Below are 288358 nucleotides of genomic sequence, written 5' to 3' on the forward strand. Positions count from 1 at the left end.
ACTATCTAGAAAGACTATCACACAGGACCAGTTTGAATTTTCACAATCAAAAAATTGTTGTAATGTCAGCCTGCAGGGTTGGCTCATATTCCTTGGTGACTATTGTATATAGAACACTTTGTGATTATAACTGGAAATGCTGACAGTGATTAAAAACCAAGTTTTGCAGACCAGTGCTAAACTGGGGTTTGCAGATCAGCTATAAGCTCATAGAGGAAATTCACAGAACCATAGAACACCTGAGGTTGTAAGGGACTTCTGGAGGCCATCTGGTCCAATCCCCCTGCTCAAGCAGGGCCGCCTACAGCCAGTTGCCCAGGACCATGTCCAGGCGGCTTTTGAATAGCTCCAAGGATGGAGACTCCACAACCACCCTGGGCAGCCTATGCCAGTGCTCAGTCCTCACAGTAAAAAAAGTGATTCCTGATGTTCAAAGAGAACATCCTGTGTTTCAGTTTGTGCCCATTACCTCTTGTCCTGTCATTAGGCTCCAGTGAAAAGAGCCTGGCTCCATCTTCTTTGCACCGTTCTTTCAGGTATTTATAAATATTGATGAGATCTCCCTCTCCGCCTTCTCTGCTCTAGGCTAAACAGTCCCAGCTCTCTCAGCCTTTCCTTATATGTGAGATGCTCCTGTCCTTTCATCATCTTTGTGGCCCTTTTTTGGACTCTCTCTAGAATGTTCGTGTCTCTCTTGTACCTGAGAAGCCCACAATTGGACACAGTACTCCAGGTGTGGCCTCACCAGTGCTGAGGGGAAGGATCACCATCCTCGACTTGCTGGCAAAACTCTTCATAATGCAGCCCAGGATGCCATTTGCCTCCTTTGTTGCAAGGGTACTTTGCTGGCTCATGTTCAACTTGGGGTCCACCAGGACCTCAGGTTCTTTTCTGCAAAGCTGCATATGCACACCCCCACCCACCACTCTGGTTTTTGTCTTTTTCTTTTTTCTTTTTTTTTTTTTCCAGTTTGCTAGTGGCAGTACTAGGACACCCGTGCAATTACCTGCATCAACAACAACTAGAAATGATGGCAAAATGCAGCTTTATATCACTACATTTCTGCTTCTGGACTTTATTTTTTAAATAAATTATTAACTGTGGTGTAACATGACTGGAAAGTGAGTCAAGCTTATAGAAACTAAATGTTATCTTCTCTTCAGGAACACATAGAAAAGCTTATTTTTTCAAACAAGTAAATAATTATAAGATTATTCTTAGATGCAAGATCCCAATTTTGAGAGAAAAAAGAGGATGTAATTGCTAAAATACAAGTCAAAGAATCAAGAGACTCAGCTTGCAGTGAAACAGGTCAACAACAAATTCTCAAGAACTTGCTGTTCTCATCCATGATATGAGATGTTTCACTCAATAAAAACTTCCACCAGAGTTCTCTGGTCCATGGGTAAAAGAGCTAAGCTACTGCTAGCTCCTCTGTCTCTTTGTGTAGCTTTTGCTCTGTAAGATGAGGATCTTAATCTTTACCTTGTTTGGGTGCTAAGAGATTTAATTCATTAATCTTTATAAAGTACTTCAGAGCCTTAGATGGAAAGTTGTACAGGAATGCAAATTACTATTAAGTTCTCTCATATGTTACAAAAGTACAGTTGTCTTGTCTCACCTAAACAGAACTCTCAAATGTAATAATGAAATTTCAAAACATTTACCATGATTCCTAGTCTTCTTCCCGCCTCCTCCATCTACTTCATCCCAGTGACACACAGTAATAATCTTCACCTCCCTCTAAAACTGAATGAAAAAAAATTGCAAAAAACTTCCTCAAATATGAAAGAATAATATTAAAACACCCAACAAATTTGAAGGTTTTTTACAAACATACAAATGAGTCAAAGCTACAGGATGTTAGTCCCTACCATTAAGTATATTTAAGCCTTAATATTTTACTTGGTAATGAAGCAAACATGTAGAATAATTATTGTCAAGCAATTAACACATTTTAGTGAAGAGGAAGTATATCATTTGCCTTAGGAAAAAAAAGCAGTATGTGCTACAGTGATGACTACAGAAATTCAGTCCAAAATTCACTGTGTTTTCTTTTACAGATTATGGTGAAACATGTTTTAGGATACCCTTCAATATTTTTTTTAAGTTTATTTGAATGCAATGCATTGGGCGTGTCTCTTTGAAGCAGTAAACAGTGAACATTTCCAATGTGCAGTCTTGATAAATAGGAATGAGACCACACAGGGGAAACAAGCACACATATGAAAGAGATGGGTAACCCCTCTTCATTAAACAGAAGATGCAGCTTGTTGCCAAGGATGTTTGGCTGAAGAACTAAGAATATCCTCTAGATCTTTCTGAGGTGTACAAAAGAACAGTGCAGCTACAGAGAAATACACAAAATCAAAGCACAAGTCTTGGAAAATAGCCTGAGGAAATTAATCTCTCCCCTACAAGTAAGCATGCTATCTTCTCTTCATAGGCTGACAAAAACAAGGCAGTAATACATGAAGCAATTGAAACATAAGGTGATAAAAGGCTAGGTTAAGAATTGATTTAAAATTAGAATTAAAGCTTGGATACCAAAATGGTTGGGCATAGCTTGCCTTTATATGGAGATTATCTTTTTCCACTACCAATAACTCTAAGAAAACTTGTTTTGATTGGAAGCTATACATACTTTCCAAGCATCCTGCAAAAGGGCACAGTCAACTTCCAAAATGCCTTTGTAGTGGCAGCTTCAACAAAGTAAGTCTCCCCTGAGTACTCAGCAGGATAGGTCTCAGTGTGCAGGGTGTTTGCTCACTGCTCTAGCTCTATGTTGCAGTCACATTACATGTTTTTCTGTGTTACATTGGTAAGAAAAAGCTGCAAGAATTCCTCCCTCATAGCAATCCTTTGATCCCCAGATTCTAGAGCAATGTGTGACCTCCTGATCTTCTGTGTGTGACCTCAGTGCTAGAGGCACCAATGCAAAGATCACAGGCTTCCAAAAAATGCATGAAGGAGACTCATTCTTGGAAAGAACAAGGGTGCCCTCCTTATAATAAGTAGTTAGTGAGTATGGGAAGTCTCACATCTCAACAAATGAAATTGTAGAGAGGTAGCCTGATCAGATGCTCAAAATGGTCCACAAAGTATAGTGATTTCAGCAAAACAGTGCTCAGTTATTACTCTTGTGCTTTGGATTTACTGGACCTTTTCAGTAGTTGTCCCACAATTCTGCTCTATCAAGTAAACTGAGTTTCTTCCTATTGGTAAAAAAGGTTTGTACCCAAGGATTTCCACCAGTGTGTCTCTCAGCAGTCACTTCTCACTGAGAACAGGGCTATGAGAAATAAGTTCGTCGTTGATTAACCTGTTCAGGAACACAGTATTTTTCATTGTCCATTACTCCTTCATACCAGGAACATCTAATTGACTGCCAGGCTTCCTTATTCAGAGAGGGTATTCAAACTGTATGTAAAGGAGCATGGGAAATGTCTGTCTTAAAGAAAGGAAGATGACAAATAGGTCAACATTATTTTAAGCCTCACTGAAGACATCTTTAAAAATATGTCTGCAGTTACAGAGTGCTACACCTTCCTCATTTAGTTAATGCCTACCCTCTGCAATAGAAACCTAATTGCAGAAATGATCCACTCAGCACAACATAAGACTACCAGGTTGCATTGTAGAGCTTTATAAAAGTCTCTGGGGTTTACTGTGCTGCTGCTGGCTCCTACAGGTCTTCAGAAGAGGACCATTCATATCAATGCTGCTCACAGGTGAAAAATTGGTCAGTCCTACTTCTGCCTGGCACAGTGCTGCCTCCAGTTTATTTTCATTGGCTGCATTTGGACCACAAATGAATCACAAACAGATACTAGATACATAACCCTTCAGGCATATGCTGCGTCATCGGCTGTGGGCCAGAGAATCAGATCCACTACATCAAACTGACATGTTCTGCCAACATCCATCATCTTGTATAATTCCATTGTATTATGACCTGTCTGAGAAAAGGTAAAGAATTAATTGTCGTGATCAAGCTAAAGAAATGTAAACCTTTGATTCCAGATATTGCTAATTAAAACAAATTTTTAAAAACCCTTCTAAATGAAGTCAATAAACAATTTCAATGGCTGTATTTATTGTTTCAGTGATTTTATGTATGTATTTGTAGAACATACACGTTACGCTGTGGAAGGAACTGTTACAGATGCACGACTAACCAAATCCAACAGGTGTTAAAACTCAGATTTATTCTTCAGCAAAAGTTAGTTAGAAGTCCAGTAACATTTTATAAAACCACAGGCTCAATGACGTAAAGAGAATTAATACTACACAGCCGACTTAAGAATCCCCAAGATTTAAAGTGATGGCTCAAAATGCGCATATCACTCCCCTAAAAGCTGAGGGCTCTCTCCCTCGAGGAGTTACCTTGGCCCGAGGGGGAGTCCCCGACTGCAGACCCGCTGCTCCGAAGAGGACTGCCAATGTGTCCTCCGGCGGGACCCCGTCTGTACACCTCTCGAATCTGACCTGTGGTCATTGAATCCTATCGGCCAGGAGGGTCATCTCGGTGTACCTGGTGCGTCTCATTTGGCCAGTTCAAATTTCAACCTGCAGCCTCCAGGGTTTACTTCCCCTTCTCCCTGCCTGGAGAAGTTTCGTTTCCTGCTGACGGGATGAGGGGCGGGGGGAAGTGTACTGCCACACAACCCACCCCGTGACCACAGTCATGACTCAACTGGTTTCCCTGGAGTGGTGGTGCAGTGGAACTCAGGAAGGTAGTCTATGGGACAACTCCATCCCTATGTTGCCTGAGGACCAGGTAGGAAGATGAGAAAACCTAAGTAGGCTCACAGAGTAAATTATCTGACCTACCACGCTGCAGTAGTATATCCTCATAGTCAGCCTGATCTTTTCAATAGCTAGAATCAGTAATAGTCAAACTATTCCTCATGGAGCGCTGCTATCATGAATCCAAGATACTCACAGGCTGCTGGACCACCACAGTTTATGGGCATGTTCTGCTCTGTTCACAAAGCCAGTGCTCTCTTCCCATCCATCAAGTGCAGCGTAGGCTGCACCAGATGTACAGGCAGAGAGTCCCAAGTATTCAGACCACATCTTTGGCAAAGAGACTAATTTTGTGTCTTGTGCGGTGGATGTCCTGTTTTCATCTTTTCCTTTTTATCCTACTGTGGCACTGTTTGCTGCTCTGAAAGACAGCTATCTGACCACTTGTTCAGCCATGTGGTCACACACACACAGCAATGGCAATTCACCATTTTGGCAGGCTCTGAAACATTATCTCTCTTCAAATAAATACTGCTGATCACACATCAGCCAGACAGTAGTGACCACACTTCAGCAACAAGGCCTTCCTTCGTTTCAGACACATGGGAATATTGCCACTGTGTTAATTATTTGTACCTTTTGAGTGCATTAAGAGCATCACACAAACTACAGAAGCAAGAGTCAGTGCATTTTTAAAAGTTCTGAAAGCTGTAATCATGTAGCTCTGTGATACAGCAGGACCATTGCTAACAACAGGCCATTAGCTTCATACTGAATTTGCAAGGCTTGAGGCCTGAGGCTTGTCAGCCGTGCTCTGTCTGAATATGTCTTTGTTTTGCTTGGTGCAGCTGTGTTTGCAATTCCTCTAACTGAGCAGTTGCGTACCTCTAATTTGTTTTACTTTTGTTTATCTTTGTACAACCATAGTTTTATATAGATAGCAGTAAAACACAGTTACTCTGTGTAGAATGAGATACTTACAACTCTAACATAATGATGTAGTATGAAGAAATATATATTCTGGTCCTATAGCTGAGGCCTTAAGAAGCGGAGACACAGGATGTGGTATAGAGGAGTACAGGTATAGAATGATAAGAGATGCGGCACAGACTTGGCACTCGTGACTATAAACAACTCAGCCATGATCAGTAACAAAATGCAAACCCGGACAAAACTGGGTTTAGAGGTAGCTAAGAGAACAAAGCAGCAGTATCCAATATGTTAAATGCACCATACATTATAAATCCAGACGTATCATGGAGCTGCAGACCAACGAAGAAATGGCAAAGGTGTAAAAATGTGTTAGCAAATGTATAAAAATGACCCCAAGTGGTGGATCCTAGAATGAGGAAGAAGGAACCATCAACATAAACATCCTATTTCTCCTTGCACAGGACTCCAGATGCTGACAACTCACGGTAACACCCCCACCAGAACAAAACCACTGACCTTGGGACACAGGGAGTAGTGAAAGGGCAAGCATAACCCCCCCAAAATGGGGAGAAGCTAAGAAGTGTTTGTAAAGCAATTCTAACTGCATTATTATTCTTTCTTTTTCTGCAACAGATGTAGACTAATAATGATTCTTGAATTAGACTGCTAAGATTTCAGCTAAGTGAATTTTTAAAAATCATGGATATATATTATATATATTCACACACATATATACATATATAATAATGCGCACTTCCTCTTTGTCTGTAAACAAGATTTTGAATGTAGCAGACTACCTATTCCATTGCTGAGGCTATCTCCCAACACCATCTATATTTGCTTACATTGCACCAATGGAGATAGAGGCAGACAAAAGACAGTACTGAAGCTATGGTGAGTCTAAATATTGAGCAAAATTGAGTAAGTCCAGTTACAGCTTAAGTCAGGGAACGTGTCCTGATTGGTGGAAATTACAAAGATAGGTCAAAATACGACAGTGGACAATTAGTTCAATTATGGAAGCAAAACCTTAATAGATGTAAGTTTTTAGTTTGGTAGGAAATTTGAGGACTCAAATGTCAAATATTTTAAAAGGACTTGTTTTCTCATTACGATTCTCACCATTTCCTGTTGAGAACAGTTGAACAAAGCATTCATATGACTTAGCTTCCTGCAAGTCAAGAAACAAAATTAATTAGAAGACTTTTCTTTCCAATTGCTGTTGTCTATCTAGACAAATTGAATGATGAAACTTTCACTTGAGAAGTTTTTAAATTCAAATGCATAGTAAATTCATACAGTCAAAATCAAACATTCTCAGGTGGTTTCCTTTTTTCACATCTCCTAAAATGCAGTTATTCAGAATTGCCAGTTCTTCCTAAAAGCAGGACAGAACTCATACATGCTAAAATTGTGTGTATTATTCAGTTTGGGGAAGTCAATGCTAGAAGCTTCCTTTTTTTTAGCAAGGAATGTGATGGCCTTTCTTCTTTAAGTAACGTAATTCTGTAAGTTCATGAACTAGTTGTCAAATTTCTTGATATGAAATACGAATAATCAGGCAGTAATTCTACAAGTTACAATGACTGTAAGAAATAGTCTTTAAATACATTATTCTGTGACTGTAAACAGGAATTCCTTTATGGAATAAAACTAATTATTTGATCCAATGTCAACATTTGATTATGCAGGGATATGACAGGAGACTGGGAAATGATTCAGATAGAGGAAAACATATGTAAATCAGGATACAGGATATATACACAGTGCACTCTCCTGAGAAAGTACTTGTGATCAGATGACTATAGAAAGTAGGTGCGACTATGAATAATAGAAGGTAGAATACTGCATAATCTCAGGTACTTCACTGCAGCCAAGCAAACCAAAGGAAAAGCCTACCTAAGTCACAGTTTAGATTAATTCACAAATAATCAAAAGTTAGCTGTAGTTTGGACAGCGTTTCAACGTTCTTAGTACCACGCTTTCCAGAACCTTTTTCAATTAGCTAAATAATAAGTACAGCTATGCCTGTTTCTCTGATTTTTGCACAGGTTACATTAAAGATTACAAGCATACAAGAAAAAAAAATATGCACCTTGAAGGATACCAGTTATGCACTGGACTGCAACTCAGGAGATGTAGGTTTCATTCTCAAGATTGCTGATGATTTGCTGAATGATATTGGGCAACTTATTTTTGGTTTCTGTGTTTCCCTAAATATGCTTTATCTACATTGTCTATACAGAATTTAGCCATACAGAAATTATTCATGGCAGATCTGGCTCTTGTTACTTTTCATACAGTAGGAAACACAATGGATGCTAATCTCAGTGGAGAGCATCTATGTACTAATGCCTGTCCTGGTTTCAGCTGGGATAGAGTTAATTTTCTTTCCAGTAGCTGGCATAGTGTTATGTTTTGGATTTAGTATGAGAAGAATGTTGATAACACACTGATTATTTTAGTTGTTGCTAAGTAATGCTTATACCACAAGGTTTTGGTTGGGGTTTTTTTTCCCCTTCTGATTCTCTCCCCCATCCCACTGGGTGGGGGAAAAAGTCCCACACTGAGTGCCAAAAAGGATTGTCATGGTTTAACCCCAGCCTGCAACAGCACCACACAGCCACTCACTCCCTTCCCCCCACCTAGTGGAATGGGGGAGAGAATCGGAAAAAAAAAAAAGGTAAAACTCTTCTTTGAGATAAGAACAGTTTAATAAAAAGGAAGAAACTAATAATGATAATAACAATAATAAAATGACAATAATAATAATAATAATTAAAAAAAGGATTGGAATATACAAAACAAGTGATGCACAATGCAATTGCTCACCACTTGCCAAGTGATGCCCAGTTAGTTCCTGAGCAGCGATCTGTCCCTGCCCAACTCCCCCCAGTTTATATACTGGGCATGACGTCAAATGGTATGGAATACCCCTTTGGCCAGTTTGGGTCAGCTGCCCTGGCTGTGTCCCCTCCCAACTTCCTGTGCCCCTCCAGCCTTCTTGCTGGCTGGGCATGAGAAGCAACAACTGAAAACATCATACTGAACCCAAAACATAACACTGTACCAGCTACTAAAAAGAAAATTAACTCTGTCCCAGCCCAAACCAGGACATGCCATAAATTACTTCACAACTTAGATAATTAATCTTCTGTGGCAGTTAGTTGCACTATATGTAAAATGTATCAGCTCTTTCCTACAACAGTCAGCATGTCAGTTTAGTTGCAGCTAGGGAGGAAAAAAAAAATCCTAATGAACACTAGGGAAAAAAAAGAAAAGACCACTGATTTCCTGCTTTGATTTGCCTTGGTGGTTGCAGCCGTACATGCCACCACTCCACCTCTTGCCTTGTAGTTACTGGAGGGAAGTCTGCTCTCCTCTGCTGGCCACCAACTACTATTCCACTTTTCACAGTCACAAAAACAAGCACAAAATTTGCTTCAAAGTTAACAGCACTAAAAATACATTAAGAGAAACACAGTAAGAGTAATTAATTATACTCTATTTCTCAACAAAAATAATGCCATCAAGTATGAATGAACGCTACCCTATCACAAAAATCCAGACAAAACAAATGATACTTCAAAACATGCTTGAAATAAGGTCCAAATTATTTCTAAGGCATTCAATGCACTCTGACAATTTAAAATTATAAGACATTTCTGCAAAAAGATATTAAAGGAGGTTACTTTAAGTGTAGATTGGTTTTACACTATTTTAATGGAAAATGATTATGAGAATTCATATGCAATTTGAGTAGAACAAACATATCAAGGTTGAATTTAAATGAAGTCTCTTTAGATAAAATATCAGTATAATCAGTTCCATTGGCAGCCATATATAGCATGGATTTACTTTACAATCCACCAGATTTAACCACACTGCATTCCCTTTCTCCATTCTAGCAAAGCAAAACTAGAACTGTGAACTAAAATAGGAACTGATTTTTAGTGGTAACATTGCAGAAAATGCATCTACTATGGTGACTCATGGTGCAAACTGTAGCTACCTGCTGGTGGTACCTTAAGAAATATGTGTCTTGACCCTTAACAGACCTTTGCTATCACTACTGTACCATTGTATAGATGCAAAGATAGCCTCTGATGACTTTCTACATTATGTATATGTGAAAAGAGGATAGATTTTTTTATTATTATTATTACTATTTTTTACATTGCCCATTGGGTCCTTTTTCACTGCTTCACAGTTCAGGATGTTGAAGTCACACATTATAGGTGAAATAATACACTTGAATTGTTAGGAAATTAATGCCAGTTAGCTATTTATAGTTACAAACAAACCACTGGAAAAAAACCAAACAAACCTTTGCCAGCCTATGAAGAGTACACAACATACATCTGTATCAAATTACTTATGACTAATCATGCAATGACCGTAATGTTAATAATTTTCAACAGAAATAGTAGAGCTATGTAACCGGGTGCATTCTGGTTATTTTCAACAGTTATGATTGCCACACTATCAACTGTGGAAAAAAGCTTTTGTACTTAACAAGTATTCCTTACTAAACTGTAGACAAAAAATAGCTTCTCTGCTACTGCAGTGAGACATACTTACCTACATTTAATTCAGAGTGAATAAATACTGAAATTCTGAAAGTGCTTTTAAGTGCTACAGTCTTGATTAGCAGAAAACCATGTATTTAATTTACTTTGTCTGTTAAACAGTAAATTAATGTGTATATAAGTGTATATAAATGTACATGACATTTTATATACAGCGATCTATACAATGTGTGCCTAAAGATAGACATATAATATGCAGACTTTTTGAAATAGCAGTAAAAACAGCTGGTTTGAAATAACAGTAATTTCAGAAGGTACGCCAGTTGCAAATAATGACTACTAACATGTTATACCAGCATTAGAATTTGCTACTATCCAAATGTAAGTAGTGAAATTCCTTCTAAATATTAAAATCATACTGAAGGTGTTTAATCTGTTTCTAATTCTGGTACAGTGAATCTACATATATTTTCTGTCTGGTCATATCACAAAGCTCTTTTTCTTCCCACAGAAGACATACATGGATATAAATAAGATTACAGGCTTTGAACTATCGTTCCAGAAAACCTGACTATGCAACAATTCTTTAAAAAACATTTATAAAAATAGAAGATAGGTACTGCTGGGAACTGTGTTTTCCTCTAACATATGAACCTGGAAGCATCTTTCCCAATGTTCCTTGTAAAGTGCTTATGCTGTAAACAAAGCTAAAGTTAACAGTATCATCCTGAAATATCACGTGAGGTCTCTTGAAGCTGTCCCACATTGGTATTCCATCTGGATGCTACTTAACGAGCAAAACTTGCCCCTTTGGTAATCAGACAGCTTCAGCTGAAGTACAGGCAGGTTGACTTCATTAGGAACAATCCTGAAAACTTTGTTCAGGATTACAAGTTCTCTTCTTTTGCTGGATAGTTCTTTGTTCCCCTCGGATAGTAGAGATGCCTGGGGGGGAGGAAATTGGTAGTTAGTGTTGGAAGTAATTCCCCACTATTCAGAGTCACCAGGTATGGTATCAGTCTTTGCAATATCAGCAGAAAGCTGATGTACGAGCATGATGTAGAAGCCAAGGAACCTCAGAAGTCTATCAAAAGAAATGTTTTAGTTCAGGGTTTACAACAGACTTTGATGCAGAAATCTCTGGGTGAAATTCTACCATTTATGCTACACACAGGGAATTAGCTGGTCTAATGATCCTCTGACTCAAAATTTATGGACTAGTCTGCACTGCACACAAATAGAATTAGAGCAGCATGGTACAAAGGTCTCCCACAGCTAATCAATGAGGCCTGAATGCAACATAATGTATTTGTGGGCCAGCTTTAACTCATGTTGCTGATGTAACATCTCCAGAGACTTCAGCACTATGGAGAGCTAGCTGAAAGAAAGTCTTTAACATCACTTCTTTCTCCTTTTCTAATTTCTCTTTAGCCTGCTACATAGAAAATTAGCACAGAAAGTGATGGAGCTGCTTCTGTCAGCTTTATATAGGTGAAAATTGCCTCATAATCAAGTTGTATAATATTGTTGCAGTTAGTCTCTGAAAATATGATGTAAAGACTTCTCATAATCAGTGCTGTGAGAAAGTAAAACAGGTGTTTGTTTTTTGTCTCAAAACTCCACCAGTCTCCATTCCAAGAGTAAGACCTCTTCTGAAATTTTCCCTGACGACTTATATACAATATGTATAACCCAGATATCCAAAGCCCTTTTAAACATTCCTCATTCCTCTACACACGTGGTCCCTCAGGAAGCAGAGTGTTATTTTGATTATTGAAGTAGGGAAAGATATGGAAGTATTCCAGTAATAGGGAAAGGAAAACTATGAAAAATAATTTATAGTTTTGCACACACACTTCAACACATGTAGATAGAAATCCCTAAGCTGAAAGATTGTTATTGAAGTTGTAAAGTCAAGTGTACATAAGAAAAAAACCCACATAGACTGAAGGCTGACAGCAAACTTTCATTCAGCCCCCTATGTGAATAACATAATCCTGTACCTGTGCAAAAAATAGAATCATAGAATGGTTTGGGTTGGAAAGGACATGTAAAGATCACCTAGTCCAACCCTCCTGCCACAGGCAGGGACATCTTTCACTACATCAGGTTGCTCAAAACCCCATCCAACCTGACCTTGAACACTTCCAATGGTGGGGCATCCACAACTTCACTAGGCAACCTGTTCCAGTGTCTCATCACTCTCATCATAAAAACCTTTGTCCTTATGTCCAATACAAATTTACCCTCTTTAAGTTTAAAAATGTTGCCCCTTGCACTGTCACTACAGGACCTGGTAAAAAATCTCTCTCCATCTTTCTTATAAGCCCTCTTTAAGTATTGAAAGGCTGCAATAAGGTCTCCCTGGAGCCTTCTCTTCTCCAGGCTGAACAACCCCAACTTTCTAAGTCTTTCTTCATAACAGAGATGTTCCAGCCCTCTGATCACTTTTTGTGACCCTCCTCTGGACCCACTCGAATAAGTCCATGTCTTTCCTGTAATTTGTGGAACCCCAGAGCTGCATGCAGTACTCCTGGTGAGGTCTCATGAGAGTGGAGTAAAGGGGGAGAATCACCTTCCTTGACCTACTGGCCATGCTTCTTTTTATGCAGCCCAGGATACAATTGGCTTTCTGGGCTGCAAGTGCTGGCCTGGACATTGGGCATTGCTGGCTCATGTCCAATTTTTCATCCACCAGTATCTCCTAGTCCTTCTCCGCAGGGCTGCTCTCAATCCCTTCATCCCCCAGTCTGTATTGATACTGGGGATTGCTCTGACCCAGGTGCAGGACCTTACACTTGGTCTTGTTGAACTTCATGATGTTCACATGGGCCCAGTCCTCAGGGCATCCCTTCCCTCATGAAAATCAACTGCATCACTCAGCTTGGTGATATCTGCAAACTTGCTGAGGGCGCACTCAATCCCACTGTCTATGTCACTGATGAAGATATTAAATAGTGTTGGTCTCAGTACAGACCCGTGAGGGACACCACTTGTTACTGGTTTCCACTTGGACATTGAGCCATGGACTATAACTCTTTGGACGTGGCCACCCACCCAATTTCTTATCCATCTAACAGTCCATCCATCAAACCCATAACTCTCCAATTTAGAGGTAAGAATGTTGTCAGGACTGTATCAAGGGCTTTACAGAAGTCCAGGTAGATGACATCCAGAGTACTTCCTTTGTCCACCAATGCAGTCACTCAATCATAGAAAGCCACCAGATTAGTCAAGCATGATTTGCCTTTGGCGAAGCCATGTTGGCTGTAGTCACACAACTAAAATATTTACCATGATTCATATTAAGAGTGCTTTCTATGTCTTGAATCACAGCCCCTGCAATATAGTTAAGAATATTTAATGTAAAGCTTTGTGTATGTTACTTCCTGATTTTTACATCATAAACTAAACCCTCTCTAGGAATTTCATTATGTGATATCACCAACTCAGTTCATTGAAACTATTATCTGCACTGCACAGGCTCTGCTATTTAAGTTAATAAATAGCTTGTAGCAGATATGGGTAGCTATCCTTCTGAGGACCAGCACCAGATGATAGTGACATACAGACTTTTCTTACAATATAAAAAAGAATAGTGTGCACTCAAGTGCTCCAGCTGTCAGAGGATCCCCTTCTGTCTGAGCTTTTGAGCTTGATTCCTGTTCTGTGTGCCTACGCTTTCTACCATCTGCCCTTACTGCAAACCACTCTCTTTACCTGGTCAGTCCCAGCTACAGGTGGTTCTTCCTTCTCCCCATACCAGTCTCCTTTCCAGGATTCCTACATTCTGCCTCCTGCTGTTCTTGGCTCTGTATTAGATGTGTGTATCTACTGCTCACTTCCTAGCCTCTCTCTCATCAGGTGCTACTTATCAGTCCTTTGCCAAGGCATTATCTTAAGATGATCAGACAGAGTCACTTTCTGTTCTGATGTCTAGACTTGATCTGACAATACTTCAGTGCTCTATTAAGGCTACTGTTAAGCATATATCTACTGTGATTTTTCAAAATTGTAACTTGGTTACATTGGCACAATTTCTAAGAGAAGGGTGAAAGTCATATATGTAACAAAAAAGGTACTTTCTTGGCAAATTTGGGGCAAATGTAGGGCAAAACTTCATCTTTTCAATGCCTTCATCCAGTGCTGTAAAGGCTAAAATCTTTCAGCTCCTTCCGTGGCACAGATTTCTAGAGCTACAGAACTCCATGGAAACATGGAAAACTCAGGAGATCAAGATGTTTTACAGATAAAAAATCCCAGTAAGACAGTTATTCCTCCTTTTTACATAATTTTCAGATGATTGGTCTTAAGTAAAAGGTTTCAAATTAACTTTCAAAACTGGGGCTGATACTTTGGTGAGGCCTAAGAATTATCTTTATGGAGTACCATGTCAGAAGCATGAAGATCTGTCTTTCCCTTATCGGTAAACGGAATTTCTGCTAGCAAAAAGGCAGTCTTGAAGGACAAGGGCCACAACTACACTATTTAGAGGAATACTGTGCCTGTTAGTACTACACTGACATCCAAGAATAGCTTTTGTTGTATCTTACATGGCTACATCAACACAGCTACCTATGTAACAATGTGCAATTCCTCCCCTAGCCGCAGTCATGAAGGATGTCTTGAGACAATTAAAAAAGAATTTATCTTTGTATGGCCCTGATTTCTGAACACTGAGGCCAATCTTGTCTTCCATTTCTTCAAAAACTTTCAGATTGTCTTTCACTTAGCCTAAGAGTTCCCAAAACTCCTTTCAACAGCATCTTGTTGTGACATGGAAAGGTATTATGTTATTCTCAGCTAAACTGCCCTAGCTGAACCAAACCATTAAAGTCTCAAACAAAAAAAAGAAAAATTCCTCTTTACTTCAACTCAAATTGTTTAGTACACAGCAGCTGTATAAGATACAAGTCTGCTAGCACAGGAATGAGTCCAGACTACAGTAAGCTTTCTGAACCACCTTGAGTAGGAAGGTGCCTTCTTATTTGATGTTATTTGACAGACTTTATCTATGCTCTATACAAGAACTCTGCCAAGCAGACATCTCAGACACACAGAAGTCATTCTCAAAGTAAATCTTTTCCTCAAAGTAGTAGAAAGACCTGCTTCAGGACTGCAAGAGCAAACCCATCTTAACTCAGCCAAACAAGTCGGTGACGACAGATGCTTGTACTCCAAGATGGGAAGCTCGTGTAAGAATGTCTGAGAGCTCAGGGCATATGATCTCTGCAAGCAATCAGAGCCATCTGCGTAGTGTTGAATACATTCATTCCCACAGTCCAAATGCTGACAGACAGCTTCATAAACATGCACTTTTTCTACAGACAGTGTGGACTTCAAGCATTTCCACTGTCAGGAGACCACTTCATTTTGTGTATTCAACACTGAACTGCATCAATGACTCAGTACCTACCAGTCAGCCAAAATTCAGGCCAGATGCTCCTTCATTTTTTCCAACAAGAGGTGAAGTGCACTTTTCCACATATCTCATTGCTAAAGATAATCTTCAGCTGAGTGAGGAGAGAGGTTCTGCATCAATGACAGTCCTACCACATGATCAGATTATTTTGGTACTTGCACCAGATGGATCCCTGGATCACTTCTCTGTTCTGCACAACACAATGTCATGAATTACAGCCAGGTTCTACATCTAAGTAAGTCTTTTATACCTAGCAGCCCTGATACTAGCCAAATCTGGTAGTCTTGATGCTGACTAACTGCTAGAGCAATAAACAGTTTCTGCTACAGTTCCTATCATTCTAATTCACACGAAAAAAAAGCCTAAAATAAAAAAGACTGACTTACTGTCGAAGTGGGAAAAGTGTTTTGTTATGGTATTGTAATATCAGAAAAATGCAAATCCTTTTTCTGTGTCATTAGATTACTGGCAATCCCTGAAGTGACCAGAACATTCCTACAATTCTCTAAAAATCCAGTTAGCAGTAAGTTTTTCACACCTGGCTGTCTGATTTTGACATGCAGAGCTGCTAATATCCTAGGTTCCAAAGCACACATTTTCCCTAGTTTATAAGTCATTATTTCTCTAGAGCTCCACTGTACCATTAACAGGAAGTCTGGCCCACATATCTTCTGAGTACGGCCAATATTGGTGCGGCTGTAACAACTTGATAAAAATTATGTCTCTAGCAAGTGTGAAAAGGTGCAGTGTGACTATCACCATGTGCAATGGTGAACTCTATCCAGCCAGTGTCTTTTAATCCACCTCTTGGCCAAAATGTTTCATTGTCATTGGAACACTCTATATTCATGAATGTGACAAGGATTAGTCACTGCCTTACCCTAGGAGTTGGATGAAATTGAAGCTAGGATGAATTGTTACCCCATGTTTTCATGTTGCTTCTACTTTTTTCTGTAGAACCTGTGACTTGGGAAAGGTAGGCCAATACTGCCTCTTAGTGGAAGGACAGCTAACTCAAAAGATGTAGTGAATGCTGGACCATGGGAATAGGGCAGCATACTTACAGTGCTACACAGACCCTCAACTGATAGCCATCAGAACTGCAGATGGGTAGCCCAAAGACTCTTGCAGCCACGGATGTTTAGAATAAAAAAAAAAAAAGTACTGCTGAGCTTTGGCAGACTTTTTTTACCTCCTTGGGGGGAAATAGAAATCAACAGAATGCTGGGATGACTCTAATCAACATTGCTGGCCAAAACAATCTTCTTTTGTATGTGTGAGACATAAGAAGAAAGAATCAATGTGGACAACCATTTGGAAGATGAAAACAATTAACGGAAAATGCCAAGCAACATTAGCAGGAAGTGGTGCCAGAACAGTATAAAAAGTGGCAGTGTGTCTTAAATCACCTACATATCATTAAGTCAAAAAATCTGGCTAGTTTGGTATGTTCCAGAATATTAAAAAACATTAACTAAGCTAAATACAAATTTGAATCTGTTAGTCATGTAATACAGTTAAAGAGGTGCATTGATGTTGAAGAATACATAGATATAACATGGTAAGAATTTGCAGATAGAAAAAGCTCCATTAATGCATTTCTATTTTTGAATGATATACCCATGGACCATAGACCCAATACAAATGAGGGCTGCCTCAAACAGGCAAAATTCAGAATCTGCTGTCATTCCTGAGCTATATTATCTTTCTGTGAATAATACCTTGAGCTATTCTTTGAGTAGTTAAAAATGTATAGCTATCATTAGAGCTGGACTTGACAGTTTTCCTCTTCATGAAATAGCTCTTTCTAACTACACGAATGGTTGGTCGTCTAATTCTAAAACTTCAATAACAATAGAAAAGATTGCATTGAACAAAGTTATGAAAATTACAAGTGACAACATATCAATATATGCATTTGATTATGAAGACTGTTTCCTCCTATTCATACTTGCATTATTTTTTCCTACAAAACTAATGTTGAAACAACATTTCTCTCATAAACAGACCTCTGATCATATGAGGTTGTACTGGTTTTGGCTGGGATAGAGTTAAACGTCTTCACAGTAGCTAGTATGGGGCTGTGTTTTGGATTTGTGCTGAAAACACTGTTGATAACACAGGGGTGTTTTCCTCACCGCTGAGCAGGGCTCACACAGAGCCAAGGCCTTTTCTGCTCCTCACCCCACCCCACCAGCGAGGAAGCTGGGGGGGCACAAGGAGTTGGGAGGGGACACAGCCGGGACAGCTGACCCCAACTGACCAAAGGGATATTCCGGACCATACGACATCATGCTCAGCATATAAAGTTGGGGGAAAGAATAAGGAAGCGGGGGGCGGGTGGAGCATGTTCGGAGTTATGGCATTTGCCTCCCCAAGTAACTGTTAGGCTTGATGAACACCTGCTTTCCCAGAAATGACTAAGCATCAGCTTGCTAATGGGAAGTAGCAAATTAATTCCTTATTTTGCTTTGCTTCATGCACAGCTTTTGCCTTACCTATTAAACTGTCTTTATCTCAAGCCATGAGCTTTCTCACTTTTACCCTTCTGATTCTCTCCCCCATCCCGCTGCAGGGGAGTGAGTGAGCAGCTGCGTGGTGCTGAGCTGCCTACTGGGGTTAAACCATGACAGAGCTACAGCACTCAGCTGAACACAATGCCTGTCTCTGACCATTGCTATTTTTGTTTATTTATAACAAATCTTTTTTTCATATAACTGAGTTTCTGCTTGGATTATGTCTCTTAATGCAATTTATTAAAAATAGATTTCTGCATCAATTTGGGTATTACATGTCTACTTCAATATAAAAAAGCATGATGAAAGTTTGAAACCAGTATTCATTGTCCTATTCACAAATAGGCTCACAAACAAGTAGCTTGCCTCTTGTGCAGCATAATATTAAATCAGAAGGAGAAAAAAAGAAAGAGTGGCACAATGGATGTGAACAGAATAATTTTGAAACATTACAGGGGTTTTTTTATTCATGTTTACCAAATTTCTGTACAAATAAGTAATACAATTGGAGTGCTGAGTACTTTCAGGAGATTAGTGATAAATGAACATGAGTTGATTATTCAAGATAAAGCTGAGGGTCATTATCCTCAGCTGGTCATTAATCCCCATGAAATGAGTGGTATTGAGATAGTAATTACTATTATAATGAAAAAGAAAGAAAAAAAAAAAGCATGACATTTTTCTTATGAAGCTGTCTCAGTTTCTAAAGAATTCATGTTTCTCTCATCACCCAGTCAAGCTGCTTGAATCATTTGTAACCCTTTATACAGTTTATTCATTCTACTACAATTCTCATGTCAACACCTCACCTGAAGTTTGGCTTCCCATCATATATTCCTGGAATTTCAGGGGGCACAGCAAGGGGCAAGATGGGAAAGAAAGACAATGCACATAAATCCCCCCAAAACAGAAAGGAAAAAAAAAAATTTCAGAATGTTTTCTCTATAAAGTGTGCTCCACAGTGAGGTAGGAGATTGCATTATTACGCTATATGCTATCTAGCTGTTTATTCTGCATTTAATAGTGCGTTTAGCAATAGCATACATGTCGTTGCAAAGCAGCTGTGGAATTCTTTGTTCCACAACAGAATTCACCTAGCAGCCTTACAACATATGGAACTGATACTGTCAAGTCAACTTGGTCAGAAATAATGAAGAAATTTGGCCCTAAAATGAAGAAATATCTTTAAAAATTTGCAAATTCACAAATTCAGTTTGTGGTGTTCTGATGTGCCTTCTGAAGACTTTTGAGCCTTTGGAGTTCTTTTTTTTCACATTTCTATTAGAAGAGCTAGAAACTTACTATGGGCAGAAGGGAATGCGATTTGTTTCCTGCTAGAAATACTGTCATTCTGTTTCCACTTTGAAAGACCCAAACATGCTGCATCATTACAACTTTCCATCTTAGAAACTGAAAAACTCAATCTAAATTAAAAGCTTTTAAAATAAGCTAAGAAAGTTTAAAAATAGGTGCATTGCCCTATATGTTGCTAAAACAGACAAGATACAGATATTCATTACTTCTAGTACTTTTTCTAAAGCTTTTCTGTGAACACTTTCTAAGAAGGGGATCCCAGGAAAGCTACAGGATGTACTGAGTTTCTGCTGGAAAATTTGCAGTTGCTTCTGAAATGTTTCACTGTGCATAAAAGAGAGGAAGTAGAGCAAGGCTCAAAACAGTTTTAGGCAAGGATGGCTGATAGGATGTTGCTCTGAGGCCTGCAAACCAAATTCTGCATGGTGGAATAAAACCAGATAGTGGTGGACACTGATAAGTGACTTGCAGTGCAGCTTGGGAGACTGATTTGTCCTTCTAGCTTGCTTAAGCTGTTTGGAGAGTTTGAGGCAAAACCTAATGATGCATGTCTGCTAGGCAAACGAATCATTCAGTACTGGACAGCTATCGAAATCAGACTGTTAGGCTATTTGGAGAGAGTGTGAGAAGCAAAAAAACCAACCAAACAAAAAAAATTGCTTAAGTTCTGAAAGCTCTGAATGGCATTGAGCAGAGCATACTTTAGAAAACATGGAAGTAAGGACATGTTTTTGACAGCCAAGGCCAAAGCATGGTCTGTCCATTTTCTGAAAGAGAAGGAAAAATAGTAAGTTGTTTGGAGTAGAACCTTGTCTGGAAAAGAAGTAATGTAATGGTGACAGGGGAACCAAACATAATTATGCATCACAGCAGGTAATAGGATTCAAAAGCATAGTGAAAAATCAAGTTGCTGGTGACATAGCATAGAGAAGAACACCTTATACTACACTATCATCCCATGGGGCTATGAAGAATATTCTCTTAGGTCTCGTCTAAAATAAAATTTTAGAAAATGTAGAAAAATAACTTCAGATTCTACAGAACAACTACTCTCTAGGGAATTCCAGCACAGCAGAAAAATAAGTAGCCCTGAATAAATCAGGAAAAACAGAATGTTAATGATTTTACTGCTGTTAGTCTCTCATGCATTTCTGTGGCATTCCTATGTTACATGTTGAAAGTACTAGCATATTTGCCTGCAATCTTTAAGCATCCTTTACATTTCGGCAATTACATTTACAGCAATAGGACATGAGGAAATGGAATGAAGCTGTGCTAGGGGAAGTTCAGATAGGACATTAGGAAAAAGTTCTTCACTGAGAGGGTGGTCAGTCACTGGAACAGGCTCCCCAGGGAAGTGGTTGTGGCACCAAGCCTGTCAGAGTTCAAGGAGACTCTGGGCAATGCTCTTGGTCATACAGTTTAGTTTTAGGTAGTCCTGCGAGGAGCAGGTATTTGGACTCGATGATCCTTATGGGTCCTTTCAAATTGAGATAGTCTATGATTCTATGACTTCTGTTAATAGATATCTTATTTTTATAGTAGTTTGTGTAAAATACTCAAGTCTATAGTCAGCAAACACCTGCTTCATTACAGTTAATTGCAGTAAGATGCTTTTTGCCAGTCTGTTTGTGAGATAAATGCCTATACAACTACAACGCATTTATACATTTATAATAAGACTTACTAGATCTTGATGTTAAAAATGAGACCCTTTTTCTTTTTTTTTTCATAAGTTGTGTGATTTTTTTTCTACAGCACAAAATCTTGGGAGCTTGTGATTAGGACAAAAATTTAAAATACTTGAAAACACTTATAAACAAATTTGTTAGACCTCATGGCTGCAAAAATTATTTGTGAACATGATTCAAGTATACCCTGAAGGTTTAAAGAGTGAATTATTATTTTATTTTTGGAGTGCTGAATCATGATTTTTCAATACTTACAGCTGGCAGCTGTAAGACACTTGTAAATTGGAATTCCAATTTAATGAGTAGCCTATAAAAATATTCAGACTAACATTTGAAACTTTTCAAGCTAGAGTCGATCCACACAAAAAAATTTGCAGACGTAATAAATAACTGAAAAATACCACTGAGGCACGAGGAACTACAAATTCTTAAAATCTCTTAGTATCTGTATTGAGGGGGGTGGGGGCTGGGGGTGGGGGGTGGTTTTTTGTTTTAGAAAACCTAACTGCAGTCTCCCAGACCCTTAAATGTTGATTACTGCAAAGACAAGGAACAGACTTACTTGATGGAAGTAGTGAACTTTTTTTGCACTAAAGAATACCTGAGACAATAAATAACAGGCAAGCAGGTAAAAAGAATGAGAAATGCTAAGCTTATGTTGTGGACTATAATGGTATTTTTCATATATTTTCTTTCTTGTGTTCCTCAAAGGTTACCTGCATGAAAGATATACCATCTCTAGGACAAGGCATTTGTCTGGTTTCAAAGACTTACATTTTTTTCATCACCTGCACTTTTGTGCTAGCAACCACTTACTCTGCTTGTTGTGCTGTACTCAAATATTTTACTAAATATGTCAGCTTCATCTCTTCAACCCTGTAATGGTAGAGTATTATAATAAAATATACTTCTATTTAAATGAAACTTTTGCTCAGCTGTGGTTTTATATGGGAAAAATGTGAGGAAACTGCTGCCAAACTTGCACCACTCTATCATCTGAAGAAACGATGCAGCGAAAAAAACCTGCTTAGATTACCTAATATGTCCCACATACATTTCTTCCAGTCCATGCATCCATGTATTATAATAAACCAGTATTGCACTGAGTTTAAAATGAAATTGCAATCACGTAAACAGGCAAATGATACATTTGGGTTTAGCACATCATAATTAACCTTTTTCTTTTTAAATTGAACAGACTCACCTGTTAGAAGAGAAATTGTAATAACCACTTTCCTCTAGAACCTCTTCAATTAGAGTCTACAAGATAAAAGAAATTCATTTCAGTAAATTGTCTTTTATTAAAAGTAATAAATTCATACATATAGGTATATTTATAGCTTACCTGCAATTGTTCATACGTCATCCCTTCTGCTATGTCAGAAGTGCCAACAATACCTTAAAGTAAAAGGCAAGTAATGTTATACTACTGAATTTGGGGTTTATGCTCCCTCATCAGCTTCTTACCAATTCCACTACAAATATAATGACAAGAGAGATGCTTGATTATCAGCAGCTTATTCCAGTGTCCAGAATGACCCCCTGCAAAGGTGGGAGGTATCTTATGGTATGATGTGAACATTTGAGGCATACAACGTTATCACATTATGAAAGAGTTCTAACTGATGGGAAATATTTTAAATACTTGATGTAACAGAACACAGCAATGCAACTTTCTTTTTCTTCCCCACTTACAATTTATAGTGGAAAGGGCGCACAGCCAGCAGCAATTTGTGAGAACAAAAGTATTTTTTGCAGGTTAAGAGATTAAAAAATTATAGATAGTGAGCATCTGAATAAATTGCATTGTTGTCTCTGTGAACAAAAGAAAGCTCATATTTAAAGTGATTGTTAGGAACTCATTTCCTAGTCAAATATCACCCTTGACACCTAGTATTATTTTTGGGTTTTGCAATAAGCTGTGGAACTGATAAGCTAGTTTCAACACAAAGACAAGCAAAACAAGTTTCTCACCCTTCTTTCTAGCACCACAGTGTTTAATGTTACTATGTCCTTTAGTCCATGGATTCCAACATAGCTTTTCCTGTATTTAGAAGAATGGAAATGGCACAAATACCAAAACACAGGCTGCACATTTCCCTTATGTCCATTGCACAAAGAGGTATATAATGAAACAAGTCTCTGAACCAGGAATTGTGGTTCCCCACCCTGGATGATGCCAGTGATGGTAGGTTTGATTAGAGATGGATTTTATGATTTGTCACACTGAGCATCACTAGTCCTAAGTATATTTCGCACTATTAATTTTCTAAAGCATATATATATATACACACACACACACTTTACATTATATACATGTGGTATAGCATGTAGCACTTCACTTCTCAAGTTTGTAGAGCTTGATCTAGCTAGGTAATTAAATCATCCCAGTACAACTGTTTCAGACATGACAGAAGAACAACATAGGGTTTAAATACTGTTTGTTTAAAATTCACATGCAAGGACAGGTAAATCCTAAGTAGGACATTTTCAGCTACAAACATTTCTTTTGATTTTCATGGATGAATCATGTGTTGTTTGCATCTTTGATACTTCTTCATAATTCCAAAGTATACTCTCTTAAATTAGTAGAATTTTCCATCTGTGGTAAACTGCATATCTTACCAGGAATTAAAGAAAACAAAAAACAAACAAACAAAAACCCCTGATAATGAAAATCAGTATAGTCAACATAACTTTACTGTCTTTAAAGACAGATCTTTGAGCAGCACTTCCTTCTGCTTTGATACCATACACTTCATTAGAAATATATATGCCACTACAGAGGTTTTGTTGCTTTCTTTACCTTTTCTATCATCTGTAAGCAACATATTCCCACCTGAAGAGAGAAGTACCACATGCCAATCTGCTGTGAAGAAGCTGGGCTCAATCATTTCAGGAGAACCTTGCAGCAGCTGGGGAAGAAAAAAAAAAATAGAGAACGAAAAGTAAAGGACACCTGAAATCTCCATCCTTCCCACTTGCCAAAACTTCAGACTTCTATAAGGCAGTTTACCCTTTCCTACATTTCCCAATGCAAACAAAAGTCACAGGAGATTTCAATACTTTCAATACTTCTTTCCAGAAACACTGACTGAACATTGCAAGCTGCCAATCTGCACTTAGTATAAAGCACTGAGTTCTTTGGACTATCCAAATAAAATGTCATAAACTATACATCTGTGTGAAGACAAACAGGGAATTGTATTCCCTCAAACCTAGGACAGAAATATCTGATGACTTTGGTTTTCAAAACTGACGCTTCAAGTGAAATTGTTAGTCCATATATCTAATAATATAATTCCCATTAGACGGATCCCAGCACTTCTGAAACCTGAAAGTCAGTTCAGCTACTTGATTATGGGAGCAAGGATACTGACATTAAACTGAAAAACATCTAGTTTTGAAAATATCCACCAGTAACACCTCTGACATGAAAATATCTTTGTGGGCAGGAAAGAAATTCCAGTTATGCACTTCTGCAGCATGTTAACACTTTTACAGTTACAGAAACAGAAGAATATCTGTTGTTGGAAGACCTTTACCCCACCACCAATCAGTGGTGGAATCTTTATGTCTGTATTCTAATTAGGTTTTCTAATTCAGCACGGTTAAAACCCCATGATTTTTAATTTTTATTTGCAGAAATTGCACAACCACGTAACAACACTTGCTGGAAGAGTTCAGCCTAATTCTTTTCTCTATTTAGGTTTTTCCTATCGCCTCCAAATGATATCCTTGTTACCCAATGTATTTATGGTGGCAATTTGGGAAAAATATGTACTATTTATTCACTGATGCTTATCCTTCAACTGTGCTTTTTCTTGTTGCTTTCTATTAATTATTTCTGTAACTATTTCCTTCAAGGTAGAAATGCCCAGAATCACAGTCAGTATTGCAAACATCTTCAGTTTACTACCATTTACTCTTTAAATAGTATATTTCTTTCATTTTCTGCAGGTTTAAATCCAATAGTTTTGAAGCTAACACAATTTCACAGTTGATAATATTTATAAATTATACACAAACAGGTTGCTTTATTTCTGGGCATTTGAAAATTAGGTTAATTTTATAATAAACACTTCCTTTTTCTTACCATATTTTGGGGCATCCTTTGCTCAAAACTCAATACACGACTAGCAAATATTTCCTTAGATTTAATATTATGGCTGAAATACAAGAATTGTTTAACATAAATCCCAGCTTGATTTGCAGGACAGCAAATTGGCATGAAACTGATGGCTCAGAGAGGCATCTTTAACTATCTTTCAAATGTACTACCAATGTAAACCAATGTAAACACTAAGTAGCCACCTTCCATGGAGCTTACGCATGTCAGATTAATTATTACAAAAGCACAAGGAAGGATTTAGCATTTGGGGTCAGTCCATTCCGTAGCAAACAGTGACTTAGAAGATCCCACAATTCAGTGCAAGTAGGTGACAATCAAATTAGATTACACAGAGGAATTATGAGAGTGATAAGAAATCATCTTTGTCATCAAATTTTAGATACAGTAACATACCTAATAACTGCTTTGTCATCAATTAAAAAAATGAAATATCTTAGCTTCACAGTCTCCCACAGCACACAGATGCCAAGGATATAATTTTCAGATCCTCTCCTGACTATCGTCTTCTCAGGAGATTTTGATGGACATTTAGAAATTCTGATATTAGTCATTAGCTCTTTCTCTGTTGGAGAGCGCCCAACATGTCATTGGAAAACATGAAAACATGGTTCTTTAGTCATGCCGTTCTTGCAAATCTGCAGTATTTTTAAACTGATGACACTAAACTATTACTGACACACTACACAACAATAAGACAAGGTCTGCTATATTTAAGACACACTGGGACAGTGCTTTCTTAAAATTCATACTTTGAATAGGAATACATTCCAAAACATGAATAATATTGGGAAACTAATAACAAATTAAGAAGAGCTTACATAAATTAAGACCTTACAAAATTTCTATCAGCCTTTGCCACAGAAAGTTACATTTTCCTTCCTCTTCTTTTTTTGAGCTCTTTGCACATTAGCTGTTAGGAGGTCCTTTCCATTTATAAAAAGTGTTCTAACGATCAGACACAAACTTGAAACCATTCTGTAGAAACTGCTTACTTAAGAAGCCTCCATATTTTCCAAATAAAGGATAGCTAGAGAATATTCTAAATATTTCCTTTTAAAAATGGAATCTTACACTTATATTTTTGTGATATTAATATCGATAGCTTAATTCAAATAGAAGAAGAGACAAAGTCAACCACATGTAGTAATTGGTGTACTACACCTTTTTCATTTCTGATTTCAGATTACAAGGATTGCTCTGCTGACTGAAAAGGGACTTCTTGAATCTCTCAATGATTCTCCTTTTCAAGTTGCATTGCAAAGCTGGAGGAAGCTGCATGAAACAAAAAACCAGATGTTTTCACCACTCAGTTACACCTGCCATAAAGATGACCTAATGAGCAGTACCATTACTGAAAAAAGTAGCTACACTGCAAAAAGAAACATTGATATTTAATATATTTAATAGCATGGTGATAAACAACAGTACAAGACTTGATTTAATGGCATATTTTAATGATGCTCCTTAGTTTGCCCATTCTGTTAGGCTTGGCATATCATATAACTCAGTCCCTCTAGCCTTGAAGGTAAAGATCATTATAACAAGCCTAATACTAGATAATACTAGATAATACTAGATTTGCCTCTGTGATGGTCTGACAAATTATAGTCAATATCTCAAACATTCGTTGAAGAACTTTGGTGGAGAAAGTGGCCTCTGGAAAAATGCTGGAGTTTTGTGAACAAGACAATGTGGCTGGAGGAGAGGGCCCCATGGAGGGTGGGACTGCGCTTCTCCAAAGCCGCAATTCCTTATCTTAAGTGAGCAGGAGAAGGAGCACAGCATACGTGCCTGGAGGAGGAGGCCCCACAGAAGATGGGACTGTGCTTCTATCTTAAGCCGTCATGCCAGCAGGAAAAGAGAGGCAACTCCGCAATGAACACCCCCCCCAAAGCTCACCAACTGATTCCAGAGAACCTCGGGAATGGGAACTGCGCATGTCAAGGCCATCGACTAACACTATAGAAGAAGGGAGAACGAGTTCTCAGTGTGCGCCCTCCGGAACTGGATTTCTACACTGGGTGGACCAACGCTGGACCCAGGACTGGTGAAACCCTTTTCTTCTCTCTTTCTCTCTCTCTCCCTCTTTTCCTTCTCTTTTCCACAGTCCCTACACCTCATCCTTTTAAACATAAACTGTTGACCAAGTCTGAGACTAGGAGTGGATCTAGCCACCCCTGGGCTTCTCTTTGAGAAGGAGCCCAGAAAGCAAGGGGGTCTGCCCTGAACCTTGCGACTCAGCGGGAGGGCTCTCCTCCTGATACATTTCATGTTCCTTTTTCCATTTCTTTTTCTACACCTCCCTTCTCTTTTCAAACAGCAGCTTAACGATATGTTGCAAGGTTCATATTGATAAGTTCACTTGTACTTGGGCAAGGTTAGCTAGGCTGAATAAACGTTGATTGTTGTTTGAACTCCCCTGGTGTCGTTTCACCATAATTCTGACAAAGGAAATCCACGAAAGTGAGTTGCTCCAACTTTGGGACATGACGGTCTCCCTGATCAAAGTTCTAGTATTTGGGACATTTTTCTACAGATGAAGCCCATAGGACATTAGACTAGATTTCATGTTGGCTATAATGAGTCACTCCAGCTGAAATTAATGGAACTTCAAGAAGCTTAGACCTTCATTCAACGTGTGTAGAAAGGATTCAACAGGCTCTTTTAATGTCCTTATGCACATCTTAATACAATTCAGAATGCCTCTTTTTCTAGAAGCTTCCTGTGGGAGGTAAATTACATTTCACTTGTCTATAAAGCAAAATTGATTTTGTATACTTTTTCTCTTGTATTTTTTGGTTGAAAAAGTACACATCTTTCAACTATATATACAAAAGAAAAGCAAAACCATACTTTATTGTGTTTTAAAGTCTTCAATAGAGAGTTCAAAGGAGGTCTCTTCCTTTGCTCTTTGAGATTTTAAAATAATTTTTATGCTCCAACAGTAAATGTAAAGCTTCAGCTGTTGGTCACTGCAATGACACCAACCCAGTCTGTTGACAACTCTATGGTATGTACTACCCTTTTGGAAGGATCCCCTATGCTGTTTCTGCGTAATTGCTTATACTTGCAGACAGTGTTTGTAAAACTATGATTTTCTACCATTTAGTATACACTTTATAATCACATTGTTGACGTAAATTCACAAAGTGCCACTCCACTGAAGTCAGAAAGCTTTTTGACTACTCAAGGAATGTTTGACCACTAATGATTTACATTCAAACACTGTCACGGTACACATTATAAAGATTTTTTTTCCCCGTTGGAACAAATTATTGCTCTTAGACAGCTATAAACCTGGAACAGCTATATTGGCCTCACAGGAGTCCTGATGTGCTCTGATGAACCAGGGAACAAGGTTACATCCTAAGCATAAAAGACTTCATCAGACAGCTGGTTGCATACAGTTTTTTGTTACAGATAGATACTACTCTCTTTTCATGCAGATAAGGCCTTATACATATGCTTTAAGTCAAATGTTGAATGTTTCTTAGCCCATATGTGAGTAGAAAAAATGATGCCTTAGGAAAGGCCTGCAAGATACTCTGTAGACTACATGTCACTGCAATGAACTGTGTGCAGTTAATTTACCATAGGCATACTGGGATATTCTAAAGCAAAAGTGGTAAAAAACAAGCCCACTGCTTGAGAAACTCAGAGTTGCCTCAGGCGCTAGTGTTCAGTTTTAGCTTTTGTTTTAATGAAATCAGATGTCAGATCAGTTAAAAAAAAAAAAAAAAAGGCCAAGCATTTACATAATGCTTTTTTAAAAGCTTTCTCTTACATTGTTTTCCACAGATCACTTTGACTCTTGTTCCCATGGAAACTGGATTGGGAAGGCTGCTGGCAGCCAAGAACTAACAGGCAAGAACTCTCCCTTGTAAACTTCAGTTTAGAAATGTCAGCTGAAATATGTAACAGAGTTTTAGAAAACAGCTATGTGTTATAAAAAATATTCTACCTTAGATTTTTAAGAACATAAACAAGTACAAAAGAAGCACAGAGTAAACAGTGAAAAAGTACAGCTATGGATCCTGGTTTCTCTGCCTTCCCATTCTGAAAGCAACTGACACCAAAAGCATCAAAGTTGTTACTACTGCTTCAGTGATCAATTCTGAGTGAGTCTTTGAGTTGCTCTTAGATCTCAGTTATTGGGCATCCATATTATGATAACTTGCATTAATTAGCAGGCCACTTGATAAAACCTTCTTCAACAGAGAGGATAGGTTCACTAATGAGAATCTTGGACATACTCCTAAAATAGCATGTAAAGACTGAGCTGCCTCATTTGTGTTAGCAGGGAAAGGAGATAATATCCAATCATTTTAAATAACAATTATTTTCTTTGTCTCTGATAATTTATTTCTTGTATTACCTGTTCTGATAAGATTGACAGTTTAAAAAAAAAAAAAAAAGACAACATGTAAAACACACCCAAGTTCAATTATGCTATTCTGTTCTAAACAAAACCAAACAAATTTGGCTCAGCAATCTGAAATCCCCTGAGGTGATAAACATCACTTCCCAAATATAAACACTTCCTTTTGGAAAACAAAAAGATGTTTATTTAATAATAGAAAATTTTGCAAGTAACTGAATGACAGCCATCTTTCTGGAGAAGAAAAAGTTTTCCATCACGTTTTTAGCTGAGAGCTCAATGCAGATTTATATCAGTTCCATTTTTGCTTTGGAATCAGCATGAAATAACTTCAACTCTCTTTTCACTATGAAATATTTGAACTTAATTTTAAAATAAGTCTTAAGTTTGAAAAAGATCTGACATTTCAAAATATTTAACATAGTCAGGATTTGAACTATTGCACTAGAAATCCCAGGAAATTATTACTACTTATTGACAATAAAAAATATTACTTAGAAATTATTTAGAAATTATTGCTATAGAGGAAAGCATTTTATGTACTCTCCATGTCAGTATATGATATTAAGTCACTTACAATATTCATATTGCTGGCATGACAGAATGTTGTAAAAATAATTTACTGTACAATCCATTTTGCTGAGCTGAGCCAATGAATTTTTTTTCATGACTCAATTATTGCCATCCTCCATATACTAATATTCAAGGTTACTCTTTATTTAAATGATATATTTTTTAAGCATCCTGCCATCTGCAAAAATGTCAAGTTCTGTTGTTTTTAAAGAACAGTGACTATATTAGCAGCACTTTGCAGTACCATCATTTTGACAACAGCAAATAACTAAAAAGTATAGAATGTCAGAAGGAATAGTAATGCATACTTGAGTGACGAAGATAATTTTGTGCAGCTGAATAAGAATCTGCTGAACAGGGTCACTGATCTGACGCACCTTCCTTTGTGATACAGCAATTCCTGCTGATGCTGTAGATGACAACAGTAAAATCAGGACAGCTCATTTTGTTGCCATAATGTATTAACAGTGCACACTGTTTAAAACCTGCAGATGTAAATATTAAGTTTTAATGCATGACTTGTTTTTCCAATAGTGTTGGGAACATAAAAAAGATAATCTAAAAACTTAAAAGATTAGGCAATGTAATTTTGGTTTCAAAAGAAAATCCCTTTCTCTGATTAACTTCTAAGTTGCTCCAAGAGAAAAGTAGTATTAACGTACCTCACTAATCACAAAAGTTTTCCCACATTTATTCAAAAGGAAGTTTAAAGATATGATAAACAGAATTTTCTTATTTTAACTGATTCTTTTTTTACATAGACCAACACACATGATATTTATCTTTTATATATTTTGATGTTATGAAGTTTATTTTCTTTTTACCCTAAGAATTACAATAAAATGTTTGATGAGGACCATTTGGAGCATAATTTTATTAAAATGTATTTCCATGTTGCTTTATAGTGATGTGTGTTGCTTTATCACAGCTACTTTTTGTTTCCAACATCTAGCAAGAACATGTTTTGAGAGAAACCTCAAGAAAATGTGCAAGAAACTATGAATCTCTTGGGTCTTCTTTACTTTGCATCAGAAAATTAGTAGTTTCTGTGCTTTGACATAAATTCCTCCCCACCAGAGATCACCCTATCTAGAGGATGTATTGATGAAGACTGCGGAAAGGACCTGTTACCAGCATTCTCAATGATCAAAATTACACCATAATAAAGCGCATAAACAGCATTTTTCATGTTTGGAATAAAAGAATATCAATGCTAAGCAAAAATAATGCTGTAAAAATTCCTCTCCCCGCAAAGGAAAGAATACAGATAATTGCTTTGTATTGCAGACTATATAGTGCTTTTGCTTGTAAATTCCATTAAAGTAGTAGTGTTGACCTGTGAATATAAGGGAAAAGTGGGTTTTAAAAACTTTTAAATGCAAAGCTTATTAGATATTGATAGAAAAATGCATGAGGTTAAGTCAGCCACAAAATGGGGTTATGCAAACCAGAAAATATTAACATAGATGCAACTCCCATGTAAACATGCATGTAATTATAAGCTATGCACATTACATATACACTATACATAATGAAAGTTTTATGCCCCTCACCCTTGCCATATTATATAGGATATAAGATTACCCTGTCTGAAGAAAAAGAAAAGACTAAAAAAATTCAGAAATTAAATATTTTATCAGTTTTGAAAAGCGCTGTGTCTCTTAATATATCTCCATATCATTCCTCTAAGCATTAACGTTTCAATTAGACTTATACACTAGACAGATCAGAAGATAAAATATTCATTGACTAATTACTAAGAAGAGTTCATGAAGTTGGAGATCCATGATGAGAAAGTATTGGCACTTTGAGAAAATGACATTGCTATAAGCTGTTTCTATTTTCTTCTAAAATAGATATTAAAAAAACCTTTTTTTTTAAACACATTGTATTTGAACATTTGCTTTAACTATTACCTAACATGCACAATAGATATGTATACACAAATTCACAAACAGTGCACACACAGGCTTATATTTTAGAGCTTAACTATTTAGTTGGGTATCTAAGTGGGATCTTTGCTAAAAAGCACCCATCATACCTGATGACAATGACACTACATTTTGTAGTACAAACTCTGAAGTAAAGAACCGAGTCAGTTTGGAATTAATAGGAAAAACATTACTTTAGAATTAAGAATATTGTAGTACTTCAAACATTTAGGCTTCCTCACATCATTTTTATTAGATTATTGTCGATTTCATTTAGATAAGTGTGAATTAATTATCATGGCAAGGAGCAAGAAAACGGAATTTTTCTTATCTTATGAAAATAGTGAGTAGGTGTAAACCTGTTCCTCTTCCTCTAAAGCTAGACTACCATCCTCTGTCAGCCAAATCCATGTATATAATGTATACTTTTCATAGACAAAAGCACTGCAAAGGAAGTCATGCATGAATAGAAGCTATGCTTTTATTTCAGCAAAATAAATTTAACACAACAATTTTAACCTGTTCATTTACTTCTATGTGTTAAAAACAGATAAAAAAAAATATCAGCTATATGAAAATATTTAATTCAAGAATTGAAAACAAAAGCTGAAAGTGAAAGTTTATTTCCCCCACTGAACTACTGTTTGGGACTTAATCACAAACAGCTGTTAAATCAGATATGGTCTTGGTCATCCAGAATTTGAGATAGATATACTTGTCTGCTGTAGGTACATTCTTTTCTTGTAGTACAAGCAGCTTGGTGATTAAAACACCGTGCTCTTTTTCTGAAGCAAAACTGCCCTAATTTACCAGCTACTAATATCAAATATCCATGTGATTTGTTTCCTGCCATGTTCAATGAGATATTTGAAAAATAGTAGCCAAAAGCAGCTTGGTAAAAAGCAAAACCAAATTCACTTGACTACCTAAATGAGTGAGCATTACTTAATATTTACAAAGCACAGTAAACTCGGTATTGATTTGTGGATATTATACCTAAAAGGTTGATTATATTTTGTTAACTAAGGAGAATTATGAACTTACCTACTGAACCAAAAAAAGACATAATAATTTATTTGTGTTGCATGGAATAATTCTAACTCCAGCCATAACAACCAATAGAGAAATACTGATGATCAAGCTTTAGGTAATTTAATAGAATTAGGACATAGAAGTAAATATTATGTATTCTACAAACTGTGCAGATTTACAAAATAACATTCAGATTTTAAATATAACAATTAAAACAAACAGAATAGCTTGATTCTTATTTACCCAGTGCTCCTCTATCATGCTTTGCCTGCTGAGAAAGAGTATAGAGCCAAAACTAAATCAGATTCTTGAATTTTTATGTGGTAAATCAGTCATTATTTATAATTTTTAATCTGGTGTATTTAAGTCATACATGCTGTCAGACCCAGAGATTAAATAAAAGCTTATCAGCAGAGTACTACTATAAATCACAAAAGAACATTAGTTAACAAAATTGTCTTTCCAAGTTGAGTATTAGACCTGGAAGCTACGTAAAGAGCTTAAATCCAAATATTGAACTTCAGCCAGCAGCCCTGTATCTCTCTTAAATACAGTTACCTCTAAACTACATTTCAGAGGCTAATTTAGATCCATATTCTAAATACAGAAACACCCTGAGGATCATAAAGTCTTATGTACAGATTTACATCCACCTAATTTTTTTTTTTTTTTTTTTTTTGCAAAGTGATCTGGTATAAAGAATGAAAATTCTACTGAGAGGGAGATGAAATCCAAATACCAAAATTAATTAGTCCACAACTGAACTATTATAATTTTTTTTCCTGTTGAATTTCTGTGCTGGCTACTTTAACAAGAACTAGAAGAGAGACATTCACAAACTGAAGTGTCTAGAGACCAACCAGATCTGAGCTGCGCTCTCACAGAAAATAAAGATACAGAAAATGTCATTCTCTATCACAGAGAGACAGATTTCTAGTAGGATCAGGAAGATAATGACATCATTGCTACTGTCCGATTTTTTGTGGCAACGCCTTTTGGCAGATGGGTTGAGGGAGGCAAGTGAAATTCAGTTTGACATTCTTTCCCTAAGTCTCCTCTTAATATCAATAAGAGGAAAAGAAGTCTTGCATTTTCCCTGAGCCACTTAAGGAAGAATTTAGGTTGGTCTTTCTGCTCAAGGTGACAGTGGAAGCCATGCTATAATAATCTAAAATATTATATGCCACAAGAATAACAATTTTGATTAAGGTCTTTTTGCCTCATTTTCACCTCTCTACCTACCAACTGTTTCAACACTACTACATTCAATCCCAAAATAAATAGTGTAGTCTTGCTATTACAACCTAGGAATCCAGTTTTGTTAGGACAATGATAAAAACTTTATTTCCTTGACATGTTACCTTTTTCACTGTTCCCTGTTCCGTGGTATTTGATTTCTCTTTTGCTGTCAATGGCTTGTATTACAAAACAAGAGCAAATAAATGAATGCCCTTTCTTTTGTGGGTCTTCTCAATTATTTTTTTTTTCTGAGTAAAAAGATGCTTAGGATGATATCAGCAAACAGAAAGGACCAAGTAGGACATAATATGGATTTCCCTGTCATTCAGTGTATGGAGCTTTCTCTCTTTTCTAGCACGACAGCAACAATATGACTTACCAGTTTAGGAGACTCAGATGTAATGTCTACTTGTAGTGTCTACATGCTTCAAAGACAGCTAGAGACCCAATGTTCAGCAAGGAAATTTAGGAGTTCTCATAAAGTCCATATACTCCAGACCACTCCACAATTGTATTTTTTTAAAATGCAAAAGTATAGCATTATTTGGGGGATGAGGGCATGTATGTGTGAATAGGCTGCTGGGGACTTGAAAAGTATTAAAAGTTTTATCCAAAAGGAAAACATTACTGACAAAAGATATCAGATTTGCTCAAATTACCCACAGGACTGAAAATAATAACAAAGGCTAAAGTGTTTGTCTGCAGATCATTATAGCTCCGATACATTATGGCTGGATAGTAGGTTTAAACTCTGTGTTGGCATTATAATGGCACTCCTCAGTAAACAGCACTGAAAACTGCTGAAAGTGGACAACAAATTTTGATTTGTACTGCATAATTAAATTCCTAATACAATTTTTGTATCAAAAAGCTGTGAAATAGAAGTTAGTATAGGCAAAAAGTACTTTTTCAATGATCAATATTTCAACTGCTCAAAATTTTCTTTCAAATATTATTTAATTCAGACAATTGCATTCTGAAGTCACTGCTTAGAAAGAAAAGTATCTGAAATGGAAAACTTGTTTCATCAATGATGAAGTATAAATACGTGATAATTTACAAGGGCTCTATGAAATATTCCTTTCACAGGAGAAATTCCCATTGCATTTAGCAGAAGTTTAGCCAGGATGATGACCATTCAAATGAGGTCTACTAAAATGGTTTACTACTGGAACTCATAATTTTTAAAAATTCCTCAAGGTTATTTCAGATAACGTATTTGTATCTGAAATGTTATTATCTCCTTTTCTAACATTTAAAAATATAATTATTAGATAATACCATGATTTTTCATATTGCAAAGAACTACAAGTTGGAGACTATGAAACTGCCATGAACAAATCCTCTATTTTTTTAGTGTGGGCCCTGCACATGAGTGGAGGCACTCCAAAGAGCAGACCAAGAGGCAGTAAAGCTGAAGAAATAAAAGGATACACTCTATATGCAACAGGAGAATAAAGTTTAAAAACTTGGAAATCATCAGGTTTAATTTAAGTTAAAGTTTAATTTTGTTGCAAGCACAAAATTACCTGGTCGCAGTCTTGATCCTGGACCTTCAATATAATCTCTATTATTATTTTAAAAAAAAAAAAGAAAAGAAAAAAAAAAGGGGGGTACTTTTAATTGTGTTTGGCATCAATGACTGTAGAGTAAATATCAGTATACCCTGACTCCATCTCATGTTTCCTCTAAAGAAAATCTGTCCAAATTCACTAGTTTTTACCCATGCATTTATAAGTCATGTAAAGGCTGGCTTACTCTATGTCCAAAATAGCATGACTTCTGCTAAATAAAAGTTAGACTCCATTCCTTTCCCTGTTCAGTTTTTAGCTTGGAAAGTACAAAAACAGTAGACATGTTTTTAATATTTGAAACTCAATAATCCACTAGATTACACATTATTTTGTATTTGTACATGTTTAAGGACATTTCAATTAACCCATTTTATGGATAGAAAACATGAAGAATAAAGTAATTACTGTCTAGTGGATAAAAACAGGAGTAATAATGCACACAGTACTAGTAAAGTGGGGAAAAAAATTAACATTACATCGCCATGACAGCAATACCTCAATGTCAGAAATATAGATCCAGATGTTTCAATGCTAGCTTCTGCTCTATACTCTACACAAACACTGTCCCAGCCTGCAGATTTCACTAGCTGAGATAAGCAACAACAAATGGATACAGACAGATGGGGAACTGAAAGAACCAATATGATGTCCTGATGGATGGCAGCCTCAACAGCCCTAGTATGGCAAGAATTTGTATATATTTTTTAGGCAGGAGGGAAAACTACAGTTTTGAGGAGTAGTTATGAAGAAAGATAAGGAAATAGTTTTGCTAATGTTTATGTGAGAGGCAGAGATGGAGAAAAAATATGTGTTTGCTTCAATGCTCAAGCATCAGAAAGCTGCCATTACTGGCTGCAGCAGGACTGAAGCTGGAAAGCTAGTGAGTGATATGTGACAGACTGGATGGTGATATGCTGAGAACAACTCTGAAAGCAAAAATAAAGTATTGCCATTGAAGTGATAGGAAAAGCATAACCAGTAAAAGGATACACACAGAAGATGGCAAGGTTGAAGGTAGGGCTGTAGAAATGTTCCTTGCAGCAGTGTTCTGAATGGCCATTTGAGTGACTAGAATGCATGTATCAAAACCAGGAAAGATGTTTGCATGATAGTCTTATGAACCCAAGCAAGAGTTTAGCAGCGTATATTGATAGGAAAGATTATATCTTAGAGGTGCCAGGCAGAACAGTAAGACTTACTCTGAATGCAAGAACTTTGAGAGATGCACAAGTTAAAGTGGTTGCTCAGATATCAAAATATTGGTGAGGATGGATGTTATTTTCAAGAATGATCAAAACCCAAGCTAATGGGTAGGACTTCAAGTACAGGCAATTAGGACATTCCTTTTAGTAATGCAGTACTCAACTGTATAGCCACAAAGAGATCTTAAAGAAATAAGCAAAAATTTAGTATAGACAGAAGGAAATACATCTGGTGTATGCAGCTAAATTCATGATTTGCAGCATGATTTTGTAGGTAGATGAGTAAGCAGCCACATTTGTCCATGCAAAGAAAAGACACAGAAGAAAAGACAAAGAGAATCAGTGGTAAAGCCACATGTAACATTCAGAGGAAATAGATTAACAGATAAACTAGTATCCTTCTGAATGGTCCTTAAGAATAGTTTCAAAATTTATGTGGAGAATTAGAAAAAGAGTCAGAAGAGTCAGAAAAGCATGGTTTTAAGATGACAAAGATAGCACCAATGGTAAATAGCAGATCAAGAAAATAAAGGAACTGTGACTTGAAGAGGTCATTAAACAGCTTAGTAAGAGTTGCTACAGTAATATTCCTTAAGTGAAAGCTGGATCAAACAGGGTCTGTGGAGAAACAGCAGAGAGGAATCAATGCTGTTATTATAAATACTTACCTGGTTAAGTTAAAGGTAAGAGGAAAAAATTGTTCAAGAGGCAGATGGAGCCAGGAGTGTTGGGGGGGGGCGGGGGGGGGCTTGTTCAGATGTGAAAGAAAAGCAGAAATGAAGAAACTAAGAACAGAGTCTATGAACAAGAGTGGTGCCAAGGAGAACAGAAAAAATAATGGTTGGTCAAGAATGTGTTTGACACATTTCTGAATAAATAACAAAAGCAAAAGGAAAGACCTTTAGAAGGAGAATGGGGATGGCCATACCACATTCTGTTTTGCTTTGTTTCCTTTTTGAAAGAAATGAGGACTCCAGAATTCCAAAAACGCATATCTACATTTATATAGAAGGTATAGAGGAGTTCAAAGGGATAAGATATTACTCTACACTGTCAAAGGTACAAACACATTTTTCTATGGAAAAACAGCTGCTTAAAAATGCAAAACCAGAATTTGGCTAACCAGCTAATGTCAGTTTAAGCTGACGTAGCAAGGTCCACTTTTAAAACTATTTATCAGTTTAATGCCAGCCCTTAAATTACTCATGTAAAGTTTCTGTGTGCAAACGCCCTCTAACAATATCCTTAAGCAGATTGAGTGTCATAGGCTGAGATAAAATGAAGTTGTAATGATAAGTAAGGAAATGTTTCATGAAGGCAATCATGCAACTGTTCCACTGTGAAATGACCAACTGGAATTGATCATAACAACGATTAATTAAATAATCTATAGTAAAATCATAAATCGTACCTACCTAACCTGAGGTTGTCTTTCAGAAGCACTAAAACTTCCTTTAATTATACCTGAAACAAATGCATAAATATTATCTCTGCATTAAAAAAACCATAAACATACATGTTAATATTTTCTATTTCCCAGACATGGTGTCGAAATAACTTTTTAAAAGCAGCATTAAACAAACTCCAAATCCCCATTTGACTATGGAGTTGCTGTTTGATGTACCAAAGATTTGCTTGCATCATAACTAAAATCTCAGCCCCGCAGAGTATTTTAATAAATTTCAGAGAAACTAACAACGCATGCTGACTAGATGTCCACAGAAGATGTATCTGGATTTGCATTAAATTACTACAGTTACTGCTACCACTGTAGCCACAGCATTGTCTCTAGTCTGGATAAAAAGCTAGAATATTTACCCACTTTCTCAGAGGACCTTTGATTGGTTGTCTAAACCTTGTTCTACCAGAGTTTTATTGCCGCCATTCTATTAGCTAACTATTCAAACTACTACATATGGAATACCTTACTTATTAAATAATCCCACTGATTTCAAGGCCTTGAAGTCAGTGGTATGACCAGTTATTGGTCAAACCTCTAATCAGCAATAAAACTGAACCCAAACATTTATGTCATTTATTGCACAGTGCCAAAAAATGTGAAGAGGGAGAGGTAATGTTTGGTGATATTTATTATTTACGCACTTAGAAAGCATCATCTTAAAGCAAGTATTTGTCTTACGCATTTGTTTTAAAACATTCCTGTAAAACCTCCTTTGATGGTAATTTTGACATGAGACCACTCTCTCCTACAAATGCTATCTCATTTTGAGTAAATGTATGTTTAAATCAAAAGATATTTCAGCTAACAGAAGGTCTGAGTAGTAAGATTAGGAAATTCTACAATTTTCCCGTACAATTAATGCCTTTTAATATAATACCCTGCATCTTTGTCTACATGAGATGTTTTTTCCACACTAGTAACATCACAAGCACTATCACAAAACAAGAACAGAGGCACCTAGTCACTCAGAGTAGCTAAGAAAAAAAAGATTTTGCGCAAAATTTACACTAGTTTTCCCATTGTTGGTCTTATTACAGCAGTTACATTAGTTCTAGAACAACAGTATAGGACTTTCAGAGAGCAAACACATTTCTGAGAATCTTAAATCTTTTCTTTGTATTGAAACATACTTTCTGTCATGCTCTGAAATATAGTGCCCCTATTTCTCCTACTTTTCTGAGATCCTCTGAATTTAGAAAAAAGAAAAATTCCTGAAGGAGGCTTGCATCTGTCACACAGAATCCACTTTAAAACCAAAAGAAATTATACATCTTTAGGCCAAATCTGTCTCCCTAAAAAGAAGACACACAGACAGAGAGAGAACAAAAGAAAAAGAAACAGTATTTTATTTAGTGCTAATGCTTTGCTTAGCAAAACAGATATTAAAACTCTGTAGTAGTTAGCCCAAAAGAGGGTTTAGTAAGAACAGCTGATTTACGTAATAGCAATTAAACTAGGCCCTTACAGAAGCAAAGATACTCAATTAACTTTAATACCGAGGCAGGAAAATAGATAGGAAAATACAGTGTCCACTGTCTAGAAAGTAAAGGCAGCCTTTTATGACTGTGCCTAATCAAGAAACAGGTATTTTACCTGCTTAGGATGCAGACACAATACCACAAATACAAAAGTAGAAGCTCTGACTGAACCTGAATCATGTTGCTTGGGGTAAGGATTTTGAGTTACAACATCAGACACTCTGTTATAACAAAGACTATAATACACTATGAGAATATATGCAAGAAAATCTGTAACAGAAGCCACTTGGTTAGAAAGCTAAGTTTGAACACAGCTGTTTGCTAGAATTTTAAAACCAGCTCTCCTTTCCAAGTATTCATATACAAAATCGGATTTGAAATACTATACCCTTTGGCTGTTTCAAGTAAATAGTCTATCAGTAAAGGGCTCATATCCAAATTTGCTTGATCGGTTTGATGACTCACCATATTTGACTTGCTAATCTGCCAGTTTATGAGTGTATTTACAACTGCATGATATTTCACACCAAAGAGTCTGTCTCGCCACTCACTGTACATGGCAGAGATGCAGTATTTTCTGATTCATATGCTAAAGTTAGAAAAATACTTATTAATGCTAAAAAACAAAAAAAACAAGACCAGAAATCATGATGCAGAACATTACTAAACAACAGCCAACACCCTTCAGCCCCATTTTTATTGCTTATTATGTTAGAGACCCACTGAGCAGCTACAAATGAAAGAGGAGTTTCTATGTTAGGCACTATGAAACACACTGGAATAATTTATTCAATAACAGCATGAGGAGACTCAGACATATAAAAATCATTGTAACCAACACATTCATGTGTGTATACGCAAACTCATTGAGCACTAATATCATGGTTTAACCCCAGCCAGCAACTAAGTACCACGCAGCTGCTCACTCACTTCCCCAACACCCAGTGGGATGGGGGAGAGAATTGGAAGGAAAAAGGTAAAACTCATGGGTTGAGATAAGAACAGTTTAATAGAACAGAAAGGAAGAAACTAATAATGATAATAATAACAATAACAAAATGATGGTAATAATAAAAGGATTGGAATATACAAAGCAAGTGATGCACAATGCAATTGCTCACCACTTGCCAAGCGATGCCCAGTTAGTTCCCAAGCAATGATCCCCCCTCCAGCCCCACTCCCCCCAGTTTATATACTGGGCATGATGTCACATGGTATGGAATATTCCTTTGGCCAGTTTGGGTCAGCTGCCCTGGCTGCATCCCCTCCCAACTTGTTGTGCCCCTCCAGCCTTCTTGCTGGCTGGGCATGAGAAGCTGAAAAATCCTTGGCTTAGTACAAACATTACTTAGCAACAACTGAAAATATCAGTGTGTTACAAACATTCTTCTCATATTAAATCTAAAACATATCACTATACCAGCTACTAGGAAGAAAATTAACTCTCTCCCAGCCAAAACCAAGACAACTAATGACTTTAGTTATAACCCTTAGTCTTTTGTGCAAGAGTTATGCTAATCATACAAAGCCAGACAGGGAGTAAGAAACATAGATGTTTAGGAAAGTTAACTAACATAAGTCACGGAGCATATAGTGCATATTGATGTTCAGCCCAGGTGTTACCCGGACCATATTTCCTTTTACCATGGTGTACTCCTTTGACATGGATGGCAAGAGCAAGGCAACATATGTTTTCTTCAAATGCCTTGCAAGAGGGAATTTCTCGGTTCAAGATGATCTTAAAGAAAATGCAAAATAAATCCTCCATCTCTTTCCTGTTTTGTGGCCACCCTTGTTGGAAAGTGAAAGACACACAAAAGCCAAAGCTATTGATTCTCATCAGCCTCCCTATTCTGAATAGGTCTATGAAGAGTCCTTAAGGACATTAAAAAATTAAAAAGAAAAATATATATCACATGAGGCATTTTTTCCAACTGCTACTTTGGTCTCTAATAGCTGATGTAATTAAAGCAACTTCTAAGGTTTTAACTTCATAACATGCATTGACATCAGTGCATAATCTTAGAAATGCATTCTAATATCCAGTTTAGTGTTTTTCTCTTGCAGGCACCTAACCACATAATTTCAAGAAAAGAGCTTACAACATGATACGAAAAACCTGGGAAGATAGTAATTTTTGCTTTGGCTTTCACTTTCACTTCACTGGTATCTTAAAAAAAACCCTCTGAAAACCCTTTCAAGTTTGATCAGACTGATACAAAAATTGAATCAAGATTTTGTATTAGAAGAGAACTTCAATAAATCTCCTTGAATGAAATGTAAGCAATGGAAATGGTTTTTTGAACAACAGCTTAATGATCTTTTCAGGAGAAAGGTCAAACTACCTTTATTTATACAAATTATGCTTAGTAAGCTTCCTTTTAAATCACTGTACACTAGAATGGGCAGTCCCAACCATGTTAATTCAGCTGTTTTGCAGAGCAAACTGAATTTTTAGCTCACTAGCAGTGACTACATGTACAGCAACAGCAGTTGCCATAAACATACTTTAAGCTTAACCCAAGCATCATACAGGAAAACCAGGTCTTGGTAGATCTTCTAGCTCGTGACTTCAACAAAGTCCCATTAGCCTGAGGTCTCAAGAGAAATCTGAATCTTAGATGAAGTCAAATTGGGAAAAACAAGCCTACAAAACATTGTAAGATCTCCAAAATTCTTCATAGACAGCCCATTGTGTAAATTATAGGTTTCTTGATGCAATAATAATTTTCAACAAATTTCTTAAGCTTTCCCCTCACAATCTAAAGGACCACATATAGCAGATGTGATACAACCTTACCCCTAAGACTTACCAAACTATCTAAATGTCTTATGTAAAGAAAAAATATCTTCTCAAATCATCAAATCCACCAAAGAATACAACTGGTCTGAATTAAAAAAAAAAAAAAAAAGCTCTGTGATCACAGAACTTGCAAGATGTAGGGTAGCTGCCTGCAATTAAGCCCAAATTTTGAATGAAAATCACCACTAGCTCCAGACAAGTGACATTACTGAATGGGTATTAATTTCCTACTGTGTGTGTTGTTATCCTCAAAAATAGCTGAATTTGGAGCTAAGTGATGACCTAAACTCGGAGCCCAATCATTTGCAACATACAACAGGCAAAGTTCCTCTTTTGAGAGTATCCTAGTTCTAGAAACCCCCAGTTATTCAGCTGGATACTTTTGATTGCTTTGAGCATTAGCTGCACAAGACTCAAGTCCTGGCACTGTGTAAACAAGTAATTTTTCTAAAAGCTCAAAGATACAGGACACCCTTCTAGAGTTACATCACTAGAATATTCTTCTGGCAGGTCTGTAGTCTCTTCATTACACAGAAGCTGAATACTATTGCATTGCAGAAATTTTAGCAAGGAAAGGAGTCCTGAATCTCAACATCTTTCCTTGTTGGTCACAAGTTAAATAAGTTCAGAGATTCCTCCAAATACTGGAAACATATTAAATTATGAGGTAACAGAAAAACTCCTAAGCAAGATACAGCACAACAAGAGGACTGTGCATTGAGATTTCTTAGCCTTATAAAAGCTAGTAGCCAAGCAATTCTGAAAGGGATCTATTGTATGCTTACCCTTTTATTGTAAGGAAGGTCAGAGGGCAAGTACATAAAACCATAGAGACCAGGGTTTTCTAATAGCATATTGTACACAGAACTAGTCTTCCAATGTATTGAGGACATTGTTTTGATTGCAGTGTAAATGAACACGATTCAAAGAAACAAAATAAATTTTCCAAAAAGTGTTCCCAGGCACAGAGTAAACTTTTAAACTCTCTCTCACACAACTGACATACTAGCTCTACTGGACTACTATGCATTAAGAGATACCACATATTTTCCTGCTATTTGGTTTTACCAGCAGAAATGCAGGTACAGTTACACTGTAAATCAAAATCAAGAAAAAACCCTTTAAATATGACTAAGCTAAGGTAAAGTTGGGAAACTTCTTAATTTGAAAATAAGAAAAAATTGCAACTAATAAGCTGTTATCATCCCATCATTCTTCTTTCCTTTTGACTCAACATGTCCCTATCCTCTGTCAATCTTTATCATTTTAAATTATAAGGACTTCAGGGAAAAAAACCTGCATATCTCACTAGAATCATAGAATCATTTAGGTTGGAAAAGACCTTCAAGATCATCAAGTCTAACCATCATCCATGCCCACTAAACCATGTTCTGGAGTACCTTGTCTATGTGCTTTTTTAATACCTCCAGGGATGGTGACTCAACCACGTCCCTGGGCAGCCTGTTCCAATGCCTGACAACCCTCTCAGTAAAGAAATTTTTCCTAATATTCAATCTAAACCTCCCCTGCCACAACTTGAGGTCGTTTCCTCTTGTCCTATCTCCAGCCACCTGACAGAAGAGACCAGCACCCACCTCACTACAACCCCCCTTCAGGTAGCTGTAGAGAGCAATAAGGTCTCCCCTCAGCCTCCTCTTCTCCAGACTAAACAGCCCCAGCTCCCTCAGCCGCTCCTGATAAGACTTGTGCTCCAGGCCCCTCACCAACTTGGTTGCCCTTCTCTGGACATGTTCCAGCACCTCAATGTCTTTCCTGTAGTGAGGGGCCCAAAACTGAACACAGGACTCGAGGTGCAGCCTCACCAGTGCCAAATACAGGGGAACAATCACCTCCCTGCTCCTGCTGGCCACACTATTTCTGATGCAGGCCAGGATGACATTGGCCTTCTTGGCCACCTGGGCACACTGCTGGCTCATATTCAGCCGGCTGTCAACAAGCACCCCCAGGTCTTTTTCCACCAGGCAGCTTTCCAGCTGCTCTTCCCCAAGCCTGTGGCGCTGCATGGGGTTGCTGTGACCCAAGCGCAGGGCCCGGCACTTGGCCTTGTTGAACTTCATACGATTGGCCTCAGCCCATCAATCCGCCCTGTCCAGATCTCTCTGTAGAGCCTTCCTACCCTCGAGCAGATCAACCCTCCCTCCCAGCTTGGTGTCATCTGCAAACTTGCTGAGGGTGCACTCGATCCCCTGGTCCAAATCATTGATAAAGATATTAAACAGAACAGGGCCCAATACTGAGCCCTGGGGAACACCACTTGTGACCCACCACCAACTGGATTTAACCCCATTCACCACAACCCTCTGGGCTCGTCCATCCGGGCAGTTTTTCACCCAACAAAGAGTACACTCGTCCAAGCCACGAGATGCCAGTTTCTGAAGGAGTATGCCATGAGAAAGAGTGTCAAAGGCCTTGCTGAAGTCCAGGCAGACAACATCCACAGTCTTTCCCTCATCCCCTAGGCGGGTCACCTGGTCATAGAAGGAGATCAGGTTGGTCAAGCAGGACCTGCCTGTCACAAACCCTGCTGACTGGGCATGATCCCCTGCTTGTCCTGGACTTGCCCTGTGAGTGCTCTCAAGACAAACTGTTCCACAATCTTCCCCGGTACCAAGGTCAAGCTGACAGGCCCATAGTCCCCCGGATCCTACCTCCAACCCTTCTTGTAAATGGGAGTCACATTGGCAAGCCTCCAGTCCTCTGGGACCTCCCCTGTTGACCAGGATCGCTGATAGATGATGTAGAGTGGCTTGGCAAGCACCTCCGCCAGTTCCCTCAGTACTCTTGGATGGATCCTGTCTGGTCCCATAGATTTGTGAGTGTCCAGATGGTGTAGTAGGTCACTAAGTATTTCCTCCTAGATTAAGGGGGGTATATTCCGCTCTTCATCCTCGCCTTCCAGCTCAGGGGGTGGACTACCCTGAGGATAACTAAGAGGTCTCCCTATTAAAGACTTAGGCAAAGAAGGCATTAAGTACCTCAGCCTTTTCCTCATCTCTGGTGGCAACGTTCCCTCCTATATCCAATAAAGGATAGATATTCTCCTTGGGATTCCTTTTACTGTTAACATATTTGTAAAAACATTTTTTGTTGTCCCTTACAATAGTGGCCAGATTTAGTTCTAGCTGAGCTTTTGCCTTTCTAATTTCCTCTCTGTATGACCTAACAAGATCCCTGTACTCCTCCCAAGTTGCCCGCCCTTTCTTCCAGAGATGATACACTCTCCTTTTTTTTCTTGATCCCTAGCATATACTACTGCCTCTATGCTTCTGAAATGTGCAGAATCTTGCTCCTGTAGGATTAATCATTTCAAGTACCATGAACAACTATTCCAGAATCTGCATACCCTGCATTTGGCAATCTTAGGAGTTGTTAAAGGAGCTGGTCTTGTAGAACTACATTGTCTAGACTAAGAACAATAATCCTTTTCTTAAAGGATAACTGAAAAGCACAGGGTATGCAAAATTATTAAAAATATTATGACAATTAGTAGACTATAAAAAAAGCTAACCGCTATTACACTGTCACTCACATGCATACCAGCTTCTGTGCCACTGAACAATTCAGCATATCATTCATGCCTTTTTACAAAATACCACCCCACTTTTAAATTAAAGCAATATTTTTCTACATTTGCAGATCATGTTTTCTCTGAAAGTAGTGTGATGGCAGCATGATTAGAGAAACCCTTTCAAGACCCTGATCAATATACCCATAACTGAAACTCACATTTTCATGTTAGAAGTTTGCAAGTTAGCTAGATGAAAGTTGGTCACATTTTCCCCTGTAATGCTGACCCGCTTGACAAAACCATGGCTGATAATTCAAATGCTGTTAGCCACTTAGTAGCAATGAATGTGGCATATCCCAAGCAATACCCAAGTATCCTGAATTTATAATAATTTTTTTAAAAGCTTTTCTTTTTCCCTGAAAAGAAGAAAAATTTATCAGCGTTTATTACAACTGATCTACAATGCTAACATAAAGTGGAAACTACAGGTGATGTAAGAACATATGACTGTAGAATTATTTTTCTGAAAAAGTAATCCTGAAGTATCTGTAGAAAAATTAAACTCTATGCTGGGAAGAAAATGGACAATGACTTCCAGAAATGTTGATTAAAGTTACTGGGATTAATAGGAACTGACTGGATCCTTCCACTCAGAGTATTTCATTAAATCAATGGAAACCTGGCACAAACGTATTTAAATATTAGAAAAAGTTGATGTTTTGTTAATGGCCAAATGTTAACAAAGAAAAATTAACAACAAGGAAATCATTACCAATAATGCTTTGGGTATGGCAAGTTACAAACTACACAAAGATTTCAAATGTCTGTGTACAATGCTGAACTAGCCCACAAAGAATTACACTTCTGGGAGATGCCCAATGTGGTATTCTTCAGTATAAACACCAAAATAGAACATTGCCTCTGCAGGCTGCTTTTCCTCAAGGGGCTCCTTCTACGCAGCCCCCTCCCACAGCCAAACTAGGCTTCCCTGTACCCCGTAAGCTTCTCTTGTTACTCTCTCAGCACAAGAAAATAACCAAGAAAAAGCACTTTTTTTCCCTTTGATTTATTTTTTAAAGAAGACTTTGATAATAAAATCAGGGCTGGCTAGCCACAGCTCCTCCAGCCTTTAGAATGGCAGGCTATCCAGTTACAATTAGCAAATCTTATTAACGGATTTTAAGTAGAATTATCAAATCATTTATTTTCCCTACACTAATGGCTAAACATTTCAATTAAAAGCAGTCATATTTCTTCAGTACCTGGGCCAAAATCTGAAGGAAATCCAGCTAGTAATAGGACTACAAATAGATAAAGTAATGTTATTCTACGTTTTTTGAAGCCTTGGACCTTGCAACAATAAAATTTATTAATCTTCAGACAGCTACATTCCCCTCACCTTTTAGAAATACAGTTTAAATCACCCACAGATTTTCTGTCAGCACTTCATGGGCTGAATGAAAATCTCAAATTTTGCTCAGCTCTAATACCAATCTTTTTTTTTTCTAGTATACAATGCTCTTTGATTTTCTCTAATCAGAATCCCATCCCATTTAATAGGTAGATCATAATTTAGCAGGTAGCTCACAGTGGTTACAGATGTTTCACATATCTTTTTTTTTAAATTTTCATATATTAATATTACTTAAGATAACACCCAATACAGCTGGTGCTGTCCTATCTGACTACCACAAATAACTACGGGCAGAATTAATGCTGTGTTTTGTCACATAATCCCTTCCTAATTTGAATCTAATCATCAAGCATTCCTTCAATTCCACTCAGTCAATGCATCTAGACAGGTAAAGCTTGCCTCTTTCAACTTCCTTTTTTACATCCTCTAACAGGGCACTCCATTTATTCATATGCACAGCATTATTATTACTGAGACAAAAGTTTTCACACTCTCTTCCATCTGTTTATTATCAATGAGTTATCTTATGCTTCAAATTTAAAAACACCTTTGTTGTCAGGTTGCTCAATAATAGTCCAGCTTTCATAGCCATTACTGCAAAATATGGGGACAAGCTACACAAAGACTATGTGATTATACTGGAAATGGCTGCCACCAAGGCACAGTCATTTTATTTTTCTTTCCTTAGGACCCACAACAGATAGTGAACTTGCAACAAATCATGAAATACCCTAATATTTTGGAATAAACAACTACTTCGCTGTTAGAAAGTAGTGTACACTTCATTCTTAAGGAACCTTACCAATAGCAGACTCTTTCAAATGACTTGAACTGGAGCTGCTCAAGTTGTCCAATACGCCCAGCTCATCATCTAATTCAGAGAACATATCTGCACATAAAAATGAAAGCAAAGAAGCTTTTAACCCACCTCTGGCCAGCATAATAGTACTCCTGATGCTTCTTTTGCTAATGACTACCTTTCTCAGAGTTCTCTAAACTGCTGTGATCCTCTACCAGTATTTCTTCATATGTTCTTTCCTCATCTTTTCCACATGCAGATTGACAGCTTTCAGCTGGGAGGTCAGTATTTTCTAAAAATTCACTTTTGCAGCTGGCTGCTCCACTGCTGCTGCTATGAAGACTCAACTTCTTGTAATTTTTCTGACAACAAAGAACATAAAGGAAATGATACATATTGTCTTTATCCAGCACTCATTAGAAAAGCTGCAAACAGAAGTGTCGCTTGTGTATACATGCACATAAAAATGAACTTTTTGTTCCCACTTAGCTGTTAGTCCAGGACTACATGGTACCTGGTTCAGCCACTGATTCTAAATTTAGAGAAAAACTTTCAAACTCTTAATGTAAACAAATTATTTCTATCCTTCACATAAAAGGCATTTTTGGTCTTGATGAAGGTCTTTTTATAACAAGCACTGAAAGTGAAAAAAATTAAACAAATGCCAGACCAGAAAGAAATACTGAACAACACAAAAAATAAAAGACTGGACAAAGATAGTAGATTCCCAGATACAAGCAATGGGAGGTTTACTCTCTTCCAGAGTAACAGTCTGGAAGTTATTCCAGACTGTTCTAAGGAACAGTCTCTTCCTCAGATAATAAACAGCAGACCAGTTCTAGACAATGAAAAGCCTGCACAATAGTCAAGATGGCAGTAAAATATGAAGTGAACTTGATATGATGTGATGCCAGAGAGACTCCCCAAGGCTGACTAGCATTATCAAAGCAGAGCTAAGAAAAAAAAAACCAAACCCATGGAATATAAATTATTTGCCTGTAACATTTAAGTGCTGATTCTTGTCTGTAGGACAGGGTTCTTTAATGAGCAGAAAATTCTGCCTCTGCTGCTGTGAATGTTTATAGCTTTTCTGGAAAGAATAGAGACCCCTGATCCCTGCTATTGCCTCTGTTTTAATGCAACATGTTTTGAAGGCAGACTGTTTTTATGATCTCTTCATATATTGTTCCAAGTCTTCTCATATTATTTCTGTTGTGCGTAAATAAATTGATGCTTCTTTTTACTCTATCTTGTCAGAGCAAAGTGCGATAAAGGAGAACAGAAGATAAATTATATAAATATATCAGATTAAATGAATGAGTATTTTTAATATTAAAGTAATTTCAGGAGACAATACATTCCTAAATACTTATATTCTTACCAAGTGTGTCAAAGACAATTTGGCTTGTATCTAAGACAACGTTCTTCCAAAGTTTTTCCCATGAAGTATTTTGACCTTACTGGGACACAGCAGAATGGATGCATTAGAAACCCTTCCTCCTTCGGAAACCTAACTGCACCCCTGAGCACTGACTATACCACTGCTTGCGCAATGGTCTGCTTCAATTACTTGCCCATCTTTTGTTCTATTCCCAAAACTATAACTTAACTTGTAAGAGATGGCTTGTCAAGCTTTTCTCTTTAAATTTGGGTGGGAAAAAATAATTTTATACTTGAGTACCGGACTGAGCTTACGTCCAAAATGCCACAATAGCAGTGACTGCAGTGTAGCACAGCATGGCAACGACTAACAATGACTCTCAAGCTCACTTAAAGAGAGCAGTCTAGTCACGGCACATGAGCATGTTTATTGTGCCCTGAACAGTCAGTGCACAATTTCTGAAGAGAACCAATTCACCTGCTCTGCATCAAAGAAAACAAAGTAAAGAGAGAGAAGGGTCAAACTGCATGGACATTTCAAACTTAAATCTCCTTTCAACATTGCCAATACTGAACCTCACACTCAGATGACTAACTGTTAACAATAACTTGTAAATCAGGTGGAGCTAAGGGAAAAAAAAGATCAAAAAGACTGCTGTTACCACTTGGTGTCAGATCTAACTGCCACATCAAGAAAGGAAACCTGTTTGAAATGTGTGAACTGAATTCTGTAGACCTCATTATAAAAATAATTGTCAGACCTGCTATATAGAAACTATTGAGAGATCAGTGAAGCGTATCCTAAAGCCTTAAAGCAGTTACATAAACTGTAAAGTTATAACCTGCCTATACATAAAATCTGGTCCATTTATATAATATCTAAACAGAGCACTACAGTATTTCATTACTAATCTGAGAGTAATAAATAAATTTACTGTGATATATTTTGTCCTACCTATACAATAGCTAATAATTTTCAAAAGTGAGATATACAGTTGTTTCTCTTTTGAGTAGGACACCTGACTGACTTAGGACAAAAGTACCCTGACTGGAGGAGGCTGGGATGTGAGTTCAATGCCATTTCTACTTAGCATTGGAGTAGGACCATAAGGATATAAAGAACATAATTTTGTGAGAAGAGCATGAAGAAAGTATTCTCCAACACCTTGAAACAACCATTTGCATAGGTCTCAGTGTCTCGGAAAGATTTCTTTCAGACAAACAGAAAGACAGATACTTATCTTTTGAAGAAATCTGTGAAACAGTGGAATATTCAAAACATCACAAACATTGAAACATTAGTTAGATTGATATATACTAATTTGAACTGTGCTCATACCTATGCTTGATTCTAGACTCCAGTATTTTACAAATCTTTCTGGAGGCTTTGTCAGTTGATCCAGTTTATTTTCACATTTTCATAATAAACCACCTTTGTTAAAACAAACTCTGCCTTCTAATATAAACACACACAGTTCTAAAGGAAATCTAAGGGGAAAAGAGTCCCTGTGCAAAAAATGTTCAAATTATGAACCAATTAAAATTTTTTTCCAAGATTAATCTTTTTTTTATGACTGAGCAAAAGCATCTGTGGAAACACTTGAAATTTGTGTCCCAGCCATAAAGAAAAACCTCCGTCTACAAACTGAGACTCTTCATCCATATCCTGTATACTTGCACCATCTCTCTCTTCACTGGTCACCATCACCACTGTAAAATCAGATATACTTTATTTTTGGAGAAATGAAACTTGAATTGGTCTTTTCGACTTCCAATAGGAATCTAATCTTTTATAAATTTAAATTAACACTGTCAAAAGAAAAAAAAAAAGGGAGGTTTAACTAATATAAAGATATTGATCTTTTGTTTAGCTCTGTTTTGCCACAGTGCTGTCCAGAAGAATTAACTTTTCTGTCTTCATGAAATATAGAGCTCTCCAGTGGCATTTGCAAACAGTGTTTAATTAATCTTCTTTATTAGAGACAAGTAATTACAGCATTATACTAGTCAATTGAATTTCTATTTCAAGGAAGAAAAAAAAAACTACTTCCACTATTAAACTATTTGTAAAAAACTAGAAGATGGCAGTAAAATGAGTAACAGCTAACATGAAATTGTCAGGGAAAAAAACATACTAAACCAACATATTTCTTTCTGTAACAAACTAACAGCTCTTGTGTATTAGGAACAAGAAGTAGATGTTATTTATAATGGTTTTAGTAATGCTTTTGACAATGTTTCTCACGACATCTTACAAGAAAGCTAGGGAAGTGTGACCTAGAAAAAATCATGATCAGTTGGCTGTATAATTGACCATAAAAATTGTACTCAACTTGGTAACTACTTTCAGTGTTTGTTAAACTGAAAATGGGTAGTGAGGACAATTTTTTCAGGATCCTTTCTGACCTTGTTCCAAAACCATTCAATGTTGTCACTGAATTACAATGATAATCTGCATAATGGGATAGATAGAACGTCTATTAAATGTGCCTAGACAGTGATACTTTCACATCATATATCATATTACAGCATATACATCATACACAGAGTTGTGTCAACGCAAGTGACAACAGGTGTCAAAGAAAGTTTTGAGAAACTGGAGAAACTAAAAGAACTGATGAAGTTTAAATAGGGAGAATGCAAAGTTCTATGAGCAGGGAGAAACAACTGTACAAATGCACAATTGGGGAAGGACTGGTCAAGACAGCAGCTCTGCAGGAAAAGATATGGAGATTTTGGTGGAACAGCAACAGAACACAACTCATCAATACCATGCTGTTATGAAAAGGTAAACATCACACTAGGATGTATAAAGAAGAGAATCATCCCTAAGAACTGTGTAATCTTTCTACTTGGTACCAGGAAAGTTCTCAGTTGGAGTAATTGAGTCCAGTTTTGAACACTACACTTAAAAAATGTGGAGAGACAGCAAAGGAGAGAAATGACAATAATCAGAGGTCTACAAAACACAACTTACAAAGTAAGACTGATGGAATTTGATTATTCAGTCCAAAGAAAAAAATTACAGAGTGAAGATAGAACATATAAGAGAAAAGAAATAACTCACATATTTCTACTGTGGGCAGGACAAAAAGAAAGCAGCTTAAGCTGCAACAAGTATATTTAGGTTAGATTTTAAGACCCCCTAACAGTAATTAAGTGTTCAACTATTGCATCTATCTGGGATCCTGCAGAGAAGTGTTCATACAGTATGTAACAGGCTTGAATGTGCTTAGTAAATGCAGTGCTCTGGGGGTATTCTGGACTTAGTGGTCTCAGAGCACTTATATAACACTTAAGAGTGGGTCCGAAAATTTCAAGTGTAATATACATCCCATATGTGCACATGCATATGTCTATCAAATATCTCCTGGAAACAAGACATACACAACACATCTACTCCGTCAAGCATACAAAACAAGACCAACATTTTCTGAAAGCATCAGACTAACTGCAGATACAGCATATAGCACAGTGTATATGTGCTATGGGTACGCCCAGGATTTCCAATTATCTTCTGACAGCACTTCAGGCATCCTCATGGTTTTCCAGATGTTATCTTCAGATGGAAAAAGAAAGACTCATTTAGACATGTGATTGCTGACTGTAAAGACACTTTCTGCATTTCTGCTGCTTCCAAACTGTTCCCTAATTCAGCATAGTTTGCCTTGGGAGAGACTTTCTATCACTTGACATTTTTATTACTGGTCGAATACCTGTCAGGAGTGACAGGTAGCTCTAACGCTTGAAGATGGACAAGATAATCTCTGACAACTCTACCAGCCTTATATTCTGTAATTCTATTAAAGTACTTTGATGCACTAACAAATTGAAGCTGAATTAAACATATTATGGGTTTGTCCTTAATAGTTTGATCATACATTTTCACAGGTAGTAACTTGACTATTTTCTACATTCAGCAACTTTTAAAAAAATTATACCTGCAAAACAGGTTTTGCATAATTTTTTTATTCTCCAAACATAAATAGTATAAATGTAAAAAGGTTACTTTCTTCTCATCACACCAGCTCTAACTTCTAACATTTAAACTTTAATTCCAGTACCTGCTACATAAATGCCAAAACAGAATGGTATCAGAACAAAATCAATGGAGTGAAAGGTGGGAGATGAAAACAATTTGTGGAATGCTAAGCTTTCATGACATTCCTGAGTCCTCACTCATTTCCAAATCAATGGGAACTGTATGCAGCACTGCATAGACAAGCACTATCACCCAAAATTTTTATAAAATTTTATTAACTTTTTAATAATAAATTTTAATAAAAATAGGAATTGAATATTACAACCTAATCAAGATTGGACTATATTGCTGCAATATTAATAACCTGTTGCATTCTATGTGTTTTAAAACTAAATGTACTCTTTGCTTCAACCAATACAAAAACAGTTGCTGCATTCATACACGGTTGTTTTAAGAAAAAAAATCTTTTATGCATTGATTGGCTGAATTGAGCAAAATACTTATACAAACACACAGAAAAAGGAAATTAACATTAATCCAATCTTTATGTCTTTTTCTGAGTTAACAAAAAAAATAGATGAATTCAAATCTAATTGCTAATTAAGCACTACTTTGTAATGCACGTGGTGATGCTTAGAAACTAACATGATTATTAGCACAACAATTGCCAACAGTGCAGAACAGAATTTGTGTATGGGGAGAAATGACTTGGTAAAAATGCAGCTAAATCATTTTGTGTTTCTTTGCCCTTCAGATAGTTGTGATCCTGTCCTCATTTATTCTAAAAACTTGAGGAAATTGATGCCTGCTTTTAATTACAAGAGTTGCCAGTAGCCTGCAGGGTGATTACAAAAGTATGGATTCTTAAACCTTGAGGTTTAATCCTTCCCCCTTTGGCCACACATCCCTGTGGATGAAGAAAAAGGTTGGGATAAATAAAATCCAATCCTGTGGATAAAGAAGAGTGGGAGCAGTAGCATGCTCTGTATTTACAGGTATTCCTACAAAATGCTTCACAATCATTTACATTAGGGTCTTTGTGATAGAAGAGACATACAAAGAAATCCCAATGTTTCTCAAGCCTTCAGATACACTATTGATGTTTCTAAACCAATCTAGAAAAGCCAGTACAATCTACTCTTAATTTTCTACAGGTGGATTATGAAGGTTTATGCCACAGATGAAGACAGGAAACTGAATCAGCCATTTCAGGTCTGGCCAGGCTCTTTAGTTCAGATGTAGTCCTGTCTGAAAACAGCTATACTGCTTCTTTCACTATTTCCAGACAATAAATAGTTGAACTGCTTCTGCAAGATGGCGCCAGGCAGGCTTCTGGATAGGCTTTAACATACCTGCCTGCAAGCAGAATAATCAGAGTATGTCTCCTAGCAGCAGCATCCTAGTCCAGAAGCACAATACCTTGATACCTGCAGATCTAGGTCTGGGAGGGCCAGTGTTGACCTGCAGCTAAAAATCTTATCTAGATGGAAGATGACTCACCTTAAGTCTATATGCCATGCTCTTCAGCATGCTGGGTTAGGGGAAGACTTGCCAGTTCAAATGTGAAAACAAAGAAATGCAGAGCATGACCTTGCTAATAAGCTTTCTTGTACATTTGAACATTAGGACAAAATACTCAGCTAATTGTGACCTAAATGGACCAGCTCAGACCAAGCACTGTTAATGACTTCTGACACCCTGTTAGCCCTGACAAACACTGGATGTGGAGCCACTCCATAGATCGCACTGCACTCAGAACCAAAAGTTGTACCTACTTTTCCATTATCTAAGCATCCTAGTCTCTCGTTACTCTGCAAAATTGGGAACTTCATTTGAATACATAGATTTGCATATATGGATTTAAAAATAAAATGTGTATTCTAGTGGCATTATTAATACAAAAAATAAGCTTAAATTCTCAAAGAACACAGTATTACAAAAAACTGCTATAGGGAAAGAATGTGATAGAATATGTGTGCCATATGCACAGATCAGAACTTCAGAAATTGAGAAAAGGAAGTTATTCTGATCAGCCAGGTAGCCTATCATGTCTGCCCATTTTTAGTATATTCTCTGAGAGTAGCAGGAGGTACAAATGGCTCACATTTTTGTATATATTTTTAGCTGACAGACTCTGACTATAAAGCTTACAGTTTTCTCTCCCACATTGAAAATATAGGACAGATCTCAATTTTCATCATTCTATATTGGTTTAGGTATATTGATATTTTACATTTAAAAATCTGGCAATGAGAAAAATGTTATTCTATTTATATGTCAAACAGTATGTGAATACACTAGCTTATCAAGGGCTTCTAAGCATTATTTCTAAGTTAAAAACACTTCAAGATACATGCAGTAAATTAAACAATAATGGATGATGCCCATGTAATCAAACACATATTTCCAAAGTAATAAAAGTGACTTATTTTCAGCTTTTTGCAAACAGCCAAAATAATGTCTAAGTTTTTCAAATCTACACACCTCAAAAAAGCAATCAAATTATTATTTGGCTACCTTCTCATCTCTTTAAAGGAAAATATTAGAAAGATACTTTCATTATTAGTTAAATCAACTACTGTTTTGAGACTCAGATTTAGCTTGGAACACAGAAAACTCAACTTTGCCACTGGTCTGTTTGGTGACCTTACACAAACTACCTTTTTCCTCTCTACCCTTTCCTACCCAGAGCATAAAAATATAATATTGACCACCTTGAAATGAAAGGTACTATGTGAGAGATAATTACTATGATTACTTGTTTGGGTCCTCTATACCCCGTGTTACATCAGCAACCTTCGACTTTCAGAACTGAACACAATAAATTTATCAAACACTTTTCATCCCTACCTCTGCTTGTGTTCTTTCATAAACAACAATTTCAATGGAAAACAAGGAAAGATAAGAATTTATGTGGGGAGCTGATAATGATTGTCTTTATTAGGATTATTTTCAAGCACGGATTTTATGCTATACTTGCCAGACAATGTACTACACATCTCCAACATCATCTACTGACCTGCCTTTCAGTTGCCTACTTAATCAGCCTCCATACTGGTCTTAAACTACTTATAAAACAGATTCCACTCTGGTTCCAAAAGATCTCTGTTGTTTAGTTCCATAAACCAGGACAGAGAGTACACTCTTTATTTCAGAAACATTCACAATATGACACAACTGGGATGAAAAAGGAGGCTATAAGTACATTTTAGTAGAGAGAAAACAAAGTATAAGAAAGCTGGCTTCAACAAAATGTTGAACTACGTGGCAGAAATACTGAATTCTCCAACACCACAGAAAAATGACAAATTACTTGGCTGTGGAATCACCAGGGCCTTTACTAAGATGAATTAGGTTGTCCGTACCTCACAGAGTTTTTATTTCAGGAACAGTTGCTTGAAATTCTTCCTAGTACTTTTAGTTAGAATATTGTCTTTTTTTCCAAAGTCAAACTTTTCAGGAATAATTATTCTCTTTATTAGAAATCCTCCAAGTTCATACAATTTTCCTATAATACTGGGAACAAAGAAACATCAGTCCTTCTGTTTCTAAGCCCTGTAGCACTCCTCTGAAATTTTGAAGGATCCTAGCCTGATTTATTCTATCTTTTTTACAGCAAGGACACCCAATTAGGTCTCCCACTTCTCATTACTGAGCCATACTCCCCTTAGCTTCTGCAGTGTTCTGGATCTGTCAGATCTTCTTGTTGTACCTGTTTCTTTTAATATACATTATAAAATATCCATTGGAGTGGAACTAGAATTACAGTATTCCTTCCTTGAGAAGATTAGCCATTAACCCCCAAAACAGAGAGGCATTTTCCTTCTCATTTTGTAGATAGGTGTTATTTTCCAAGTATTTATACAAAACAGAAGTAGTCTGACTTCAATGTAAAACTATTAGTTCTAGCCTATCTTACAAGTGTCTGGATAGGGCAATCTTCTCTCAAAGACAGCATAACTGCATTGAAATCCCAAATCAAGCAGCTTTCCATACATAGCACATTTTCTTTCAAGTTTCATCACAGTTATGCGACAAAACAACTATATCAAGATATAATGACATACAACAAGCTTCCAAATGTGTAGGGTAAGAAAATTCAAAAACCAATGGAAAATAATTGCTTATACTGTTTTAAGTTATAAATCCTACTCTATATCTTTCTTTTACCTCAGTACCTCTTACCTTTCAAATTACAGTGGTTTGTTAAGGTTTTTCTGGAAGCTTTTGGCATACTTTTTATTGAAAAAAAAAAGGTATAATACAAATAATCATCTTGGAGTGATAGGCTAAAAATCTACTGAAAGAAAATGATTAACAATTTCTACAAGTCTTACGTTTGGCCAGGAAGGTGAAGATAAAGAACATATTAAAGAAAAAAAAAAAAAACCAAACCAACATCCATGAGTTTAGGACCAGGTGTTCCTGAAAATCATTTTCCTACACAGAAGTTCTTCAGTGCAAACTACTGAGCCCTGATAAAAGATATCTAAGAGAGATACAATAGCTGAACAGACAAAAGCAGCTGTGTAAATTCTAACTTTGCTTCACAATTACCATAAAAATGATTTTCTCAGTGAGCTTTTACCACCTTGGGTTTTTTTAAAGTAAATTCTCTGAGATAATATACAAGTTTGGTTCATTATATAAAATACTGATGTCCTTCATGAAGAGTGCTTAAAACACAGCCTGAAGCAAATGAAAGAATTTTAAGAAATATTTCTGCAGAACTGCATCACACAGTAAGAAAGCATTAGTTTTACTGATAAACACCTTATCAGCATCACTGTTCTTTTTTTAGCAGTCTGTAATTAAAAACTATATTTATGTAGGTTCCATTTTCATTTTGATTTATTTTCTGCTTTGTTGTAGCTTATTTTCTCAGATATGGCAAACAATAAGAAAAAAATAAAGCCTAATATGTGTACTTACTTGTGACAAAACAGAAAGCTGATGGTGATAGGTTACTGCATTTCGATTAGCCTCCATGAAGTACCTCTGGGTTCGTCTCCTTTCCCGATCCAGTTTCTTCTCCAACATGAGATGAGAGGTAGATAAAACATCCAGGTATTTCATCATCACATCAGAGAGCAGTGAGCTGACCTCCACTATGTCTGGACGTGCCTCTGCATCAGGAGTCAAGCATCTACAAAAAGAACATTCTCTAATGAAAGTTAATTACTTCTTTCTAAAAACCTGTTTACTACCACTGCATTCCTCCACTGATATTTATCAAGTCATGCTGGCCAGCACTCTGCTCAACCCTGCGTGGGACAGTTTAACACTGGGCAGCCTCGGTGTTGACACACCACAGAGCACAGTCTCTGGCATCAGCTGGAACAATTGTCCTTGGCACCAACCCAGATAGAACTGCTATGGAGGTGTGTCCAGGTTTCGGCTGGGATAGAGTTAATTTTCTTCCTAGTAGCTGGTATAGTATTATGTTTTGGGTTCAGTATGAGAAGAATGCTGATAACACACTGATGTTTTCAGTTGTTGCTAAGGAGTGTTTAGACTAAGTCAAGGATTTTTCAGCTTCTCATGCCCAGCCAGCAAGAAGGCTGGAGGGGCACAACAAGTTGGGAGGGGATGCAGCCAGGGCAGCTGACCCAAACTGGCCAAAGGAATATTCCATACCATGTGACATCATGCCCAGTATATAAACTGGGGGGAGTGGGGCTGGAGGGGGGATCATTGCTTGGGAACTAACTGGGCATCGCTTGGCAAGTGGTGAGCAATTGCATTGTGCATCACTTGCTTTGTACATTCCAATCCTTTTATTATTATTGTCATTTTGTTATTATTATCATTATTAGTTTCTTCCTTTCTGTTCTATTACTGTTCTTATCTCAACCCATGAGTTTTACCTTTTTCCTTCCAATTCTCTCCCCCATCCCACTGGGTGTTGGGGAAGTGAGTAATCAGCTGCGTGGTGCTTAGTTGCTGGCTGGGGTTAAACCATGACAAGGGGGCTGCTGCTGTGCACTGCCAGACACACTAGGGAGTGCCTGGTACCTCCTCCTTCGGCTGGGGGAGACATTGGCCTCCCTTGTGGGGACTGTGCTCTGGTCAATATGCTGCACCACTGGACAAAGCAGCTGTGAAGGAGATGAGTGTGCTGTCAGGAGGATTTATAGGAGAATGACAAGATCTTCACAGAGAGGAGACCCCCAAACAACACAAAGAAGGAGGAAAATCTAGAGATTACCCTCAAAGGACCAGTAGACAGAGGCTCCCAGGAGGAGGTAGGCTGGAGACTTGTGAATTCTGCCAACAGAAGGAAGTATTTTCCTCCAACTACACATATACAATTAGACAACAGGTGTAGTGACCTAGGAACAGGTGAGGAAGAACAAGACCTAAGAGAGGACACATCAGAGCCAGGTGAGTCTGAATCAAGTGTTCATATCACAAATAAGCAGTAGCAACTGACAGTCAGCTGAGACCGAGGGAACAGAGGCATCCATCTACTTGATCTGATTTGATGATTGTGAAGCCTGTTGCTTGTGAGGAGCTTGGATTCAGGACATTGCAGAGATACTACCAAGACTCATCTGGCCCTTAGACTATTATGCCCTGCTGCTCATTCATATGGGCATGAATGACACTACCACGGCCAACCCCGAACATACCGAAAATGACTACAGAGAACTGGGGTCAATTGTGAAGGGCAGGAGGCTGAGGTAGTGTTCTCCTCAACTGTTCCAGTGAGGGGGGAAAGGCTCAAGCAGGATGCAACCTACCCTCCAAGACCTGGCTGCGTGTAGTCAAGAGCTTATGGGTAAGGATCAAAGGAAGAGACCAACATGGGTGACACTGTGGCAGATGCATGCTATAAACCACCCAAAACCAAAGAGGAAGTCAATGAAGACTTTGTTGGACAGATGAAGGAAGCTTCATGGTTGCAGCCACTCATACTCATTGGGGCCTATTAACCACTCTGATATCTGCTGATAGGGTAATATGGCTGAGTGCAGCAATCAGGAGATTTCTGGAATCTGTTAATGACAATTTCTTGATGCAGCTGATTCGGAAGCTAAGTAGCAAAGGCACTCTGTTAGACCTGTTGCTTACAAACAAGGAAGAACCAGACAGGGATGCAAAGATCAAGGGCAGCCTCAGCTACAGCAACCATCAAACTGTGGAGTTCAAAATCCTGAGAGAAGTGAGAAAGAGTGTATGATTACAACACAGGACTTCAGGAGAGCAGAAGTCAGCCTGTTCAGCGATATTCCTGGTAGAACCTCATGGAAGACTGCTCTAGAAGGTAAAGGAAAAGCTTGGAAGAGCTAGCTAATCTTCAGGGACACCTCAAAGCACAAGAACAGCCCATTCCTGCATGTAGGAAGCAGGGGTGGGCTATACAGGAAGACTATACAGATATTGCCCAAAGGGTGGAGTTAGGAAAGCCAAAGCTCACCTGGAGTTGAAACGAGCAATGAACGTGAAAGGCAGAAGAAAGGCCTTCTACAAGTACATTGACAACAGAAGAAAGGCTAAGGAAAACGTGGACCCACTGTGCAACCTAGTGACAAAGGACATGGAAAAGGCCGGGGCACTCAATCCCTTTTTTGCTTCCATTTCCATTGGGAAACTTTAGCCTTAAGTGGTCCAGATTTCTGAGCCTACCTGTGGAATCCATGAGCATGAAGCATTACCACACAGTAGAAAAATATAGTGAGAAAGCATTTAATCCAATTGGACATGCACAAGCCCATGGGACCAGATGAGATGAGCCTGAGGGTGCTGATGTAACTGGTCAATGCTACTATCCATTACATGTGAAAGGATCAGAGGGAGGCTCCTGTAGCCTGGATAAAGTTGAATATCACACACATATCCAAGAATAGCAAGAGGGAAGATCCAGGAAGCTACTAGCCAGTCAGCTTCACCTCAGTCCCTGGGAAAATAATAGAGCAAATTCCCCTGGAAGTAATTTCCAAGCACACAAAGGACAAGAAGGCAACTGGGAACAGCCAGAATGGGTTTACCAAACAGTAGTCATACCTGACTAGCCTGACTGCTCTCTATGATGACATTACTGGCTCTGTGGACAAGGGGAGAGCAGTATATGCTGTGGGTAGCTTTATTTTAGCAAGGCCTTTGCCACAATATCCCACAGTATCCACAGGATTATAAGGCAGGTAGATAATTGGCTGAACTTCCTGGCTTAAAGATATCTCAGCAGCAGTACAAAGTCCAGCTGGTGGCTGGAAGTAGCATCCTCCAGGGATTGATCAGTACTGTTTAACATCTTTATTAATGACCTAGATGATGGGATGGAGTGCATTCTCAAAAGGTTTGTGAACATCAAATTGCAGGGATCAGTTGATACATGGGGCAGGGCTGCTGTCAGAGGGACCTGGGCCACCTATACAGAGATCTGATTGCTGTCTACATAATGGGAGGGTATAGAAAAGATAGAGCCAGACCCTTCTCAGAGGTGCACAGAGATAGAGCAAGAGGCAATAAACACAAGTTAGACCACAGGGAAGTCTGATTACATATAAGGATTACTACTACTATTACTTTTAATCACAAAGACAGACAAGCACTGAAGAGGGCCCAGAGAAGTTGTGGGATCTCCATCCTTCAAGATATTCAGAACTCAGTTAGACAAGACCCTGAGCAGTGAGCGAGCAGATCTAATTGTATCTGCTTTGGGCAGATGGACCTGATGACCTCCAGGGGTCCCTTCCAACCTAAATTATTTTACAGTTCTATGCTTCTTGTTTCAGGCACCCTAGGTAGCTGTTTAGTAACAGTAATAATATACTAGTAGGTCTTTTTAGATCCCCAGAATATTTTGTATGTAGTGTAGGACATGAAGGCTGATAGGGACAGTTCTGCATAAACTGTCTTAAATCTGTTAACTCCAGTGAACCCGATAATTTACTGTGATTTCCCTGCAAAGTACTATTGACCAGCTAGCATACAGTTACACTTAACCCAACACCCTTCTTTAAAGAAAGTGTCACAGAATGATTTTATTATTTCTAAACCAGTACTTTCTAAATAAATAAAACTGCCATGTAAAGTTGCAGTTTTGAAAATGTTCTACAGTATTGAACTTCTTGATTTTAATCTTTTTTGTTTAAATTTGCTCAAATCTGTTGATTCATCTCATTAATTTTCATAAATTTGTTAATCTCTTTTACTTAAAATTTTATATTTCCTTTAAAGAGATGCAAGTTTTTCACTCTAAAGAAATGTTTCATTTGACTTTTTCTTTTTAATTTTTTATTTTAATCCACTGAAATTTGTCAAAATGTTCAACAACAATGTGAGCTATAAAAGATTTCTGATAAATCCTTAATCCATTTCTCATGCATCTAAAAATAAATTATTTATCTATGACTAAACACTGAGTAGATTGATGTTCAACTCTGAAAGACTTTGATGGTTATGATTCCAGAACTTTCTTTAGTAGCTTAATCCAATAAAACTGTATTTTAGTAATAACAATAATGAAGAATAATAATGATAACACTAAATGCAAATCTACTGTTGCAACATGAAGTTTTCTATGTTTTTTCTAATCATTATCAATAATTTTTTTTTTTTATTTATAACGTTCATCTTTGAGTATGTGTTGTGCTTCAGTTATTTGGAAAGAACTTGTTCATTTCTGTTAATGTTTCCTCATCTATAAGTAAAATCTCTTTATTACTGCTTTTCTTTAACATTCTTTATTCTTTCTAAGTATCTCACAAAGCATAAGCCAAAACCCAAACATAATATTTAATTTAAGGATTAACCCATAATAAGAGAATCACCATTTAAAAAAAAAAATTATGCTTCCCACTCCTATTAAATAAGTGGAAAAATTCTTACATTATAGGAACACTTAATTTTATTATTTTTATACAAATACATATTTAATCATCTATTTAAACCAGTTAGCCTCCATAGCAGCCAGTCTCATGATGATATGGGACTTTCAGTGAATCTGTATTTTCAGTTTTCAGTGAACAGCCACAATATCTACAATCATAAATAACTCAATAGCTGGCCTTGGAAAAACCCTCAAAAACTTCCTATTACAGAGTTTCTCATTATTATCAGGAATGAAAAGAAGGAAAAGACAGAGGGCCAGATACTCACATAACTTTGTCAGTGACTTAAATAAAGATGTGTTTAAAATTTGTAAGAGAATGCAATACATATCAATACTGGTATTATGTGACTGGAAGATATTTTCTGGATGCATTTGAGATTACTATATTATTCTTAAATAGCAAGCAATGAATTAATAAAGCCAGTTATTCTAACTAACTACAGATATCTGTAAGTATTTAAAATATTAAAATTCATTTCAGGACCTCTTAAACATAAATGCTAGTTCTATTGGCTCCCCTCCATTGTTGTCCTTCATCCTCAAGGTCTTTAACTGAAACCTTTTTGTACAATAAAACATAGTATAACTATGTTACAGTCTTTGTACAGTAAAGTGCTTTTTAGAGATGGAATTCAACATCTGAGTGAGAAAGAAAAAGCATTTTTGTGCTAAGTGGAATTTTTCTAAAATGGAAAAATCCAGAGAGCTAAATCTCATAGAAGTGCACCAATTCATTCTCTATATGAATATATTCTCTATATACACATCACATTATCATCAGGAAAATGTAACCATAGTTAAGAGAAATACGGGATGAGTGAGTGGAACAAATACAGGCTCATCTTTTCCTCCATTACTGCATTATCTGTGCTTTGTTATCCCTGCTATCCTGCTAACAGGATTACAAGGTAGTGGGAAACATATTTCTATCAGTCAAATAAACACACAAAACTATGAATGTGATCATACAGTGATCTATAAATAACATATTGCAACACGGTTACTTCCTTGACCATAAACTGCACTTGAAAATGACTCAAAATGCTGTATTTTCATGGGGGAAAAATTGATGCGCAGGGAATTAACTACAGCACTGGTATTGTTAAACTTTAGTACTGCATATAAAGTCTACACTGGCTAGGTAAATGTGCTGACTATACTGACATAAGTTTTCCAGTTGCGTGTATGCAACTATATTGCATATGTTATTAGCAGGGTAAGGAGATACCCCTGTTTTTCTTTAAATCAGAATATATTTCATATTCAGAGACAAATACTAGTAGTTGCTAAAGTCAGCAAACTGTCACCACTGCTGGAAACATACAAAACAAAAGATCTTTTCAGCAGGATGTTGAAATAAAACTAGATCAAGTAATTACCTCTTAATGATAAATGACAGTTTTTCAGAGTACAGTCCTTCTGGCACAGGTTCATACACAGCCCCTACTATCTGCAAAATAACAGGTAATTGAAGAAAAATATTCCGTTATTTATTTGAAGATCCCATATGATAAGTACTGTTCCTTGAAACAACCTGATGGGCATTACATCATCAGCTCTAACTTGCAAAACAACTTAGAACACATCTTCTAACACAGGATGTAACTTCTAATCAGGTATCTACATTAATGTACGTGCTCACTGTAGATCAAAGGGCTACAATATCTGAATAAGGGAAACATTAAAAAAAAAAAACCACATTGATTTATTTTTATTTATGATCACATCCTAAGGTGTAATACACAATGCTATAGAAAATCCAGTATTATAGTACATCAAGAAATTTTATCTATCTAAAGCTCCTATCACCAAATGCAATGATAAAAATATGCTAGTCTGAGAGGTAATAATATACTAACATTTACAAGTAATTTTTGCAGTTAGAATGGCAAGATAGCAATTCATACAATGATAAACACTTGTGCTCATTCACACATCAGACCAGAGAGCAGTTTATGGTTCTATAACCTTAAACATAAATTCTTACGTGTCTAGTGAACACATGTAGAAATAATTGGTAGGTTGATCTGGCAAATCCAAATACCTTAGTTGCCAAGGAGAGCATATTGGTGCTGTAAAACGGTGGGTTCAGAGTTGCCATCTGATAAAGAATGCATCCTGCAGCCCAGACATCAGCCTTCTCTCCATACGGCTCACTCTTTACAACTTCAGGGCTATGTAAAAAGCAATGCAACCCACAAGTGCTTAATTAATTCACCTAGAAGTAGGCTTATTTTTTTTTAAAACACCCAATATTTAGGTAGTCACTACAACATACTTTGAGAGCATATACAATCATGTTCAAAAGGTTGCATTTATTTCCTTTATCAGCCAAATTCTTTAAGTGGAAGTATAATTAATAGCTTTTCCACTTCTACTGCAGTACTTCTCACAACACTAGTGGTTTCTATTTTGTTCACTTGTCCTTTCCACTCATTTCATGTTATAATGTCTTTGGACTTAATGGATACAAATGAACTACAGCATTCAGAACTTGTTTACAATGATGGCATTTCAATAAAATGGACTAGAGAACAGATATATATATCATATCCTCTTGTAATTCAGATATCAGAAAGATTTGAATAGGATTCCTGTATTTAGAATGCTAACGGATATGATTTTGCTATTAATGTGAGTAAATAAACTTTACTCATTATATCATTTTCATCCTCTTAAAACTAATGCATTCCCTGTGAGGGTGCCATGTGGACACTCAACAGCCAGCTGAAAGACAATTAAAAAAAAAATCCATTGTAAAGATCCATTTAAAGCAAAAGGAAGAAGGCACTAATTTCAGTTTTGACTCGGTACAAAGCAGACTCCAATTCCTTCTCTTAATTTCCTCAGCACTTTTCATAAGCCTGAATGATAATAATTTATATTAGTAGGGATATTCTGATGCTGGAGTTCAAGTCTTAGCAGTAAGTAAAGGTCATATCACATAATGTGGGCTTTTTTCACTTAGCATCTTCTCTCTGTAATTATTCAGAGATATAAAAAATACTTGACTCCTTTTATGCGTAAAATCAACTTGAAAACCTACTTGTTTTCCTTTCAGCTTAGAATTTGGAACTACTGTATCAACTTCATGATTATACTACTGGTATATTTGGTAAAGTGCCTTATTTTGGAGCTGAGAGGTACTGTGTAAACTCAATTAATGATGCAGTCTGTATATTGCTAGATGGTGTGCTGCTGATATGTACAAAGTGCAGAAAACAGATTTTTAAAATACATGAGATGAGGTCCCTTAGATAATTTCTCTACAGCATAATAGTTTAAGTGATCTTAACAGAACAAAGTCAGAACAGAGGTCAGTCACAGTATGGGGAAGTGAGAGAGACTGACAGGTCACACATTTCTGATAAAATTGATCAAGCAAGATACAGATTCCTGGGTGAAACCTAATTAGCAGTTTTCCTTGAATTTTACTCCTGCTATTATACAACCACAGAGGGGAATACAGGATGTTGAACATGGTGTTAGAACAGAATATCATTTCTGTAATCAGACTGTCTTTATTCCTGGCTGTGACACTAACTCATTAGAGGACTCTGAGGAAATTTCATTTTTATGTATTAAGTGTGTCTGTTAGAGCAAACATTGGTATTGCAACTTATCGTATAGATGGTGAGCTCAGTAAGGCAAAGCCCCTGTCTTAGTAAAGTTCCAAGCATGCTCCTACTCAGAAAAATGAATCTGACTTGAATTTTTCATTCTAGTGGTAATTTTAATGTATAAAGAGACAGTTGTAAATTATTAAAATAAGATTAATAAATTTTAATAAATTATTATTAAAATAAATATTAAAATCCCAAACTGAGATTATTCAGGCCATATCTATGTAACTATGCAAAAAGTCACACAGCAGTCACAGAAAGAACAAGCTGAATATAAATCGAGAGAGAAACAGAAGGAACCATGACCTGACCTGCAGAATCTTGTATTCGTGAACAGCAGGAAAGAACCTAGCCTGGTGTCCAGAGCAAACAGCAGTCCATTGGACTGGTGACCAGGAAAAAAATGTGTGTGTTACTACTACAATTTGGAAAACATGGAAAGAATACAGTGCTGACAGAGTTGTAGTTTTAGCATGGTTTGACACAAATGCATAATAGCTCAAGTTAATGAAATCATTTGGTCTGCTTATTCATGCAGAAAGACTTCTTGTTCTAAATGCATACCTAATCCCTTTTCTTTTTTTTTTTTTTTAAATCAAGAGGAGGACTTGCAGCTGAGTACTACTTGATTTTTTCTTCCAGAACAAATGTCTTTAGTCAGAAGTCTCTGATATTTAGAGCATTAGGATGACCAATACCTTAAATAAATACTGTCTCATGCTTAAGAAGTACTTTAAATTTCTGAAGTAGTATTTAGCTAAGGTGACCATGAAGGTTTTCCAGAGAATACAAAATGCCACTCTTATATGATGCTCTGCTTTCATGGCTAAGTAATTCTGTAATTTAGATTTTTAAATAGAATTTTCAAATATTATCTATTTACTTTTAAGAGATGCAGTGAAATCCCTCACCATGTTCTACAGGCTTGCCTCACCATCTGCTGGTTAGAAATGTGGGTGGCTACAGTACTTGTTGACTAGCAAAACAGTTCTGCAGTTCTGCATCTTTTGGATCTGCGCTGTTGAGGGATGCCAAGCAGAGAAAGTACCCAGTTCTGTTCCTCTACACCACTACCCACAAAGAGGAGCATGGTGGGAGTACATAAGGTTTGTCTAATCCAGTTGACAACTGTGTATAAACTGTCACTGTCTGGTCAAGACCAGAAAGAATGAGTAGAACCAGACTCTGAATTTTATTCCATAAAACCCCTACAAAATCGGTCTTAGCCACAAACACTGAAAATTAATTTAAGGGTGTAGCATTGGTATGACATTTTTTGGGTTTCTTTGTAAAGGCAGGATTCTTCCTTTAATTTTTAGGTTGGCTGAAATAGGACAGTGGCACTAATTAAATTTTTAGCAAACAGATGTCCACATTATAAAATGCATTCAGTGTCAAAATAAAATACATAAAGGGAGAAACTCTAAGAGCTGATAAAGAATTTCATTTCCATTGCTCCAAGGGTTGATTGTACTGCTGCATATCCACAGGCTTGGATATTAAAAGAGGCAGCAGATAGTTTTATAATTGGTCATTTAGTTCTTGCAGCTAACATATTCAAGATAATCACTACAGTTTTACTCTAGGTTTACAAATCACTGCTCATTTCCAAATTACATATTCAAGCTGGAAAAGCTTACTTCAGCAGCATTATGCTAACTATAGGAGAGTCCTTCACAAAACGAATGTCCATAGCAAAAGCAAGACTAAATTCTTCTAAATGAAAGACACAGAAATATATCCACAGAATTCTCAGCATCCTTGAACAGACAGTTTTATAACTGTTCCTCAGAAAGTTCACTCTTGCTCAACATATCAGCATTGCTTTTATATTTAATAACAGTCTTCTATGCCAACAGCCTTAAAATTACTCTTGAATTAGATTAAGCCATTGCTTAGTCCAAAGAGTTATCTGGTTTTGCTTCTGAACTACTTTTGCAAAATTAAGCAGCTATTTTAAATACAGAAGATAGCTTTCCATACTACCCCACATTTTTAATTAGGATTTAAAAAAAGAAAATAAAATCTTGTCAATATTTGTGCTACGTGTAAAACACCAAACACACTTCACCAAATCATCTCTACGTGGCCTTGGAGATATTTTTGCAATTGAGCTTTCATTTATAATTTTGCTCACCAATGTTATTTTGTCATGGTTTTTGTTTAAGAAGACTTTTAACCGAGATTTACAAACAGACTGTGCCACTCTGAACCTGCTACATTAGTACTATCACATACCTATATGAAAGATGACTATCCTTACTGGATTAGCTCATGTTCACATTAGTTATTAGTGGATAGAAATTCCAAAATGAAGGAAGAAGTCCTGAATTTGGAGAGGGAGGAAAGGAGGAGCTGAGGGAATGATGTTTTCAAAACAGCATTAATTTTCTAGAGCTTCTAAAGCGTCTAAGAACTGTTGTCAATACTATCAGGCTGCCTTTACATGGGACGCATTCAGTAAAGATTTCCCAAGCTGCACAGAACTTCAGTTAGCCACTCATCAGTTGTCTTGGTACAGTGTTCACTGGTTAATCCAAGTGCTTCTGACAGGTGTAAGAACAAGCTGGTATATGTCATCCTACAGTATGAGGAGTATTTTCAAATGAGACATGACTTCAACTAAACAGTTATGGACTAAGTAAAATAAGAGTGATTCTTCAAGACTAACTCCTAGAAGAGGTGATGGCTGGAATGGCAGAGTAAATAAATAAGAAGCATACACCACTGCAGAAGATTTTAACAATGGCAGAGTTATTGCTTTTAGTCTTTATCATTCCTCCAATTAATTATTTAAAGTTTGACAGAGATTCCTGCAGTTGGTGGTGGTTATACAAACACTCATGCCTAGAAACCATACCTAGTTCAGGAAGCAACCCAAGCTGAAAATGGTTGGGAGGCTAGCAAAGTATCAAATATGCTTATCCCATTCTTCCTTCGCTGTGGATATTGACTTATTGCCACTGTTGGAGATAGGACAGTAGGAGGGATGGTAGACAAGTTTGCCATATACTGATATACCTTTTTTTTTTTTTTTTTTTGGTCCCAAATACTAAAAGAATCTCTGCAGCTTCTATTAGCTTCAGATATTCCAATATCTTTGTTAAGATACCTATAAAATAATACTTTCTTGCAATGGATAGCCTTTTTTAGAGTTGCTGGCAGAACTCATCAAAGCAAAGTAGAGGAAGGGATTTACACAATCTTTGCACCTATAACTGCCACAATTCACTATGAAAATGAGACTGCCATTCTCTGGCCCAGGCTAACCAGGGATTTTTCCAGTAGTGTCTTGAAAACCTTCAGAGGTGGAAGACTATACAACCTCTCTGGGCAGCCTGTTCTACATTTGACTGTTATAATGGTGAAAAAAAATTTGTCTTATATCAAGTTAGAATCTATCCTGTTTCCATGAATGTCTATTTTCTCAGAAAAGGGCCAAGACCACCAATTTCAGTCCAAAGAATGAGAAAAATCAAGGGTATGTTTGTGTTTGAGCACCACTAAACTACTGCAGGATAATTTGTGAGGCCAGTGCAAAACACCACAGATCTACTCTATAATCAGTTCTCTGAATCACAGAAAGAGGGGAAAAAAAAGACAGGGAAAAAAAAGAAGCTGCTCATCATCAGCACCATCCCAAAGGAGAAAAAAAAGAAAAATAGAAAAGCAGTTGCCCCTTGTCACAATTTTTCTCTGGATAGTTTGCTGTAAGCTACAGATATGCATTCAGTATTATAGCTTCATAATTACCACTAAAAGCAATGAAAGAAGAAACAAGAGCCACAAAACTGACAGTTTGAATAAAGAGCTTCATGAACACTGCTGAAAGCTATTTGAATTTCTCACCTACAAGAAGAATTCAGCACAAGCCTTTTGGGGATATCCTGTTTATCCCTTGAGTGATGAAGCTGGAACAGGATTTTCAATCACTAGTTAAAAATTTTGCCTTCACAGTTTTCTATTTTGAAATGTATTGCCAAGTAATTCTATAATAATTTATTACATTGTCTTCTAACTTGTATACATTTTTCTCATTACAAATTATGTTAAATCTTTTTGTAAAATATTATATATATAAAATTTCTTCTTCGCAAAAGACACCTTTTCAGACATCCTAAACCTCTGCTGATGCCTATAGAAAAATTCATCATTTCCACCATTTTTTAAATGTATGGGGGTAGGGAAGAAATTTACTACCTTCAGGTTGCAGTTTTATGGTGTAATAAATCCTCTTGCCACCAAGTGGGGAACATAATTTTTAAATGGGTGAAGTCAGCCAAGAGAGGTAACTTTCATGTGTATAATTGCTCTCTCATCAGTGTAATCTCAACAGTTTCATTTTCTAGTCCAAGCACTGCCTGTCTCTGCCCAGAAAGCTCTGCTACATTCATATAATTTAGTCTATAAGAGGCAAAACCAATCTGAGGTCAGTGACAGGCCATTAATAACTGTAGGATACAGCAGACTATGATAATACCTCCCTCACGTTTTTACTAAAATCTTAAAACAAAAAAAAAAAAAGCCTGGTTTGATGTGGAAGGACAGTTTTCACTGCAAATAGCAGTAAAGTTGGTAGTCTGTCTCAATCTGAAATGTCAATGAGCACTGAGAAATGTGTAAAAACAAGATCCCAGTAATAAACCAGAGTAGCTCTCAGCTACAATGCTGTTGATCAACAATGGAGAGAAAACACTAACTTACTGCCTTCTTTCAGCACATATTTGGTGTCTCTCTGTCTAAAATAGAAGCAGATGTTTTATACCCCACCCTTTGGGTTTTTTTATTTTACAGTTTTGAAAATAAAGATACAGACATCCAGTTAACATTCAACAACTGATTTGTATTTCTTTCAATTTACAACCTTTAGGCTTTTATGTGTGCTAACATTACACATTATTGCTTAGAGATGCCAAATATATCAACTTTGAAAAATAATTTATGGCCTCTAGCAGTGTAATAAGACAGTGTTCGAGAACACATGAAAAACTGTCAGCAATTCACTTCTAATTCACCCATGTCATATATTAATACAAACCAAATCACATTTTTTAAAAAGTTTACTCTAGTTCTTTACACCTATTGCTTTGTTAAACAAAAACAAACAAACAAAAATCTTCTTCATACCTAAATCATTAAATATTCAAGGCAGAAGCATGTTCAAAGCACAAGGTCCTCTTCCTAATGCCCACGTGCAAAGAGTCACTCATCCCTACTTTTTTTCCAGCAAAACGTGGAGCACATATGAAACTGTGAAGGCCAAAACAGCCTCACATGTGGTAAGTTGTTTAGGCTGTTTCAAATATACAATTTGAAAAATACTGTAAGCCAAGATGTTGGTTTGCTCCTGCTGCTCCCAGTCACTTTTTACCACCACTCTCTGCTCTGCTGTGCCAGCACAAGTACCTCTACAGCAGCATTATGTGTCAGACCAAAAACCTGATGCACCTGAAAAATAATCTAAATTATTTTTCAGCCAGGTCAGTTCTCTAATCTAGTTCATTATCATATGTTTATGCAAATGCTTGCATTGGCCCAGGAGTGGTATGTCTGGTTTGGGGGGGGTGGTTTCCACTGTTGGGTTTTTTTTCCTTGAATCGTTTCATCAACACAGATTATATCACTACAAACAACTGGTACTGGCAAAAATTTGGGAGGCTTTTTCTAGGGAAGACAGATAGTAAATATAAGTGTCAAGAGGCCAGCTTTATAAATATAAAAGCAGCTTCCACTGAAACACAACTTTCAGTTTTACTCTTAGTTCATAACGCTCAACAGAAACTTTTTTTTTACCTTTGCTAAGTAAGAAAAATTTAGTCAATCAAAAAATAACTAAACCAAGAAAATGTATAAAAAGCTTCAGCATATTTCTTCTCAGTTCCTCCTTCTGAGCATAAAGCCTATATAAAAAGCTGCTGAAAAGAGCAGAAGAATTTTATTGTGAGGACTTCTGTGCTCATACTCAGAAGTAGAAGACCAGCAAGGTACATTCAACTACTATGTGTTCTCCCATCTTTGAACTCTGTACTTTTTCTGCAAGAGCATACATCTCTGGCAGTTAGAATATTCATGTATTTATCTAACAGACTTCTGTTTTTGTGGCAACTTTATATTTTCACTGCTTTTACACATAAGAACCTTTAGCACTAGTGAAAACAACTTCTTTCTGAATCTCATTGCATAAGTGTCTTTTTTAAAAGTATCTTTAAAACTGAAGGATACGTTTCACTGATGTTCTCCGAGTATGCTGCCCAACAGACATCCATATCTAAATGTTCTCATGTTTGAATACATGGAAAAGAACATGCTCCAAAAATTCCCAGACATGGCAATTGCATACTTGCTGGGACACCACTGGGCAATTTCAAAGTCTTCTGCTTAAGTATCAATGGCAGCAGGTAGAACAAAAAAGCTGCCAAGAATTCTCATAACGTATAGGGTCATATGTACTTGAAAGCATGGCAGACATCAACATGACAACTATGTTCAAATATAGTTATGCCAGAAACAGTGTTGCTAGATGGATAAACCAATCTATGCTTAATTTGACAATATGGAACAATGAATTAAACTAAAAAAAGCATGACAGTATCTGTCCTATCCTATCTAAACTGAACTACTCTACAAGTATGAACATTCTCACTGATCTTTACATATGTGTGTGTGTGTACATGTCTATGTGTGTCCATATATATATATGTGTGTATACATATGTACACAGTACTACTCAAAGATACATTTTGGGCCTCCAGAATTTTCCAGCCAGAATGGTATTCTGTGAATATTTCATTTCAGAAATAAAGCAATTCATGGGTGCTTACAGTCCACACTACTATTGACTAAGGCTGGCAACAAAAATTGGGAGAACTCTCGACATAATGCAAGTGCCAAGGTTATCAATATTTAAGTATCCTTTACAAGCAGACCACAAATATTGGAGTTTCATGGGTTTTTATGCGCATTTAATGCAAACTGAAGGGTTTCTATAAACTTTTTAAAAGTTAAGGATCTACTTGTAATGCTTTTTCCCCCCATCAGGATACATTGTGTAGGCATATTGGGAAAATACCACACAATTCAGTTTGAATTTGGCCTTCTTGTCTTTATGCTGTATCTGTTGATCTGGAAAAAAAACTTGCTGGGAGTCAGTGTGTAAAACTACTACATGTTTCTAGGCCTTCACTTTTTAAAAAACTTGTTTCAAGGACAATTTAAAAATCCTTGCAGGCTCTATTAGAAAAGGTGTTGTTTATAGCAAGCTGCTTCTTCCCTTAGTTGTCTTACTATTACTGAAGAATGTCATGAAGTATCACCTTTCATACTGTAATGAAAATACAGTTATCTAATCAAGCTCAAAATGTGCATAGCTGTTTCAACTTTTTTATGTATCTAAATTTTCAAGATTATCATATGCATCTCTGAGTAAATTATAAGGACAAATCACAGTAGCGTTATATGTAGTTTAGTGTTCCACTATTACATACAGAGACCCTGGGAGGCTTTAAACAGAAAAACACATTGAAGTTCTAATTTACACTTATTATTCCTTCAGACACATCGTGGAACGAAGTCTAAAACAACAAGAGGAAGCCAGATTCTGAAACTTACAAAATAAAATTTCCCTCCAATGTGATATTTCATTTATATTATTAAAGGCAAGCATCACTGCATGGTCCACACGTCTGATGTTCTTATTCATACAAAAATATCTAGCAGATTGCCAAGCTGACAGTTTTAACAGAAACGCTGTAGATAAATTGTATCTGTAAGTTATGGCAAAGTGCTATCCGTATACATAAAAACTGAAACATTCATATTCTAAAAGGTACTCATAACAGGCATCTGACAGATACTTCTAATAATTGATTCCTTCCAACCAGAGGTCTTTTCCAGTGAATATAACTGCAATTTCCTATAAAATGCTTTGAGGAATTAGCCTTGAGTCTGTAACTATACAAACAGCTTGAGAAAATAAAGTTTTTTCCTTTTATCTATGGAACAGAAATCTGAACACTTAAAAAATGGTACAGGATTTTGCTTATTGAGCTATGTGCCTTTCAGAATGAACTTAATTCAGTGCCTTTGTCCAACTAACCCAGCTTATCAAGAAATTGCATGAATATTCAAAATTGAAAGGGAGACATGGAAAGATAAGTATCTGCAGGAAGATGACCACAAGCAGTACCAAATCCAATTCTACAACAACTCTAAACCAAAGCTATATCTTTAATAACTGATTTCATGTAAGGTGTTAATTTCACCTAAATTTAAACTCCTATAAATCAGATTTATTCTAAGGTAGTGCTCCAGATCCCTCTGTAGCAAATGGAGAGAGAAAGGCACATCAAGTGGTTGATTCATCTAATCCTAAAATAGCTGTTTAAGATAGATGGGATGAAATTCATTATTGAAGTGTCTATTTTTTCTGTTACTTTCAGTAACCATCTAGGTTCTTGAATTGAATAAGATGTCTAGTTTTTTAATGACTATATATAAGCAAGATGAATCCCAGCCACACAGAGACTAGTTTCTGACAGTAATGTTTCTCACAGTAAGGTATGAATCAGATGACTTTGCAAGTATTTGGATTTGCTGGAACCTAATATACAAGATAATTAACTAATAACTACTTGTCTGTCTAGCAATCACATTCAGTATGGACTAAATGTCAAAAAACAAAAAAGCAGACAGGTGAAGATTTTACCTGAATAAGATGGTAACTTCATTGTCTTCTTTTATATAGGATTTAAAATTCCCAAATCTAAATAAAGTCTGTTGATCCAGATGGCTGCAAAAACCCTCACGAAAGTCAGTAGATGAAATATGAGCACATGGTCATAACATAATAATTTAGGCATAACTTGTTATATATTTTAATATTAAACAAAGAATTTATTGCTTGATGGCTTACTTACAAACACCAGCTGGAAAACTAAGGCTACATGGGAAACTGTGCAAAGACTAAAGACAAGGAAGGAAGATGTTTGAGATATCACCTCATTCTATTCAGCTCACTCCCTAACCACAGTAATGGGCACCCTTAAGAAATTGGCCAGAAGCAAAATAGGACAAGTGACCTAAACTGAACTGTCACATGAACCTGTGATGAAAAAAAACATTCAATTCCACTATTTTCTTCTCTAAATTCTCTCTAAAATTCCTTTCAGGAAGAAACTAAAGCCTTTATAAACTCTTCTTGAGGTAGGAATTAGAAAGATAATACTGTACATGTTAATCTGTGAATAGCAATCAACAAAACCTACCACAAATTACATTTACAACACACTCCTGCATCTCCCAATTTAATAACTGGGCACTTTGATGTCTATAAAAATACAAGACTACTTGACTGCAGTTGGGATCCTATAGCTAATTCACTGCTACATCCCTGGATAACACTGTACTACCTCTTTAGTCACAAAATCATTGACCCTTGCTTGTGCAGCTCAAGTAGTGGAGGGCCCAGACATTGAGCAGTAACCCAGGAAAAGAGCTTTCTTCAGCAGAATAGATAGCAAATCCAGATATATACGTCTGCCTGAAATCATGGGGTATTTAAGTTCAACCTCCTTATGACATTCCTGTAAGCAATGACCAGCCATAACCAAGAAGTCTGAGGACTCTAGGTATGGAAAACATCAGCTGCCAATGTGAGTAACATAATAAAAGGCAGTTTAACTCCAAATTATTAAGCCCACAAAAGCTAATAAAGTATCAGCAAATAATTTATTTTTACCTCTCCCCTCTTTCACTCAAAACAGAATCTTTCATAATGTCTGTTTTAAATAAGACCAGATAAGATTAGGGATGCAACTCAAGCAGAAAATATGGTCACTTATGGTAAGAGAGGAAATAAAAGGAAAGACTATAGGCTGGTCTGCTTGCAGATCACTCAAACATTAACCTCTTGTTCATTTAGAAGGCATCAATGCCCCTTTGTTGCTTTTCTTAACCAGATGTCTATCCTATTTCTGATTCTAATTATTTTCTTTATTTCAATTATTCTAGAAGAGTATTACAAACATTCAGCCTCCTACTTGTTAGTCAATTCTTGACGTGGCTGGTCTTTCAGTCAGATGCCTAGCATACCTCATGCTGCCTCCAGTAATTCTTAAGCCATAGCTGGCCTGTCATTCCTTGAAATAGACAGTGAATCTACTGCTGCACAAAATAGGAAAGGGTAAAAAGAGGAGAGCAGATGCTTAAGAATCCAATATTAACATTTCTCTAATGAGACATGGCCACTTATCACTCTGGTGCTTATTCTAATACTGTCTCCATAAAGTCCAAGAACTCTAGTCTGTTACAGTGGCATGTGCTTTCTCTCATTCTAACATTAAAGTTATTGTAACAACAAAAATCACCATTCTGTGCAAAATTCAGCTGTGAAAAAAAACCAAGAAATAGTATAAAAGAGATAGAACAAACCAAGGAAAGACTATGGCAGTATGAACAATACTTGACAGAGCTTTGAAATCTAGCTACTATGAAAAAGCAAGCAACTGAACAAAAGCCACACCAGAAACTAAAGCCCAAGACCCCAGTGAAAACAGGAAGTAGCTTTAACTGACCACCAAAGACATGGTAAAACAGCAAACACACTATTAAGGAAAGATCAAAGACAGCAAGATGACATATAATGGCACTAGAAATTGAAACAGCACACCACATGCCAAGCAGCAAAGTAAAGCAGAACAAGAAATAGTAAAGATTTAGAAATGGTAAGGATCTGCCAAGATACCAATACAGCTGACATCTAAGTGAGAAGAGAATGGGAAAAAAACAGAAAAAAAAACCACCAAAAGTTTTCTAAGTCCTGCAGTTCAGATGTCATAGTAACATCGTTCATCTAAATGTAGCTCATTTGACATTACTTGAAAGAAAAATTAAAAAAGAATAATTCTAGCAAGCAAATACCATTAACATTGGACTAAAAGACATTTACAAGCTCATAAATTAGTTTGATGAAATCACTAATCTTATTCTAATAAAGAGTGTTCATTCATTATTATTATCTCTTCCAAAGGGATTATAACATAATAATTAATATACATTAAAATAACTGTTATACAAGTTCTACAGAAAGAAATATTTCCAAGAAGTACATTACTGGTTTATAACCTGTTATGTTCATAGAACAGTACTTTTTTTTTTTTTTTTTTTTTAAGATAGCACTTTAAATTCATCATGGAGTCTATAAAATTATTACAAACAATACTTCTTTTCTTTTTTTCAAGCATTAAAGTAACTCTTTAGAAGTTAGATCAGCACTACTCACTTGCTTGAAAACAAGTAAAGAAACTAACCTGTATGTTTTCACACTCCCTTTCACCAAGAAAACCTATGCTATGACTTTAAGCTACTGCTAAGCCTTTGTGAGTAAAACAACTCTTCTCTTCTTCGGATAGAAAAAAAATCTGTATGAACTAGTTCATGTCACTTTCAAAGTGGCCTGCTTTCTTTTAGTCCAAGATTTTTTTGCGTTCTCTCCTGTCTAGTATTAAGTTATGTCTTATGGTGAGGGGTGATCATGTAGCATCAAAAAGCAGGCTAAAAATTAAGTATGTATGAAAGTACAACACACTCCCTCATCTTAAATTGTCCTTCCCAACACAAAAATGCTTTAAATAAGTGAAAATATTACCATGTCACCAGAATAAGCAATGAGGAAAAACAGCTATTACAGATCTCTGCATGAAATCATATCACAATATTGATTTATGCAGTGCTCTCACAAGATATGGTTTTAAATAGAAGCAGTGACCAGTACTAGAAAAGAAATTTGGGTAACATAACACAGTATGCAGACTGACTATGTAGTCCCTAAGCAGAAACTAAGATCAAGGAATATTTTCTCCTCCACAGCACAGAAGATGGACACAAGTAAAATAGTACCTCTAATTACCACAAAAAATGAGAGTTTCCTCAAAACACCACAGAAAACACCTCAACTTTAGCACAAAAAGACAAATCTTACATAACATTGTTCTGTGTATCAGTTTTCCAACATTTTAGAACAATTATGTTTCAGAAAGTTCAAGTTAGTTCACCAACTAACGTGGAACATTCTCACCTACTTTTTAATGATACATGACAGGTCTGCTCTTCTTCACAGTTTCCCAACAGCTTTTCAAGATCAGTCAAGTTCTCAAGGAATTATGATGGGATTCTCTATTCCATCCCAATCTCAAAATTTACTTCATTTCCCAGTTTTTCTAAAATTTCTGTATACATGTAAAATTACAAAAGCAGTTATCGGAACCATGACTCAGCTAACTTTGACTTATCTCTCTTGATCTGTTGTTGATACATCCCCTTCATAAGTTACAATCCTTCTTGTGAAACAAAGAAATGGCAGGTATACATAAAACGAAACATCATTCTTTATAACCATGTACAATTTGCTGTGTCTCTTCTGGGAAGAGCTTTGAGACAGCAGGATAATAAAGACTCTGTCACCACTAACTTGGAGTGGATTGTTTCTGGTGACTTATGAGCTGGCAAAAGGATTCAGAATTCATTACCAATTCCCTAAAGCAGTCTTTTCCTCAATTTTTAATGTATTAAGTTTAAACACATCCATTTAATACATTTGGTGTTCAAACATACACAATGCTGGATATTTTAATTCAAGGACACAACCAATTAAAAGGAATTTAATCAGTATGATAGCAGAATAAAACCTAGTACAATGTAGAATTAAAAACCATCACAATTACAAAGCACAATTATATAAGCCCCTCTCTAAACATGAAACAGTGTCTGCTGTTATTTTATGACACAGTTTTTTAAAAATTGCATTAGCAAATTGATTCAGCCAGCCACAAATTCAAACATGTTTCGTACATATAGTAATACATTTTTATCTGAACCACTCTGCAAAATACTTCATAGCCAAATTTAAACAATAAGCATCAGTTGCTACTTTTGACATTTCTTATTTTGTTTCTGTACTATATTGTCTGCTCCAAGAAGGGTGGGTTGCATCTCAAACTACCAATAACTGTTACCCTGTCAATTCAGAAGAAAGTAATTCCTGCCACTCTAGAATGACAATGTTGTTTCAGTTCTTTCTCTTCCTCCTTTCCTTTTTTTTTGGGGGCAGGAACTAATATTGCTGCTCTTGGTAGATATGCATTCCCAATATTTTGATTATTTTACAGCCCTTCACATCTACTTAAATCATGCAAAAAAAACCCCAAACCCACAAAAATTATCTAGTCCAAGTACTGATTAAGTCTATAGGCTCTGACTTCTGCTTCATTACTTGTGTTAAAATACTCTATCAGTTCACCTCATTCCTTGTGAACAGGTTTCCATATCAAAAAGCCCACTGTCACACACAGTACTAGCCAAGTACCTTGAAGGTGGCATCCAGTGCATTCAGCTGTTTGCAAAGCCTTTTTAACATTCTTAAATTATGACGACATTGGAAAGACTTTAATGCTTTAGCCTGTCATTTTAAATATTACTCAAGCATACATTTTAAATACAAAGACATCAGTACTGTATCCTTGTTCTCTTTTCTGACAGCAGACAGGCAAGGATCACTGCTTCCATGATTTTGCCTGTGGAGTTGAACTGACAAGTAATGTCCCAAAAGACCACTTACTGAAAGATTGCAACATATAAGTGACATTTTATCCTCATGCCTACATCCAAATAACTGGACAAAGAGGTGGAAAAAGAACTGCCAAAGTCCTAGCTCTGATGTGAACTTCCATGTATGAAGACAGAGTATGAGAATAATAATAAACATGGTATAAGCAAACATTTTAAAAAAAAAAAAAGAGTATTTAAATCTACAGAACACTATTCTTAAATAAAAATTTCCTATAAAACGTGAAAAGACTCAAAGACAAGAGCGAAAGAATCTAACAGGAATAAAAAAGAATTGAATGTAGGTAGGATAAGAAAATTACAACTCAGTGACCCTGAGGGCCAACATACAATGTTCCGTCAGGTTTTTCTCCTTATTGGCAGGTATTTTGTAAATTAAAATTTCTGATGAAAACAGAAAACAATATTATAGATTGTATTCTGTGCAACATTCTTGGTTTGTTTATGTTTCATTCATTGTAGTTTTCTTTTTCTACTCCCTATGCCAAATAAACTTCACTTTATTTCATAGAATCATAGAATCATTTAGGTTGGAAAAGACCTTTAAAATCATCGAGTCCAACCATCAACCATGCCCTGGAGTGCCTTGTCTACGTGCTTTTTGAATACCTCCAGGGATGGTGACTCAACCACGTCCCTGGGCAGCCTGTTCCAATGCCTGACAACCCTCCCAGTAAAGAAATTTTTCCTAATATCCAATCTAAACCTCCCCTGCCACAACTTGAGGTCGTTTCCTCTTGTCCTATCTCCAGCCACCTGACAGAAGAGACCAGCACCCACCTCACTACAACCCCCCTTCAGGTAGCTGTAGAGAGCAATAAGGTCTCCCCTCAGCCTCCTCTTCTCCAGACTAAACAGCCCCAGCTCCCTCAGCCGCTCCTGATAAGACTTGTGCTCCAGGCCCCTCACCAACTTGGTTGCCCTTCTCTGGACATGTTCCAGCACCTCAATGTCTTTCCTGTAGTGAGGGGCCCAAAACTGAACACAGCACTCGAGGTGCAGCCTCACCAGTGCCAAATACAGGGGAACAACCACCTCCCTGCTCCTGCTGGCCACGCTATTTCTGATGCAGGCCAGGATGACATTGGCCTTCTTGGCCACCTGGGCACACTGCTGGCTCATATGTCAACAAGCACCCCCAGGTCTTTTTCCACCAGGCAGCTTTCCAGCTGCTCTTCCCCAAACCTGTAGCGCTGCATGGGGTTGCTGTGACCCAAGTGCAGGACCTGGCACTTGGCCTTGTTGAACCTCATACAGTTGGCCTCGGCCCATCGATCCACCCTGTCCAGATACCTCTGTAGAGCCTTCCTACCCTTGAGCAGATCAACCCTGCCTCCCAGCTTGGTGTCACCTGCAAACTTGCTGAGGGTGCACTCGATCCCCTGGTCCAGATCATTGATAAAGATCCCTGAGGGAACACCACTTGTGACCCACCACCAACTGGATTTAACCCCATTCACCACAACCCTGTGGGCTTGTCCATCCATCCAGTTTTTTACCCAGCCAAGAGTACACTTGTCTAAGCCATGAGCCGCCAGCTTCTCAAGGTGTATGCCATAAGAAACAGTGTCAAAGGCCTTACTGAAGTCCAGGTAGACAACATCCACAGCCTTTCCCTCATCCATGAGGCAGATCACCTGGTCATAGAAGGAGCCAGAATTGGCAATTTATAGTAGTGGAAGCAAGAGCACCAGAAGTCCCTAAAAGAAAACCAACTTCTGACCTTAGAAAGCTGGACAATTAGTAGAAGCAACAGAGTGACTCTGAAGAGAGGGAACAGCAGCTGTATGTACAAAGGTGTTGCAAAGAAGCTGGAACAAGCAATAAGGAATATTTAGATCTGCAACACTTCAGCTGAACGTACTGTAAACATATTTCCTTAATAAAGCAGTAGTTAGGGTAGTCAAAGCTTAACCAATAATTTTGCAAATGAAGAGAGAGATCCAGAACTGTGGCACAGATTAGCAATTCCTTAATTGATTTCTGATGTTAGCATTTCAATCAATAGAAACTCTCAGCTTAAATGGGAGGCCCAGAACCCATCAACTGCTATTAGATGAATACTGAGCTTGTGCTTTCTACAATTTAGATTTTTACCCAGAGTACATTTGCTCCCTTATGTTCGCAATACAGTTACCTCAATTAACAGGCATGTTTGTTATTTATACATCATGCAACACAAAAATCAATACTCTCCTGCCCAAAATTACTTTCGTTTGAGAGAATCTGACATGCATATATACTCTCAATTACGTACACTGTTTACATATTGTGGGGAACCTTTTGGATCGGAAATGCGTTCTATTCCATGCTCTTGAGAAAAAAACCCACAAGTCAGTAGTAATCTAGGAGCTTAGGTAGCTATATTGGTACCGCAATTTAACGCAATATTGTTCTTCACTTTGGCCTGCTTACAAATGGGATGCCAAAGGAAACTGCAGCTCATTCAACAGACTGAATAATGTATTGTCTAAGGCAAAATTTTAGAGCAGTCATTTATGCGTTTCCTAAGCTTAAATTGCAAACAATATGTGTCATGCTTTTCCACCACTGAAAATGTCAAACTTCAGCAAATATTTTTTCAGTTCAATTATGAAAACCAAATGCCTACTGGTCCAAAACAAATCCACTAGGACCAATTTCAAATATTTTTCAGAAGGTAAGTTGTGCATATGTACAACGTAACTAAACATTGAAGCCACAATTACATTAAAAGCCATTAAAATTAATTTACATTGTTTACATAGATCTTTTTATAACTTGAAAACACATTTCTTTATCTATAAGGATATAGATAGATGAGTAAGTTACTACACAACCACGGTTACGTCATTTTTGCACCAACTTAACCCACAGTAAATGCTATGTGCAAGAACACGCAACAGCAAAATAGGCAGGCAACCAACTACTGCAGAGTACTGTGTGTGGGTAACTTGCACCTTGCTCCTTACTCCATTGTAATTTGCCTGTCTGCTCCAAAAAAGTAACCATGAAGATGGAAGTCACTGTACTGAATATTGTATGAAGGAGTACTTACCATGAGTACAGAATGGTTCCCACTACTGATGCAAGTTTGCTGTTTTCTTGCTTTTGCTTTGCAAGCCCAAAGTCAGCTACAATAAAAAAAGATTCACATGTCAATAACCACCCTCTCTGCAGCATGACAATCCATGCTGTTTCAGAACAGCTGAAAAGTTGGGGGAGGGTGGAAAGGAGGTTTGGGAGTCTTTTTATCTTTTACACTTCGCAGTACTGGACAATACTATCTTCCTATCTCCATGTCCTGGTTTCAGCTGAGAGAGTTAACTGTGTTCCTAGTAGCTGGTACAGTGCTACGTTTTGAGTTCAGTATGAGAAGAATGTTGATAACACACTGATGTTTTCAGTTGTTGCTCAGTAGTGTTTAGTCTAAAGTCAAGGATTTTTCAGCTTCTCATGCCCAGCCAGCAAGAAGGCTGGAGGGGCACAAGAAGTTGGGAGGGGATGCAGCCAGGGCAGCTGACCCAAACTGGCCAACAGGGTATTCCATACCATGGGACATCCCATCTAGTATACGAACTGGGGGGAGTGGGGGCGGGGGGATCGCCACTCAAGGACTAACTGGGCATCAGTCAGCGGGTGGTGAGCAATTGCACTGTGCATCATTTGTACATTCCAATCCTTTTATTACTACTGTTGTCATTTTATTAGTGTTATCATTATTAGTTTCCTCTTTCCTGTTCTATTAAACCATTCTTATCTCAACCCATGAGTTTTACTATTTTTCCCAATCTTCTCCCCCATCCCACTGGGGGGGGGGGGGAGTGAGCGAGTGGCTGCATGGTGCTTAGTTGCTGGCTGGGGTTAAACCACAACACTCCACATTAATCAACAATTTATGTTTGAATCAGGCCTACCAGCTTCAAAAATATTATAAACACACCTCTGATGCTTTCAATCCAAACTATGTGACCAGTTTCAGGTTTCTATTAATATATTCTAATAAACTGTATGACAATGCCAAGTATCTAATAAGCAGTGATCTAATGCCCAAATTAATGGAAAAAATAATGTAATGAAGTTAGTAATTATTTCACTTTCTTTCAAATTATGATAGCTGGCAAGAAAGGACTTTCTCAGAAATTTAATTTCAAACGAGTACAGGAGGTTGTAATATCTGAATAGTTCATGTTCAAAAATTGCTTTTGGTAAGAAATAATGGTGAATCTTAGCCTTACCTTGTGACAAAAGCTGTAGATTTAGATGATCGTGCAATTATGTGCCTTTTGTGTAATTATCAGGTAGTCTTTCACAAAATTGTCACACAGTCTTTAGAGTTTATATTTTTAATCTAAATTCCATGCTAACAGTTGAAGTTTATTTTTTTCAATTCAATACTCTACTGCTGCCTCAACACAACAATGCAGCTAAGGTACATTGCACTTTATTAACTCCAAGGACAGAGAGCAAGAGAAAATCACTGTACTTGTTTAAGTCTGTTAATGAATTTTGTATTCTAATACTACTTCAGAATTGGGAAGACTTGTGTGGTAAATAATACTGTTTAAAACATTTTAAGGCTCCTCTTCTACTGGGACAGAGCGCACAGCATTCCTATTCCAATTTTTTTTACAGTGAGATAGTTCATAAACATTTTAGTTGAAAATGTTTCTACTTGTCAAAAAAAGCTGCAGATCAGAATAAACACAGGTGAGAAAAATTAGTTTGTGTTGGCTCTTGCTCACTGAGAACCTCAAGGGTCTGAAAAGGAGTAGATCTCTTATTCAGAAGGGGCCTCTGAGAAGGTGGCCAAACCTAGATACCTAGGCCACAGATCATTTTTCTTCAAATAAAATATTCAAAGAACAACTAGCTCTGCAGTACTTTGAAAATATAAGTAGAAAGAATGCTATATTAACAGGATTACTGAGAAGCTTCCCTTCTGCCCTTGAGTTAAGACAGCCCTCAGGCAGTTCACTCCAGGGAATATTAATCCCAAAAGGACCAGAGGTTTTTGCAATGTTGATACTTCCCTGAATTAATTGGGATGAATCATGCTAAATTCCCTCCTTTGGAATCCTTCACATAATATTCTACGGAGAAGTATTAAGACATTACATCAACCAATAAATTCAGTTCCTAGTGCTTGAAAGATTTAGGAAAGGAAAGTGGAGAGCTGGACATCTTGGTTCTGGAAGTAGTACATTGTTTTAATACAACATTAGTGATTATCTGGAAAAAAGAAAGCAAGTGAAAAATCAGCCAGATAGACTAAATATAGTCTCTTCCTTTTAGGCTTGGGTCCTCAGAAACAGAGGGAAAAAAACCTGTTTCACAGGCAATAACTTTTTCCAAATTCTGCTAAACCATCTTGACACCAGCAAGAAGCTCCTAAATACAACTGGTGCTGCCAGAGCTCAGGAATGTAAAGCACAGGACAATCAGCTTTAAACATAAATGCTTTTTCTTAGCTTTTTCAAGCCTATAATATAGAATTGAATGAAAAGGAACTGGCAAATGTTGAACTGCATCGAACTAGTGAAATTGCTTCTTTTAATTTATTTAGGCATCTGTCTGCAGCTTATAAACTGGTCTACAACTTTTAATATTCCAGGATTCTTTATTTGGTATTTGATGCCAAAAGGTACTACAATAACTAACAAACAAACGAAATAATTTCTGTGAACTGCAAGAAGCCTGCCTCCCATTCCATTAAATGAAGATATAACCAAATATAAAGATGACTCTTATTAACTGGTATTCATTATTTCAGCTGTGAACTGAGGCTTGACTAATGAGGACCCATTGCAACAATTAATATTTGGCAATTTCCTGAAACACCTTAACACCATAGCAGTATGTCTTTTAGAAGCTGGAACAGAATTGTGAGAGAAAGATAACTCAGTACTTGCTCAACTTCTTATGAACTTTACCCAAGTGTCAGCTTTTAGCACAGAGAGTGAGCTGCATAAATCTTTGATCTGATCTAGTGATTCTTATGATCTTACTGGTCACTTCTAAAATTCAAAATCCTACTTATTAAAGGAATTATTCTTCCTGAACCATCTCGATTTACTACAGTTAATCCATCCAGTGGTACACCAAGCATTAAGACATAGCTCTTAAGTACAGGAACGGGCCCTTCCTCAGAAGCTAGACCCAACCAATTCACACATATCTGTGTGAATGCAGATGCATCTGATCACAAGTCTCACCAATTTCAGAATGAAATACAAAACTTACAGCTTCCAAATATTTTCCTACAGTTTCCATTCTCACACAAAAAAGCAACCTACCAATTAACAGAATTGTTGAGTACTTGCTGGAAGGAACTATATCAATGCTGACAATATCATGATAAGTATCAGTAGAATAAAGGTAGCCAGAGAAAAATGGAAAAGAAAAGCCCTTAGAGAAAGTGAAAGCTTTGTAAACCAGTAAATTAGATGAAACAAAACAAAGGCTGGTAAGATCAAAGGCAAAGAGATAGCACAAAACAGGAGGAAGGGAGAGGGCAGGCAGGCCATCCTGCCACCACCAACAGCAGGATGCAGAAGCGCATGCTGCATCAGTCCATCCAAAGTGGAAATTATAAACCCATCTTAGTGATTCAGAGCAAGATTCTATGAGAAAGATGAGCTAGTAACCCTCTGCCCTAAAAAAGACTAGTCCTGCCCCTCTCTTGTACTGTCTCTGGAAACCAGGTCATCTAGCACTTGTGTCTTGATGAGTTTAGCTCACTTTTTCTAGGCTAGTTTCATGTTGCTTTAATCTAGTCCCAGACCTGATATTGCAGTCCTAAATTCAACTGCCTACCACTTGTTGCCCTCTGCAGTTTTTCAATTGTCGTGGTTTATACCTACCCAGCAACAAAGCAGCACAGAGGTGCTCGCTCACTCCGCCCCGTCCCCACTCCGGTGGGATGGGGAGGAGAATCAGAAAGGAGGAAGAAAAAAAAAAAAAATAGAACCTTGTGGGTTGAGATAAGGACAGTTTACTGTGACAACGCAATGAGAGAAGTTACAACAACAACAATGGTGCTAATAAAAGAACATACAAAATGAGCGATGCACAGTGCAACTGCTCACCACCCAGAACCCAACGCTCTGCCACTTCCCACCCCAAGAGAGAAAGTCTCTCCCCAACCCACTCCCCAGTTATATACTGAGCATGATGTCGCATGGTATCGAATAGCCCCTTGGCTAGTTCAGGCCAGCTGTCCTGGCTGTGCCCCCTCTCAGCTTTCTGTGAAAATTAACTCTATTTCAACTGAACCCAGGATATTATCCACCCCTTATTCTAAACTATCCACATAATGCCCTGATCCTACACTTTCCCTGTCTTTTTTATATATATATAAATATATATATATGCGTGTGCTATTCATATGTGTACACCCGCACATATGAATAGCATTCCCTTAGTCTATGGGCCATCCCTCTAACGTGAGCAATGATTTTATTTAATCCATGACTTCGGGGCTCCATCTGTTGTAACAGTCTTTCAGGGTAGGAGAGATGGCGTGTGGTGGATTGTTGTATGCTGCCTCTAGAACTTGCAGCTGTTGTATTTGGCGCAACCTATGCCCATGGTCTGTGGGTTGAAGATGTCAAACTTGAGGAAATTGCTGGGTACCAGTTCAAGTTCCATCACTGCTGCACTTCGCTTGGTTTCAAAGTCCATCCTTCAGTCATTTGGGTAATTCTTACTACAATACCCTTGATAAGGCATATAGCCACTATAGACATGATGATATTCAGTGGCAGGTTATTCAGAAATTAACATCATACAGCCTAATTCACCGGCTATTCTCTCCCAAGATCAAATCTTCTTGAGGTACACATCAAACTTCCCTATTCTGCCGCATCACACACTAAGTGTGCCTAGGTCCTTGAGCAAAAGCAATCCCGCAGATGGGGTTTGTCTCTGCCTGAGGCAGGACTAACCCAGACTGTCTTCCCTAACATACCCTTCCTGTGTACTACAGGGACTTTATCTCCTTCTACAGTATGTGGAAGTCTTGGTTGGGCAGGGCCAGCCCGATTGGCAGATCCTCTAGTATTAACCAACCAGGTGGCTTTTGCTAAATGTGTATCCCAATGTTTGAAAGTCCCACCCCCTCCATCGCTCTCAGTGTAGTTTTTAGCAGCCCCTTGTATCGTTTGATTTTCCCAGAGACTGGTGCATGATAGGGGATATGATACACCCACTCAATGCCATGATCTTTAGCCCAGGTGTCTATGAGTTTGTTTTGGAAGTGAGTCCCGTTGTCCGACTCAGTTCTTTCTGGGTTGCTGTGTTGCCATAAAACTTGTTCTTCAAGGCCCAGGATAGTGTTCTGGGTGGTGGCATGGGGCACGGGATATGTTTCCAGCCATCCAGGGGTTGTTTCCACCATTGTCAGCACATGGCGCTTGCCTTGGCGAGTTTGTGGGAGTGTGATACAGTCAATTTGCCAGGCCTCCCCATATTTATATTTCAGCCAACACCCTCCATACCACAGGGGCTTTAACCGCTTGGCTTGCTTAATTGCAGCACATGTTTCACATTCATGGATAACCTGCATGATAGAGTCCATGGCCAAGTCCACCACTCAATCACAAGCCCATCTATATGTTGCATCTCTTCCCTGATAACCTGAAGTATCATGGCCCCACCAAGCTAAAAATAGCGCACCCTTACATTGCTAGTCCAGATCCACCTGAGCCACTTCAAACTTGGCAGCCTGATCCACCTGTTGGTTGTTTTAATGTTCTTCAGTGGCCCAACTCTTGGGTACGTGAGCATCTATGTGACATACTTTTACAACCAGATTCTCTAGCTGAACAGCAGTATCTTGCCACAGTGCAGCAGCCCAGATGGGTTTGCCTCTGCGCTGCCAGTTGCTCTGCTTCCATTGCTGTAACCACCCCCACAGGGCATTTGCCACCATCCATGAGTCAGTACAAAGATAGAGCACTGGCCCCTTTTCTCTTTCAGCAACTCTAAAGCCAGCTGAATGGCTTTCAAATCCACAAATTGACTCAATTCACCTTCTCCTTCAGCGGCTCCTGCAACTTGTCACATAGGACTCCACACAGCAGCCTTCCACCTCCGATGCTTTCCCACAATGCAACAGGACCCGTCAGAGAACAGGGCATATTGCCTCTCATTTTCTGACAGTTTATTATACAGTTGGGCCTCTTCAGCACACGTCACCTCCTCCTCTGGCAATATTTCAGTCTTTGCCTTCTGGCCAGTCCGTGATCACTTCCAAAATTCCTGGGCGATTGGAGTTTCCCATGCGAGCTCATTGTGTGATCAATGCAACCCACTTATTCCACGTGGCATCAGTTGCATGATGTGTAGAGGAGACCCTCCCTTTGAACATCCAGCCCAGCACTGGCAGTTGGGGTGCTAAGAGAAAAATTAACTCTATCCCAACCAAACCCAGGACAGCAATGCAGGAATAAAATTAGCATTAGAGAGACAACTCCCTCATCCCCCTAAAATAACAAACCCCCTCATTTTGACTGTTAGATTGTCCCACCTTCCTGAAAAGTAAAAATTACCCTTTTTGGACCAAACATAAAACAAACAATGGTTATTTTGTAGTACAGATGAAGAATGGTTTATATCTTGAAACAGATGAGGTGTAGGGATTGTGGAAAAGGAAAAGGAAAGAAAGAAGACAGAGAGAGAAAAAGGGAGAGAGAAAAAGGGAGAGAGAAAAAGGGAGAGAGAAAAAGGGAGAGAGAAAAAGGGAGAGAGAAAAAGGGAGAGAGAAAAAGGGAGAGAGAAAAAGGGAGAGAGAAAAAGGGAGAGAGAAAAGGGGAGAGAGAAAAAGGGAGAGAGAAAAAGGGAGAGAGAAAAAGGGAGAGAGAAAAAGGAAGAGAGAAAGATTTCACCAGTCCTGGGTCCGGCATTGGTTCAGTCAGCCAAGGTGTCCAGTCAGCTGAGGGGTCCAGTCCCAGTGGGCTTGCGCGCCCGGGGCTTCAGTTTGTGTCCTGTTATCATCCTTGCCCCTCCTTCAGGCAGGCACCCAAACTTGTCAGGTTAATGAGCAGTTTGTGAGCCTTTGGGCTTGGAGGTCGTTAGCGGAACTTCTCCTTCCCTGCAGACATGGCCATTGTTTGATCTTTGTATCAGAACAGTTTATCAGAACAGGGAGCTGCGCACCCTCCAGCACGCCCTCCCCCTCCTGTTGCTGATGTCTGAGCTTTTCACCTTGGTTCCTTGCTGTGCAGGGTTTGTCTTTAAGCAGAACTTGCCCCACCACAATGTTTGAGGCATTAACTCTTTCAGTCTTTCACAGACGGTCCTCAAATAGGAAGAAAAATTAACACAAAATGATGTAGTCATAATCCTTTAGATTCTGAAACACCCTTCTTCACTTGTTTTCACTTGTTTACATTGTGTTTAGGGTAGCAGAGTAAGTGATAATGAAGTAAGATTGTTTCAGAAAACATTAACATGCTAGGGAAGAGGGCATGAAGGCAAGAGAGAACTACAAAAAAATGAGTAGGCTGACTTGACTAGTATCTGAACCTCCTACAGAATGATCTCTTCAACTTTCATAATAGCTGAATTAAAAAATCTTTCTGAATCTTAGCAGTCTCTTTAAATGAGCATTTTAATTATCTGCAATGTTTTTTTCTTTTTATTGTCAGAATCTGTTTTTTCATTTGCCATTTTATTTCACAAATATTTCACCTAGTAGATTGATCTTCTGCAGTAAAAACAAGAGGAAAATTTTCCAGATGCTACATCGTAACAACACTGACCTCATATTTGTCTTCTTAATTTATATTTGAACCCTATTTGAAAATGCCATTATTTTTTCCTAAAATCAAATATGCACACAAAGACCAAAAGCAAAGCAAAAAAAAGAGGATGAATGAAGTATCAAATTCACTACATGTGTGAACTTCAGACCTACTCAGGTCAGATTTTCACTATCTCCTTATTGAACAGTTTCTTCTTCTACCCTGAAAGGCTCAGGATGAGACAAAATCACTTTGCTTTTCTTCAGCAAGTTTGCAACTGTAATCAAGAAATTTGTCAGCAACTTACTGAGTAACAGTGATCTGGAAGACAAAAATATAACTTTATTTTCCTTAAAAGCATATTCAAAATCAAGATATTTTGCAGTTTAATCACCAGTAGTACATACTTATTCTACTGTTTTCCATCGATAGGAAGGGAACAGAATTAATTTCTCATCATTCCCAAATACATGTTCTAGCTATTCTATCATTCTCCTTTCTGTGTCCTAATATAAATGCTTCATAAACTCACTCTACTGTGTCAGTTTTGTGACGCTTGTAACTTCTGCACTAAGAACATTAGCATTGATCCACATCTAAAACTGAGATTTGTAGAGATATGTGATTGTGCTATTAATCCACCAATAGTGTCCAGAATGTCTGATTTACAGTGTGTATGCAAACAAGTGGGAAACTCCACTCAGCCTATTTTGGAAGCTTTGAAAATAAAGTAGTACAAGCATTTCCTTGAATCTTAGTATGAAGGGTTGCAATTCTGATAATGAAGACTGGTTAAATGAGCCATATAATCTGCAAAAAAACTAGCACTGATCCAAGTGACTGCAAAACGTAGTGACTAACACACAACAGACGCTAGTTACATCCACTTTACCTCCGGGCCACTGCTTCTCTGGGCATGGGACAGAATCAAGAGCCAATAGGTCTTACAAAAAGTGCATTCAAGCAAGTATTCTGAATTACAAAATTAACAGGTAGCTTTTCTCCAGCATCCAGCAACTACTTGAACTTTTCAAGTCTCATTCACTTAACCACTCTGACACTTCATGGCTGCCTGCTATGATTAGAAGTATATCGGAGGGGTGAGCTGTCTCAAAACTAGTACTCTGCTGCTATATAATCCTAGGTTTCAGTTCCCTACAGAGCCTTTCTGCTGCTATTCCATAATGTGTACTAAACATTAAACAGAGCATGCCACTCAAAAGAGCATATGGAACCCTTCACAATTCTCCTTGATATCAGACCTGAAAGGTGCCAAAGTGATTCCATATGGCCAGCCCTCTTTGACCACCAAAATCTAAACCTTGCTGCAACTATATGACACTGAGGAAAAGTGATGATCTAGAGAGTCTTCTATTTCGTCCTGCAAACAGATGCAGCTATGGAGCTCTAGAGAGAAATATGCTGTGCTAGAAACAAAATACAGCTGCAGTAAAATATAGCTGCAATAAAAGCAGCTACACATTCTCAATTCAGAAAACTGTAACTTCTCAATGACTTATATAAAAAGGCTGGGTAGATTAACCTGAGAGCCACAGATAATATTGGTTCAATGAATCTCTAAAACCCTATACAAAACAACTTTGATTCAGGCTATGCCTAAAATTCTACCTTTCTGAGTGTGTCAGAAATTATAAATCAGACATTCAACCTGACCAGAGATACACAGTTTCAGTAACACTATTCTATTGATTTAGAATGAGATGTTTTATGAAATTGCAGGTTAGCATGATTTAATATTTATATTTTCGTAGCATTTGTAGCTCAATCAATTACAATTAAACGCTGTACCAACATAAGAGATGGTAGTTATGGCCCCCTTCCTATCAAATTTATGTCTGAGGTGAAACAGAGCAAATGAGTAGGGTGGGCAGTTCCAGAGACTATGTAACAACAGTATGCTTAAAGTTCTCTACAGTCAGAAACAGAGATCTTATATCACCACTAGCTTGGCTAGGATCAGATTGTAAATGTCTGTTTCCATATGCAACAACACACAACTTAAAAGAGCCTGAAAAACACTGGGATAATTCAGATTTAATTGACATGTAAAAGATGTCATGGGGAACACAAAGGGAGTTATATAATCTTCTCATTAGAATGAAGCACCTCCTGGGCTTAGGACTTTCATTTGTATCTTGAATAAGTTTAAAAACTAAACAGTAAACAAAGACCTGGATAAGGATAGTGTCTAATCACACTCAGTATTTAAGAAAAAGAAAATACAGTGTGACTATACAGATTCAGAAATTCTTCCTACTATTACCTCAGGTATTCTTTTTTCAGAAAAACCTAGAGATGATATTCAGAGACCATCTCTAGAAAAGATCCCTCATCACTTAATCTCACATTGTGCCAGGCTGGTTGCAGAGTTCTCTGCCTGTATGAATTCTAGCTTTCAGCCACCTTTCACTGTAGGTCCCTGCCTACCAAGTTCTGCTGGAATTGCTCTACAAGAGCCACCTGTAGAACATTTCTCCACGAATTCATGACAAGCAAGCATAATTCTTCAGCAGGTTTATTTTTTTCTGTGCTGACAGTGCTCTCCCACACTATGCACTCCTTTCCTTTCCAACCAAAGTAAACTCAGAAACTGTATGAGAGGTGTTCATGGAATTTGGAATGTAAGTGGCTCAGTTCTCACATACATGGTGAGAAACACCTACCTGTGGGTCCCAGAACTTAAAGCAGTTCATTGTTGGGGCCGCTGCATAGCCATCCACAGTACAGAATGAAAGTCTTAGCCTATAGAAGCACATTGCTCCAGTGTATTGCTCACTTTATTCTCTTTTTTTTTTTTAAATCAAAATCTACCATGAGAGTCTGAAACTAAGGCATCTCTTTAAAGACAACATATTTGAAGAACATTAGTTACAGCAGAATAAGCTACCTTTGTTATATTGTCATAGCAAAAGATTAACAAGAGTTACTGTTTCCAGAAGGACTGATGGAGGAAAAGAAAAAAGAGCAGTATTATAAGATATACAAGCTTCTTTTATAAAGCAAAATAATTTGGGCCATTGGACGCCATATCTTTATTACGTAGTCGCACAACACTGCTTCACAGGTAGTCCACAGGAATATTATTCTAGTTAGATCAAGACAAGTTTTGGACAGTTTTGAGATTTGAAAGACTCCAGAAAATTGAACTCTCTCTTTAGGATGACTGTGCAGCTTGTAAACACAGAACTACAGTTCTGAGTAGATCTTAGAGCAGACCTTCTCCTTTTACAAAAGCTGACAGGTTAAATTCACTGCAGAGACAGATTTAAGATTTCTCAATATTTGAGCATATGCTTCCACCTTCATCTGACGTTTTGTATTAACTTTCATCTAGAACCACTTGAAATTCTCAAATGGATAGTACACCTGTCCACAAATACTGTGAGATATAATTATGAAGATCACAAATGCTCCAGTATTTGGCATACATGGACTGTACGAGTTAGGCATAATACCACAGCATGCACCAATACAGTACATATTTTGTATCATCAGACAAAAGTAAATTATTCTTAATTTCATTAAGGTTGTAAAACAACAAGGCTCAGTGAAATTCAGAAGTAATAGGTAAAAGGTCTTCAGCTCCCTCTGAAAATTCAATGTACAGTGATACTAATGAAAGTACTAAATAAAGTGTTTGTTTAAATACTGCAATAGTTTCAAACCAATCACCGTAGAAATGGTCAAAATAAGTTTCAGTTCTTCCAGTTTTCCTCCACTCCTGTAAATCTTTGACAGAAATATAAATGCTTTTCAAGGGCAATTTTGAGCTTGCATTTGAAAGTATATTTATACTACTTTATACCTAGATTGGACCAGAGATAAGGCAAAGGTGTTAAATCAAGACAAGAGTGCCCCTCAGTGGCAGTATGTTGATATAAAATAGAACTATATGATACTTTACTTTACAATAATATTCTGAAAATTTTTCATCACTCAGGGACAAATGCTCCATTAAATCACCTTCTTTCAAAACTGTATCATTACTAAGAATCATAGTTTTTTAGCCCATACGACTTAATAATGAATGAATTTAAGTATGTACACCATCAGATACAAACATTTACTATAAAACAACAGTTGCTAAATATATTTGCCTATTATAGCTGAGTGTTTTGTGGTTGGGTGTGTGCATATGTCTAGACTTCCCTGTTATTTTTAAAGAAGATATTGATTTTTGCATAAAGACTTCTCACAACATTTCTGCAGTATTCAAATTGTTTATTTAGTTCTGTGTCATGAGCAGTAAGAAAGCATGCAGTGGTTCTTTGAGAACTTTAAAAACTACAGTATCTGAACTGCCTGTAAGGCTTGCTGTGTGTGTCTGGTTGTATTAATTCACTCAAAGAGTAAAACTTTGTCATACTTTGTACTGTTCACACATATACTGCTTTCAAAGCCTATTCTGAAACCTGCCTAGGCTCCTTCCTCCACACTGTGGAGATTATAGAAGTATACATCAAGAATATTCAGTACTACAGGTTCAGACAAACAGCACCTCACTGCAGCTGATCACTGGGAACAACTGATGGATACTATACAATTGCATGGTAGAATTGGAATAGAACAGATGACTGTTATAGTTTGTATGTTCATCAGCACTAGTAGATAACCTAATCTGGTTATCTCAATATTCTTGCTGATTTAAACAAAAACAAGCCTTGAAGTGTAACTATGGTTTAATTTTTTTAGGGCCAAATTAGCTCCTCCATTTCAGTAAAGAAATTCTACTCACGTAATCATGGGAAATTCTCTTCAAGTAAAGTAGTTCAACTTACTAATTGTAACTTTGTCTTTATCCCCCAGCATGACATTGTTTGGAGTGAGATCTCGATGAACAATCCTTTTCTCTTTATGCAAATAACGAAGAGCCAGACAAAGCTTAAAAACAAACAGAAAGAGCCTTACAAAGATTCTTAACTACAACCTAAATAAAGGCACATAAAATTAAATTCATATCTGATATTAGTGCCTGATATAATAAGCATTACTTTGTCATTTATTAGCCTAACAAACATAAATGGTGCTACTAATTACATGCAGGAAAGTCCTGGTAACAAAAAAAAGAGACACCCTTACTTGGATAAATATATGCCATATTCTTTCTTCTGTAAACTGTTGTTGCTTTTCTTTCAAAGAGTGAAAGTGTTCTTCCAATGGCACACCCTCTATGAGTTCCATGACTATGTATAATCTGTCATCTACATGAAAGAAAATGAATTAATAGAACATTACATATATACAGAAGGCATTTGAAAATAGAGTATTTGAGGTAAAATACATTTTAAAAGCTGTTATTTTTTTACTTTTTAAAAATTTATTTGTACAGACAAATACATTTTAATCATAGTTCTATTCCTTGTTATTCTATTTTTTCCTCAATTTATATCACAGAAACTGTAAGGAATTCACTGCCTGATAATCACTCAGCAGACAGGTATATGTAGCTAACTCTTTATAAAAAAGAAAATTAAGACAATACAGCTGAGCAATCTATATCATTCATTCTACTAGTCACTATAGCTTTTCTCCCTACTTAGTATTCCAGTTGTAAATTTTGGATCTTTAACTCTATAGGATGAGAATGATGCTTTCTACATGTTTACATTGCATCTAGTTTTCCTGATAGATAAACAAATATAAATATTATTTCTCACCATTTTTTCAATTTTAAAGGAATATAAGCCTGTCTGAACTGTAGCAGTTCTTGAAGAAAATATTACCATTTATTGCTCAAATTTGACACACTCCTTCCAAGCAGTTTTATTATATATTTCTTTTTCTTCATTATATACAATGTGTTAATTTTCTGCATTTATACTTACTTTCCAAGAAGGTTCTATAATACCGTACAACATTTGGATGATAAAGCTACAATGAGGAAAGAAATGTGGATGTTTAGAATAGTTAAACTGATGGCACAGGATTTATGTTTAGTTACACATTGGAAGGAAGGATTCCACAAACCTACTTACAAACTGCAGTGCAGTAGACATTCACTGCTACCCCAAACACAGAGAAGTGTTGCACACTACTAGAGCAACCAGGAGGAAAATAGAGCATGATTCCTATCCACTCTCCCCTTAATTGAAAGGGAGTAAATGAAGTTTGAAGACAGGCAATTACACCTGGCTCAAAGTATTGGCTTTCTTAGCCTAAGAACACTAATGATAAGTCTGGTTTTTTAATTTTCAATTACAAAAAAGACTACCTTCTCACTCTACTTTAAACCCAAGAATTCATTAAATGGAACAAAGACTCATCAGTTTTCTCTCACAATCTTAATTTACAGAATCCCTGAAAAAAGTTCAAATACTGCCAACACAGAAAGTAAGAATCTTTAGTAACAAGCATTTGCACTGCTGCTAACTCTACAGTAAGAAGGTTTTCAGTATCGGCAGCATTCAGGTAAAAGGGGCCAATATTGTACTGATCGGACAAAAATAGTAACAGCAGCTGGAAGCCCTGCTATACAGAATCATAGAATCGTTTATGTTGGAAAAGACCTTTAAGATCATCGAGTCCAACCATTAACCTAGCACTGCCAAGGCCATCACTAAACCATGTCCCTAAGTGCCACATCTACATGTATTTTAAATACCTCCAGGGATGGTGACTCAACCACTTCCCTGGGCAGCCTGTTCCAATGCCTGACAACCCTCTCAGTAAAGAAATTTTTCCTAATATCCAATCTAAACCTCCCCTGCCCCAACTTGAGGCCATTTCCTCTTGTCCTATTGCTCGTTACTTGGGAGAAGAGACTGACACCCACCTCGCTACAACCTCCTTTCAGGTAGTTGTAGAAAGCGATAAGGTCTCCCCTGAGCCTCCTCTTCTCCAGGCTAAACAACCCCAGTTCCCTCAGCCGCTCTTCATAATACTTGCACTCCAGGCCGCTCACCAGCTTCATTGCCCTTCTTTGGACACACTCCAGCACCTCAACGTCTTTCTTGCAGTGAGGGGCCCAAAACTGAACACAGCATTCAAGGTGCAGCCTCACCAGTGCCAAGTACAGAGGGACAATTGCTTCCCTAGTCCTGCTGGCCACTGATACAAGCCAGGATACTATTGGCCTTCTTGGCCACCTGGGCACACTGCTGGCTCATATTCAGGCATGTGTCGACCAACACCCCCAGGTCCCTTTCTGCCAGGCAGCTTTCTATATGAGAATTCACAGTTAATAATGCTAACAGCAGAATGCCCACACATGAAACTGGAGTCCATGAGACATACCTGCTCTTTGATGATGGTTAATTCAGAGACAATGCTCTTTACACTGCTGTCTCTGTCTTTTTTGTCCTTTCCAAATGCTGGATTGTGTAAATTGACTTCTTTCATTGCCAAGAGATGTTGTCCATTATGTTTTCTGACCTATGAAGAAGATAAAACCCTTGTAAAATTAATACAGGATGGGGATAGAATGGATATTATTATGGCTACCAGATTAGTTATCAGAGTCCAACCTGTCTCACAACAGTTATAATCATAGCTTTTTCTGTGTATGCTGTGATTAGCCAAAAGAACTTGAGTCCCACAATACAGGTTAGCAGTAGACTGCTGAACTTATCACAGTGTTTGAAGTAACATTATCTGCACCCAGGGTTGCTTTTCAAATAAAACATGCTTGAATTTCTGTGGGTTTGCACAGATTTGTTAGCCTTTGCAACAGACAGAAATGCCCTTTGTGTTTAAAGTAGAAGTAGGAAACCTAAGAGATACACTGGTCAATCTTATAAATACAAGAGAGGACAAACAAAATCACAGTAAATACTAACAAGCCCAGATCCATAAAGGCCTTTTTGTACCTGCACTCCCCTACTGAAATTCAAAGCACGGTAGTACCTAGAAGAGGTATTAGAGCCTCTTCATGAAGCCTCCCCTCAAACCTGTACATTAATACTAAAAGGGAATTTTACCTTATACACGCTTCCAAAAGCTCCACTGCCAAGGTGCTCTAAAATTGCGTAATTGCCTATAAGTTTTGTAGGTGCCTTATTCTGATTCATGCTCTCAATATTTTCAGCAATTTGCTTCAATTCATCCTCCTGGTTATACATTAAATGACAGATAAATAAACATAAAATATTTCATGCCTTTCTTGTGCTAAGAATGTGCAAAGAATACAGCTTCTTCAAGCTATAAAGGTTTTTACTTACCTTTAATAAATTAAGCTTTGATACCAACTGTTCATAAGCACTGATATCACGCACATAATGTCCAATATCAATGAAGATTTCAAACAAGTCAGTAGGGAAAAGTCTACAAAGGTTTAAATTTTGATATATTTTAGAAACAGTGTACAGTAGCTATTAATATACAGCAGAGACTTTTCCACTGTTTCTTATTACAACTTACTTTAGAACCTTCTAAATTATACACTTACTTTTTACTAATCTATTCAGATATTAACCCTCTAACATTACATATATAGGAGTTAAAGGACCTTTCAAAAGTCAGACTTCAGCCGGCATTGGTTGGGTATTAATGTAAATGCCAGTTCTCCAAACAAGTGTAAGCCCCTTTAAAGTCAATGCACCTCCTGAGTTTCCAGTAATATTACTGGTTTTTTTTCTTATAGTACTTTATATTATGCTTGTTGTCACTTTATCTGAGTTCCTTCTTGTAACGCATTAAGCAACAGGATTAACATTTGTCTGCACGTAAAGAATCATTACACCCATCTTAGAATTTTTGTCCAAGAAGTCTAGTCTAAAAGATGAAAAGGACTAAGAAAAGCAAAAGCTAACAGATAGTAGGCAATATTTCATTAATGACATGCTTAACTGAAGGTTTGTTTCTTTTTAAAGTTCTGGCAGAAGTAGAACTACAGAAAATTAAGGCATTTGGAAAAATACGAAAGACAGCAAATCAGTACAGATTTACCACTTTCAAAACTCGACACAAACCACGAACATTCATTACTAACTGGGGCCCTTTCAGTACAAAATCCACTTTTTAAAAGTAAAAATAAGGCAAAAGTTATATTTAGAATTCCAGTAATTTACGACAGAATAAAATCATACTGAAACACTATTGAGAGTCAGACCTTCTAGGCAGTATGATTACTATCCTAATCCCACCAATCAAACTGTTAGGTTTTACACAGCCTTTGTAGCCAATGTGGTGAAACTGTCATCTTGCTAGTGAAAATGGGTAATTGAGTAGAGACATTTTATCCTTATTGATCCAAACCTTTCAGCAACATTCCTAAGTAAACCAGGTTGATGCAAAGTCATTCCCATGTGAAAGACTGTAGGGCTCAGAGAAAAAATTTACTGCTCCCAGGGCTGTAACTTGCAACTGCTAATCTTCAGGATAAAAGTATAGTTTATCTCCAACAGTACTAAATCTGTCCTCAACATATTTAAAACGTTGATTCATGAGGGAGGAAGAAGCACCTACAGAGCTAGTTTCTCTGGCATACATACAATAGAAGTCCCCATACTGAACATCTAAATCTTGTAGGCTGGCACTGGTGCAATGCAGGAATGGCTATCTGTAGCTGTGCACAGGACAGAAGCTGCCTGTTACTATTTCTTATTGTTGAAAATAAATGACACTTAAAAAACATGCCTTTCCAACTGGAGTGATGAATTTTGAAAGCTATCCTAAAGGAGTTTCACAAAACATTTTGTTAACATACCTTTTAAAGATATGTCGATTTCTTTCCATACTGAAGAGAAATCTCAGGGCTCTGAAAGCATAGCACTACAGCAGGAAAAATACTTAAATTAATGACATATTTATACACAAATGGAAAAGTCACTGATAAACTTCAAGGATTCCCTTTGACTTTACACGTTGGTAAACTTTGTACTTAAATGACTAGACGGATTATGTTATTAACCTGATAATGAAGAGAGTAAAAATATATTAAGTTCCTCTTGTATTTTAAAAGTAGACAGGCCCATTTAGGGAGAAAAAAAAAAGTAAAAAAAAAGTGGGTGACTATAGCTATAGCACACCCTGAGGAACATCTAAGTCTTAATCATCTCTTATTATTTGCAGATAGCCCAAGACTTGAGACCTGCTTTCTTCTCCAATGCTGAAAAAGGTAAATGTAATCAGTGGTTTTGTAATGACCAGTAGAAACAGCATTATCCATTTTTTCTGAAAAATGCTGTGTGGAACACCATAAGTTCTAACAGGGGACAAGAAAAAAAGTGAGAAAGAGAGAATAGTATTTAAAAAAAAAGTTGACCAAGTTCATCATATTTACAGAGACCTTTATGTACCTCAGTTTCTATCTTTATGTACCTTAGTTTCGATATGATCTCTACTGAAGAAAGTTTATTTTTAGAACAGCCACTGGCAGGTAGTTAATATGTATGTTTTTATGCAACTCATCTTTAATTCCATTTATCAAGAGTCAATAATAGGGCACATATAAGGTTGACCAAACAAAGATGACTGTATAAAGTAAGCCAAAGGGAAATAAGATATTGATATCTGAAACAATGCAAATAGTAAATGCTTTTAACATAATTTAGAATTACTTTATTGCATCAGTGACTAAAACACTACTACAGTCCAGTGTGATAATCCCTATTTAGACAATAGTAACTCTGTCTTAGTCATAACTGCAGAATTAATCTCCATGTTAAAACCAAATCTTTCAATATATAGAAAATGCATTAAATAAGAAAATAAAGGCCAAATGCTACTTTTGAAGGAAGGAGGATACTTGAAATTTTACAGAAAAGGAATGTATGTTAATGCTGCTAAAAAGCTGTCTCTTTTACAGATGTTTCTTTTTAGTCCAAAGTAAACTCCCCAGCCCAGGAGAAGGATGGTATATTATGATGTCTACCATTCCACTGAGAATCACAACTTAGCTGTACAAAATAACCCAGACCTGCTGGGCCATAGTTGCTACCTTGAAAGTTTTTCATTTTAGAGACTATATATAGATCTTACTGCAGAAAGCCCATCAGTGAAGGGACATGATAACAGATTCATAATGTGATAAATATGTATTTTAAATGGCAATAATATTTGTCTTTCTCACAGCAGTATTGTAAGATTAATATTAAACATTTGTGATATGCTTGAATTAAGGCATGATTTTTATATATGGTGCATATGCAGAATAAATGATATCACTGCCACCCTTGAAGCAATGCAGTAAGATCACTAAGGTAGTATGGTACAAAGAAGCTGAAAATTTAATTGTTGAAAACACAGACAATGGAGCAGTAAAGAAACCAGAATTGCATTGCAAGAATTCTAAGAAAAATGCCTATGAAATTCAAAAAGGGTATTCCAATAGCTGCAACTGTATTGCATAGCAGTAACAATGATAAGGTAAATACAGATAGTGATGCAAGAATCTGAACAAGGTTTCATAAAAAAATACTTCTTGCTGTTTGCCTGAAACAGTTAGTTTTCATATGTGATCATTAAGTCCATTATTAATGCACATACCTTCATGTTTAACCCAACTACAGTTGCTTAGTATCTCTTCTGAGTTATTTCCAACACATTTGGCTGGAATCTAAAAATCTCAGCGGGCATAAATTAAGGTCCTTAAAGTTGTATGAAGCAACTGTACTGAGCATTAGACTCCATGTTAGTTTCATATACTCTCTAGGAAGATTTTTATTTATCTCATTCGTAAGCTGATTTAACTGAAGTGCACTACAAAACCTCATTGCAGAAGAAAGGGACCTACTGCATTGAATCTGCACTCCAACCCTAATCTAGAACTGTGATGAGAAAGATGACACTACAATGAATTTTTTTGTGTGTCTGTAAATGCCTTCCCTCACTATTCAGGCATGTCTTACCTGATTAGATAGTTGAGCAGCTATGTAGCCACGTTAGTGGTGGGCTATGTCAGGTCAGAGACCTGGTGAGAGGCAGGATCCTGACTGCATTCAACTTTGCTAAGGATCGACCTCACACTCGCCCACAGAAGGGCAACTGGAGCAGCAGCTGTTCTGTTCATCCCTGAACCCCAGGCCGGTACTTTCCTATAGCTTAGAGAGACATCGACACCATTTCACAGAGGCTGGAGAAGAGCTACCAGATAATTAATTACTACTGATAACTTTTAGCCTAAGTTGACTCAAACCAGTATAATTAGGGGGGTATTGACATGCAAAACCAAGAGCCATTCTACACTTATTAGCTCTATATTTATCCTACATCTAGATTTGCTCTACCTCATGTGATGTGTTCCTGTATTTCATTTAACAGCCACAGTAAGATGCTCCAGAAAGAAACAGGTAATAGTACAGTGTCAAATCTACAGTGAGTGTCAATGAAGACCAAGATACTAAAAAGATGATCTGATACTGGGCAGCCTGAAAAAGTGGAAGAAAGATTATCACAAGAAAAATATTCACTTTCCTTTACACTATATGAGGTGCCAGAAACAAAGTAGATCAGAACAGAACACCAGAAATTGAGTCACTATTTAACTTTTAGTTCCTGGGCCATTTGTTATTCCTAGTTTTGTTTTCGTGGGATTTTTTTTTCCCCTTTAAGTAAGATTTTTTTACTGCACATTTAAAATAAACTTTAAAATCATAAAAAATTCTCAGGGACTGTTTGGGGCTTTCAATGGGCAATAAAAATAAAGGGAGTTACCTGTAATAAACTATGTTTTTCAGCATTCCTTTCTTTGTTTGGTAAAATCAGCTTTGCTATTGTATATATTCCATTTGCCTGGAAACAGAGAAAGGTCAATATTAATAGCACCCTTTTGCATAGAAACCACAAATAATAAAAAAACGTTACTTCAGATATATCAGAAGCTAATACCAACTGACAAGTTCTCAACATCCTACTGCATACCTAAATTATAAGCTCAAATGACTTAAATGTATATAAGAATTAAATCATCATTACATTTAAACTGATACCACAAAGAGAGCTTGTGAACAGACAATGAAGCAATGCTTCTATCTCTAGAGGTGAAGGAAATTGCAGCAACAGATATCCTGTCACCATGCGCATATTTTGAATTGTCAGGAACCAAAAATCCAGTCACAATAAATACAAACTGGAGAAACACCAGAAGTGATAGCCTGAGGAGTACGTCTGTGCCTTCAGTAGAATTTTGTGAAAACCACACTGTATTTCAGCTTCTATTTTTATATAACCATGTGTCCTCCATTAATATATCCGTCATGTTGGTTTGATAGATTGGCACTGGTAGATTTAGTTACAGTCCTGCTCCCAGTTACTTGACAAGCTCCCTGTTGGAGACTACTCTCCTCTCTAGCAGAGCTGAAGGGAATATGTGTCAGGTCTGCAGAGGCTCTGCTGCAGTTCCTAACATGTTTTCTTAAACCATTCATGAAGGTGGAGTTGAGCTAATGTTTTAGGCTGTGCAGTAGAGCCATTGAATCAGAAACACATTCTGGCCTGCTACCACAATTGTTGGAGACCGCTACCAAGGCTGTAAATTGAGACAAGGACACAGGATGGACAGAGCTAGAGGGGAGCTACAGCAGAAGCAAATGGTTCTCAACTGCCTGAACCAAGAGTCCTTTGCCACTGAATTAGATAAGCCTTTAGAGGTCACTTAGATTGACTTTCTCAGCACGTAACTGAAAGAGCTGCAAATTTTCTTCCTCTATCTGTTTTTAACCTAAGTGAGTTCCTTCATCTTGTTCACCATGCAACTCTCAAAGTTATATTAGTACAGAGAAAGAAGTAGGATTTAAAATGAAAGAGGCTGTTGTAGGGTGGAACTTAGTTGAACTGAACTTGCTTGAAGCTATGTCCTGATCTGAAAGGGGGACACTGGCTGGTATTTTGACAAAGGGAGAGGTCATTGTCTTTTAACAGGATGAGTGGGGGAGGAAGTTAAGCCTGAAACACCTTTACCCAGCCTACATATCATCCCATCAATTTTTAAGCAATTTACTGACAGTACGGTTACCATGCGCTGCTAGAGCAATGCAGAAAAACTCTGTTAAAATCAGCCTTTTATTTCCCAAGTTCTCCAGGAGTTACACTGTTTTCAAAATACATACAATTTCAATAAGCGATATTTTGTTTTGATGAAACCAGATTCAGCCTAAAATGTATGCAGTTACATTGTTCAGATAAAAAGTTGTCTAAATCAGTATGGTTTATTGATGATTTTAATGCTTAAGATACATAGAAAATATTTTTTTCTAGACTTACTTCTATTCCTTTCCTCTTAACCAATAGTTTTGAAATACACACAAACTTCTTTCCTGGTTCTATTTAAGGCTCTTTGTTCTCTCATTTCCTCTAGGAATACCTCAGTTGGGTTTTAGGCTAACTTGAAGGCTTTGGTCACTGACTTAACATTTAGACCATAAAAGCTGATACACCTTTTAGCTGGTATTAATGTCCTAAATATTTGTGTCTTTGACTATGTCTGGAATATGTACCAGGGATTTTAAGAATGGTTTTCAGAACCATAGATTCCAGCTGATTTAAATATTACATATTAAAATGCAGTTTAGAAACACTACCCTGTGTAGTGCCAGGGAGTTACCTCAGAAATACCAAACGCTGAGGAAAAGAGAAAATGTTTGTGAAACAACAACATGCCAATATTAAGCTGCACAGAGTTTGTTTTAATAAAATTCATGAAATTCAGAGTTTGTATTTCTCAGTCATTTCTGTGATTACTCTTATTTACTATCCTATTTTGAATATGGCAAAAGGATGGCAAGAGAAGCCAACCAAAATGAACCTTGTCTGAATAAAGCTGTTTATTCTCCCAGACAACTAGATACATACATTGATATCTTTGCGTCTATGTCTCTGTGTGTAAATGTATAAAGAAACAGAGATACTAAAGTTATAGAAAGGCACAGTTTCCAATCCCTTTCAAATGCATTTCATTTGCTAATTAAATGATGGTAACAAATAAGAACAATTAAATCAAATTATAAACTATAATGCCTTACTTTACTGAATAAAGTCTTCCTACCTGTACAACCTGGTAAGCGTTAGTCTCATTGAGCACCAGTTCAGTAACTGCAGCACAACAAGCTAGAATAAAAATTCAGATGTGCTATTTAGGGCCAGATTCATAAAGACAGTCAGATAGCGTGGTGGGTTAACCTTAGCTAAGGGTCAAATGCCCATCCAGCTGCTCATTCACTCCCCCTCCTTAACAGGACAGAGGGAGAAAATAGGATGGAAAAGCTCATATGTCAAGATAAAGACAGGGAAATTGCTAAGCAATTTCCATCATAGGCAAAACAGACTTGACTTGGGGAAAATTAATTTAATTTATTGCCAGTTAAAACAGATTTTGATAGCAAAATACCAAAGATAAAAAATTAAAACAACACCTTCTCCCCCACCCCGTCCATTTTTCCCTGGATCTGGTGGATGAGGATTACAGTCAGTACATAACAGTTCCACTCTGCTGCTCCTTTCTCCTCACACTTCTCCCCTGCTCCAGCATGGCTCCTCTCCACATGCTGCAGCGTGAATACCTACTCCACCAAGGTCTTGCCCATGGGCTGCAGGGGAATCTCTGCTCTGGTGCCTAAAGCACCTCCTCCCCCTCCTTCTTCTCTGACCTTGGTGTTTGCACTGCTGCTTCTCACCACTTTATTTTTTTTTTCCCTCTCCTCTTCTGCTCACCCAGCGTTTTTGCCCTTTCTTAACTGTTTTCACAGATGCACCACCAGCTTCGCTGATGGATTTAGCTTTGGCCAGCAGTGGGTCTGCTGTGGAGCCAGCTGGAACCAGCTATGTCCAGCACTGGGCAATCCCTTACCTCTTCCCACAGAGGCCACCCCTGCAGGCCCACTGCTAACAAAACCTTGCCACCTACACCCAATACACAAGGCTAAAAATATAAACAAGTACTCAGACTAAAAAAGACCTCTGTAAGTTCAGTGCTTACTTTCTTAAAAGTCCTTAAGGAAGGCAGAAGTATGCTCCACGCTGGCAATACTTTTGGTACTGCAACTTATTTCACATTACCAGCTCTTCAGAGGTAACATTCATGATAAAGCATTCAAAAACACTTAGGTATTATGTTACAGCTTTCAGGAAGATACTGCAAAGGCTCATATAATCCTAGTAAGGATATTTTGCATTGTCCCTCTATAGTCACTGGAAAAATACAGGATCCTCCAGAAGGCATTTCAGGATGGATAGTTGATGTGCTATTGAAAAATCTCCTCTAAAAGGGATTCTCTCCATAACTACTAAGGAATTCTCACCTGACTGGTAGTCTTTAAAATATCACTTTGAAAGAGTTCCATCATAATCAATTCATGATTGATCTACCATAGTAAATTTGAATAAAGAGAAAAATATCATCAAATAAAAATATTCTCAGGCTAAAACGAAAATTTTAAAAATATATATAAATATATGAGATGTTTTTACAGGTAGAAGAAATATATATGATTCCCATGTACTTAACACTTTACCCTTTGCTTCTTCCTAAAAAAAAAAAAAAAAGTGTGCTTTTTGAAAATATGTGCTGGTATTGCATATTTAGAAATAAACACAGCTGACTTGGTGCTCCTAACTCCCTAAAGCAGGTATACAAGTGTACAATTTCAATTTTGAAATCTTTTGAACCTCTTTGCGCAAGTGTAAGTAAACACATAACAGAGGATTAGGCCTTATAAACCTACCTGCTTGAAGTGAGAAAGTATTTTTTTGTATCTCATCAGGACTCAAATCATCTGACAAATGAAGATGTTGGATTCTCCCTGCTGCGTTCGCACTAGATAAACTTCCAACTGAAGAGCGATCACAAACAAGATTTCTTTCCCTGAAAAAAAAAAAAAATTCACAGTGTAAAAAAAATGGCTTAACATATCTTTGTTAACTATTTCTGAAGTTCTGAAAATTTTTATGTTTTTCAATAAATAAGCCAATATACTTTGAAAAAGTAAAAAAGCCTTTAAACAGAAAATTCCTTTACCACGTTCATCAATTATATTCACAATTCTAGCTAACGAAATAGGTGTCTGATTAACAGGGAATCTAAGTAGACAGCAATGACATATTTATAATCTATTCATTATTTAGTTTATACATTGAAAATATGAAAAACACCTTAAGATAACAATTAAATATTCACAGCTGAAAAAAAATACTGCTTATTCATTATGGTCTAAATAGCCTTTTAATTTCTGCAGACATCACATACAGCTGAACAAAACAAAGATGCTATTTGATAAGAGAGGACTTGGTCAAATATATCTTATGAAACAGTCTCATGTAATTGCCACAATGTTGAGGACTGAAAACCTACCCCTGTAATATATGAAGGAGCTGTTTGATTCCACCCCAAATCCGTATTTCCACACTAGTCTCAGGATCTTCACAAACCTGTACCAGAATCCAAACTATACTCCATAGAAGTTTGATATGATCACAATGAAGTAAACTGAGCAAGACTGGAACTCCTTCATACATTTTTACTTGCTCTTTGACTTGTGACTCTGCACAGAGGAGACGTAGCAACTCTGCTGTGAGCCTAAAAAAAGATTAGCAAGAAATTTTAACAATAACTCCATCATTACTTTGTATTGTCAGTTAGCAAAGGGAAAAAAAAAACACTGCAAATGTTTAAGAACAGAGACCTCCTATAAAAAAAGAAATTAAAGAAAACTGGTTAAAGTCACTGTAAACTGGTTAAAGTCACTGTTTAAAAAAAAAAAAGGTGGTGGTCCAAATTTTCATAAGGGATGAAACTATATTTACATTGAGTTTGACTGTCAGCATAGGCAGCCAAGCATACACAGCCAGAGCGGAGGTAGCCAGGTGGACTGCAGTCATCCATGGTACCACCCTCTTGTTAGTGGCATTAGTACTACAAGTGGCACTGACTGCATGAACTTGTAAAGCCCATCTGTGGAATTAGAATAACTCTACAAATAATCATGATTATTCTCCAGTATGGTTTGAATATTATGTTTAGAAAAGGGACTGGATATATAATTTAAAAGGTTTATACAAAATTTTCATTAACTTCACTCCAATTAAGGTAGACTTTCCATAGAAAATATGGTTAGGGATTTCCATTTCCACTTGAAGCAAAAAAGCTGCATGTGTGTTTGATGAAAGAGATGAATTCAGATTCATATCCGAATTTAAAATTATTCTTAACTAACACTGAACTTCATCAGCATCCTGTCTACATTCTAATTCCAGTTTTTATAACGAACTTTTGGTTTACATATAATCTAAATAATTTAAAACCCAGAAATTAAATAAAATCTTTTGGTATATTCAATTTCTTTATCTTTAGTCATATGTAAAATAATTAACATGTATGAAATAATTAAGCATGAAATTTTAAAAATCTCTTCAGAATTTTAAATGTGATAGGGTAAGTGACATATCACATTTGAGTGTCTTTTGGTTTCTTACTGAAATGCAGATATACTATGCTCAGCTAGCTGTCTTAGCTGAGATGAAAGGACATTTAAAGAACCGAAAGAACCTTTATGATTTTATGACTGAAGGGATGTGGGGTCTGACCCAGCCTCTGGCATAAACTAGAACAGCTACATGTCTTGCAATTTTTACTAGTTTATACTGGGCATCCCAGTAACTGTCAGAGTTCAGCATGCTTTCCGTCTAACCACTCAGGTCTGCCAGGAGCAAAGAGGAGATGCACCAAGAAAAGTGATTGCTATCACTTTATGGTAACATTGTAATTTATCTGCACTGCACCATAGGCCATCAGTGGAGAGAGAGGAGACAGCTTATAACAAAACTACTAGAAAAGATTTTGCTATTTCAATATCTGACTGAAAACACATAGTTGTCAGAACTTTACCTTGAGTATATTAAAGTGGCACATTATCTAATTCCTCTAAATAAACATCTCTAAGTGAAAAAGTCAAAATACATTTTAACACGATTAATCTACAAGCAAAGTCTCACCTTTTAGAAAGCAAATCGTATTCATGTAATATCACCAGCAAGGTCTCAACAATGGTGAGTTCACTTATCTTCTCCCTACATTCTGGACTACAAAGTGATTATTCCTGGCATTTATATCAAATTAAATTATATGAAAAAAACATATTGCTCTTTAGCCTCACTCCTTATACATTTGACCAATTACTTTCTTCTCAAGTCTTAAGTAATAATATCATATCGTGCACACAAATATTTAAAGCCACAAAAATATGCTGGGTCAAGAGTGACAGGGCAACAATTTCCAATTTTCCCAGTACAAAAAAACTAAATGTGAATGCATAAAAGTAAAGACACAAATGTATTTAATCTGGTTCATACTAGAAATTAAGCAAATGAGGTACATTTTTAGAATCAACTACAATTTCCATTGAACATTTGTGATATACTCCAAACACTTTCTTGCCCAGTCCAAATATACACAGAATTAAATGTGTAAGAACGTTAAATGGAAGTTGAAAATGTATGTATAACATCATTTAAATTAATATTGATATTAAAAAAAAAAACCAACAACAAACCTGAAATAGAATGAAAGAAGTTTGGGAAAAGAGAAAATCCAGAGAAATCTTACTAAATAAATTTCTACTGATCTCAAGGAATTTTATCTATTGTCTTCAGTTTTGTAATTTTCCTTATAATTTTTCATTTGAAATATAAAATTGTTATACAAGTCTGGAGGTCAGCAGAACAATACTGTAGAAGCAGCAGCTTTTCTTCTATAAAACTATTAAGGATGAAAGATACTGTATCTTCCTTTTCTTTTTTTCCCTCCACACCAGGAAAAAAAGTCTTATCTTTATTTAAAACAGTCATTAGTGAAGAGAGGATACATATACATGGATTTGAGCATATGCATGCATTATTTACTACACTGAACAATATTCTGCTGGTTATTGTGAGGCACTGTTATATTAAGCTCAGCACAAAAGCTTTTTATATGCAGGAAGTCAGTAAGCATTCCAGAATCCTGCACAGGGATTGCAAAGAGAAACCTCTGACTCCAGTCTTGCAAAGTTCTCCACATGAGCAAGAAATCTGTTGCAAGGACTAAAGTTTCTACTTAGTTTCTACTGCTTCAATATAAAATTAAGCACACTTCGCTGACCTCCACAGAAAAAGGCCTCATTTTGGAAAAAAAAGAAGTCTTCCTCATAAACAGCAGTTTTAATATTGTCTCAAGATAACATTAAAATGTTTATTGTGAACTACAGCACATTAAGCTGAACCTACCTTTCTGCTAGGCTAGTCAGAGCAAGGAGGGCACCCAAAAGCACACTGCTGTCTCTGGCAGATAACAAATTTACTAGGGTCTGGAAAATGAAACATGAAACAAGATAAAAAAATATAAATTATATTATTTTCTTTTATGACTCAAACACATATAGAGTTATTTATTGAGAAGTCAAAATTAAGGTACCAAATCCTTAAACAATACACTAAAAGTCTTAACTACATTTAAAGTACACTTAAATATACACTTAAAGTCTTAGAATACACCCAGTCTTAGGACAAGCAAGGATGTTTCTTCTCAAACTGCAATTAGCATCTCTCTTAACTGCTAAAGCATCTGTCCAACTTAATATACCACTGTAAAAAATCTGTTCCTGTATAAAACACTTCAGAACCCTAAATGAAGGCCTCCTGAAGCAGCAAGTTAACTTTAAGTTTATATTTAAACAATGCAGTATGTAATTTCAGGCCCTGCATATATTCTGTTAAAGATTTATACCAAAGTAAACTTCATATTGGTCTAGATACTCTAAAAATATGTTGTCTGATACTTTCTGATCACAATTGCCAATGTTTTACTGCAGCATAATAGAATCGTGAAGCACCAGTTATACTGATCTTGATTTCTACTGTTTCTCAGTTTGGCCACAAATCAGAAGGGGTTAAGTATAGATCCTTGGAGTGACGCTAGAGCATTAGCAAGCAATGCCTAGGTCGTCACTTTCTAGGTTGACACTGTTCCATTTAGACAAAGAATACGTTATAAGTGAAAAATCATAGTACAAATTTATATAAAAAATACATTTATATTAAAAAATTATATAAAACAAATTATATCATAGTAACATATATCTCAGGACAGTGTAAACATGAGCACTAATTTTTATATGAATAAGTATAGTCCAAACATTTAAGACCTATTTATCTCAAACAACTACTAACTATGTATCAGGCCAATTAATTTACATAAAAGAAATAATTTTTGTAATACTACTAATACATCTGCAAAACACAGAAATGAGAATATCTTACTTTACAAGCTTGACAAGGTAAGGAATTTACTCCCACCTAGATCAAATCTGAAAAGCATAAGTCATCCAGTTAAGTAGCTAATTGGTTATAATTAGCAATTTTATAAAGCACTTACTTTATGTGCTCCACTTGCTATAACCCATTCTCTTTGATCCTTAACAGCAGCAAGCTTCTGGAAAATATCTATGGAACAAAAAGTCACATAAATTGAAGCTTTATCGCTTAGCATTTTTCATTTTACTAATCAGATAATAATGCAAAACACTGGATAGGTTCTTTGAACCATGACTAGCTCATTTTACTCTGTTTTTTCAGTGCATAGAGCTATTGATTTGTTAAGGAAATATTACTTCTGTACAAAAACAAGATATGCTTTTTCACAGCAATGTCAGTTTTTACTTGTGTGATGATACCTACAATGAATCTAGTAATATCTTACTTAATGACCATCTCAAGTATTTTAAACATTTTAAGCCTCACACAAAAAGTTGTAAGTGCTCTTATAATTTATGTTACCAGCTATAATACTTACATGTCATGTTGACCAACTTGTCTACATTATGCTGCCTTTCTCCATAATCAAGATAGTCATTTGCTACTGTTTCCATATACTACAATTAGGGGGAAAAAAATAAAGGATACCATTAAAAATAAAGTTTTAAAAATTCATAAACCTAGAATGTTATGTACAGAAATAGCCTGTAGGTGGTGCATCTGTTTCACGAAAAAGGTAAGCCTGCAACATCCCGCAGTTTTGATGTAAAACCTGCCAGGGAACAGAAGAGATCTTTGAAGTGGAAGAATTCAAAAAGCAAGTGTAAAACTTGGCAAGAGGAAAACCTACTGAAGACTATCAAATACAATGACCCTACTTTAGGGCCAAAATTCCCTTCTTTACAAGTTGCTAGAGGTTGATAAGAGTTTTGGGGGGAATTATCATTTCATGTTTCTGCTCTCAAACTTTTACCTCAGCATCTACTATTGGCCGCTGTTTGGAACAGCCATACAGATGATGGGCTCAGACTCTACAAAACCTACACAACTGCAGGGGGGAGGGGGGTGTTTCTTTTTTTGTTTGTTTTTGGTTTTTTTGGACATAGCCAACTGGTGGGAAATGGTGGTCAATCTTTTTTAATAACCCTAATAACTTCCTGGCCAAACATATTTTTCCAGAAAATTAGAATTATCACAAGGATGTAATGTTTGTTGGTACACAAAATCATGATATGATTCTCGGCATCACTTACATATTGGTCTTACAGATGGCTGCACTTTGATATTTCCAGAATACTGTATACAGAAACTACAGCAGGTTCAAGCAGATGGTACAAGAGGCTAGAACTACAGTAGCAGCACATAATTTAGAAAGAAAACTCACATGAGGAGGACACTACTATGCAAACTAATATTGGTAATAATAATTTTATTATTTTTTTCTACTATAACAGCCCAAAACACTTTAAAATGAGAACAGTTTTTTATCTGAAACTGCCCCCCCAAATAAAAAATATTTTTAATGCTGTATAAAACAGTCTCATGGAGGATTTTAGACTTGTGATTTGGCAAGAAGATTTGGATGCACAATTTTCACCTTGAAATTACTGCCACCCTCCAAATTTCTGAGGGATTTTTGATAGTCTCAGTTATAACTTTTTTCAAACTGCATTTCAGAGTGCTGGAAACCCTTTAACACTTGATTTTATCTCACTGCAAAGGACACAAAAGATTAAGTCCCCAGAAATCATAAAAATTGCATCTCATGACTTTTAAAATTCTCTGTGCCAGCAACACATGCATAGTAAAAATGATTATCAATTATACAATTTGGATTCCTGCCACTGAGGACTCCACTTGCAGATGTTGCCAATGTCTCAGTAAGCCATTGCACTTTGTACTGTGCAAGCTCCTCAAAAAGTATGGCTAAGCATTAGTGACATGCGACATTGGAAAACAGCAAGCAGTTCCTGTGGGAACCATATCCATCAGAAACTAATAATCTTGAACTCCTGCAACTTTAGGGACGTTTCAAACAGGTGATTGTCCTACCAAAGGGCTCAGAGCACACTATTAGCTCTTTGAAATACAGGTGGCTCCATAAATATTAATGAAATATGACTGCATTCTAGAAAGATACATTTGTTACAAAAATTCTGGTTTTTTTCTAGAAAGAAAACTCTCAACAATTTCACAGATATTCAAGATATGTCATATCTCACTGCTAAAATGGCACTGATGAACAAGTATTAAAAACACAGGAGTAAAGCAGTATTAACACAGTAATAACAATACAGCAGTGACTTATCAATAATGTTTTGTAATGCAAAAGTACCGTAGTCCCCAAATCTAAACCTGTTCAACATTCTATCGCTATGCTTTTACCTTTGAAGAGTCATTTGCTACTGTTCAAGGTGACTTTACTCATCTTCTTTCAAAGGTCTACAGTTTCTTTTGACTGAACCAATTGTGCTGACTTTTCTCCTCCTTCTCCCACTTCAGGAGGCATTTGTGAAGCCTCCTAACTAAAAGTCCTGCGTTAATGCTGCTAGATTATAAGGACAGTTGCCTTGTATACTAGTGAAAAAAAAACACAGCAACTGCTTATGTGCAAACAGAGGAATAGACTTGCTTCTTTCCATAAACCAAGAACATACGCACACTGCTTTTTATAGTGTATTTCATTCTAATCATAATAAACTGACATGCAACATAATGGACAAAGGTACTATGAGGAATTCTACCTGAGCTAGATTTTCAATCCCACCCAAGCCGTGGAGCATTTCCTAAAAGAAAATAAAAAATTTTAAAAAATTTGTGTCAAAATACAGAAAACACAAGAATGAGAGAACACTAGAATATAAATGCTCTGTTTGTTATGAATATTGAGAAACCTTAACTCCAGTGGTCGAAGTCAATGGATTCTGGAGATGCTTAGCACCTTCAGAGTTCAGAATTACTTATAATAAGTAGATAAATAAAACCCCAGAAGTCAAATTTTAAAGGTTCTAAAACTGGAAAAACAGTATAAGCTTTGGAACACATAGAAAAGAAATACACAAAAACTAGCATCTTAACAAATGTCTGAGGCTTAGTCCTATGAATACAACTATAATAGCCAGAATAAAATTAAAAGCTAGTTGTTTGTAGTTCAGAGCATTAGGCTGCTAGGAGGAATAGGCAGCTTTCAGTTTTCTTCACTTATTACATTATGGGAATTTTACTTATCTATATGGTAAAGTCAAGTATGGAGTCTAGGGCTGAGAGCAATGACCAAGCCATCTGTTACGAGATTTACAGGTTCTTTGTTAGGGTTAGCAACAACAGATGCTACATAAATATCAGAAATTGAGCAAGTTGTGCAGTAACAGTGCAAATTCACTCTTGGAATCTGTTTGCATGTCACATCTTCATATATAGAAATTTAGGTACCTACATATAATAAGTATGCATCCATAAGAATGCATGTTTTTATACACATACACCAACACAACTCATATTCATGATGCTTATATGCATCCTCCTACCTAAGCAAGAAACAGTATTTTGACATACTGACCTGATAGCATGGATCCCTTATTAATAATCTCAGGCAGATTAATACTCTAAGAAAATGGATGGGCGGAGCTTGATTAGCCCACTCTCTGTAAAAGAAATACGCATAAAAACATAAATCTAATACAATTTTAAAAGTGTTAAAACACTTAAATAAAACACTTTGATTTGGGAATCAATCAACTAGAAGATTAGTGACCTACAATAGCTGTACAACATACTAAACTACAGAACTTTTAATACCATTTATACTCAAGCATAGTAACAGCACTAAATAAATTTATTTCATTATATGAACATTGCCAGCCATCACTCATTACCATTGAACTGATTCAAGAAAGTGCATGCTTATCTCTAATGACAAACTGATCATGCTTTGATATAAACTTACTTTAAGTGTTTGGATCAAGGTCCAAAAGGGCAAAATCACTGAGAAACCACTTACCAAATTTTGGTGAACAAAATACACTTGTGTAAAAATGTGGGTGTTACAGAAGTAAAAATAGCTAGATTTGAAATAATTTTTTGAATTATCATAATCTATCCTGGGTTTTAAAAACTCTAATACTATTAGTCCTTGGAATAATTTGTTATTTAGTTTAAATGTTCTTGATATAGGATTATACTTCCAAATAAAACTTCCTCTTTTATATTTCTCCATATAATTCCCCAGCACAAGACTTGGCAGAAACACAACTCAGATTTGCACAAAGCATCCAGGGGCAGTAATCCTGCATAAAATACCAGTAACGGAATCGCTATTTCCATTATCTGTTGAAGGTATATATACACATTTTCCTATTTAAAATAAATGTAAAATTTTACATCATTGCAGTGGGTTTTTTTGGTTTTGTTTTAACTGAGAGGACAGAATCTCTAGTATCTGGACAAATTTCTGAGGAATGGAAGAAGTCTACAGGACTTGGCAGTTGTCTTCCCTTTTTATCATTTGCAGTTGGGAATGATGCCCATAGCTAAAAATATTTTTATAAAAATAAATATTTTACAAATAGATGCTAACAAAATCTCAGCCCTTCTATGTCAATATTCTGCCCAAAGTAATACTATTTTTCATTATGATTCCATAATTGGCCACTTCAGAACAGCACAAAACTTTCATGGAAAGAAAACAGCTACCATCTACCTGTAGGCAACATTTATAGGTCAGATTTTAATGTGGCCTGAAGACCATTACCACGGTGGTTCTACAAAGTTCTTCTTTCAACAAGCTTTGACTCTTGACAGAAGTCAGTTGCTTAACGGAGCAATGCATCTGTCACATTTCCAAGCAGGGACAGTAATTCTCTGAGCCTGGTTAAGAGCCTCTTCTACTACAGTTACATTTAAAATACACATTACTAGATACCCTAGCATATATCCAGCATATGCCAGCAGGATTTTTTCTGCCTGCTTAGTTATACTCCTTATCCAAACTACTTACACTAACCTGATCACAGCTTTCTTGTCAACAAAACTACCTCCAACCAGGACTTCTGCTGACACAGTGATGCCAATAAGTGGGTGTGATTTTTTCTTGCACCCCAACCAACACAGTTATGCCAGCAAAAGTACATAATGCAAACCAAGGTGAGAGTTTCTAAGGCTCTGATACAATGCAATGGCACTAGTTCCAAAGAGAGAACATCATCACAGCCATAGTAAAATATTTACAAAGGGCAACTAAATCACCTTTGTAACTGCACTTACCTTATGGGTTTTACATACCTACTACTATGTTATTTCATTAACCTTACCTGGGTGCTTTCATTTTTAATACAAGAGGCTGGTTTTGCTATATCATCAACAACAACAAGTACCAAAGAAAACAAAAAACTGAATATGAGCTAGGTATGCCACAATATATAAACAGAACTTGGAAAGACACAATGTAAGTTATTCTTAGATTTTTGGCAAATGAAGCTGGGCCACTGACATCCCACTAGTGGATACTGAGATGACAAAGTTCACTTGCAAAAAAGAGGTACCAGGTTTACAAATCACTTAAATGATCTGTCTTAAACTCACTGCTATTTAGATAATCAAAGATGAGATCCCTACTTCCCTAGTTAGTTCTGAAAAAGGGTCTAAGCAAACCATGTGATTTTTAGGTTCTTCTGTAAATTCTAGCAGTTACACATTAACACCTTTAAATCCTCTAGGATTCCTTCTTTAAGCTTCTGTACCACTTAAGATTTTTTTAGAAAATGTACTTGGGCTTTAAAAAGGAAAAATACAACACACTGCAGTGGTGTATAGTAGAAGAATTCCTGAAAAACGCATTCTTTTTGTCAGAAAATATCTTTCTCTGCCCCCACTATTTTTTTAAGGTCTTACACTTTTTCATCACTCAGATAAGAGTAGCATAAGAAAGGCTTTTCCCTTTCTAATCCTGTTATACACAAGAATGCAAATAAATATGAACAGTAGCATAAACTCATCTGAATTTTATGAAAGCCACTGACCTTTCCATATATAGGCAGCCGTCCATAAAATACAAATAGAATCAGTAAAATAAAAATTAAATTAGAAAAGCAAACCATAGATTACAGATACCAGACATGGATAAATGATCAAGGAAACATAGTGGCTGTTAGAATTTTGGTCATCCAAGTTTTGTCATATACCCCGACCTCCTTTCTTCAGTCCCACTAACCCGAGCATTCGGTCTTCAAAACCAATACAGAAGTGATTGTTTAAAACTGAGATTATGCAGAGATGTGAAGCTGGCAGTTTCCACACAGAGGTCTATTGTTGAAACATATATGCTGTATATATTGTTGAAACAATATTAAATATTACCCATGCATCTTGGTTCTTTGCTTAAGGCAAGAGTGACCCTCCTTCTTGGATACGAATATATTCAATATACTGACCTGCAGGTAAGTCTGTTCTTAACTAAAGCTGTAAAGATCTCTTGAAACAGCTTATGTTTAGGATGTTTGCTGAAATTTCTCTCGTTCTTGTAGGTCACACTAATGAGGGGGGAAAAAAAAAAAAAAAGAAAAATGCTGAATTGCTCCTTATCTTGCTTGCCAAAAGTTAACATCAGCAAGAAAAATTAAGAAACGTCATATCAGCAGTTACTATGGAATAATAAAATTTCAGCTTTCCAGACATTAACAGTATGGAAGAACAGTCCGTCTCATGCATAATTTGGGACTATTATAATGATATAATATAAGCTTTCCAAATAAAGAAACCATTACTTTGTTTAAATTTACTGTATTAGCTCTCAACAGTACACTCTGGTGAGTGGGAGCATGTGTCTGAAACTTAAAAGGGCAGGAACATTCACAGTTAGGTTTAGAAAGTTAAAAATATATAATTCGTATCTCGAATAGTGGGTTAACATGAAAGTACAAGTAACAGACATAAGCACAAATATAAATGCCTTCAACACCTCAACAAGCTGTAGATACATAAAGAGGTTCAGAGATACAACACAGTGTCGTCATAGTAGCTTTTTTTTTTTTTTTACCTAAAGTTTTCAAGCTCAACAGCTTCTGTTGATTCTTGCCATTGACCATGGGGTTTTCGTTCATTGCTTTTGACATTTTGCCAAGCTCTTGTCACACTGGTTTGACCACTTTCAAAATGTATAGCTGGAAGCTAAGGAGGAAAGGGATAGTATTCATGAGGCAAACACTGCATTTTAAGTTTTATAAGAATGTTATCAAGCAAAAGTATCTTTTCTCAAGTTCTGACTTGAACTTTGGACCTTTAACTTGCCATTATAAAACACACACACACCCTCCATGCAAAACAAAACTGACATGGTAGAAAACTGATGCAAAGCAAGGCTGGAAAATATGTGAAGAAGAGTGTCTTTTAAAATTTATAATAGTAAAGGTCAATAGAACCTGCACTCTCATTATCTCTGCTCCTTATCTGTCCCACTTCTACAACTGCACAGCCTTCATATTCTTTTCAGGTTGTAGAACTTGGATCTTTCAGCTTTCTGCTCAGAAGCAATTCCATGCCTCTATCCAGGAAGGGAGTGCATAACTCCTATCTCATATGGATGAATCCCTAAGTCATTTTGTCATATCTTTTTACAGAATAGAAAGGGAGAAAATGTTCTGGCATTCCAAGGACTCAGACCCATCATCACATGTTGGTTTTCTTTGCTTCAAATGGCAAATAAAAGCTTCACTAAGCGAGCTGAGGTGAAGGAGATTTTACTGTGTCCTCTAAGTTTCATGCATTGATATTTATGCCCTGAAGATTTTTAGCTGAAGTGTTATTCTCCAAAGACAAATTGTTTATGGGTAAAACACTGATCTTATTTTATATTCTTTACCACTCTTCATCATATTTTAACTAATACATCTCTAAGCCTACCGTCCCATGACACTGTGGAAGGGCATAGAAGAAAACACATCTGTTGGGCTACTTAACTATATGCAAAAATAGCTGGATAAAATGTGCTCAAGATACAAAACAATTTTTTTCCTGTTAAAATAAAAATTATGGCAGAGTACGATGGGAAGTGGGTCAGTTTCATTCTTTCACCCTTTCTAAATGGGATTTGTCCCATGGAAAAGCTCTAATGTTGTCAAAAGGAAAAAAAAAAAAAAAAAAGACATCCTCTACACAAGATTTTGCTCGTGTGTTTAATCATAATGGAACACAATATCCTAAGCATCTGCCACAAACCATAATCTCCATTACTTAGAATTATATAATTCTACAGCATGTTTAATAATAGTTATTGAAAAATACCTGTTGGTTCCTTGACTGAACATTTAAGAGAGACTGAAGTCTTTTAAGATCAGAATAATCCCTAGGATAAAACACAATAGCATAAATATATGTGTTAATAGTTATATAAAAGTACTTCTGTCAGAGTAAAGAAGGTCAACAAGCAACAATGCTAACGACAGAAAATAAAGTTTTCTAGTGTTGCCTAGTGTCCCCATTTTGCATACAAAAGAATTTATAGCTTCTCCAGAATGCCTCAGATCAACAAAGGTGTAAATAAACTTTGTGACCAGAGTAACAGTTGTCATGTTTATACTGCATTTCAAATTAAAGCATTCTGCTTTGGCAGCTAGTGCAAATTCCACATGGGTCCTGCTGAAGTTCAAAGACAGACATCAGATACTATACCTCATAGAGATCCCATGAGGTTTTTTGTCTGTTGCTCCTTCTGTGCTCTTCAACTTTTTGTCCTGATCAGGCATTGTGTATCACTATTATCATCACATGGCTAAAAACTCATTTCCTTAAAAATAAAGTATAAAGATAGAATTTTATCACTGAAGCAAAAGCAACATATATTTACTTACAGAACCAACTGATACAACTTTAAGAAAAAAAAAAAACAACTTTACCATTTTCTCAACATGAACCCTTGGGCATTATATGAGATTATCCTTTAGAATTCCAGATATGAACAAGAAAGTAATTAACCTAACATACAGCAACCTTGGTTTCCCAACACATGGGTAGATAATACTGGCTGTCTTGCTATTGCACATATTTTTGATTAGGATTTTTCCTCTTCTTGCATCTTATTACCATTATTTCTCACTGTGGATTGGCTATTTACGTTACAGCAGTGCTTACAGGCTGACATCACGGTTGAATCATACAAGCTGCTGTCCAGATAACAAAGAATATAATAGCTTTACCATCTAAATAAACAAGACAGATGAAGGGTAAAAAAAGGAGGTATCTGACAAATAAATGAGATGCATACATCATGTGGTCTACCAAACAACCACAGAAATTTTCAGTAGTTTGGAATCTTGGTCTTCTGAATTTCAGCTGAATGCCTTATACCAATAGTACCCAGCTTTTCTTGCAGTGGGACACACAGTTTATTTCCACAGATGAGCAGAGTTGTATGGCCTGGCCTTATTAGGGCCATTACCGCATATTAGATATACTGCAGACAAACATTCAGTCTGTAGGTCTGACTTCCCACAAAAGCCCACAGTTTGTTGCTTGCATGATATCCATTTGTTCACTGAAAATCTTATAAAGCCCTAGAAAGAAACAGAAAGACGTAGAAAGAGGATAGTCAAGAGGAATCTCTTGCTGCCACAAAAGCAACTATATTGATGCAGATCCTGCTCTGAGTGAAAAAATGATGGTCAGGAGCAGGCTGGGGCTGAAGAACTATCCCAGAGAACTGCATACAGCTGCAGCATATTGGTAGAGCACCTCCAATTTAAAAAACAAGGATATACCACCACTGTCTAATCCTTTCAACCCATTTTACTATTCACTAAACATGGACCGTTTGGATGTTCCCCTTGGTGTCTCTTTAATAGGATTTTCCATATGAAATACGATAGCCTCCTTTTCTCTTTGTGCAGTGTAGAACTCCTCTGCTGTTGATTTTTATTCCTCTTACTCATAGAGGCAAAGAAGAAAACCTGGCGGGAATCAAAAGCATTGCAAACTACCAGAAGTTGCTGCTTCCCAACTGAAAATCAGAGTTATTTTCCCAATTACACATACTCGCATCAGACACAGAACTATCCAAAACGCAGCTGTTGACACTATGAACTCATGCTCTGTATTAACTCACTCTAGTAAGTGGCCTGTAAGCCCAGTTCATCCATTTCTGTTCTTTTGAACAAGCCTTTTATCCTTCCACCAGTTCTCCCACAGAGAATGATTGATCTGGATCCCCAAGAAATTCCTCCTCTCTCCTCCACACATCCACTCAGCACGGTTATTAGAAAAGACCTCAGAATACTTCTGTTGTACCAGTTACCACCAGGGAATGAATATAAACAGGATCTGTTCTACCAGTCAGCAGACAAAATTCCTGAATTCAGATTAAACAAAATGAAGTTAGTTCAATAAATTTATTTCTTTCGCTTCAAAAGCAGTAAAGGTTAAGAGAAGCCACGTACATTGCTAAGCATGTTTAAGAATCCTCATGAGTAAGAATTTCCTTGTATTGTTTTAGTGATATTATTTTTATCTTCTCCCCAATAGCCCAATCCATCAGGCATGTTACTGAGGCATGACACGATGCAATCATCACCTCACATTTGCACAGTAAGAAATACTGTGAAACTCACAAATTATTAACTTGCTCATGAGTATGTGCATACAAAGAACAGATTTCAACCAATTAAAGAATTGCCAAACAAAACCACACACAAAACAACTTGTCCATGTGTAAATACAGTTAAATCTTAAAATTTTCAGCATCCCATTTAAAAAAAGTAATCCTTGGGTTAAACCTCTAAACCATAAACAACAGGATTCCCAGTATGGCTAGGATTTCATCCAAAATTCTTAGGTCTTTGTGATTATTTACAAAATCTTACAACTGTAGACCAACCTTGCTTTAGCGCTGCCAGTCCAATGCTTTTGCTGTTTGCAGTACCTTAGTAAAGATGAAACAGAGTAACTGCTCACTAATATTTTAAAGGTTCATTGCCATTACAGATCCAAATGCCCCTGTATAGAACTGAACCTGACAAATATCAAGCCAAATTCCCTTCACTGCTTTCTGAGAATGAAGGGATGCAGCTCACCCAACGATGCAGCCCTCACCCAGCTCTGAGGACTCATCCTAAGGTTACCTCTCTATTTCCTAGAGGCCACTAAGCCAGCACAAGTCAGCAAGCACCTCAACAAAAAGCGGCCAGCCCTGGCCAAACATTGACCCTGCACGACTTCTTTGGTCTGTCAGCACAGCACCGCCGTAGGTGCACAGCTCACTGGACTGGGAAACCTGATTCAGGTTACAAACAATCTCTCCTACTTTAACCCTGATTTCCTCCCCATCCTACCGGAGGGGCGAGGGAGGAGTGAGCGAGCAGCTGCCTGGTGCTTTGTTACCGGCTAGGCTGAAACCGCGACACCTTGTGCCTGTCCCCAAGTACTTCTGCTGTACAAGGGCTGGGGCAATATGCAGAAAGGAGCATTTATCCATGCAGCTTACAGCGTTGTACACTTCAGCTTTACTACAGAGATAAACCAATTAATTAACAGCCAGCTGCTGGTGAAAATGGCGCATCATTTCCCCTTCCCTTTCCCTTCCCAACCTCAGCCACTCACCTCCACTTCTTCAGCTGATCTGACCCAAACCTGAGCCAGTTTAGAGCGCTAAACAGGCAGAAAACAATATGCCTTGCTATGTGTAGTTCGTTTTCTACCAATTTAGCTCACTGTTACAGTGTCCTGATGAGTATTTCTGCTGACAAGGCAGGGTGCAGGAATACACAGCTGTAAATAGAGGGAGAAGAGCAGAACACCCTTTCATCAGTAACCAGTCATTAAATCAGGTAGGTGTATTAGCACAACACCCTGAGTGAGGGGTAGACAAAAGGAAACAACCCTGTTTTCCTTGTATCAGCCATAAACCTGAGAGAAAACAGACATGAAATATTTCCTTACTTATTCTCACAGTTATTTGACTTTCCTGAAATCACTAAGTTCCCACCCGTGTGTTCCTTCTTTACTTGTGCCAGCAGAAATTTCCATGGAACCAGGCTATTAACTATCCTCATAACTATCCCCCAGCTATTAAGCCAGCCATGAGTAATGTATAAGAAACAAACCAAACAACACTCACATTTCACTTAGGTTGTGCCAGAAAAAGATTGAGATCAGACAACTCCTTAAAAGAACAGGAACACATTAAAAAGAAAATGTCTTCACAGTCTTATTCAATTCCATTTAAAACAATGAAATAAGAGCAGTATTAACTAATTCATTTTAACTGGGGATAATTACATTTAATTAGTTATGTTAATTCAATTACACAGGAAAAGAGATGCATTCTGATAGTGCTGGCATGCAGGATAGGACAAGAAATGCTCCAAGAACCCTGTCAGGAGTGAAAGAATTCACATAATGAGAAATGGGTGACAAAGGAATTGCCACCCCAGACTTGATCTGTGGCCCAGTCTAGTTATCTGTCTCAGATGACACAAGCACATAAAGCTTCAGAAAGTGAAAACAAACCCCAAAATATACAGCAACACAAAGACATGTTGGAGGATAAATCTACTACCACAAACTACAGTGTAATGGTTAGAAACTCTCTTAAACAAGATGTCTTATATTTTTTATAAACTTTATTAGCAATAACTACTGGATATGGATCGTTTGTAAGCCAGCTAGTTGCCTGATTTACCCTTGAATTACTTTCTTAATCACTCCAGTGGCTGAGTTCCAGTATTTAATTACATGCAGAAGGTTAACTGGCTTCAGGTGGATAAAGAAGCAGTAGATATATCTTGGCTTTAGTAAGATTTTTGATGCTATTGCTAGACTGGAATGTATCTAATGGTGTAAGCTGGGTGTGAGGTCAGGTGAAAATTCATTCCTTAAAAGAGCAATTATCAATATATTAGTCAAAATAGAAATGCATTTCAAATATGGTCAAAATGATGGCAAAGGAAGCATCAAAGATGATGAAAAGTTCCCAAGAGGTACTTTTCCTTCTCCAGTCTGATGAAACCAAAGGGAACCCTGGACCACTTTCCCTCTCATTCTCAGAGAGCACGGCAGTCAGAAGGATGGGTCACCACTGGTGACAACCCGTGTCTAGAAAATTGTACTGATGAACCCCTACAGACAATGTTTGAAGAATATTTCTCACACATTTTATTGACTGAATCAATATGGAAATCTGCCTATTTGCTATACACGAAAACTTGCACACGCATATATTTACCTCAAATTTTATTTTGTTTAATAACTTCTTTGAGGGTTCTCTAAAGATTAACTAGGATCCAATATAAGGTTCCTGTTTTCCTAAAAAATCAAAATATTCAAGCCACTGCTGCGTTTTGGGGTGGGTTTTTTTGTTTTCCCTCTGCACCACCCCAGTTCCAGTAGAGCCATAAAAGGCCAGGCCTATTCTCAGATTCCTGGACCCATGCAATGCAAGTCTCTGGGCTGATTTCCAAACCATAACTTTTATCTGTAGAGCTTGCCTGAATCCATGCTGTTAACCTGCAGTTCACAGATGTAGGAAAAAAAGAGGATTTCTGAGGTCTAGTGACCGGCTTGTATCAATTCAGGAGTAATACACAGCTCTGTGAATTTCATCCTCTCTGCCATTGCCACCAGGTAGACCTTTCTAGGGAATTGTACCGCTATGACTTAGAGCCTCTGGGAATCGTGAGAGATTGTTTAATGCCTTCTGAAGGCTCAGAGCTGGTACAGGTACGGGGCTGGGGAAGACGAATGGGGACAAAGCAACCCTTATTTTAGAGGTATTACTCCTAGTTTGTTAGGCGAGATTGAGGGCTAAGACGCACTCTCAAGTTGGCAGGTGGCATACTGCACGAACTGGGCTTCATTTAGAAGCACACAGATCGATGCCCTGGAGTTTCCACATTGTATTCACGACTAAGCAGAAGGCCTGCCTCGGTGCTTGATTTTTTTCTTTTTAAGCGTTTGCACCAAGAGATGCATGTTTACACACATTCCTAAAAGCTAACGTTACCTTTGGGCTTTTTCAACGTCAGCTTTGAAACCTTTACCTCTCCGCGACTTAATTACACCACGGCTGGACTATGTGATCAACCGGCAACTCCGTGACAAAACCGTGACGCCACGAGAAGGCAGCAGCCTCGTGTTGTTGCCTCCCTCGCTCCCCCCCCCCGCCGGTGATCTGCCACGGAGGGCAGCGGGGCGCTGCGAGCCCTTCCCAGAGGCCGGCCTCGGGGCGCGGCCCAACCGCCGCTGCGGGCGCCCCCTTCCCGCCCGCCCCGCGGCCCCTCTGAGGGAGCGGCGCCCGCCGGGCGGTTTCCGTCGGGGCGGCTCGCGCCCCGCGTGCCCCCCTCCCGCCGCCTTCTCCCACTCACGTCGCGGCGCGCGCCCGCCTCCGCTCCGCGTCCGGCCGCGGCGACGTTCCGCCCGCCGGCGGCGAAACCCCACGCACGCCGCGGCCAATCGCGTCCCACCTTCTTCGAAAAAAGCCGGGCTCGCCGGCCAATCGCAAGCCGCCGTCTTCCGCAGCGCCCGAGCACCCTAGCGGCAGGCCGCCGCCGGCGGCCGTTGCCACGGTGACGGGGACGCCAGCCCGCCCGCCCGCCCCAACCACAGGGAAAGCCTTAATAAGAGTTCTGTAGGGTTTTATTGCTTTTACCAACTTTCTGAAACATTACAAAAGATAATTTTATTCTAGCAGTAATTAAAACAAAAGGCTGGATCTTTCACATTAAAGACAAGTCTGAGAGTTGTGTTTTCTGTATAAACCAAACATTGATTCTGCATTTGGAATAATGTTTTCGTTTGCTTTGGATTTTGTTATAAAGTAAGAAAACATCATCGTAATTAGAAAAGCAGTCATAAAAAATTCGAACCGTACAGTATGTAATCACATTTCAAACAATCAGTATTAAAACCAAATTCAGCTACAGATGCTGAACCCTGGAAGACACCTTTGCACAGGAGTATCAGCAATGATAGAAAGAAAAATGTTATAAGTGATGTGTCTTGCCAATAAAATCATTTAGAAAAGTACTGATTTTCAAACTAATTCATTATTCCAAATAAATGCCAACAGATACTAAATTCAGTATGAAAGAGTCTTTAGATTAACTTCAACGCCAACTACAAAGTCCTGTAAGTTGTCACTAAAAATGTTACAAAATAAAATCTGACTTAAAATTACTAAGCAATTTGCTTTATTTATAGCACTACTTTTATGCTGACTCAAAGCTGTGTGCCTCTAGTCTTAAAATTTGCCATAAAATAAATAACTTGGTATAAACAAAGTTATTTCACACACATTTGTACTGCACGTGGTAATTAATTTGACCTAGATGAGTAATTAAAACATTACTAATCATACAAAGCAAAAAGAAAACTAAAATCATTGTGGTGCTCGTCTAACAGACTACATTTGTGAACTGAAAATCATGAACCGTTTATCTTGTGATTTACAGAACATATGTACAAGACAACCCTTTAAAATGGTGCAGGCTCCACGACACAACACCTATATTTGTTACAGATACATTTTACAGCCTGGTGAACCTGCCTTTGCAAAGGGCACAAATTAGGAAGCTACCACAGAAGGACAGAGATGCAGGTGAAGCAAATGGTAACTTACGGGAGAACATTCATTAAATGTAGAAAAAATGGCCGAGACATTTGGTTAAAAGAACCCACTAGGGCACCAAATTATACCCTAACAGGTTTTATGATGACACACTTGGCAATTGCGAACGTTTCACTGAATAATCATGTAAGGTATTTATGTTATAGCTGCAAAACTGATCTAGAAAGAAAGTATAATTAATTAACTTGGGCATATGTAAACAGAATGAAAAGCGTGTCATTGTAATACATATGAAAAGACTAAGAATGAGTTTTGTAGAATATAATTTAAATATGAGAATGCAGTTTAAGTGAAATATTTTAGACAATAATTTAAATGGAGTGGTCAAAATTAAGACCTACACTTTATGTAAACATTCATATTTATAAATAAATTAGAAAAGGGGGGGAGAGAGAGAGAGTGTGTGAATGGGGGAAGGGGGGTAAGGGAGGGGGAGGGAGGGGGAGGGAGGGGGAGAAAAAAAAGAGGGACTTCCTGAGGTGGCTCTGCAGCCAGATACACAGTAGCACTAAGCTCCACATGGGGAAACCAAGGCATCTAAAAAAAGTGCAGGGCTGGTTATTTTCCTCTAACTGTTGGAACGGAAATACATTGGCGTAGTTTCTACAGGGCTTAACCCCTATGAAAAAAAAAATTAAAAAAATCAGTGCACAGCAATTATCACTGCTCTTTTGCATCCGTTAAGGCAAAATGTGTATTACATACAGTAAACTACATCCTTAGCATTTTATTTCAATACGTGTGATTTTAAAGCAGAAAAGGTATAAAATGAGCAGTGACTCACTTAACCATAGATTATCAATGGAGTTTTATGCACTTAATACCAGATCTCCTATTCGTATGGGAAAAAAGTGCAAGCATAACATGCTACTGACCAAGAACACTGGAACTAAAGGTCACTACAAACTGCTTTGCAAGTCATGGTATTTCTGGCACCACCTAAAATATCTACACAATTAAAATTAAATAAATGCTGTGATTAGGCTTGTGGGGCTTTGGTTTTGTTTCCTTTCAACTTTACTAGAAAAATATCCATTTCTGGTAATATTGACCAAAACTTAACCCTTCTGAAGTAGAAGCCAGATACCAGCAAACCCTGATTTGAGGCATTAAAGGGTTAAAAATCTAAGAGGCTTACAGTAATTTTGGGTGTCTTTGGAAATTGTTGCAGGACCACAAACATGATGTGTAAAATACTACTGGGAGGACTAGTACAAAAGTAATGTGTTGTGGAACACGCTACATAAACTGCCCAAAGTATCTTCCCTCTTTGATTCAGCAAGAGTTACTCAGTAGTCAACAACTGACATGCAAATGTGTTTGGGGTTTTTTTTTTTGTTTTTTTTTTTTTTAAAAAGTTTTGGGAAACCATCTGCTATAGTTTCATTGTATCTCAGTTTGACTTGAGGGAAAACATGGGTATCTTCTGAAAGAGCACATACTCAAGCTAAGGCACAAGCTACACTATTATCTAAGAATAAAGGAACATCTATACAGGTCATTACATGGTATAGGTCAAATGGGTAATGCAGACCTCATTTGCTTTGCCACTGACCTGAGCCTTTGTTATGACAGTTTGGATACCGTTACTTGTATTGCTGTACACTATGATTTACTTTCTTTAAACTGCCTTCTTGGAATTCAGCCAAAAGAAGAAAAAAAAAAAGGGGGGGGGGGGGGGGGAACATTACTTAATTTATGTTTAAAGGGAAGGGTTAACAGTCCACGTAACCTAAATGCTATTTTTAAATGATTCTACTTATTCCTACTGATTGCTTTATTTTTGTAATATACAATTATCTTCTCTCCAAGTGACACTTGGCTGAAGAACACCAAAATTCCACCTCAAGTGGTATTTTCAGATAAACTTTGCCCTCCTCCAGAATTAGCATCTTTTGCAGTTGTTGAGAATTTTATCACGTGGTCCATAGTAATACTCCCAACTTTGCCAAAAGCAGAATCAAGCAAACAGCATCTTCTATTTTTAAGTGAGCACAGATTCTAACTAAAGCCACTGTAAAACATCCAGAAAGGGCTAGTGGCAATTCAGAATGTAAAGAGATCATTTCAGAAACTAAAGCCAAAAAACTAATGTGTAAGGCAAAAAAAATATTAATAATGGAAATTGCGCAGGTAAGTGATCAAGATTTTCATTTATACATAAAATTCTCATCATTTCAAATATTGTAATGCTAAACACTAGAACTTGAAAATGTAAATACAATAAATGCACTGACTGCATCTTTACCAGCGAGCCCCCCAAAAATCCCATTTACTTTAATAAATGAAATTTACTTTTTCAATTAATCTTACATGATAGAAATTTATACTAATTAAAATAAATAAAATGTTTAAAAATAAGATGGTGTGCTATCATATATGCCCTTTACAATGGAGAGGATCAGAACTGTACACACAAATACTACAAGCAATCTGTAATCCATAAAATAATACTGATCATAAACCTATTACAGAATTAAACTACCGCTAATTTCATCAAATACATAGTAAATTTAAAAATTAATTAAGCAAAAAATATAGTTGATGAGGACATGAAATAGTCTAAAGTTTCAGTCTTACAGCTGAATAAAACAGACTGTGAAAGTTGATGGAAAAAATTCAGTAAAAACAGGAACAAAAGAGTTCAAGAGTCCTAGTGTGGTAAGTATGCATAACTTCTATAGACCAAATTGCTGTCTGTAAATCCAATTTATATTGTGTAAACATGGAGTGTCCAGAATGGCAAATACTAACTTGGGACTGTAACTGCTACTGGACAATAATGAAAAATCAAGAGTGAATTAAAAACCAAAACAAAACAAAAAGTAGCAAAACATGGTATTTATATTTTAACAATTAACTAACCACCTGACTTAGAGCTCTAGGCCACTTCTGTAAAATAGGAGAGACAGAATCCAGAAAACACTAGCATGTAGTGGAGACATAAAACACAGTAGTTCTTATCAACAGCACATTAACATTTGTTCTATGAAATCACAAAAAAGGTATACCCTGCAAAAACAAGCAGTAATTGCCTGCATGGAAAACAAACTTCTGCAGCGCACATTATAAACAGAGGTATTGCAAAATTTTAAGCAATGTGGACCAGTAATCATCAGCAAAAGCTGATTTAACTTTTATGCACATATTGATTATTGAAAATAATATGCATTCATTACAATCTTCCTATTTAAAAATGAAAATAAAATTTCCAATAAAATAAATAGCTGAAGTGTGATTACCACTCATCTTATTTGTAGGAAAATCTTCTCATTATGCAAGCATATCTACAGTGCCCTAAACAATGGCAGAATTAAATATATGTTGCTCCTTAAACTGGAAATCACACTTCCATGGTATAATATCCTACAGTGATATATATACACACACAAATACACACAATTCCCCTTGGTTCAGTTCTATAAAGATGTTTCAGCATCCACGTATTTCACAACAGGTGAATCTTCCACATTTATTTTCACACTTTCTGGTTTTTCAGGGCTGTTTGAAAGCAAAGAGGAAAATGTAAGGTTTGGTTCACTTTAGCAAAGGTTAACTTTCAAATATTTTACACTTAATGAATATTGAAAGTATTTATGTAAGGATACTTTTATGATGATGCATTTCTATTACATTCTAGTAATTGTTAAATACTATTCACAGGAACAGTACAAGCTTAAAAAGAGAAAACACCAAGATCTCATCTATAAACACCATTTCCAGTCCCACTCCTTTTATTGATTCCATTGGCAGGGGGAGGGGTGGACAACCGGACAGGACACCAACACCACCAACCCACAAAACTGCATAGTTAAAAATACTCAAAAAAACCCCATAACAAGCAATATAATTAATACTGCTTAATTATTGGGCACGGAAAGAATTTTGTTCATAATACAAGACTGGGAAAACATTTCAGTCTTTTCAAAATGGGGAACCACACTTGTAACAACAGTAGAGGACAGCTAGAAATTTGTGTAAGTGTCCATTCAAGTGGAAGATCCTAAAGACAACAGGCTGGCTGTCACCTGAACAACTCACACTCTTAGGGACACAGCCACTGAACAGTGGCTTATCCAAAGCCATAAAGGAACATCCCGAGGTAGTTACAGGACAGTAGAAGAGAAATTGGAACAGCATAAGAGGGAGGATTCTCTAGGCATGAATTTTAGAAGAGATTACACCTCTGTGGAGTTGCTCTTTAAGGAAAAAGACGTATTAGAAATTCATGCAAAGAGAAAAATTCTGGGATTCCTTAGAAAATTTATGTGTGCCTGGACTCCGCAGAGTCTATAAAATATGAAAGACAGTGGAGGGAGAAAGAAAAAGCAACCTGGATCAGTTCAGGAAAGACAAAAAATGTAAAAAAATAATTTTTAAAAAAAGATAAGTTTTTTAAGAAACAATGTCAACCCACACAACATGTCATCTGGAATTCTAAAAGACACTGCTTACTTCCAACTGCGCCCTATTTTAAACCTATAAATCTGAAAACTGCAGTGCCTACAGAACCATTTTTACCACAGGACTAAACATCTGTCCGTACTATCAGATGAAGACCGTTACAAAGAAAAACCTTACAGAACTGAGATGAAAAATTTACTGGGAATTACTTTTGACTGAGCAGCGGTGACATCTCTAAACCTCTCCAGCACCCACTACACAAGAAAGGGTAGCAAATACCTCAAAACAGCAACCAATTGAGTTAAGGCTTAAGGAAGTCCTGCCTTCTAACATTTTCCAGATTCATGCAGTATCAGATTGCCTCTTGAAAGAGCTAGTTTCTGGCACCAGCGTTTTTTATTTTCAGTTTGTAGTTTTAGCAAGTCTCTTCCAAGATGCAATTTCTACCATACTAATCTAAAGCAGGGCATTTTATGGAATCAAAGGGAAATGTCTTATAGCAAAATATAAAAAAAATAGATGGAATACCAAATATGACCTAAGTAGATCAAAAAGCTGCAAACTGGTCAGAAGCCTAATTTACTAGTGCTGCATATAATTCTATACTAACTTAACCTACTCAGGAAGGCACAAGATGGAATTGTACTAACTTCTAACTGCCTGAAAATCAAATCCAAAAATTTCAATTCTTCTGGAAAGAGAAATAAAGGTCTGTATCTCTTCAAGCCTTATACGCCCAATGACTATCAGGTAACGTACTAGAAGCATCCACAAATTCTGTAAGAGGTTTCTAAGAACTTAGCACAAAAGAAAAAAAAAAAAATATGAGGATATACTGACACACATACTCTGTTACCTATCTAATGCCTCTATTATCTATCTTCCTGACAGTCTAGCTTGTGTGGTACTCGAAGTTTTTAAAAATGTTTTTAAAATGTTTATTTAAAACAGGTATTTAAATATTTTAAAATGCTTAAACAATACAGCCTGAAGATTCACTGAAAATGGTGCCTACACTAATGAGTCTCTTCAGCTTTTCCTACCACAATACCTCCAAGTTCTCTCCTTGCCTCCTTCTTCACCCTTAGTTGACCTACCATTGAGGCAAAACAAAGCGTATTTCCATGCCTAGTTTGCAGCAATGCACATGCTGAATAAACAGATGGTATACAAGTGCTAAGTGGACAGTCTCTACTGCTGTTTCCATGATGCAAGCTCAACAATACCCGATAGCTTGGACAATTATCTATGAACGCTCCCTCACCACTAACTCTTCCACCAAGATGTAATTTTATGCCAAACTTGACAATTTTGTAACTCTGAAACCTGTCTTCCTTTGACAGATTTGGCTGGAAGGGATCAACCAAAAGAAGATGCATGTACAGACAGCAGCATTGCATAAGCTTAGTTTTTCAAGTCGGTCAGGCTCGTTCTCCCCTCTTTCCTACATAAAAACTACTAAGCAATAGTTGCATTGTGATGGAACAGTCCACAGATACCAGTCCCTACAAATTACAAGCCTTTCTGGAAGTTGGGGATATTCCGTATAAATATTCAGGATTTAGTTTGTTCCCCTTGATAGATTCAGCCAGAAAGGGAAGAAACTAGGACAGAATAGCAGAATGATTTACTGCACACAGACTTTCTTGTTGGATGGGATGCTCACTGAGAAAGAGGCTCCTGGCCATGACAGAAGATGCATGTCAGCTTACAGGAAACGTTCATAGCACCAAGGGCTCCTAATCTGTCCGGTACCTCATTCAAGTATATTTAATATCCAGTGAAGATAATATTTGAGCCAGGTTTAATTATTAGAGATTAAAAATGAGCTGGGGAAAACCAAACCAACCAATCCACAAAAACAGGGAGCAGATCCTAGGGCAGCATAAAGCAACAATGAAAGTGTTGGACTTACCTTTTATTCCCACTGATATTTGTAATGTTCAGGATCAAACAATTCTTGTGCTCATATACACTCTAGTAAAGCTTTTAGAAACCCTAAACCCATCAGAGTAGCATACAATTGTATTACACAATTAAAGAGCAAGTTTAAATTTGTAATAATACACAATAAATTAAATGAAATTTCTCATAGAAATTGTTTAACTTCAGAGCATGGAAAAAACCAAAAAGTTCAAAATCAAGTTCCTCGAAAGTAAAAAGTCAATGCAGATTTACAAACCACGTATCCTCATTGTTTTGAGATACATTTCAAGAAATACAAGTACAGTTATTAGCTGCTAAACACAAGGTCATAGTTAGAAAATGCGTGAGTAATTATAGCTACCTCAGGTTAGCTCTGGTTACTTTGGCATTCTCAGTACTCATGGCAAGAGCCTTCCACTGTGCAGTTTTGGCCATTTCGTCTGATATGTTTACAATTGAGGGATCAACGCTAAAGAACAAACGTACTTTCTGGTTAGTATACAATACCTTGCAACAGCATTATACTTATTGCCACTCATCATTCACATCAGTTGTGCCTTCTTTCAATATTTACACAGCCACAAGTTGAGTTCATCTCTTAAAAACGTATTTCAACAAAAACTTGAAAATCTAACCTCACTAACACTGCCTTAATCACATAGCATCTTAAAACAGTTTTTCACAAAGATACCACTAAGACATTGAGAATATTTGAGAGATATCTCATTTCTAAACTACCTGTAACTTCAGAAAATTATTTTGCAAGCTCAGAAATAATGAAATTAATCACACTGTTCTGCTAAGGCTTTCATAAATCAGAATTATTTTAAGTTGTTTCCAGGAAATAATCAAGGACAAAAGAGCAGATGTTAATAAAATTTTGACATTCGTAACTCAGTTGAGATTTAAAACTAGTAAAAATGTAGAAGTCCCAATATCTAGACAGATTTCAAGTTTATTTTTTTCCTGCAAAGCTTTACTAGACATTTTTCAAGGTTTTTTTTGCCACCATCCCCCTAAGTCCTGCAGAAGGTAAGTTCACCCTCACAGATGGTAAGCTTTTTCCTCCTTTGCCCTCCACAGATTCATATGTACAGCAGACTTGGGTGTTGTCTGTAAATATGTTTTCTGTTCTGTTCCATACTTAAGCTTCAGAATCTACCCCAGGGTATCTGTAGGAGTTCTTCCAATTGCATAGAAATCTTTCAAAGCCGTTTTTCTTCAGGAATCCCCACAAGATGCAAAATAGTGAAATATATAGTAAACACACATGCACGCAGTTGATGAAATCATAGTTCTACTGTGAGAGCAACTAGCAACTCGAATGTTTTTAAAAAAGCTTTAGCATTTAGCATTTTCATTTGAGTTGCTGAAATCTGATTAATCCTGCTCTTAGAATAGACAATAGCACTCAGAGGAATACCTGTCTAAAATCTGCCTGTTCCCAACTCAGATCAGGGTAGACCTGACACTATCCTAGATCCATAGGAAAGCCAATTTTTAACCTAGGATCCCTTAGTATTAGAGAGGCAAAAAAAGCTGGCAAGCTATTTATCTGTCACATCTTCCGGGTGTGTTGAACAGTTGTAGAATACCTGACAACCAAGCTGAATACATTGCCAGTAAGGGAGATGCATACTGAGACAAAACACCTTCCAGTGCTGAAGGGACTTTCTGTCAGAGAAATTCCAGCACTTCCTTTTCTAGAAGAGAACAGTTAACCCTGTCCTCACATTTACTTTCAGAAAATGACCTGCTAAAGTAAAAATGGCTGCCCGAAAATGTTTTTTTTTATATATATATATATATATATCATAGAAATTATAGATTTTAGCCCTCACTTAAATAAACCATCAAAGAACTCCACACTTAGACTTTTTCTGAAAAAGCCAAGTGGCTGGTAAACACATGGCTCAACTGATGCTATTAGTTGCTTAATACTCAGTATTTCATGCAAAGTAACACACAAGTATTCCACAAAAACTGACCAAGGAAGCTTCTTCACCTTGAGTACAGCTGGTCGAAATTGAGTCATCTGATCTGTTCAAGATGGTCATGTAAATTTATAATTAAGATGCAGTTTTAAAGAACAATGCAACATAAAAATGCTACTATAGCACCATGAGATATACCTTCATACTTCCTAATCATTGCTGAGTTACAAGCTTGGGGAAAAAAATTAATTCAATTCATACACAACCAACTTAATATAAAGCAAATTACAGCACACAATACAAAAACTCTTAAAAGACCAATGTTTTACTATACCTGTATTTTAGGGTTTTTACAGGAAAATCCAGATTTGCTTCTCCATATGCAAGGTGCACACTTTCATTATCACCTGTCTGAAGCATTCTCTCTGCTTCCTGTAAATTCCAAGTAAAAAGTCTATAAAATTACTTATGCAGCAGAAATCAAAGAAGTATCTCATGCTGACAGTTAATTTCCATAGGGGGGAGGGGTGTTTCCCTGTAGGTACCAGAGCTGAATGCAGGAGATATAGTTTAAGACCTTTTTTCTTAGAAGTGTTTTATCCAGGTGGGGGGTGGGGAAGTGGGGAAGGAGGGTGTTACAAGTTTTGTAAGGAATTCAGCTAGCTGGTGTATAGTTAGGTAAGACTTTTATGGAGAAGTTATACAAGCTATATTACTATATTATTGGTAACTGGCAGCTGGTTTTAACCACAGCTCTGCAAACACACACAAGCAAAACGTCCCTGATATGATGAACAGTTTTGTGATTAATTTAAGCAGAGTAAAGATCCCTACTCCACTGCTTTTCTCTCCCTCTTCCTTTTCTTTCCTTCTAACCTGATGAAAGACAAAGAAAACAACATTTTGTGCTAAAAACTGCTTCTTTCCACTTTGCTTGCTATTTTTAATCACAAATAAGAGTCACAGTTCATAATAGCATCATTGAAACAGTGACTTTTCCTTAACTTAATTGCCAGTAATAGTTACTCTAGCATCAAGTCTCATTAGTACAGAATTTCAAAATGTGTATTTGGTATATAAGGTCATACGCTCACACCACTTAAAATTCTTTTAAGTCTCATTGAGTATTTTCTAGTAATTTACAACATGCTAGTTTGATTTTTTTCACACTTACTGCTTTCTCTTTTTTCTTTTTGTCATCTTCTTTCTTCTTTTTACTTTCTGGCATAAGATCATCAAGCCAGCTAAGCTCTCTTTTGGTGAAACATAAATCCATGAGCTTGCGAATGAACACTAATGCTAAAACCTTAAGGGAACCATAAAAGGAATCATTTATATTAAACTCTTTAAATGAACAAAAAATGCACACACACTTTCAGTACATTCAGAATCTTTAAGTGAAGCCCTTTTTTTGCAGTACTAGTTTTAGCTTATCACAAAGTTAAATAATTTCCACTTTCAATAGCTATTCACAGCTGAATTGCTTATTTTCAGGGAACGGAAAGTCCTTGCTTTTCAAAAGCAAACAACTTGTACTACAGGTTCTTTTGTTCCTTTCCCACTCCTTTCTTAAGCCAGCAAATATGTTCTGAAGAAATCCTGCATGATGCACCTACTCTTGGAAAATTAACTTGTAAAACAGAAAACTTACCATCATAGGGAAAACAACAGCAGCTGCAGAGGCTTTAATCACCCACAACAGAACTAGACAAGTGAGCTGAACAACTGTAAAGATATGGACCTTCCAGAGTGGCACATAACGTAGATAAATCAGGTCAGGTTGATGTTTGGCAGGCATTCCAAACAGTTTTATACGGTCAAAAAACTGCATTGAAAAATAAAATCATCCTTCAGTTAATTATTTTCTTCCTCTCCGGAAGGAAATAAACATTTTTAAGAGACACCAGAAACAGTTAATCCCAAATAAAATACTAATGAAGGACACTGAACATTCAAGGGGGTGGGACTGAGGGCCGTTTTGTATTGTTGGGTTCCCCACCATCCCCCGCCTCCATTATTACTACAAAATTTCAGAATATTTCAGAAAATTTGTTGCTCAGCTACACTACTGAAAGAATAAATGCAGAAGAACTGAGAAGTGAAGGTACAACACGGTAAGAACAAATATCTGAACAACACACTCAGGAAATTAGCCTACATACTATTCAGACAACATGGGCTAACTTTGTCATTGCTCACAAAGTAACGTGTTACAGTTTCCTTTTCATTTAGTGTTAAACAACAGCAAATTGTTTATTAAAATCATACTTTACCTGAATGCCTTTTAATGAAGACACTCCCATGTAAAGGAAGACACCATACAAAACTGGCATTGGAATAAACTGGGGAAGAAAAAACACCCACCCAGTTACTTCTGGAATCAACATGGCATAACACAGCAATCCGTATTAGTGAAAGACATGGACCAAGTTATTTTTTACTTTATGTTTTACTCAAGTGAAATCTGTAAAAGCTGAGGCTCTTTATTTATTGAGAAAACATACACATCATTGAACAGCAAAAAAATCTAGAGCTAACAAAGCTATCACCAGGATTTAAAAAGTAGTTCAGTCTTGATTGCCCATTCATTCCATTTTCTAGGTTTCTATTACTGTGAAGTATGCTGCTGTATGTAGCTATCTGATAGGAACTGTATTGGGACTATCAACTTCATGAAATTGCCATATGAAGTTTTACTTTTGATCACTAATCTTGCATTTCTGGAGCAGATGAAACAAAAAACCCACCATACTTACTGAGCTATGAAAATCAGCTAATTATTCAGGGCTAAATTTTGCTCCAATAAGAAGATCAATTTAAAGCTTACCAAGATAATGAATTTGTCCACTGATTTCAGAGGCACTTGCATCAAACCTCTGTAGCCTACACAAAGCAAGCGAAGCTTTCTTTGCTCCTGAATTCATGAAACTTCTGAGTAAAGGACAGCCAAGATAGTTTGTAATCTTAATAAAAACTGCTGCTACGAATTCTTAACAAAAGTCTTTACTGAAACTTAGATAGCTTGGAATGAAACTGTGCCTTAAAGATTCATTACTGCATAGATATATATACATGCGTGTGTGTGTGTGTGTGTAGATCTAGGGTCTTCACTGTAAGCTCTGTAACTTGACATGCTACTACTTCATTTATGTTAACTTCTACTGTATTAAATCAGTATTAATACATGGAACAAAAGCACAGCAACCTACAGATGCAAGGCTTTGTTCTCCTTCCTTCTTTTGAACAGTAACAGCCATTCACATTGAAAAAGAAAAACATTTCATAAAGAGTAAAGAGTAATAATCCCATTCCCACTACCCTTGGTTCCATAAAAAAAATAAAAGCATTAGTTTCTAAGAATCAGCTGTTAAAACATGGAGCAAACATCTAGCTTCAGCAATCAGCATCTTTATCTTTTGCTTTTGAGCAACAATAAATCTATTTCAATATTTCTGATTCTGATTCTGATCATTTGCATTATACAGCTGAGGTCCTGGTAGCTTTTCAATGACAGACTGTCAAATCTGAATACTCATTTTTAATAACTGCTACTGCCTTATTGTTTTCAGACCTTTACATTCTTTAACACATATAAATGGTCAACTATTAAGAATTTATAATATGTAGCTCTAATTACTAAACTATAACTGTGTGTTCATAAATTTATTTCTTCCCATTATCTAAACTTCAACAGCCATCAGAAGATACCCGTTTGTGAAATGACTTGTGATACGTCTTTAAACAGACTTTTACAAAGTTCTTTAAAGGCATGAGCAATTATGCAATTTATGCCATATATGCTATTTGGGCAACGAAAAGTCAGTTTTTTCATGTCTCCTTAACTATTGGATTTGAAACAACAAAGCAGAATTTGAATGGATCTTACTCAAATCTGAGCAAAAAGCCAACTGAACTGATTGGTTTTCTTCCAATAAAGTCTTTGGAAGGGCACTATGGATATAAATTGAGAGAGAAAATGTAAACTGAGTCCACAATACAACCTACAAAATCTATATTACACCATGATTATGCATAAGATAATCTTGACACTTTAAACATCAAAGGAAGTTTAATAAGCTGAATATCAGAATGAGAAGTGAACAATATCACCTCTCATGATCACTTTTTAAACCAGATGTTTCTGTTTCTTCTACTATATTATATTACTTCTGCTCAAGTAACTTTCTATCTTTATCACACTCCTTTTCGCTCTCCATTTATGCACTTGCATAAGAACTACAGAAGACCTATTTCAGGCAACATGGACTCAAGAAACTAAAAATTAGCTGGCAAGAAAATCAGGTAACATGGACAAAGGTTGCTTTCTTCACTACTCACTACATTTCAAGCTTGCTGAGATTTCATTTTCTTACATCTCCCCCTATCGTTTCTATTCAGCTAACACCTGTTGTTAAAAAGGCAATCTGAGAATGAGTCCAGGCTTATTTTACTTCACATAATAAAACTTCCTAACAATATCAAAATCAAAAGCACAAAGAAAACACAAATATTTTGGAAAAACTGTCTTTTACCTTTAAAACAGAGGTCATAAACACTGACAGCCCCATCAGGACAAAAATCATCAATCCTGTCACTCGCTGCTCCCGGATTCCCAAAAACTTTGGTTGCTCTCCTGGTGCTGAGCATTCAGATTCAACTTTCAGGCTATTAACATGACTTATAGACAAGACAGTTGCAGCAACAAACCACGGTAAGCCCATGATAGAACATATCCCCAACATAACACCAACCATGAGCAGATCAAGATGATAACCACAGCCTTTCTGTAAAATTAAGCAAACAAATAATTTTATAAACTTCCTGTTTATAAGATACCATATTTATAACTTAGCTGGTAAATAACAGATAACTACAAAAGTTAGATACTTTGAGAGTGTCCACAAAATTATATTTACTCTTTATTAGTCAATACATGCATCTTTTTAGTAGCTGTTGGTAATGTTTCACAGACTTGCACAATGAATCTGATTTAAAATAAACTTGAGACTTACACAACATTAGAGTTTTGTGAAAATTACTTTTACCTTCAGCTTATGCTCTTTCCTGTTTATAATAACAGCTGTTATTTGTTGATCCATGAAAATGAGAATGGTACAGAGTAAAGCAGGAACAGCAGCTATCAAGAGTGTCCACCAAGGATTGCTTCCAAGAGGATCTATGAACCATCCTCGGTCTTTTCGGGTGGGCTGAAAAAACAAACATCAACAATAAAAATTAAATAACTAAAGATAAAATGAAGATTTTATTGCTGCAAACAGCTGCAATGAACAGACCAACAGTCTCTTACATATGTGTTCAGATTTTTTTTCCAATGGTTTTGACTAAAAGACTGATTTAGCTGTTACATGTGAATGTGACATTTGTATGGAAAAAATTAAAACAAACCCATTCCATTCTTTCATTTCTGTACATTTGCACAAAAGAATGCTTCCTTTCCAGTGATATTATAATATAAGGCATAGTCTCTTCTGTCAGATGAGACATACATTCAAAGCAGAAAAGGGAGGTTACTTCATCAACTACGTTGTAAGTAAAAAAAGATTAATTTCTGTTTCTATACAATTCCACTGTTCTACTGTCTATGAAATTGTAAGCATTTAAAAAGTTAAGTTTTGTAAAAGGTTTTATTTCTTACTTCAAATTTCTCTGGAACATGAAGCTTAGGAGAAGGTACTCCTACAAGATAGTCAATCAAAACCATGATTACTATGGTCAGAAATACTGCAAAATCACTAATGGTAGAACGCACCTATAAAGAAAAGAAATGTGTTAACTCTTGCTTGTTCGTCATTATAATCTGCATGTATAGCAAGACAATTTTCTCCCCTATGGATACTGAAGTCTCTTTATATTATACTACACCACTGAACATTATATATATTTTCTCTTTTTATTTTAAAATTTAAGCTGCCTGCCAGCATATCATGAAGTTGCAGAAGGTAAGTATTTTGCACAACTGTTCAACCAATCATCTCATTTAGAAGTGATCTATTGCAAGAAGCAAATTACTTAAAATAACTCCTTCCTCATCTTCCTGTCCCCTCAACCCTACTAAGAGGCTGGGCCATCACAGCTAGTCTCTTGTAGCTTAATTCAATAACATCACTGAATTGTTCTGAAATCAACATTCATACATTTAATGTTTTAATAGATAGGAGGGGGACAATTTGCAACAGCTTCAAGTTATCAAAGGTGACTTTATTAAACATTAGAAACACATTGTAGAGATGAGCTGAAGCTTATAGAAGATCTAACTGCTTTATTTTGGCTAGCAGAAGTAAGTTGTGTAAATCAGTCCAAGAATAATCATTATATTAGCCTCTATTAGAAATAGTAATCCCCTGAGGAATCACTCAGAACCCTTCATATATCAGCAGTGTGGGAAAAGCGATCAATTTTCCTCATCTAGCCGTACAGGACAACAGCAGCAGTATTATCTCTCCAAATGACACCTAGCAATACCCATTAATACGGGGAGATGAACTGCTTACATCTTCTAATGTTTAGAACATCTTGTTGTAACTATAGGAAAGTAGAGAGTAAGCACTGAATTTTCTGCAGCCAATTTCTTTCCTCTAATGTCTTCCTTTTTTTAATTATTAGCTAATTTTCTGTTTTTAATTTCTTTTTCTGTCTTAAAAGAAATCTCCCAATACAAGTGCTGAAGCAAAATAGAAAATGCAACTCTGATAAGCTATACTTATGTATTTATCACAAGATAACAATAGTCTCTAATCAGAATTACCTTAGTTGGGAAATAGCGTTTGGTCTTGAATTGCTTAAGGAAAGAGGAGAGGAAAAATGTTGTAAAGAATAATATGACAGACCAGAAGAGAACATCTGGAATATATGGTCCATGACGGCCACAAGCTGATCCACGAAACACACCATGAAATTCTAAACATTCCTACAAAGAGAAAAACTCCTTAAATTTCTACATTTTATTCATTTAGTACATTCAACCTAACTTGTAGGTTTTCGATATAAAACACATTTGAGACCTTTCACAATCCCAAAAAGGGGCTTCTTTCCTTCATCACTACCTCATCCTGAAATGCCAAAAATGTGTGCTGTCTGTTCCAGAAGAGCCACAGTAGCCATCACTGATTATTTCAGGATGCCAAAATGCTGGGAGATGCCCAAGAAGAAACAACTTCTTTAAATTCACCTCATTTCTATTCTATTTCTCAAAGTATCACAAGATAGGATGTATAAATAAAGACTGAGGACTAAGCCCAGGAAAAGCAGACTATCCAACATCAACTTTCAAGTTAACAAACATAAAAAAGGTTCTTCTCAGTTTCCCCCACCTCTTTATTTTGTCCTGATACAGTTAAGGAAAAAACAGACTCTTACAAAATGAGACTAACCCAACTGTAAGAAAAAAAGTTTCTAGTAAAGTAGAAAAGCATCAGAAATAATGGATTTGAATAAAAAAGAAAGTCAGACAATCCCTATCCAAAAGGCTCACCAAAATGCAAGTAAAGAATTAAAGTAGGCACATAGAGTACAAGGAAACAAAAAGTCAATAAATCAAATAGTTGGAAGCAGCACTACCACAACCTAGTCTTTAAACAGGTTAATTTATTGAAAATTTAACTTATGACAAAAATTCTCCCCATTAACAATCTACTTTGACTATAAGCACCACCAAATCCTGAATCAGTTCTGTCTCTCCAGGAAGACTACAGATGCTGAAGAGAATGAAAAGGTATATAAAATTAATAATAATATAAAATAAATACAAAAATTAAGTTCAAGAGAAACTGCCATCCTAGGTGATTATGGTAGACTGGGAGCCATTGGCGGTACACAGAAGACACTACAGCTAAAACTCAAGGAAAGCACTGAGGTTTTTCATAGTATTTTTGCTGTGCAAAACACCTTCTACTTTCAGTGTGAACATCTAGGCTCACACACAAGGAGAGCCCATATATGGGTACCTACTGCCATTTTAGATAGCCTTCAGATGCCAGGGTATGCAAAGCAGCTGTAGACAGCTGCATTTAGGCAACTGAATCCCACCCAAGAAACTACTAATCAGCAAAACTGTTTCTTCCTAAAAGCTTTCTGTATCACTTCCACATGATAACTTTCCTTCTCTTCACCTACCCACAAAATTAGATACTGTTATGAAATGCCCAGTTGAGAAGGCAATGCTTTCAAGCCTATTCCCTCAAATAGCTCTCCACCTTCCCTTTTAACCTTCAATTTTCCAAATAATTATTTTCTTCCAATCAATATGTAGGTAGTTTGATCCTGTTTTAGTTTTATACCAATGCCTAACAAGCTAATGAAACATGTTTGCTACCACATTTTAACTGCAGATTCCATCTTCACATGTTCTTAAAAGTATTTCTTCATCCTTTCCAGGAAACTGAAGGAAGCAATCTCCTGTTTATTCACCTCATCATATTCATCTGCACTTCAGAAAGAAGACTGTTCTGCCTACCAGGATTAAAGTGCCTACCTCAAGCAGACATTTATGACATTAGCATTTACTGCCATGGACTCCCTCATCCAAACCACTATGACAACTGTTTAAAGCATTATGGGAGGAATAAGAGTTCAAAAATACAGTTTCAAAGAAAACAGTCCAGGTTCAAGTCAAAGAAGAAACCACATGAAAAATTTTAATCAAGACTGGTACTGTGTGGGTATTTCTTTTTTATACATACATATACACACACACATATATATACACACATAGCTTTTAGATACTCACAGAAACTGTAAGGTTACTCCACACTATATTTTCTACAGACTTATTCATACTACTCCACAGCTGCAAAGTTTCATTGCTGGGTTTCTCAGGTTCAGAACAAACACATCTGAACGGAAGAAAAAAAATAATTTACATGCTTTTAAGCCATACGTGCCAAAATGCAGCAATTTGCAGCAATTTCAGAAGTCCTGAAGAGTTTAAACCAGAGTTTAGCCCAACCTTCTATGAAAAAAGCAGAGTACAATACTCCTCCTTACATGACATGAACTAGGATTATTGCGGGGGTGGGAGGGAGAAACGAAGAATCAAAGAAGCAACTGCTCAGCAGGTTTAACAGATTGGACCAAAAAATCCAAACTATGTATTGTAAAGAATTGGAAGCACACAAGATGTTGACTTAACTATATGACTGATCTGCCAGTTTTTAAATAGAATGACACCTGAAAAATAAAACGAAATAGATAATATATGCAGACTTCTACATACTGTGAATAAAAAGGTGAAGATAAAAATCCAAATGACACCACCTTCCAACAACCCTATATGAACATATATTGTGTTATTTCTACAGATTTCCAAACAGTTGGACTAACTTGGCACAAACAGTTTTCTATGACTGTGTACAAATTATGGTTTTTAGATTTCTGTTACAACATAACATCCCACAAGGAGTCAAACTTCAATTAGTCCTACTGTACACCAACATAAGAGAAAACAGATTGAAACCATTTCATTTAAAAAATTGGTGTAGATGACACAGTTTCGGCAACTCCTTTTCAGACCAGACATGTCATTAGCCTCTAGATGTTTCCAAGTCTTTTCTAAAATATTGGTAGAGTTAGCCATTTATCTTGCATTTGGCATGCCTTCCAATCTACACGACCAAAACTGGTCACCCTGAATTAAGACACCATTTTTGAGTATGCAGTGGGCTAACTGAAGATATAAAATGCATGAATTGCTCAGATTTAAAGCAATAGCATACATGCATTTTTAATAACTGTTTGAACAAGTAAAAGTGCCCCTCCCTACTGCAGTGGTTTGCAAACATGGACTGCAGAATCCTTTCTCTCAGGCTGAAAGAAGTACACATCAGTTTAAAACAAAAAAAAAAAAACAAACAAAACACAATGAGTATTGATTTAATGGGATGTTTTCAAAATAAAGCTGTTCAAGCACATTACACCAGAAGTTTAACATGTAAACATTTATGTAGAAAAGAAACAGATAATAAGCAAGAAATCTATGAGATTCATCTAGATACTGAAAAACAAAGAACCATGGAAGGGTAAACTTGCATCCTGATAGTGTAACGGTAAAGAAGGAAAAAGCACTAAATGCGCATGGGTGAAAAGAATCTAGATTTGCAAAGCACGATATTTAGGGAACTTAAAAAAGTAAGAAGTAAAGATACTTTCTTTTGATAACTGAATCCTAAAGTAACAGCAAAAGGAAACAGGAGAAGACTGGAAAGCAGTAATTCCTATAAGGCAGTTGCAAATACAGTAACTTAAGAATCATGAGAAGAGAAAAGAATTGCAACAGTAAGTATGATGAGATGAAAAGAAAGCATCTTTAGTTGTTGGTCAAGGCAATAACATGAACAAGGGCACTGAAGGAAGACCGATAGACAAATTTCTCAACAAATGCAACAAAGATAAAGGATGCCACAAAGCAGGTAAGTGGAAATCCAGGAAGAGAAAGAAAAAACAGAAAATGATGAGACTGCCTTCTAGCTCACTTAGCTGAAGATGCTTGTTCTGTACCCTCTTCTCCACTAGGGGAAACAGAGGAAAAAAAAAAAACAACCCCAATTGTAAAAGGCTGGATTTCCTACAGCTTTGTGGTAGGAAAAAAAATATAGGACAAACCAAAGCTGAAGTCTCTGGCACATCCTGGAAGACATGTGTGACACCTCAGAGCTAAACCAAGGAAATGGCATACCTTCCTCTCTCCACTCCACCCTCATGGCCTGCTTATGCTAGCATAGCAAAACACAATCAGGTGGCAAGGATCAGACGACCCACAGTACAGTTTCTGCCAGATTAGTGAATTTAACATGCTCACAGAGGAGTCCATTGAGGTCACAGAGCCACTAAAACAGGATGAACAGCCAGGAGAAAGGCAGAAATTAGGAAGTGAGCATACCACCATGGCCCACTCCTGGCAACATTGCCTGGTCTTAACAGCTGTTAAGACAGGAAAGTGAACATAAATGGCATGTGTGAATGGAATACAAAAAGCAGTCTGAGTCTGGGTGTTTGTGCAAAACTGATCACACTGAAGAGGAAGATGACAACCATCAGCTGGATTAAATAGTAACAAGGGAACTACAAAAAGACTTTTGGGGAAGAAAAAAAAAAAAAAAAAAAGAAGAGGGAAAAAAAAAAAAAAAAAGGAATTATCCTGAAAGGAAGTACCAAAGCAGCATGAATGTTTGTAGAAGTGAGGAGAGATCTCGGAGTGGAAACACAATATTGTCAAAACCTGGTTTGATAATGCCAGAAGTCACCCTGTGTGCATCATGATCTCTGCCTTGTCCAGGCAGAACAGCCTAGTCTGGCCTCCAACTAGGGACTGACTGCAGGGTGCAACAAGCAGGGACTCCCACCGCAGGTGTAGGGACATGACCTTGCAGGGAGCTCCCTCACCAGCGTGTAACTTCGCAGACTACAGGGAACCACACAGGTATAAATAAAGCTGGAAGATGCACATCTCCAACAGAAGGGGAGCACTAGCAGAGAAATCTGTGTTCCTCAAAGACATGTCTGACTGTAACCACATGTCTGGGGCTGGAAGGTAACTATTGGTGTGGGTGTGACTAACTTTGGGGGATTAGTAATACAAGACAATTTAAAAATGTGTAGGTTCTTACTAGTATTTCTTAATTGTCTCACATTATGGTTTATCTGCTGTATTACTGATACTGATCCTGAACATATGGATCACTGATTGACAGTTAATTGCGTGCTGCTGATGAATCAAAGAACAGCTTTGCTTTTGATTTGCTTTAAACTATGTGAAATGAGCAGTTTCTCTCAGCAACAGTTAGCAGGATCTCCTCCTTCTGGCAGGTGTGAGCTGGTAACCCAATTCATCATATTTCATGAAGCTATACCATAAGCTTGGAAACTCCACACTGAGCAGCAAAAGATAAAGAAGCATTTAAGCATATCATCAAAAACTAAAACATACAGAGTGTCAAGGCACACAGTATAAAAAGCACTCAATGCTAATTTCACCATATAAACAACCTCTTTTAATGCAGAACTGGTACAGCTGCACACCAAAAGGTAGTGTATTGGGTTTGCGTGGCAAGGTTTTGGTAGCAGGGAGGCTACAGGGGTGGCTTCTGTGAGAAGCTGCTAGAAGCTTCTCCCATGTCTGACAGAGCTGATGCCAGCTGGCTCCAAGATCGACCCACCACCGGCCAAGGCCAAGCCCATCAGCAACGGTCATAGCGCCTCTGGAAGAACAGTTTTAAGAAGGGGAAAAAAAGTTGCAGTGGGTACAGAAACAGCAGCTGGAGACAGGAGTGAGAACATGTGAGAGAAACAACCCTGCAGACACCAAGGTCAGTGAAGAAGGAGGGGCAGGAGGTGTTCTGGGCACCAGAGCAGACATTCCCCTGCAGCCTGTGGGGAAGACCCTGGTGAGGCAGGCTGTCCCCCTGCAGCCCAGGGAGGTCCACGGTGGAGCAGATATCCACCTGCAGCCCGTGGAGGACCCCATGCCAGAGCAGGTGGATGCCCAACTGGAGCAGGCTCCCAGCAAGAACTGTGGACCCATGGAGAGAGAAGCTCACGCTGGAGCAGATTTGCTGGCAGGACTTGTGACCCCGTGGGAGACCCACACTGGAGCAGAGGAAGAGTGAGGAGTCCTCCCCCTGAGGAAGAAGGAGCAGCAGAGGCCATGTGTGATGAACTGACCGCAACCCCCACTCCCTGTCCCTCTGTGCTGCTCAGGGTAAGGAGGTAGAGAAATCAGGAACTAAGTTGAGCCGAGGAAGAAGGGAGAGGTAGGAGGCAGGTGTTTCAAGATTCAGTTTTTATTTTCTCATTACCCCACTCTGAATTGATTGGTAATAAATTAAATTAATTTCCCCCACTTGAGTCTGTTTTGCCTATGACTGCCATTGCCAAGTGATTTCCCTGTCCTTATCTCAACCCATGAGCCTTTTGTCATATTTTTCTCCCTCTGTCCAGCTAAGGAGGGGAGTAACAGAGTGGCTTTGGTGGGAACCTGGCATCCAGCCAAAGTCAACCCACCATAGGTAGGTAATATACAACTGCCACAGAAATAAATCAAATGTAAAAAAGATACACCGGAATAGCTTGCTTGTTGCATTCTTTAAATGAAATAAAGTTATTTTTGTACAGACAGTTTTACTGCTAGTTACTTTGATGACTAGAACTAATAGTTGTACTTAGTCAGGAAAGGGGAAAAAAATGGCTGTATTGTATTTCCTATTATTCTCCTCTCAAAAAAAAAAAAAATTTAAAAAAAGTCAAGTATTCCCCACAATTACAGTAGAAAGCAACACTGTTTAAAGATGTTAACTCCCTATTCATAGCATGTGAAAGTTGCAGGAGCTCTCCATGCCTCAGCTACCTGGAAATAATCCTCACCCAGGTGGGATAAACTATCATGATTTCTCAAAGTGCCAAGGCAGAAGTCCTGTTCTGACCTTTAATCTCCAGGCTGACCTCTAATAAAGCTGTAATTAAAGCAGGCATTGTCACACCCCCTCATCCCTTCCAACCACCCATAGCTTACAGAAAATTCAATTCCACACCATCCTGAATAGAATTTTTCTGAGGTTTCTCATACCTGTACCACCCCAAGCATTCCTCCTACCCTTCCTGGGAGAGGCACACATTTCAATTCAGTAAGTGGTATGTCTCTATACTATAAACATTTTCCCGACGTGTTTTACTAACAGGTAGAAACTCGGTACTTACGAATATAAAGTCAGTTTATCCAAATCATTGTGCATATTGAAAGCATACACTTCTCCCAAATGAAAAAGCTTTTCCAATGCCTCATAAATAAATATGATGCATATAAGCGCTGCAAAAGCTTCCTCAGTAAATCGAGTGATGTAACACACAAGACTGCTGGCATCTGTGGCTACAAGCACTATGCATAAAAACGCAGTCCACAGACCAATGCTAGTTCGCAGGGAGAGGTAGGAAAGACCATAATCCCTGTGTAAAGAAAGAAACAAAAGTATTAATTGAGCCAAAAGTCACCTATACTATATTCTATTTGAAAACAGATACTGAGGCCAAGCTCTATAGATATTCACCACTTTTCTCACTCTTGATGTTAGTTCTGAAGCAGAAATTTTTCTGTCTCATCTTCTACCAAAGCAAAGCAACACTGCAAAGTGTTTCTAGGATTGAGGGTGCAACTACCTTGCTTTGGAAGCATCATGGGTATGATCTTTCCAGAACTACCTAGATGCTTTCTCCTAGAGAGCAGATCAATCCCTGTTTACCCCTGCAGAGCCAAAGCCAAAATGTCCACACAGTAAGAACATAACTTTTAAGTCCTAGCCACTCCTTATCACTGATTTTCTCATTAAGGCTCACCAGTGTCTCACAGCTTTGCCAAACTACATTCATCTCTCAGCCTCTTGCCACTGCATTTACACCTTCATGGATACACTTTTAACACACCTCTGCTATCAATTACAGCTATTCTAACAGGCTAGAAAGTTAGAAAGTGCATTGAGCTAATACAAACATCACTTACCTGCAAAATTTAAATAATATTTTTTCAAATACTAGAACTGGTCCGGTGCTCCCCAAAATAGTAAGAGGTTGCCCAGCAAAGAGAGAATAGGCAATCCCAGTTAATGAGGCTCCAAAGAGAGACTCTATTGCACTCTGTTTGGGGGAAAAGAAACTGCTGTAACTATGCTGCCTTTCAGGTTAGCATTTAGCATCACATCTGCATAAATACAGTTTTAAGACACATTAACTTAGAAACAATACAAGATGTAAAAACTTTGCAATTAATATTGATGTTTGAGACAAGAATAACTTAACACAGTTTTGCAGTAACAATACCATGGAGAAAAGATTTTGATAACTTCACTCCTGAGCAACATAAAGCCATCCAAAACCATGAGAACAAGTTACTAGTCCTGCTAGCTATGGAGGAAAAACATACCAACAATTACTACAAATTAAAAAAAAGTTACTCAACATGTAGTTTACAGAGAGAATTATCTGTCTCTGTAAAGAAAGCAGAAGATAGATAGATTGGAACATACCTGTACCAAAACATGATACAGTGTGCCATATCAAACCTGCATCAGTCAACCAAGCATTACAAAAGAAATGACAGGCGGAGGTGCAGGGGAAATTACTGAACAATATCGGTTTATGTGTACATGACAGCAAAAAGAGATGAGCAGCAAACCAATGTCCCACCTGGTAATGCATTTCTTTTCATTGAAGCAAGATATCTACTTCATTTCTTGAATTAAATGTTTTACTATAACATTTTCTGCTAAAAAAAAAAAGTTACAACGCACCTCAAAAGAGAGGGGCAGGACTTTTTAGATACTAAAATGATATTAAAGTTACCTGAAAATAGTTAACTACTCCATTTACAACTATCAGAAGTCACAGATTACAGATTAAAGGGTTCCTGGTGGAATTTCTAAGTGTTTGCTATTTTGCAGTTACACAAACTTAAGCTCCAATTCAGGAAACCATCTAAAATTGGGCAAAATGGTTTGCTGAACTGGGGCTATTAAAAATGAAAACATGACTCCTTTGTTCATTACATTAGGAAAAAAAAATATAATCCCAGTCTCTTGTTCTATTACCTTTGAATTAGTGCTTTTGGTTAGTCAATGCATTAACCTTGGGGCTCTCAATCAGGGTGGCAGGGACAGGAGTACTGTGGAGGTGATGACCTCTGGGAATGTGAGGGAAGGTTTCAAACACAAACCGTGTACCTTACAATGTCAGCTACTGTGCTTGAACATGTGTGTGCAGTAACTAAATTTTATATTCAATGATGCACACCAAGTATCTGAAGGCAGGAACAAACCCGCAAACAATTCCAGACAGCTAAAAGAAAGAAGGTGTTTAAGAATCAAGCTTTAAAAGGAGCATACTTTCATAATTATACATGATGTACATTCAAAAATTACATCAACATTTTGATAAGCATTTATACATTGAATGGCAAAAACAGCGCACAGAAAAGACATAATTTATTTCTGTATTTTCTATCAGCTTGAAGTGCTACATCAATAAACAAAAATCTGAGTCAACAGCATTTCTTGAAAGAGACAAAATAGTTAACAATTTTAATATAGTACAAGCTTAAAAACTTGATCTAAGTATCAAGAAGAATTTTATAGCATAAGCTTTACCAGAATCTTAAAATTTGTAAAGGACATGTCTTAATACATCCTTCCCTTCCCCAAAAGGACCGAGTCTTGTTTCTTCATGACAGATTTAAAAACAGAAAATACACTCCAAAAGTCGTTTACTCACAAGCCAATTGACACGAACACTAAGTTATTAACATTGCTGATGAAAATATTCTTTCCCCGCTCCAAAAACTAAAGTGCAATAATATTTTGGTTAAAAAGGTGCTGGTGTTACCAAACGTAAAGCTACCAAAAATTTGTACATCTATGGTTTATATTCAAGTCATTTACAATGAAGTGTATTTTCTGCTCATAAACATTAGCCACTTTCTTTTTTTGTTAACAACATACCATTAGTGAAAGCATATACATATCCTGTCCGTTACTTAAACACACAATTGACTGCTATCCATACACTGCAGGCATTATCATCCTCGTAGGCCTACTACTCAAGGCCAGTACATGTTCTTGGCTATCCACCTTGAGCCTCTGACTTTGCCTAAAGTAGGCCTAGTGGGATGGTGCACCTTTACTGCTATTCATTATTTTTAAGTAGCCAAAAAGAAGGCAATGCAAGCCTTTTCTCAATTCATGAAGCCATTCATCCAATAAGGCAGGATAAACATTTTTTACCTCCACTGTGCATCTTCTCCTGTTCACATGGGTTCCCCACATTTTCCACAGCAATTACCTTTTGGGGAAGATCTGCTTTGGGGCAGGCTAATCAAGTGCTGTGGGTAAATTCTTCAAATACAAGTATAAATAAATGAGACAAATGCACACAGTGACTTGCCTCTGAAGGTCTAAAAGCCTGGCCACTACCATTCTTTGTACTCACTATTCTGCCTTGTGTAGCTTCTCCCAGGAGCCCTCCAAAAGTGATTACAGGAGACATACAGGCACAGTATAGGAAAAGAATCGAGGCCAGGCACTGCAGGCTTAATGCATCCTTGAAGTCACTCAAGAAAAAAGGTGCTTTCCTTTGGATGTCAAGTATCAAACCACCAAAAAGCCTAAATAGGTGAGATGAAACTCGTCAAACTGTACACTAAAGGATTCTAGCTAGTTCAACACTATGGGCTACACATGACTGCCAGTGCCTATTGCCAGCAGAAATTAGCTATTTCATAATCCAGATTACAGCATAACAGTTTAAAATGTAAATGAGAATCTTATCTATTCCAATTTAGTAGTATTCCAAATATAATCAAGCAGGTTATCCACATTTTTAAAAGCTGGCTAGATATTTTTGCATATGGGCTAGATACTGAAAAAATATCTTTGCGAACTATTTTACCTAAATAATGTTTTAAGTCAAATCTGTCTTACGATATTCAAAACAAGGAACAGAAAAAATATGCTAAACCTCAACCAAGACCACCGCATTGACACATTTCAATATTAATATTCAACTAAGTAGTTGCAGCTTTTTGATTCAAATTCTCTACATACATATGGTTAGGTCCATAAATAAATTTAGCTCTATCGTTTTTAACAGTGTTTTCATCTGGAGTATACAGATATTCTACAAATGGAAACACAAAACCGAACGTCAGTTCAAGTGGGTAAGTTATTAGCAAGAAATTAAAAAGCTTTTGGCAGTTTCCAAAAAAATTTCAAGACTCCAAAATACTGGGTATAATTTGCACCTACAAAAGTCTGATTTTATTTTGAGTTATAAAAAAAACCAAAAATATTCCACTCCTAAGAAAAACAATAGTCTCATCTAGAGATAATTCTGGGGGCAGAAGTGAACTTGTCAGCTCCAGATACTGCCTGCAAAAAGGTAAAAGTAAGTATAACAAAGCCAAAATGGTAAAAATCAACATAAATGTTGGAAAGACCTTCTTGCAAAGGTATGAGAAAGATGCATTTCCTTTGGAAGTTTATATTTGGGGAATAACAACGTTGTACATCTTTTCCAGAATTTCTCAGTTCATTTAATCTCTACTCTCTCTTATGAGATACTAAGGTTTAATCTTAACCAGATATTTCCAATGTTGGGGACTTTTTCATCAAGTATTTCAGAATTAACAGAGAACAATGCAACTCAACTGAAAGAAATTCCTTCAATTTTATTTTTGATCTGAAAGAAACCTAATGAAAACCAAAACCTAAACAATACCAAAGTATTTTTTGTCACTTTATATTCCTTGTTGTTCCATTTTGTACATGTTTAATAAAACAGATTTGCATTAATAGAAATTTTTAGTACCTAGCCCAATACTGAAAATTGTATATTCCTGCTATAATTATGATAATTGCATGCTCTTGACAATTAAAAATTAAAACCCAACTCTTAAAAGTCAGTTAGTTAAAATTAGGCAGCATCTTATATGAAATCCTTCACAAATGTGTTGAGAAACATTGCCATGGGCTTGAAAATGCTTTAAGCAGAATGGCATTTGTAGGCAAGAATCCAACACTTGAAAAGGAAAAAGGATGCGCTCTGACACTTATAGCATGATTTTTTTTATGTTCAAATGTCATCGTTAAAGACTGTGAGGATTTATCACTTTTATTTCTTTACGGTAGCTAGTATTTAGGGAAGTGAACACACCTTCCAGTTCTCTCAAGTTCAGGTCCAGCATGATGGCCTTCTTCTTTGAGAGTCTCTCCTGTAGGAGTAGATCCATTTGGAAATTTAGGTACCTTCCTTTTCTCCTACCAGAAAAAAAAAAACAATTTTTTTTAAAAAAATCATATTTTGAGACTGCCTTTACACTAAGAAGTATAATTCAAAGACAGCATGCAGAGACTTTACGCCCTCCAAACCTTTTTCATATTCCCATCTTATCAGCAGTCCTCCATTAGCCAAATTTATCTTTTGAGTACGGACAACTAGAACTGTACAACACTTCCAAAAAGATCTTATTAGTACCTTGCTCGACAGTATTGTCTTCCCTCTTTCTACAAGAAATATGCCCCTGAAACATGATGAAATAAAGCGTACCTTTTCAAGACACAGTAGAGGCCTAACCATGAGGCATAGAAATCTTTAGATTTCTTTTCTCAATCGTTTCCAGAGCAGAAGCATCTAGCTTCTAACAGAAACTGACCTCACTTTATGACACACACAGTATTTAGTTGAAGTACAAATGAGATGCCATTCCAGTATGAGAACTCATCCCCCTATTCAGCAAGCTGCTCACCAGCTCCTCATAAATTTCTCAGCTGAACTTGCCTTCTAAAAACCCTGGGCCCTGCTTATTTTGGAAACAAGTTAAGTGGTAGCCTCAGGCTGTTCATGAATTAACTGCACTGCTGTCACCCCTTCTGTTCCACCCACTCACCCAAACCACCACTGGATTTGACACCAATGTCAACCTTCTGTATCAAGAGCACTGGTCTCTCCCCCCAGTTTTGATCCTGCCTTTACACTAAAAATTCCTAGCAGCAGGAATTCCCCTCAGTTGTAAAGAGGGAGAAAGGGAAGAAATGAGAGTCCCTCTAAGGTCCAGCTTCCCCCAGCTCTCATTCTAACCTTGTATCACAACTGTGCAATGTGATCCATTTTTATGTATTTCATAAACATTCTGTGATCATGATATGCTAGCCAATATACATTAATTAAAACATTTCAATCAATGCTGTATGCGAATAAATGTTTTTATAAGAATTACCATTTTCTTGCTGATCATTGCTAGATTAATAATAAAATTTATAATACAAACTCACATACAATTTCAGAGCAATTCTCCTAGATCTCACATGAACTCATTTCAGTATTACAAAAGGAAATAAAGGCAATTCACTTAAAAGCACAGCAGGAAACTGATTAACACTTTTCTTTTTTTTTTTTCTAAACCTTAAATGGACAATCCACTTTTTCTTCAAATGGTTGCGGGGGCTTTCCTGATGCTTTACTGAAGTTTACACTCAGTACACAATTTATTTGCATTTGGAAATGGCATTTTTAAAGTAAAAATCATGGGAGCTCTCTACTGGATTTTTATTTTTTTTTTTTTTTACCTGGGAAGGAACACTTTTTGGTGGCTCAATTCTTATAGATGGATCCCATTCTCCTGGAGGCAGGACTGTCACTTGATCTAAAAATTCATCAATTCCTGACAACAAATCATTTCGGTCTTTTGCTTTATAGGCAACATCGTGGAAAACCTACAAGAAGAAAGTACCCAACATTCTTTTTTTTTTTTTTTTTAAAAAAAGAGGAACTGATTACAAGGAACACTTCATTATTTTTAAAAAGGCATGGGAAATTTTTCAAAGGTCCTCAAAAGTTAGCCTTTTACTTTATTTGTATATTTTTGTGTTAAGAACTACCTGTATGCACATCCTTATAAAACATAAAATAAGGAAGTTGTATCTTCAAACTCAAAATGAATATTGAGTTAATTTCAAAAGTTAATTAAAAAGTTAATCTTCAATATTCAGTAAATAAGGTTCATATACTATTGCCTGAATAATTCTGCCCTACAGCCACTGTGCCACTATGCTGTGCTAAATCAGGACAAAAATACTTTAAATAACCTTCAAACCAAAATACAAGTTTTTATTAAGAATTTCATTTGTATACCTTTAGCTTAATTAATTTTAAATGACATCTTAAAAAGCACATGAAAGCAGTCCTCCTACTACTCAAAAAGAAATACCCTACACTGTTTTACAGACTACTACAACACAAACTCTGAATTGACAGATGCATAGTATTTAAAGCAAACAATCCCTGAATCCCAAGATGCATTTTATACACAGAGAGAAAAAAATGCTAGTTTTGCTATTAAAAAAACACTGTTTGCAGAAGATGATCCTAAATTGCTTCCGTACATTTGAAGCCTGAACTGTTTGTCTCCAACTACCTGACCGTTAAGTCTTCTAATTGTAAAATAGATCTTTAAGGTCTGTTTAGGTCTTTTTAGACCAATGAAAATTTTATATTTTTCTATTTCAATGATCACAGTCTTCCTAAAAATCAGCCTACCTAAAAAATTAGAAGCTGCAGCTAAAGCTTTTAATATTCAGTTCTCACACTGAACAAATACTGTATTCACAGACGAGTTGCCCAGTTGTAAAGCAGAAATTGGTCGTTTTACATTTCCAGACTTTAAATTGTTCTAGAGTAAAGTATTATTAGAATTTCTGCTAGGTAACCCTAATAATTATCAGCAATTCAGTAGGTGGCGCTCACTGCGAAGTCAGAATTAAAACATCCTAATTTTGCTCAGTAAAATGACAACAGTCTCCAGAAGTCCAGATTCCCCTGTGCTCTTTAAAACCGTCCACCAGGGCTCTAAGCATAAGACTTCAAATGCCTGGTAAAATTCTAATTTCAATTATTTGATCTTGCTTTGGAAAAAAAGAAATACCTGTGATAACTCAATTGCACACATTCTTCATCTTTCTGTCCTGAACACTTACACAGTTTGCTATGTCCTTTTCAACATATAGTGAGATTCATATCAGACACAGTTCTATTTAATCGTTCTATTTCCTAATTTAATACAAAAATGAAATCTATACACCAAAGCTAAAATATTTTTTCAGAAATACATTAAGGATTTGTTCAAGAAAGACAAGGGGGAAAGTTAATTTACCATTATTTAGTTAACTAACACAAGAAATAAATAAGTTTACAGTTCTTCATTTAACCAGTTTGTGATTTTTTTTCTTTAACCTGTCACTCTAGAATACGTTTATGGAAAACAAATGCTAAACACATTGTTATAGACTTCTTTAACTACAAGTGTTTAAAATACATCACTCACATCATCTGTCATAAGTGTTGCTATTGATCTTCCAATTTCATGGTACTGTGGAGCTTTTCCTGCCGGTCCCAGCAATAAAAACAAAAACCTGCAGAGAAAGCAATTGGGATGAATACAGCTGACTCATGTCAATATATTCAGAGGGTTCTTTCAAACTAATGTTTAAAGAAAATTTAGTGGTGAAGTAAAAATATCCTCTTCACCATTTCAGATCTTAAAGACTGCTGCAAGACTAAGAAAAGACTCGCCTAAAAGACATTACTAGAAGGAACTCAAGTCCTGAACTAAAATTACTTTGAAGCCTAATTTTTCAATTTCTTATAATGCCTTAAATGTAGTAGAAATCCATGGGCTAGAGCTCAATGAATGTTTCCTCTGGATTATAAGCCTTTCTGACATTCCCACTGGCAAAGACCCCTTAGTGAGGGCCCAGGAGCTTTATGACCTGTTCTGTCTAGCCTCCCTGACAACCACCTCTTCACAGGAGTTAAACCCCCCCCTCACTTGCTGTGACTGGGTACATCACACAGCAGATACACAGATATACTTGAAGCAACACACTGGGCATACTCATATAGGCATATCCTGGTACTGTGTCAGTGGAAAGGAAGGGAACCTGCATCTTGAACGCTTAAGAAGGTAAAAGTGACATTTTGGGAAGGGAATCCAATCTGGGGGTGGGTCACAGCATACATTAATGGACAGTCTCCATTTCCAATTATAGTAATAGTTATCACACTTTTAAAAAACAAACAAACAAACAAAAAACCCAAACTTGAACAGGACTAGTATCTTATAAACTCAAAAGGATACAAACCAAAGAATGAACCTCAGTAATTGTTTTCATGACCTTCTTCCTATACTCCATGAAAATGAAGTTCCCAAGTACAACACATTTGAAAAAAGCAGCGCCTTCTTTCACCGCACAGTACAAAAAGGTTAGTGGTATTTTTCCTTTGCAAGTTGACTACTCTAACTGAAACTGAGATTGCATCTTCACAATCAAGTATGCTATTCCAAATCTGCAAGTCTACACCATTCTGAAAAATTTAGGACAGGGTAATTTTAGCTACATTAATACAATAATCGGTATGCAGAAATTTTGGAATTTCCCAAGAAACATTAAGAGCACTACTGTCAACTACCCTCTGAAAATTCTCACATCTATTTATAAGAACACTGCCAAGATTATTTTTGCCTCTCATTAGAGTGTATAAGCTGAAAATTACAAAGATAAACAAGCACTTTGATCTATTTGAAACATTAAAAAAAAACCACAAAAACACATAAATGTACAAATTTATGCTAAACACCACAGAACAGCCCAATACATCAATGTGCACAGAAAATGAAGTGTCCTCCATGACGACTGATGAAATGACCTGCCCAGTCATGGGACCTGCATTTTGACATTTGATCATCTGTGGTAAGTCTACCCACAGTATATCAACAAGACCCGTGACTTGGGGGAGGTGGGTGCACCAGGCTGTATGGCATATTGCAGATTGAAAACTGATTCAATGTATTAGCTGCAGATTGGTTATCCCAGTGTCAATCATGTAGATTTGGGCATATAATAAAAAAAATAAGTTTTTCCATCACCTAGGTTATTCATATACAGAGCATTTGTATACAAAGAGCAGAGCTTCAGATTAGACAAATTTTCAGACTTGGTGGACTCTTCCCCACTGTCATGCTGTGTCACACTGAAGGGAACTATAACAATCTTCATGCCCATTTTTAAACTAGCAACACAAGCTTGGAAGACCCATTGCTTTTACTCCAGGTCAGCTACCAGTTTCAACTTCTGCACTTGCTTAAGACAACATCATTATACGTATTTAAAGCATTCAGAGAATTCTATGGCGGATCTCATTTCTTCAAATTTTGCAGCAAATGACTGGCATCATGTTAAACAGAAGTCTACATATCTTCAGCTTAATAGAATAAGTATAAAAATTTACAACTATTTGAGATCTTAAATATTATCTTATTGTATAAGTAAAGCCAGACTTTCCAGGCATTTATTTACCGTGTAGGAACCGGAACCTCTGTGAGGCCTGAGAGAAGCACAGCAGGGGAGAGCCTCACAAAAGCAATAATAGGTCTTTCTAAAAAATCTACTTCTCCCACTAACACATTTGATGCTTCTGCTCCTGAAGGAATTTTCCTCATGAAGTTCATATCAACCTATTCATACAAAGATGAAACAAGTGTTTATTCCCTTACATTTATTAGAAGAAATTCTATAACATAATTATAAGTTTATCGGCATATACTAGACATTTATGCTACAAAGAAAAATAAAAAAGCAAATTAAATATCCCACAGTACAGAAAAGACAAACATATGTAGAAAATGTCAGCCAGCCAGCCAACTAATTATAAACTATTTTCTAAAAGTTAGAATTACTACCACCTACTATATTCTAGAAGACTCCAAACTGCATAATCACCTTTCTAATATTATTTATCATGACAAACATTCCGTGATAGGACATAACTTAACAAAATCTATGCACAATTAACTAAGGAGAGTTCATGTAATTACACATGGTTTCTAGAATGCAGTTAGTTATTCCACAGCTGCATATTTCAAATGTCATAATTTTGAAAAATAAATTATATGTTTATGTTTTCATCCGTAAGAAATATGATGGCTGAAAATCTTAACATTCATTTCTGTACACAATTACAGAAGAGCATTAGCAAATGGTACAGCACATGAACTCTGTATTCACACACACACACACACACAAGCACCAGTTACATTGCTATCTAGAGAACTTACAGATGGCCTCTTGAGTCCCACACCAAGTGTGCCACAACTACAGTGCCAGGAGGCTGACTCCTGCCCAACAGGAGACAAGGCAGGTGTACAGAAGGACAGGCCAAGCAAAAACATAAAAACTGTGACAGAGGAGCAGGAATATATGGCACCTGCCATGATTAGATGAGAACTACAGTGTAAGTTAGCTTTCCTTAAACATAATTATTTAACTTGCAAACCAATTTTCTTACAGCGTTTCACAGTATAGGTGACACTACAGAGTGAGTTTTATAGTAAAAGCCATAATGGAACTTGTCCAGCAAATTTAAATTATGAAAGCAATACAAGGGATATACAGTATTACACAAGATTTCCTTCACAAAGTGATATTATATGCTCCTAATGATTAAGATGTACAATAACTCTTGTACAGCAAATTCATAAAACATATAAAGGAAAACCCTTTAAAATCCCTCTTTACAAAAAACCCCCAAAAGTCAGTCCTAGAAAAAAAACATTACAACACCATCTACAAAATTGTTTTCATAAGAGTCTATAGCAGAACTGAAAATATCTCCCTCTGCGTGAGAAAGTACAGCAGCTGCACTCTTGAAGTTACCAAAATACTGAAAAGATCAAACGAAACAGAAAGTTCAGTCCCACTGGGAAGAGTTTCGAAACATTTGACACATTTAGCCTATGCCATATTTTGACACTCCTACACACAAGTTACATCTTAGTACATATGTCTTGTGTACACTCATACACAGGCATGAGTACATGTGTCTTAGTTGTAACTAAGAGAGAAGTTATAACCACCACATTTTTTGTTACATAGTTATTTTGTGCTAAACATTAAATACCTTAATGTTATTTACCTTACTAAAATCAACTGTGCTGTTTTCTCTGCTTCCTCCTGTCCCAGTACCTTTAACATCTCCACTTTTCCCAGTGTCTAAATTTCCAGGTGCTGACTGCGGAGATGCTAGTAGCCCTAAATTAAAACAAAGGACATAAGTTCAAAACGGTGTATGAAGTAAACTGAGTACACGACACTACCAAAACTCAATGTGGCAGCTTGCTTAAAGCAAATGTGCAAGTTATTCAGTAAGAGTGCCCTACATTAGTATCATAAATGCAACATTAACAAGTCACTGTGTTGTCAGAAAAATGGCATAATTAAAAAAATTAAAATTTACTGCCCAAATGATGGCCATTTGCAAAACAGTCACCAGAAAACAAGAGCTACTTTAATTGCAGAAAAAGTAACAACTGTTGACATTTTAATAGTAACCAATGTAGTACTTAGTAGATAGCATCTTCACTGTATTTGTAAGTCCTCAAACACCTAAAGCAAACACCTCTGCTATCTAGTCTGCTATATAGCAGTTACTTCAACTGTAAAAAGCCTCGGCAAGCCTCAGGCTACAACTACGAGGAACAATACCCTGGTAGTTAACTACCCTGTACAAGTAAATAGCATACTACATGAAGGATAGACAGCTTGCAAACCATGATTTCAATCAACAGACCAAAGGTCCAACTACTGATCTGACCAGATGTTACTATATTAAGTGGTCTCTCTAACACATTAGCTAAAGAGGCACATACAATGAAGTTTATTCAAGTTTATTCAAAGTACAGCTTCCCTCCATTATCTGCACCAAGACAAGAGCCTTTTATGGTAGCTTGCTACGCTACTAGCAACGTTGAATTGCAGGTTCAGCAAAGGGCGCAAAAAGCAAGTAACCCAGGTGTTCATACATATTGACTTCCACGTTGCAACATGCTCATCCCTACCCAACTATCATTTAAAAGCTGGTCTAGGCATGCATAACCAAGCTCAAATCCCATCTTTTGGATTACAGAGTTTTTACTTGTTCAGTTTAACATGCACTAGAAGTGCATTTGGCCTTGCTTGTCTACACTAGACCTTTCAGATGTGGTGATAAAACATGCTTTAACATGCTTTCAAAATCACATTTAGACAAAGACTAATGTCTAAACATTGTATTACATGCAGAAAGTTTGTATTTAGGTCAAGCATCAGTCTAGTCAAGATAAAACTGAAGTCCTCACTGGCTACCTTTCAGCTATTGTTCCATCATAACTACTGCTGCATAACTACTTGCATCCCTCCATGTTTATAATCTAGCAATTTGACATTTTTTAGCATTTTAAATGACAACTGAATTCACTTTCTTTGATCCCCAAATTTATTTCCAAAAAACTCTTTCAAAGAGCCATCATATCAATGGAAAACATGCAGGTCCAAGCCTTCACCGTTAATTTTCATTCTTACAGTTCATAGGGACATAAGCAGTGTGGATAGTTTTTCCTGAAGCGAAAAACAAATGAAGTTAATAAGCTGTAATTTCCTTTGTGAATCCTAATATGCACAAGTAATTAGCTAACACTATAAATACTACGTTCAGTTAGCTAGACCAAAAAGAAAAAAAATAACCACATGCTACCCTTCTGCTCCAAGACGTACATATTACTCACAAGAATAACTAACAGCAATCAACCATCTGTGAAATCAGCTGTTCAAAGTATTTAACTGCATAAGAGTTGATGTTAAGATGTATTTGTAGGACTAGAAATAGAACAGAAATATTAAACAGTTGTTGCAGAAGAAGAGCATAATATAGAAGTTTATGCATACAAACTTCCCCCCCCCATGTAACAATAAAGGTAAGTAAAGATGTGTATGACTGATGAAGGATGAGCAATAATGCATAATATTGCAGGTTTTGCAAATGCCCTGTGAGCAAGAGCAAGCAGAGACTAGAACAAAAAGTGGAGAGACAATCAAGGAGGAGGATAGAGAAAGGATTCTACGTATTAGCATAAACTAATTTATTATTTCAGTACTAAAGTAATACCGATTCTTCTAAAAGGTTTGCCTTCAAAATTTCTCCAACCAGTCACAGTTAAGGCTCACAAGTTTTGGCACTGATACAGGAACACTTGTCTGATCCTAACCCACGTGTAAAGAGTTTTCCTTTCTGTTGGTCTTGCAGTTGGACAGACTTGCTGCACTCACATGAGAATACTGCTTACAGGTTTTCAGACCTGAGCAAGCATTTCCATGTGATACTGCATTTCATTATGCGTATCAATCACCCTGATACTTGCAGGGAAACTCAGAATAAAAAATTACCATCTCTAATAACAAAACACTTTTACTGAAATCTCACACTAATAAAAGAACTTACTTCCTCCTCTTCTCCAGTTCAGTAGATACAAACTCAGAGGCTACTGCTGAAAGGAAGACTACCTAGTAGTTTTTCCAGACTGTGAGACAGAGAAATTCATCTAGTCTTACCAAGCTACCGAGGAGAACATTAAAAATATATAGTACTCTTCTTGATGTTGTTAGTTAGGTAAATATACCACCTGCCTCCTTTGAAAGACAACAGTGGATTAAGTCTTGAGTAAGTCTGGATTAAAGCCTAGTAAGATCACTCAAGTTCAAGTACTTACAAATACACCTTCACTAAAGATCATGTGCATTTTCTAGCCAACTACACTTAGTTTAATAATGTGAACACAAAAATCTAATGGACATTATCTACTGGAAAAAGAAGAATACAGACATTTGCCTCACATCTCTGCTTCAGTAAAAAAAAAAAAATTGAGGGGAAATAAGATGAGTTCAACACCTAAGCATGACTATTCCAACATAACTTTATTTATATAGGCAAAATTTATGAAATATGAAACTTTTAAATACAAAGTCACACCATATTTTTGAGGAAATAAAGATCAATTTTTTAAAATAAATTCCAATACAGCCTTAATGTGATAAAATATTAAAATTATTCCTAGAAGGCAAATATGTAAACCTTTCTGAATTACTATGTTCAGCAAGTAATTATTGCAAGAGCAAAGCCATTTTACATACTATTTTACTCAGTTTTAAAGTACATTTATCAGTGAACCAAAAGACCCCTTAAAACAGGCTGCTCTGCTGTTGTTCACAGACATTAAAAAAGCTTAATAATGCTGGTGAATTAACAGTGTTTGTCTTTGGCTGTGACACAGCTCTCTTCCTAGCTCTACCTATGGAATTCATTATTCAACAGTTTCAAAGATGGGGAAACAAAAGCTGTTCTTCAACTGATGACAAAAGAAAAAAAAAACTGTTGAAGAGAACTCTTTGCCTGGTTGACTTACTATGAACTGATGACAGGCTGATAAAAAGTTATGTGGTAGACTGAAAGTGTGTCCCTCTTCCCTCCTTTTACAGTAATTCACGTTAAGTTCAGTAACCTTCCAGTTATTTATAAAGACTAAAAAATAAAGTCTGAATAGCACAAGGCCAAGGATAGACAAATGCTAAACAGAAGAAAGCCACCTATTAGAAAACTAACGCAATTCCTAATGCTTACAGGAGGCAAACCCAATGCAATCATACAGACATGGAAAAAGTATTCAGGTTGCAATATTCTGAATTACTAGAGAGCAATACAGACTATAATCTATAGTGGAATGGACCAAGAAGTTTTTTTGGTGTTTTGGGGTTTTTTTAGTTAATACAAAGAAGATGACTTCCTCTTCAGGGTTCCCTTCAAGTCTGTCTCCCAAGACAGAGATTAGTCCAGTTGCAGCCCTGAAGTTGTAGTCTGAGAATGTCTTCAAAGACATCTCTAAGGAAAATGTGTCTTTCTGTGGTCAGATAATTTCTTGAATTAAAAAAAAAGTGGCGGGGAGGGGAGGGGGGGAAGTGGCGGCGCACCCAGGAAACAAAAATGTCTACCATCATTATTGCTGTTCATCTTTCTCTGGGAAGACTTTTATTTATAGATTAAGTGGGAAATCATCCCTTTCAGATTTTTCCTTTATGAGAAACATCCCCTTGAGGCACAAAAGCAATCTGAACATGACTTGGAGATTCTGGTGGAAAGCTTTATTAGTGATAATAATAGCATCGAGTACTTGATCTTCATTTATTTGCCTTCTCTTGGGTTCTAAAGACCTTGGGTCTGGCATGCTGTCATTCCTGTCAGATGAGTAGAAAAATGAAAACTGGAAAACCAATTACAGCTGCTATTTTACTTCTGGTTCTTCATTACCTTTGAAAGATCATCCATGAAAGAGAATGATCTTCATGTGAATTGTCTTAATTTCCCACAAGGAAGTCAGAGAAATAATTTCCTGTTTGCTTTTCTGAATTTAAGTAAGGATGGGACCCCTACTTCAACTCAAGATAACAGCCTACAACATAGTTTGCTCTTTCCTTTTCAGTGACTTAGCTGCAAAATGTGCGAAGACAGATAACCAGAGCCTTTTCTGGCAGCATATTTTCACTGCTCTATGTAACAGTGTGCTCTTACTTATTAAAACAAGTGAGGAAGGACAACCAAGAAAAGCCTCACTGATGAAAGAATTGAGTGAAATCAGCTTCTCCTCCCCCCAATACACGTAGGTGTAAAGCAGTCAAATCTATAAGCTAGATGCTAGATTTTGGTAAGGTAAGTTTCTGGGAAGGAGGGAAAGGAGAAAAAAAAAAAAAAGGCAGGAGGAGCCTGAAGGCTAAAAAGAAATGTGATCCCCTTAAAGACATAAGCTATCTAGAAGAATCCCGAAGTCTCTAAATAGGTGATAATTTTGCAAAAGTAAAGCAAGTATAACAGTATGTATGCAGAATGCACGAGTTATGAAACATTTACTAAAAACGATTAACGAAGCCATCAGAACTTTCCAGCCTTTCAACTTCTCTATATATCTACATACCTTTTTACATGTGAAGAACAATAGCTTTGCAAGACAACAACTTAATATATTGCTGAGCTCTAACCTACAATCATAAACTCTTAACTACCTTATCCTATTTTGCATATCAAACGCAACGAAACAGTTACCAAGTGTCTGATGCTGAAGCAGTGCACTAATGGATAGCTATCTGGAAACAGTTGTAGGTGAACTGAACCTGCCAGTTCCGTCATAAACTACTACTGGTTTTAATTGCCCTAGTTTTTCAAAAGCACAAAGGCAAAAATAAAACTGCTTAAAGACTTCATGATACAACTAAACTATGAACACTACTGACAATTGCATCCTTCCTAATTCTTTTTGTATGCATCTCTAATACTTCGCTACAACTTCAGCTGTAGCTATCTCAAGATATCAAACACTGTCTTAAAATACTAACTCGATCACTGACAAAAACAACAAATCAAAACCCAACATGGACTGTAGGTGAGTGAAAGGAAAAGGCCACCATTTTTGACATTTTGCTTATATATTATATTTTAAAACCATATTCCTTTTTATTTACACAAATGAAGGTTAAAGAATTTTTTTGCTGGCTTTAGTTAAAAGCTAAAAAGTTAAAAATGCCGAACAAGAACACAGTCACAACTGAGAAGACATAAAACATGCAGGCAGAGCTAACATATTCCTTTGTGCCCAAGTTATGTGCCAAAAACATCGCAATGCAAGTGATCCAGATGCAGAGAGCATTGCACATGGACAGCTTAAATTTCAATAGTTGCCTGGTGTTTTGTCAATATTTTCCTCTGTCTTCTTTTCCTGGCTTTCCTGGACTTCTAAGTCCTCCTCAGGTGGGTGGATTATTACTGAAGGAATATCATCACTGGCAGGTGACACCAGCAATTCCTTGCCCTGAAGTGGACTTGGCTGGGCACTTGTGGTTGGCGGGTGGCTGCAGGTAGGACTGGAAGGTGGTGTGTTTTGAGGGGTAGTTACAGGGGTTGTACACCTTGAGGTTGCCGGCGTTCCAGCTCTTGAAGAAGGAAGAAGGTAATTGAGAAGAACTGACAAACGGTTTTCTCCTCTCAGGGAAATATTTGAGGCGGAGAGACCTGTTCGCAAAGAGTGGTGGGAGGCTGAAAGGCCTTCCCCTGAGATAAAACAAATGAAACACCATGAGGCTTACAACAGGGATATTACTCAAAAACCCACAGACACAAATATGCATTAACAATTTACATAGTAAATTGCAAGCTTTACGGGCCAGAACTGTCATACTCATGCAAGTAAGACAAGAGATAAGAGCAAATCTGATTTCAGACATTAGAAAAATCAGAAATTACTGATGAGTACTAATTAGAACGCCAAAGATATGTGGGAGAAGGTATTATCTTAAAAGTCAGTATGATTTGTTAATGTAACAAAAAAAATTGAATCTCTTGAAACTGACTCTTAAAATTTTCCTAGAATTTCTTATCCCAAGTTGCACAGCAGCTACCTTTAATGCCATCCAAAAAACATAGTAAAAAAAACATTAGTAGCCAAAACATTACAAGACTTCACAGTTAACTGCATCCATTATATACAAAGAATTGTTAATTTTTAAAATCAAAATATTTCAAAGTGAACATGATCGAACATATCTAATCATGTTAGATGCAACTGTCTTCCAATAAAAGTCTTGTTTTAATAAGAAGTTTCCTAGCCATCTGTAGTCTCCATATATACTTTTGAAGTGGGCAGGAGGATGAGACACATAGTCCCTTCTCCATTTCGTCTTGCTGTGACTTACCCAATATCCCCATTTGCCTAAAACCAAACACATTCTCCAAAATCCATTGCTACTTTTCTTGCCCTATCCAGTTTCAATATCCCACTAATTTCAGAGAAAGCAAACAAAGTCTTGTCATGGTTCTCTCAGATTTAAGTTTGTAATAGATTTCAGTTCTTCCTTAAGCAGGAAGAGAGACTGTCTATCCTGGCATCAGTACTTCCGTTAGAAGGTTTAGCAATACCATTCACTCCATTTACTACAAACGCTTTTCCTGGGATGGCAGTCTCCTTGAGACGAGTACCAATTACTTCTCCTACAATCTCTGAAATCAAACACGTGCTGTTTTCAAGTACCATGCCATCAAGCAAGGAAACAGAAAACTAGACACATTTAGAGACTCACATTTATACTGGGCACTACAGAGACCAACATGTTGAACAATCCTAGAATAATTTACAGAAGGAAGCGCAGAAAGCATGCCTAGGTAAAGTTCACGTACGTTTGCCCGCCCCCCCAACAATGGAAGAGTGGATCCTACAGATACAAACTTCATTTAAATTAAGAATGAAAGCCTCAAAGATCAACTATTAAAACTGCAGTGCAGTAAAGACAAGAGGACCAATAAAGAAAACTGGTTGTCTATATTAATCACTACAATAATTAGACTTCTGTCAGTATATCTCTGATGAATCACCAACATGAGGTGTCTGAACACACACAGGTGTAAAAAGGAGCCTAAAAAGTATTATGTACATATGCGTGTTTGGTTTACCAGTTTATTAGAGGGTAACCACAGGATTATAAAGAAAAACTAAATCAGTATACACTGGCAAAGAGTTCATCATGTTATACTGGTTTCTTATTTCAGCATATATCCCATATTCTATTGTAGGAATAGTATTAAGAATGAAATGCACTGGGAAGTGGAAGTGATATATATATATACGAAAAGTAACTGACAAGCAAGAGACCTCAAATAAAAAATTCTCAGAATTACAACTGGGAATACACATGTTCAAGGATGGGTAAAACCAAGTTTATATGTGAAATTTTCATGTTTGCTCAACAAAACAGAAAAGTCAGAAGTTAGAAATTATGCTCTTATGTAAATTAGTTGTATTTTCATTCTAGTAAAAAAATAATTCTGAAACTATCAGGGACATATTTAAGCATGCATCATATATTCACTAGCTAACAAAAAGTATCAGCAAGGTTGGACATTTGCTGGAGCATATTCCAAGTATGTATCGAACTGAGAGCTCCCAACAAGCGCTTAACTAAGTGGAGCACATTCTAAGCAATGAGGCATCTTTCAAGACAGCAAAGGAACTTCACTTCAAGGAATGATTCATGAAATCAGTACCAAGTTTTCACTAGACAAAAAAATATAGTTGAAATTATATGTGTCTTAGTTAATGCAAGGCAAAAGAAAACATAAAGAACAGAGACGGAAATAGAGGCCATAAGAAATAAAAGAATAAATGTATGCAGCTCTGCAGTATATATTGCTATTTGGACTTTGGAAGTGGATGTCTAGAGTTATTGTATTAATATTCCAGAATATTTTCAGGAATTGGTTCAAGAAAAGATGTGGTACAGCCTATAAAAACAATGCAAATACCTTTCTTGAGTTTGGGGTTTTTTTCCCCCATTAGATCCTTCTCTACAAAACAAGGTAAAAATAAAGAGCGTCCTAGCTAAAAGTAATTTCTTCACCATTAGCATAGTGAACTTCTATCCATATTAACATAACAACACTGGATTAAAACATAGTAATTGTCAGCACCACTGAACTCATGACATGACCACAAAGTAAATCTCTAGTATAAAGACTGAATAATCAAGTAGGATCCATCTGACAAACATATAAAGCTATGCCACGATGCTGAAATTCCTCAAACATTACACGTTTTATTCAAGCATAGCCTAAAAAGCTTTAGGACCAATGTAGGTCTATTTCTATACTTCAAAACAATAATGCATGCTATGTATACAAGCAGGAGTACAATGTTTGAGTAAATTCAAAAATATACGGAACCATCATCCACAGCTACACATCACACACACTGTTATCATTAGTTCTTTGCTTATCGAGAAGGAAACACTTATCTGCTATTATCAGCTGAATTTTCCTTCATCTCCCAGTGAGAACATTATTTAAACAGGTTAGAACAAACTGGATGCTACAACTTATCTCACCATTTCGTTCAAGCAAGTGAGGGTCAGAATGTTTCTTGCCTATATCTGCAAAAGACCGAACCAGGGGAATTCGATTGCTGAATTTTTTCTCATTCTGATGATGGTGCCTTTTTAGAAGAGCCTCTCTCACATTCTCTCTTATGGATTCATCCAGCTGGCCAGAGGCAATCATGTTGTCCAAAACCATATCTACATAATAAGAACAACAAAAAAGAAAATTATATATATGGCTATCGAATCTCTCCTTCACCACACTCAAGCATTGTGGTTGCACCAAACAATAAGAAAAAAATTAAAACTATTTTAAAAAGTAAAGTCTTTTCTTTAGCAAAGTCATCTTCAAGAATCCACAGGAAATTTTCAAAGATGTCACTAAACAAACAAATGTGAGAATAAGGAAAGCACAACAAGCGGATCCAAAAGACAGTACTTATTTTTTAAAATTATGCTATTAATAAGTTACTTCATATTTTATGATTTATTGTCATTTACTTCAGTTTTCAATGGCAACTCCCTTTCAAAAAAAAAAGGCATCTATGTATTCAACAACGCTCCACTAGAAGTGAACACACAAAGACAGAAACACAATAGAGAATAGACTTATGACAGCCTTAACCTGGTGTTCCCTATTTGAAAGCGTATGACTATATAAAATGGAAAGTTAAGGAATTCATCTCATTCTATAATAACTCCTCTGTCACCTTCAGATGCCCTAAGTTCCTCTATGGAACTTCATGCGATTCACATGCTTTAGAAAAGGAAGTGTAAAACAAAAGCTAGTTACATCACCTAAAACTAACTAATCAGCTGTCAAACAACATCAAGTTTGAAAAGGGCATCTCATCAGTATGCTCAAACCAGGAAAGAAAGCCTGCACATCTTGGAAAGTATCTGCTGTGATTTCTTAGCTGCCTTTTTAATTAATTAAAAAAAAAAAAAAAAAAAGCTGCACAAATCAACGCAAACTTATGTGACAGCTTTTAAAGTATATTTTGCCAGTCTTAACTGATGTATCAAGAACCTAACTGTCTTGGTAAACTGCAATTATACAGAACTTTTCACAATGAAAAAAAAAAGGTTATGGCTTAGAATACCTTACAAACAAAATTATATGCAGCAAAGTCTCTGTCAGTACAGTGCAGCTTCCTTCTGGGATTACTGGCAACACACAGCCTTTTGTTATAGCTTCTCAAAAGGAAACCTGCCACCCTCTCCCTCCTGTGTTGAGTGAGAACCAAGAATACCTACTAGGTATTCCCAGCTCATGGAAACAAGACAATACAGTTGTATGTCAAGGATTGTTATCCTACATGCTTCCTAATGGCACCTAAAATTAACTTGAAACAAATTCATGCAATCTCTTAAGACATCCTAGTTTCAACTAAAATACCTGCCATTAAAACAGTGCTGTTTACACAGAATTAAGCAATAATTATTTTTCTTATGTACTAAGATTATTGCTAAATTCAATTATTAAAAAAAAATTAACCAAAACTTTACTTTTACAAACCATGTATTGAACACTCTTTTGCTCAGTAAGTCAGGGAAACAGGAAGGTAATACCAATTTCCTGAGTGATTTTCAAAGATTTTAAAACAAAACGAGAAAACATTTCAAGCACTGCCCAAGTTTTTAATGCCAAAACACCTTGTCCTTCACATATGTGTTGGTCAGTCCTAAGCCTAGCATGATTCCTGAGAAGGCATTCCACTGTGTGGTACCTGTAGCAAGAGATACCAGGAAAGTTATGTAAAACTAGTTCAAAGGCATTCAGGCTAAGCAGGGGCGTGTATGTGCATATATATATATATATATATATATGAAAAAGTCTTCAAAGCTGATTTTATAGTATCCAAAATGACCATGTGATTAGTGAGGACAATCAACATAGTAGGTCAAACAACATGTACAAAATTTATTTCTGCTCACCTCTTATAAAGGTGAAAAAAATACCAGATGTGCAACAATCAACTGCACTAATGGCATCAAGTTAACATCAGCCAAGTTATGATTAATAATTATGGTACTAAAGTGCACAAACAAGTCCTAAAATGTTCTGGGAGATATTTACATTTCATCTGTAGAAACAAAGACAGAGAACACATTCAGGGATTAGAACATAAAGGCAAATTCTGGGCCTCATCCTAAAATATGTAATAAAGGAGGTCCTACTCATCCAGTGTAGCTCCTTCTAAGTGAAGTTTGTAGGACCAGCTCTTTACAACCAGATGAAGAAACTGCAATAAGCATGCACACACCTGCTTCTTCAGTATAGTATTTTCAAGAACACAAAAAGACACCATCAAAAACATCTTAAGTTATAGACTAAAATTTAGGAATAAAATATTTAAAAAAAAAAGTTTTGCTGCAACCTGCTATCTCATCTAGTGTGTTTGCTCTCATGTCCAACATGACGGTCCCATTAAGTATACAGCTTCGCAGTTCAAAGAGACTGTGCAGAGACAGAGTTGCTACATAAGGCTTGCTCCATCGATCACCACCATCTTCAACATCCTCTTCAAATTTCAGCCACCTGAAATGCATACACATCCACATATTTTTATTTTTCCTGGAAGACAGACAATTTAGCAAGCAATCCCATTCTTCCCTGTGGGTTCTGTATGACACAGAACAGGAAATCCTATCAGCTCATACTAGCTTTCATTTTCTCAGACAACCCAACTGACTGACAGTCACAACATTTTTATCAGGCCTTTTAACCACACTCAACTGTTTTAGTTTTCGCCCATTTTGTTTCTTTTGGTTTGAACAATACCTGTCTACTCACGAGTTCTTGTGAACAAGTGTGGGTTTGTGCCATGTTACTTGAGTTGCATATCTTGGTTTCACCAGTATTTTAGGATTAGAAAGCTGTCTGAAACACACCGTATACCATGTTCAAGTCTCCTAGGGTGCTAAGTCAGACATTTAAGAGCTAGGTAATACTAATATGTGTGACTATAAATTGACCTTGATTCTGACTCACAGGCATCATGTAGATTGAACTTCTGCAAAAGCTAGCATGCAATAAGTTAATTGGAAGTACTGAATGCAGAAGCATTTATTACAACGCATATGTAGAAGGAAGCGACTTAACCAATATTGGCCAAAAATAATTGTGGCATCCCGTGATGTTCATGCACGCAATTTGCAAAAAATTAATCAAATACTACCTGAGAAGAACATATGTAATACCCAATTTTCGACACTAATATCAGCAATAATAGAGCAAAGAGATTTCTGAGATTGCAAATACTGTGTTCCATGGCTGAACACCTGTATTTATAACTAAACACAGTTGTACCTTTCACAATGCTTGGCATGATAAGTTTTAGGAAAGTCAACACAGCACCAGTTAAGACTGAGGGTCTCCTGAGAAACCAGACTGATTCTTTCAGAGTTGGACAGTAAGAACAAGTTTCTATTTGCTGAGTGTGAACTGAGTGAACTCCTACAGTTCATGAAAATTCTAATCTAGACCTGGTTTGCAGTTCTTTGAAATAAAATCACTAGAAGATATACCTTGAAACAATCTATTTTTAGCATACCTAGCTGTTTCTTTCCATTCGTATTCTTCTCCATCCCTGAAGCAAAGTTCATCCATTTCAGTGAAGAGATCATGGGGAATGTGTTCATCATCATCTTCAGTACCCAAAATAAACTGCACTCGTTGGGATGGCGTGTCTTGAAGAAAAGGAGAAACTGAACAATTAAAAGAATTCATACTTCTAGTATGCAAGAAACACCACGTAAGAGTTAAGTCTCCTGCTCTCAGAAATATGCAGTGCAATATCCTCTTCAAGAGGGAATAGGAAGAAAGGAAACATGGACATTTCTTTAAAAGGAGGCCCTTTTAAAATTTTTTGTTGTTTCCAAAACAAAACATTACCTTTACATAATACAATTAAGTATTTTCAGCTCTTCTATGGATTAACAATATGAAAATAAACATCAACAGCAAAATTGGTAAAAAAGCAAAAATTAATATACCAAAGTGCTAGAAAACTTGTTTTCACTTTGAGAACAAAATAAATGATACCATCATGACACAGACACTAATTAGGGGGGGGGGGGCGGGACGGACGACACCACAGGTTGACAGAAACAAATAGCCTGACTTATAGATTGGTTGCCCGAGTAATAGTTCAAGATACTAAATAGCTGGCTTTTTTTTTTTTCCCCTCCACATAGTGGGTACGCAGGCACCCGTATTGTTAGAGCAGCAGATTTTTCAACAGCCTGTTGCTACTTACATAGGATGGAAAAAACTATTAACTTTCTCATTGCCTGGTTGGAGCACTGTACATAAATTAGCACAGGAAAGTAGAAACTACACAGCTAAAATGCTGATGAAATATTTTAACTTCTCATAGTGTAATGCCTAGTGGAACAGGCTCAGTAATAACCTGTAACAAAATTTAACTATCTTTATTGATCAAATTTAAGTAGTGGACTTCACTGCTATGAGCAAAACTTTGAAAAAAAACCAACAATAAAACCACATGGTTTTAGAGATATTTCTAATACCTATACACAGATCTTGTTTCAACTCAAGGGAGAGCTTTCAAATTACAAGGGTTCAATAATGTCATAATCGCAATGTTATCTCAAGGAAAGTCAGACACAGAAAATCCAGATGAATCTCAACTTTAAAAATTTTACTTCGTTCACTGAAACACCACTCTCACAGCTGCTAGATCTGAACATAGAACTGTACACTTCACTACAGAAAGAAGATCGCCTTTTAGATTTAGACATAAGATCTGAGTTCCTAATAAACTTCATTCAGAATTGAATTTTGCTTTTCATTGTTGTTCTGGCATACATCATCATCCAATAACATAATTCTGAAACGAGCTCTTGAATACAAACAACATTCATTATCAATGAAGACCTACAGCAGATTGTTTCTGTCCCAAAACCAACATACCCCAAGAATCCTGCCATATCCTATGTACCGAGGATAGAGAAGTAACCAGAAGAGATAAGTGTATTTCTATTTAATATTACTTGCTGCTTCAGAACCTGTACAGCAAGGGTCTACAAACATAAAATCAAATTATGATGATTTGTATTTGGGAGGGGAAGTTTTGACAATGGATGAAACTAAAAACTGTAGGAGAATGGTAAGAGGAGACTTGTCAAAGCACTCGCATTTGAAAACTCCTTTGTTTCAGGGAACTGGCCCCATGTAGAACACAGTTCTAGCCATAGAAAGGTGACAGTGAACAGCATGGTGTCCACACTTGAAGTGGAACATTGCACCATATCTTTCCCATTCACTACAGCCTAGGAATAAAAATGGGTTTGAGATCTTGAAGAAAAACTGCTAAGAGTACTGCCAAATAATTTCATTTCAGAGAATGTTATGGCAAAGTCATCATCTCTTGAGGATAAGGGGTTGGCTGGGGCAGCAGTGTCTAATCCAAAACTAAACTTAGGAGGCAATACAATTCTTTTACTACCAGACAGCAAGAAGGCTGAAGTAAATATTTTAATAGATCATTGATCAAATTACCATGGCAAATGATGCTTCACAGCTATATTCATACTTTCAAAAACCCTGAGTGACAGAGGAAGAGTAACAGAAGGCTACACAATGTGAAAAAAAAGTGTCTAATTTAAATAACACAGATTTTTATGCTACAGGCAAGTACTGCAAAGCTCTAGTATAACCTCTTCAGTGCAGGCTGCTGAACATCCATGCAGACAGCTGGATGAAGTCCAACAGCTTATGATTTAGATAAAACACAACCACAAAATCCTTGCCTGATTGTATGTAGAAAGACATTAATTACAGTGAGAATAAAAGAAACAGCACAAAACAAAGTTTAAGCACAGAGTAACTACTACAAGTTTATTTTCAAGAGACACAAGGAACTGGCACAACAGATTTCTTACCATATGATGGAGATTCTCGGCCATCCTCTCTGTCAGTTTCTTTTTCTTTTTTTCTTCTGTGATGCCTGTGCCCACGATGTCTATGCCGTCGACGGCCTTGCTTTCCAAAGGGGACGTGAACTCCAATATACACAGCTCTGTGGCCTTTTCAAGTAAGTTTAAAGTAAACAATTAAACAAAAAATTATCTCCTGTCCAAATTCAGTGTCTTAGTCAAAAAGACAAGGAGTTTGACAAAAAGAAACCCAAAAACACTTGGCAAAACTAACTTTAGTGAACTAATACTACCATTTCCTTTCTGTCCTTCCCTGGTCTCAAGAAACCAGTGCTATACGCATTTCCCTGATAAATTGAATAAGAATATGGCCCAATTTAAGAACTCAGTTGTGAAACAGTAATATAGAAACCCAAGATTGACCTCTAATACTGGAAGAAGCTACTTGATAAACACCAGGCAGAGAAATTACATGATACTCCTCTTGTTTGCAGGGATTCGTATCAGGATAGTTGTTACAATGGCAAGATGTAATCTCCTAGTTCAGTTTATGAACTTCATTAAGAAATTACCCATTGTTTAGAGTCAGCAAGGAGTTTCCTCTGCTTAAATGAACTGCCAAGATTTCTTCAAGTAGCATGTGACACATCTAGGTGAACCAGATGTTCAACTATACCACTAATTTAGCATCAGTTTGGAAGTGTATGCCAAAACATCAAATAACTTACAGTGAAGGTTGGGGGTTGGTTTTTTCCTGTTCTAGAATTTTTTAATAAGTTTAGGTAGTACATCCTCAAATTCATACATGCTGCTCATGTACTTTCAACATCTTGTTCTTCCTTTGACCCTTCACATTAAGGCAATATTAGCATCAACAACTTGGAAAAAGAAATCAATCAACAGACTGTTATGAATATATTACTACCGTGTCTCCTGTAATGGAGTTAGCATATACAATAACCTTTTCAATTCCTTTTTAAACAAACAATCTCAGGAAGAGACACATTAACTATAAGCCTGGAGGTTAACGCTAAATACTTTGTTTCATGCTGTAGAAGAGTTATTACAGAAGACTGACATTAACAAAAGGAAAAGGAAGTGGTTTTCATCTCTGAGACACATGCAAATTCAGCAAATTTATAGAAGAGGAGCAAGCCCTAGGAGTTTTGACTGTACACATACATGTGCATATGTATGTGTGTATAGCATGCACAGACACTAGATTAAGGGCATTGAAAAATACTGGCAATTACAGAGCTTTAAAGAAATAAAGAGTGGTAGTATATTAAACTTGGTTCCCAAGAAAAGCATCTCTGAGCCCAAAAAGATATATGAAACTTAGTTTTAAGCAGTATTTTTAGTGCTACACGAGTAAAAAGACTAAGCAAAAGTCAGTAATAATGCATGAGCAAGTTCAATGTTTAATTAATTTGGTCAAGTATCCTTTTCAAATTACAAGACCTGATTCTTGACAGACTTCCAACACTAGTTGTAATTAGAGTTGACTGATTGGCATTATGACCAAATCGGAAATTAAGCATACTAAAAGCTTTTTGTTTCCATGTAAGAGTGGAAAACAGATTAATTTGTTGAAGCATTCATCAGTCCTATTTATAGAGAAAGACTTTTCTTTTGTGAACTTCTTCCAAGAACACTCAGCTGGGCAGCCTGACCTCCACCCTCAACTACTATGCACAATGCCAGAGAAATTAGTGCAAATGTGACACCTAAACATACATCAATGCACTTCACATACAGTATGACTAGGTGGCACCATAAACAATGGTCATGTTATTGATACCATCGTGATACAATAAGCTTATGTATAGGTAAAGCAGAAGTACTAGGTTCAAAAATAGCTGCATTACTCACCACACCACACTCAAAGCTGGCTGGTGCAACTGAGTGACCTACCACTCACTGCAAATGCTGTTATCATCCCTGTTAGGATTTTTGTTTTAATTTATATATTCAATTAGCAAGTATTTAACTACAGTTATACATATAGTTAAGCAGTTTTATTTGTTGTCAAAGTGTTCGATTTTTTGCAGGAACTATTTTTTCCTAAGAGAAACTCAAACATATTTCTAGTAACAGAGCATTTTATATTATCAGCTTGTTTTAATATTCTTAGTAAGACTGTTCTAAGTGTATGTTTTGATCATTGCACAAGAAAAACTTGCAAGTGATTACTTTCTAGACAATTTCAGGAATCTGAAATTGTTCAATATTTTCTTCCTGAAAAATCAGAAGGACTTCCACGCTTTGGTCCCTTCCTGTTCCCATAAATTAAGACAAAAATCCCACATTGCTTTCTGTACTAAAGAACAAACAAAAATCCCATACAATTTTTTCAAGAGATTCCATGTTAAACAATTCACCCAGCTACTGCAAAAATTAGCATTTGTAATAGTGTGATCATTTCCATAGTCGAAGACCATGTTGTTGCATGGATGAGAGGTAGAAGAAGCAAAAGAGAAGTCTATCTCCTGTTACAAAACTGCAGTCTGACTATTTTTTTTTCAGTAGAAAAGTTTGGAGGAGAGCAGATACGTTGCAAGGGAACAGGTAAAAGCTAGAGAAAACCGAGCTGAAATAAGCAACAAACTGAAGGTGTTTTTAAACAGCCTGAAACCATAGCAAATTGCTTTCCTACCCAAAATGCACTGACCTCACAGCTATCACTATCAGGTGCCTCATAGCTGCTTCAAAGGCACACTGAGTAGGCACTGCCAACTTAAGTCCTCAACCTGAGCAGCCAGCCCACAACCTACAACATTTGGTATTACTTTCTACTCCAAAAGAAAACTTTAAAGCAAGTGCCATCTCACTACCCTAACAGATTAGGGTATCACAAAGACAAGGGAACAGGCAAGCAATGGGTTATCCTACCCTTCAGCCCACACTGCCCAGAAGCTACTATTGTGTGAATGGCTATTGCCTCACGTAGACACTGTCTTGCAGGCAAATGTAAAACAAGAATACCTTCCACAAAACACTTCTGTATATGCAAAGTGATCAGACTGCTACACCTGCAACTGTATTTTGGGACTACTGTGAAATGCTGACGAGCAAGATTTTCAGCTATTATTAAGTAAAATGCATCTCAATCCAATGTCATTCCATCAGAATAACTTCAAGAAAAAACTTGATTTTGAAAAAGAGCTTCTGAATTTTTTTTGTTTTCTTTTTTGGAGCAAGCATGGGTGGTGGCAGAACAATAGACTAACCAAGAAAAGTTTCAGTAGGTTATGAGTGCACCAGACTGTTGCTTAAGAAAGGAACCTTTTTTTTTTTGTATCATGGATGTTCATAAGCAAAGGACAACTCCACTACTACCTAGGAAATCCAAATCTATTGCTGTTGAGTATACTACCACGATCGCCCAAAAACATGTTGCAGGTATATTCAACTCCAAAAGGCAGGGCAGAACTGCATAATAAAAGTTGGACAAGCTTAACCTTAATTCTAACTCCATAAAGGAAAGCACTGCGAAGCCCTCTAAAAATAAAGACAGCTGTATTGAGTAGGTCTGTGTTCCCTTAAGTTTCATTCATATAAGAGTAATTAATGTTTGCAGATGGACAGATAAAAATTTACTTACAAACACAGTTTACAAGGTAAAACAAAACACAATAAAAACACAGGGATTTTTTTCCTTCATTTCCAATGAATTGGGCAAAACAACTTACAGTTCCCTTCACATGCCCTCCACCCCTGCTAAAGCCAGAAAGGCAAGTAATATAACAGCAACAGAGAAAAAGTTAACTCTAAAAAGGCTGGGAATTCATAGTACTAGCATCAGTGTTATTTCTAAAAAGAACACAACCTTTTACTTGAATGTTATTTTTAAAAGCTTGAAAGGTACAATTCTATGACCTTCAACGCTTTATTCACACAAATATCTGTACCACAGTACCACTCTCAAGCAAAGCTTGTTATAGAATTACTTTAAACCAATAATCAATAGACTGCTCAATACTAAATTTAGTAATACAAAGCTCAAGAGATAATTGTTCATTTTAATCTAACATGACTTTATCCAAGCTTAGCTGTTCAAATCTACCAAGAGTATTTACTACTTAAGATCCTTATCAGTATGAAACAAATTTAAATGTTAGGAGCTTGCTACATGTCTCCATCACATGGTTGGTCTTACTTTGAAAGTCAGTTTACATCAAATCCTATAAAATTGACAGAATAGAAAATGCTCTGTTTAAGCTCCCTGGTTTCTCCCCAAAGCCCCTAAGAAAATGGTAATAGAAGACTTCTAAAGTCCAAGAGAGATCAAAAACAAGTATTCAAAAATGCTCTGATGTGGCAACCCTGTAAGTACAATTCCACACAGAACTTCCTTTTTTCTAACCATCATTTTTGTTAGATGCCTTTTAAGCTTCATACAAAGGAGGACATTCTTCCCCATGTTAACAAGGGAAAGTAAATCAAGTTAGTACCTATGTGAATTCTCAAATCCTGTTACTTAGAAATTTGAACTGCAGAGATCATGTATTAATTAAGGTTGTACGAGACATCTGGAGGCGGGCTATCTGGTCCAATCTTGCCCAATGTATAACTAACCTCAAAGCTGAAGCCATCTGTTTGGTCAGGTTGGTCAGGATGACAACCAGCCAAGCTCTGAGTGTCTGTAAGGACAAATATTCTACAGCCTCTCTGGGCAACCTATTCCAACGTATAACAACATACAGCATTAACAAAATTTCCTAACATCTAATCAGCACTTCCAACACTGCATCTTGTGCATGGTCCCCCTCACCCTTGCACTATGCACTTCCAACAAGAGTCTGACTCCATCTTCTCAATAAGCTCCCAACAGCCTGCTGAAGACAAAAACTTCATGACAAGAATTACTATTCTCCAAAAAATTCTTCAAATAATAATCTGAAGATAGATCATTTATTTTACACAAAAGCCTTTATTTAATCAAATAATGTCATAATCTATCTTGTCCCTCCATGGACCTTTCCAGTATGGAAAAACTGGAGGATCTGCAGTAGAGATCCTAATCTGTTCCTTAAGACCATAAAATGGGGAAAAAGCAGCTGTTCGATGTCTTCTAACTCACATCCCCAAAGACATTATCCTAGTAAGAAGCATTTGAAATCTATCATCTCATGCTTTGACATTAATTCCCCTCACATCACAGAAAGTACTTGTATGCACAAAAATAAGCTCAATGCAATTTATTAGCACAACTTCTACCTCTTCTGTCACAGGTCTGCTCTGAAGGTAGAAGCACACAAATGGGAAAAACAATCTTAGGTAGATGGAAGTGGTAAAGACTGAGAACAAGAAAGTCTTTTCATGCCCCAAAAAACTTCACAGCCCAAAGGTCTTCTCCAAATATTGTCTGCCCTGGTGAAACTTAAGGAATAAGTAAGAATCCCTCATTTACATCCCACCACCACCCCTGCTTTGTTTATTTATTTATAATGAAAATTCTGAAGACTCACTCAAGTCAGTAATTCATTGAAAATACTGCTACTATGCTAATTCTCTAATTTTCTAGTTGAAAGTAATGCCACATTTCTGAAGTATGCAATTAAATGTACAGTTTAATATTGATAGTGAAGTACTTAGTGTAAGCCACAAACTACATATTTCAAAATAAACAGTAGTATTTTAGCTCATTTTATGAACTTCTTTCACATGAAACATTCCCAAGAAACAGTCGAATTATTTTCTAAGGAATTAATGTAGTAAAATTGAATATAAAATATTTTCACATAATCTTGGTCTCCCATGCATGAATTGACTATAAAGAAGCCTTATTATTACCAAGGATTCTTCTTCTGTGCTTTGGTAAAAGAATTATTTGACAAAAATTGTCTCTTGCTTTCAGAATAATACATTTGAAATAAAATTTTCTAACCAAATCTATATAAAGGAGTAAAGAAAATTTTGTCACGGGACAGTTACATGCCATAGCTGGACCCCAAGGGTTCTCCACAAGTGAAGCATATTTTGGAAACCATTAAACCTCCTGGGCTGTATGCTGAAATCTCCTGTTGCTCCTCGTAATTAAGTATATCTGAGAATACGCTCTTTATACTAAAATACTTCGACAGATAAAATTGAGAAGCATATCCAAAAATCTAGTATGCATAGCATACGGTAAGGCAGCTCAGTAAGAGTGTTTTCTCACTACACAATGAAAGACAGCATCATACTACACTGACTGGCAGAAGCAGTAAACACCAGATTTCTCATTACCCACAGAAGCGATTTTTTTTCTGACTTAAAACCAAGTTTGAGTTGGTAGTGACAGTCATAAGAGAAGAATGCCCTGAATATTTCTGTTTGACACAATCAACAAATATTCAAGAAGGCATTACCACTAATTACACAAGACATGCAGGTAGCAACAGTAATAGGAAAAGCTGAGTGCCAGCTGACGGAGCTACGCAGGGATTCTGGCACATTATGTCTGCCCCAGGTCTTCATGGCCCACTGCCAGCACTGACCTCCCTCGCCTGGGAAAGGAGCCAGCCCTTGGTACCTGTGGGAGGGGGGACAAGCTGCCCTTGCATCGTACCTCCACATCAGACCATAGTTGGGTCCCACACTTTATCTGTGCTGAAGGTTCTTGGTCCAGCCTGTCTCTGCAGCAGAGCTCAGGAAAACGGATACATACCTTCATCCACTAATAAAGAAACCAATGGTCTCAGCCCTTCACCGATGCCATACCCTGTAAGGACACCAGGCTTCCACATTCGTAAGGCTGTGCTTGTAAAATATTTCAAAAGAAATGTTTGCAAAGAAGATTCTCCCACTTCATCAATAGGTCACAAATACATTCTCACGACAAATTTGATCACATCCTTCTCTTGTACAACGGCTGCATATATCTTTAAATGGATCAGCTTGTCCCCAAATGCATCTATTTCCTGATATTTTGAGATATGGAAAAATATTACAGATGGAATCTTGCCTCAAGTAAGGGTTACCCTTTCTGAGAAAAACTCAAAACTTTCACACTTTCTTTATAAAATAAGGAATGTTCAGAAATTTAAAAAAAAATTCACACTTTAAAAGCTTTAACTGCTGTGAAACCATTAGCTTTCAGTGAACTGCAAATGGAAAAGTTACCCATTCAGAAAGACTTCTGACATCCATCAAGTCACAGGTTTAGCCAATTTTTTGGAACAACTGATTTTAAAGGGATCAAAAACAGTAAGATAAATGTTATGAAAAGCCATCAAGAAACAACAGGCTTCAGAATCAAATACAGTCTCCTATTTCTTCAGCCTCATCTCAAAAATTTAAAATTTGAGCAATCTGGAGCCATCAAGTTCACTGAAAGTTTTAAGTGTCAATTGGTGCTGTTTGGTAAAACTTCAGTTTTATGGCGGTACTACTTGAATACCAATTTTATGTGTATTTTAGATTATAAAACTGCAGTTAGTTATCATTTTACAAAGTTTCTGAGGCAGTCAGAACAGAAAGACTACATAATGTTCTCTCAGATAAAACAGGTTTGAGAATAAAAATAAATGTTAGGACACAGTTTATGTCAAACTTTTAAAAAGCATTGCTTCCATCTTAGTCTATTTCACATTAAATATTTATTTTACATCTTTATGTAAAAGGCATTTGTTTTGAGTGACATCCATTTTAAAAACAACTCTGTTTTAAGAAGAAAAGCTAAAATTAGCATGGACATTTCCCAAAATGGATTTTGAAGATTTAAGTATAAGCAAAGTTATTGTCTGCTGCAGATGTTCTCATGAACTCATTCAAGTTTAAACACTGATTCACTTTGAAAAACCATTACTAGAGGATAGACAATGTGATTGAGTCGTTTTTTCTGTTTTGGAAGGTGAATATTAGATAATCTAGCCTTACTCATTAGAAATTTTAACAATTTGAGGGTATGCATATTGTAGAATAATGAGTAATTTCCCTCAAAGATGAGAGCAATGATGGTATCAAAACTGCTAATTATTTTTTTTAAGCTTATACAATTGTTATCTAGCTAAAGAATATGAATTCTGGGGTGCACTAGTCTATGCTTCTTTTATACTCAGTTCTTATTAGGTTACCATCAAGAAGTCTCAAATGTAAAAACAGAAAAAAGGCTCTTGTCTCAGATAACTTCTATTAAGCTTCACTTGCCAGGAGCTTACAGTACGTCTTTCCAGTAATTTAACATGCAAGTAAACATTTCAGAATTTATAGTAATTTGTAAGTACTGTGTCTGGCAGAGTCAGAAACAACTTCCAAAAAGAAAGTTCTAGAAATTAGAAATAACCCGTCTCCCAAAACCAATGGCACATCAACACTGAAAATTGTGTCTAGTCACTTTGGGTGTCCTATTGAGTTTTACATCTACACAATCAGGTTGCCAACTTTCCCTCTCAAAAGGCAGTCTGAAAACAGTTTTGATAGCATTTGTTAAGGATTTACCTCTGTGATGAACACCACAAGTAAAAAAATAAGTTGAGGACAATTATTCTCTGAATATTGCATAAATGAACAGGACAAGATGCGGACTGTATAATGCAAAAGATATTATAACTAAATTTTCAACATGTGTGACAAAGGTGTAGCAATGCAGCCTAATTCCAAAATTCACTTAATCAAGATTACATTAAAAATCACATTAGGAAGACATCCTCAGTTTTTGTGACTTATAGAGAAGCTCTGAGCACAACTAACATTTATTTCTGAACAATAAGGACAAAATAATTTATCCTGCACCAGCTACTAGCACAACTGGTGCAAGTAAGCCTTTTGTTGATGTTGCATATGACTCAGAGAATGTCTCATATACCTGACTAGCTGTACTGTACCTGAATAGACATGTTTTTGCTTGCTCACAGTTCAACTCAACTAAAGAGCTGGCAAGATCTTTCCAGTCCAGGGATATCACTAGAGAGGATGGATGAAAGCTGGTCTGCAAGAATCATTAATGACCATTCTAAATTTTTGTTTTCAGAAGCAGTTACACATCACATTTTTCTACTTTTTGACCACATAAAAAGATACAACTTCATGAGAAATAGCATTTCAGAATTCCTTTTTCTGTTAAACACAGTTCTTTTCTAGACCATTAAGGGGTCTCATAAAGGTTCAAGCATTCATTCTGTAGCTTGAGAACTGTAAGAAGCCTGTTCTGTACTGCCTGTCTAAATTAGTACAGCTTATTACAGAATAAAAAAACATAAATACTAAGCACAACCTTAAAGTACCAGCAGCTACAATGTCCTATTGTACTACTTGTGTTTACCTGCTTCTGTACAATTTGTTTTCTTAAAAAATTTTACAGGAACTATTTATGGGTTTTTGAAGAGTTGCAATTTAGAAGCATCTAAAAGGTAGAATAATAGTAAACCAGCTACCTGAAAAAAATCTTAGCAGTACATTCTACTACAAAGTTGCTGTGTAAGTTCTCTTAGTTCCTCAAAGCCCTTTCATAATATTGAAACAATTTCTACCTAGTCATACCTAACATGTTAAACTGCAAAACACTTGTAGAGCAGGTTTTCCAATTAGATATACAATATTCACTTCTAGATGGGGAAAAATGGAGGATTATTTAGTTACTTGTCCTTATCAATTAAGATAAACTGAAAAGCACAGCTGTTTTCTTAAAGGAAAAATAAGGCTCTAAACCATCACAAGGTATCAGAGATAATATGGTCATTTGAAATGTAAACACTACTTACACCTGCCACAGGATAGTGTGAGAGTAGAGTAGCTATTAAATCATCTTAACTCTTGAAAGCTGCTTCTTGGATTTATGCCACAGAAAACTAGTCTACCGAGACACACACTCTTGACCTCAGATTGTTTCTGGAACAAGACTTCTGTTATGTGTAAACTCCTTATCTTTGCTACGCCTTTAACTGGTCTGCTAAGAATAACAGAATATATCCCTTTTCCCTTAAACTATATCTAGTAAATACATCCTCAAACCAAAGTGGAAAATTAACTACACATTTAAAAAGATAGGTCCTGGTAAAACCAAGCCAAACATATTAACTCAGGTTTAAGAAAGATTTCCTTAAATATGGTTCTTAACAGAAAACGCCTTTTACAAGATGGTATGAAATACCTCTGCCATTAGTATTCTTGCCTTACTTCCAGCCCCTGCCTTACTTTGTTATTACTCTCATTCATGGCAGCTCAGAGTCTAGTATCAAGTTAAGAACATGAGGTGCTCTTAAAAATGTTATTTTAAGATGTTATTCCCCTTTCTAGCTCTTCTGTAAACTGACATTTGTTATTGCAAAGTAAGGCCTTACAGCTTCAGTAAAGAGCAGTACCTTTATTTAGTACACACAGTCTGCCCACAATTGCAGTTTACCATCTCTAACCGTTTCTCTTTTACAGGAAGAAAGTTACAAAACAAGTAGCCTGTGCCTAACCTTTCTAACCTAAACATTGTCACTCTGGGTATGTACCACACTTTCCCAGCCACCATAAATAAAATGCCCAGCTTAGGAAGCCCTAACTCCAAGATCTATTTTCCCCTTTAGCATCTGGCCCTCTTTCCATTAATATTTCATCCCAAAACTTCCAGAAAATAGAAGAATCCAATACTGACAACACCAAGAAACCTTTGCTTTAGTATTAGCAGCAAAATTATGCCTTCTACAGCACCAAACCAATCAACATTAGTTTGTACAGGGTTTAAAGCAGGTAAATATCACCTGACCACGCTGGCTTTTAAAGGTTTGGTGCTTCACACCATAGCTAAACTGAATTAACTGCTTGCTGCTTCTCCTTGAAAATGAATCAACACACACTTCTGGAAAGGTTCCAGATTCCTAGAACTCCTCTTCAAGTCACCAAAAAACAAGTTGGAAAACTGGACTGAAACAGTTTCAGGCCTTAGAACACTTAAAATACCTAATGCTTGACTACAGGTCTTCCTAAGCCTACAAGAAAACGTTCACAAGTCAGTAATGAAAAATAATACTAGCCGTTTTTTTTCTGCTTGCAGCCAACAATTCCGTTTCTCCCCTAGCAAGATTTTAATACTAGAATTAATGATTTCATAAACAAACAGAACTGTAAGTTCACAGAAATTTATTCTCTAAAACACCCTGAATCTAAAGAATGTCTTATTTAGTGAAACTCAGAGGAGATAACTATAAGTCATAAACAACTGTACTTCATACCGTTCTCTTTCATACAGGAATGGAAAAACTGCTTGCTCTTACTTTGGAAGTTTCCACTGGTGAAAGTCAAAATACATGTCCCTCCCTTTCCCCATTCTACCATTTAAAAAAAAAAAAAAAAAAAACAAAAAAACAAAAAACAAACAAACAAAAAAAAACCAACCCAAAAGACCACTTTTCTTACAAATATGTAAGATACTACTAAATATATGTAATTGCCAAAAATAATTCCTACTTATATGTGAAAATGTGTGCCTACATGAAGCTTCAGACTTGTGATAATCCTACTGGAATACATTTTTCTTCTCAGATACTTATTAGTTATTTGTTTAACCTCTGTATATCCAGCCCTCTCATACGCTGAGACACACTGGGTCACTCCAACAGGAATCAGAGGTAGCCAAAGGAAAGGTAAGGCTGCATGGCTAAAAGCAAGGTGAGGACAGTAAGATCTCCTCATCTCCTCTTTTCAACAGCTGTTAATGTTGACTCAATTGCTCATGAAACAGAAGTCTTGGTTCCACCTTAATTTATTCTTTGGCCACGGGTAAGACAGAGGTATTATCCACAGCCAGCAATGCAAGTGCTTAAATTGCCTCAAGTGGCCTGAAGCCCCTGCCTTCCCACCCAGTATCTTGTGTAACTACAGCATTGTACTAGCTGAAGCACTCCTGAGAGAATGTGCTAGGAAAGAGACTGGGGAAGTGATCTGGCTGCATGTTCCCATGTCATTCTTTGTGGCTGAAGCATTACAGCTGTTCAAGCTGCTGCAGGGCACACTACTCCAGCTGAATGCCTGCTTCCCCTTAACCCCTGCCACTCTGCAAAACACACACATGTTTTTTCTGGGTGATCTCCCAGAGAAAAGCAAAAGAAGAAAATAAAGGAGGAGACAGCTTAAATCTGCACTGAAGATTTCGCTGCAGAAACAGACATGGCAGTGGTTTTACCACAGCTCAACCCTATCTAAATCGGCACTGTTGCAGCCTCCACTGCTGCACCTCTCAGCCTCATATTCATACTTCCTTCCTCCACTCAGCGCTGGCACACGTCCATCTGTGTGGCAATCTGGTGTTGGGTGCTCCACTGCTGAGATCTTTCTTATTATTTTCCTCTGTCAGGACTGTTACATTTTCTGCTGGCTTAACGTACCAGGCTTATGGTACAGTCAGACAAACAGAAGTGTCAGTACAAGATGGAAAGCAGTAACAGACTGAAGGGAACAGCGCAAGAGTATGACTGGAACAGCAACAAACAACTTTAATCACTTTAAACTGTCTCTTGTTAGACCACAGTATAAGAAAATGTGACAGCAACCTAAATCAACTTTTCTCAGCTAGAAACTGCTGCTATAATGGCTCTGCAGTGTTCTGAAGCAGTAAGAGTTGGTACTGTCAGGAAAAGCTACTTAGTGAATCTACTGATAGTCTTCTAGCATTTTGCAAGTGTTCATTAAGCTTCAGAGCATTCTGTGTGAAAGGTGAATAAATAAAATTCTAACACTGGACCTCCCTAGCTTTTTCCTCTGGCTTCACTAAATAGCATCCATGAATCTTCATCCTAATCTACTTCCTTTTCAAGTCAGCAAGATATTGTATCTTAGATGAAGTATCTAATTTCACATTTTGCTATGTGAAACTAACTAGATGCCATTTTTGTCGCTAAATGCAGGATCCCAGGTCAAATAATGAGGACTAACAGGATTCCATAATGCTTTAACTGACTGCATATTGCAGAATGTACAGTTTACCATGGAACTAGAAGCACTGTTATCTGTTCAGATTCTCAGTATTTAAAGTGCATGGCCACACTCACCTGCATACTTAACTTTCAGAAAACAAAATAAACGTCTCCCTCATGGCCCCTGTTCCCTGAGTTTTGATTCTGCAGAACTTGACATCATTCATGCTGGGAAATTACTTACCGACAGCAATCATTTCTTCAAACCTACAATCTCAGAAGCAAGCTTTCCTTGAAAAGCTTCATAAATATTTTTTTTAAATATTTTTTCCTGTAACAGGTTTGAGTAACAGCATTTATTAGCATGCATAGAGACAAAAAACAGCACATGTCATCTGCTGTTAGCTGGTTTTATGCCTACAATTTCATGATGGCCATAAAATCCCGATTCTTTTTAGCAATACTGGTTGCACTTGAAGGAAAATAGATCTTTTATCCCAAGGCAAAAAATGCATATTAAGCACACAGAAAACCACCACAAACTTACTCTCTAGTTCTTCTTTCTCGAAGTTTGTATTGATAGTAGAACTGATTTTGCCCATATCCACAACAGCTTCTTCATCATGACCCTGCAGAAACAAAACACAAGTTTAAGTTAAAACTAAATACAACTAAATTTTTTCTAAATTCCTAAATACATTCTGCAGTTCTGAAGCTGTTTGTCAAAGTTTTCTAGAACAACACATTTTCACCTCTTAAAAACTGAGAAAGGAAATGTCACTGAAAATCTACCCATCCAATTCTTCAAGAAAACTTACCCTGTATTGAAGGAAAATCAGAGTACATCAACAGATATACTAAGTACCATGCAATTTGCTTTTGCAATGCTCTCGAGTTCATTGTATCAAGGATCAGGACATATATTTCAGGAGTGCAATATTCTTTTAGTTTTACATTCAACAGCAATGACCCTACTTCAATAAAATAACTGGCAAATTTATAAAAAGTTACGTAAGTTAACATTCAGAAATCCTGAACCCATTTGCTTAAGGGACAATTCCTGTGTAAGATTTTCCAGAACGAATAAGAAGCTTTCATGAACCAAAGGTTATACAAAGGGGTGGCAAAAGAGTTAAGTTACAGAAGTTGGGGGTCTCTCCCTAGACCAACAGTTTCAGAAAGATCAAAATAAGCCTTTCACTCAGGTTTCCACAGACAGCTTTTTGACCACACCTGTACCTAATTCACATGTTTTTACGCACAAAGTTAGAAAACAGCAGTTGCGAGACAATCTGTTCAGATTCCATTACTACTGAAACCATACTACTCATAACACAAAAGCACAGTATTTGAAATAGAGGTAGTCTCACGAATGAGGCTTTTCTCTGAACATGCCCTCTAATCACATTTAGCACATCACTAAAGCAGACCTTTAAACACTGCCTTTTGCTCAATCTTGAAAAAAAAAAAAAAAAGAAAAGAAAAAAAACCACAAACCCTTAAAATAACCAAGCAGTAGAAATCTCATCATCTCATCTCAGACTTGACATCGGAACATTAAAGTTGCCCTTCTCCAAACGTTTGCATTCCTTAGAATACAGTCCACTTTAACAGCTCACAAATTACAGCCTCCTGGCAGAACTAGTTCACCAAAAGAACTGCTGCCTACCCTAAGGGTAATGCTTTACTTCACATCTAACCATGTATAACTGCAGGATAACTGCTAAAGAATACTGTCCCTGCTCTTTCTACTTCATTGGGCACACACGTTTTTCCTTAAGTCATATCTATCAATCATGAAGTCAGATACAAAGAGCTGAAGCAATGGATTTTATTTTTTTTATTTTTTTAAACAACTTAATTAGTTTTCCACTGGATCAGTTCACCAAACTGACTTTTCTTGTGGTCATATGACAGCTAGATCCGCCACAAATAAACCTGTTTAATCACTGCTTCTGGCAGCAGCCCACTGGTGCATTTACATTGATCAACGTGGGATCTGTAGTAATGGTTTCATGAGGAAAAAATGGAAGCCTAATTCAGGATTCTTACAGGGACTGGGAACCCTAACAGTGTTGACATTCACCTAAACTCAGCTGGCACTATGTAAATAAGCAAGATACAAAAGAAAAGAGTGGCACATGGCAGAATAAACCTCTGAAAACTAAATAAAGGTCGATTCTGAGCCCTGTCCCAAAGAATAGGGTTTTCAAGAAAGGTGTTACATAGTAACATAACTTTGTCACTACTGCTACATTGCAAAAGTAGAGCTTTTCATTCATGTCAGACTCCTGCACATTCCAGACAGCTACAATTAAAAAATTCAACTGATTAAACCAAAGTCATGTCTGATGGGCAGGCAAATCTGTGAAAATGTTACAAGGACTTATTAATAAAGAAATGGCAGAAATTTAGAAAGTGTCATGGTGGTAAGATGGGGGGGAGTACATTCCTGTCTCCTACACACCAAAATGAAATGGAAAAGACCCCTAGAAGATGCCTTCATAATGTAACTGGCCTCTGTTACCTCTCTGATAACCATTCTGGAGGTAGGGAAAAACACAGCTGCAAAGTCTTGGCTGTTATCTTTACTGAAGATGGATTTTCCAACAGAGATTAGGGGAAAAAAATTAACGTGCATAAACCCAATAGCAAAAAGAGGTCTCTAAGTAGCACCATTAAAAAGCTTAAGTTAATCAATCTTTTGAAGTACCAAATAAGTACAGCAAAACATTAAAGTCCATTGGTAAGGCCTAACACTACCAAGGAGTCATCACGCACACCTACTTTCCAATTTATCTCAGTGACACAGAAATAGAAGATTACAGGACTATAGTACACTGCAGTTCACAGAAACGGATATACACACAAATCCTGCACATTACCAGAAAACTCAAAATAGAGACAGAAATAGATGAAGTATTACTAATCCTCCAAATTATCTTAAGTGTCTTACAATATGAGAGAGGAAAAAAACTTAGTATTAGGAAAACCACTATTAAAACCTCTTCCACAACTAGCTTCATGGTTACAGCCACAGACTGCTGAAATATCCTGTATCTCACTCTTCCCTTCCACCATATCCCCAAAGTACTTTCAAGACACTTGGAAGCTTGCCAAACACACAGTTTTTGAGCAGTATACAACGGTTTTCTCCATATTATACAAACTACTGCATGCTGGTAGAAAATTACATACACACTGCGGAAAACACACATAGAAGAAATATTTTTACCTCCCAATAACATTTTGAAATTGTACTTGCTGTATGCCTTATACCATGTTATTAATATTTATCACCCTTTGCTTTAGTAACAGAGGTACTTTGCCAACCATATACATACACAAGCAGCCTTCAAAACCACATCATGTGAAAGTAACATGTCTTCTGAGATTAGATTACAGAAAGGCATGCATGCCCTTGCAAACCCTTCTATCACTATCTCAAAGTACTCAACATATGCAAAGACTCTTCCAAGAATAAACCATTAGCAACCACAAATATCATACATAAAGAAAGCATATCATTTACAGCCTTTGTTTAGAAAAGGACAAAGCATCTTTTTAACATAACCGTTTGTGATGCCAATAGCAAATCCGACCATAAAATACTTTTGCCTTAGGTCAGGTAAAAAACCCAAAATATTCAAATATGCTATAAAGCTAATTCCAAGCTACAGCCTTTTCCTTGCTAAAAATAAAGTCTGTAGGGAATAGGTTTCCAGTAATTATAGAAGATCTACCATGTCAGTTTAAGGCACAAAAGTGACAGAAAAGCATGACAGTTGCTGAATCAAAACACACTCATTCCAGTAATATGTTCTACTTTCTGAACATTTTACATACATACATAAAGAGAGGTGGGATTGTTTAAAACTCATCAGCTTCCCTTTTTTAGGCACAGAGAATTACTTCATCTTAGAGCAAGCATCCTCTGCAGTTTACCATCCATTTCATGTGAAACTTTACACACAATAAACCACAGATGCCCAAAAAACAGCCGCCAAAGCAAAATTTAAGACTAACTTGGAATGCATGTACCTTCTCTTTTCAGACAAGAGACAAAACAATTGAGAAGGGAAACAAACAACACAAGCAGCAACCAAGGCGCCCCAGGGAAAGATTAAGCCTTCACCTTTGGTTTGCTTTTTCACAAGGAGATGGTCTTTTATAAAAACAGAACAAATCCAGAGTACTTCGAGGAAAAAAAAAATTCCGAGTACATTGTATTAAAATACACTAAGTAAACTTCTCCCTAACACCAAATTTGTGGATACTCACAAATGTACTGTAGAAACAACCTCCCAGTAAAACCGTAGTATTCAGCCAGAGGTCCCCACATATACTACAACATGTCTTCTCAGCCTCCCAACTTTGCCCAGCATGAAAAAGAAACACCTTTTCAACTGTTGCAGACCAGACAAGACTTTCAAGACTCTTTGCTCTAGCCGAATTCCAGTAAGGTTCTCTTATCCAGGAGAAAATAATAATTCCCCTTTCATTGCAGACAAACAAGTATCCAGAAATTGTGTACACTTATTTACCTTCTCAAATATTCATCTTCATTTAGTATGGTACACTTCTCATATCTAAAATATTAACGTTACCTGTTTTCAAAAAGTAGTATTTAAAAAAATCCAATCCTAAATTGCATGAATCACTAAGGAAAGCACTCAAGTTTGCAAGAGTTAAGTTGTCAACCTCCAGCAGCATGTGTTAGTTACTGTCTAGTGGACCGGTACAAGTATGACGCACACAATATTAAATCTAAAGGAAACTTTCCACTGTCATCTGTACAAGCTCTTCTCACCACGCAGGTCACCTAACCTTATGCAGTCACATACACACGACAGACTTCAGATGGGCACACTGTTAAAGTGCATTACCAAATAACCACTTCCAAGAGATACAACTTGCAAGCAATACATTTTTAAGGAACTTGAAATGTAGTTCAATCAATTCATTCTGGTGATAGACAGTGATCATACAAATGGCTCATACAGTTAACTGTAAACCTTTGAAATCTAAGAGTAATACAATAATTGTGTTGAGAATAATTTGAGCTCAACATTTAAACCCATTACTTAGCTAAGTCAATGTTCGTATACTCCATTTACATCCCCTCAGCCCAAAGTTCTTCCCCAACAGAGTTGGGGAACTACTTGCAGCACCAGAAGAGATAGCACTAGTGTTCATGGGAATAAGTAGGGCACAGAGTAGGACACAAACAAACAAAAAAACCCACCATCTTCCCCCCACCCCCCAAAAAAATAAGAAAAAAATTACATTACCACTCTCATGCTACAAAGAACCTTCACTGCAGCATTTATTCAAGTAAATGCAAATGAAGAAAAAACAAACCTAAAAAAAATCCACCAAACTCCAAACACCCAGGGGAGTGGTGGTTCATGTCCACGTTTTTCCCTTATACATCTGTCCCTGGCCAAGAGTTTAAAACTTCTAATTTTGAAACTATTCTACTACAACTGCCTACACCATCACAGTGAACCTACATATTGCTTTATGACTGTAATTATATCCCATGCTCTCTGGCTTGAACAGAAGGTGAATACTTCCCTCCTCCTTCACACGAGAACCCACGGATACATCTCTGCCTTTGTAGAGACAACAGATCTGGCAGACAGGATGTAGCTCTTGGGCTGGAATGTGGCACCAACAAACCATTCTTCTCAAAACACGAGCACACACTGCTTACAGACCCAACTGGTAAACCTATACAGCGTGCTACTACAGATTTACATACCAAGATCAACAGCATATGAGAATTTTTGCACAGTGCATTTTGCTTTTCATACTTTGTTCTTCATTCTTTCATCATCAGTACATAGCAGCAGTTAAGCTGGGTCAAACAATCCATCCAACCCAGCATGCTGTCAAGAGGATACAACAGTCGAGGCCTACAGCAAATTCCCAATAAACTTACAAATCATTGCAAACAGAATTCAAAACAGTGGCTTGACCTAGACCTAGGAAGGCTAGTCAAAGCAGGATTTTTGTTACATCTTCAGCCCTCACTTTGTTGGATTTGCATTCAGAAGACAGATATGATAGCCATCAAGGCTCCAGTAACAAAAAAATAAAATTAAATAAAGTTACCAATATTGCTCTGCTTGAAAAATAAAAGTTTAGCTGAAAAAAGAAATTGAAACCTTCATTTTGACCACATATCTCAAAGATAACTAAAGAGGAACTACAAAACCTAATTTTGCAACTGTTTTCCAGGTTATGTGTATGTACATATATCAAATATTTTAAAACTGACTTTTTTGTATAGATACACACACAAACTCATTTGTTTTGTTACAAACAAACATATACATACTGAAATATACTGAAATATATTGTTCAGAATAATTAAGAACCAGTAGGGTAATTCATAATTCAATTCCAAAGCAGCATTTCTTAAGTGGTTTGTTTCAGAAGCCTGCATTCCTGTTCTAAGCACACGTAACACTCCATGTAGTCAGGAAATAAAATACATCTCCAATTTACAGAATGCACATACAGCCTCTTCCCTACCCATTCAATCTCCCAGAACTGCAACCTAATAAGCACTAATACTTTGGGGGGGGGTGGGGGGTGGGTGAGGGGGTGGGGTAGAATTAGTCAAGACTAGTGTTATCTCCTAATTTCACAGGACTACAAGTCTACCAGTGACAGCAACCCTGGAAACCATAAGAAAAGAAACCAGAAAATTAGTATATTTGTTAATGCCATCTGGGACTACTGTATGCAGAGTTCAATGACAATCATTCTACCTCTGGCAATCATCAGCAGTAGGTCTACATTAGAGCTCTCCCACTGCTACCCATACAGAGCACCAAGTAGCCTTAGGTAAGAATGAGTAAATTAGGAAGGGCTTTTTGACATGGTTCACCTGCAGGAACAACTAACAGCAGCACTTGGTAAGTTCTAAATATATTGTTTTACTTCTCTGTCAGATTGATTCTGCTTTTAAACGAGAGGTAAGATGAGCCTATGGTGGCCAGGAAGGCAGGCATCTCCGGTTGCTGCCTCCTTGAAAGACAGCCAGGATATGAAAAAATCAGTTCTTACTACTATTTAGAAAGTGAAGGTATTACTCAGCCTGTTAAACAGTCTTTAGCTGAACTGCACAAGCGGTCCTATAAATGCATTTGAAGTAAGTGCTTTGGGCACAGTATTGGTGTACATAGCAATACTGTATCTTCAGAAGTTGCCAAAGTGATGAAACACTACTAGTTCTAAATCAAGCACATCAACCTGACAGCCAAGGGAAAATGCACCAAATATAAATGGGCCCTGTCTCATTTTGTTGGCATACAATTTTTAGCTGGCCTTGCCCTCTAAATATATACGGATGAGAGTAAAATTAATAGTAATTCACAAACAGAACACTCACCAGGTTTAAAATAGGAAGGATACCATATTGATGGGTTCCCCCTTGGTTGAATTTGAGATGGTCTCATTTGCACAGGAACAGCTGCTTCCCAGATTATATTTTTTTCCCTACTATCACAGCAGTAGGTATTGCTCAAGCACTACAGGAAAGACTCCAGTACAGCTCAAAGGTTTTGGTGTCACCACCCACCCCCACCGCCATGCCCTTTTCTTGTGAATTTTATCTGTGGTTATACAATTACTATTTTACACAACTATCCTCACATGTAAATAAAGATCCTTCCTAATCAAAGCAATACTTAGAGCCTCACAGGAAGGTCTGATGCTTAGATTTCAGTAAGACCATAGCTATAATGAAAGAGGTTAGAGAAGTTTCTCTAGCCCACTAATCCTCTAATTAACTGCTCAGCTTTACCCTGCTAAATACATCTGACCAATCTGCTTCTAGAAGACTTAGAAAAAACACAGGAGCTATACAAACCTTGTTTGGACGAGCACGTCCAATAGACACCAACAGACTTCAATAAGACTCTCCAGAAGTTGCATTTTACTTTTACTTTTCCAAAACTGTATGTAGAAGACAGTAAAGAAAGACACATATGTGTGCTGCTTTCAAAAAAACCAAAATAAACAAAAACCCCAAACAAAACAAAAAAACACACCACACAACAACAGAAAAACAACCCACTACACTTGGAAAAAAGCAGTTCTGAACATCTTTAAGTTTTGCTTTCTGCACAGTTGAATATCTAATGTTTATAAATAATTTTATTTCAGTGGTTCTAGCAGGCATTACTCTGGCCACTGTCACACTGAGCGCCACAACCTGCAAGACAAGCCATGTCCCATACAAATCAGACACTAGTCTTTGGACAGTAAACACAAAGTGCTTGTGTTAATCAGAACACAAAATTAAATTGGGAGAAAAAAGCAGAAAGAAAAGGAAGCATGAAGAGACTGGTCACTGTAGTGACTGGCCACCAACCATAGCACACCACAGCAATTTGGCCAAAAAAATTGCGTTAGAATGAACACAGGAAAACAGGATGGCTTTATTAATATTAAGGCATGACTAAAATGCAAGAGAATATTCAATTAAAATTAGAAGCCCACTTGAATTCAACCTGAGTGTTCTGCAAGCCATAAAATTTACCACCATGCATAGTTGGCAAATAATGTCACCAATCCAACACAAGATATCAAGTTGCATATCTAACATCATAGTAGTCATTTTACAAAGTTGCATTTTATCACTGCCTCACAGCACTAAATTTCATTCAAAAAAAATTCATAGCACCCTTTACTTCAATTTCCAAAATTACAGTTAGAAAAAACAGAAGTAGTAGAATCTTTGTAACTATTCACCTCAGATCTTTGTCTAGTCTTCTAGGCATATGCATGCCTGACACAGTTCTGTGTCCAGAGCTGAAAGTAGCACCACAATGAAAATCAAAAATCTATCACTGTACTACAGAGACCCTAACAAACAAGACCACTGCAGTCAGATGCATTTAAATGAAACTCTTGTTATGCTCACAGAAGGAAATAGACAGTTTAGTGGTCCTCTTACAAAATTTATATAAAACAATTCAGGGGTCTTAAAAACTTCACGACTTAGGAAAATTCCATCCCATAGATTTTAGTTTCCAGGGTACTCTAAACTAGCAATCCGTGTTACACGCTGCACTGCAGTTAAATGGCAGTGATCAAGACTACCCATACAAGAGCTAAGCAATAGCTTCTAACACTAAGACTAGAGTTTACTGCTTCATTGTAGAAATCCCCGCACACAGAGTTTTGTAGCTATGCCACTGAAGTCTGAAGAAAACTCTATCTCCATGATCATTCTACCTCAGTTACACAGTTCATTAAGTTCACCTTTTTTTTTTTTTTTGTCAAAAGGAAATAGTCGACTGATTGTTCACGATTCTTTACCAGAAACTTCCTTGCTATACTTACACAGGATTACCCAAAGCCACAGCTGATAACCTTTAAATTAAGAAAAGCTGACTAAAAATAATGCAAAGGGGGGGGGGGGGGGGGTAAAATCAACAAAAACCAAACACACTCAACCCCTCTCAAAAATCTGGTAGTATACTCTCATGATTTTAAAAGCACATTTTCTTTCTGAATTGAGCCAGTTACTATGATTAAGCAATTCTAACTGCACAGAAAACACCTTCCCCAATACAGAAATCCCTACTTCAAGTATTATTTCCATCACCAGATCTTTCAAAAATTTCTTCCACAACTAGTGAGTCTAAGGTAGCACACCACTTCGAGACACAGTTGCTAAATGCCACTTGCATCAGAGCATGTTCGAAGCATTAATAAGTTATACAGCTGCTATTTACATACAGGTTGCATTTTCTTCCCTGGACGAGCTCCTTCCATGCTGATGTGCAGAAGCGGAGAATGCCCTTGTACAAGACCCTGTAATGAACCTCCCAAGAGATCAGAGACTGCGCACACATGACTGCTTTAGCTCGCTCTGCTTGACACAGATGTACTCCGGGAAATTGCTCCCCAGCCCTGCAGCCAATCGCTCCCTAGCCAGTCTCTCATCTCCCAGGCCACTGATTACAGCTACCGCAGGGTCGAACAAGAGCAGAATGGGCAAGACGGCATGCCTTCAATTCCTCCAGCTCAGAGAATACCAAAAAAGGAACTCGGAGTTCAAGACTTAACATTTTCTGCATCAACAGCAGCTAAGAACAGCTCCAAGGTTACATTTTTGCTCTGATCCAAGACTTCATTAGCACTACAAAATGAAAGCACATTTGTACCTCGGGTCCCAGAACAGAACAACCCAGAAGTCAAACCATCTGTTAAGTGTGTTTATAGCTGTTTTATCAACCTTTCACTGAATACTCATTCCAAAGTAGGGGGTTTTTTACATAAGCCATATATTCTTGTTCAGCAAAGTAAACGAGGACTTCCTAAAAAATCCTCGTGGGTTTTTTTTTCCTGTTGAAGAAGTAAAAAAAGCCATGCCGTTACCTGCAATTAATTTCATGTATCCTTCTAGCGTAAGATGGCTGTTTCAGGTATGATATAAGTAGCTATACTTCTTCCTTGCTTAAGACAGCCTTAGAAAAACGCCACCTCCATTCTAGCAGATCAAATTCAGAGCTTCATTTCATTCTTCCCCCCCTTCTAACTGACATACCTTAATCTCCTTGTCCCATCACAGAACGCATAGGAGAACTGGCTCTTTAAGGCGTTATCCATAACTTAACCTTCATGACATGACACTGCCTTGCTTGTTCTTTCTTCTTTCATTCCTACTTCTTGGATGACGAGAACTCTAGTAATGAAGCTGGACTGGTGCCACCCCAACCAACAAACAAACGAACAACTTGGACAAAACAAAACCAATAGTGTACTGTTCATAAACTTGGGGCAAATACCACCAGCCAAAGAAACATACTGTGCAACTGTGAAGATGGTATTTATCACCTAGCAGTTCAGAAATCAGAAGACCACATTCAATTCCCCTCATTGCCTTTCTCAGTCCAGAAAATTCTCTAACCGTAGGCTAATAAAAGTATTCTCAGATAGCGATGACAAGTAAGTTTAAAAGTAGTTTGTTTCCACTCTGTAAATAGATTTTCACCCTAATGCGTGCGTGAATCTTTTCACTTCCAAGCTATTGAAGGCCTCCCTGTTGCTGTAAGTGATCATAAACCAAATGATTCATATAAGAACAAAGTTAAACAAAAATATCAGATACCCTAACTCTTAGTGATCTCTTCTCAACTGAGCATCTTAAACCAAACCTATTCTTTTTGTAATGCAGAGAACAGATTCATACAGTTCTTCAGCTACTCAGATGAAGACTGAAACAGCTATGCTGAACTGTGTTCTGGTGGCTCTCCTACACTTTAATGCAGCCTTCCTTAGCATAAATCTGTACTAGAAGTACTTCAATTTCTAAAAGTACAAATAGTTGGGTTTCATAGGCTCTGTGTGCGTGTGTGAAGGGGGAAGAGGCTGTCTATTCCTTTGGGATAGAAAGTGGGGGTGGCGGGGGGGCCGGGGGTGGGAGCTGCTGTGGAAATCACACCTTTGATTTTTTTATTTTATCAGTTTTGGAAAGAATACTTACTTGATTTGGAAACCTTAAAAACAAACCAAAAAAAAAATCTCTGAAGCAGTTTATTGAAATCTCTTTCTAGTCTGTAATGAACCAATTCCTAGTTAATAGTCAGTCAGTCTTGAACAAAAAAAACCACTCAGAGGCTTTATTCATTTTTTAAAAAAAAAAAGAAAAAAAAAGAAGAAAGCAAAGAACAGGCGCATGTAGAGCCAAGCTGAAAAATCCAACATTCTAAAATATAAACAAGTTGTTCTTTTAAACAGATGGAAGTTTTTTGTCTTTCAAGTTCCATACCAAAATACTTCGTGGATAAACGTCTGCTCTTACCTAAGAATAAATACCAGGGAAAAGCTTTGCATTAGATGGAGAACAACACAGCAACTTCAAACTGCAACTGTCTCAACATGCATAACTACAGAAGTATTCTAAAACAAACTGTATGCAAATATATTCAAAATTATCACATTCTTGAACATGTTCAGTGACAACACTGTGAGAACTCAGAGAAAAACTATTTGTGCTGCAACAATATTTCAACCATATGCTTGATGCTGCAGAAGTGTATGAAGGTTGTTTTTTTTAAAAAAAAAAGAAAAAGAAACATAAGTAGCTATCATGAAACACACTTTTTCCATCAGTGTTCCTTCTTAATTTTTACTTTTATACCCCTTCAAGTTCCACTTATTTGAGCTTATCTCCAGCTATAAAAGCACTTTTTTGGAAAGATGGGTCCAAAAAAACCATATCTATTCTCCAGACAGAAAAGAAAGATTTCATCTGAGCTCTTAGCTCTTTGCAAAACTTTTAATCTTTTCACAAGCGATACATAGTCCATGATTTCCTTGTAAGTAGTATGGGCTTCCATTAAAAATTCCCTCAAAATCAACTAAATTGGACTAATTCCAAAACTTCTGTTAACCATGGGGTAGAATGCAGAAACATTTACAATGAATTAGAAGAGTAATTTTCATGTCACTTGTTATGACTAGTTTCTGGATCAATCTGTAAAAATATCCTCTATAACATCTTACAGCAACACTAGCGTTAACACATCAGCAAGTTGTATATACTACTACAGCCACAAGCACTTCTTTCCAATCCTCTTTTTTTTTTTTTTTTTTGCTCTTAAAATGAGAGAGCAATTATGATCCCAGTCTAGCATGAGGTGGCTGTAAACTGCCCTATTGCAGGGTCTGCAGAGCCTCTAGCAGGCAGAGCTGTGCTTCATCTGCCATTCCAAGACAGCAGGACGCAAGCATATTTTTATTTAAAGTAGCTGCAGTGGGCAGGTCTGTGCTCTCAGCAGGACTTCCCACATGAGCTCAAGCCCAGCGCTAACAGACCTAGCTAGACAGGAGCACAAAGAAACCGAGTGCTCATTTTCTTACAAAGGGGCGAGACTGACATACCCACACATCTAGCCCTGTAAATTGGTAGATCTGGTATGAGATTTCTATTGATACTTCAAAATTCTGTTTTGCGGGATGGGGAGGGAGAGTTACCATAATCCAAACTCAACCCTTCCTTCCTTATATGAACAAATTATACAAAATTAATATGACTATCTTTTCTAACATTGCAGCCCAAAAAAACCTACACAGTTCACTGCCACCTTTCTTCATGTATCTGAAAGGACAGCATCTATCATACTCAAAGCACCTTTCCCTAGAAAATAATATTTAAAAAAACAAGAAATACCCATGAAACAATAAGACAGTACTTCTAAATGAGGCTTTATTTTGGATTGGGGCACAGGGGGTGGGGGGAGCAGGTCACAGGGGAGTCAGGAAGGGAGGCAAGGTGCTAGGGAATTAACGTGAGGCAGGAACAAGTTGTATGACACAAACTGTCCAGTATTAGTATGCCAAATACCAGTACAGATGGTTTTGTTCAGCTTCTTATTAAATGGGAACCTAGTAACTCATATTAAGAAGAACAGACAGCTTCCTAATAGTTTTCTATTACACATAAAATAAAAATATAAGCTATTCCTCTAAGGAGATGTTATTCCCTTAGCAAGGGAACACAGAAATCTTCGTAGGCAGGGGCTTATCATTTAATGAAATAAAACTATCCATAAAAACCAAGAGTTTGACTGCCTACAAGTGTATTTTCACCTAACAGCCAGTTCCCAAGAGCTACATCTGCATAGCATGCTTCAGCTTGCTTCAGTTTGTATTGGCACGTACGCATGGAACTAAGTGTTTCCAAAAAAAGAAAAAGGAAAGGAGAAAAAAAAAGGAGGAAGAAAAAAAAACCACATAGATGTATTCTGCGCAGATATTCTCTGGTGTATTGTCCCAGTAGTGGACTCCTGGGTTTCTCAGTGCATTGCAGGACAGCTGTCACAAGCCACCGAGATCCTGAGAACGAGCATGAGGCAGATAACTAATTTGAGCCCTCCTGACATTACACAATTACATCTCATTCCGAGAGCTGCGTACTTACTCTCTAGAGAGGATACTGCTGAAATCTGTAACCTGAATCAGCATCAACAGCAAGATTATTATGTACTCTCTTGTACAGAGTACGTCACTAATCTACTGGCAGTCCTGATTTGGATACATCGATAAAGCAGGAAAACCAAAGATATATGTGAAGTTTTGGAGTACTTATTCCTGGACTCAAAAACATCCCTCAGTAGAGACAGATGGAAGAAATTCACCATGTTCAAACAGAATACTACCAAAAATTTCACTTCAACATGTATGAGCATGTGGTCACCATGCAAATGGCATTGAGCTAGGCTGGGGGGGAGTGGGGTCATTTATTTGTTGGGTTTTGGGGTTGGGTTGGGGGGGGGTGGTTTGGCAAAAGAATGAGGATGCTTTCTAAATTCAAAGCTACTCACTTTACAACACATCCGCCATTGCTTGCTTTTACATAAATTAATCTCCAGGCATTTTGGCAGCATTTTTGAGAGATATTCTAATTTTTCTTTATCCTAAAGAATTCTTAGATCACTGTGCAAGAATTGCACTGTCCTGCAATTCTAAAGCATAACAGAGTATCTTAGAAGACTGAAATAACCTTTGTAAGAGAAGATGTTGCTAAACAAAAAAGTCAGAACTTTAAACTTCTAGGAGACAGCCTAAGATCCTTTGGAAGGATCATTGAAGGGACATTTAATAGGGGATCCACCTCTATTTCTTAATTGCCTTGTCTAACATAATTTAAAGCTATACAGCTGAGCTCCTTTTGCTTCTGTTTAATGAGAGAAAGCAGCTGGTTTTCTGATGTACTAAGAAATGTAATGGTTTTGGTCTGTCTGACCTGGAGGCTCTGGGAGAAGTCAGTTTAAAAGTAAGGTGCTGATTCTGCCACAACAGATTTGTGCATGCCATCGTACATGGTATGTATTTTACAGGAAAGTTCAACTGACAAAACGCAAGGGGAAAAATCTGACAGAGATCTAAAAATTAGCCAAAACAGAAAACCTACCTCTTTTGTAGCTACTACATCCTTTGTCTCAAGAAAACTACTGAAGTTTATTACAACTTTTCCTTTTGTGAATAACTACATAAAAGACAACCTACAACATAGTACTTCTAAGAAAGATGCATGCACTTGTGAAGAGGAAAAACTAATGCTGTAGGACTCTTACTGTAAACTTAAGACTTGAGGGGCTATTTAGTAAAAAAAGTTGAGTGCATCCAACACAGAGCAGGCAAACTAGATACTCTTGATTTGTTTAACAAACACTTGGAAATCTCTACTTTAGAGACCATTAACATTTGAGTTTGCATGGGAGTTCTAACCAGCCAACAACTACTATAAAGGGTGCTCTCTGAAAGGGTTACCCAAACAATACAAAGGCATTATTTATCATTTTGGAATAAGCAGAAGTTACCTGTTTTCCCAATATAGCCACAGTTAGACCACAGTTCTATGCAGCTTAATCTGTATACTGCCATCCAGTAGCATGAATACAAGCTCAAAGAAAGACTGATTTTAATTGAAATTAGAGCATGCAGAACAGGGAATTTAGACAGGCTTTCAACTTTCACACTGACTTCTGGAAGACAGACAATTATCTAGCCTCGCATAAAGTCTACCCATAAAAATTCTACTGCCATGATTTTCTTGTAAGGCAAATTTGAACTTGCAGAGTAAGCTTACATCAGACCCATGTTCCATGAGATGCAACCATGGCAATTTTGACCAGCCCCAGGAACTCTAAAGCTGGCTTCAATATATCAAGTTATGCCCCAAGATACAAACTCTCCTCCTGCATTCTCTGCCTGAGCTTGAAGAGAGATTCATTCTATAGCTTTAGGATGTCCTTACAAACATAATTGATCCCATTAACAGACAGAAAACTAAAACACTGAGTCAAATACACAGTAAACCAAACATTAAGACAAATAGATAAAATATATCATCCAGACGGGAGACCTAAGCAAAAGATCTTCCAGCAATATGATACACCCGATGGCTAAAAGAACTTCATCTTAACATTTGTAATTCAGGATTTCACAGCTAGTAGGGAATTTTTAAATGCTGAAAAAAATGCAAGAGTTGATCTAGACAATGGCAACTGCATCTGGCAGCCAAATGAATTTTCTACAAACATCAGATAAGGGGGAATAGAGAAAGAAAAAAAAAATCCATGAGGTTTCTAACTATTTAGAAACCAAGTCTCCAGAACATCTTTCTGATACTATCAAACCTGTAGAGAAGCCATTTACACATAAGCCAAGACTTGCTTTTACTATGACATACAAAATAGGAACAACTACAGCTTACAGCCCTGGGGATGTGTTACTATATCAAACAAATTTCTGCAATCAGATCTCTTAATCATACACATTAATATAACTTTAAATGTTTAGGGTTTTCTGGGAGGAAGACCATCTTCACTAGAAGGCTTTTAGCAACCAAACCAAGCTTTCGTCATTCCACGATTCCAAAAGACTGTTTTCTACCTCAAACTTATACAGAAGATAATCTGAAAAATGAAATATAAGATATATGAGTAACAACAGATAAGAGCAGTAATATTGAAACTTTCCCACCTATAGCCAAAAGCAATGTGTAAAGAAATATTTGAATAGGAAGAATTTGAATATACTTGTCCTCTAGGCAACTCCCGATGTTTCTAATGAGAAAGTTTTCATTTGCCTAGAACATATGCATATTATAAGCATATCCATCCCTTTTTTCCAGTGTTACTAAGCTTAAGTCAGAGCGCACACAGAGAAATTAACCTATTCACCAAATTATTTGCAATTATTCTCAGATTTCTTCACAGGACTGACTCTACAGAAAAAAATCAACTGCCTGTAAACCAGGCTGGAAAAGTATCACTGAACAGCATGCTGTGAAAATCTGCTATGTACAGAACAGTATCAACCTGACTTATACTGTGCTCTAACCTTAATCAAATGAGATCATATCTGAATGATGATAAGGCACTCAACTTTGGTAGAAAACAGTACCTTTTTATTGAAATTTGAATAAAATTTTGTATTTGGGGCAGTATGACATACAGCTTTTGGTGGTCTTAACATAAATGTCAGAGCTTTTGACTGAGATGTAATTAATTTAAATAAAAGCAATAATTTCATATCTGATTTTAACAACCTTTTACAGACTTCCTCAAATACTGAGGTTTCCAAAAGATCTGTCGTTAAAATTTAAATGTTTTTATTTTTGATTATCAAAATTAATACAAGCAGAAGCATTGTTTAATATATATATATATATAAACAAAATTATTCAAGCATAATAAGAGAAATAAATAAGTATTTTAAAATATTTATAACTAGGTCAAATATCTACTAAAAGCTGTTTATGTTGTCTGAGGTCTCTGTACACTGTCAAGGTCTCAAAGAAAGGATAATGTACCCCTTTCTCACTGGGAGAGAACAACTGTGCCAAAAGGAAGCTCTCCCAGTAAAACCTGAACTGTAGTTCGGTTTAGAATTACAACCTTCATACCAGGACACTAGGGGGGAACCTGAAAGCAGTCCACTTCAGAAATCACTTGTATATGCTGATGCTGCTATTAACACTAAATTTTCACTCATGGGCAAGTTATTTAGATATATGAGTGAAAATAACTTACTTTTTTCAGACCCCTGATGTCGTAATGCTTAAACACTTGAAATTTAGTCATACGAGCTATGTAATTTGGAAAAAAACATGCAATTCTGATAATCTCAGAAAGGAGGCTATTGTACAATAGTACAGAGCACAACCATCATGCTCTCTATTCTTATGGTACTTCCAGCCTTTTCTGTTGAAGAAAATAATCAAGCTGCATACTCAAATACCAACCTGTTAAAGAAGTATGTTGAACAAAAAGCAATTGAAGACACTGCAATGCATATTTACACTTACTGTTTAGGAAATGAAAAAATGAAAGCAGACTAAAGAAAAGTTTATTCTATGTATTTGAAGCTCGTTCCAACTTTTGCCTAATTCCATAATGTAACTGGATTTTTGGTAACACGTAATGTTATTAGCAACTTATACACATTCATAAACACGCATGCTCTCCTAAACAGTATTATCATGAACACATTCCACAACAAAGGAACTGTACCACAATACCAGACTTTTGGAACCACTGTGTCAGCAGGCTTCACTTCTACTCTGGGTCTTAATTTGAATTTACAAGATAAACCCATATTTCTAAAAGTTCTAAAATAATTAAGTAGTATTAGAGACAAAGATAGGCACGCAGGTTTGAAAGATGCTGTTAGCAACATTCACAGTCTAACACTTCATAAGACGACAGATGGAAGAAGAGGGTAGTGGAAGAAAGTTCACCAATGGTTTCCTGAAACTCACCCCTTTTCTTTTTCTTTAAATAATAATGTTCCTATTTCAATAGCTCTATGTACTTGTTGACATTTTAAAGCAGTATTGTATTACATAGCTAAGCTTTCTCAAGAAGAACAAAAAACATTTCAGGTAACTATTCATGTATTTTCTAGGTGTTGCACACTAACTTGACTCAAGTCCTTTTTACTACTGAAGTGGAATATCCTTTAACATTTTACAGTAATTCTGAAGCATCAATTCAAATACAATTTTTCAAACACTATGCTCTTCATCAAGATTTCATTAACAAAAAGCAATAAAGACACACCACAAAAGAATCCTCTGCTTTTTTTGGAAATTTTTGGAACTACAGAGGAAAATTCTACCTATTCTAAATCAGGAAGCCCCTGAAGGTGCTACCATTCATAACAGGATAATACCAACACATGATCTAAGAAGCCATGAACATAACTCTCCTATGCTATATTGCCTTGACAATCAGGGACCACTTCTTTACAGACACATCATGAGTAGGCCTTCAATTACAGGCACTCTCTATTACAGTAACAGAGACTTTAAAAAAAAAAAAAAATTTCACCAGTAAGTATTTAAAACCAGAAACCTCACTCAGCCTTCAGTTGCAAGGGAAGACAAATTGCCCTGTGCTCAAACCTAAGCTTCTCTGTTGTGCTGTAGCTGTATGCTGGGTGGCACTTTCTATGATGAAAGAAGACTTGCTTGTTGCTCAAGTGGGGTCTTAGAATACCATGACAGAACCACATCCAATTATTCAGTTTAAAGCAAGTAATTCTGGCTGTCTCATTACATCTAGCCTCTGAACCACTTTGACATAAACCATTATTCCCACTAATAAGACTTCTGTCAAACTACTTGCTACAAGTAAGTTTAACACATTAACTTACATAATCAGCAGAGGACACTTAAAGACCAACTTTCTCATCTACAGAGAGTTCTATGATCAACTGCACTAAGAGCTTTGCTCCTTTAACACTACATGAGCTTGCTTAACACTCTGTTTCACTTCCAACAAAGAGTTAGTTTTCAGGTTTGGATTTTCTATGACTTTGATATAGGATTACTGACCTATCAGACAGAATATAAAGCATATAACATGTTTTGAAACTTTCGTCCACACTGGTGATGCAAAATTACTCCTGATGACTGTCTCAAAGCATGAGCACTATGTGTATCACAGGGAAAGTAGGATTAATTTTAGAAGTTCTTCAATTTCTGGTGCTTCTAACAAAGCTGCTTTCTTGCAGCCTAAGGGGTTTACAAGCACTTTCTTCAGTAATACAAATACCACAAGGCAGGGCAAAAAAAATACAGTCACATCCAGGACATCATTTACAGTTCAGTTTTCATTACTATCTGCCCAGAATTAATACACTGGAAAGCTGCTGTGGGTCTCTGCCTAGTGATTAGAGAGAAGCCACACTTTAAAATTACATTCATCAAAAGGAACAAGGAACACACTTCACTTGGACGTCAGCAACTCATGCCAAAGCACAGTAACATGAGGAAAGGTGCCATTACACTACTTAGAAGGAACTCAGTGTTTAGTTATATAAGATGCAGTATATGAAACACAGAAGTATTGTAGAGTTGCAAATGCTCTCTTTCTCACTTCAACAGAGGGGGCACTTGCCTGTAGCCACCAAGAGAAACTTCTCTCCAATGCTGCAGTACAAGTCACTGTCAATCTTTGCAGGTATGTGCAGAAAGCACACCAATTTTTCAGAGTCACAAAACACATTTTTTATAGCAGACATCCCAGGGGAATCCTTCCACATCACAGGAATATGGACTCACTGCTCACACAGAACAGGGCACTCGGTGATTATCCAATTCCTTTGAGGTCATCTGTCAACAGATGAGGTTAAGGATAAAAGTCAAGTAAAGCTCCTTCTAACAAAGAAAAGCATTGGATACTTTACAACCAAGTTGGAAAACAAAACTAAAGGGGAAAGGGGAGAACAGCAGCCTTGTCAAGGCATACCTAAAACTCACCTCTGTTGCTTGCTGTTACACATGAATTTCCCATTGAATTCTTGAGAATTACCTTGGCCACAGAGCCTACAGAAGGACACTACAAAGCTCCCCTTCGCCCTGTACCACTCCTCACAGCAAGCCACTTTCTTGATCATTATCTTACCTTAATGATTCCTATATAAGCAAGAGGAGGTTGAAACCAGTTCCCAGATTAGTCTCCTCTTCACTGTCCTATACTTCACTTCAGGAATACTACTAGACTTAAAATATGTTTATCAATGATCTGTTAGTGAAATATTAGACTTGCACAACACAAAATTATTTTGATATACAGCTCTACAGGAGACCAGTTCTCAAAAATAAGAACGTGTCCATTCCTTACTTTTCTGTAACAATACATACCTTCTTCCATTCAAATTTAGTACATCTTAAAGATAAATACACACATACACATGAACAATCCATTCACCAATAAAGAGCCATTGTTCAGATCTCATTAAATTGTACAGCACATTGTATCCATTCACAGCATTTGGATTTTTTTTTTAGTAACCCTCAAGACAGGAAAGGAAATTCTCTTCTGCCTTCACCCAAGAGCCTGTTTTATACCATGAGACAACTGAAGTGAGAAACAAGTTCTCCATATCATAATGTGGCCATAGTACATGAAACTATTTACAGTCTCGTGATGTATCACCATAAACTTACAACTGATCCTCTGAGCTTGACAAGAAACAGCAGTAATGCAAGTCATAACACAGAAGCCAATATGCCATCTTGGAGGTATGTACTCTTTACTCTTAAGTAGACACTCACGCATGTTGTACGCTTACATTTCCAGAAACAACCACACATACAAACACTCTCCATTGCCTTGCCTAGCCGCAAACCCCTCGGGCTCTTAACAGCTTCCACAGCACCATTTCCAGCCCTGACAGCTGTACTGCCATCGTCCAGGTGTCTCCCCAGCTCTTGCCACCTCTGCAGCCTCTGAAATGAACTTAAACCTCTGGTATGAAGATACTGCCCCCATTGTCTAGAAGCTATTTCTGAAAACAGATACATTTTGCCGGCTCCCTGGTGCCTTCACTGCCACCAAGTTCGCCTCTTGGCTACGACCTCCCCTGGTACCTGAAAGTGACCACTGGCGACTTTATTCAAAATAGGCACCAGCTGTAATTTCAACTCAAAGTATTCTGCAGCAACCCCTTACAACAACAGGCAAGATTACACCCTTAGCTGCTTGAAACTTAATTATCTAACCAGTGGTCATCAAGCCCTACAGATTTCTTCCAAGGATAGCCAAAGAAAAATAAGTCTTTTGCCAAGAAGCTGCAGTTAATTATTTGTGAATTCATTAATCCATAATATAGTTTTTAAAGTGTAGACCTACTCCCCCACCCCTTCCCCAAAGAAACACAGCTATAGAGTTGATACGGACTAGCAGGTAAGTGCACACCCCTTGTACACATTGAAGCATATGCAATATGACCTGGAAAAGTACACCTGGTTTGAGAACTACTGTTTTAACATGCAAATTCTCAACTTTACATTGCCTCCAGGATCCGGAAGTTTATAATCATCAGACACCCAGCCTGGGCTACCATAAATGCAAACATAGTAAATACCCAGTCATACAACAAACCACTGAATGTGATGGAGATAAATTAGTCACCTCATTTAACAAAGCAGCATATTACAAGTTATTTGCTGTATTACGATTAGCTAAAATCCCACATACCAGATGAGTTACAGTAAGTCAGCCCCATCACCAATGAGAAAAGCACACTGAACTCTCGTTTGCCTGTCTTTTCAAAAGGTTCTGTCCATTCAAAGGACAGAATACAAGTAGTAGGTATATTCTTTGGCCTTGAGCATATGAAATTTCTTCAGCTCCCTATTTATATTTTGCCCTTCATTTGTGTCTTCTTCATAGAAAAGGCAACTTACTCATGCTCAAGAATTAAAAGCCTCAGACTAACACTGTCTTCACTCAACAGAATACGGCCATCTTCTTCCTTAACTATAAGCCAACAGGCTACCTACCAAGCACATCTGCACTATACAAAAGTCATAAACAATTGGCATGTATTTGTGTCTATAAGAGGACCACAATTTAAGTACCTTTAATAATGTCAAACAAAATGTTTTGTTTGACAAATAGTTTTTAATCATGTCAAACAAATTCATTTGGTGAACAGCTATTTCATTAAAAGGAAAAAAATTAAGCTAGCATCCTACCCCTATTTAATTTGTTTTCTTTCTTGGGGATCAGATATTCAACCTTTTTTGAGTCCCCTGTTCTGAAGGCTTGAATCTATAATTTTATTTAGTTGAAAAATAAATGTTCATTCTATTGACTTTAAGGAAAAATACTCTCAACATCAATAAACTTATCTTCCTCAGCTGAAGCTCTAGATAGAGCACCTGGGTATAAAACAAGACCAAAGAATATTTATCCTTACCATACACAGATTCATATACAGTTACATATTTCAGTAAAAGCAAGCAAAGTCAATCTAGCAAAGTACACTACAAAATATTTTGAAAATAAACTCTGGTTACGTTTCTAAAAAAATGTAAAGTAATTGCAAGCATTTTATATAGCATCAGCAGTTAAGGCAGGTAATGGATAGCAACACTGATGCCAACAACAAAAACACCTGGTTGATATTCTTCCCTTTTTGATTGGCATACATCAGTTTTAAAAACTCACTAATTTCCACAAAAATCAGTTAGAAAAGCTTTAATAAATTTGCTTGTATTTACAATCTAAATTAAAACTGTCCAATAACTGGTTTTGTACACTTAATTTCTCAGCTGAAACATGTCTCTCCATCCTATCATTATCTAATTATCTGCAATTCATCCAAATATTAATTACAAGAGTACTTGCCTTCTTAATTTCCTTTTTGATATCTCTCAAGGGCAGGCAAGTGCAACAATGTTAATAAAAATCAAGCTGAAAAAGGAAAGGATCTCTGCTATTCTTGGGTTTTATCACTTCCCTAAATGAGTCATAATAATTATCAGATGCTATCTGTTTGTCTTTATATGAACAGTTTTAAAATGCATGACTGGTAGGGTATAGTCATCTGACAAACAAAATGAAGATTTTACCACCAACAGTAACACCAACTGTGGCTATTCACCAAGAAGTTTCTCATTTCCTTTTTCGTACACGACGTCTGCCTGGAAATATGTTTGACATGTTAAAGAAACATGCACTTACATAACAGTATATCCTCACAATAGTGCTGTACAAGACAAAGGAAAAAAAAATGCAAATGAATAGTTGCCTTGCAGAAATAGCAGTCATTACAAGTAAGTTTACAATATTGGAGTTGTTAAAATAATATTGATATGATGTGTATATCAGAAACCAATTGCAAGTAGAACAAAACATTCACATAAACATGTGTGTTTTTAATCTAGATTGTGAACAGAACTAGATGGTAAGGCTTAATAGTTTAACATAAACATGGGCACAGCACATCGCCCAGGGCTCAGCCAACAGAGTCAGCTAACAGATGTCACAGCAGTTCACAGGACAAAGCTACAAAGGGCCCTGAACACCATTCAAGATCGTGCAACATGTTACAGGCTGAAGTCTCCAACACCAGCTGAAGCAACTGACCCTCACGCATCAGAGATCCCAACTCCAAGAACTGCACTGGGAGGATGTCACCATCCAGGTGTTGAGCGACAGGGAGCACCCACTGCTCCTCCCTGCTGCTGCTGATAGCAGTGTCCTCATCTGAGGGCCGTGAGCTATCTCTGAGGTGCTGAGTGGCCAGGTAAGAGAGATGCAGGAGGGGATGAACACACTGAACAACAGGGAAGGTAAGCAGGAGGTCCTGGGAGGTCTTCTGCTTGCTGAATAATGTTTTGGAAAGACTGAGGCTCATTCAATCCTCAAATTATTGCACCTCCCCCCTAAGCCCTACGGACACCAGTGACACTTCCAAAAAGCAATTACTGAGCAAATCGGAGTGACTACTGAGCACTGCAGGCAAGGGTGAAGAGGCCCAGGTGCCGTTTCTCAGTCTCTCCAGTGAGAAGTGAAAGGCTCAGGGCAGAGTAGATGCATCCAGATAGTCAATATGTGGTTATTAGCGAGCTTTTACTGCTATGACCACAGTAACCTCTTGCAGGAACCATCTGACAAAGTATGGCAAGAATATCTTTGCCACCAAGCGCATTAAGCTTGTGAATAAGACTTTAAACCAGGCATCGTGGAGAAAGGTTGTCACACTTAAGAGAAGTGAAGACATAGGGAACACATGACAGAAGGCTCGCACACTTCCCTTTTGAAAGAGGGATGTCTGGGGGCCCATCTCAGGTGCTTGCACACAAGCACAGACAGCATGGGAAGTAACAGGAGGACTTAGCCCATGCACAGTCGCAGAGCTATAACCTCACAGGAATTACAGAATCACAGTGGGACAGCTCACATGGCTGGAGTGCTGCAATGGATGGATACAAGCTCTTGAGAAAAAACAGGCCGGAAAGTTAAGGAACATGTGTTTCAATCTATGAAAAGAGCTGGTTACAACAAACACTGCTTTGCTTGGAACAGTGATGGGACAGTCAAGACCTTATGGGTAAGCATCAGAGAACAGTCCAACATGGGTGATGCTGTGCTAGGTGACTGCTACAGACCTCCTGATCAAGAAGGGGAAGAAGAAGAAGCCTTCATTTGAAAGCTGGAGGAAGCCTCACAATTGCAGGCCCTGGTACACATTGGGGCCTAAAAACACTGCTATCTGCTGGTAAGGTGTGGTCAAGCACAAGCACTCCAGATTTCTTGAGTGTGTTGAAAATGATTTCTTGGTGCAAGTGATCAATGAATCTACTAGTGAAGCTGCTCTGCTGGACCTGTTGCTCACAAACAAGGAAAAATCAGACAGAGATGTGGAAATTAAGAGTAGCCTTGGCCACAGCAACCATGAAATTGTGGAGTTTAAAGTCCTGAGAAAAGTGAGAAAGACAAATAGTACAGTGTACAGTGCAAGACCCAGTACATACAGTTACAACAGGGCACTTCAGGAAGAGCAGATTTCAGCTTGTTCAGGGATCTTCTTGGTAGAATCTCATGGAAGACCACCATGGAGGGTGAAGGGAAAGCCTGTGAGAGCTGGCTGATCTTCAAGGACAACCTCCTCAAAGGACAAGAGGGATGATTCCTGCATGCAGGAATTCAAGCAGGCCTGACAATGGACCAACATGAGAGAAAAGGGAACCTGTGACTGAGCTCAAATGCAAGACAGAGTACATGGAAGGTGGAAGCAGGGGTGGGAAGAATATACAAACGTTATCTAATCATGCAGGGGTGGAGTTAGATAAGCCAAAGCTCTGCTGGAGCTGAAACTAACAATGGATGCGGAAGGCAATATGAAGGGGAGAAAACACATCTTAATTTTTTCCTCCAAAACTGAAGTTATACAACAGAAAATAGATCTTTGTACAACAAGGCGTTAGGCACATTAGCATCTGCTATACATCCTTGTCTTACAAATGTAAGAGAAAATCTGAAGAATCAGGGCTTCTAAATGTGAACTTGAAGTCTGATCAGTTAGCAATAAACATGATTTACTAGCTGTACTAGCTTACTCATAACCCTGTCTGAAAGAAAGGAATCACACGTGCTTCCGCTTAGCATGACTTTTGAGATCCAGAACACAGCAGCCTGAATCTCTTGACATGGCAGCAGAATTTCTGCACTGAGAAGCAATCACATTCCAGAAATGGGCACCAAAAGAGATTCTATCACAACACCTCTATGAACACAGGTTTGCTTTAACCTCTTTCTGTTCTTTGATAACAAGGATATACAAACAAGACAGCCTGATTAGGCATTCTCTAGTCTTGTGATTATACTCTGCTAGTGAAACAGTCATGGTGTTCAGAAGTGGCACTTTTTGTTGAAGCAAATTCTTAGCTTTTTCTAGCAAGGAATAACTGATATCATTACCCTTGCCATAACCCAGGTATTTACAATCACTTAGCTGTCTTTTTCTTCATCCCAAAATAGATCCCAGTCAAGACACAGCCAGCATATATTTAGTAGACATTAGTCATGGAAAATGCAGAGGAATCAGTCTAGTGCAACAATGAGCAGAGGGCGGTGCAGATAAAAAAAAAATCTTCACTTTAAGCTTTAGGGAAGCATAGTTTTTCAAGACATGCTGTCCATATACACACTCTTAGTACACACATGCCCTGATAGTGAAAGGATAGTAACAAAAAAACCCTTAAGTTTTCATGTGAGTCCTCAGTTCTCCCCACCTAAAAGCAGACCTCAGCTAACATCTTCAGTAGTATATCTGTACTGTAGAAGGAACAGTAGCAGAGGGCAGAGTAGGTCAAACAACAGAATTCCAACACACATCAGACGGTGGTAATTCCCCCTTCCTCTCTGCAGCCTCTGCCCACATGCCTCATTCACAGGAAACTCCGGTTTGTTTGGAGGAAGACTCCAGAAAGTCTGTTAAATTGGAGCAACAGTTTGACAATAGGTGCCCAATCTGGGAACTTCTGCTGAAGACTCTCTTTTAGTTAAAAAAAAAACTTCAAGTCTGTTCTTAAGTTTAAAAATATTTTGGTATTTCAGGTCACTGTCTTAGCCATACTGTCAACATGACAAGTTTAGATGCCTTCCAGCACAACTACATCTTAGGAAAAATATCAGTACTCATTCTGTATCATTTGTAGAAAATTTAAACTTCCAATGAGATTGAATAAGTAGACAAAAAAAAAAATCAACAAAAACTGAGTCACAAGAAATCTCAAAAATCTCTCACAGCAGGAATCTGCGGAAGAAGGCAACACACCTATACCTCACAAAATACCATGTACTGAGAGAGTTCAAAATGAAGATTTGAGTAAAGTTCTACTCTTCAAGTTGACACTGTGTTCACCAAAAATAATCTTCAGTGCTGAAGACTTGAAAGAGTGGGAGAAAGGGAAGGTCTATCAGGTACATTACTAAGTACAAATGCAGGGGCAGAGTGTCAAACGCTAATTAAAAAATAAAAGTACCTTTTAGAAAAGTGGATGCTGAAGGAGGATACAAGATGATAGAACAAAGACAGCATTGTGAATACTTCTGCTAAAATGGGACTTGCTAGAATTAATAAGCTGGGGGTGTTTCAAGGTTATGAAGCACTTCAGCATTGCCGAAATAAAACAACTTGTGCCAGTATACCCAAATAGGACAACCCTTCCATTACATAGCTTTGAGTCAATTTAGTTTAAGGCACTGAAGTAGGAAAAACAAAAATCTCCATTCGAGCTAACAGCCTTTCCTGGGCAGAAGTCACAAGAGAATCCAGACTGTCAGATACGACACTACAGATCAATATTCCGAAACGTTATTTCAGGCAACACAAGGCGTACAAAGGCTATAGAGCTCTACTCACATGACACTGGACAATTTACAGAGATAACTGTAATTCCCATAAAGCACAAGCATTCACTCTTTTTTACACATTTACAAAAACGGAATAGCCTTCCTGCTGTACAATCCTGGCACTGTTACTGGAAGAATAAAACATTTAGTCTTCTCTGTAGATAAAGAAATTATAAAATAACTATGAGCCATACTCCAAAGAAAAAATGATTGAAAAGACTTCAGGAAAGTTTTCAAAAAACTTACATAAATAGTCATGCTGATATGTAACTAAAATAGCTCCATCTACTGGTTAAAATACACATTTCCTTTGTCATGACATGCTCTCTCTACTGAAGCAAATTTAACTCCCAGTGAAACAAGGCACTCGGAGGATGCCAAGCACAAACCAACACAGACTCTTACACAGATAATCCCTTCTAATAACCATTGAGATATGCTGGCAAGGTAGATTTGGGATGCTTGCATAATCGATGTTTATTCTCAGTAACACAAAAAGCAGCTTCTAAGATGTCAGGATGGACTTTTTAAATGCAAACGTTGCGCTTCTTTAAAAATAATGTAATATTGTCACCTACTGCTAATTGTGCAAAAGTAAATTTAGAAATACATATTTATGAACACTGTAAGATCATCTGCAGAAGAATCAATAGTCTCATTTTTGCATTCAGATATTTAGTAATCTACAGGGTTAAGTAGCTTGTGCTGCTCTTCTCCGTCTGCTTATTTACAAAAACCTCACTTGAATTTCACTATTTATATCACTATTTCAAAACATTAGCTAGACAACTATCTTAATTTTAGCAAAAAATTTGAAATGTCCCTAAACTTTATCACTCCAGAATATGCTATACCAAAAGCATGACAGTATTCTTTGGAGACCTTCCCTGGCTAAGTTCAAGTACATTCAAGTTAGATACTCTGTATTTTATCAATCTCTAGTTATAGAGCAGCTCTATATACCAAGTACTACTTCAGGGCCACTAAAGATCTTGTGTGTCAGATATCCTTGTGTAAAGGATATCAATATTCAAAAGCCAACAGCCACCATGGTCACTTGTCTAAAGTCACCTACAGAAGCAGATCAATCACATAGATACAAGGCAACAACTACTCAACTGAGTATACCCAACAGCAGATAAAACTACTGCAATGAAGCCTAATGAAAGTTCTGAAGTAACACATCAAGTTTTTGACAGCCATGGTAACTTTTTAAGAACTGAAAAAGACTGCCAGCACACACACTAGCAGCTTACAGTACTCTAACCCAAAGGTGATCAGTGACATTGCTCATAGCCCCCTGCACGGTGCAAGTTGTACAAGGTATGCACCCTACCCAAACAGCACAATACAGAAAAGCAGCTTGTCTCTCAAGTCACAGATTCAGGTCTGCAAGTTTGCCAGACTAGTAAAATTCTCTCTCATCAGGGCTATTCAGCTAGGGCACTGCCACACCAGTGTAACTGTATTGCTTTAACTTGCGGAGAGCATGTGTTCTTCAGCCAGATGCCACGAACTCACGGGGGAGGAGAGTTCCCTGCACAGTCCTCAGTTATGCAGTACAAACATACCCTCAGTTACCCTTGTCCAGCCATAAAGGGAAAACACCGGTTCGAGCTTACTATGTTCATACAAAAAAAATTTATACGTACCAGCATAAAATTCTTGGTGAGACCTGTCATTCGACTTACCATCACAAAAGCCACATGTCAAATAAGGTGGCCAATAAACACACAAAAGAAGACTTTTCACTATTTAATTTCTAAAACAGTAAGTCATCCAAGATACATGGAAAGATATGAAGCAGTCAATTCTGTAAAACTTTGTTCTACTGTACTGATGCTAGTTACATTCTTGCATATAAATTACCACCAAGGTAAGTCAAGACTTCTAACATATTTTAAAAGGAATTGTTTCAATAACCACCTAAAAGAAGTACTACATAGCTAGACAGTTACGAAGCTATCTGAAATGCAGTAACCTGGACCAAAGCTTAGTTCAGAAACCATGTATTCCAGTCTAGCTGTCTGTCACCAAATACCTGGTTCTCCCTTGAAATGCATTAATGAAAATGAAGTCATATTTAAGATTTTTCTTGAAAAGAAAATGCACTATTTTTGATTATTAAACTGTTGTAACTACCAGCAGATTCTGACAGTTGGGGTACTTCTCCTCAATTTGTATATTTTTTTTACTTCAAGTGGTTCTGACATCTGTTACCCTACTCCTACAAGCCTTCATGGGTTTTGTTATGGATTTGAGAAGTTGGAGTACCAGACACTACCCTGTTGCATTAAAAAGATGCATCAGTATAAAGGAACGGACAGACCCCATTGAGGCAATGATGTGTGTTGAAGTGGGCTGTACCCGACAGAGTCTTCAAATGAAGCCTGAAGTGAAAGCCTAAAGCTGTCATTGAAACACAACCACTGTTGAACAGGTAAGTCTAAAACTCACCTGATAACGTGCATGCACAGCTGTTAAAAAATAAAGTGGTAGCCAACCACGTAGCCACTTCAGAAGAAGCACAGGGACACTAATGCCCTCTTCAATGAGATATGGCAGACCACATTACTTTAATGCTTTGATTAGGAAAGCCAGAAGTAGAGGCCTGGAAATACGCCCTTCTCCAACAAGAGCCACTTTCAGTTCTATTACCATCTACAGTGGAATAGTGATAAAACCAGATTTGTTTCATTGAAAGAAAAAGACAACACAAGGAAGGATAAGCCCAACACTTAGACATACTGCATGGTCTATGACCTTGTGAACGTTTTATGAAATACATGAAGTAGTATCAAATACTAAAGAAAAAAAGTTTCCACCTACTTTTTTTTTTTTCAGATAACAAAGTATTTTGAAAATATTACCTGCAAAATACCTATAAACAGAACTGCAATATACATTCCTTTAAATGCTATTTAGGGCTGTTGCAAAGAAACCCACCAAACCATCCAGTAACAAACACCATAATGACAAACGTTAGAAGCTACAACAAAGATCACTGGTACACAGCATCTAGCATTTTAATACCATCACTGTAACTGTCAAAATCACCACTGTATAGAAAGCAACATACTAACATGCTCCAGTCCTATTTAACAAAAAAAAGAATGACAATAAGTAGCTATTGAGGGAAGAGGAAAAACAAGACAAGCATACAACAGCTCCTCCTTATACTCTCACAACCTCCAGCTACTTTCAACTCAGACTTCCTGAGGCTGTGGCTCATCCATTTACTAACCTCAATGTTACCTGTTTTCTAATGCTGGTCCAACCTCCCCTTAAGTCCACAAAAACTTCTTGTGTATACATTGTATAGCAATGTATACCTGTGAATTCCCTACACTGAGTGAAGAACCACCTCCTTTTGTTTGTTCTAGCACCTAACTCTGATTTGACTGTGTGCCTCCTCTTCCATCTTCACCTGCTCTCTCCACAGGAGTTATATAGAGCCTTAATATCATTGTCCCAACATCTCTACTAGGCTGAAAAGTCCTAGCCTGTTCAATCATTTCTCATCCAGGAACTAATTCGTATCTCATTGCCCTCCAGTGAACCTTTTCCAGTAATGATGCATCTTGTCTAAGATGAGGGGCAGAACAGCTTACAGTATGTAAGGTATGAAAGAACCATGGATTTATGCAGTTACATATCTTTTTCCAATTGTATTCTTTACTCATCCCAGATGTTATGATCATCATCTGCTCTCTGGCTGCAATAACTATATCAGGCATTTGTTTCATCTCCCTCTTCCAACTTTCAGGTACACACTGCCACCAAGCAGTCTCCTCAAAATACCAACGTCCTAAACACTCGATGATTCTGTTCTTTAAGACTGGACCTAAAATACAAAACAAGCAAGGTTAAGGGGTGTTTTATACTTTTGATGAAATAAATCGGGGGGGGGTGACTGACAGAGGTGCTCCTCCATAGGAGAAGCACCAGAGCTTACTTATTATATAGCTAATACTATATAAACACAGAACCACCTAATTTACCAACATTGGTGGAAGAAGAAAAGGAAGCATTAGGGAGTTCTGTGTTTGATCATGCCTCTCTATTTTTAAGCCGCAGCACTTCAGTTCTCAGATTTGATTCACACTTTCTACAAAGTCCTTTCATCTTACTGAGACATTTATTTCTGAAAAAGCTCTGCACGTGTAAGCAGTTTCAGCAAGCTCTACTAGCAGGAAGGTGGCCTGTACTACCAGAGCCATAGGATTAGAAAAACTAAATCAAGCTCTATTGTCAAAAATACTCGTATTTTGGATTAAGTAGCTTTCATGTATATAAAATTAAACCACTTGCATACAAAAACCACAACAAATCCAACACTGCTATACTATGTAATTGCCCAAAGATCAGCATATCCTGTCTTCTCTTTAAGCTATTTATTTCACATGTCTTCCCTAGAATTTTTTTTTCTAGTTCCTACCAATCTTTCTGCTCTCTCACTTTTCTAACCATTTCAGTTTTGTCTCAGCTGCAGTTACCTCCTGAATGCACTTCAGCACAAAAGTCAGGCTCCTGACTAGGCGTTGCTGTTACGAAGAAACCAACTTGAACCACTCCACTGAGCACCTCTGTTCAAAACACCTACATCAAAAATGACCATGCAGCAGTATAGCAGCTTATGCGTCTGTCCCAAAAGCCCCTAGTCAATTTCTGTTTCAGCAGAACCTAAATAACTTCTGCCTGGCCTGACAAATGTGCTCTGGGCACGCTGACTTTCATGAAGTCTGCAATCCTCTTTTCATTTGGATTCACCTGAGGGCAACCATCAGCACCTTCCACTTTAACCCCATACACGTGAAGTCCAAAGCTTTTGCAACTTGCTCCATACAGCCTAGCGTCTCTTTACTAGATGGGAGTGTTCTCCTGCCAGCTAAGAAGAGATACCTCCTACAGAGAGACAAAGTAGTTTTAACATGAATTAAATATATCAAGCAGCCTGCTCATACCAAGAATTATCTTGAACAAGCTAACATGAATTGGGAACGTGCCTTTTTCGGACAGAGACAAGAAGGCAGAGAAGCGGTCTAGAACAGATCTACAAAACCTTTATTGATGAGCACATACGTTAGTTTCTGAAGCCAACGTACAAAGACTGTGATAATCTAAGGAATTTGCAAAATTCATGGAACTCTGAACCACTAAGTTACCAACACTCCTGTTACAACAAAGGAAAGATACACTAAACATACTGATGTCACAGGAAGCTAGCACTTCAACAGATTGCCAATTTTACCAAACACGACTGAAGTCTCTCCTTGAAGAGTAGCGGAAAGATGATGAAAACTCACATGCTCTCATTCAGTGCTATTTCTCTGTCCGCCGCACCATTCTTTGTGTCACAAACTACACAACCCTCCTCTTCAGGCACTGAAAACACGTCGCTGTGCAACACCTTTTTGGAAAAGGCCTTGAAGGGGAACATCAGAGTGAGGGCTCAGAGGCTCATTAACAAAATCCAGACCTTGAGTCATCTGAAGGGAGGGGAAATTACAACTCTGGAACCACATGTATTTTTCAGTAGCACAGGAAGTAAGGCTACACACGTCTGCTTTACTTAGCCACCGGCCCGGGAAGGAAATGAACCCGAGCTCCGTAGTTTTATCCATCTCCCCCCACCAACGCTCCCGCCCCCCCAAAGACGAGAAAGCCGCTGGGGAACCGTATCCGCCGCCTGACCCGACTCCGCGGCCGGGCAACATGAGGACGACAAGGGGAAGCTCGCCGCTTGCCATGTGTGCGCACTTCTCCCTCGCCCAGGAACTCGTCAGCGAGCGGGGCCGGGGGCAGGGAGAAAGGCGAGGCCAGGGGCGGCCGCGCCGCCCACCGCCGCCGGCACAAGCCCCGCGGGGATCTCACAAAGGAAGGGGAGGGGGGGACGGGGGGGGGGACGGCGCGGCCGCAGCCGCCGAGCGCACGCCGCGGCGGCGCCCGGAGCTCAGCGGCGGAACAAAGGCTCCGGCCCCGCTGCCCCCCGCCCGCTCGCCGCGGGGGCGGCACGGCCGCGCGCACGAGGCCGGCCGGCACACCTGCGCCCTCGCGGCGAGAGGGGCCGGGGAGCCCCGGGCGCTCAGGTACCTGCGGCGGCGCCGCCGCCGAGGGGTGGGGAGCCAGAGGAGGGTCCTCGCCGCTCCCGGCCCCGGCCCTGGCCCCGGCCCCGTCACAAAAGGGGAGCGGGGCGGCCCCGCGCACGAGGCGGGAAGCGCTGCCCCGCGGCGGCCCTTTGTGCGCCCCCCAACCCACGCACCCCCCCGCACCCCGCCCCGCGTTACCGTGGTGAGCAACGGTCTCATCTGCTCGCCCGCCCGCTCCTCTTCCATCGCGGCCCCGCCGAGATCGCCCGAGAGAGAGACGCGGAACGGGAGGCGGACGGCGAGCCGGGGCCGGGACTGGGACTGGGGCTGCGCGGCTGGCTGCCTGGCGGAGGCGGGCGGCGCTGGTGCCCTCAGGACGGGGCGGCCGCGACTACTCCGCCGCGCCGGGGGCCGAGCCCAGACCGACTCGGCGCGCCCGCTCCCCCCGCCCCGCGCGCGACCGGCAGCGCCACCAGCCAATGGGAGGGAGCGCAGCGCCTGGCGCGTCGACGCCCCCGCCCCGCCGCGGCCCCCCGGGGTCTGGCGCGGCGGGGCGGGGCGGGGCGCGGGCCGCGGGAGGGGGCGGCGGCGGCGGCCGCCGCACGCGGAGCCGCGTGGCGGGCTGCCCCCGCCGCGCCTCGGCCGCCTTCCGCGCGCAGGCCGGCCGTTGGCGGGGCGCGCCAGCTCCGCCTGACGGAAGGGCTCGAGCCCCGGGTTGGCGGGGCCGGCGGGCCCCGCGCGGGCGGGCCGCGGGGTCGGCGGAGAGCGGTAGCGCTGCCGGCGACAGCGGCGGTTTGACGCTGGCCTCGCGCAGCGCCCCGTGTCACTGGCTGGTGGCTTCTGCCAACGCTTTTACCGCGCCAGCCGAAGTCTTCCATGCCAGGTGCCTGCCTCGGGCTGGGGTTTTTGGGAAAAAAGTAACCAAAATAATTCAGCACTTCCAAAAATAACATTACTTGCCCTTGTATAAAAATTCCAACAGTCCTTTATTCAGCAGGCTGGAGGGGGGGCGGTGTCAAGGTTGTGCTTTTGGCTGCCTCTGTAAAGCCTCGCTCCAGTAAAAGTTTTTAGAAAGAAGCAGCTGTTTACACATGTCTAGCAGAGGTAACTTTCGCCTTGTCCGCTGCCCCGGTGAAGATGGCACCCTCCCGGGCACGCTGGGGTCTAAAGGCCCCTGCGCCGGTAGGACCGAACACGCACGCGCGCAGCCGGCGAACCGTCCCTTCACGCTTCCTCCGCTTGGAAATCATCACCCTGGGGCTTCTCCTAACTACGCCCACTCTGGTTTGGGGGGCACGGGGAGTTGTATGCTGTTGCCCCTTTTTCCACCCTGAAACCCTGCCTGGCCAGACTAGAAGGCAGCCCTTATTTGCCCAGAACTTCTGGACGCAGTTGTCCATGAAGCTCTAATCCCATAAATGCAACGAGTCGACATGCCCCGGCGGGGCAGACGTGCCACGCAGCTCCACAACACGTGCGATACAGCCAATATCCTGGACCACTTTCGGGATGGTTTGGGCTTAGGGCTTACTTGTTACATACGGCACGGGAACTCTGAAAGAAAATACCGGTGACTTCAATGCAGGCGCAGTCCCAGCTTGTCTTCTGAAAGTGACAAAGTCCGGATGGGTCACTTGAAGAGAGGCACAGAGATTTCAGGATCAGACTGGAATCACAGGAGATGCAGTGTAAAAGAGAAGGTGAGCTGACGCAGATGTGACACGGTCAAGACAGATCACGGCAAGGGCATCAGAATTAGTCTGGGTCTCAAACAAGCCCCCTGAAATGGAGACGAGAGAGCTGCTGGTCTTATCAGTAGCTTTAGAAGCAGCAAATGAAAGGAACGCGTGCATCAGCAAACACCGCGCTGGACTAACACTATAAAAGGAGGCTCTGCAGAGCCCGCAGACAAAAATGTAAACCTGTCTGCAGAGGCAAACCAGGCCTCTCCTACTGCCTACCAGCAGGAGGCTTAGCACAGCTTCAGAGACCCGCTTGCTTTGGAGGCTGGCCACAGGACAGCAAAAGGCTGTCAACCTCTGCCTGAGCGTGGGCAAGAAGAGCTGGTTGGTGACCAGTAGTCCTCTCTGGGCTTTTCAGGAGAGGCACTGGCAGAGACAGGTGAGTCTGCAGATGAAAATAGCTCACCGTTTCTCTGAACAGAAGCAGGTGTCCTGGAAGGAACTGCAGGTGCACACGCTGTTGGATGGCACTGGGCACAGACCAGTCCTGGCCGTAAAGCCAGAGCTCCTGACCCATACAACTCGGAGGAAGCTTTCAAATTGATGACTTGGCATGGGTCTACACCAGGTCACTATAACCTGTACTTTGAGGAACATATCATTAGTGTAAGCTACACCTGCCTAGTTGCACTGAGGAGAGGAAGTAAGGCAAGCTGCATGGAACTGACTGAAGTGGGAGTAATCTTAACACGTTCTTCAATCAAAGATTATGACCTGGATCAGGTCTGAGCTGAGTTTGAACAGGTAATAGACAGAAATAAAGCACTGTGCACAACCACCACAAAAATAATAACCTCGATATGAAGTGCCTTGATATACCTACAGTATAACTGACTTATTCTGCCCTTTCCTCTTCCAAGAACAGTACTGGCAGAATTTCAACTCAGATAAACCATTGAAAATGATCTCACACTAGACAGCATGGGTTGTTACTGCGGATGGATTGTTACTTCAGGTCCCACATGATTAGTGCTAAATAGGTGTCTTGGGAGGCAGATCACAGAGGTCCTCCTTTGACATTGGGATTAATACAGCCCATCTTCATGAGCATAGAACTTCTCCATTCTCAGAGGACTCAACCCAGAGAACAGTAATATCTAACGTAAGGACTTCCCATAATGTGCAGTAAACTACAGTATTTGGTGAGGTTCCTCAGGGGACAGCAGAGTGTTTCTAAAAACTCAGCCAGAGAAGAATGTTTAGCCCATCAAAAAGGAGCCTACTGACATGAATGTCAGTTAGGTTTTTCCATTAAAGGATGTTCCTTTTCCATTATCCTCTTGATCTCTGAAGCAGGATCTCTGACGAGATGCTCTTTTCCCTGGCATCAGAGAATACCCAATAGACAAATCAAGGCGCAGTAGGCCCCAGCATTTATTCGTCGTACTTCCTTTGGCACACTATACTGAGAACAGTATCTCCAGGTGAACACCCAGTCATTTGCTGAGCTGAAAAACTTGTTTGTTCACTGCATTCCATCTGGTCACCATAGGTATAACTATAGCAGAAAAGGCCAACCTAGCTTCCCCATGCCATGCTGCCTGAGTGAAAAGAAAGTGATGCCTCTGTTCACATCAAGTTGACCAGAACTTCATAATGTTCAAAACCTACCTTTTCCCAAAGCCGTTATTGAAATAGAAACAGGCCAGCTTTGTGCATACGAGCGTAAGTGCAACTGTCACTGACACACCAGATGACATAGGAAAGGAGATGGAGAGGGCTTGTGTGGCACTGAAGAAGTGGATCATCAGTATTTTTAATAAGATAATGTACCTGGTCCACCGAAAGTGGCCTGATGGTGCTTTTCGTCCACTCCTCTTCCTCCCTTTCCCCCCTCCGCCCCCACACACATTCTCGGACATGGATAGAAGAGGTAGAAATTGTTGGATAAGCCAGATCTCTGATTAGGAAATTGCCTGTATCCTTAAGGCAGAGCCATCAGTGCTGGCTTTACGCTTTACTCTCCTGCTCTTTAAATTTCTTGCCAACTATCAGGCACTCACAGGGCTCAAAGGAAGGAAGTTAGGGGCTGATAAAAGCGCTTTCCATCCAGCCTGACACCAGCATCTGATCCCCTCCAGTCGTCAGCTGCTCTGGCAAGTATGACCTCTGGCAGGAAGTTACCACAGACCTCACGAACCGGATTAAAAGACAGTGTTTGATGGCATAACTGCAACAGCCATTACCTCTACCAAAGCAGACTCTTTCTCAAGGTTTTTGTCTGTTAATACTGGCTGTTCTTACAGGCTGACACAATATCATTAATGAAAATATTGGCAGCTTTAATGGTGGGGAGTACCTGGTGCGGGTACTCACAAGAGGAGATTATTTTGGCGGCAGTAGTGCCCCTAAGAAGAGCCGTAAGAATGGTGAAGGAAGAAAATGCTAGAAGTCAGTATTCCATAGTCCTTGTTACCTTTTCTCCCCAGAGAAAGCAGAAATTATTTCCAAAGCCAGGACAGAGCCTCAGACTGAGGAGCCACCAATGGAAAGATAAAAGGAGAGAGGGGCTGAGGGGGAAAAGAAGATAAGGGGAGTGGCCCTTCTTTCTCACTAGAGCATCTGATGCTGACAGAAGCAAACAGAAATTCAAGAAATGAAATCACTGTGTGAGGGGGAGAGGGATGCCATATGCAAACAATTGGTTCTTACAGCTGCACTAGAACAAAGAACATTTATTAAAAGTCAAACAAAAGGGATAAGGGCAAAGAGACACAAATAATAGTGCAAACAATCACAGGTACACGGGTACAGAAGGCAAAAGAAACACCTGGGTAGGGTGAGAAGACTGGCTCCAAGCAAAGAAGTGGAGTAAGCTTGGGGAGAAAGATGCTGATGTCTCGGGGATCAAAAAGGTAAGTATCAGATGTTAAAAGGGGGGTGGGGGGAAGAAGGGGTGAGGAAAGAAACACACAAAACTAGAGCTGCAAAAGGAGAAAGAGGCATTCTGGCCTAATGCTCTTAAAGACAAAGAAAAGGGTCTAGGGAGAGAACAGTTCTCTGCTAGGAGGCAGAGTATAACAGAAAAACTCAGGACCCCTGCCAATGTACTTTCTACGTTACAATTTAAAAAAATGAAACTTTCTCCTATGTAGTCAAATAAACTGCATTCTTTACATTCTAGGTACCTGTTTGCCAGGTTCAGACTGCAAAAAAGCCAGACATTTGCAAGTAAAGCCAGAAGATACTGCATTTTAAAGATGAGTGTTATACAATACTTAACACTTAAAAAAATTACCAGTTGCAGCAGTCTAAAATTGGATACTGAAGATTAGTTGAAGCTCTTGACATTATTTGGCTAGCCATCTGCAAAAGAATAAATACCCCTTCCCATACTTGTGAAAGCTGTCATGAAAGTCAATGCTTACAAAACAATCAGACATGTAAAGCTGAATACTAGTAAAAAGCACAGAAGAAAAATAATAGTTTCACCCCCAGAGCAGTAAATAACAAAAGTAATAAATACATCCTAAGTCTGCACAACTAACATAAAACACTGAGAGGTTGTTCATTAAGTAAATGCTGTCATATTTTGTGTGCTGAATGCAGTAAGAATGGTCTTGTGAAAAAAACAACAAACTGAAGCAACTGTGTAAATGAACACCATCTCACAAGGCACATGAACAACAGGGTCAGATCAAAATTAATAGCAACCTGCATTCTGGCAGATCCTAAACTAAGATTTACAAGTGTTGAGTGCTTGTCTCCGCACAGCTTGTGGGTGTATTATTAAATGCAAAATCATGACTAAATATTTATTGTATATTAATATGGTCAAGGATCAAAGTTATTCTTGTTTCTTTCCAGAAGATTTATTGTTCTATGCGGTTTTTAAATGCTTATGAAGAAATAATCACAGGCCTGAGGAGTTCATAATCTAAAGCTAAGAAAAAAAAGCAGACTAGAAGACAAGTGCAGCATGTTTGAGGCATACCAAAATTACCAAATTCCAAAGTTGAGGCGTAATCAATACCTCTCCTAAAACCACTTCTGTTGTGATTGCCCTCAAAAGAGATTTCAGTGTAAACAAGACAGTGATGTCACCATCATTACAGTCACTAGCTTGAATGAGTACAGGTTCAGATGAGTAAAGTAGGTTTGAAAGGTATATAGCAAGTCAAGACAGGTTACTTAGGAAATAAAATCACTTCCACTTCATTTTCTTTCCTCAATTCTCCTGTCTTTCAGAAGATCAATTGTCTTTATGTTTCTTTTTTCTTCCACATAAAGAGAAAGTAAAATACACATTTTAAAACAGATATGTGTTTGAGCTGTTACATAGTTCAAAAAGAGTTTTTAGTCTAGGGAAATTTGTTTCAGTTTGTCTTTAAAACAAAAAAAGAAAAAAATCTACTGCTTAATCATTTTCTGGTATGTCACAATACTGAAATCAGTACAGACCTCTGACAGAAGGAAAAGATTTACTAGCTTCAGTGTATAGAACCTGGCCGTTTTGGAAGGCATGGTCAGAGACTATGAAAGGTCTCTAATAAACTACCAAATGTGTTGATTGTGTGTCCATCTATTGCTATTTATCCCTCTTTAGTACCAGCTTTACTCATACACAGGACCTACCTTGTCCAAATACAGTAACACAAATAAGGAATTCAGCAATCAAAAGTAGCAGTAGCAGACTTTAAAGAAAATTTTCAGTTAAATTTCTATACATATGAAAATATATGCAGCTGATTTTTAACACAAATTTGTATTTCTTCTCCCATCCAGCTTGTGTGCAACATCTAAAATGCAAGAAATTTCAGCCCCCTATATAGAAAAGCAGTGAAATCCATCCTCAGACTTAATCATACGTTTAACGCTCACTGGATCAGGGTGCCAGCTCAGCGTCATCGTGGCCAGCTTACTACAAGAAGAGGCCTTCCTGACATTCCACCTTCACATTGTTTATCTCTATGGTGGCCATGATATTTACTTTTCCCTAGGACAAAGAAAGGAACAGCTGTTTAACTTAAAAGACAACATTGGCACAATTTAGGCTGGAAAAAAGTTTTTCTAGACACTAGCAGAATGAAGGTCTAGGGACTCCTTTTGAGACAGGTCTATGGCAACCTTAAGAAAGCAAGAAACTACTTAAAGATAGACCTTGAAGTAGTCATTAAGGATTTTAACATGTAAATGCCTGCAGTAGGAGAGGACTCTTCCAATAAAAACTTCCAAGAAGTTCTTTCCAACCCTGTGGTCTCACACATTTCACAGCTGCACTTGTTCCTTGTTATCTATATAGGCTCTCAGTGTAATATTTTAACCTCACCCATGCAGGCCTTCACTTCATCAAAATAATCAGCACCCTTTATTAGAGCACTACTTAGCCTAAAGTCCGGAGTTTAACCTTCAACCCCTTCTTCAGCCAGGGAAGAATATTACAGATTAGTTAACTTCTGTAAAAAATTTTCACATGCACAGAAGAAAGATACCAAATAAGCACCAAAGATACTCACATATCCTGGGTTCCAGGTAGCTGAGGTAAATTGTGCAATATGGGACACCAAACCTCTTTTCCCATAAGGCTCTTTAGATGATCATATTCTTCCCACACAATTTCTCTTCCATCACCCCAGGGAGTTTAATCATACCTGTTGTGATGAAAAGCCAACTTCTAAATGAGTTTGGACACCCTCTGGACTCAGTTCCAAAACACCCAATTAACTACATGCCAATTATCTACATACAAAATGCCTTCAGAGTTGGCATTTCTATTTCACAATGTCGTACCACAAGGTCTTCACCCAGGATCTGGTGACTATACCTTTAAAAACAGTTGTAACATCATTTTCCTTTCTCTCAATAGTCAGTTTAAACATAAAAGCGGGGGGTAACTTTTTATCAGTAGAACCATTCTTTACTCAGTACACTATCAGTATTAATTTTTGTTTATGAAACTATGTAACTTGGCTAAAAAAATAACAAAAATAGACACTATATTCATGTAATCACTACCTTTCTGAATGAAGTATCTTTACTATGTACTGAGTTTTCAATTTGCTGTTGTGGTCTTTGCTTTCTGACCAACAACGTAGTCAAAAAGCATGTCTAACTTCAGATACTTTTCTCCTATATTTGAGAAGTTTCAGCTCTTGAGAGGTAAGGTACTTAGGGACAGAAAACAGCGACATAACAAAGTCATAGTCCTTTAATATTTAAATAAATCATTATAATAAATCAAATTATAATAAAATATTATCTAATTAATGATTGCAACTTAAGCGCGTTACTGAATTTCATCAAATTTATTAACCATTGCCTTTTCCAACTCTTATGTTCAAGCAGAACCTTATATATTTCTATTTTCTCCACAAGAGTTAGGAAACCTTTACTTTAAAAGGAGAATTAAGGAAGAAGATTGGCATTGGCAAGAATATACCAATAAGACAGCGAGGCAACTCTTTCACTCCTGGCCTCCTGAGAGAGAACAGATTTGAATGTTGCTTCTAACAGAGCATGGAAAGGATAGTGAAAAATGTGTTTGTTGATGAAGGACATGACTGATGCAAATGAGGTTACACGTCCCACTAGGCACAGCTTTGTGATATTTTGGGGAGGAAGTGGGTGGCCTACTTTGCTTCTTCCCTCACTTAAAGAGAAATACTTACTGCATAGGTCATCATCCCCACTATCTCTGGTTTTCTGGCACTGATAGAGGAGTATAGATATAAGAAACATTTATTTACAAGTCAAATTCATGTCCCACATTTTGTTATGTTGTAATTAACTTTAAGACGACAGTGCTGCTAATGAGCTGAATGTATTCCCTAATGCAAATCAGATTAGGAATTACTGACAATATAACCTCCTCATGAGGGGACTGCTGTTGAAGTCCCTTGTGTAAATGCGACTTCTAGAAAGTTCAAGTCTCCTATCTGAGACTTCTAAAGACTAAATACCATAACAATGCACTACATTAAAATTCTCAACTGAAAGGAAAAAGAATCAATGGCAAATTTAGCTGCATCGCTCACGAGATAAAGTGATTACAGCACAAATCCAGAGATTACTGTCCCTCTGAATATTTTTCTTAGCAAAGATGACTCCCCACAAATCACCAATAGGTAACACAAAACAAAGTAATGCTTTCCAGGTCCTTGTAATCTGATCTATTCTTGTATCTCTTTTTTAATGAAGAAGCATTCATCAGATTGTTCTAAGAGGTGGGATGTCCGCAGAAAGGTCTAGAAAAAACAGATCACAGTTGAATATTCTCCTGAGCCACTGTCAAAGTACACTCTTGTTCTTGTCATTGAGGACTCTTCCACGCATGTGATTTGTATTCTAATGACTGACTTACTCTGTTTCCAGTCTGGAAATCGCTGTGGCACAAATCCCACCCATTAGTCAATTTTGGGCAAAGAAGCTACGAGGGTTAGAGCAAGAAGAAAGCAGCCAGAAATAAGAATGGCCAGCTAAGGAAAGCAAGGTACAGCATGATCTTTCTCAGTTCCTAAATTGCTGTATTCCAGTCTAGAGGATTTACTGAGTAAGCTGGCAGTGTGCTTAGAAGTGATGGCCCCAGGCCATCAGAGTGAAAATGGAACCTGCTACCTGCACTTTCTCGGCTATACAACCTAAGTTCTTATAGCATTTATGAAAGTACCAAATAGTAAGTAAATGCTATCCAGGACAATTGTTCCATCAACAAATGGAACACATGTTTGCAGCACTTTGGTAATTGAGTAGGAGTCAGATTACATCCCATCAGCCAGCTGGGAAGCTAAATTTTCCCTTGTGATTGCGAACCACCAAGTTGTTTTTGGCATGATACAAATAGCTCTGTCCCTGACAGACATCTAGGCACTGAATTTCCAATTATGGAGAAGTTGCATTTAAGAGTTTCAGATCTGAATTATGGACTTCACATTAATTCAGCAGCTATTACAAAGTGATTTGCCTGTCAAGTTACAGGCCAATCTGGGAAAAAAAAAAATATAGAAGTTCAGCAGAAGTTTGCTATTGTACTTGCATTTGTCTAGCAAAGGATTAAAAATGCCTATAGCCAGACCACATAGATTTTCAGTTTTAGTAAAATGTAATTATTTTATCTCAAAAGTGTCTTTTACTGATTGATAGATTGGTATTAGTGGGGGAAGAGGTGAAAAAGCAAGTTGGAGTCTGTCCATATCAAAATTTAGGCATCAAAGATAAAGAGCTGCTTAGATTTTCCTCCTCTGAATTTGCAAAATTAAAATTTTATCCTGTCTCCCCATCTTCAAGAGTCATCTGGCTGTACTGACACATTCAGCTTCCATGCAGGTGCTTTCAAAATTCCTTTGTACTGTGAGTTTCATTTCTTGTTTATTTCTTACTGCAAAAAGTTGTTCTGCACAGCTTTACAAGTACATGGGATAGACCACACTATCTTTGTGCTGCTAAAATGTTCTTTATACTCTTCACAATACTACTTCTTTACTATGGTCTATTTTAAAGATGCACTATAGTTGGACAGTCTCAAATTCCTGTCTGATAATAGAAAAGTCAGTTTTCTTGAAAGACAAAACTTTTCTCTTTGTGATCACGCAGCTCAACTACCATAGCAGAAAGTTTCATACACAACATTCACTCAGGAATGAATCCAAAGTGACTGGTAAAATCAGATATTAGATAATTTATGAAATATATTGGAATTGCTATTTATTAAATACTATTTACTGACTATTTTTCTGGCAACTTTCTATCTGCAAATGTAGTTCAGTATGTTAGATTTCCTCTTTTAAAGTCTTAAAGTAGAATCAATAGCTAGAGAAATTAAGTTTAAATAAATAACAAGGAAAGAGAAAATACATGGAAACAATATGGAAGTGGATTATTTGGGAGATGTACAAGATACAAAAAATTATTTACATCTTTTAAACCGGGCTACCTAACCTGAAATGCTTTACCTCTGTAAGCAGATGTCTGTGCTTGTGACTAGATTGCCACGTGTGCCAAATGGCTTACAGCAGTTACCCTAAAATTTAAGAATATCTAGGTTCTTCATTTAGTGCACATGTAATAATTTAAACTTCAAATAGTCAAACCTGGAAAAAAAATAAGAAAATAGGCATAAATCTTGAACCTAACTCATGACTCTCACTTTAAGTCAGGTCCCAGTTACGAAGCTCTTGCTTACTTTGGTGACTGTTGCATGCACAAAAGTATTCCCAGTCTTCAGCAGAAAACAAGGCAAGGATCCCTGTGTTACTCCCTCAGGCATGGTATCATGTAGGACACACACCTCATTTGGGCTCATTGTTCAAGGTACCTGCAAGAAGAAATGTAGAATAGTAAAAAATACTGTACTGGATCAAATCATAGCTCTTTATGTTCCATATTCTGCTTTTTACACTGGCCCACAGCAGAGGCTTAGCAAAAAAAAAGAAAAAGAAACAGAAGAATTTTAGCATGATCTTTCCCCTGGTACACCCTCCCAGTTCTCAGCAACCAGTTGAGGGATCTCTTAGCCTGAAGGCTGTCTCCACACCACCATGTTCAAGAGCTGCCAATAGACAAAGAGGCCATGACTTTCTCCAACATATATTTGAATTAATTTATTCTTTTGCTGAGCAAACAACTGCCTTTTGTCTTTAAACTGCCTTGTAGCTGAAGAATTTAGAGTTCCTAGATAAGTTACAAGAAATAGCAAATACCCATTTCTTGCTAATTTTCCCCGTATCACATGTGATTTTGTAAACTTCTGTCATTTTATGACTCTGAGGAAGGGGCTATCTTTTCCTGAGGACAGGGGTGATCATTTAGACCAGGTCACTATGGTCCCTCCTCCTCATAAAAGTCAGTTTGTACCACTGAACTCCTGTCCCCATTCCAGCTCTGCTGTACTCTGAGGCACAGCTGTGTACAGCATCGAAACTGCAGGCTTCTAATACTAACGTAACAGTACCTTCTTTTTATTTGGTATTCTTTTCCTAATAATTTCTAACATTCTGCTGGTTAGTTTGCCCACAACTGAACACTGCGCTCACTTTTTCACAGGATTACCCACAGTGACATGAGTATTATTTCCCTAGTAGTAATACTAACTAAAAGCAGTGGCTCTGAGGCATATGAGCAGACTCACTAGTGTTTTGTGGAGAGTTGCATGCAATTTCTGTTAACCTCTATTTTTGATACAAATTTTCAGATTCTTTCTTCTTTAAAAAAAACCAATGATGTTCACTACCCTGGTTTAAGCATTTTATGGTGGATTTAAGAGGGTTTTTGAAACAAATGTTATCACCATCTCCAGAACAGTGGAAGCTCCTATGGCACCAAAGAAAGAATGTTGCCACAAGTACAAAGTATCATAGGACAGCAGAAGTATTACCTAAAACATCCTAGGCTTAGCTGATTTTTAGGATGTTGACTTTGATGATTTCTACCAGTGATCTAAATGCATGTTTGCACTTAAAATTAACATATACCCACTTTCAAGATCCCATTTACAGCACTTAAACAGGCTGCAGGTGAGTTATCTGTTTCATTTGAGCTTAGAAAGGTGGTTTTTTTTTTTTTTCTTTTTCCCATATTTATAGTTCTAATACTCTAACACTATTTGACTATAAAGACCCATACTAAATACGTCTCACAGAAGAACATCTTGGCCTGGATGCAGAAGGGGTAGAAAAAGCCAGTCTCTGCTGTTTCATTCTTCCCTGCACAAGATATACTCTGAGCAAAAGTCTTTCTTACTAAAGATTTGCAGCTTGTGTAAATCATTTTGGCTACCCTGGCTTGACTGCATCCGTGTCAAGCAGCCCATGTACAGCCTAAGCAGTAGCAGTATATCATCTCAAAAGTGTGCAGGGAGAGACAGGGAAAAAAAGCTGACGAGTCACAAAGCCATTCTGAACTGAGAACCAAGTTGGCGCATTAGCATGGCGCCCTGCTGGGGCTAATCACCCTGGTGAGAAATAGTCCATATAGACATATCCTCAGACAGTTGCTGACATTTTATGACTCTCTTTTGCCTTTTATGGGAGTTGCCATTTACAGCTAAGAAATAGTTCGTATTTTATTCCTTCCCAAATTCTGGATCTAAACCAGTACTAGAAGTCTGTTTAACAAACCCATATGAGACTTCCTGGTTTAAAACTGCCACCACTCTGCTGAAGTTTGAAGGCACAGGCACTGTGAATGGTTTGCCATTCCACCTTATCTCCCCATCAGCATTTGTCTTAAGCTTTTATTTATATTGTTCTGTGAAAGTAAAAACATACAGCAACAACTTTTTCTATCTTCAGCTGTGTGGTGTGGTTTGGAGTGCTTTTGGCAATTTCATTTATAATCAATCCTGCTTAAGCTGTGAGTAAAACATCCACTTGCACAAGCAGATACAGAAACTGGATTTACACATGCAGTTCTGACTTAGTATAGCCAGTGGTTGTAACATACTTTTCCTTCCCTAGTTGCAAGGTACAATAAGAACATACAGTCTTGTAATCATTATACACACTTTTTGCTCTGTGTAATATAAAATTACTATGATAGCTGCAGAGAAACACATTCCAGAAATCTAGCATATCAAAATTGTCTGTAAAAACAAAGTTTCTAGGATTTGATTTCTCAAAGAAAATATATATAATAATGACGTTAGGCCCCCTAGTTTGGCCTCTAGTCTCAGATCCTCCAAGATATTTAAGTGTTACTGTTGTATTGCATTTCAGTAAGAAATTTGCTCTCCACCTTCTTCTCTATTAGTTTCATTTGAAAGAAAAACAAAACACTACTGAAAATAGTTGTTCACTCAACAATAACATCAGTTCAGCAAAGCTCTGCACAAATCTTCCAATACAAGATATGGCTTTCTTTGTTTAAGCTTCTAAATTAGGTTATACAGAAACTTATTAGACTTTGTATCACCCACCCAAAACCCTGTATAAACTCTAAGCTCTGCAAAGTGTAATACAAACCAAAGATAGAAAATTGTAGAGGAAATAAAATGCCAAACATAAGCTTCATCATTTGCCAAGAAAACTGTAGATAAAAATAAAACTTGGAGGTTAACTCTAATACTTGGCTGCAGGAAAGCTTACTTTGCTGAGGACTAGAGTTTAGAATAACTCCCCAAAGAACTCCGGCACTAGTAGGAACAGACTGCAAGGACTTATGTTATTTAGAAAACAATTTCTTCTAGAGCCAGAATTATTAGCTTTCAAGAGCACATCTGGCTTTCCCTCTTCTCAGTTTTTAGTTAAAATAAAATTCTTTTGCCAACAGTATTTTTGGAGAAGACCCACAGTGGATAAAAATGGTTCCATCAAAAGAGGACAGCTTTGCGACAGAGATTATAAATTCCATTATGTCTCAGGGCAGAAGCAACAGTAATTGGACATTTCTGGCTACTATACATTCCCTCTGGCTACAGAGGAAAAGGATTTTCCCCTGTGAGAAGCTACACCCAAAACACCTCAAGTATTTTATTATATCACTGCCCTCTCAAGATGGCTAGGCCAGAGGCAAGTTACAGTCCTAGGGCTTATTGCTACTACCAAGTTTCAAGTTTTGCACGTTGTTCCGTACAAGGGAGTATGTCCCACAATTTATTTCTACCACTGAAATGCTCTGTTCAAATCTAGTCCCCAAGTGCGAGATTATATTAGCTGTTTGCAGAGGTCATGGCAGTAAGGAAAAATCAACACATAACTAGTGACTCCTCCCCTTGCACCTATTATTTCTCACTTAGTGTCAGAAGGCTGCGTGTGGTCCCATAGCTGTATAATTTAATCTGAATCTGGGCTGCTGCAGTCCCGCTCCACTCTGCATGCAACCATTTACCTCTCTTGTGCTAGCACTGCTGCTTCTGCAACTGTTCAGGGAGGTGAGCCAGCTGCAAATCAATCCTAAAAAGAGGGATTAATTTTTGGCTGGCTCAGCCCTTGAAGGAGAGAGGACCATGGCAGGCCCCAGTAGTTCAGCTACAGTTGCTGCAATACTGCACCTTTATTCTGATCTCCAGTTTGCCCATCACATCAGATTCTTCTGTCCCCTCCATTAGGTTTTCAAACCAGAGCCTTGCACTTTCCTCTTGCAGCTTCTGACAGTTAGACAAAGCTCTCCATAAGCATACCCTGAGCTATCTTATTCTTCCCCTTCCAATCCCCCTGCACTTAACATGGGTGAAATGGCTGACCTACACTGACAACTTCCTATAAATATAAATCAAAAATATCCTTCTTGTTTACTTACCCTGCCCATTTGCAAGACTTGTTTATGTGACTGTATTCTTTGAGGTACTGGCTATGTCTGTGCTAGATACTGTACAAATACAAATACAGAACAAAAATTTCAGCTAGAGACACAAGGCAATAAAAAAATGATGTATCCTAGATCCAATACATCAGTCATTCACAGACTATGTGATGTATGTATCAGTAGCAACACTTCGGGTGGTGGTACCTGTTGCTATTACCATTGCTATGACTGATACATAAAAAAAAAAAAAAAAAAAAAGTTGTGAGGTAAGAAACACTTATGTTACTGCTGGGCTGGACACTACTACATAAACTAGCTGTTATGCATGCTCACCGTGCCTGCACTTCCGTAGTCTAGTCTGAAGGAGGGAAACATACTGGTTATTGTGAGGCTCAGCAGAAAAAAATAGAATTCCATGATGAAAAGCCACTACAGCTTCAGGTGTGTCTTCAGGAGCAGCAGAGTGACCCAAGCCAGAAGGCCTTACTATAAAAGAGAGGAGGGATTGTGCTTTTCCTATCATACTGTCTAAACACCACAGACAGTGGCTGTTCCGCTCCGTCTTCAGATACGTGGTCTAACCTTGAGCCCTTTTTCAGCCCGGTTCTAGCAAAGTAAGTCCACACTTTTTGGCTTTGGTGAAAGTGCCCTGCGTGTCACCTGCATGCTGCTGACACAAGACGCCTCACTGCCTCCCATGCTATTTCAAATGTAGAGATTCCTCAAGAACACCAAGCTCGCAGGATGAAAAGGAGGTGACTCAGCACTACTAGCACATTTTTTTTCAGGCAGTAAGGTAGGGACAAATCAAAAGCCGTTCCTTCTATCCTTCCTACGGTCCCCAAGCAAGATGCATACTATAAATCTTTGGCAGCCCAAATTACATTTAACAGGCCCAAACATGATTCCTGGTAACAAACTCAAGACTATGTTACTAAAATAAGACAGCAGAAACTAAGTACTCTTTGGACATACTTTGAGAGTAGATTGCCAGCACAGGTGCTACTTGACTGATCCTGATAAGAACAATCCTCCAGCAACTACCCCACAGTGTCTTTGTTCTTGACACAGTATCTACTCCAGTTGCTTGCAAGAACTCCACCACCCAGAAACCAAGACACCAGAGTCATCACTCTTTTCTGCAAAGCCCATTTCCTAGCCCACCTTGCCATGCAAAATCTCCAGCTCAAAACTGTGTTGCTGCCTGGGAAAGGATTCTTGGATTCCTTAGGCCTGTGGTCTTGTATTGCCCCTTAGATCCCACTGCAGGACACATTTACATGGCTGCTGCAGCATAGAAAGCAATAGTGGGCTCTGCTGAGAAACACACTAGGCAAAGGCACAGCAAGAAGTAGTGAGGAAAACACACAATCCAGGCTGCTCTCCTCCAGAACAGAAAGGTCCTTGACAAACTTGGCGATGATGCCACTTCAGTGTTGTCACTCACGCTTCGTAAGACCCAGGAGGAGAACTGCTGGCAGTGCCCACCGAGATTAGATTTGAGGGATTGTCCCTGATGGCAAATATACATTGAGGAGGGATACGGACTTCATGTACAACAGGAACAACTCTGTCCTTCATCAGACTAAACCTAGGCTTTGAAAGAGATACAGTAAGAGCAAGGGAAGACAGTCCAAGTGATTCTGTGGCACATGCTTTCTCACTCAGGAAGCCTGCAATCTACATTCCCCCTCCTTTTCAAGGTATAAGATGTATACAGGTAGCTAGAGAATAAATAATTGGAATTTTTAAGACCAACTTATTCCAGAGGCATGTCCCAACAAAGCAAACTGAAAGAAAGGACCAGGAAGTTGCACCAAGAAGCATAGCAGGAGACTAGCAGAGCACTGAAAGTGATCCTGATACTGGAAAGTAGCGTGTGACAGCCTGTCGGCCCATGTGCAATATGCAGCTACATGCATCCCCACTGCACCAGAGTAAGCAGTTTAAACTAACACCTTTCACCTCACAACTGTGGCAAGCAGAGACCGCACATGTGGCCAGTTTCCACAGTGCAGCTGACAGGCACTTGCTGACACAGCTTTGCAAGTGCCCACACCCAAATATGTTTCTCAAACAATGAATTCTGACAAGGTACTCACTGGACAGCATTCACACATCTTGCAGAATGCAAGATGAAATTTTCCAGACACTTGCAAAACCAATGACTACTCAGTCCATGGGTAACTTGGTGCTTGTGGGACCACATAGCTTCCCTTCTTAACTGTCTGTACTGTACCTAAACAAAACTGACTGATACAGAGGAAGTCAATATCTGGAAAGTTTCCTCTGTTGTTCTAATGAATATATTTTAAGACAAATGAATATGTAAAAATTGATAGGTTTTGAAATTTTTATTACTATTAATGAAATCTCTTCTGATTTGTTACTGCTAAACTTTTTCTTTCTTTTTAAATCAAAATATGATCAAATAAAGCAAAACTTCACAGGTCAAAAGTTAGCATCTTGCCACCATACTTACTCAGACAATATTTGAGCTAGTGGACAAACATCAGCATATTACAATCCTATTTGGCATAGCTTAAGTTATCTTTTCAAGCCTTACCCAGTTTTACTGTACTGAATGTGGTTTTGTAGCTACAAAGGCTGTTTAAGTATTGCCAGTAAATATCCTGACATTCTGACCCTTCCACCTATCATTACATTTCCCTGTACATATGCAAAATATAGTAAGATAATGTTCAATGGGAATAAAAAACCTAGGCCTGTTGGAAGCGTGTCAAGCTACCAAACTCAACATCCTGCACCTGTTTGGGTAGTAATGAAATCCATCCTTGCTCCTATCCAATGCATGGGTCTATGATCCAAGGAGGGTTGTGAGACCAAAGCCTTTGCAGTGAGACCAAAACCTTTGCAGTTGTTACACTGTAATGGTATCTATTTAAGCATTTTGATCTGAGGAAGAGGTCCCTGCTTGCAGCTTTTTTAAAATATCTGCATTTCTAAAGACGTGCTTCTGTGCTCCTTCAGCGCTCAGAAAAAAGTCCCTAGAAAGCCATCCCACACCGGTGAAGTGCTCCCTCTTCATTGTGCTCTGAGGCAAGGTCACATGCAGCCAAGGAAGGAAGGAAGGAAGGAAGGATGGAGTTCTGCTGGCCCACCAGGAAAACCATTATTTCAGAAGCCCTTCTTATTTCTGGCACAAAATCTGGAATCGCCACCTTCAACTGAAGGGCATACTTCCCAGCTGGACAATGTCCCTTTTTCTTAAATAGTCACAGAAAAAGCAATGACTCACTAATCAAGAGCTTTCCAGGATGTCAAGCTTCCAGAGTGTCATTACAAATCAATTTTTCTTCCATCAGAGAAACATGTCTTCCAAGCCTTAAGTTCTGTTGCTACTCCTGATCATCCCTGATGGGCACCTGGACTACTTCCCAGTAGCATGTACTCATTTCACATGCAGTCCCAAAAGCACTAGTCCATCTCCTTAACTGTCCCTCTGATAAAGGCAGTCCTAAAAGAGACATACAACTGCACCATTTTCATTTTAATGGAAAGGTGGCAAGGTGACAGAGTTGAGAAGCAATGACAGATCATTTTTAAATCCTAATAAATTTATGGAACAGAAAATTATTACTGCAATGAAAAACATGGAAACTTGAGTACAGCGTCTGTAGGACATGGAGCACAGTAAAAGGGTACTACAGAACAGTACTTTGGACGTTAGTAGGATGCTCTTCACGATGCCTTATGTATTTTGTGTTTGTAGTCTCTCATAATAATGACATATCACAAAGACCCCAAGCACAAACATAACAGCCAAGCAGTCAAAGGCCATTAACCATTCTAGCTTTTAGTGTCGGACCTGGCTTTAGTCACATTGGCCAAGAGTGGTGACAGGCATAAAGAAATTGAACAGTTGGCCTGAGTTCGTCTATTTGGAATTAGCCTAAGCACTATTAGCCTCTCTCTTTGCTTCTGCTAGCAGAAATTGATTTGCATTCACTGTTCTATGTTGTACCAAAGTATATGGCTTCATGCTGGCAGCCTGAGCCTGTGTCACACAAAACACTCCTGCTAGGTTGAAACCAACCTTTTGTGTATTGACTACTGTGCATATAATGTTTGCTTCTTATGTTATCTTATTGGAACAGCTTCATGGAAATAGAAGTCATTTAATAAGTCCTTATCAATACTGCAAGCCAGGTTTTATCTTTCTGCTGTTCTTGCAAGGGACATTATTTGTGAAAAAAATGAATCTGAACAATCATGGGCTTCTTTTCTTTTATTTCTACACCCATTAAACCATTTACACTGAATTTCTTTTCCAGTAAGTAGTCAGTCAAGTTTATTATTTTCCAACTTAGCCAGTAGATATGTTTGTATCTGGATATGCCTCCTCCTATCTCATGGTTAAATGTCAGTATCATTGTTTTTAATACAATGTATGATTTATATGGCATCTTCACACACTAAGTGCTATACATGTTGGATATGCTGAGTATACATTCTGGATCTCATAAGTGCAAGCAACTACAATGATTTTTATGAGCTTAACACTCTTGAAGAACCAGTATTGGACATACATTACACTATTTTAATGAAGGAGAAAGAAAAATTAATAGCAGGCTTGGACTTACAGCAAGAACTTTTTTCCAGAAATATATATTTGGCAATGTGGTAATGCTGTTTTCAGCTGAACGATAGGTGACTGAAGACTCACTACAATAATAAATGAATAAAATCTATTAATCAGAGAAAGGGAGAGAGGATGCAAGGGAAAAAAGAGACTGATGGCTCTCCATAAAATGTTTCGATTCTTGCTTTGATTTCCTTTAGCTTTGTGGTTAGCTGTTGCCTAAGGAAAACTCTCTGATCGAACACATCACATCTAATGTTAGATACAGTAAATCTAATGCTTTCTGTGGAACACTGCTAGTTTACCAAAAAGTTGCATCAAATCCCTAACTAGTTCAAAGGGTGTATGTGCAAGTTATTATTTCCCTAGAGACAAGGCAATCCAAATAAAATATTGTTTCTGCTCCTTGGACCAGAAAGAGAAAAGGATAGTTTCACAGTAACAACACCTCTTAACATCAGGCCTATTTTAGCTGACAGAAATGACTTGAAAGATTGTCAGCTTTATGGCTTAATTGAGAACTGTAAAAGGATCACAAGAATATCACTCAGATACCAACGACGGAAATTTTTTTTTTAGCTACAAGTGAATTTCCTATATCTCTCTGTGTCCTAGGTTCCCCTAAGAGGAAATGAGATTTTTTTTCAGTGTTGCTGTAGAGAATTCCATTCATGAGAATTAGATTGACAGTCTCTGTATCTCACACTATCCAAAAAGAATGTCCCATACACATATTAGCTCATTTACTGTTATGAATTGTAACTGCTTACAGCAGCACAAACAGCTCTGGGGACCATTTGATGTAAATTCTGCAATTGCTTAATTCAGTGCAGCTCCAATGACTTCAGTGCAGATATTTCAGATTTACATAAGCATAAATATGCAAAATCAGAATGGGGAACCACACTCAGCAAAGTTTTCTCACAGTTAGTCCTACTTGCAGAAAGAATTATTTGGTCTTTCCCTTTAAACATATTTGATAAGCCTTAAAAAAACCCTTCCTCCATCCAACACACACACAGGTGCTGCCATAAATGTTTTTACATCCCATTTAAAGTGCCTTCTTGCCTTTAACAAAGAAAAAAGATGTAACTTTGTATTAAAATCCTGGTACAGAGTGTCATTGTTGGCATAAACAGAGCTGCCTCAGGTTGGCATAACTTAAGCGGAATCCCTCTGCAGACAGCTGCATTCAGAGCAGACACTGCAGAGTTATCATGCTTTCACCATGTCACGTATTTATGATCCCACAGGAAAATAAAACTAAATAAAAAAAAAAGAGCTGAGTCCAGCAATACTTTTAAAATAAGTGAGAGCAGGTAAAAACATGCTCTGCTTAGAGCTGTGCCAAGAACAGCTCATTCAAAATACGCGCAGCAAACACATTTACTCATATTCCAGCCTCCCAGTGAACTTTCACCTGCATGCCTATCAGCCACACAGAGCGGCTCAGAAAATTACCTATCAGTACTTGTCAGTAGTATCTTACCCTTATATCTTTTAAGGTGCCTAATTCCTAATCTGAGGAATTTGGGCAGCTGTGTATCTTTTGAGGATCCAAACTTAAACTTCACTGAATATCAAGTGATTCAACCCGAGCTGTTAAACACATATTTGAAAAACATACACTATCAGGAACACATCCTTACCAAGTCCCAATACCAGATTTGGATTATTACTTACACTTTCAAAAAGCTGGCACTTCTAAACAGCTTGCAGGTGGTAATTCATAACCCAAGTGGCTCCTTACTGGATAGCAGGTGAGCTGGTGGAAAATGTCTGGGGCTTCGCTAAGTGAATGCAACTTGCTGCATGTGAAGCTGAGACATTGGCAGCACCTCCCCACTACCTGTTACAGCATATAGCAGGAATCCACAGTTACTCAGTTTAACAGTGCCACTGCCAATTCCCAGGTATGTTTCTCTTCAGGTGCCCCAGGAGACAATGCTACATAAAAGGGCCAGTAAATGGCCTTCTTGCACTGAACTGCACCACTGTTCATACAGACATCTATGAATTCTGAGGAGGATATATTTTGCCCATTACGATCTTTCATCTCTGAAAGGGTTATCAAGCACTGGAACAGGCTGACCAGGGAAGTAGTCAAGTCACCACCTCTGGAGGTATTTAAAAGATGTGTAGATGTGGTGCTTAGGGACATGGTGGACTTGGCAGTGTTAGGTTTACAGTTGCACGCGATGATCATAAGGGTCTTTTCCAACCTAAATTACTCTATGATTCTCTCTCGTATCTGCTTCTAATGAACTTACAAAGCAGGAGAGGAGAAGAATTTCTAGACTTCTCACTCAAGGCAGCATCTTGCATACTAAGCACTGCAGATCAGCCGCTATTAATTTGATTTTAACCCTTTATTCCTTTGGGGGGAATTAAAAACCATTTGAAAGCTTTATGGATTAGTCTAACACACAAAATATACCACAAGAAGGAGACAGAGAATCTTTCTCTATGAAGTCACAAATGCTGATTTCAGAAAATACTCTAAATCACGCAGATCATCACTGGTCACTAGAAAATGTCTTTATCAGTTTTATGGTGTAAATGTCAGTGTTCTTCATAACATTTGGATCTAAAATTTAAAAAGGTAAGAAACCTGTCACACATTTTGCACTGGTCCATTATCTACAGTGATCAGCATGTACTTTTCTTTTTTCTGTGGTTGTTTTCGGGTTCCACACCTCTGTCTGCTGGAGCCAAACACAGAGACAGGGGATACAATGTTGTCTTGCGGATTTCACAAACAAAAGCACTCAAGTTGTGAGCTCAGGCCTCAGAAAACAAGTTCAGACATCACGCAGCTTAACTGGCAATTCTCCTGCCTGAAAGAGACTCGTTAGTGGAGGAAGAATCTACATGAGCAGAACCCAGGTACCAAAACGGTTAGTGCTGAAGAATACAGGCAGCACCTTCCACAATACTCGCAAGTAGAAGGTTAGCTGATTCCAGCTCATCCTATTAGTTCCTTCCTTAAAGTAGCTTCAAAGTGCCCCAATAAATTTCAGCAGAAGTCCTAACAATATACTAATCTGGGAAATAGCAATGAAGATTTTTTGTTTGGTTGTTTGTTTTTTTTTCCCCAGGTTTCAAGGAGATTCTCATAGGATGCCTATTTCCTCGTTCACAAAGACATGATCCTGGCTCACGATATGTATTCCTGAGACTCAAGACAATGAGACAAGGCTTAACCACCTAACTGGAGATTGTCTAGATGTATAGGCCTTGCTCGGAGACACAGAGTGCTGCTGCATTTCAGCAAGCCTGTGCTGTTCTAATTGCCTGAAGGGGCTCTGGCTGTTGAGCCCCATTTAGAGGAAATCATAGAATACAGGTCCAGAAGGAACCTCATCTAGAAGCCTCTCTCTCCTGGCCTGAGACAGGATCAGCAGTACGTATATGATTCTTGACACAGGGACTGTGCAGTTTTTTCCCTCGTCCCCTTAACGGTTGCAGAATTGCTCTGTGAGTGCTAACTACCTTAGCTATTAAATGAGGCCTTGCTAGCATCCGGTCTAAACTTGACTTGCTGCAGCTCAAGTGCTACGCACAGATAACATACAGAATCATTCATTCCTTTCCATTTTGCAGCTATCTTGTCTGTGTGTGGTGGTTTTTTTCATCTTTCTTCTGATTTCTCTTTCCTAGACTAAGGACTGACATCTTTTCAGTCTTGTCTTGTAGATCTTAACTGTTACCTCAAGTTACCAGCAGGAGGATGGTAGACCATTTGATTGACTGCCATAGTGACAGCTTTCTTGTGTATCTGAAGAACTCTATTTTTTTTAAATTTATTTAATTGTCATGGATTTCAAAAGTCATTATGATTACACCATATACAAACAGGCATTTTGTCTCTTCACTGGTAAATATATTAATTTCCATTACTACTGAAATGTATTATTTCACTGTGCTGTCAAAATAAATAAGTTGCAAATGCACAGAACTTTTATTAAACTCAAATTCTGCAGCTCACCTGACTACAGCAACCGCCTAGGTACTGTAACTTTTTTCTATAATACGTGAGAAGAATATGCCATTCTTCTAATCAACTACACTTTCACCTGCTGACAATGGCCATAGTCAAGATGGTTCATCTAGTAGAAAAATAAAGAAATAGAAAATTATTTCCCCTCCCTTTTCACAAACACATTCTTCAGTTTTTCCAGTATCTGGTGTTTATCAATGTTTTGATTAGATAGTTCACCCACACGGTCTCTCCTTACCAACAACTGATAAACCACAGTTAAAATGGAAAACTACATCTGTTCAGGAAGTGTGCACAGACAAGCAAATTACTCCTGTCATTAATTAACTTTATGACTCCCGTCAAAAAGTCATTTCTGACTTTTCAGTAGTAGAAATGAAGTGCTTTGCAAATTACTTTGTACCTGTGATGCTTAGACTTTGGTATCCTTTGGTAAAAGGTGCAGTGTGCAATACTTCAGACACCCATCGTTAATGCAGCCTGCATGGGCAATTAATAATGGAATAAATATCAGAACAAATTACATGCTGACAGTATAAAGCAATGCTGGAACAAAGCAAGTGAAAAATTAAAAAACCCACAAAGCTCTTTGTTCAACAGACAGACAGATCAGTTTCATCATCCTTGGTAACAAGATCATCACTGTAATTAACTGTTAGAAAGCTGTTTAGCTGAAACCAGGGTGTGATGTCTGAGTATGTTTTTGTTGAAGGGTGTTAGCTTTTCCAAGCCCTCTTCACAAGAGCTGACCACAGAAAACAGGCTAAATATTCTTGTTAGTGGGATAGATACAGATATTTTAATTAAGCTGTAACTAAACCTCTTTAGAAAGGCAAAAAGCAAATGGAAGAGAAAGACACTACCTTGACAAAGAGGAAAAAAAAAAGAATAAATGAGGCTTCATATAACTGAGCAGATTCTGTAACTGAGCAAAATGTTCAAAAACAAGTAGTCTTGAGTTGGAGACCCGATCCTTCAAAACCTTGTCTCCCAGTGGTTCCTATTCAGGTAAGAATGTTCATAGGGAAGAGCTATAGCACTGAGCTTTATGCTTCCCTCCACGGAAAGCAGCAGATAAAGGATGGGACAAGAACAGTTCCATACATAATTGTATACACTGTCATGTATCTTTCCCTTTTATATTCCTCTTTTTATTTGCACTTGGACCGAGTGACAACCAGTACATTTCGACAAAAATATATTAAAATGGCAGCATAGCCAGAGCTTAACTGCTTTCAAAATACCTGAGCTGGTCAGAGCTAACGCTTACGTCACATGAAGCACAGGTGAGAGCCAGTCTGTTACTCATGAACTGCCCCCAGCATCTGAAGCCCATAATAGGCATTAATGACAGCCTTCTCTATGGATCCTTGCATCCAGGCTACAGTGAAGTCTCCACCTTTTTTCCAAAGCAAATAAACTAAGGCACCATTGCATTCAGAGACATCAATGTTTAACTACGCACTGCTACAGATGCTGTAATCTTCCATTTTGTGGTCTTTGGGACTGTAGATTTGCTCCACTGTCAGAATCACTTAGGCAAAACACTTCCTTCATGACATCCCCCACCTTTGAACTCTTCCACTATCACTTCTTTTCTACGCAGCACTCTGCTTGTTCTGGCTTCTAAGATCTCCCACAGTTTCTTGGCCTATTAGTTCAGCATATTATTAACTTACTACCTATACTCAGCAACAATATAAGCCCTTTACAGTGACACTATAGGCCACTAATCTGTTTAGCAGACACTTTTAATCATTTGGGATTAGACAGAATGCAACCAACAAAGCAGATATAATTCGAGCAAGGAAAGAAAGAGAACAGGCTAGGGGTTTGACTTGGACCTGCTGAAGTTTGCCCCAGAATATTTTTACGAACTGCCTGAAGCTATTTCAGAGCCATCAGCAATTATCTTTGAGAACTTGTGGAGGAAGGATGAGGCTTTTGATAAACAGCAAAGGGTGAATACAGTGCTTATCTGTAAAAACAGAGAGAAAGGAGGATCCTAGAAATGACTGAGCACTTAGCATAACACTTCAGTTCTTGGAAAGACACCAGAACAAATCAGTCAACTCTTACGTAAGCACCTCAAAGATAAGGACACTTCAGCAGGGATTTGCCTGTAACAAGTCACCTCAGACCAAGTTAATTTCCTTTAAGGCAACCAGCAAGCCTAAAACCCAGTGGAGATATGAGCAATCTTTGCCTTGTTAAGGCTTTGACACTGTATCACTTAACAGTCTCACAGGCAAGCCACAACAACATCGTAAGACACAATGCAAAACAACATGGGAAAAAAATATTCAGAATGATGAGTTATTAATGAGAAATTGTCCAACTGGAAAGTATATCAACCTGTGTTATGCAGAACACTGCTCTAGGGCCCCAGCTAGTCAATATATGTATTTGTGATTTGGAAGCTGGTAGAGACTTACTGCATCTGCAAACAATGACAAACTGGAGGGAGCTGTGAGCACCCTGGAAGATTACAACTGAAAACAATTGGGACGGCAACGAGTAACTGCTCTGGTTCCCTTCCAGCCCTGTTTTCTATGACCATATTTTTCTTCATATCTAACCCTTATGCAGAGCACAAACTTTAATCCCCTAATTTGACACTTCCTAAAGCTTCCCCTTATCCATGTTGTGCTTTCATTCAATTCCTTTTGGCCAAATCCAGACAATTGTGTGCCTCCTCTCAGGCTGTCACAACTTGCTGCTTGACCGCAAGTTCCTTGGGAGGCAGACTACTTTTCACTGTTATTTGCATATCCCAAACTTTTGCTGTGGTTTCTAACAGTTTACTTGGGGAGGGGAGGGAGAGGGAGTGGGAGAGTCCAACATAAAACAGGCAGGCCTCTTCTTTGTCAAAAGTGGTGATTGTTGTTTTCAGCATTAAAGTATTCTGCATGTTTTAGAACAGGACAGCATACTGGACAGGAATGGAATTTAAATTTGCATTCACTTTTAAGTTGCTTTCTTTTCATGCAATACTTAAGGCAAGAGTATTCAGCACTGGTATGTACAAATAGCACACGTACTAAGGGCTGACATGTGGAAAATGAAGCAAAGTCTGTATAAAATGAAATCATTCCATACAAGGACACCAGGGCCTAAGGGATGAAATTACCAGCCCTAAATGGCACAGCAGCCAGCTTCTGCAGTGTCTGATCCTGTGAACGTTGAACACACATGCTCAGCCTGACTATGAATAACTCTATTGAGTTGAAGGGAATTATTTACAGTAGTAAAGTTAAGTACATGCATAAGCACTCACAGATTTAGGGTTTAGCACAGTGCATAAGAAAAAAAGAGGATGAAACCAGACATTTCCTGTGCTACGGAGAAGTTTCAGTCCAGCAGATCTGCTCAGACCCATTTGCCCATGCCTGGAACTTTCCTTTCTGTAAACACCCACTGTGAAGTCTTCCTGGCAAGCAGATGAGGTGGAGCTCTCCTGTGTCAGAAGCACTGCTGTTCCTACCCTAGCACCTACACAACCTCCATAATGCTTCTGGATCTAAGATGGCAATAAAAAGCACCCTCAAATTTGGCATCTGTGGCCTTTTCACTCAGTTCAGAGAAACTGAATCACATGCTGTATTTTCATTGACAGTGAAAACATACAAGCCAAGAATAAAATCACACAGGCTTTTACAGGCTGTCCTCAGCCTCACCACACTGGTATTTTCCAAACTCCCAGCCAAATGAATACATATGTCCACAGTCTTTGAAGGGCCAGCCCCCATACTGCAATGCCTCTCCTCTTCACTGTCTCTGTTAAAAGTCATTCAGATCTGATTTTCATTTGCTTAATGGTTTTAAATGCTCTTCTTAGGGAATAAAGCAATTCACTGGATCTTAAAAGGTACCTAAGCCACACCACAAAAAGAGAAATTATCTTTGAAGGATTTAAAATAAACCTGGATTCTGTATGCTGTAACGTTTTGTGATTTAATCACTGGAATGGAGAAGGGAAGATGCCAGAGTGAAAGCATAGGATTGACACTTAAGAGACATGGCCTTTATCACTGACTGCTACAAATATGCTCTGTGATTCTGAGCACATTATTCAAATTCTTTGGCTGAATTTCCATCAGTGATTCACAATATCAATATTCAACCAGACCCTTCAAGCCTGATACTTAGAGGCCTTACACTCTGCATTCTGGAAACCTAGCAGACTTCCTTTTAAATACCTCATATGCTGCCTACCCTGTAACTGACATTTGCAAAGGATGTGGGGGAAAACAAAAAATCAGTTCAGAAATCATAGGGTTCAAGCTGTAAACTGGGGCTGAAATTCAAATCCTACAGCTTAATTCATTAATGAAAACATCTGACAGGAAAGTATTCTGGATACCATGTGTTATTTCTTACATTTTCCTCTCCGGAGTTTGCTTGCTCCAAAAAACACGTTCACATACCAGCCCCTGTAGGGCCAACATAAAGGTTTTGTAATTATGGAATGACTGGAACTGAAACAGCCCCACCAGGAAAGTGCTTTACAGCAGAATACCTTTGACTTTGGCGTGGGAAAATAATACCAACAACCACTTTTAGGCTAATACTTCTGCATTGTATAACAGGAAGTGGTATGTACAGCTGTCTCAGTACTCATCTACCACACCAGTTCCTCCAAAGGGTAGGCGCAGCAGAGCATGAAGAATGAGCCAAAAAGCTCTTATACAGGTTCACTATCCACCCTGCACAGTAAGACAGCAGGACATAACAGGCAGGGCCGAGATGACGACAGCGGTGCTTCAGGTACACCACTGCCGCCACGTCCTCCTTTGAAAGTAGCAGGGCACTGATGCAGAACTGACTGCAAGGCAGCGGCACAACAGAGGAGGAACGATCTAAGATGACATATGTTGTAATTACAGTTAATCCCTCCTGGCGTAGCCATACTCTGTTCAGACATCAGTAGCAGAAGTTCAGTTTTGCGTCTAGAGCTTGTTTTGCTGAGGTGGGCTAGAATAAGCTGTACAAACTGAAACATACATTTACTGTAATGAACCATGGCCACAATGGGCAACTGTTATGAACCTTAATGGCACAGTAAACTGGGTAGCACCTCCTCCAGAGAGATAGAACCTGTGTGCAGACAAGCTATCATTAGGCTATCTGGTTCTCATTTCCTTCTACTTTTGCCAACCTAAAGAAATTCAGAGGTGTTAGTCATCATAGACCTGGTGAATTATTTTCACCAGTGATTTTGCCAGTAGTAAATCCTGATGCCTTTGAAATGTTTTTTCATTTTTACTCTGATGAAAATAATGCTAGAAAGTCCTCACTGTTTGTATTTTATTTCAAAGTTGTCTGAAAAAGAAAAATATTTTTCAAGAAGGGATGATCAGTAAATACTTGTTCATCATGATTATTCTGAACTAAAAAGTGCGTTTAATTTCAATCACCCTTCTTCCTTAATAAAAAAAGATAGTAAGAAGAGTCCTTATGTGAATAGACATGTACACATCCTTATTATATCCTGTCAGTGCACTGTTTGGTAAGATTATACTGTCACATGACAACAGACCTATTTGTATCACAGGATTCTTTTGAACCGAGAACACGTTTCAGCAATTTGGACTCCTATTTCATGGGTGGAAGGTTTTCAGAGAGCAGATACTGATGGGCCTATTTCAGCAAGCGGACAGATAGAAGCCATGGAATAATACCGAAGGGCACAGCTAACAGAAGTTGGTCTTTTCGTAAGAATAGAGATAAGGATATAGAAGCAGTTCCTTTGTTTTCACTTCACAGATCACTCCATTTGGCCTCAGGCAAGTGGAAGCAGCCACATCCACACCCTATCCAACAGCAGGGAAGTGGGTTACATCCTGTGATTCTTGACATAGCTGAGTTTATCTGAAAACTATTGCTGAAGAACTTGCCTGAGATTTCTGGGCACAATTAGAGGTGGTTGTAGACCACAGGTTCACTGAAATGAACTACTTCCAGCATGGCACATATTTGGTTTCTGGCTGTGGGCTTCCTTTCAGACAGTGTCAAGGCATGGGTCCAACTCAGAAAGGGAACTTATTTCAGCTGCTGAGATCAATACAACCCTCAGTACTGGAAGGAGGAAGAGGTAGAGGCTACCCAACACAGCAGAGGTTATAAAGGAAGCAGCTCATTACCCTGGGAAGGAGACTGCATGTTTTGATGAACAGAGGCACCTCCAGGGCTTTGATAGGCGTGAAACAACCTTGAGCTAACAACTTTGAACAGGACACCAAGTACAAAATGGCAGGAACTGTATTGCCAAGAAGGCTTAGGGTAACATACAGGAACATCAGAACGAGCACGCAAGGCAGTCAGAAGTCCTGGAGCTGTTGAAAAGTCTCTCTAGTCCATCAGTGCAGAGCAGAGGTGCCACATAAGCAGGAATCTGAGTTAACCTTGCAACAAAGATAACTCATTTATATTTCCTGGTATTTGTGTAGAATATCCATGTGGTTTCTTCACTGCAATGTCACCTGCTAGTTCTATGGTTTCAGCCACAATAGTTTCATACAGCTGAAATGTTTTTCGTGGCCACAAAAGGTTTGCCTTGCCCAGATAGCAATCCTCTCAAATGTTTATCTTGAGCTCTTAAGAGTGTCTGGCCCAAGGAAACAGAAATAAAAAGGGGTAAAGAATGAAAAAAACAAGCAGAGAGGACTGGAAAAGGAAACTCGAAAACAAACATCTAAAGAATAGAAAAGTGAACTAACATCAAAGATATCAGAAGAATAGCTCCATCTGCAAGAATAGGAAGGTGTGGTATGTAATTCATGTTTACTTTTGTATACAATAATAGAAGGGAACCAGCGCAATTCAGTTGAAGGCATTGTTATTGCTTGTGTGTGACAGCACACCTGAAACTACCAGCAAGGAGTTTTAACTTTACCAGGCCCAGGTCTTCCCTGAAGAATCATCTTCATCCATCCCCTCAAGCTCCCTTTGCTAGCACTCAGTAGACTGGCATTTTGGCACCTCCCACATCCTTTGACAGCACTTTCATGACTCCACAATGTGTGTGGAAAGAAAAGTCAAGCTCACTGTTTTTAAATGCACTAAAACAAATGCCAGGAAAAGTTAACCCTAGGCCATTTACATGCTTATTTAAGAAAGCAAGGATTGGGCATTACACTGCTAAAATGTTTGTTATGGGTCTAAGCCAACATGATTTCTTTGAAATTTGGACAGGTGCATGACACAGTCAGTTACTGCAACTCAACAAATAGCTGGCAACTAGTTAAACTGCAGCAAAGCAGCCACTCTATCAAGAGGTCCCAGATGACAGTGCAACCCAGACTCATGGAGCCCACAGGCTTCCAGCTGTGGCACGTGATCAGAAGCACTGAGTATTATGCCTGATTTTAAGGGCTAAAGACATTTAAAGCACTTGCTCAATGCCAGGCTTCATATGAGATATTTCAGCATGTAATTCCACTGCCACAGAGGAACTGGGCACCTGCCTTGCTAAATCTAGGCTTTCACATCTTACTGCCTGGCTTCCCAGATCCAAGTTAGACAGGATCTTGGCTCTCTTGTTAGAGTTGATTTTAAAGAAAAGATGAATGGGGACAAGGTGACACAAGTACATAAAACATTGGTTGGTTAATTAAAAAAAAAAAAAAAAGATAGGTAAAGTGGAAACTTCCATTACCTCCTAACTAAAGAACAAGAAAATGTTGACACAAACTGCAAGATGATAAATCCAGAGCTGGTAAGAATATTGTTATATAGAATATAAGAATTTCAGCTAAACCCAACAGTCAGTGTCACTGAAGCTACAAATTAGGCAAGACAGCTACCAGGATTTACACGTTTATAAAGCAGAGTTACAGTAACCATTTTTTTCAGACGGGAAGGATAACTAAATACATGCTCCCAGGCTTAGTATTTAGAGATTGCATTGCAACAAAGAGGAGGCTCCTTTGAGGAACAGATTATGTCACACACACTAATTAAAGGCATGCTGTGCCTTCCCCTACAGCGTGCCATACTGACCACTGCCAGAGAAGAGGAATTGTCATGCTGAAGCAGACCTGAAAATACATCAACTCCTGTGACTTGTGTCAAGGTGCCGCAGTCCATGGCTGGGCAGGGAAGGGCTGTGGGGAGCTGGAGACCAGCCCTGCTGCAGCGTAACTGGGGCAGGGACTGACAGCCCCAGGCTGGGCTGAAATGGGGTCCTGGGCCATGGGCAGCGTAGGGGGAGCCCCTTGGGGAGGCTGGGCATGGCCATTAGTGCCCTCAATGCCCTGACAACTTATGAAAAAACATGAAAATGATTCCCAGTTGCTAAACAGTTTTTCCATGACCAACTCAAATGCAGTCTCCCAAATTACTCCAAAACCAAATATTCAGCAACTTTTATGAATAATATCTGCATCTGTTCTGAGGGATGGAAGCGTAGGGGTGGGAAAAGCAGACAGACCCAAATTCTGCTCCTGGTCCTGCTAATAACCTGCAGCGGGTAGGTCACTTGCCCACAGTTCTACCATCTTACAATGGAGGACAATGAAACAGTCCACAGCTGTAAGCAATAGGCATTACACATGGCCAGAAGAAACGGGATAGTTTTGTAACAGGCCATTTTGGAAACATTAAGAAATGAGGTTGAGAGGGTTGTTTTGTTTCTTAATATATGCTATATATTGGGGCTCTTTTCTAGCTAATTCATATCCAGACTCCATTAGTTGCCAAGAGTCCATATGATAGTCCTCTCTTTCCCAGAATTGTATCTCCTCAATGCATTTATAATCTTTTAAGATTATGTAGAATACTTTATCTGTATCTAGATGCCATTGTTAAGGCCAATATGGCAAGCGTATCTAAAACTGGATCTGTGCAAGCAGTACCCCTAACAAAGAAAGATTAAAGGTGAAAATATAGGCAAGATGGTCAAAGTACATGATAGATTGTTATGTTTTAGTTTAAATCAGGTAGCTCCACAATTTAGCACAATGATGTCCTTCCATATACTGGCTGCTGTTATCTTAGGACTTAAGCAGTAAACAAAGAAAATCTCTGCTCTGCTGATTTCAGAGTTGTTTTTTCAGATACATTATTTATAGATTATCATAAGTTTTATATGGGTCATAAGAACAGATGTAGTTACTGTTCCAAGAATCTAATAAATAAACACACCTAACCATCAAATACAATAAAAGCAGAAAATAAATTCTTGAAGCATTGCTAGCTTCTGTAGCTGATGAGATAATTATAGGCAGTTTTTCTGAATAAAATCCTAAAAATTTTTTTTCAATTTCACTTGAAAATTATTTCAAAGACAGAAGTGCCACTTGGGCATGAGAACTAGCAGTGTTCTTCACAGACATATAGCATGAGGAAAAAGATTTAGATATGAGAAGATGGAAAGGGTCTAGTCCAGCTTCACTGATGTTAATAAGAGTCTTTCCATTGACTCCACAGGGCAAATATGACCAAAGACAGCAGTTAGCAAAAAGGCATGCAAAGAGTAAGCAGTAGATGAAGGATATAAAGAATGAGGGTGGATTGGGCTGGAAATATAACAATGTCAGGATAAGCCTGAACTTCACAAATAAAGTAGTGAACTGATTGCAGGGAGGGTCTAATATGTCACAGCCAAAAAGATGATCATTCACTTAACTTCATAGCTTTCCCTTAAATTGAATTATGGGTGATGTGAGACAGTGTTGACTATTATCCTCTTGAAAAGGCCTAAACTCCAGTTGTCCCAAGTACCTTCACCTCTAATTGACCTGGAATTTTATAATAAATACTAGAAGCAATAATCCCCATTGAAATTGTGTGATCATGATATTAAGAGTTTGGCTCGCATGGATATTTGGTCATTGTCTGCCAGAGGGGCAGGGAGATAGTCAGAAAGCAATTAAATCTGTCTGGCTGTGCTGACATTTTACTCAGTGTTCACCAAGTCCTTTAATTTCTGTAAGTGTACATTAGAGTTTGAGCTGCTGGGCGGGAAGGGAGGGGAAAAGATCAGGCCCTAGACCCTCTTTTGTATTGGGGTGGAATTTTGGTTTAAAATCAAAGTTGATCAGTTCCCTAACATGGGTAAAAGTCCTGTGTAAAAGGCCATGCCACTCTCCACTCAAATGGCCAGAAGCCATCGTTTCCACAAGAAACAAAAGCAACTAAAAGCTTTAAATCCTATCCCATTGTAGGAACACAATTGAATTCTCTTGCCAACATGAGGACAGAGTATACATAGTCACTGCATAGGACTGACAGTCTGTGTGGGAATTACTGAAGTCTAGCTGCAAGATTTCCATATACAGACATTTCCTGCCACGAGAATGTTACAGTAATAAGTCAGCATCCAAAGTAACCTAAAGAACAAAAGCAAAGTCTCTAAAATAGCAAGGAGGAAAAAAATTATACACAAAGAACACTTCATACATTCAATACAGACATTTAAAGTAGAAGATATCAAGGCCATATCCTGCAGCCTTTTTTCAGGCACATCAATAGGAGGGGGTTGTTACAGTAAAGCCTGAGGCAATATCTGACCTTTTTCAGTTTGGTTTTTTTTTTTCCTTTGGATAAGATAGTTATGAGATGCTGCCCAAGAACGGAACTATAGGACATACCAAACTCAAACACACATTTGCAACTGAATAGTATCTATGTTTCAAAGTATGGCCCCAAAGCTCTGTGAGTAGCAGTAGATGAGACAAAAGATACTTGGGTCTACAGTCTGTTAATATAAAAATAATCTAAACTTGCTATAAACAAAGCAAAGGGAGTTTAATTAATCAGCTATTACATCAGCCATGTTTGAAGTGCAACCAGCAATTCCCATGGAGGTTTGATGGCCTCCCAACCTGTCAAATCCATTTTGTGGCAAAAATGCAGGTAATATGCACTGAAGCAACCCTGCCCACCCACCTCCCAAGAAATCTTGTTTAGCATAAAGAGAGAAGACAGGTGTAGTCTGTGACTATATCAGCTCAAATACACAACTCAGCCCTCTGACCTGAAATCCTGTTGCTCAACACAAGGAGAAATACGAGATTTCCCAAGTGTCATGATGGAGAGCAGCTCCTTCTTCCACAAACAGTGTATGTTTAATAACACCCTTGTATCCCCATATACACAGACATCTGAAAGGAAAGCAGCCGCCATCCGTGTCAACTCCCCTTCCATGTTGCCTCAGCTTGATCCCACTATAAAGACAGACAAGAATTATTAGGTCTGCAGTGTTTTTCCACTGTTCTCTCACTTCCCTGTTCCCTTTTGCAATGGTTAATGACATTTACCTTCAATAAAAAAAACCCATAATAAACTATAATAAAGCCTTTGCTTTCCTATGTGCCCAGGTAGTACACCTGTGCAGGAAAGCAAGACTGCTAGAGTGTCACAAACCTAAATCTGACATTATTATGCAGCACTAATATTATAACACTTAGTAGCTGTTCCATACACTCCCTGCAGCTCACTGCTACCGTTATTGATTGTTACTTCATAATACTAATTCCAGTGTTATCAGAACAGCTCTCAGAGGTCATATAACAGGCACCTGAAAACATTCACGTGCCATTGCAAATGGTATACCCTGATACCTATTTTGGTTGAGCACTTATTTGCTCAGGTAAATGAATAAACTCTTGCTTCTTTCAGTGTATGCTTAGAACAAGTTAATTTTTACAGAATTTTCCGCACCAAGTTTTCAGCTTCTTCTAGAAGAAAGCAGCTTTGCAAAACATACTAAAACAACCATGGCATGTAGGTGGGAAATAGAAACCGTTCCATTTATGTGTGCTGGGCTGGGCTTGGTGCCCCCCTTTAAGAAGGGCACAGCCACCTCATGGAGAGTATGTAATTTACACACGTGTAACATCTCCCTCTACTGGCTAAAACCGTGGGAATACTTGAATTCCCAAGCAGGAAAGTTTTCTCTGGAGTGAGAATCCCGGGATCAGGTCACCTCGCGTACTCTTGTTCTTACACACATTTGAAATCTCTGTAATCCTAAAGCAGACAAGGTTTGTGTGATGGAGCAGGCGAGGATGAACTGAGCACAATTCACCTGAAACTATTCTTCGATACTAAAGTCCTCAGTGAAATGCTTTGAAGACAACGTGACGTTGAGCAAGTGCAACGGGACTGTTCTTGGGAACCCACAACTAAAGGGGACAGTCGCATTGCAGAACCTTTCATCTTTGACCCTGGAGCAATGTCTGAGCTTAGCAATACTGCTTATTAAGCAATTTTGAAAACTAAGACCCTAATGGTGAACCTTAAGTCTCTTCAGTAAAACCAGAGTTCAGGGGTTAAATACGGACGTTTTACCAAATCTCAGTTCTTTACTCTTTGAAGACCACTAAAGCCACAACTCAGTGTCATTGTGTACACCCTACTAACAGCATTTTTGTATCTGATCCTATCTTTATTCTTTTTAAATGCTCAACAGCTGACCAAATTGATGAAAAATTATCTTGATACATTTTGAGAATGAGAAACACTAGCCTACAAATACACTCCAGATGCCAAGGCAAAGCTGGGATACTCTGTCAGGACAATTTCACGACACATAGCATGTACACGCATCTTCAGTTTCCAGCACTGCATAACATGCTCTTTTACACCCTTGAGAACTAACGCTCCTTATAGAGCCTTTAGTCTACAACTGGGAGGGTACAATTCCCATATACCCCAACACTACATGGCATTAAGCTGAGATAAAGACATTCTAAAGTTAACCTGCTCTTTTGTAAGCTGCTATCAGAGCTGGCCGTATGAATCTCCTGTGGGCAAGAAAAAGAGAAAAGATGATCCATTCTATTAAAAATGGAGAATACATTTCACATCAACCCTTCTGAAATGTGGCCCACACTATAGATTCAGAGGTTCTTGATCTATAGGCTACAGACACTAATATTTTTTTGCTACAAGATTGTCAAGTTCAACAAATAATTAAAATACTATTTTATATCATAATTCACACAATTGTAAATAATTGAAAAATTTAAGTTATTCATAGCAAGAGAATTATATCCTTTTCATTGCTCTCCATCTTTTAAAAGCCTTTTTAATTCACCATTCCTTTCCTTTTATTTCCCTTCTTCCTTTGTTTGATAAGCTTTTTTCTAAATTTCCCTTCCCTGAATCCTGTGTGCAGGGCGAAACCATTCATGCAGAATACATCACAGGAAAACAAACATAATAACTCACTCCCATATTCCCAGGAGGAAATTAACTGAAATTACCAGTTCTTGGGAAATTGGCATAGAAAAAAAGCAGGAGAAATTACTATAGCCAAGTTGTCACGGAAACTGTTAGCACTCTGGTAGCTCAGGAAAATGGGCTATTTGAAACACTTTCTTGTAAGTACCCAAGTAAACTATAGGGTCGTTTATGGGGACAGGAGGTGCACAAAGTCTGAAAGCATTATTGCCTTTGAAAGGCTTAGTAACTCCTGGCTGCTGTGGGAGAGCTCACTGCAGAATGGACTTTTGCTACCTTTTCAGCACAGACATACAGTTCTATGAATAGGACTTGGCTAATTCCCCCTTTGTGGAAGTCTTTAGGAAGCTTTTCTTTGTATAGCCCATTCTATAGAACTCCTAAAGCCAAAAGATAAGAGCGACATTTTCCAAGGAAATTATCCAATTCTATAGTGGGCTTTTTAAAAATTATTTGTGCCCAATGCTATTACATTTCCTTTGCTACTTACAGGACAACAATTATCACAGCCAGCACTAGACAGACTTCTGCAACACAACTTCATTACTTTTAGTCCTGCTAAGTACAAGGCCAGTTCCAAACACCCAGGCAGCTTCTGTAAGCTATAGCTGTCTGAGTCACAGAGCTAACATTCAGCACGAGACTATGATTAGCAGTGCAATACTCCTCTCTGCTCTGCTCTCTGCTCGAAACTCTTCTGACTTGCCTTCTAGCTAGGGAAGTCTTCAGACTGTAAAATGACCTGAACTTAGGGCACACTGGGAACACACTGCTGGGATACAAGCATTGCTCCAGCAGCCCTCCCTACACAAATGCACTCATACCCAAACGATATCTTGTTTTGCTCTGCTACTTGCCACAAACACACACTTACAACTTATGACTGGAGAGCAGAAAATGACAAAGTGCATTTCTGTGGTATAACTGCACTGGCAGTAGTATTTCTGTGAGCAGAGTAATGCATAAAAAAAAAAAGAGAAAAAGCAACATGCCTATGCCAACCAATCTTTCAAGTGTCGACCTTGCTGTGAATAGCTGAATAGTGACAGCAAGTACATGAACTGTGGGCCAGGGTAGGCTGTGGGAAGAGGGAGAAGAAATCCTAGGCTTTAGCCCTGACCCAGGACTGCAGTGGATATGTAACAAATAAATAAATAAATAAATCTGTCTTTATATATTACACGAGGAGATGCCTCAGTCATCCTGGTGGTTAAAGGTGTGGAGCTCTCGCAAAACATGCCTAACCTCATGTCCCACAAGCTTAAACAGCCAGCAGCAGATTTCACGTTATCATTGCATCCACATGGATCAGACTCTCAACAAGAGAGCCCTGGTCAACAATACATGAGGCAGTATGGGTTTTTCTAACCATAATCCTTGCAAGAGGCCTAGGCAAGGCTTGAGTTTTCAATAGGATAAACAGCAGAGTAAAGAGGGGGAGGAGAAAAAGATGAGGGGAAAAAAAACCCAAACAGCTAAAAACATGCTGACAACAATATCAGGTTAACATCAGAGTCAAACTTAAGATTTTGGGGGCTAGTTTCTTCTAGGGGAAAGCTTCTAGGGGAAGCTTTTTCTTTCCATTCCCCCTCCCTCAGAAATAAGGCCAAGGCATATAAATACAGTTATTTGGTTACAGACTTAGAAACCTGCTAAAGACAAAGTTTTGTGAGCTGATTCTACCTTCTATTCAGCAGGTTATAGGAAGTTTCCTTACACCTGCATAACTTGCTCATAGATTATTCAAGTATTCCTCCTCCAGTTACTCGATTTGCCTGCTTGAACTACAGACCTACCAGCCCTGAAGATTCATCCAACTTGTACCTACTTATCCTCTCCAAAAGTGCTTGCCATCCCTGGCTCCCTTTCACCTTTGAGCGTGAGGATGTACACGCACATATGCAAGGTGTGTTAAGAGGTTAAAAGGGTGAATTTGTGCTGGAAGCATCATGTAGATGATTGGAGTCTCAGCTTGGCACAAGAAGAAAGGCCAAGACATGCCAGAATTTGCAGAGACATATTCCTCAAGTTGCTTGAACTGTACTTGGCTCTCAGATTCCCAGCAAAGACCACAGGACTCAAGGTCACCACGTTCATCAGACAGTTGGTAAGCACATGAGCACACACACAGCTGATTCAGTCCACATCTGAGGCCCTGCCATTAAGGGCAATTTGCCACATGCATTCCTCCCTGTACAGGGCTTCTCCCTCGCTCTCCTGACAAGGAGCAGCCATTACACTCAGATCATTCATTTCACTGGCTATAAACCTCTGGAGCAGAGCAGCCTAGCCTGTAGTTTTGCCTTCCTCTGCTGTGAGGAAAAAAGTTCACTGTAGTTCTCCAAGTTACCGAGCTCATATTGGAAATCTACTGGGGCTAAAGAGGCATGGGAAAAAGAATGAAACCCAAGCCTGTAGCCCCGAGGGCAAGAAGAGATTGCACAGCACGGTCTGGACAGCCTGCCCACAACACCTGGCTTTTCTCAGCAGTGCCTACACTCACTTTCCTCCTAAATGAATCTGCTTAAGCCACCCATGCCAAGTCTTGAAAGAAAGGCCTGGCAGACACCTGCAGCAAAGTCCCTATTGCTTCTATGAAAATTGCCCTGTTGCAACCAACGATCAGGAAGGATACTCTTGCAGACGCTGGGACTCAGATTCAGTTCAATTCACAGCTCAGCAATCATTTCCCCAGTGAGACAGAATAAGGTACTCTCTGCGCCTCAACAACCAATGCACAACAGGGAAACAGTGTAGCCTTTCTCCCAAAGGCACCTTTTACTGGTCTGCAGAGCTAGGCTCTAAAATACGCAGCATAATTTTGAAGCACTTTGAAATATCTGAGCTAGCTCTGAGATTAACTTAGAGAGTGGAAGACAGTCACATTAACACTACCCTGGGTCAGTTAGCCCTGATGAAAAGCAAGATCTGTTCTATAGGATGCCAGCTGGGGATCTTTCTCTTTCTACCACTAACCTCAAGACCCTTGAGAGAAGTAAGAAGCTGGCAAATGTCCCTGGCACAGGGTCATAAGGCAAAGATACGCTCGTGCTCCTCAAATCTCGTGGGGAATGATCTCTCTGGCAAAATATAACTCCCTTTCTCCCACTAGGAACACAGAAACTCTGTTCTGGGACTTCTCTAGAGAAAGAGGAAAATGTTGCCATATGGAGTTGAGGAGAGGGTGAATAAGAAGAGGAGTGTGGCCTCCTTGGAGAAGAGCGGCTGTGCAAGTAACACAGGTCATGGTTGAGAAGAGAAACATGGCAGGTGGGAGAGGGAAAGGAGGAATACAGTATTAAAGAAAGAGCATAATGTAATAGCCAAACATGTTACTATTGGTATAAAAACCTTTAATGTAACACGTATTTGGAATTACAAAAAACCCTACAGCATCACAAAGCTTGATGCAGAATAGCATCAGGCCATGTACACATACTAATGCCCAATACATTTAGGCATCTCATTCCCATTAGCCTTAATAGGAGTTATGCATCTAACTAGAATTTGGGAACTTAATACCTCTGTTGCATGTCCCATGAGCCTCTACTGAAGTACAGATAAGGCCAATGGTTGGGACAGTGCTTCTGTCCAACAGAGGATGCAAGGTATAGGGAAAAAAGACACAACATCAGTCTGTATCTGGGAGCTGCTAGCTCCAAAATCATGCTATGCCTTACATGTACAATAGCTTTCAAAGTTGGTTTTGTTTCCTCTGCAAGCCCATTCCCTAACGCTATCACCTACTGCATGTTCCAGCCTGCATTAAGCACCACCCTCTTCACAACAAGTAATTTTGCAAGAAATTGAGGTGATTTCAGCATATTTCAAGGTATTAAAAACAGTTTAGTAAGTATCAAACTCTGAAGTAAAGTAGATAATAGGCATTAATCACCCAAGTAAATCCATTAGTCAATTGCACAGTGTTCATGGTTGTTCCTGTACCTACAGCATCAACAAAGTCAGAATGAAACATCAGCCTTCTCCGACTTGCTATAGCAAATCCAGCTGTTACTTTAATGGAATAAAAAATTTTCACCCCCTGTGATCTCCTCCTTTATTTTTGCTAATTACTTTGGTACAGAGATTTCAAAAACATTTTTATGCCACAATAAAAAGGTAATGGCTCATATGGCCTGCAGAGGCATAATTACTACAAATATATTTGTAATGCAGATGATTCTGGACAGCATGTTTCCACGAGCAAAAGCCAAAAGGAGCAAGCAGACTGATGACTGTCACCTGAATACCAGTCTTCTAAAATTATGATCCCTCTAGAAAGATCAACACTGCTGCCTAAAAGCTATAGGTATGTGCTTCAGGCAGCACCTAATATTTTTGTCTTTCCTCATATTATTGGTTGAAGTTGTGTATTTTTGGGGTTGTTTGGTTGTTGTTTTTTTTTTAATGTTTTGTCAATTTCACAGTAAGCAAAGAGCATTATATAAAGGATCACTAAATAAACATTGTCTTTCACTCTGGAAAGTCAAATTCCAGTCAATTGTTCACCACTACAGAAATAGCTGTTCAATATTTATAGATATTTCATGCATACGATATCCAGATTGATAAGAAAAGCTAAACAAATTCAGACATGGATTTGTATGTTTGCAATTAATTTACATATACAATTGGATTTATCAATACAGTTCCACACTATCGCAGGTTATCTCCTTAGATAGTTTCCTAACATCACAAAGAAAGTTTCCATACCTAGAAAATAAATACAGGTTCTTAAAATTCCCCATTCAAACTATCTCCATTCTTGAAACGCAAGAGGGAAAGAGCAACAAGTTGGGGAAGAAGGGAAGGCCAAAGAAAAACAACACACACACACCATTTTTCCTTTGTGAAGTTATGGAAGGAAAAAAACCATAAAATATGAAAATAGTCTAATCTTAGTGAAGAAATTGTTCTAGAAGTTTAAAGTTCTACTTAAAATAAAAGTGTAAAGGATGGAGGGATTCTGAGGAGTCCAGACAGGTATTTCTCTCAAGCCACAGTTAATGATTGTTTGCATTTCTCTTAATGTGCAGAAAGATTTTACCTTAAAAAGACCACAGCGACCATCTTAAGAACAGACTGGCTCTGCTACAGAGATCTGCTGTTCAGTTACCACCAGTAACGCATGTATTTACCTCAGTGCATGCCCATTCAGAAGTCAAATGTAGTCATTCCTGCTCCAAATGGTTAAAGATAAGAACAGCACAAAAGCAAACTCATGTAATACCTTTGCCCTTGCCAAGTGGCTGCAAGTTTGAGGTGATTCCAGACCTCCCTCCTCCTGTGAAGTGAAATCAGAGCTAAGGAGACAAGATACCCATCATGCAGGTAGCTGTCTAGCAAACACACACAAGCCCGTTTCTTCACAGTGCTCCCATACCACACACAGGCAGCCTGTTGCAAAGCCCCCAGACAATATACTTCTGCCAACCACCTACCTTGGGGCCACGTCCTTCAGGGCATTATCACACAGAAATTTGGTGGCAGCAGTTTACATTATTTCCACATAGCCCTTGTCTGCTTTATACCTGATCCTACAACACCCCTTGCCAGTGCTAGGACAATTGCACCAGGGCAGCACAGTGAACCACACCAGGACCTGACCCAAGTTACACGTAACTTCTTTTTTCTTTTTTTTTTTTTCTCTCCAGATAGATCAGTCTCCTGATCCTACCCATGACTCCACCCCACACATAGCTGTAGCAGCACAACTTGTGGGGCGCATGGGGAGGGTGAAAACTGACCTACATAGGAAGAGAGACTGAACAGGAGCTACTTAGGCCATCCCCATTGCCAAAGTAACTTGTTAAGTAATTTGTTTAAAAATCATTCTCAAGCAAAGATTTAACACATCTGACTTCTGAACTCTGAGCCTTACACCCTCTCCTTCATCAATCCCTCCTTCCAAGAAGTCCATAAGCCTAAGCTTATTAAGCCATATTTTGAAGACTTTCCTCACTTGCAGTGATGGTTAAGTAACCACCCTCACACTGTCCCTCTCAAGCACACAGAACCATCCCAGTATAACCACACCAGGTGGCGGTGAATACTTTTAACTGGTTGGGGTGACAAATTCATGTTTGAAATATTACATGTTGCCAGATTGTTTTGGTACTTCCACTTCTGTCTCAACCAAGAACTCAGAAACTGGTAAGAACACACAGGGAAATGAACAGCAAGCAAAAAAGTGGACAAAAAAAAAAAACAAAAAAGAAAATGGACAAACAATAAACATGTTTGAGCCTGAAATTAAAATGGGTTCATTTCCAGGTCTTGTCTAGCTTTAATCCTGGAAGATGCGTTTGCCTGAACCAATCTGTCCATCATCAGCGAACAACTGGCAGTCAGCAAACACTTCAATATTCTTCTCTTGAGTTATTTTGTACATTCCAACTTCTTCACTGCCAACTGTTCAAATCTATTTGCAATGATTTGTTTTTCTTTCTAGTTTGAAGAATGTGATGACAATCAGTGCAAGAAAGCCTTATAATAGTTAATGTTGTGCAAGCACTGGAATGATGAGAAAACTGTTCTGAGTAAACATGGTCATTTCTTCAAAACTTATTTATCCAGTAGATTCTACACGCTTGTGTGGACTTCGGGAATTACAGAAAACTAAATCTGCAAAATGTTCATTTAACTCTATTGACAAAATAAACAATGAAGCTGAATACCTCAGGATCAGATGGACAGTCTTCTATGAAGAGCACATTACCTAGAGAGCAACTGGAAGATCTTAGCTATCACATACAGCTTCATAAACCATTAAGGAGACAAAACATTGCCTGTTCACAAGTCAACAGCAAAACTTCACTGGCATAAGAATCAGCACCAACATAAAATGAGAGCAGATCTGAAACACATGTCCAGGCCCTAACATGATACCTTAACAGAATGGTTCACCCGTAACTGCTTCACTAGTAGTATTTCCCTCCTGAAAAACAAAGCCAATTTTTTAATAATGTACTTGCAAAAAGGAAAACCAGAAATTCTACCCCCTAAAAGCTCTCTTTTCTTCCCACCCACTTTGAGTGGATTTTTTCCTCTTCTTGTCTGTCTCATTTCTAAGTCAAACTCCTAGCAGCTGCTTATTGAAGACCTCAGTGGTGATTCTGGCTGGCTGATGGCAGCTTCTTTCTTTCAAAATAATAGACAAAGAAGGATACACAATAAGAAAGATTTCTTCACAGTTTCCAACGCAGTGGATGAGTAATTCTAAAGATATCGAGAATCTCTTCTGTTTACAGTATTGCTTTATTCTGCTTTATTTAGAAGATAAAACAAAGAGCTACCTTAGGAGATATCAACAAAGCTACACCACACAGAAGGATCTCCTTTGCAAGGGGGAAGGATGCAATTAACAGCTGTCACATATAAAAGTTAATTGCACATTATACTTTTGCAATGCAGATTCCTGAATCCATTTCAATAGTTTATCAAGATAAAACAAGGTAAACAGAACAAGATAAAAACCAAATAACTCCCCCCATAATTTATTCAAATGTTTAAACATTCTTTAAAAGATAACTTAGTTTGCTGCTGACTGACATGCAGATGGTATATAAATAACCACACACAGAGGCTTTGCTCACTTTAAGTCTTTGATTTAAAACTCAGAGAAGATTCCAGAAGAAAAACCAAACTGCAACTTGCCACAAGTAAACTATAGTCTTCTTGAAAGTCACAGTGCATTTAGTATTCATTCACTAAGATCAGAGAGTGTTCATAGTGAATCTCTGTGATCCATGAAAATGCACAGCCTATACAAAGTTTATATTCCAGACATCTGGATTCAATTTTGATGCACTGTTGAAAGCTGTTGATCTTCCTCACATTTGCAAACACTTGATAGAACTGCTGGCTTTATGAGAAGTTACTTATTTATACAACACACAACACCAGAGACCCAATACCATTTGCAGATAAATCAACAAGAACATTCTCATTATTCTAGCTTGCCTTCTGTTAGCTCTTAGAAAAGAGACTTCCATTCTTGCATGCCTAGGAATAAAGCTCCATCAATCAAAATAATTCACCAGTTTTGTAATGCCCTCCACCTGACCTTCATTGCCTTATGTAACAAGCAACCTGCTGAGTCATCTTCTGTAAAGAACACATCTTGGTAGCCTATTCGACTAATCCATCAAACAGAAAAGGAGTAGTTGTGTTGGTCAAATTCATGCAAAAGACATGCTATGGTAACTAACTGATCTCAGGATCCACATCACCTTAAAACTCTTACCTTCTAGCACACAACAGACAATATTGCACTCACCAGACAAGCAGGCAGCTGACACCTGCGATTAAACAGATTGGGCCTAATCATCTTTAGGCCAATGTTGTAATGAGAGGAGTACAAGCAAGAATTATTTTAAAATTACATGCCTTAGATGCTGCTTATGATTCAGCTTCTCAAAAACATTTGTAGTAATATTCTCCTTTAGGATAGGCAGCATAAGGATTATTTTACACTAGCCTACAGCATCTGAAAACTTCACTAAGTCAGGTAAGATAAAAGTAGAATTAAAATGGATTGAGTGACTTCAGGTAAGTCTCTTGTGAGCACTTATTCACATTGCAAAACTACTGCTGAGAGAGGGTTGACTCTAGCTTTTGATGTGGCCATAATAGAGAGACTGCTCTGATCTGAGCTTTAATTATACATTAACAGCATCTGAAAGAGATTCTCTGATGGAACTAATCCTTTCACACCTTGACCCATATATTTTTCCTTAACCAACAGAAGACATTTCATAGATTAGACTATTAAATATTACTCTGGTCCAGACCTGCATCATAAATCCCTGAGACAACATTTTCAATTAAGACAGCCTGAAATGACCTGTTTTTCAATGCCTATGATCTGATACACCTATTTGGTTTAACTTATTATTCTAGTCATGGAGCTTGTTAAAATTAGGTGGCATATCAGAATCTAAATTATATATCAGGACAAACCCTGGAATTATATAGCCTTGCATCTTTCCCAAACCCCTTGACCTCTTTTTCCTAAACCCAGTCTGACCAAGGATCTCTCTAGGTTATTAAGTTGTTAACATTTCACAGATTTTTGTATTAGCAGCATGAAACTACTGAAAAATCTGTCAGGAGAGAAGTAGAGGCTACCACAGATGGGGAGGTAGTGGCAAGAAATGGAAATAAGAACTAGAAAGGAACTGGTTTGAATTTTGGGACTGACAAAAAAGATTCACCCCTTCCGTAGTCATACAGAAGGCATTCAGATTGCTTTGTATTTGAGAAGGAATATTAATTTCCTCATACCCCATCCCAACCTAATTTACACTGCAGGTCTTTCCCCAGAAATTTGCAATTATAGTAAGGAGGAATAGAATGGCAGCAGATTCTATTTTACTGTTTATTGCTCTACAATAATACAGACACATCTGTTTGTTTTAGTGACTTTAAAAATTCAGTAACATCTGTGGAGAGCTGGCCATCTAACACCCCATATCAGGGAAAACAATTCCATGTTTTGTTCTTCTAAGAACCTTAATAAATGTTTCTTTTCTCTGTTAATTTTACATCCATTTTTCTACTCTTCCAGATCCTTCATACACATCAATATGGCTTAGCCTCAGATAGACTCTTAGGCACTGCACCAGGAACCGTTAGCTGTTTCGAAATATGATCTCATTCTGCTTTTTCTTATTGCTTAACCAGTTCTGCATCTCACGCTTGCTTTCCCACGTTAAATGAAAAAAAGCCTTTTGTGAAGAGCTTTGTCACAGGCTTTTTGAAACATGATCTCCAAATAAAAAGTTGCTGTGAAGATGTAGACTATGCTATAAACAGAAAAGAGATCGGAAGACCAACTGCCTGGGCATGACTCATTTTCTGCCACACATGTCTATGCCTTGAGAAAAGCATAAAGGCAGAGATCAAGAAGTCTTTGATAAAATGGGGGCTGTAATTTAATGATTGGTACCAAGTGAGAAATAGCTTCACCACTCTGAAAAGGAATTGTTTGTGCAAATCAGATGCTGGCTCCCAGCAGACCCTCCTTGTCTAAGTCATTAAGACTCTGCCTCCTACCACTATTAGTCATGCTGAGTATTAATATTATTCATTATTACTCATAGTTTACTCTTTGAATAACCTCATTAATTTCAGTGAGACATTTGCAGTAGGAGGTAGTAGATAATCTATGCATTTATATATGTATGCATGTCTAATTAAAGGCTATCAAATGAGAAGACTGAGTTTCCCTTGCTGACTAAGCTGATCCTTAAAATTCTGGACCCAGAACTGAAAGTATTTGTGGCTGCTGCTGAAGACATGCTAAGTCAAGCTTTCAAAAGTACCTGTGGCAGAATCGGTCTTCACAGCAACTTTCATGAGGATACTGCAAATTTATGCCAGGCTTTCACCTCTAGGCTCTACTGTATAAAAGAAACTTGGAAAGTGGTAGTTGCCTGTCCCTCCATACTCCCAAACAGCACGCTAGTAACAAAGTTAGCAAGCAGATTCAGAAGAAAACCCACACAGCTACCTCAAAGACCACTCTTCCATTTATTCCTGCTCTTTTGTGGATCCCACTGTCATTCAGAACATTTCTCCTCTGCAGGTCTTCCTTCTTCCGAAGTTAGGGAGAAGAGCAAGCCAGTTAACCGTTCCTTATCAGATCAAACTGTGCTTTATCCCCCTCTGCAGGCATCCTGTGATAAGATCTTCTGGGGGAGAAGGGCAGACTCATCTCAAAGAAGGGGCCCATGAGAGCACCTCAAATCATCCAGGTCATAAATAACTTGAGTATTGTTGCTTTTTATTTTTTAAAAAAGAGAGTTAATTTTCTCAGTGATTTCAGTACATTTCAAAACTTCATGTATTAAAACATTAATTATTTAATTCTATTTTAAACAGGAAAATTCTTGTTATAACTTTCTACAGAAATACATTGAGACAGCAGTACTATAGGCAGCAGGAGACTGGAGGGGGTATGCTGTCTGAAAACATGACAATGAGTCAGAAAAGCATGACTGAAGTCTGCTCCCTGATCATTTCCTTCAAATGTTTAAAGGAATTCCTGCTATGGGTGAGAATTATAACTTTTTACTCTGTCCCCATGTCTTCCCCTCACTCCCCTCCCCCAAGCAGAGATTACTAGCACAGCTACAAAGTCATCACCCATCCTGTTTTCTCACCACTACCCACCTCATCCCTATGAAAGCCAGCTGGATCAAGCAACGCCTGTGAAGCCAGGCTCCTAATCCCATCAGGGGAGGGTGATAGCAATCTGAAAGAAGCAAGGCGGGACACTTTCTAAATACTACCACCCACAGGAAAAATTGCACTCAGCTGCTTACAGACTATGCAAGCTTGTCTGCTCTCCTGGCCTGGACAAGGAGCAGGAAAATAAACATAAGATCAGACCATGCTGTTTAGTGGCTAGCCCTTTGGGAAGCAGACCCTGTCTTTCCCCCAGCTCTCCGGAGCACACATTGAACATTAGCCCTGTACTACCAAATTTGCTCAGTCTCATGCACTGGACACGTTGACTCACAAGTGGCTCCCACTTCATGTTTGTCTGAAGCCAGGGTTAAACTTCATGTTAAAGACAGAGCCACAGACTGTCATAACAGCTGAGGTGAGCTTAGTCAATCACAGAGTCAAAGAGGCTACAGTTCTTTTGCCACCAGAACCCACCTACTGAGTTCCCATGATCAACAAAGTCCCACTACTGGATGCATGTGATCAACATGGACCCACACAACCCACTGCACCAGAAATCTTCCCCCATCACAAGCCTGGCTGAGGCATGTGTTTGAGAATAAATCAGGAGGCAGCATACAGTATGATACAATGCTGCCTTCTTCCTCAAACTGTAAACATGAACCATCCCCTGCAGCTGGGGACAATTTTAGCCACCACAAGCTCTTAAGAAGTAACAGCCTATGCACTTCCCTCAGAACTGATGTTGTATTTTGCTCTGATACAGACACATACTGAGGCTGGGGAAGGAAACATTTATCTCCTCCACAGTGGAGCCAGAAAAGAGACAGGCACCATCTTATCCAAAACAATGAATAGAGTGATCCTACCATTGACTGAGCTTTCAAATACTTCCCTTCCATCAGATAGGCTTCTGCTTAACACAGGAGGAGAGGTGGAGTTCTTCTCAGACTTGTAAATATTATCAGAGGTACATTAAACATATTGATTGCTAAGGTGTGTTCCTAGACAGGGGCCAATGCCAACACGGATTGCAATTGTGTACAAACCCTCCACCTCCTCCTTCCAAGAGATCAGTCATAATCTCATAGAGGTTGATCAAGGCTGACATACTTTAGCTTAAAAAAAAAAAAAAAAAAATTGGCTCCAGGGCATCTGCAAATAACTAGCATAAGAACCAGAGTCTATTGGACAAAACCAGGAACTTCCGCACCTGTGAAATTCAGGCCTTCATTATTTTTAAGAATTCTGTAGATTCAGTCATACCATTCCAGTCATCTCAGTCAGAAAATTCTGATTTAATCTATTTCTCTGTTTGAGAAATAGAGGCAACAGTTATTTACCTATCACGTAAGAATGTAGTGAAGAAATACTAGCTAACATCTGTCTCCCAAGTCATAAATCACGGCACAATTACCAAGGAGTATTAGGACTTAAATTTTTTTCAAAAAAAGACTCATCATATAATCTTTCTTCTACAAATACAGTTGCAGCAATTCTCACAGATGTAATAAAATGATCCATTATAACCTTTTAAGAAACATGTTTCATCAGGGGTCCAATGAACAAATACTTTTTAATGCGAAAAAAAATCCATCAAACGCAGTTTAAAACTATCTCAATTTTGATCATGAGAAATGCTGGGTCAGTCCTATTGCCACTTCATGGTAAGCAAATGGCAAAGCTTCCACTGACTTCAACAGGAGAATGATAGGACCTTGCGGCAATGTATTTTAAGTTACTGATATTCACAGAAATTTCCCTGTAAGAACAAATGTCATATAGTAACCACTGGGCAAGAATAAAATGGTGACATTATTACTAGTGCAGAATAATGGTTCATGATCTTTGCACTGTGCCCTATAGTGCAAATGTCACTACATTTATTAAGATATTTCTTTTCCTTTGTGTTTGAGGGTATGGATCACAGCAGGAAATATTTTTATTTTTACAGTGACCTTTGCAAAGCTTGCACAGCTAGATTATGTTGTGGTAATGGGACAACCCAAAGGTCATGAAACATTATTCTGCCCTAGTAACTATTAGAAATGTGATGGGAGTTAGAAAAGGTATCTGTCCTCAGGGCCAGTTTTTCTAGTCTTCCACCTCTGGAGACCTGGGTTCAATATTGGCCACGCCAGTTATATGCTGGAGGCTGTTAAGAGTCCTTGTTAACATTTCACCAGTTAACTGAAGGCTATGCTTCCTGACTTGATGAAGTTCACTCTCTCTTTAGATACTACTGAATCATCCAGACAGTAAACTTAATAATAATGTTTAGACTGGGGGGATTGAGAGCTGATTTCCAAATGCAAAGGAAAATGCTGCCTTCTCCTTAAGAACAAACAATGAGAAACTACAAACCAGCCTGAAGGTGAGGAAGAGGCACTATCCTGGATAACATTGTCAAATTAAAGCTCCTAACGCAGCAGTGCACAGCTTGTTGGCAGTAGACTATACTTGTGATATTTCACAGTGACTGTCAAAACATTAGATTATAATGATGAGTACAGTACTATTGTGTTAGTCCATGCTTTTCAAAATTACACAAATCTAAAATGTAGTGCATGAAAAGCAATGCAAATTTTTTATTAAGAGCATTAGTGTGCATTTGTATAGCACATAGTAAAGAGAACAGCAACACTGGCTAATTGGTATAAATGCCTGCAAAATATGTGTGTTTTTATCACAATGTCATTTAGGGGCACAGGATGCAAAGTGACAACTGAAAAAAAGTAAAATCCAAGGTTCAGAACCACATGGAAGACAAAATAGGCAGTGATGAGACACTAAGGAAGCAGAAGCAAAAGCTGGTGCATCCACTGATGAGTTCAAACTGTCCCGTTGATTCACACATAAACAACAAGAGGTGAAGTAGTTGCAGCAGAAAGAACAGGATTCCTGGGGATGACACATGAATTAGAAAAGCATTTGACTGCTTTGCTTCAGAACGTCCCGTTCTGGCACTGCCACAACATGTCACTTTGAAACCAAAATGGCACTGAGAAGAATTACACAAACATGAGCATGTGGTTAACCCTGCTGGGGCTTGTTACCATGATGTAATCACCTGATTTTTTTCCCTCAGTGTTTTACATGCCAGGATTATAAAATTTTTACCATTTTTAGCCTCCAGGCCTTAATTATATTTGAGTTTTGCTAGTACAACAGTATTTTATGCTACCTAACTTTAACAGAACACCAACTTTTCATATCTCTGCAACAGTTAAGTGCATCACTTGGTTGTCTTTATGGGAAGCCAATGCTGAAAACATCTTAGATATTCCAATATGATAGAGACAGGGAAGATAGGCACTGAGAGAAATGAACCAATGGCAATTTCACAACAATTTTAGAAAACACAAGGAATGTGTTTGGGGGCTAGGTTTTTAGGAAGCCTCAAGGTTACCAATAGGATTCCATCTAGGTTTTTATTTTGTTCTAAAAAAAAAAAAATCTGATGTCATTTTCAAGGAAAATTACCACAGAATAAGACTTTTTTTTTTTTTCTGACGAGGATTGAACACGACTGGTGAACTTCACATTGGAGTCTCACAAAAAGAGCAAATAGGTTTTGTGACACAAACCTGCCCTCTGCTGGAAGTACAAGAAAATGTAAATGTAAATGCAAAAGAGAATCCCAATCTAATTTGAAACGGGTAACTTTGATATTTTTTGTACACAAACAGCGCTTCTTTAAATTATACGTTCTCTTTCTTTAAATAACAACAAACTAATTTTTCAAACTCCAAATAATCTATTTTATTCAGTGCTACAGAACAATGTCCAAATGCCTCATCTACCAACAGAACATCACTGATCCTGTATAGACCTAAGTCTGCAAGAAGGCAAATGCTGGTACAGTCAAGTGTCTGGAGGAAGCACTGACCTGATAAAAATATCTGTGTCTTCCTTTCCTCATGAAATTCCCCACGAGCTGCACATGTTTACCACATCTCTGCCAATATTCATCTTCCTCTAATATTTTCACCCTCCGTAGACTGTGAAAGTCACATCTACCATTGCTGTCATCCCACTTCTGCCTATTCTTAATTATTTTTTGCCTTTAAAAAAAAAAACAAAACCTGTTTGATAGCTCCACTATGCTTCCTGTATTCACATACACAAAGATCAATGCATATTAAATAGGACCTTAAGGCTCTTCAGCCTGATATGAAAACATCATTTTTCATCTAAATAGAATAACCTTCTTAAAACTCAGTCTCCTTGCAAATAAAGGACCACCTAGTCCAAATAAATGAAAGTGACCAGTGTTTGCTCCCTGACCTACTGAAATCAAGCAAAGCTGCAGATGTTGAGCATTTTGTAAATATATGGTTTCTAGGTACCATTCACTTACGGCAAAAGAAAAGCCCTGCTTCTTCCAGCAGCCACCCACTCTCAGTTTAGAGTTAATTTGTGGCTCATTCTTAAATCCTCTGGTTTATTACATCTGGGTATCGCAGCGTGTCCAACCTCAGCACATTGCTAACAGAAGCTATTAATGGCATGAGCTCGAAAAACATTTGTGCCAGGAGATGAACTCCAGCCCCATTTACATTATAGCCTCTGCTTTTTTGTGGACTTTATGGCAGCAAATAGTTGTACCCAGGTGCTCCTGCACAAACACAGGGTTAGTTGAAAGATTGTAGCCACAATCACTGCTCATGTCCCAGAACCTGCAGAACTGCGTTCAACCATATTTGGAGATGACTTTCCTGTAAATGCGATCCCCCAACATGGTACTCCAATGGGGTAGGTGCGACTTGAAACATCAATGGATCTAAGGTGATCAAACAGGCTTTTAGCCACCTTCATAGTTTCACAGGGTGCATATATTTAGACTCTTCAAATTTCTGGGGACTGATAGCTCTCCTCTCTGAGCAGTACCTGCAGCTGTGCCATTATTCAGCCATGCTTTTACATCAGCTGGCACGGGCCTTCTTCGTAGGCAAAGGTGTCCACTCACTCCCTGCTAGGGCTGGGCTCCTCTGGAGCTGACTGCTCTACAAGCTGCATTCTTACATTGCTGCAAGGTGCTCAGAGCAACAGTTTAGTCCATAGCATCCCTGGCAGCTAGGTAAAAGTATGGAGCCATTGCCTTGCTGGGAGCAACAGATTCTCAGTGTTTTTCTCCTGAATGGGACAGGAGCTCCTGGATCCTGCTGAGCTCGTTCTTATTCCAGCTGGAGCCAGTGTCCATCATGAAGAGCAAAACGGACAACGTGGCTGATCACTTTGCTTTTGTGAAAAGCAAAGGCCTCCAGCTGCTGCACTCAACTGTGCTCCTATTTCAACAGCAGCCAAGAATCAATGTGTCCATGTAGGCACTGATGATCCTATATTTGAAATCTGAAAACTTCTCAGACATACAAAAGTTCACCTGCCAAGTGGCAAATACCTTAGAAATTATTAAACCTCTCAAAAATCCTTATAAGTAAGCTTACAGCCACATGCTTGGATAAGAAAGGACTGCAGCTGAAAATATGTAGAAGCACCTCATTCACCTGCAAAAAAAAAGTATGTATTTATTGCAGAATTAAATCTCCTGGCAATTCACCCTGTAGGAAGGTGTTGCAGTCTAAGCTCTATCCCAGGAGAATCAGAGCTCAAATAACCCCTTACACCTTTGCACTGCACAAATAAGTAAACCTGGTCTTCAGGACCACCCTCAGCAGGCAGAGGCTTTGCCATTATCTTGCATTTATATAATCAGCGTACTTAAGGTGGAAGAAATACAATCCAGTAAGTATGGAACGTAACAAATACATTTTTACACTTTGTCGTGGTTTGACCCCAGCCAGCAACTAAGCACCATGCAGCCGCTCACTCACTTCCTCCCCCCACCCAGTGGGATGGGGGAGAAAATCGGGAAAAGAAGTAAAACTCGTGGGTTGAGATAAGAACGGTTTAATAGAACAGAAAAGAAGAAATGATAATGATAACACTAATAAAATGACCACAGTAATGATAAAAGGATTGGAATACAGAAATGATGCACAATGAAATTGCTCACCACCCATGCCGATTGACGCCCAGTTAGTCTCCGAGCAGCGATCCCCCCGCCCCCACTCCCCCCAGTTCCTATACTAGATGGGACGTCCCATGGTATGGAATACCCTGTTGGCCAGTTTGGGTCAGCTGCCCTGGCTGTGTCCCCTCCCAACTTCTTGTGCCCCTCCAGCTTTCTCGCTGGCTGGGCATGAGAAGCTGAAAAATCCTTGACTTTAGACTAAACACTACTTAGCAACAACTGAAAACACCAGTGTGTTATCAACATTCTTCTCATACCTAACTCAAAAACAGCACTATACCAGCTACTAGGAAGACAATTAACTCTATCCCAGCTGAAACCAGGACACATTTTCATGTTGCTGAGTGGCACTGGCATTTAACAGGATCCTTCGATGAAAAAAGACTAACTTAAAGCAAATTTGTGATAATTAAGGTAATTATTAACTGGGTTAATGTCTTGCATTTGGCTAGTAAACAAAGCCCATCTTTATTAAACCAAAGTAAAGCAGTGAACAAACTAGTTTTATGGTACACTCACTTTTCTGCTACAGGGCCCTAACCTATGAGAATTGTCTACTTCAGTAGGCAAGAAGACATGGCGTTTCCACAACTCCAGCTGAATCACACATTGCCCTAGCTTAAGGGCTGGTGATGGTATTTGCAGGTGCAAGCCTAGTGCCCAGTAATGACCAATAAGAAGTAGTAAGGACAGACTGGAGAATGCGATGGCACACGCCAATAGGACTGGAAGGCAGGAGCAGGGTGACAGCATTTTAATAGCTAAATTCTGCTCCCACTTAGTTTCATACAGGTCCACTGGCACGCTGCATCTATTTTCTAGTCAGGACACCATCCTTTCCCTCCTTCGCCATTTCTCTGCTCCTTTCTGTGCAGCTCAGTTCAGTTTGCATTTCACCTTACTACCTCTCCCCTCATTCTTATCTCTCTCTCCAGCCTCTCCTCTGTGGACTCTCCAATAAAATCAGGGTGGAATTCTCACAGTTTATTACATCAAGAGCAAATGTTTAGATTAGAATGTTTAAAATGAGACAAAAATGGGTTTCTGAATATATATGCTAATCAGAGAAAAGCATGGTAGGAAAAAAAAACCAACCAAAACCAAACAGTCTGCTTTTTCATTGACTGCAGAGATACTGCATGTTTCCTTTACCTGTGGACTTCAACTGAAGTCAAAGTACCTAACACTTGCAAAAACCTGTGCCAAGTCCTTCTTTTTCTAGGTTTATACAGTTCAATGGCCTGTATTGAGAAACTAGGTTTGGATTTTTCTTTTTATAGTGGTATGACATTCTTGCTTACAGACTTTAAGTCTTCATAATACAATGACAATTTTCTTGCTTAGTTGTCACTTACACTTCCTACAGCTTTGTCATGAATTATACCCTCAAAAGGGTAGCTATAATTTCAGAATGATCAAAAGGCATTTAATCAAATGAGTGGGACACATCCCCTGAATTTTCTATGTCACGGTTAAACTTATTTGCATAGGGAGGTATTCTTCTTGGCTTACAGTAATCTTGAAACACTGTGGTCACAGCAGATTTTTGCTTTGCCACTTTCAAATGATAATGTGTCAAAACCCTCCTGGGTCTGTCCTGCTCACTTAGTTCTGATCATTGTGCCCTTTCTTCCCTTGAAGTTTTCTTCTTTTTTGCAATCAAGACATATTAATTCAGTTTCTCTAATTTCAGAGGCAGCTGAAGTACAGCTGATGAGTCTGGGGTGCAGAAAGGAGGAAACTTCTGTCTTTCTTCCTGCAAAAGAATAACCAGGTTTGGTTATTTACTTTTCCTACACAATTAAAGCTCCACAGCACAGCAAGGGCCCTACCTCTGAGTGTGGAGACAGCACCTAGCACAGCCAGAAGCTGCTCATCATAACAGGTCCTGTGGGCATTGCCACAACAGAAATAGTAAATGTTCATTTTCCAGCTAATGCCAAAATACTAGCAGAATACAAAGCACATTTTAAGCTGTAAAAGCCCAGAGGCTGTCCTTATATTTGCATTGTATCATAGAACCAAACAAATTGCTGGTGACTAAAACACAGCTGCAAAAGGCCACAGCAGGAAGAGGATTTTGGCTGCAGTGTCCTTCCTTCTCTGGCAGCCAGTGTTTTGGAGAGACCTTTTCAATCAGCCGCTGTTTACTAGCGCTCACTCGCACAAGAGGGCACTGTAGCCACACACACCAGGGCGGAGTGCCTCAGCCCACGAGCTGTTCATCTGCAGAAACAGGCTTTGAACAGCTCTCTTCCCCTGAGTTAAAGAGGCCTTGTCTTCTCATCCAGACTGGTAGCAAACACAGCAGTGTGTGCTGACGTGTTGCACTGGTACACCTTGCACAGACGGATTGCTCTGGGGTAAAATACGGCTTGCAGAGTTTATCCCAGTTCCAAACTTGAATAAAATCTGAAATTTACTGTTTACCTGCATGGCCCAGGTAGTTGAAGTCAGGGAAACTATCATAAGCTTTTTTTTTTCTTTTTTTAAACTTAAATCCCAGTTCATGCTGTTGAAAGGAAAATCTGTCTATGCTTGTAATAATGTGACTATTTAGAGTATCCTGCAAAACAAAAACCTCCTAGACATTCACAGGACAACTGGAAGAGAGCTCATGGCAGTTTCAGATGAAGGGTATTAAAAACTTACTAACGTGTCTGCCTGCTTGTGAATCTTCAAGCATGTTTATGCTTCCAAATAAATGGCCTGTCTTCAGGATCAAAGCATTCACAATTCCCACTAATTCAGATATGAATAATAAGCACAATATACCCCAAAATATCAGGCTACCACTAACACAGGATACCTGTTGGAGTTACCTAACTTTAGGGTCCCCACTTAATATTTTCAATTACATTTATCATAATGAATAACAAATAGCAAAAAGGTGAAATACTTATATCCTAGCTCAGTACCCCAAAGTACCTGAGGTTTGCAGCTCCAGCAACGAAGTAAGAGAAATGTTACATACAACTATACTTATGTTCTGATTCAACTCAAGCACTGGGTGGACATGAAGGCTATTTTGCAAAAAGAAGTTTAGGATGGGAAAAATTAGAAGATGAAAATCATATTTAAAATCAGCAACAGAGGAGGCCATTTCTGGTAAACCAAATAATAAAATAATAAGCAAATCCTACTTGCACTTTTGAAGTGCTTTTCATTTGGCACTGATGATTAATAGAAGTGGTTTGGGAAGAATAAATCTCAACAACATGGGTTGAGATTTCTGGTGGGGAAATCTGCAACCAAACCACTGCAACGTTGGACTGCAGAATTTAAGGGGTTCCTATGGGGAATGAGGTTCGCTTAAAGGATTAAACCACATCAAGGAAGTGTTAAGCATGACAGTCCAGAAATAGCTCAGGAAATCCTTAAAGCTGATTGCTGGAAGCTCTCAAGAGAGCTATCAATCTGTAACATTATCTTATTCTTATACTCTGCTATCAGCTGCTCTAGAGACAACATACTGGACAAGATGGACTTTTGGCCTAATGCCATATAACCACTATGTTCCTATGATCCACCTTGACACACAGGAACCCATACCATACTGATCCTGAGAGATGACCCAACAAACCAGGCTAGGCCTTCAGCCTACCTCTCTACCACCTTCATCTAAATGTTAACACATCCGAAGCACAAAACTTCCAAGTATTTTCCTGCTCTTACCACCTTTCTTGTATCTCCTTTTCTTTCTCTGCCCCACTTTTTCCAACCCCTCACTACTGAAAAAAAAAATAAAAATCAACCAACAGCCTGGCTTAGGTAAGTCTATTTTATGCAGTCTTCTCCTAGAAGACTCAGATTAAAAAGGCAGCTATGACTTCAGCAGCTGATACAGATTAAAATTTGCCAGGTTTCAGAACATCTAATAAATTCATATGCTGAACTTGCTTTTCTGTAATAGCAAGATTATTAGAAAGCTACCTAGTCTTATTAAAAGCCACAGCCTCTATTCCCTGTTCTTTTTTCTTCGCTTTTACGTTTTTGTCTTCTGTTGTTGTAAAGCAGATTTGGACTACAACAAGCACAGTGCTTATAGCAGGCTCCAAGCCTGGTGTCACCAGCAGAATTTGGGTTTTTTTGACCATGGGTCAGCTTACAGGACACCAGGCCTGCTGGTGACAAACAGCATACACCTGTTTCAAAGGGGAAAAAGGATCTTTGCACAGGAGTTAGCAGGGCTCGTTGAAAGAGCTTTAAATTAGATTTGAAGGGGGAAAGGGATAAAACCAGGCTTGCTAAAGATAAGCCTGGGGGCAGCACACCAATGTCTGAAGGATGGTGTGCTAGCAAGGTCCTTCGGTCTGCTGTCTCAGTGGAGGTAGGGGATGGAGATCCATGCAGCAGCAAAGATACAAGGGTTATTGATGTGTTAGAAACCACAGAAGTGCCTGAGAATGGTCACGTAGGAATTAGGGATTGTCCCCCCAAAAAGGTGGCAGGATCAGTAGCCCAACTGAAGTGCATCTACACCAATGCACACAGCATGGGCAACAAACAGGAGGAGCTGGAAGCCATTGTGCAGCAGAAAAACTATGACATAGCTGCCATTACGGAAACATGGTGGGATGACTTGCACAACTGCAGTACTGCAATGGATAGCTATAAACCCTTCAGAAGGGGTAGACAAGGAAGGAGAGGCTATGGGCTAGCCCTGTATGTTAGGGAGTGTTTTGATTGTCTAGAGCTTAATGATGGATATGATAGGGTTGTTTATAGATAAGAATCAGGGGGAAGGCCAACAAGGCAGATATCACGGTGGGAGTCTGTTGTAGACCACCCAACCAGGATGAAGAGGCAGACAAAATGCTCTATAAGCAGCTGGGAGAAGTCTCACAATTGCTAGCCCTTGTTCTCGTGGGGGACTTCAACTTACCAGAATTCTGCTAGAAATACAATATAGCAGACAAGAAACGGTCTAGGAGGTTCCTGGAGCATGTGGAAGATAACTTCCTGACACAGCTGCTGAGTGAGCCAACTAGGGAAGGCACTCCGCTGGACCTGTTGTTTGCAAACAGAGAAGGGCTTGTGGGTGATGTGATGGTTGGGGACTGTCTTGGGCACAGTGATCACAAAATGATAGAGTTTTTGTTTCTTGGAGAAGTAAGGAGTGGGAGTCAGCAGAACTGCTACCTCGGACTTCCAGAGGGCAGACTTTGGCCTGTTTAGGAGACTGGTTGGCAGAGTCCCTGGGGAGGCAGTCCTGAAGGGCAAAGGAGTCCAGAAAGGCTGGATATTCTTCAAGAAGGAAATCTTAAAGATGCAGGAGCAGGCCGTTCCTGTGTGCCGAAAGATCAGCCGGTGGGGAGGAAGACCGGCTTGGCTGAACAGAGAGCTTTGGCTGGAACTCAGGAAAAAAAAAGAGAGTTTATGACCTTTGCAAGAAGGGGCAGGCAACTCAGGAGGACTACAAGGATGTCATGAGGTTATGCAGGGAGAAAATTAGAAGGGCCAAAGCCCAACTAGAAATTAATCTGCCTATTGCCGTAAAAGACAATTAAAAAATGTTTCTGTAAATACATTAGTAACAAAAGGAGGGCTAAGGAGAATCTCCATCCTTTATTGGATGCAGGGGGAAACACAGTGACAAAGGATGAGGAAAAGGCTGGGGTACTTAATGCCTTCTTTGCCTCAGTCTTTAATAGTAAGACCAGGTGTCCTCCAGGTACCCAGCCTCCGGAGCTGGAAGACAGGGACCGGGAGCAGAATGAAGCCCTTATAATCCAAGGGGAAATTATTAGCAACCTACTATACCACTTAGACACACACAAGACTATGGAGCCAGATGGGATCCACCCAAGGGTACTGAAGGAGCAGGTGGAAGTGCTCACCAAGCTACTTTCAATCATTCAGCAGCAGCTCTGGCTAACTGGGGAGGTCCCAGTTGACTGGAGGTTAGCAAATGTGACGCCCATCTACAAGAAGGGCTGGAAGGAGGATCCAGAAAACTACAGGCCTGTCAGTCTGACCTCGGTGCCAGGGAAGGTTATGGAGCAGATCATCCTGAGTGCCATCATGCAACACATCCAGGACAACCAGGTGATCAGGTCCAGTCAGCATGGGTTTATGAAAGGCAGGTCCTGCTTGACTAACCTGATCTCCTTCTATGACAAGGTGACCCGCTTAGTGGACAAGGGAAAGGCTGTGGATGTTGTCTGCCTGGACTTTAGTAAAGCGTTTGACACCATTTCCAACAGCATGCTCCTGGAGAAACTGGCTGCTCATGGCTTGGATGGGTGTGCTGTTCACTGGGTAAAAACCTGGTTGGATGGCCAGGCCCAAAGAGTTGTCGTGAATGGAGTTAAAGCCAGCTGGCAGCCGGTCACAAGTGGTGTTCCCCAGGGCTCAGTATTGGGGCCAGTTCTGTTTAATTTATCAATGATCTGGATGAGGGGATCAAGGGCACCCTCAGCAAGTTTGCAGATGACACCAAGTTGGGTGGGAATGTTGATCTGCTTGAGGGCAGAAAGGCTGTACAGAGGGATCTGGACAGGCTGGATCGATGGGCCAAGGCCAATTGTATGAGTTTCAACAAGGCCAAGTGCCGGGTCCTGCACTTGGGTCGCAACAGCCCCATGCAACACTAAAGGCTTGGGGAAGAGTGGCTGGAAAACTGCCCAATGGAAAAGTACCTGGGGGTGTTGGTTGACAGATGCCTGAATGTGAGCTGGCCATGTGCCCAGGTGGTCAAGAAGGCCAATAGCATCCTGGCTTGTAGCAGAAACAGTGTGGCCAGCAGGAGCCGGGAAGTGATTTTTCCTCTGTACTCGGCACTGGTGAGGCCGCACCTCGAATACCGTGTTCAGTTTTGGGCCCCTCACTGCAAGAAAGACATTGAGGTTCTGGAGCGGGTCCAAAGAACGGCAATGAAGCTGGTGAAAGGTCTAGAGAACAAATCTTATGAGGAGCAGCTGAGGGAACTGGTGTTGTTTAGCTTGGAGAAAAGGAGGCTCAGGGGAGACCTTATCGCTCTCTACAGCTACCTGAAAGGAGGTTGTAGCGAGGTGGGTGTCAGTCTCTTCTCCCAAGAAACGAGCAATAGGGCAAGAGGAAATGGCCTCAAGCTGCACCAGGGGAAGTTTAGATTGGATATTAGGAAAAATTTCTTCACCAAAAGGGTTGTCAAGCATTGGAACAGGCTGCCCGGGGAAGTTATTGAGTCACTATCCCTGGAGGTATTTAAAATACATGTAGATGTGGCGCTTAGGGACATGGTTTAGTGATGGCCTTGGCAGTGCTAGGTTAATGGTTGGACTCAATGATCTTAAAGGTCTTTTCCAACCTAAATGATTCTATGATTCCATGATTCTAAAAAACACACAACTGGCAAAGTTGGGGATTTTTTTTTTTTAAATCCTCTTTGTAGCTAATAAAAGGGAAATAGGGGATATTGGTAAAATTAAAACCTTCTTGATATCACAAACATTTAGGTCCCCACATCTCTTCAAAAGATCCAAAGTGACAATTATTTGCCACAGTATTTGATAGACCAATATCTCTGTTCCCAAAATGCCAGGTAATGGTTAATAGCTTGCTACTTTATGATGAAAGTGCCACATAAACAACATGAGCTCTGAGAGCCATTTACTCCAATAAAAAGTAACACAGCAGATGACATGAAATCAGATGAGAATTTTTCAGATTCACAAAGGCACAGCTGAAATCTGTATCTGGTGATCCACCTTTAGATTTCCTAGAATTTATCTCCCATATTCCTTATGCCCAGACACAGCCATAAATTCCTCCTGCTTCCACAAAAATCACCCTTTGTGAATGGAAAAGCACATTGGTGAACTCAGTGCTAGCATTAAAGAACATAAGCCTTCCCTATCTATGAACTGCTGCAAACAATACATGTAAGGTTTGAAAAGCTGTTTGTGTACAGACATTTCTAACATTTGCTATTTACAAAGACAAAACAACTATAGTAAATTTATTCTACCAAGATTCTTTGCACTAACCACAGGAGCACTACAGGTGCATTTGTAGGGCCAAAGGGCATAGCACTAAAATAGAATAATCCCTTGTGACATAAAAAAGCAGCGTCTGATTTGCTTCTATCATCCAAAGACATTTGCTTGTAGCTGTGCACTACCTAAATCTAAGGTGTTAATGTACTAGCCTGACTTCAGAAATCTCAGGAGTTGCTCACCCCAGGCAAAAGATATGCATCTTTTTGGGGGGCTAGTGTGTAATATAACACATGAAAGCTCTATTTCTTAGAGGAATAAAACAGCATCTTAAATAACATCTAAGAGAGCAGATGCTTTTTCCCCTCTTCTAGGCTAATTCTTTTCTTATTAGATTTGTAAGAAAAATAATCATGTTTTTCTTACCCCAACCATCCCCCACACCTAAAAAAACACTGCCAAAACAAAAATCCCAAATCCCCTCAAACCAACAAACTCTCAGAGCCAGTGCAGCATTGGACCATACCTCTCTGTTCAGATCCATTTTAAAAAGCTACAATTTTATGTTACTAACCTAGGGCCAAATTCAACATATTCTACTCATATTAACTTCAATAGGGATGCATGAATGAACAGCATTCAGTGAGACTCCTTATACCTGTAAGTGCTACTCAGTGTGCAGACAGCCATATCTGGGCCTTTGTGACAGTGTCTCTCTTACCTAGCCAGAAGGCACCCTGGCTTTGGAAAGTCTCTGATTCCAGCCAGTATCCTACTTCTACAGAAAAAGTTTTCCTCCTTGTATCTCCAAAGGATCTGTGTCTTTCTCCTACCCACATTCCTTTATTTGTTTTTTCCAGATTGCATCTGAAAGATTGCATGGTAGGCCATTATGCTTCATGTATATACACACTCTTTGTATGTTTAGGAGTATGCTAGATTGTCCATAACCATTACTACATCAAATGGGATATGTCTTAAGTGTTACATTTGCTATCAGAAGTGCCAGAGTCGCAAGCCCAGAAAACAGGTCTGTAAATCCTGTTAGAGTTGTTGCACTGAAGCTGGAAACTGAGGCTACATGCTTACAGAAGTCAGGCATATCCCTCAAGGCTGTGACCTGAAACCTTCCTCCACAGTGGGGAGAGCTTCCTCATAGGGATGTCCTGTGTTGAGTGACATGGTAATTCTTAGAAGTTAGGAACAGCTACAGCTACACAGTTTGGAGATCATTATCAACATGTTACAGAGTAAAATTTAACATGAAGCAAGCTAGAACATCTTCAGCAGTGAGAAACACTATGTACAGATGAAGTGGCTCATGATGGGTCTGGAAGCTTTCAGCTCAAGCCTGAAAGGAAGTCAAGTTCAGAGCAGACTTGCACAAATGGTATGTAACAGGGACCAAGCTGCTGCATTAGCAAAGAAAACCCATATGCAACTCCTTCACACCTCCTCCTGATGTGACTGTGCTGGGCTTTATGCTGCAAAATTTGACCTTGTTTTGTGGAAAAAACAAGAGAAAAATCTCTGATTTGGCATTTAAATGCTACAGCTGCTCAAGGGCCTGTCCCTGGGAAGTGCTGACCACTTGATTTTTGCTGGAGTCAGTTCTTTTTTTCAACACCCTGCACCCAATGGCCTCTGCAGACCCAGGCCCTACCTTAGGGATTTAAGTCAAACATTTTCATCAGGAGGTCAGGCAGGGAAAGTACCTGACCTGCTGAGAACCATCTCTGAGAAAAGCATGAATAACCTTCAGAGTTCGGCAGCTCAATGATTTTGTCTGATCCACAGAAAAACACAACAGACTTTCAGGATTGTACTAGAAATGAACAGAGCATTGCTCATTTGGAATGGAAACACTCAGAAGTATCTATTACATAGAAAGCACAGTGGAAAGCAGACACAAGAACCACTGAGCCAGCTCCTGCTGATCTACTGCAGTGAAGGTCATGCTATCACATATAACGCTGCTCTTAATACATAGCAGTGAACCCAAGATACTGTTTGCTCATGAGTACTGTCACAATGCAGCAAACTAAATATGCTTTTACAGTTGTAAGCTGAGGTCATAAAGTGAGACTCTGCCACAAAAATCTACAGCGGTACAAAACATTCAAAGTCATTTGACCTGAAATATTTCAGGCCCTTTTGGAAAAAATACAAAGTGAAAAACTTTTGCTCAGAATTCAGCCCATTTAATCCCATGGGCAATGTTATTCTACTCAAGACATGATATCAGAATGTTTCAGTTTAAAAGAAAGTGGAACTCCTGCCTTATTCATTATATTACACATGATTTTGGAGCAACTGTTGCAGAAGGCAACTGTATTTCTATAGAAGCTTCAATGGGAGTTTCAGTATGGGTAATACAATACACTTACTTACCAGACAGACTAGCACCTTTTATTTTTACTTTTTTCAGCAATTTAAAGTATTGGTTCAAGAAAAGGTTTTCTTGTTATTAGTTTTCAGATACTACAGCATAATACACTGATTGTGAGGCTGTAATAATTTATAAACCTTATGGCACTCTGCAAGTTTTGCATGCAGTGGCAAAAATATAAATTGAAGGTGCATTTTGCTTATTAGTAACAATAATAGCATTCAAAATTCATACCATATCAAACACATATGGTGACGCTGATAATTCTGTGACTAAGGATTGAGCATGACTTCCTGGCAATTACCAACACTTCTCCTTTAAAATGGAAACACAGTGTTTATAACCATAGTTCAATAAATTGGTTAAGTCTG

General features: G+C 38.1%; 2 protein-coding genes across 15 annotated transcripts; both read right to left on the reverse strand.

The window, feature by feature from the left end:
• Positions 1 to 9224: 9224 nt before the first annotated feature.
• On the reverse strand, positions 9225 to 121871 carry NEK10 (NIMA related kinase 10). Its single transcript, XM_075052718.1, has 35 exons — positions 121709 to 121871; positions 121322 to 121382; positions 120078 to 120208; positions 119473 to 119571; positions 116604 to 116688; positions 115789 to 115830; positions 113583 to 113661; positions 113166 to 113233; positions 112019 to 112098; positions 110750 to 110836; positions 109110 to 109334; positions 108484 to 108623; positions 106809 to 106870; positions 104480 to 104557; positions 101532 to 101596; positions 100045 to 100147; positions 99805 to 99933; positions 99122 to 99259; positions 97714 to 97759; positions 96968 to 97089; positions 96667 to 96769; positions 84181 to 84256; positions 65945 to 66074; positions 65280 to 65350; positions 58995 to 59208; positions 48879 to 49062; positions 48704 to 48790; positions 38631 to 38679; positions 35969 to 36006; positions 30546 to 30646; positions 26448 to 26558; positions 23961 to 24069; positions 22500 to 22552; positions 22359 to 22414; positions 9225 to 11156 (listed from the first exon to the last, which is right to left on the reverse strand). The coding sequence occupies exons 1-35, from the start codon at positions 121780 to 121782 to the stop codon at positions 11099 to 11101; spliced, it is 3354 nt and encodes a 1117-aa protein (XP_074908819.1). The 5' UTR covers positions 121783 to 121871; the 3' UTR covers positions 9225 to 11098.
• A 5771-nt stretch (positions 121872 to 127642) lies between these two features.
• SLC4A7 (solute carrier family 4 member 7) lies at positions 127643 to 224125 on the reverse strand. Of its 14 annotated transcripts, none has more exons than XM_075052746.1 (26): positions 223942 to 224125; positions 190510 to 190591; positions 177145 to 177288; positions 174792 to 174927; positions 173616 to 173776; positions 171283 to 171432; positions 168053 to 168421; positions 162431 to 162546; positions 160816 to 160973; positions 158784 to 158871; positions 157030 to 157176; positions 155618 to 155721; positions 153896 to 154070; positions 151419 to 151552; positions 150623 to 150868; positions 145662 to 145767; positions 143682 to 143843; positions 142572 to 142685; positions 141961 to 142122; positions 141448 to 141699; positions 139189 to 139257; positions 138567 to 138740; positions 138090 to 138221; positions 137250 to 137347; positions 135343 to 135450; positions 127643 to 132152 (listed from the first exon to the last, which is right to left on the reverse strand). In XM_075052746.1, the coding sequence occupies exons 1-26, from the start codon at positions 223987 to 223989 to the stop codon at positions 132071 to 132073; spliced, it is 3717 nt and encodes a 1238-aa protein (XP_074908847.1). In that variant the 5' UTR covers positions 223990 to 224125; the 3' UTR covers positions 127643 to 132070. The 14 variants fall into 14 exon arrangements, with proteins under 14 accessions (XP_074908847.1, XP_074908917.1, XP_074908831.1 ...); XM_075052816.1 differs by having other exon boundaries at positions 141667 to 141699; positions 171244 to 171432; positions 223942 to 224121; XM_075052730.1 differs by having other exon boundaries at positions 171244 to 171432; positions 223942 to 224119.
• Positions 224126 to 288358: the final 64233 nt, after the last annotated feature.

Source organism: Buteo buteo, chromosome 2 (genome assembly GCF_964188355.1).
Source record: "Buteo buteo chromosome 2, bButBut1.hap1.1, whole genome shotgun sequence".
In the NCBI taxonomy this organism is placed as follows: domain Eukaryota; kingdom Metazoa; phylum Chordata; class Aves; order Accipitriformes; family Accipitridae; genus Buteo; species Buteo buteo.

What these genes read in the sequence shown, in the direction of transcription:
- NEK10 (XM_075052718.1), bottom strand. Translation starts at nt 121,782, where the DNA reads ATGCCTGATCAGGACAAAAAGTTGAAGAGCACAGAAGGAGCAACAGAC. An exon ending in TAAAGACAAAGTTACAATTA is followed by an intron (nt 84,257 to 96,666) that starts GTAAGTTGAACT and finishes TTTTTATTGTAG; the next exon opens with CTGACTTTGGGCTTGCAAAG. An exon ending in GGAACCATTCTGTACTCATG is followed by an intron (nt 66,075 to 84,180) that starts GTAAGTACTCCT and finishes CTTTTTACATAG; the next exon opens with CCCTGAAGTTGTAAAGAGTG.
- SLC4A7 (XM_075052730.1), bottom strand. Translation starts at nt 223,989, where the DNA reads ATGGAAGAGGAGCGGGCGGGCGAGCAGATGAGACCGTTGCTCACCACG. An exon ending in AAATATTGACAAAACACCAG is followed by an intron (nt 162,547 to 168,052) that starts GCAACTATTGAA and finishes GTTTTAATTTAG; the next exon opens with GGCTACTAGCATCTCCGCAG. An exon ending in GTAAAAACCCTAAAATACAG is followed by an intron (nt 135,451 to 137,249) that starts GTATAGTAAAAC and finishes TTTGTTCTTTAG; the next exon opens with CGTTGATCCCTCAATTGTAA.